This window comes from Desmodus rotundus, chromosome 12 (genome assembly GCF_022682495.2).
Source record: "Desmodus rotundus isolate HL8 chromosome 12, HLdesRot8A.1, whole genome shotgun sequence".
Taxonomy (NCBI): domain Eukaryota; kingdom Metazoa; phylum Chordata; class Mammalia; order Chiroptera; family Phyllostomidae; genus Desmodus; species Desmodus rotundus.
In genome coordinates, this window is record NC_071398.1 from 20,270,773 (window position 1) to 20,521,929 (window position 251,157).

Below are 251,157 nucleotides of genomic sequence, written 5' to 3' on the forward strand. Positions count from 1 at the left end.
TCTCCTCGCTCGTGTCCCGGGCAAGGCCTAGGATGTTTACAAACTAAAACCCAACATTCTCACAAACCAGAAGTTACCTCTTCCCCTGACGTCTGCCATGAAGGCATTGAAGGTGCGATTTACTGTATCATACAATAGAGCAGCACCTGCAAACGTGTTCAGGGACCCTAGGGGATCTCCATGACCCTTTCTAGGCGTTTCCGAAGGCAAAACAGTTTTGATAATCATACTAAGACTTTATTTGCCTTTTCACTCTCACCAGTGTACAGTGGACTTTTCCAGAGGCTCACAATTGTAACAGACTGAAAGGTAGAAGCAGATGTGAGAATCCAGAGGGCTTTAAAAAAAAAAAAAAAAAACTTTTATAGGAGTTTATTTGAGCCAAACTGGTGACATAGGCCAGGGAGCAAGATCTCAAATGCTTCTCCAGTGTCTTGTTTTTTGTGTGTTTTTTTTTTAATTAAGCCAGATTTTAAAGAGATTTGCCACTTTTCCCTCTGAAATGTTTTTTTTTTTAATTGCTTGAGCGAGAGAGAGAAACATCAATTTGTTGTTCCACTTATTTATATGTTTGGTTCTTGCATGTGCCCCGACCAAGGATCAAACCCTCAACTTGGTGTGTGAGAACAACGCTCTAACCAACTGAGCTATCCCACCAGGGCCCCAATGAAATGTTCTTGTTTTGGAATTATAGTTCTTTTTCATTTACAAAATGTATTATTAATTTTAGTGTGCATTAATGTTTAACTAAAATCATAAATAAGTGTTTTAAATTCTGTTTTAATTTCTAATAATTACTATCTAAATCACCCACCTAAAAATTTGACTGGGGTGGGGAGGAAATGTTGGATAATTCTTTTTTTTAATATATTTATTAATTATGCTATTACAGTTGTCCCATTTCCCCCCCACTACACTCCATCCTGCCCACCCTCCTCCCTCCCACATTCCCCCCCTATAGTTCATGTCCATAGGTCATACTTATAAGTTCTTTGGCTTCTACATTTCCTACACTATTTTTACCCTCCCCCTATTTTCCACCTATCATCTATGCTACTTATTCTCTGTACCTTTACCCCCCTCTCCCCCTCCCACTCCCTTAATGACAACCCTCATGTTCTAGTTGTTTGCCTAGTTTGCTCTCGTTTTTGTTTTAGGTGTGGTCGTTAATAACTGTGAGTTTGCCGTCATTTTTACTGTTCCTATTTTTGATCTTCTTTTTCTTAGGTAACTCCCTTTAACATTTCATATAATAAGGGCTTGGTGATGATGAGCTTCTTTAACTTGACCTTATCTGAGAAGCACTTTATCTTCCCTTCCATTCTAAGTGATAGCTTTGCTGGATACAGTAATCTTGGATGTAGGTCCTTGCGTTTAATCTTGGGTAATGTAATGATGATGTGCCTTGTTGTGTTCCTCCTTGGGTCCAGCTTCTTTGGGACTCTCTGAGCTTCCTGGACTTCCCGGAATTCTATTTCCTTTGCCAGATTAGGGAAGTTCTCCTTCATTATTTGTTCAAATAAGTTTTCAGTTTTTTGTTCTTCTTCTTCTCCTTCTGGCACCCCTATAATTCAGATGTTGGAACGTTTCAAGATGTCCTGGAGGTTCTTAAGCCTCTCCTCATTTTTCCAAGTTCTTGTTTCTTCATTCTTTTCTGGTTGGATGTTTGTTTCTTCCTTCTGGTCCACACTGTTGATTTGAGTCCCAGTTTCCTTCTCATCACTATTGGTTCCCTGTACATTTTCCTTTGTTTCTCTTAGCATAGGCTTCATTTTTTCATCTGTTTTTCAAATAGATTCAACCAATTCTGTGAGCGTCTTGATAACCAGTGCTTTGAACTGTGCATCCGATAGGTTGGCTATCTCTTCCTCGCTTAGTTGTATTTTTTCTGGAGCTTTGAAGTGTTCTGTCATTTGGGCCATTTTTTTTGTTGTCTTGGCGTGTCTGTTACTTTAAGGGGCGGAGCCTTAGGTGTTCACCAGGGCGGGGTAATGCTGGTCGCAGTGCTGTGACGCTATACGTGGGGGAGGGGCCAAGTGGGAGCAATGGCGCCCGCCTCACTCTCCTCCGGATTTCAATCTTTCACTCCGCTACCCACAATCAAATTGGGCCACTCTGGTGCTGGTTCCCGAGTAAGTGGGCCTGTGCACACTCTAGGCCCCTGTGGGTCTCTCCAACAACCTCTCCTGTGAGGCTGGGAGTCTCTCCTGCTGCCGCCCCAACCCCCACGGTCGTTTTCAATCAGAGGTTTGAGGCTTTATTTCCCTGAGCTGGAGCCCTGGGTTACTCGGTCTGCTTTGCTCCCCGCCATTCGTCCGGTTTATCTGTGGGTGAATCTGGTGCTGCGGGGTGCTACCCGCTGCTCTGCCTGTCCCGTTCTCCGCCACTCTGAGTCCGGCCCTCTGGGTTTATCTGTGCAAATGTGGGGCTGCAGGGTCTGCTAGTGCTCTGACTGCCTGCGCCATTTGTCCCACACTCCGCCAGTCTCAGTCCTGCCACAGCCACGCGAGTCCTCTCCACCCCGGTGCCCGTCTCCGCCCCTCCTGCCAGTCTGGATGAATGTTTATTTTCTATTTCCTTGGTGTCAGTCCCCCTTGCTGTTCGATTCTCTGTCAGTTCTGGTTGTGCGAGGAGGCGCAGTGTGTCTACCTACGCCGCCATCTTGGTTCTCCCCCTGGATAATTCTTAAGAGTGTAAAAGGTCCTGAGATCAAAAAGTTTGAGAATTGCTGTGATAGCACGATGAGCGGTGATTGGTTTTCCCCTCCTTTACCCCACCCCTCGAATCCTGGCTTAACTGCTTAGCTTTAATTTTTTTATAGAAAGAGAAAATGACCTACTTGATTTATTCAGTTGTTGCACTGAGTTAAGCACAGGGCCTGGAATATAAACAACACTGTAGTGTGAGCTATTGTTGTTGTTGTCAATATCATCACTATTTCTATGTGAAAGTCATAGAGTGACTAGAGATCAAAAGCCTTCCCTTCCCCACCATGGCTGGTGTGGCTCAGTGGATTGAGTGCCGGCCTGCAAACTGAAAGGTTGCCAGTTCAATTCCCAGTCAGGGCACATGCTTGGGTTGTGGGTCAGGTTCCCAGTTGGGGGCAAGCAAGAGGCAACTAACTGATGTTTCTCTGGCACACCGATGTTTCTCTCCCTTTTTTTTTCTCCCTCCCTTCTCCTCTCTCTAAAAAAAAAAAAATCTTTAAAAAAGGGGGCTTCCCTTCTAGAGTGTTGGATGTACTGGAGTTTTGGATATAATAGGAAAGACAGTCTTAGCAACACAGCCTTAGCAACAGTTAGGGTGACCAACCCATTCCAGGAAACCCTTTAGTCAAGACAAACTGGAACAGTTGGTCACTGTACAACTGGTATACGCTTGGCAAAATGAATTTGGTTTTGTAAAAGACTTGCAAGCAATAAGCCAGGAGAGGCCAGACTAAATGGAGGACCTGAGAAGACCTGACATAGCATAAAGGTGACATTTGAGTTTTTCAGCATATTAGGATTTTGATAGAGTGCAATATCAAAAAAGTACGTCAGCATTAAAAGTGTGAACAAAGACCCTGAAGTGTGAAGAACAGGGTGCATTTATGGGGAACATAAAGTAGTTCCTCAATCAATACTCATGGCATGGTGCTTCTTTCTTTCCTTCAAAATTCACTACAATTTGACTTCCAGCCAAGATGGAGGCATAGGTAGACACACTGTGCCTCCTCGCACAACCAAGAGAAGGACAACAACAATTTCAAAACAAAAAACAACCAGAACTGACAGAAAATCGAACTGTATGGAAGTCTGACAACCAAGGAGATAAAGAAGAAACATTCATCCAGACTGGTAGGAGGGGCGGAGACGGGCTGCCGGGGCAGAGAGGACTCGAGGCAAGGCGGTGGCTGGTGGACCCAGCGAGGTGGCAGATTGTTGAACAGGGCAGGCCAGGCTGCAGCTGGCTGGCGAGGCAGCAGCTGGTGGACCAGGTGACAGATCGCCCAGCCCAAAGTTCCAGCGTGGGGAAATAAAGCCTCAAACCTCTGATTGAAAACACCTGTGGGGGTTGAGGCAGCAGCGGGAGAAACTCCTAGCCTCACAGGAGAGTTCATTGGAGAGGCCCACAGGGGCCTATAATGTACACACACCCACCCACCCGGGAATCAGCACCAGAAGGGTCCAATTTGAATGTGGGTAGCAGAGGAACTGACTGAAAACTGACAGAGAGTGAAGCAAACACCATTGCTCCCTCTCTAACCCCTCCCCACGTACAGCATCACAGAGCAGTGTCCAGCGTTACCCCACCCTGGTGAACACCTAAGGCTCCACTCCTTTTGGCACAACAGGTGTGCCAAAACAAAAAAATGTCCCAAATGAAAGAACAGATCAGAGCTCCAGAAAAAATACAAGTAAGCAATGAAGAGATAGCCAACCTATCAGATGCGCAGTTCAAAACACTGGTTATCAAGACGCTCACAGAATTGGTTGAATCTGTTCAAAAACCAGATGAAAAAATGAAGCCTATGCTAAGAGAAACAAAGGAAAATGTACAGGGAACCAATAGTGATGAGAAGGAAACTGGGACTCAAATCAACAGTGTGGACCAGAAGGAAGAAACAAACATCCAACCAGAAAAGAATGAAGAAACAAGAACTCAGAAAAATGAGGAGAGGCTTAGGAACCTCCAGGACATCTTGAAACGTTCCAACATCTGAATTATAGGGGTGCCAGAAGGAGAAGAGAAAGAACAAAAAATTGAAAACTTATTTGAACAAACAATGAAGGAGAACTTCCCCAGTCTGGCAAAGGAAATAGACTTCCGGGAAGTCCAGGAAGCTCAGAGAGTCCCAAAGAAGCTGGACCCAAGGAGGAACACACCAAGGCACATCATAATTACATTACCCAAGATTAAAGATAAAGAGAGAATCTTAGAAACAGCAAGAGAAAATGACAGTTACCTACAAAGGAGTTCCCATAAAACTGTCAGCTGATTTCTCCAAAGAGACCTTACAGGCAAGAAGGGGTTGGAAAGAAGTATTCCAAGTCATGAAAGGCAAGGATCTACATCCAAGATTGCTTTATCCAGCAAAGCTTTCATTTAAAATGGAAGGGCAGATAAAGTGCTTCTCAGATAAGGTCAAGTTAAAGAAGTTCATCATCACCAAGCCTTTATTCTATGAAATGTTAAAGGGATTTATCTAAGAAAAAGAAGATAAAAAATATGAACAGTAAAAATAACAGCAAACTCACAGTTATTAACGACCACACCTAAAACAAAAACAAAAGCAAACTAAGCAACAACTAGAACAGGAATAGAACCACAGAAATGGAGATCACATGGAGGGTTGTCAATAGGGGAGTGGGAGGGGGAGAGAGGGGGAAAAGGTACAGAGAATAAGTAGCATAAATGGTAGGTAGAAAATAGATAGGGGGAGGGTAAGAATAGTATAGGAAATGTAGAAGCCAAAGAACTTATATGTATGACCCATGGACATGAACTATAGGGGGGGAATGTGGGAGGGAGCGGGTGGGCAGGATGGAGTGGAGTGAAGGGGGGGAAATGGGACAAATGTAATAGCATAATCAATAAAATTTAAGAAATTAAAGGTAAGTCATATATATTCATTTAAAAAATTCACCATAATTTGTAATTCAGTATTTATTTGTTGATTTCTTATTTTTAAGCTTCGGGAGAACAGGGACCAGGTCTGTCTTGTTCAGCCCTGCATGGCGACTGCATATTCGAGGAAGTCCATTAATATTTGTCCAATGAATGGATGTGGAAAACGTAGTCATGTATAAAGTCGTGTCCCCAGAGTGCCGTACTCGTCAAAAGGATAATAATGCCTTCTGTGGAACCAAACAGTAATTTTTAAAACTGTCCACAGTCTTTACTTTTAATTCTTTACACCCAAAAGGGAATACAGAATCACCAATCATTCCCATTAAAATTCCTTTGCTTTCTTTCCCATCCATCTGTTAGTTAATCTCACAAACTGCAACTCTTAAAAAAAACTCTTCTGGCCCTGGCCCCCACCCTCCTGCATTGGCCTTCCTTCCAGCCTCCCAGTTTCCTCCGAATTCTCCAACACAAAAGGTCAAATATTACTCTGGAGAGAAAGGTCTCAGCTGAAAGAACCAGGAAGGAGAAAAACTGCAAACCAGGTTCAAGGGCAGGAAAAAGGAAAGATAAAGAATACTTACTATGCATGCTCATGCCACCACATAGGAATAGATTGTCGACATAAGAAACATCCAAACCTGTTAAGCATTTCTGTAAGATTTTATTTGAGCCAAACTGATAACAATCGTCAGGGAGCAAGATCTCAAATGCTCAGGGGAGTGACAGTCTGGCAGGTTGTTTTTATTTTTTTTACTTATTTTGTGTGTGTGTGCACTTGAGACAAAGGAGGGAAGGTAAGAAAGATTACATGAAGGTGAGAGAAAAACAAGGCAAGGAATAGATTACGGGATAGTTAACAAGATTATTTTTTGAGGGTAGTTACCCTTATTTCAAAGGTGTGTTAACCCAGATGCCCAAAACCAATAGACAGAGCTTGCTTAAGGCAAAGATAAACCTTTTACCAAAAAGGTGATATGCCTGTGTTGTGACTACCCATCATAACCTGCCCAGTTAGAAATTTATGATCAGATCACCTTGTGAGGTTACTTTCCATAGAATCCCTTTATTGACCTCAATATGAATTAATGAATTCATCTAACACACCATATTCTTATTTGTTTATTTGCCTATTGCCTGGGATGTTCTGGGTGCTCAATAAATATCCGCTGAATGAGTGATTAGCAAACAGGGTATATGGCAGGTGTAGCAAGAAGTACAGCTAGAAAAATAGGAAAAGGCTAATTAAGAAGGACCTTGCTTAGCCACTTAAGGGTTTTGGGTTTTTTTTTTTGTAGATATAGATGTAGATATAAATATATTCCAAAGTTCATTGTCTTTGAAATACATATGTATGTATAGACACATATATATTTCAGTAATCTGATTCCCACTAAAACCAGTACGATTGCCTTTGGCTGAGAATTTCTGCAACCCCGCCCCCCCCTCTATAGTTCATATTTGTCTAGTTCGCAAAATCTGCTTGTCACAGTTCATAGGCACAGAAAGTACTTTGGGTTTCAAATACTTGGTGCTCTGTGTTCTCTTGATGTTTTCTTTCTTAAATGTGAAAAAAGCCTGACAGAATTTTTGAGAAAGGGAGAGTGAGCACCTTTCAAACTGCTTCTCAGCACCCTTCCTTTCCATCTCCCACCCACACTGGCTTCATGGGAGACTCGGGACTCTGGAGCTACATCCAGAGCTCTCTGGCCGCTACTTCCTTGCTGTGTACCTCTGAGATCCACATACTGACTATCTGGATCAGAGACAGGGAACCCTTGGGAGTCCCTTGTCAAGTAGACTTCAACTTGCTGACCGGGTCACAGGGCCCTTATCACCAAACAATGTCTTTCCAGAAGGCCACTTGCTAGGAAGGCAGGATTTGTGGCCAACTACAAATCCAGGGCTTTGGCAGTCTCTTATCAGCAACTGGCCTTGCAAATTTGAACAGGATCCTTTATCTTTCTAGCCCGGTTTCCTCTTCTGCAGAATGTGGAGTTAGCTGCCACTTCCATCTGTTTGCATCTGGGAGGGAATATTGGAATCCTGCCTTGAGCTCCAGTGGTAATTTCCCTCTCTTCACCAGTCAACAAAGATTTGCGGAGGTGTCCACAAGCTCAGGCTCCTGTCTAGGTGCATTCATTTGCCCATCACCCTGGCTTCTCTGTTTAGGTTTTCTCTTTTCAAGCAAAACAATGACAATGTCAAGAGCTCTGAGAGGTTTGGGAGGAAGTTTCTTACTGGGAAATATTTGCCTCCCCCCAGAGAAAGTGCTTGGTGCTCCCTCTGAAGCTGTAGGAAGCCCTCCCCACCCTCTGGCTTATGGAGATAGAGAGGGGGCCCGGGGGTTTCCAAGATTTCCTAGGAGTAGCCCTAACAAGTAACTTCCCTCATTTTCTGAATCCTTCATGTCCTAGACTTACATTCTTCCAGAGGTACTTAAAACTGGGCTTTGCAACATTGTTATACACTCCTCTTTACAGGTTTTGTTAACTCGTTTGTCAGGTCTTTCTCCTGACTATTCTGGTAGGTGGAGTCAGTGCTTTATTAACCCTGTTTCACAGCGGAAGAAGAGCCACGCAGCAGCTCACCCAGGCTCAGCAAGAGGATGAAGATGTGAAGGTAAAAATATATATATAGAGAGAGTCCCAAATCTAGCTGGGGCCATTTCTGTATCTGATATCCTTGCATTGAGAGCATCCAAAAATGACTTGACACCTCCCCAGACCCATTAACCTTAAACCAAGAACCCACAGGAGAAATCTGGAGCAAAACACATGTTGGACTATTGATGTAACAAATGACAAATTGAAACTAATCTGAGGCTGCAGGTCTCAGTGGAGGCTTGTTGCTACAGCTTGAGTCACACTCTCTAAGAGGTGAAGGGTAGAATCAAGCTACTGAATGGAGAACTCTGGGTCTCAATATTTTCATTTCAGAGGGAAATTGTCACTTGAAAAAGTGCACAAGGAGATGACAAGGGCATTGCCCGAGAAAGGCTGCTGTTCACGGTCCCACGGGGCACCTAGGTTTAGTGTCATCAGCTTGCAGAGAGTAGAGGCTTCACCTTGGCAGTTCAGGCTCTCAGCTGTTTGGCGGTGCCAGGTGTGAGAGACTGGCTTATGACAACCTTAGACTGGAATATAAACTTGAAGGGCAAACTGTTCATTTACAAAAAGAAATATAGCTGTTACGCACATCTATTCTTTTTCACCCCGTTGGAAAAAGCCCTACAGAGAAAATGAAATTGTCACCCCGAAATTCCTTGATGAACATGTTCACTGTAAAGCTTAGAAGTCTAGCTCTGCTCTTCCCAGCTGTGTGACTTTTTAGTGTGCATGTGATATAAACTTCATATCTCTATCTCTGTACCTTTCTCTAAATTTACACGGCTCAAACTCAAATACAAGAAGTTATATAATGAAAGGATGTTGTTCTTGTCCATCCCGTCACCCAGTTCTCCAGTACCTGCTGCTCACCCCCAAGGGGACTACATTATGTTGTTTCATGTTTCCATCCAGTATCTTTATGATTATATGAGCTAATAAAATATAGACCTTTATTTGGAAAGGAGGCATCATCAGTGTTCATTAATCATTGGTCATGGTTATTTTTAAAAATATTTTATCGATTGATTGATATTTTTAGAGATGGGAAAGGAAGAAAGAGAGGGAGAGAAACCTCAATGTGTGAGAGATACATCCATCAGTTGCGTCTCACACCCCCCCCCCCGGTGGGGGGGGGACTTGGCCTGCAACCCAGGCACGTGCTCTGACTGGAAATTGAACCGGCAACCTTTCAGCTTGTGGGCCTGCGCTCAATCCACTGAGCCACACCAGCCAGGATTGGTCATTGTTATTTTTAATGATAGTGATGTTGATAAATCTTTCCACAGCTTTCCATCCCCTCAGGATATGATCCATGGCTTACAGGACTCTGTTGTCTGCCCTGAGGACCATCTTCATCTTTGGTTTCCACCTCCTTTCTTTGCAGCTCTTTAGCATCATTCAGTTCCTTGAAGATGCCATGTTCTTTAGGCCTTCGGACACGCTGTTTCCTTTGCGTGGACCAGTCTTCCTGAAATACAGTTCTCCCCTTCCACCTCATTCTGTAGCTGATCACCAACTCACTTTTCAGGTTGTTAAACCGCAGGTCCAAAATGGCATCGCTCCTGCTCAAAGCCCATGATACCAAATCTAGATTTAATACCTGATTCCAACTGCAGTTTCAACCTCTCCCAGAAGCATAATTTTAATCCATCAGTCTGGAATTTCCTGATCAACACTAATGAGGTAATCTGCCTGAGAAGACCCCCTACCTTTTCCTAAAAGGAGGTGTCCTTACCTGAAGTAATCCACCCTTTGAATTTCTTAGTCCTACCCTCATCCATTTAACTTTTTTTAAATTAAATTAAAATTTTTTTATTGTTCAAGTATGTTTTAACTTCTTAGTCCCACTCTTTTTCTGCCTATAAAATCTTTCATTTGTTACAAGTAACAGGAGAGTCTTTTTAGTTGCTAGATGAGATGCTGCCTGATTCATAAATCATTTAGTAAAGCCTGTTAGATGTTCAGATTTACTTGGTTAAATTATGCTTAAAATTTTTTTTTTAGTTTATGGATTTCAGAGAGAGTAAGGAAGAGAGAGAGAGAGAGAAACATTGATTATCATTCCACTTATTATATGTATTCTTTGTTTGATTTTTATATATGCCCTGACCAGGGTTTGAACCTGCAACCTTGGCCTATTTATGACCAAGCTCTAACCAACTGAGCTACCCAGCCAGAGCTGAATTATGTGCTTTTCTTTTCTTTAATCCTCACCCAAGGACATTCTTCACTGTTTTCAGAGAGAAGAAGGGAGAGAGAGAAACATCAATCGGTTGCCTTTCATATGCTTTCGGACGGGGGATCGAACCTGCAACCTAGGTTTGTGCCCTGACAGGAAATCAAACCTGTAATTTTTCGGTTATGGGATGACACATCAACCAACTGAGCCACCCCAGCCAGGCCAGGGCAGAATTATGTTTTTTAACAAGGTTTTGGCTTAGAATCACTGTGTTTGTGCCCGTCTGCTTCCAGCAGCACCATGCTCCTTCACTCTCTTAGCTCTTGCCCATTCATTCATCTGACAAATACTTACTTAGCCATCCACATGCTAAGCACTCCATCTATCACGCTGTAGGCTTATCTACCACACTGCACTGTCACTGCCTGCTTCAATAAACTGTGTGCTTTGCACTGTAATTCACATACCACAAAATTCACCCTTTTAAGTGTATGTAGTTCAGTGGTTTTTAGTATACTCACAAAGTTTGGCAACCATCACCGTTACTTAATTCCAGAACTTTTTCACCACTTCAAAAAGAAAATCATTAGTACTCTCCCCTCCCCCCAGGATCTGGCAACCATTAACCTTTCTGTCTCAACAAAATTTGCCTATTCTGGATATTTCATGTAACTGGAATCACACAATATGTGGTCTTTTGTCTTTTACATAATATAACATTTTCAAGGTTCATCTGTGTTGTAGCATGCCTGTATCAGCATTTTCTTTTTATGGCTGAATAATAGTCCATTATATGGATATAGCATATTTGTTTTATTTATCCATTAGCCGATGGTCATTTGAGTTGTTTCCACTTTTTAGCTATTTTGGATAATTCTGCTGTGAACAATCACATACAAGTTCTTCTGTGGGCATATGTTTTCATTTCTTTTGGAAATATCCCTAGGAGTGGTATTGCTGGGTCATATGGTAACTCCGTGTTTAATCTTTTTTACCCTGACTGGTGTGGCTCAGTGGGTTGGGCGTTGTTCTGCCAAACGAAAGGTCCCCAGATAGATTCCTGGTCAGGATACTTGCCTGGGTTGCAGGCCAGGTGCCCGGGTGGGGTCATGTGAGAGACAACCAATCGATGTTTCCCTCACACATCGATGTTTCTTTTTCTCAAAATAAATAAATAAAATCTTTAAAAAAATCTTTTTATTGATTTTATTTATTGATTTGCGAATGAGAAAGAGAGAGCGAGAGAGAGAAACATCAATTTGTTGTTGCACTTATTTATGCGTTCATTGGTTGCGTCTTGTACGTGCCCGGACCAGGGATCCGATGTGCAACCTTGGTGTATCGGGATGATGCACTAACCAGCTGAGCTCCTGGCCAAGGCCGATGTTTAATCTTTTTTGAGAAACTGCCAGACTATTTTTCCATTTTATATTCTATCAGCAAGGTATGAGGGTTCCAATTTCTGTACATCTTACCGACATGTTATTGTCCTCTTTGATTTAACCATCCTCATGGGTGTGAAGTGGTTCCTCTGAAGCTCTGTGAGAACAAGGACTCCTTCATCTGCCTGGCTCACCACTGTATCTCAGAACTTAGTGCAGTACCTGGCACTTATTAGATATTCACATTTTGTTCAATATACTGAAAAGTGTTGAATGAATAGGTAAATCGAAAGCTAGTTAGATGGCTACAATACTTATTGATTGTAGGAATGTGGGAAAAAACAAAATGTTTCAATACCCAAGAAATTATCTTTAAGTGCCTAAATGAGAAATTTATGCACACTTAGATCCTAACGAGTGATCTGAAGAAAAATAAGAAAGCTTTTCTCTCCCTAGTAGAGATCTTTAATCTCCCCCATAGGGTTCTGTCGGCGGCGGGGGGGGGGGGGGGGGGGGGGGGGGGGGGGAATCTGGAATTCTTTTTTTCCTGCACAGTACGAAGCCACCCTTTTCTGTTACAACAGACTTTCTCTTCCTTCCTTCCTTCCTTTCTTTCTTTTTTTTTCTTTCTATTGTATTTTTTCCCATTACCATTAATCCCCCTTGTTCCCCCTCCGCCTGCTGTTACCACAGACTTTCTTCAGGGACGGACTTGGGTTAAATTTAAGCTTTGTTTTTTTTCTTCTTCACATCGATCATTAGGATCTTCTCATTTAGGCACTTAAAGATAATTTCTTGGGTATTGGAACATTTTGTTTTTGCCTGTGTTCATTTCTCCTACAGAACTCTTGACTTCCTTCAGCAGGGCTTTTTGCTGACTCCCAAGCACTCCATGCTTGCAAATAGCCTTCCTCCTGTTTCTTTCCAAGCTGGTCACACTGGGACAATCAGTATCTATGACAGACCAGCCACATTTATTTGTTTGTTTTCTTTCAATATTTCTCTACACCCTTGTGTGTAGAGAAATATTGTGTGACATAAGAAACATCCAACCTGTAGAGAATTTTTATGAGTTTATTTGAGCCAAACTGATGACAGTTACCAGGAAGCAAGATCTCAAATACTCTGGAGAATAAGTTTTGCAGTTTCTTTTCATACATTTGGAATTAAGGGAGGAACATAAAGAAGATTCCATGAAGGTGGGAGAAAATGATGTACGGCATAGTTAAGATTATGTGCTCCCTTGAGGATGGTTACACCTGCCTTCAAGGGGTCTGAAAAAGAGGCATTTCAAAATGTGTTAACCTAGATGCACTGAAACAATGGGCAGGGCTTGCTTAAGGGAAAGATAAAACTTTTTAAAACTTTTATCTTTATTGTTTATGCAATTACAGTTGTTTCTGCTTTTTCTCCCTTTCCCCACCTCCACCCAGGGAAAGGTAAAACTTTTACTAAAGAAATTGTGTACCTGGGGCATGATTACCCATCATGACCTGCCCAGTTAGGAATTTATGGTCAGATCATCCTGCGAGGTTACTTTCAGTTAGATTTATCACAGCACCTCTTTTTTGACCACACTATTTCAGTTCCTTGATTTGGAAGTCAGACCAGGGGCCAGTTGACGCTCTTCTTTTTAGCACTCAGTACTTGAAAAATAGTGAGTGAATGAATGAATGAATGGAGGAATGAGAATACGGGTGTATGTGAGAGGGACGTAGTGCAAAGTGCAGGCTTGGTGAACAAATATTTATTGAAACACATTGCGGTCCATGCCGGATAAAAGGTAACGAAACAGGAAACTCTCCTTGGACTAAGAAGTTTCTAAAATCATTACTTTTTATTGCTTTATTCCATTTCCATGTCTGTATCTTTTCACCTTTTATCGCACAACTAACTAATGATTTTCAGGATCACATTTTAGCTAAGGTACCTACTCATTTACTTAAGTCCAAAAGACGTCAGCAAATTATGGACAGTGTGCCAGGGCGCTGTTTATCTCCAAACAGCAAAAAATCCCCTAAATACTAAGCTTCCTGATCTTAGGGGTCCTTGGACGAAGAACCTCGTAAAGAACGAACACAGTGCCCAGCAGAGGGTGCTGTGGGGGCAAATTTGAGCCGGGAGGGGAGCTTGACCAGTGACCCTCAAAGCCAGGTAGGCGTCTTGAGTAATCTTTAGTCTTCCTAGCGTTTCCTTTCCACCCCCTAGAGCCATCGCCGCCCCTCCCCCATAGGTGGTTCCCCCTGCATAATTAACCACTTTCAGGGACTTAAAGAGTGTTCTTTTCGGAAAGACGCCTCGCTCGCGTTTCTGACGCCTGGTACTTCAGGCCACTCAGGCCACAGGCCCGCAGGGGCTGGGTGGCTGGCTGGGGGCCTCTCGGGCGTCAGCAGCGGAGCGCTGCAGGGGCCGCGAAGGGGTTAAGCCGGCGGGGGGGGGGGGAAGGGGAGGGGGCGCGGGCCGCGCCTGCGCTCTGCCGCCCTCCATTGTCTCCACGGCTGCGAGGAGCGCCGGCGAGCGCAGCCCGGGACCGAGCGGGGCGGTGCGGCTGGTGGGGCCGGCAGCAGCTGGAGCGAGAGCGCGACGTGACGCGACCGCGGCTTCCCGAGCTCCGCTCGGCCACCCGGCGCCGCAGCCAGCCCAAGGCCTAGAGGGGTCCGGGCCGCCGTCCCTAGTCGCGGTGTCCTCAGGCGGGGGACGCGCCCGGAGTCCCCAGCCTTCCTCGCCGCCTCCTTTCGGGTCGGCGGCCTCTTCCAGCGTCTCCCCGCGCCCGCCTGCCGCCTCCCTCCCTTCTTCCCTGCGGCTCCCTCCGCTTTCGGGAGCCCGGGGGCGGCCTGTGGCGTTCCGAGCCTGCGCCGGACTGCGCCTCTTTGGACCTTGAGGGGAAACATGCGCTTGGCTTGGATCGTTTTAAATTCTTAGTTTGAGATCCCCGCCCGCTTGTCTCTTCCGCCCCGCGGGTTTTCTTTTCTTTTTTCTTCTTTTTTCCCTCCCGATCTCCTTTTTGACTCCCAACCCCTTTATGCTCGCCCAACCCTCCCCCTGCTGCTGAGAAGTGGGGGAGGGTCTTGGCCTCCAGGTTCCCGCCCCATCGGGGCTTGGGCGAGCATGGGGGGCAAGCAGAGCACGGCGGCCCGCTCCCGGGCCCCCTTCCCGGGGGTCTCCACTGATGACAGTGCCGTGCCCCCGCCAGGAGGGGCGCCCCACTTTGGGCACTACCGGGCGGGCGGCGGGGCCATGGGGCTGCGCAGCCGCTCGGTCAGTTCGGTGGCGGGCATGGGTATTGACCCCAGCACGGCCGGAGGGGTGCCCTTTGGCCTCTACACACCGGCCTCCCGCGGGACCGGCGATTCCGAGAGGGCGCCCGGCGGCGGAGGGTCCGCGTCGGAATCCACTTATGCCCAAGGCACTGGTTACCAGGAGACGGGCGGCGGTCACCATAGAGACGGGATGCTGTACCTAGGTTCCCGAGCCTCGCTGGCGGATGCTCTACCTCTGCACATCGCACCCAGGTGGTTCAGCTCGCACAGTGGTGAGTCCGCGGGTGTTGGAGGCCTGGGAGGGTGGAGTGCAAAGAAGGGCGCGCGTGCGGAGGTTTCGACGTAGAGTGCACGACCTGAATCTGTCTGTCGTCCTTTGGTTCCGGAAGCCAGGGACGAATGGGATACCGACCCTCTAGAAAAGAGGCTTTCTGTGAGGGTATGGAGCCGGGCGTTTTTGGACTTAAGGCGTTGGTTCACTTGTGGATGGGCAAAGTGAAACCTGCCTATTGAAGTCCCACGTACTGGCAGCACCATCCTCAGAGAAAAGATCTGGCCTGGCTTACATACTGTCAGCCTCGGTGCTTGCTTTCTGTAACTGCAGCATTGTGCCTACCTCACCCTTACCAGACAGACAGATCCAATTTGACCGAGCTGGGCGGTGTCTCCCAAACAAAGAGTGTGAAAAGAAATAAAATTGGGGCCAAGTGGTGGTTGGGCTAGGGCTCTCACTCTAGCTGGGAGAGAGGGGTGCTCAATTTTGCCACCCTGCTGGAGATCTCTTTGAATTGTTTAAAATGGAGCAGCTAGCAGGCTGCTGGCATAGACAGGTGTGGCCTGCTGAATGGAGGCCCAGCCAGGGAGCCTCCTCCCAGGCTTTGCAGGACTAGGGCTGTGGTCACCCGTGCTGCATGCAGTAGGTTTGGCTTAATGACTCTCACATCCCTCCATCTTTTTCTCCTTCCCCTCCATGCCAAGTGCGTGGTCTTCCAGGTAAATCTGCATCTTTTTGTATGGAGAGGTGGGATTTTGTTGCCAGGCGGTTGCTTCATGACAGGGGAAGAGGAGGGTTCAAAGAATCTGGATGAATTCATGTTGTGAACTTCTGGTGACTGTCCAGGGAAAAGCTGGAGGAGGATTTCCCAGGCTTTGTCTGGCAGGAGCTTCTGGAGAAAAACAGGTCTGTCTGCTCAGCTAACCTGAGAAGCCAGGTTGGGCTTCTAGAAAATTGATCAAAAGAGGTGTGCAGCCACTGTTTACTAATTGGTCTTTATTTTGGGGAATAGTCCGGATTTTTTTTTTTCAATTCTATAAACTTTAATTTGTGAAAAAAAAATTTTAGGGGGGAGAATAGTAACACTTGAAAGTGTCTTTTGAATTGCTGGGATGGCATTCTATTATATGTACGCGTCTCTAGATATCATTGAAGCTTCTCTGACTGGCATCAAACTCTTCCCTGAATGCGATGCAAGGCATGACTGCCTTTGGCACTTGTAGACGTCTGATCGGCTTTAGGTAGACGTCTTGGAATTGATAATCTTTCTCATACAATTTGGTCCATAGTCAGCTGTATTTGTGAGATGATGTGGTTAAGGGTTTAAAAGAACTGCCGTAAGTATCAGGTTTTAAATTGAAAAGCACTATGAGAAGGTTCTCCAAAATCACAGAATTTCGTGTGTTATAAAACAAATGCAATCAGAGGCTTGTCTGGGGAAGGAGTTCCCCGTTTGCTAAAATTTCTTGTATGTCTTTTACTAGAAAATTATTTTTCCACCAGGTTTCATGCTAGAGTTGTGAGCTTACAATTGGATTCCAAAATTTCAGATTCCTTAGCTGTGAAATCTTAGTTTGATTTTTTTTTTTTTTTCATCTAGTTGTGGTGAAGGCAGGAACAGCCACTGAACCATGGGAATTCAGGAAAAGTTGGAGCATATTAATCCCTTAAGGGAGTAATATTAAAGCGTGTGTTGGGGACTGCTATTAACATTTTGGGTAATAACTTTCTTTATGGGACCATCTTGTCCTTTTGAAAGACATTGAGCATACCTGGTCCTGCTCACTAAATGCCCTCAGGAATTTCCAAATGCTCTTGATGGAAGCATGGGGTTGCGGGGAGAGTACACCCCAGACTGAGAACCACTGATCTAGGAATTCATTCTTTTGCCCTGGCCTGGTAGCTCAGTTGGTTAGAGCGTCGTCCATTACGCCAAGGTTGGTGGATGGCTACCCAATCCCCAGTCAGGGCACATATAAGAAGCAACCAGTGAATGAACAACAAATAGTTGTTTTTCTCTCTTCCCCCCCCCCCCACTACCTCTCTCCTTCTCCTTCTCCCTCACCCTATCCCCCTTTCATCTCTCCCTCTCTCTCAGATCGATAACTAAAAATTTAAAAAAGAATTTGTTCTTTTATTTAAATACAGTAATTAGTTTTTCCTGTTTATTTGAGTTTATCTGAGATGAACCTTCATATTTCCACTCTTCTGCAGTGGTGGTTCTATCTCCTTTCTGGAACATGCCAAGGGATCTTCCAGGACATCCCTTTCCTCTCTTGTTCAGTGTTATGAGAAGACACTCACTTCTATTCTGGAGCCTATGAGTAAGGTCTGAGCAGTTTTTACTCTTGTGTTGTAAAAGCGTAAGGGTAAGGATTTCGGTGCACAGTTGACTAGATGCCTGGAAGTTGATGTGATGCTCTTCCCTGTGTTTTCAAGGTGCTTTGGAACTCTTCATGGGCAGTCAAATGAATGGGGGAGTTTGGTGTGCAGGAGGCTTCCTCAAAGGGAGTGACTGATGTCGTATGGGGGTAGAATCCTAGGGTCCCAGCTCCTGGGAGGAGCTGTGACCTCGGGTGAGACACATCGCCTCTCTTGAGCCTCATCTTTGTTATTTTAAAAATAGATGTGTAATCCTCGGCTGCCAGCCTCATGAGGTTGTTTCCCAAAGCCTGTGAGGATTCACAGCAGTCACGTTTGTCTTCTCTTTGTTCCTGCACTTTCTTGGGCTGTGACCCTCTCATACCCTGTTCCCTATGCCTGGAATACCTTTCCTTTCATTCTGTACATGGACAGCTCTTTGTGATCACTTAGGGTTCAACTTAAATTTCTCTACAGAGACCGGCCTTAAAAACTGGCTCCTTCCTGCTTAGCTCTCCAGTCACTCACCTGTTACCTTATTAGAACTCATACTTTGTAAGTATTTATTTACCTGTTTACTTTCCTGTTGAGTTTGACCAAATTTTAAGCTCCATAAGAACAGAACTGTGCCTCTTGATCACTGTTGTAACTCTTGTACTGTGTGTGCTCGGCACAAATGTTGGTTGAGTGAATGGAGTTCCTTGTGTCCATCATCTTATGTAATCATCACTGTGACTCTGTGAGATACGACTTTATTCCCATTTTACAGATGAGGAAACTGAGGTGTAGGGGGAGGTTAAAGAACCTACACAGGTCGGATAGCTAATAGGCGGTGGAGCTGGGATTGGAATTCAGGCCTAGCCACAAGTCTGAACCTGGACTCTTACCGATTACACTCGAGTGCCCCTCATCCTAAAACAAGGAAGCTGACAGGGTCCTGGAAGTTGCACTGGCCTGTGAGTCAGAGGGCTGTGCTTATCTCCTGATTGGGCAACTAATTAACTGCCTGCTTGTGGCCTTAGGCAAGCGGGTCATTTAGCTTCAGAGTCATCATTTCTTTTTCTTTCTTTTTAAATTGATTTTTTAGAGAGAGATATCAATTTGTTGTTCCACTTACTTACGTATTCACTGATCGATTCCTGTGTGTGCCCTGACCGGGAATTGAACCTGTAACCCTGGCATATCAGGACGGTGCTCTAACAAACTGAGCTACAGGGCAGAGTTACATTTTCTTCACCTGTAAGGTGGGGATAATATCTATCCTATACCCTGGCCAGGTAGCTCAGTTGGTTAGAACACTGTCCTGATATGCCAGGGTTATGGATTCAATTCCCGGTCAGGGCACATACAGGAGTCAATCAGTGAATGCATAAGTAAGTGGAACAACAAATTGATGTTTCTCCCTCTCTTACATCAATAAGCTTATATATATATATATATATATATATATATATATATATATATATATATATATCCTGCTTATTTACCATGTTGGGTCTCCTGAGATAGTGTTTAGAAAAGCCATGTAACATTCATAAGGAGAGTGATGTTCCTTCAGGGACACTTCTATAGTTCTCTGCTTTCTTTCATCTTAGAATTTCCTGGGCGTTGAGATTTAGAACTGTGTGAACTGTTTCCCCAAAATGGAAGTGAGTTCTCTCTACTGCAATCCAACCTACATTGATGGGCCGTTCATAATCATGAAGAGCTGCTTTGAGCCATTGAGCAGAGCTGCTTTATAGGATCAGAGTTAAAGAGTCCATTCCTTTCCACATTAAAATGTAAGTTTTGCTGTAAGGTGTTTATCTCCTAATAGTATCCTGTTTATCTGAGAATATGGTTTTCTAAGTGTGTGTGTGTGTGTGTGTGTGTGTGTGTGTGTGTGTGTTGAAGGGGGTCAGTTAATAGAGGATTTACCATGTCGGAAGGAAGAAGTTGCCTGATTTCTGGGTCCTGCTATAAAATGGCTTGAAATGGCCTGAGGGGTTCACTCCCACTTGTTAGTCACGTGTATGTATACACATGCACATTCAGAAAAATCTGAACTGTGCTCTGGTGTCAACAGGTCGTCAATTGGGGCCGATAGAAAGGTGACTTTTCGTGAGTCTTTAAACATGCTAGCGGGATATCTCTTGGGTTCTAATTTGCTGCCAATCTAGGGTTCTCAAGTGATTTGATTTTCTGTATTCTCAAATAATTAGGGAGAGTTGCCAACTCCATTGGGGTGGATCAGAAAGCCTTTTGTGCCTCACCATAGGTGTGCTAGAGGTGGTGGTCCTTTACATGGTTTCCGGAGGAGGCAATGCATCCAGTGGTCTCCAAGCAGCATGATGGGTCCCCTGCCCTGCAAAAGTTCTATTTTTAATGAAGTCTTTTTTTAAAACCAGAGTTTTCAGTTTTCTATTAACCTTGAGGGCTTGGTTTCTATAAAATAAAGGAAGTTTCCTTGAGGAGAAGATAATTTTTTAAAAGATTTTACTTGTTTATCTTTAGAGAAAGGGGAAGGGAAGGAGAAAGAGAGGGAGAAAAACCTTTATGTATGAGAGAAACATCAATCGGTTGCCTCTTGCACGCCCCCAACAGGGGACTGGGCAGGCAACCCAGGCATGTGCCCTGACCAGGAATCAAACCTTGCAGGTGGGCGCTCAATCCACTGAGCCACATCAGCCAGGGCAAGGTGATTTCTTGAAGGTCAACAGTTAACTCATACTCATTGGGGTTTGAAAGGGTGTTGCAAGAAACAGGTTTCACTCTAGAAGTGTTTGTCTTACGGGATGTGTACGTTTTGCTACGACGCAAAGACACACCCCAAGTAAGTCACAGGCAGTACTCTGAGCCAGACCACAGTTAACCAAAGAAATGCAACTCTAATTCCTTTTGGGAAAAGGAACATGCTTTGTATTTTACAAATGTGATATTCCACCAAAGCTTACTGGGTACTAACATTTCAGTAAACCTAATTCTGAAACTAACCTTCTTTGACAGTTTCAAAATTGGAAACAACTTTATAAGGAAGCGGTGGTAACTTAAATGGGTTCTGAACCTGCTAAGCCTTAAGCAAGGTTGTTTTAATGACAGAGGGTTGCCGAGGTTATGGTACTAGAATCTTGAAGTTAACCCAAAACCTAACTCCTAATCCCAGTCTTTTAAAATGATGGATGAGCATAAATTGCCATATTTCCATCTGTTTCCTTTCCAAGCTTTCTCATGATCTGGTCTGAATCCAATGGTTCCTAGTGATTACTGTGGGTATAGGCTTGAGTATGAGAAAGAACTTAATAGATTCAGCAGTTTGTTTTTTTTTTAATCCTCACCAGAGGATATTTTTATTGATTTTTAGAGAGAGCGGAAAGGAGAGAGAGACACTGATGGGTTGCTGCCTGTAAGGGCCCCAACCAGCTGGAGCCTGCAGCCTTTTTGGTATATGGGAGAACGAGCCAGTCAGCTGAGCCACGCGTTCAGGGCTAGAGTCACCAGTTTTAACTTCTGACTCTTATGTTCTCATCAGCACATGGTTTATTCTTTTCTTTTTTAAAAAAAATGTATTTGTTTTAGAGAGAGGGGAAGGGAAGGAGAAGGAGAGGGAGAGAACATCAACGAGCGAGGACCTGGCCTGCAAGCCAGGCACGTGCCTCGACCAGGAATCCAACCAGCCTCCTTTTGGTCTGCAGGGCAGTGCTCAGTCCATGGAGCCACACCAGCCAGGGCAAAAGTATGAGACTTTTTGTGTATGTGTGTGATCTGTTGCGTTAAGGCATTTATTCAGCTGGTACTTGTTGAGTGCCTGCAGTATTCTGGGACCTGCGTTAGGTGCTGGGAATATACATGTATTAGAAGGGTGATTAACACTACTTTGTTCTTTTCGTCCACACAAGAACGTCCAAACCCGTGGAGAAATTTTATAAAATTTGTTTGAGCCAAACAGAAGGATACGCCTGGAAGCAAGATCTCTCCAGACTGAGATAAATGCTTCCAAGAAATGACAGTTTGGAATTGAGGGAACCTTAAGGAAGATTACCTGAGGGTGGGAAAAGCAACATGGGGATCAGATTACAAGAAAGGGAACAAGAATAGTGCTCTCTAAGCTGTTTCAGAAGGAGGGGTCTGAAAAGAGACACTAAGGGAGTGGTAACCTGGATGCATAGAAACAATGGACAGGGCTTGCTGAAGGCAAAGATAAGCCTTTTACTCAAGAGGGTATATGCCTGGGGCCTGACCACCCACCGTGACCTGCCCAGTTAGGAATTTCTGTTCAGACCACCCTGTGAGGTCACTTTTCCTAGAACTCCTTTCAGGCCCACATTTGTAAGAATCTTCGCTGTCTCACTCTGTAAGAGATAGTCTGAGTAGTGCAGCTTGTGTAAGATTTTACCTCCTTCATCAGTGCCTCAGTCGAATACACAGAAATTCAGGGTTTTGTCCATGAGGCTGCTACATGGATGATACTTCTTCTCTATTCTTCACTCACACTATTCATTCTTTCCTAAACCCTAGTTGTGAGCTGGGCAGGTGACCTTTCTTTTTGGTTCCAGTCAAGTGCCTGCTAAGAAATTCCTCATGTGTCCCAATGCAGGTGGTCCTCTGTCTTTTCAATGAGAATACCAAAGGGTTCTGATATTACATTATCTTTTAAGGTTAAAGTTGATTTGTTCGCACGTAGGAGAAACTTAGATCTGGGGTCACCCAGATGATCTAGGACAGAGGTAGGAGGAGAACCCAAGACCCTAGACTCCAACTGGCTTGGTCATTTTGCCCACATTTCTCAGCTCTTCGGAGAGCTTTTGATTTGTTTCCATCTCTAAAAATCTTCTTTTCTTCCTTCGTCCTGTTGAGAAGGTGTTTTTCCTTAGAGAAAGCGATTAAGACTCTTCTATCCTGACGCCTGCCCCGGAACTCTGGGGGTCTTGCGAAGATTTGAGGGAGTCCAACCTAAACCAGCAAAGTACTTGGTCTACCATAAATACAAATTGGTTTTCTATAATATTGTCCTGTTCTATTTAGATCATTTATACCTTTAATGGTCTCTAAGGTATGATGTCTAAGTCAGCTTTTCAAGAGAAACCTTTTTATAACACTGCCCATTACTGTAGCGAGCATCACCAAATACCCGTGTATACCACGTGTTACCAGATTTCCTCTGTCCTGGTCAGATATGGCTGAACCAGTCATATCATTGCAGTCATTTGCCCTCAAGAACTAGGGGAAGTCTAAGGCCTGTGATGAACACTGGCTCACAGGCCAGCTGCCTTCCATCTTTTTTGTTCTTCTTTTAAATCCTCACCTGAGGTTTATCATTGTTTCAGAGAGAAAGGGAGAGAGAGAAACATCAATGCAAGAGAGAAGCATTGATCTGTTGCCTTCCCTACGTGCCCAGGCAGGGGATCATACATGCCTGAACCGGGGATTGAACTGGCAACCTAGTCATGTGCCCTGACTGGGAATTGAACCCGCAGCCCTTCACTTACAGGATGCAGCTTCAACAAACTGAGCCACACCAACCGGGGCTGCCTCCTATCTTAATATCTGACGAGCCCAGTCATGTTGGCTGTGCTTAATTGATCCATTTGCCACCTCATCTCTCAGCTCGGAGGCCAAGTGCAACATAAAAGGATAGTGAATCTAAGGATCTCCAGTATTTTGAGGTGTAGGGATCTCCTATGAAGTAGCAGACCTTTGAGGAATAGTATTATGAGCTGTTCTGTGTTTGCTGTGGCTTTGGAAAACCTTTGGATTCTTCTACTGAAAATCTGTTTGAAAAAAATATCTTTTTAATGAAACAGTGTGAGTCACAAAGCAGGCACTCCTCATAATAGCATTTCTCACCAGGGAATTTTTGGTAGCTGTTGGGGGAGGGATTTGAGTAGGTTGTGGATGATAAATCCCTCAGTGGAACATGACCAGAGGCTGCCATATCAGAACTCTGGTGCTTTCCATGCCAACTGTGAACCCTGAATTCACAGTGCAGGACAGCAGAATAGAATGGGAGGTCTGTGCTCGGTGAATTGCCACCACAGCATGACCAATGAGATTGGAGTTTCAACAATCAAATTCAGTTCACTGAAACACCATAGTAGTATAATAGGATCATGAAACAGAGGCCTTGGGTCAGAGGGCGTGAGGCCATTTGCAGGAGAAAAGCATCATATTTCTGGATTAAGGGATGGCTGTGGACCTAATGATGAGAAATTAAGAATTACGCGTGTGCCTTCATTTTCCATACTGTGAAACTGTGCTTGGTACTGGCCGTGGGACTTCTTTACAAAGAGAGGATTCATTCAAGGTCATCTGTGCTTTTAAGATTGTAGGTCTAAGCCCTGGCTGGTGTGGGTCAGTGGACTGAGTGCAGGCCTGCAAACCAAAAGGTCTCCAGTTCGATTCCCAGTCAGGGCATGTGCCTGGGTTGCAGGTCAGGTCCCCAGTAGGGGGCGCTCGAGAAGCAACCGATTGATGTTTCTCACACAGATGTTTCTCTCCCTCTCTTACTTCCTCCTTTGCCCTCTCTTTAAAAGTAAATGAATAAAGTCTTAAAAGATTTCAGATTTCACTTAGAATGACACCCAAAGTGAGTATCACCCAGTCAGTCTCTTTGTAGGATTGTGAAAATGAAATACTAGAGATATTAAGAGTTTAGAACAAGCCAGGATTATAATATCAACATCCAGAATGCCTGTCCTCAACCTCTCTACCCGCCCAAACCTGACTTTTGACTGTTGCCAGCTTCAGTGACTTACAGTTCTTCGTCCTCATGTCTGAGCCACTGTCTTACATAAGCTACAGACAGAGGAAAGCCTGAAAGGTTGTTACAACTGTGTTAAGATTTGCTTTCCTTTGGAAAGTCATAGCCATCTCCACTCCGCGTTTTCCTGGCTTTGTACTTTTCTTCAAAGCCTCTTACCAGTTCTAAGCCTCCGGAGTTCAATGAAGGGGAACAGGAAGTTGGTGTTTGGTGCCTAGGAGCCAGCAATAACTAATACGAGAAAAGGACACACGCACACACAGAACTGGGCGGGCGGTTCTGGGCCTTGAAGCATGAGGCTTGCAGGATGCAAACATCCTTCAAAGATGACTTTAACCAACTCTTTCAAACAAGGAAAAAGCAATAGGAATCTCTGCTCAGAGAGGGCTGATTTTCTTAGGTTATATAGTAGAGGCTCCAAATTTTTAACTGGTGGTATAATTGCAAACTATCTTGCCCTAAGGAGTTCAAAACACTTTTAAAAAAGTGATTATCTTTTATAAAACAGCAGGAATGGCTTCCCTGCCTCTGTGTTCCATGGGGGCCTCGGGGTACATCCTGTCACGGGGCTGGGCTGGAGCCTGACCCTTCCTTTTCCTGTCCGCTCACTTTCTGAGTTGAACTATAAAGCGTTTCAGTGCTGTGATGGCAAAAAGGGGAAGTCACACGGGTTTGTGTGACTTCAAACTTGGTTTCACGGGCATATTTCAGGACATCAAATAGTGGTGTGACTGAATAGGAGCTCTGGTCTCTTGGAACCTTTTCAAAAAATGAACTGTTTCAGGCATTCAAAGGGATAATGTAGTTTACCTGCCAAGCCGATTAATAAATAAAACATTACAGAGGCAATTGAATGTACCCCCCCCATTGCCATTTCTCTCCTCCCCTCCCCTCCCCAAAGGTAACCAGTGCGCTGACTCTCCTGTTGGTCATCCTGCCCGTGTTCACAGTTTTACTGCGTGTTACTGTCCAACACCGTGTTCACTTAATTCACACAAACTATCACAGTGTCTCTGTCCTGTCACAGCCCTGTGTGTATTTACGTCTGAAGAGATTTGAGATCTGTGAATCCATTGTACTGCTCACTGTCTGCTACATTTATTTTCACTGCTGTACTCTATATGGGACTATACCACAAACACTATTTATGGATCCATTATCTGTTAATGAATATTGAAGTTATTTTCAATTGCTCTGATTTGTTTCCTCATATACTTGAGTGAGAGGTTTTCTAGGTACAACCTTAGTCATAGGGTATACACATCTTCAACTCTTTTTTTTTTTATGGTTTTTATCTTTTTTAAAAATTTTTATTGTTATTTAATTACAGTTGTCTGCCTTTTCTCCCCATCCCTCCACCCCACCGCAGCTGAACCCACCTCCCTCCCCCCTTGATTTTGTCCATGTGTCCACATCTTCAACTTTTCATTTAATACTGCCCAGTAGGTCTCCAGTGTGCTTGTATCAATTTACACTCCCCAAATAGCATATTTTCACTTGTTTTATGCCCTTGCCAAAACACGATATTGTCATAGTTTAATTCTTGTCAAGCTGTGATGGGTGTGAAATGATATGTTGTTGTGATGTTATTTATATATTTGATGATGAGCATTTCCATAAATTAATATATTAATATTGTATATTTAATCATCGTGTTTGCTCTTCTGTGAAATGCTTATTCAGGTCTTTTATCCATGTTCATATCAGATGGTTCATCCTTTTCTTACAGGTTTATATGAATTTGTGCTGTGTTTTGTTTTGGGGTAATTCTTTGTCATGTGTAATTCAGATGTATTTCTCCCAGTTTGTGGATTATCTGTTTACTGTTTTGGGGTTTTTTATGGTTAACAACTTTAATGTAATTTAATATTCCAGTGTTTTCCCTTGTGACCTGTGTATTTTGTGTCTTAAGGAAGATTTTCTTTTCCTGAGGTTATAAAGATATAATCTTATATTTTACTCTAAAAGTTTTTAAATTTTGCCTTTCATATTTAAGTCCTCAATCTGTAGAGAAGTAGGTTGTAAGATAAGGATATATTTCCTTTTTCCCATATGAATAACCAGCTCTCGCGGCAACAAGTGAAGTGAGGAAGGGTAAGTGAGGACTTTTCCGGCGGATTTGCAAAGCCACCTCTGTCACATACCAGGTTTCCTTCCAGGGCGGACTTGTTCCTGGGCCTTTTGCTGTGTTTGCTGGTCAACTCGCCTGTCCTTGTGCTAATACTCTCTTAATTATTAGAGTTTCGTCTTGCTGTGTAGAAGGGCAAATCCTTTCATCTCGTTATCCTTTTTCAAAGCTCTGCTGTCTACGTGAGGCTTTTTAGGGGACAAGTATGGAATCTGGAGAGAATCAACAAAATGAAGTACAAGTGCTGGGAACTGCTTTGTTTGCAGCTGGGATTCTTAATGACAGGACATCTGGCAAACCGACCCTAATGGGCAGTTTCAGTTTTTTCCCTACCATAGTGCACAAACAATAACATTTCCCTATTTCTTTGTATTGCAAACAGCAGAATAAACAGTTCTGTATGTTACAGACAACAACAATAAAAACAACAAACACTCTTTAGCTATTTTGGGCACATTTTGCTTCCACATAAATTTTAGAAACAGCTCTGTCAACTTCTCTGGGGGAAAACCTGTTACGATATTTATTGGAATTAAATTGAATTTTTTAACTGCCAACTCTGAAATTGAGTCTACTCATGACCCTGATGGTAGTGGACTTACAGATATATAAGAGCCCTGGCCATGTAGCTCAATTGGCTAGAGTGGTGACCCCATACGCCAAGGTTGCAGGTTCGATCCCCTGTCAGGCACATTCAGGAATTAACCAGTGAGCATAAATAGGTGGAAAAACAAATCAGTCTCCTCTCTCTCTCAAAAATCAATAAATAAAAATTAAAAAGAAGTGTTTGTTTTGGTAGATATTTTTTATTCACCCAAGGATATGTGTATTGTTTGAGAGAGAAATAAACATGGATGTGAGCAAGAAACGTCAATGGGTTGCCTCCCATATACACCTCAACTGGGGATCTAACCTGCAGTCTAGGTTTTCGTGAGTGCCCTGACTGGGAATTGAACCCCCATCCTATTGGTATATGGGGATGATACTCCAACCGAGAGCCATGCCGGTCAGGGCCGGCCAGGGCTTTTTCTAACTTACTGAGATAGACCCCATGCTACGGACTTTCCAATCTCCTTTTCTAATGAAGGCCTTTAAGGCTCTAGAATTTTCCTTTGAATACTTCTTTAACTGAATTCCATGATTTTTTTTTAATTCCATGATTTTTGATATTTGTGTTTATCATTTAGTTCTAGGTATTATAATTTCTAGTATTATTTTGATTCATGAGTTATTTACAAGTATATTTTTAAATTCTCAAACATTTTTTAAGTTGGCTTCCAGCTTAATTGCATTATAGTCACAGAGCAGCCTGTATGATAGTGGTTTTTTGGTTTTTATTGATACTCAATTTGTGGCATGTTACTACATGGTTAGTTTCCATGTACGAGACGAGGTCTAGCTGGAAAAAGCCCAGCCATTGTTGTTGGGTTTTTTTTAAGATTTTATTTATTTGTTTTTAGAGAGAAGGGAGGCGAGGAAAAAGAGAGGGAGAGGAACATTGATCGGTTATCTATTTCTCGCCCCCAGTTGAGGACTTGGCCTGCAACCCAGGCATGTGCCTAGATATTGAACTGTCAACCTTTTGGTTCTCAGGCAGGCACTCAATCCACTGGGCCACACCAGCCAGGGCCAATTACATCTCATTTTAATATCCTATATAATATGTTACTTAATACCTTATTAAATACATCATTATTTAATACCTTGTTTTGAGCTGTTTACCATGTGTTTTATTTGCATTTTGCCCTTTCCTGCCTTCTGTTAGATAACTTAGGTTTTCTTTATCCCACATCTTCATCCTTTATCTCCCTTCACTCCTCACCACCTAGAAGCTTTCCATTCTTTTATAGGCTGTTCTTAAACTCTGGCCCACATACTTAAATCAAATCTAAAGTTAGTATCACTACTCTCTTCTCAAATAATATAAGAACCCACAGTTTGTCTTACCCACGTTTGTGGCTCGGTATTAAAATTCCACTTTGTTTTTATACCCTAGAATTAAGAAGAGTTGTTTCTCTTCTCATTTGATAAAGTCTGCTTGTTTGGATTCACCCACCTGCTTACCAAATTCCTTACCTCTTGTTCCTTCTTTCATCATATTGCATACATCCTTCTGAGTTAAATGTTTTCTCTTCCAGAGGTAGGCTTTAAAATTTTTTAATTGAGAGTCTATTAATGTTAAATTTGTTTCTTGCTTGTCTAAAAGTGTTTTTAAATTTACCATAACCACCCTGGCTGGGTGGCCCAGTTGTTGGAGCATCGTCCTGCAGCCAAAAGGTTGTAGATTTGATCCCTGATCCAGGCACATGCAGGAGGCAACTGATGGATGTTTCTCTCACATCTATGTTTCTCGCTCTTGCTCTTCCTCTCTTTAAAAAAATCAATAAACATAGCCTTAGGTGAGGATTAAAAGAAAAGCAGGTTGCAAGTAAAAGCTTTGAAAAAATAAATTATCGTAACCATTGAATGATGGTTTAGCTGGATACAAAAATCTGGGCTGGCTGGCAGTTACTTTTTTTCCTCAGCAATTGCATGATGTTCCATTTCATTATCTGCTGGTTTCTAACATTGTGATCGAGAAGTCTGCTCAAGCTCTGGGAGTTAATCTGGTTTTTTTTAAGGGTATTTATTTATTTATTTTTAGAAGGAGGGGAAGGAAGGGAGAAAGAAAGGGAGAGAACATCAATGTGTGGTTGCCTCTCACACGCCCCCTACTGGGGACCCGGCTGCAACACAGGCATGTGCCCCCATCAGGAATCCAACCAGCAACCCTTTGGTTTGCAGCCGGGCACTCAATCCACTGAGCCACACCAGCCACAGCTGGGTTTTTTTTTATTCTACCTGTTTTTTTAATCTTCTCTTTGTTTGTGTTTTGCAAATTTACTGTCTGTGTGTTCAAGGTTTGATTTACTTTTATTTATCCTGCTTGCTATTTATCCTTGAATCTGAGATTTCATGTCTTTAAAGCCTCTGAGAAATTCTCAGCCACTCATCTTCTCAAATTTTTCCTTTTATTCTCTCCCATCTTTCCTTCTGGAAATCTTTGAAGTTATACCTTCTTATTGTATCCTTCACACTTCTTAAACTCTGTATTTTCCAATTCTTTCTCTCTGTGCCACGCTGGGTAATTTCATATCTCCACCTTTCGTTATGCTAGTTCTTCACCTGCTCTGTTGCCCATCCATTGAATTTTAAATTTTATTGAACTACATTTTGATATCCTTGGAATAACCTGGTGGTTGTTTACTTATTGCCTTCACTTATGTAAAAACAAACAAACAAACAAACAAAAATGAGTAAATCACTTGTTTCTGTGGTTCTAGTTTTCCTTTTAGGGAAAGTTAAGTGGGGTTGGTTCGTTGCTTTCTTTTTCCTCCTGTTCAAAAATTCCATGAAGCTGTATCACTGGCATTATACCGTGGAGCAGACAAGCAGTGTGAGGGAGGCAGGAAGCTGGAAGCCCATCATTTTGTTCTCTACTCCCAGAGGAAGAGCTGCTCCTGAGTCATGTAGGGAAACCTTTCAGCTCCCAGCCCTTCTCGGGAGCTCACAGCTGTGGCAAGGATCTGTTTCTATGGCAACAGGAGGCTTAATCTTTTTCTGTACTCAGGATATGCTGAGGGAAGTTACAGGATAAACTTTCCAGTTTCTCAGAAGGCTGGATTTATTCTCTTCTAGACAGCACGAACACAGTAGCAACTAGCTGCATGTGGATATTCAAATTACAATGAATTAAAATTTAAAATTTAGTTTCTGAGTCACAGTAGCCACGTTTCAAGTGCGTAATAGCTGCAAATTGCTAGTGACCCCTCCGATTGGACAGCACAGATAAAGAGCGTTTCTGTCATTGCAGAAAGTTTGTTGGACAGAGCTGTTAACTCTTCCACAGTATCCCTTGCCTTCCCCCACCGCACAGTATTCTTAACAGTACACTGAGAATTGACAAGCGTGTAGTTCCAGAAAGCAGGTGAAGTGAACCTGTTGACACCACAGATCTAGAAGACTCCCTTTAGCGTTTCTGCCACTCTGCGCCATCTGATTGTAGGAAGAATTCTGAGAGGACATTGCGTTCTAAGAACGACTTATTGGATGAAATGCTGACCCCAAGCGTACTTGTATTACCTAGAATCTGGTGCCGTGGGAAGAGAGGAAGCCGGTTAAGTAGAACGGTGAATGAACTCCTGTTAGGACCGTGAAGAAACATTACTGCATGGGTATACTGATTTTATGCAGTTGTAATTAAACTGAGAATTGGGAGGATGGGTTTGTGAGGTGACTGGAGAAAACCAGCCCAAGGTCTTATTACTTGAAAATTGACTCAGGCTGGGAATTCCTTGTAATGAAATCATCTTTCTCCACCCCCTTAAATTGCCATCTCATTCTCCTTGGAGTTGCTATAGAACAGTTAGAGATTCTCAAGAAGAGAGGCCTTCTTCCTTCCCCTGCGACAAACACGCACCCACAGCTTCTTCAAGTATAGCAATAGTTCGCAGGGACTGGGCTCCAGGTAGACTGAGAATAGGAGCAATGTGGGTCACACCAGCCCTGCCCCAACAGGCCATGCAGAGCGGGAAGGGCCACTGACCCTGACCTTGTTCTTCGCCCAGGACAGACATTGCTAAAACTTCGTTCTGGTTTTTTTTTTTTTTAAAAATATTTTATTTATTTATTTTTAGAGAGGCGGGAGGGGAGAAAAGAGGGAGAGAAACATCAGTGTGTGAGAGAGATATTCATCAGTTGCCTCTGGATTTTATGTTGTTTTGGGCTTTTTGGTGGGGGAATCCCCTGTAATTTCTAGAAACTAATTGTACTTGAAAGTGGTACTATTCACAGCAAATATATCCTTCCCCTCCTCAGCCATTGTGCCTGTTTAGGTGAAGAAGTCATGATAAAATAGTAGTAGGTTGTCCACGAAGTTTGCCCAGAAATGCTCTTATCTGTTTATCTCTTTGCCAGAGAGACCACGTCTACTATTCGGTCAAAACTTCTCTGTGCCTTGTGATAAGAATACCACAGGGAAAAATCACAAAGTCCCTTCCTATACATGTAGTCTGTTCCCTTAGAGTAATTAAATGATCAACTAGGAAAGAGCCCGGAGCTCAGCCCCAACTGCAGAGGACATTCGGCAGATGAATTACACCAGGTAGCAGGATTCATAGGAGCCCTTGGTTAGGTCTCTCCCTGCCTTAGTTTCTGAAGCAACACAAATGTCTGACTTGCTCGAGTTCACGGCTCTGTCCCATTTTTCTTTCGGATGGGATGGTCGCTTCCGCCATAGCTAGGCTTAGAGCCTGAGAAATTTTTATCTTGGACCCACAATCTGAGCTGCTGTAAAAGAAAATACTGAGTGGAGACCCTGGGGGTGGGAGGTGGGGGCGGAGACATTTCAAACCAGGCCTGGAAGAGGGAGCTAGTCATGGCTCTGCACTCAGCCAGGGGCTTTCGCTTCCCTGGGGCACTGCAAACAGAAATGCAAAACCGGCAGCCAATTGGTGGGGCCTGCAGCAATCCACTGGGACCCAGACACTGTCTGAGATTGTATCTCACGGGGGAGTTGCTTGTGGGCTCAGTTCCCACAGCCTCATAGTCTGAGTAGCCGTCAGGGGACTGGCAGGCACTGCCTGATTCTCCTCCCCTCCTCCTGTGACCTGGGGGGTAATAAAACTACCAATAACCACGCATCTTACTTGAAGTATAAAAGAAGTCTTCGCCTGTTCCTAAATGAACATGTGAAGTATTCTGAAATAAGAGAAAGCATTCTCTCAAGGTCTTTTTTTAAAGATGTCGTTATTCTGTGTGACTGTCTAAGCCAGCTGTGGGCAGGAAGTAAAGGTGCTGGCACTGAAGCTGGAAATTGAGTTCAGGATGAAGTTGAACCCCTTACCCAGCCGCACAGTGGATGGTGATGGAGCTTCTGTGAGCTCACAGCCCTTCTGGATGGCACGTGTCATTTCTCCCGTGCCCCAGAAAGTGGCGAAGCAGGAGCAGAGTGGCACAAGTATTTGGAAAAAATCCGTAATGATTTGAGCTTCAGCCAGGCTTAATACTTGAGTCTTTGAACTCTTCCCTACTGAGACTCTTGCTTTTTAACAGTCAGTTTCTTTTACAAATAAGAAACATGCACAATCTTAAAACAGTCTAAAATAACAGTAGTACTAATAGCAGACATTTATTTATTGCTTATTCAGTGTCAGGCCCAGCTTATGTAAATGCTTCTCCTATATAAACTCTTTCAATTCTCACCATATGAGGTGGTTATTTGTTATCATTCCCATTTTACAGATTAGCAAACTGAGCCCCAGCGGTTAGGGAACTCGCCCAACATTCCACGGCTAGAAAGTGATGTGGCTCTGATAAGTGGTATCTCTGCAGTCGTTAAATTGTAATCAGTTTGGCCATACCCCAGAAAAATTAAATTTCGGGAATCTTTCAGCTCTATGTCCTTCCTACCACTTATGAGCCTATAGAATTCTTTGCAGTTTTATAAAAATGGTGGAGAAATAAAACACATCTTATTATCTCAGCCATGAGCGGTGTCGCCCTTGAGTGCATTTTTCTGCTCTTTATAGCAACCTCAGTCCTCCGGACAATCTTTGATTCCAATGGGACCCTTGGTCCATGGGCCCTGTTCCTTTCTCCCTGTCTCTTACCCTCTCGTGTCCTTATTTTTTTCTTCAAATAACTCAAATTCCAAAGTCAGTCATTATAATCACTGCCTCATGTAATACCCTGTCCTTCTCCCTCCCCTCTTTTGCTTTGTCACTCTTGCTTGGCTAAACCACAGGCCTGGTTAAATCCCAGACTGCCTACGCTGTGGGCGTACTCCGGGGCTGGAGGAAGCACCCAGCGTGTTCACTGGCCTCACTCTTCATCTGTGACTGAGTGAAATTTATGAATAAATTTTAGGAGCGTTAACAACTTAATATTGCAACTTCCAGGCCATGAAAGTGGTATTTCTCTACACTTATTTAAGTGAACTTTAATAAACTCAACGATGTTTTGTAGTCCTATAATAAAGGCCTTGCACACATTCTAAAACATTTACCTCTAAGTACAGTATTTCCTGTTTGTTTGTTTCTTAATTATTTTAAATTAATTGCGGTAAAGTTCACATAGCAAAACTTAACCGTATTCACACTGTTGTGTGTGACCAACCTCCAGAGCTTTTTCATCTTGCAAAACGGAAACTCCGTTTTCGTTAAACAGCTCAGCTCCTCATTTCTCCCTCCCCCAACCTCCGGCAACCACCATTCTACTTTGTTTCTGGGAGTGTGACTCTTCTTGCTGCCTGCTTCATATAAAGTCATATGGTATTTGTCCTTTTGTAACTGGCTTACTTAGCGTGGCGTCCTCAGGGTTTATCCGTGCTGTAGCAAGTGCTTGAGTTTCTTTCCTTTTGAAGGCTGACTAATACTCCACCACAGGTATGTGCACCCCATGTTGTTCCCTCATCGACAGACACTTGGGTGCTTTCCATCTTTTGGCTACTGCGGGTAGTAGTAACGCTGCTGTGAATGTGGGTGTACAGCTATTTCTCTGAGGCCTTGTTTTCAGTTCTTTTGTTTGCATACTCAGCAGTGGTATTGCTGAATCACATGGTGATTCCATTTTTAACTTTTTGAGGAACTGCCATGTTGTTTTCCGTAGTTGCTGTACCAGTTTGTATTCCTGCCGGCACATCCTCACCAGCATTTGTTATCTTTCGTCTTTTGGATCCTGGGCATCCTAACAGGTGTGAGGTGCTGTCCTTGCACTTCCCCAGTGATCAGAGATGTTGAGCATCTTTTCATGAGTTTGTTGGCTGTTTATATGTCTTCTTTGGAGAAATGTCCATTCAAGTCCGTTGTTCATTTTTTTCAAAGATTTTATTTATTTTTAGAGAGGGGGAAGGGAGAGAGAAAGGGAGAGAAACATGGATGTGTGAGAGAAATATCCATTGGTTGCCTCTCGCATGCCCCCAACGGGGGACCTGGCCTGCAACCCAGGCATGTGCCCTGACCCGGAATCAAACTGGCCACCTTTCTCTCCACAGGCCACACCCAATCCACTGAGCCACACCAGCCAGGGCCTTTGTTCATTTTTAAATTGGATTGTTGTTGTTGTTAAATTGTACAGGCTCTGTATGTGTGCTGGATATTAACCCCGTATCAGATACATGATTTGCAAATACTTTCCCCCATTCCATAGGTTGCTTTCATCCTCTTGTGTCCCTTTGATGCACAGCCGTTTTTAAGTTTGATGTGGTTCAATTCATCTGTTTTTTCTTTTTTTCTTATCATATCTGTTGATGGTATTTTTAAAACTTCTTTTTCCTTTAGTTTGCTGCTAGTCTCTATAAATACAATTGATGTATGTATATTGATCTTGTGTCCTATGACCTTGCTAAATTAACCTACTTGGTTCAGTAGCTTCTGTGCAGTCCATAGAACTCTACATATGTAATTACATTATCTGCACATCAAGGCAGCCTTACTTCTTTTCAAATCCGAATTCCTTACTTTACTGCACTAGCTAAGATCTCCAATACAGTGTTGACTGGAAGCAGTAAGAATAATGTCCTTGGACTACTCCCAATCTTAGGGGAAAGCATTGAGTCTTCCATTATGAAGTATGATGCTAGCTGTAGGTATTTTATCAGGTTTCCTTCTATTTCTAGTTATCAGTGGCTGTTGAATTTTGTCAACATCTATTGAGATGATCATAGGAGTTTTCTCTCACTTATTCTGTTAGTGTGATGAATTACATTGATTTCAAAGTGTAAGCTAGTCCAGTTGGTCATGATGTATTATTTTTTGTGTATGATAAAGGAAAGGAGTCTTTATTCAAAAGCTACACAATTTTGGAAAAACAGCTTTCCATATGCATTAGCCACTTAAGCCTATCAGTTAAGGCTAAAATCTTTAACTCAGGTCACAATTCTAACTGATTAAGCATTTCAATTAAGGCTAAATAAACTCTTTAACACCTGAGTTCTTTTACCATTCCCGAATTATCTTATTTCAATAGGATTAGTTTACAAACTAAAACAACATAAAACACAAAAGCTACAAAATTTTGGAAGAATGTCAGGCTTCTGCCTCAGAGCGGCCCCTCTAGAACACTCAAAGAATAGCCCTGCCACCCTCTGCCAGGCCAGCCTGACCCTAGGCTGTGCCGGGACTTCCTTCCCATCCGAAATTCTGTCCACTGGGAAGCGCCGGCAGCAGCAGCACGATCATCCGCGAGTCCTTGAGGAAGAAGAGAGTGATATATTGTTCTTTCTATTATTCTCTTTTATGTCATTCACCTCAGTTTGTTAAAATTTTGTTAAGGATTTTTGCTTTTATGTTCATGAGGAGTGTTTGTGATTTTCATGAAATATTTTTGTCTTGTTTTGGTATCAGTGATGCTGGCCTCATACAGGGATTTGGGAAGTTTCTTTTCTGTTTCCTGGAACATACTGTGTAGTATTTTTTTTCTTTCTTAATGTTTGATAGATTTCACCTGTAAAGTCTTCTGGGTCTGGAATTTTCTTTGTGGCAGAGTTTTTAAATTTTTAACTAAAAATTTAATTGCTTTAAAGGTGTAGGGCTATTCAGATTATTTCATATCAAGTAAGCTTTAGTAGTTTGTCTTTTTCATGTAATTTGTCCATTTCCTCTAGGTTGTTAAATATATTAGCAAAAAATTGTAATATTTCCTTATTATCCTTTTAATGGCGGTGAGGAGGTTTAGGGATGACCCATTTTTCATTCATGACATTGATGATTTGTGCCTTCTCTTTTTTTCTGGTTAGTCTGGCTCGAGATTTATTAATCTTATTGTTTCAATGAACCAGCTTTTAGTTTCATTGATTTAATCTGTTGCTTTTCTGCCTTCTGTTTTGTTGATTTCTGCTTTTTATTTCACTTTCTTTCAGTTTAATTTGCTCTTTAAAAATTTTTCTTATTGATTGATTTGAGAGAGAGAGAAAAAAAAACCATCAGTTTGTTGTTCCACTTATTGATGCAGTCATTGGTTGATTCTTGTATGTGCCCTGACCAGGGATCGAACCCACGACCTTGGCTATCGGGACAATGCTCCAGCCAATTGAGCTCCCTGCTCAGGGCTTAATATTTTTGATATTTGTCTTGTGGCTCAGAATGTGTTCTAGTCTGGTGAGTGTTCCACATGCATTTGGAAAGAAAGTGTTTTCTGCTGCTCTTTAGTGGATTTTCTGTCAATGTCAGTTAGGTCAGTTTGGTTGATAGTGTTTTTTAAGTCTTCTGGAACTATACTGATTTTCTGTCTACTTGTTTTATTAGTCACAGAGGCAGTGTTAAAATCTTTAGCAATAATTATAGCCATTCCAGTTTTCTTTTGATTAGTGTTTGCATGGTTATTATTTTTTATCCTTTTACTTTCAACCTATCTGTGTCTTCCTGTTTACTTTTTATTTTAATTTTTAAACAGGGTTTTATTTACTTATTTTTAGAGAGAGGGAAAGGGAAGGAGAGAAACCTCTATGTAAGAAACATTGATTGGTTGCCTCTTGCATGTGCCCCCACCTGGGACCAAACCTACAACCCAGGCATCGAACTGGTGACTTTTTGCTTTGAGGAACAACACCCAACCAATTGAGCCACACTGGTCAGGGCTGTGTCTTCCTATTTAAAATGGGTTTCTTAGAGAAAGCATAAAATTGTATATATGCTTTTAACTGGGATGTTTGTGTTTAATTCCGTTATTGAGTTTAAGTTGTAATTGAGTTTTAAGTTGATCATCTTGCTTATCTGTTTTCTGTCTCTTTTTTTTTTTTTCCCTCTCTTCCTGACTTCATTCAGACTAAGAATTTTTTTGATTGCTTCATTTTATCTCCACTACAGGCTTATTAACTTTTTACCTCTTTGACTTATTTTTTTAGTGGTTGCTCTAGGTTTTACAATATACATTTTTAACTTGTCACAGTGTACCGCAGTTAGTATTATTCCATCATTTCATGTGTAGGGTAAGAACCTTGCAACAGTATTTTCATTTATTTGCCTTTCGTGGAAGATCTCTCAAGTCCTTTATCACTGCCCAAGTTCAACCACCGTACCTGAGAGGATGGTGAATGAGTAGGCCCTAAATAATAGCATTCAGAGTCCACAGTTCATGTAGCAGACATTGTAAGATCTTGAGCAAATCGTATGAAGCTGAGACCTGAAAAGCACATATAATCTCATTTTTCTGGTTCTGTGGTTCCAGCGGCTGAAAGAGCGAGGGAAATTGCAGTATAACAGAAACAGGTGAGGACTGGCTATAATTAGGAGGACGTTGCCATTATCAGTTTAATGCCAGATAAAGTAGAAGATTCGACTTACTACCTTATGTAAGAACCAAGAAGGATCACCCTGAGAATTTTCGGTCTCCTAAACCCCGGCAGAATGACGCTGCTCTGTCACCATCCTTTTGAACATGGAGACTGTTTGCCATGTTTCAGCCACAGCTTTCCTCTCTCCAGCTGTGGACTCAAGGACACGTCACTTCCCCAGTGCTCAGATGCTCACTAGCCAGCTCCCAGTTGTGAGTTGAGATCACTAAGACTTGCATGGCGGCTTTGGGCTCAGAGCTCATCTCGGCAGTTTTCCTTTTAAGGACCCATCGCTAGACAAGCACGGCCTGTTCTCTGGTGGTGAAGTTATCTGCTGTCTCATCCAAAGACCTTTGGACAACCTGTCCAGAATTATAGGAGCACCTGGATTCATTTTCTTTCCCAGATGTTGAAATTTTAAACACTTTCGAGGGATGGCAATACTTGTATGGTACTTGGATGCGTAGGATTTGTCCAGTGCACCTGGGGGATACGTGTTTATGTACATACGTATGTTTAATTCCTCTGAGCACTGTGACCTGAGCCACACGTAATTCAGTTTCTTCGTTGTGTTTGCTGGAGTACATTCAAGAAAATCCTCAGGCTGTGCAACACTTTATAGGTGCAGTTGCATTGATTTGGGAGGGAGAGCGATGGGAAACATGAACTTGGCATTTCTTGTATGCCTGTTCAGTGCTGGGCTTCTCATCTATTCGATGGGAAATGACGGAGACAGAATTTCAATCTGCCTGACTCCTGCATCATCTTTTGCAGCTTTTGTGATGGGTGGCATTTTAGAAGTGATCGGGTTTCAACATCTCATTCCTATTATGAAATTGACCGGAGGTGCTGCTGTGTAGAGGGAAGAGCAGAATGGATGATACGATTGAAATCTACATCTTCAGCATCTTTTGTTCCTCCCCTTTCCGCAAACTCCAAAGGGTGGAACCACACAATAGGTTGGTGTGTAATGGCAGTCCTGTGCCTCATTTGGCCTTTAGAAAGGACATAAGACATTCATAAACTTGCTTTTTTCATATAAAATTGGGAAAGCAACCAAACCTTTGCCAACAGACCTGGAAAAGTCTATAATAAGAAAGTGGATTGGGTCTTGTGAATTCTTATTTTCCTTCCTCCGGTAGCTAGACTTCAGGTTTCTCCCATCCTTGACATGCAGAGACCAAGCTTATACAAGTTGACTACAGTCTGCTTATCATTTACCTAGAAAATGTTCGAGAGCATACTTGAAACCTATTTTTGTTGTCTGTTGTAAAGTCATAAAACCTATTCCAGAACTTAGTAGACCACAGCCATTAATACATATGACTCAGGAATTAAGGCAGGGCTCAGCTGGTCATTCTCTCGGTGGCCACAGCTAGGACATCTCATGAGGTTACTGTAGTCAGAAATGGGAGGTGGAACATCTGAGATGGCTTTACTCACACATCTGGCACCTTGGTGGGAAAGGCTAGGAGGCAAGGACCTCTTGGTCTCCATGTGGCTCTCTCGCCCCTTGCAGCTTAGGTTTCACTATGTGGGGGCTGGATTCCAGGCGATAAAGGCAGAGCTGCCGTTCTCTTAGAAGCTACACTCTGTCGTTCTCTCTACATTCTGTGGGTCAGAACAGAAACCTGGGCTGCCCTGTGATGAGAGGAGGGGCAGGGTAGAGGAGCCTGTGGGATGGAAAGTATCGTTGCAACTAACTTTAAGTTAAAAAAAAAATTTAGAGAGAGGGGAAGGGAGGGAGAAAGAGAGGGAGAGAAACACTGATGTGAGAGAGAAACAGTGATTGGTGGCCTATTTGTATGCCACATTTGTATTATGTCATTTGTATTTGTATGCGTCCCAATCCGGGCCAAACCCGAAACCCAGGCATGTGCCCCAACCAGGGACCGAACAGGCAACCTTTCAGTTTGCAGGAGGACGTCCATCCAACTGAGCCACACCAGCCAGGGCTGCAACTATCTTTAGATACATAACTACCACAGAATCCTTTCCCTGGATTCTTGGAGAGCTTGGGCCCCACCCCAGGCCGTTTCGTTCAAAATATGAAGAAACTGAGGTGCTCTTAGGGAAGTCCTGTGTGTGCACCCTTCTAAGCATGTTCCCATTGAGGTCCCCAGTCTGGCTCTTTCTGGCTCATGCAAACATGGCGTTCCAGTGTGCGAAACCACTATCACCACCACCCCCATATTGTTAAGAGAAATTGAAAATAATTTAAGTGCTGTTACAGTTTTTCCTAGGACACAGTCCTGCTTCGATAAAGTTTTTCCCCACCTGCCCCTGCATACGCTGATGTTGAATACCATTGTTTGCGTGGTAGTAAAATGTGTAGCGAATTCCTCGTAAGAACTAGGCCGTCGTCTGTGTCTGTGTCTTCTGTGGCCGCACAGCACTAGACCCCAGTGGGGGTACGGGAAATCGTTGAATTGAACCATGAAAGACGGCACCGTGGCCACGTGTCGCCCAGTGCCGTGTCAGAACTGTGGTCCTACAGATCAGTGGGTTACACGGCCCTGCTACAAATTTAGAAAAACATGCGACCTTGCACTTGAACAGATCTAAAATCACATTCAACTTGAAAGTGGCCTCAACATTTTTAAAGGAGAAAACATTTTTTAAATATGGAAGCATATTTAAAATACCTTGAATAAATATCATTTACTTCCCTGCAAACTACTTTATTTAGAAATGCCTAAGGCAGAACCCTTCTTGAACCATTTAAAATAGAGGACATTTATCTTGTCACTGTCAGCATTGGAGCACACAAGTTTTACTCTTGAAACTACTTAGGAAATCATTGGAGCTAATGGTATATGAGAGTGTCACATAGCTTATGGAGTGCTAGGTAGGCCGTGAGAGGTTAATCATAAGACTCTCCCTGTGCCTGTATGACGTACAAATTCCCAGGCCCTCCTTTTCTAAGGATTCGGTGCAATAGGTCTCTGGTGGGACTTCGGACTCTGTGTTTTTGCTGAATGTTTCTGGAGCTTTTTAGAAGTGCTAATTAATGGGCCTTATCCTAAGCCTACTGAATTCATATCTGGGATGAGGGGGTGTCTGGGGTGTCTGTGTTTAACAGTTTTTTCAAGTGATTCATACATGTGCTAAAATTGGAGAAACCCTATTAGAGAGAAATCCGTTTTTTAGTTTTCTCCCTGAAAACTTCATTTCTACTAGAAAGTGTCCCCAAAAGATTTTTCACTGTGTACGAATCTGCAGTCAAGGACCCTCCAGATAATGGGAGTGATTTTTTTTTTTTAAAGCTGGAGTGTAATTTACATGCCATAAAATTTACCTGTTGTGTATAATTCAGTGATTTTTAGTAAACATATAGTTGTGTAACTATTACTAAAATCCCATTTTATAACACTTTCACACCTCCCCCCCCAAAGGGTCATTATGTGTCTGTAGTCAATGCCTCCTCCTACCCTCAGCCCCAATCACCATGCCGTCTCTGGACTTGCAGTTTCTGGAAATTTCTTTAAGTGAATATCAAATATGTGGTCTTATTTTCATTTGGCTTTCTTCTCTTAGGTTCATCCATGTTGAGCTCGTTGTTCCTTCTTCTTGCTCCATAGTATCTTGTCATCTGAATTTACCATATTTTGTCCCATTCACCAGGTGTCAGCCATTGGGATTGTTTTTAGTTTGCAGCAACGATGAATGTTGCTGCTGTGAACATTCCCATACAAGTTTTTGTGCGGAAATGTGTTTCCGTATGGTAGGTCTATGTTTAACCTTTTAAGAAATCAACAGACGTTTCCAGAGTGGCTGTGTGTTTCAATAATGTGGGAGGGTTCCGCTCTTGCCAACCTTACAATACCTGGTTTTGTGTCCGTCTTATGAATTAGAGCCATTCTAGTAGGTATGCGGTGGTATCTCACTGTGGTTTTAATGTGCATTTCCCTAGTGACTGCAGTTGTTGAGCCTCTTTTCATGTACTTGTTATTGGCAATTCATATCTTACCTTTGGTGAAGTGTCTGTTCACATCTTTGCCCATTTGTTTTTTATTCCTGGTCTCTTATTGAGTTGTAAGAGTTCCTTATGCATTCCGGAGACAAGTCTTTCATCAGATGTGCGATTTGCAAATATTTTCTCCCAATGTGTGGTTTGGCTCTTCTTTATTTTCTTATGTGGTGTCTTTTGAAGAGTAAACATTTTAAATTTTTATTAAATTCAGTTGTCATTTTTTAAATCATGTTTTTGGTGTTATATAGGAAAAAATCTTTACCAACTCAAAGTCACAAAGATCTTCTCTTGTGTTTCCATTGAGAAGTTTTATAGTTTTAGCTCTTAACATATGTCTGTGTACCAGTTTGTGTTAATTTTGGGGTATGGTGTGAGGTAAGGGTCTAAGTTCCTTTTATTTTTATTTTATTTCTTTACACACATACATTCAGTTGGCTTAGTGACATTTGTTGAAAAGACCATCCTTTCCCACTGAATTCTCTTGGCAAAATCAATTGGCCGTAAATGTAAAGGATTATTTCTTGACTGAGTGTAGTTCCATTGACTTACATTTTTATCACTATCTTGGTTACTTACAGCTTTATATAGTCAGTTAGAAATCTGATAGTGTTGGTTCTTCTTTTTCCTTCTTTCTTTTTTTTAATAGTTTTTTATTGTACTTTTTTCCATTACCATTTGTCTCCCTTATTCCCTCTTCTGCCTCCCCCTGCACCCCCATAGTCACCACCCTGTTGCCCATGGGGTTCTCCTTTTTCAAACTTGTTTTGGCTATCGGTCCTTTGTACTTCTCCCGAAAGTTTAGGATTAGCTTGTTGGTTTCTACAACACTGTTACCTCTTTGTGAATCCTGATATTTTTCACTCAGGAGTGTTTGTGACTCTCAGAGGAACTGAAACTGACTCACTGCTCTTTGAGAGGCTGTAATAAAGGGTTCCTGAGAGACGCGATCTGTTGGCGTTTCTCCAGTTTAGCCATGATACGTTTAACAGCTAGAGAACTCAGGCCAAGGCCAACTCCAGAGCAGCAATGGACTGGGCTGTTTCCCTTCACCCTGGTAGTTGGCACGCTATAAATACTTAATAGGAGTGAGAGAGCATCTACAGAAGAACAAGTTGAGGATGATGCGTTTATCTTCTCTTTCTCTCTTTGATCCTTCGTTGTTTTAAAGCCACCTTTGTATCAGCGACTTTTGAGGCAGCCTGGCCAAGTCTGGTTTCTTCCTCACTGAAGGCGTCTTCGTGGTTCATTGCTTTTATCAGATTTTTTCACCTGCTCTTGCTTAAGCCTGTAACACATTATCACTCAAACCAGATGTGCTTTTATCTTTCCAGAAGCTTGAGAGAGGAAACTCTGGGCTTCCCTTCCTCAGTTTCACTTAGAGGAACATCTAATCTCCGTCTTGCAAAGGTTGGCTCTTCGAGTTTTAAGTAGGGTTAAGTATGCATGTCTTTCGAACAGGCTGCCTTCCAAACTGTATAGTTCTTATCTTCCTTCCACTTGCCCAGGCCTTTTTGTGCTAAATTCACTTAAACCCAACTAATACTTTATTGAGTGTTTGACTATATGCACGGTTTCATTTTAGGGCCTAGTAGACGTGCAGAAATGGATAAAAGATGGTTCTTGTCCTTGCGGGACTTACAGTATTGTCAAAGAGACAGGTAGCGTGAGCACACAAACAGCTGTAGGACGAAGTGTGTGAGAGACTGGGAGGATCTCAGGGTTGGATGGGGTGCTGGCTTTCCCAGGAAACCGCTGTGAATCAGGGCTACTTTTGCTTCACGTGTTAAAACTGTGCTCCCAACTTGCTGAATTTAATCCTTGCACATCTCTTGCGGTGGCTTAGCTGTCAGCCGTGCTGAGTATGGGTCAGATGGAGTGCTTGAATTTCAGCCTCCTCTTCCTGTTAACACACTTTTCTGCCACTGGTTTTACAAGGCTCTAGGATATACTTTTTTTAAAAGAAGATTTTATTTATTTACTTTTAGACAAAGAGGAAGGGAGGGAGAAAGAGACGGAGAGAAACATCAGTGTGTGAGAGATACATTGATCGGTTGCCTCTTGCATACCCCCACCCCAACTGGGGACCTGGCCCGCAACCCAGGCATGTGCCCTGACTGGGAATCGAATCTGCGACCTTTCCGTTCTCAGGCTGCCACTCAATCCACTGAGCCTTAGGATATACTTTTAATTAAGTTGTTTGATGGGCGTTGTTTTTCTCTTGGGAAACAGGGTTGCATATACAAGGGGTCACCCCCCTCCCCCCAAAACCCCCCAGAATTATCTTCTGTAGGGCAGGCCCCTTGCAGTACAGGGTTCCCCCACTAGGTGAGTGTTCTAGGAACCCATCTGTATCAGCGTACTAGCTGGTGTTGTGAGAGGTTGTGTTCAGCTTCATTGAATTTTTTTTGACGACTTTTTCAGTGGTGTTTGCGTACTTCATGATGGGTGATTTACAAGCACACCTGCCCACACCATGCTGAGTGTTCAGCAGTTCTTGACCAAAAACGGCATGACCCCCATGCCCCACCCTCCCTATTCACCTGATGTCTCCCCAAGTGACTTATTTTGTGTTTCCCTGGGTGAAAAAAGTTCTCAAAGGGAGACATTTTGCTGATGTGGAAGAGGTGAAACAAAAAACTCCAGAAGCACTAAAAGGTATCAAAATCGATGAGTTCAAAAACTGTTTTGAGCAGTGGAAAAATGTCTTGATAGGTGTATTGCATCAAAAGAGAGTACTTTGAAAGTGACTGAAGTTTAAACATGTAAGAATGAATACACAATTTTTTTACAAACAAATTCTGGGTTTTTGGGGGGTTTCCCCTCATATAACAAATGAACCAGAGTGATGTACCTAAATGGAGTAACATAGTATTTTAAGTGTCTCACCTGTTATTTAATATATTATTCCCCAAGGGGAGCTTAGTATGGTTCTGTCACCTTTGAGCTTTTTGAAAGTAGGGTTCTTTTCTCTAACATTGTGTAACACTTCCACCAGAAGAAGGAGGTGGCAGAGGATTGAAATACTGATGCCGTTAGCTGCCTCCCCTGTCCCTTTCTGTACCCTGCTGCTTTTAGCAGAAATCTCATTTAGGTGTCCCAGCTGGATCAGTGGGCGTTGCTTGTCTGGTGACCTTGTGGATCTGGGTGAGGGACGTGTTCCTGCTCTTTGTTTGTTTGTTTCTAATCTAACCCACACCCATGCAAACCAGGTTCCCCATGCCAGTACCAGAATAACCCTGGCCAGGGCTCAAGAAAAACCTGGTAACTGACCTAAAATTAAATGCGTGAACTCTGCCTGCCCTTTGCATTATGGGTATTACTGACTATTTTTCCCCCCTTAGGGAAAGGATGGGAAATAGGAGTTTGAGTCATTATTCTGGGTATAAAGAGGGGATGGATGAGTGGGAAAAGTAACTGCTAATAAGCATAGGTGGGGCCAGTGCAAATTTTATTGGATCTGAGATTTTTTTTTAAACTGGCAGTAAAGATTCCATGATATTATCAATCATTGGTTTTACCCAAGCGATCCCTATTAGCATCTTAACTTGATTTTGAACTTGAGCCATATTGCACCTGGTGCCTGTAAGCCTGCTTTGCTCTTTTGACTCAGCTAAATCTTCTCTTTAATGATCTCACTGCGTACTCCCAGGTGGAGAGTGTGGTGTATTTATCCCTTACACCTTCCAGATTATAGGATATCACGAAAGCCATGAAAAAGGGGTGCTACCTGTCCCTGGCCAGGAAGCTCAGTGAGAGCGCCGCGCCGATAGGCCTGGGTCGCAGGTCCCATCTCCGGTCAGGGCGCATACAACCAGCAACCAAGCAGTGCACAAATTAGTGGGACAACAAATCCATGTCTCTCTCTCCCTTCCTCTCTCTCTAAGATCAATGAATTAAAAAAAAATTTTTTTTAGGTAAAAAATTTTTACCTAAAGTTGGTTTTTATTCTGACTTAAAATAAGTGTCGTGGGGTGGGAGCGGTGTTGGGGGCCTGGGTGAAAAGATAAAGGGATCGAGAAGTACAGATTGGGAGTTAAAAGATAGTCACACGGGTGTAAAGTACAGCACAGGGAACATGGTCACTAATATTGTCATAACTGTGTGGTGCCATCTGGGTGCTGGAAATATCGGGGGGACACTCTGTAAAGTGTGAGTATCTAACCACCATGCTGCACACCTGCAACTAATACAAAATAATACTGAACGTAAACTGTACTTGAAGAAGGTAAAAAGAACCGAACAGGCGTCTTGGAAATTAAATCATGTTCTTTGTGGTTTTGTCATCCTGCTGCGGGGGAAGGAGTGTCCCGGGGAAGCTGTGCGTGCAGGTGTTAGCGGACAGTCCTGTGGGATTCGTGAAACACCGTGAGCCCCATAGAGTTTCATGTTTACATTCCTGTAGAGCTTCTGTCTTTACACACAATGAAGAATTTCAAATATACCGAACAGTATGGAAAATAATACGGCAAACATCTATGTGCCTGTCACCAAGAAGAAATGTTCACATATATCTTTTTATCATTCCTGTGGATTTATCTGTGCTTGTACCACTTAATACCCATGATTTTGTGTGTATGTTAAAAATGAAAAAATATAATGTATCTCTTTGCAACTTGTTTTTAATTCAGGCTTTTGAAATGTATCTGTACAGATCTGGCAAGTGATAAGGACCCTAATCATATTGGATTAGGGTCTACAGTGATAACCTCATTTAACCTTAAATTCCTCTTTAAGGCCTTGTCTCCAAGTAGTCACATTCTGGGTCACTGGGGGTTAAGATTTCAACATGGGACTTTTGGGCCACACAGCTCAGCTGTTTAATTCACCACTGAATTAAATCACTGATGGTGTGCATTCTTGGTTCGCTCCTGACCATAGAGGGGTTTTAAAGAAAATGGTCTTAAAGTCTCACGACTGAAGTGATTATTGCTGTGGGTTTGTAGATAGTTTGCACTATAGTTTGGGGGTTAAAAAGCTCCTTTCCGGCTTGGGCTGGGCGGCGCAGCTGGTTAGAGTGTCATCCTGACACGCCAAGGTTGTGGGTTCGATCCCTGGTCAGGGCACATACAAGAATCAGCCAGTGAATGCATGAATAATTGGGACAAGAAATTGATGTTTCTCTCTCTCTCTCTCTCTGTCCACCGTGCCCCGGGCCACCCCTCCCAAATCAATCTCTCTAAAATCAATTTTTAAAAAAGTTTTCCTTTCTGTACCTAGTTTGCAGTTAGGGATGGACATTGGAGACTTTCCAACCCCATGAGCCCCGCTTTCTCAAGTTAAAGCTCAGGAAAATCAGGTACCTGGCCTTCCTCACTGTGGGGTGCAGAGAGATGCCCTGGGCTCTGTCCAAAGGCTAACTTGGAAAGAGCAACTGACTGGTGGAGACTGCATGTTGACAGGGTCAAGTTCCGGCATGTAAATGGCATCGGGGGTGGTGTGATGGTGGCCTTTTTCCGGAAGGCTGAGGACCACTCCTCATCGGTCCCATTTTGTGCTATGGTTTTTGGCCTCGTCCCTAGAAACTTAGCTTCTAGTCCGTGTTACTCTGCCACTGTCCTTTCAGTTAACTTTTTTTCTGCCTAATCACCATGGTTCTTTTTTGCTGGCTGCTGCGAGGAACCTTTTTTGGCCCCTTTGTTCTCCGTTCCACTCTTTGGGAATGTTCTCTGGGTCTTTCCTAGGTTGTTGAGTTGGGCACCGATGATTTTCCATTATCTTAGGTGCATTTTTCACAGTGTTAGTGAGATGTGATTCACATACACTTCACCCATTTAAAGTACACAGTTCAGTGTTTTCCAATGTATTTACAGTTGTTCAGTCATCACAACTGTCAATGTTTTAGAACATTCTCATTGCCCCCCCAAAAATCTACAACCTCTAGACACCTCCCATTTCCCCCCAAGTCTCCCAGTGCTAGGCAGTCTGCTTCCTGTCGGTATAAATTGCCTCTTCTATTCCATGCATTTTTAATTTCCCCTAGATTCTACTTTGCTATATCCCACAAGCTCTTTTTAGTCATGAGGAATTATTTTTTTTATCTCCTTTTGTGTTTTTCCCCTAAAAATTACTTTGATATTAACATAAGAAGCCAATGCTAATTTAGTGTTTAGGAATCGTGGCTATAGAATGAATATATAGTGAAAGTATTATTTTTAGATCTTTTGGTGAAGTTGGCAGTTATATTTCCTTAGATGATCCAAGTTCGTAAGTGTTATCTGCTTTGTTTTAAGTGGCATGGAACCAAAATCCCCTGAAATAAATGAATGAATTCTCCATAAATGATGTCCTGGGGGCTTGCTTCCTTATTGATCAAATTTCCTTAGGTTGGAACCATATTAAATCATTAAGTGCTTCCAATTATTTTATCCCTTTTTTACCTCCACACTCATTACCATTTTTAAATGTCCTGATTCACATGCAGGTTTTTATGTTTATAAATGTACAATATATCTTTTCCCTCCACTTGTTTTGAAAAACTTCGATCCCACAGAAAACATGAAAGGGCAACAAGCACTTGTATGTACGCTCAGCTAGATTTAGACAGTTAACATTTTGTTGTATCGAATTTCCCTTCCCTCTTGTATTTTCTTCTGAACCATTTGACAAGTAAGTTGTAGACATTATGACATTTACCAGTTATTATGATGTAGCATTATGTCCTTATTCAAATTTCCACTTGTCCCCAAAATGTCCTTTTTCTTGTTTACCTTTTCCTTCTTCCCTCCCTCCCTCCCACTCTCCCTTCCTTCCATAGTATCTTTGGAATTACGAGTCTTTTTATGTACCAATCTTTAAATATATGTATTCTGCAGGGTTTGTCAGATTGTACTGTTGTCAGGTTCTTGCCCATAGTGGATTTGCCCTGTGTACTGTAAATTGTGGCTACAAGCCTATCACAGGCAGGGCATGGGAGGTGTAGGCCCGTGGTTACAGTTTCGAGGAGAAACTTTTCTTCCCTCTGTATATAGCACAGGCAGACAAGCCTCTTTCCTTATCTCACTTTTTTTTTTTTTTTCAGTTTTCTCTCAGTTTCTGGCACTGGGGATTTCCAGTTTTTTCTTTTGTCGCAGTAGGGTTTTCTGGTTATGTAGGCTGTCGTATTATTGTAACTGGAAGTTCCCCTGATTTTCATTTTCGGAATTGAGAGTTGGCACGTCAAAGGCTTTCAAGGCTTAGGTTTTCGTCTGCTGTGAACTTCCAACAAGTGACTGAAGTTGATGTCTTTCTCACAATGTAACAAGTCCTGGAACCTTAGCTTCTCTAATTATTATTCATCCTGATTACAATGATACTACAAAATATCATTTTTTTAATGCTTGGGGGTTAGAGAAAAGACGGGGTGGAGGGAAGGAGCAGGGAGGATAGTGAAGTTGTTACGTTGTCAAAGCCACCGTGTTTCTTGTGTTTCTTAATCTTTCCGTTCTTAAGGGCACCAGTATATCAACATTGAAATGTGTCATATGGTTTCCTTTTCAAACTGATCGAGCTGGAGCAAAGTTGTTACATTTTCAAAGATGAAAGGAATCGTGGTTCACTCCCCTGCTGAGGGTGTAGTTGGAAGGATTTATGACTTTTTAACATTTTCTTTTTTTAGACAGGATCTTATTTTCAACAGATGGAAACAGCTGTCTAGAACACGTTCCCTCTGGCTGCTTATGAAGTTTACCAGCAAGTAGTGGCTCGGGAGCTCTCGGGGCTCAGAGAACCCATTTGGACAAACCCAGACTTGGGTATGATGGGTGTGAAACACTCCGTTTTTAAAAAAACTTATCTATAATTTTCAGTTTGCAAATTTGCAACAGCCCCAATTTATAGAAATCATCTTTTTTCCCCCCTTCCTTTTGGCCCACTTGATTACCTCCCCCCCCCCCCCGAAAATGACCTATTTAGATGATCTCAATCATAGTATTTCATGTAATGCCAAGATTGCTATCCCAAAGAAGGAAGAGATGATGATGTCTCTGGGAATAAAGGGCTCAGAAATATTAATGAACATTTTTGGTACTTGGCTTGCCTTTAGTTTTGGAATTAGAAAAGGCAGGTTTCTGTGACTGAGAAACTTCTATGGGCTTTGGGATTTTATATTTTTTCCCTTCTACAGTAAGTGGTTGGACTAGATTAGCCGTTCTTAACTACGGAAGTGTTTTGGCGTCATCTGAAGAACTTGTGTTTAACTTTTTACTTGGAAATAATTACGGATTCACAGGAAATCGCAAAACGAGTGGCCGTGCGTCCCTGCACACAGTGTCCCCACTGGTACACATTGCATGGCTGAGGTGCAAGATCTATCCAGGAAGTCCAGATCGATACCTTGGTACGGTCCACCGGCCTTACTCAGCTGTCACTGTTCCATCCACCCGTCAGCGTGTGTGGTTAGGCAGTTCCATCGCGTGTGTGGGAGGGAGTATCCGTCACTGCAGCTAAGGTGCAGCGTGTTCCATCACCGCAGAGCTCCCTGGTGCTTCACTTTGCAGCCACACCCATCCCCGCCCGTACCCCTAACCCCTGGGTACCATTGGTCCATCTCTATCTCTGTAAGTTGTCATTTTGTTCATGCCATATAAATGGAATCACGTGATATGTAACCTTTGGGATTGGCTTTTTTCACTTAGCACAATTCTCTTTCCAAGTTGTATATATCTATAGTTCATTCTCTCTGCCCCCTCCCCCCCCCCCTTTTTTGCCAATTTCGTATTCCATGGTGTGGCTGGACCAGTTTGTTTAACCTAAGTGCAGAACTTTTATAAAATACTTGTCCGTTGGGACAACCACCCCACCCCCAAATACATCTCTTCTTACTGCGTTTGTTTTGCCATGACATCTCTCTTCATCTGTCCGCTCACCGGTCTTACCTTCCAACTCATTTCAAAGTAAGTTGCAGACATCTGTGTACTTCCCTCTAAATAGTTCAACGTACAGGGGTGGGCGAGAGTAGGTTAACAGTTGTAATGCAAATAAATACCACAACAATTAACGAATGAAACAAGAATGAACTCCGTGTCTCACGTACAACTGTGGACCTGCTCTTGCCCACCCCTGTGGACACCATTACCTGGAGTTCAGTATTTGTTTACAGTTCTCTTGATGTAAAGTTTACACCCAATTAAGTGCACACAGTTCGAGTGTATGTTCACTGATCTTGGACACATGCATACACAAGTGTAACTTACACTTCTATCAAGATAGAAAAATTATGCCACCCTGTCAACCTAGATTGTGGGCCGTTAGGTTTACAGTGGGGACCAAGCACGAGTTGTTTGTAAGAGGTCCCTCGTCTTTTTAAAATGTATGTTTTCAGTTGTAGTTGACAGTTATGTTAGTTTCAGGTGTGCAGCATAGTGATTAGACACTTACATGCCTCACTCAGTGACCACCTCGGTAAGTCTAGTGGCCATCTGAAAGGTCCCTAATTTTGAGGAGGCTGATTCCGATGCGCGCCCTTGTAAGGAACCCTTGGCCACTTGAAAGGCCTCCTTCAGCCCAGCAGGCTTGTTGAAGTGGAGGCCAGGTTTTCCGTCTCCAGGGTGTGAGTGACATCCATACTCCTGCAAAGCCACCTCCCTCCTCAGACAGACAGGGCTGCCAGCGGCAGTAGAATTGAGAGCACGGTGCAGTGCACGTTCATGTAGCCACCACCCAGACTCGGCCATCAACATCGCCCACGTCTGCTTTAGCCCAGACTTCCTCTGCGCCGTCCTCTGTCCACCCGGCTTAACTGTTTCGGTCCGTCTCTCCGAACGCAGCCTTAACCTCTCTGTGATCTCCTCTGTGACTCTGCTCCTTTGCAGCACACACTTACAGAATCAAAACAGAGCTGGTGACCCGTGTGGCCATGAGGAGACTCTGAACCCGCACATGTGAGAAACATTTTGTTTGCTGCCACTGGGGACATGACGCGTGTATTCCCACAGCTAGACATCCTGTGGCGGAGCTCCAGGCGGCGCCTGTACTGGAAAGGAGGGAGGAGCCTCCTGAAGAAACGGACTCTTTCTTTCAGTCCTGTGCTGGGTAGGCGGACTGCCTGCCACAAGCGCTGTGTACAGACCCCAGAGGAAATGTAGGGGTTTTATCTCAGTCCCCACCCTTCCGTATAAAATCAGTTCAGGTAGGTGCTTAGTGTCTTAGCATGAAACACCAGTTTTCAAAATACACATCGAAGGTGGGAACAGAGGGTGAGGAAAGAGTCATATTCTCCAACCTGAGCCTCCCACTGGGAAGACCAATGTGCAGTGCCCAGTGTCTGCCACCGTCAAGGTCTCCTTCTGAGCCTGGAGGTTTTCCCCTTGCAGCCGTAATTCCCGTCATAGGTGTGTCTCGTGCTGCAAAACACGATTCACAAATTAAATCAACAAACTTGACTCATGTAAATAGTTTTCCTCATAAGCCCAGTTTATGTCTTTCCAGTTTGTCCTTGGGTATGACATGTCACATTTTCCAGGAAATCCAGGCTTCAGCAAAGAACCTTTAGGGTAAGTCCTATCGGTTCTTGGTTCCCTGTTCAGGTCTCATCTGCTGTAGCGTCCACTGGCTTGTGTGACTCATCCTGGTGGCTCAGCTTCTTCCCTTGCATTCCCTTTGGGGCCATTGTCTTCCTAAGGCTAGGTCAAAACTTCGCTTTTGGTTGAATTAACTGTGTCTCTTCCTTCAGCTTGCAGGTTTGCTTCCATTTTTAATGACTTCTTCCCTCCTTGTTGACAGGCCACTCTGTGCTCTCCCTCCCTCGAGCAGGGCCTTTCAGTTTCCCCCGGTTTTGTGGTTCCTGTGGAAATGGCAGGGGCCCGTGGAGAGAATAACTGGCCAGCTGTGTGTGTTTGCAACAACATAGCATTTTCCTGTGCGCTTCTTACCTTCCAGAGTGAAGGCCTTGTTGCCCGTGTTGATCCAGAAATGTGGCTCCTGGTTTGGAGAAGGCAAATAAAACCCAGCAACTGTTGCTGTGCAGGCTGGGTACTCTCAGGAGTCTGGTCTGGAAGTCCAGTCATGGAGAGGGGTGGCCCTGCCGGGAACTGCTGATACCCCTTGGCCTTCCTGATACCCTGGTGGTTCTGCTGCCTCACTGACCCCTCACCCTGCCAGTGAGTCAAGAGGCAAGCTGGTCACTGGCTAAGGGCCTGTAGTCTAAGATCCTGGACAGATTTCCCCATAGGGCCTGGGGGAGAGGGAGGAGTGGCTGTGTGTGTGGTGGGGTGGAGGTGTGCCAGGGATGAGAGCAGACAAAGAGGAGATCACTGTGAGCTTCTCAGGTCTCATGCTGACTTTTCAGCCTTGATTCTGGTCCCTGAGTCAAGCACATCTGATTAAGGATCTAGAATCATTGCTTTTTACTTTAAAAAGCAATTTAATAATTTACCAGTCAGTAATACTAGTGTTCTGTGCTTCCCTGACCGTCTCTTCCATCTGAGTTCTGGGATAGCGTTACTGTATCACCAGTGATCTCTCTCCTGATACTCACTCCACTGGGAGGTTGGCTTACCTGTTCATGTGGAGCGTGAGACCGCTCTGTGGAGGTGGTTTTCACCGATCCCATCAGTCGAACAATCTCAGCCTCTCCTTGTCTCTCACACCTGGTTTTTATACTGGTCAAGTCCAAACAAGAGGGTTTGACTCTCTTCCTGGTCTGTGCTCCTATGTAGCTCTTGTTTTCCAGCAGTAATTAAAGGAGCAGGTCGTCTGGATGAACCTGTTACTGCGATCCTTATCAGCTCCCCAGAGCAAATGCAGAAAGACCCTTTGTAATAGGCAGAGGGGGTGGATCCGTGTCATTTGTAGAGTGGGGGCTTCTCTCCCCAACAGGCAGGGCCAGGCACTGTCCTGTGCCTCGCCGATGCGGGAGGAGAATTGAGAAGTGTGGGAACATCATTTGGACTCTCCCCCTTGCTCTCATTTTAGCATTTTCTAAAGAAACTCTCTCTGGTTGAAATACAGTGGCAGTGCTAGCTCATTGGAATTGAGAGCCACCCCTCCCTTCGTGCACACGCACTCCTCTTTTCCAGCCCCTCACTGTGATTTAGAATTTCACCCTTCTTTTACAGAGCCAGGGTCCCGAGTCGAGGTCCTGGGAGTCTCTTATTAGGAAGAACTTGGTCCCCCACACTTCGCATGCTACTGCACCAGGAAGAGGTCAGGCTGCGGGCTTGATGATGGAGCACCGCTGGTCCCTCTGGGAGAGAGGTCTTTTCCTCTGCCCACAAAGTCAAAGGCGTTGTGGACACACCAGCTGCCTAGAGGGAGAAGGGCATGAGAATGCCACATGGTTGACCTCTTCAAGTGAGCGTGGAGACAAAGGACTTGGATTTTACAGAAGAAAAACAGCTTAAAAATGCCATCTTGTGGGAATGATTGTTGCCTTTCCGAGTGAAACGAGATTTCCCTGGGACAGTCAGCCTCACCTCTAACTGGGCATATCCTCGAAGGACCAAGAGAATGTCTCTTGCATCCCAGGCTTCAAGGAAAACAAGTAATGTTTCTGCTCCAGTGTTTCCTCAGTAGTAACATTTGCTAGCCAATGACCCAAAGCCTTCCCTGAGCTGCTCAGAATTTAGATCCATTCCTTGCTGAGCTGGCAGTTTATAATTTACATGTAATTGGGACTGTTTGCTGTTGGAGAGTATCCTGAAGACTGCAGTCATCTTAGCTATTAATAGCTAGCTGATGGTTATTACTGTAGGTCCCGCTCCCTGTACCACCTTAGAAGTCATCATACACACGTAACACACGCACACACACTTTGAAATACGCGGATCTCTAAAGATGAGCTGGAATCTCCCTCTTCAGAGGTCAGGGCTTAAGGAAGTTGACCCCTCTTCTCCCACAGGTCGCAGTGACTGTGTCCGCATTTCCATCGGGCAGCTCTGGCCAGTGGACCCTGGCAGTTGGATTTTGGGCTCAGGATTCCATCATAATCATTGATGATACTGCCCATAAGTTCTAGTTGTCATGATTGGAGCAGGTTTGAAGGTCAGGTATGGGGTTCTGTCTGATGTTGGTATTTACCTTTCTTGGTTGAAGAATAAATCTGGCATTGGCACTCTTTAGCAGGAGGGGGAGCTGTATGCTTATACCAGACTCAAAGATACTGAAGTTCCCAAGTAGTTTGTGGGAGAACAAATTGTCATGGAATTATCTCTTGGAAGAGACTTTTCAAACCACTAGGTTCTACCAACCACTGTGGGAATCCCTTGGAGAAGCAACCAGAAAACTCAAGAGTTCTCTGGCTTTGGCCATTTTATTGCCAGAAAAACAAGGCAAACAGGATTGCAGTGCATGGATGTCCTTCGTTTTTATAATTCACCGAAGTGAAAGTGAATCAGTGTCTCTTGGTTTATTGCTTTGATGATCAATTGACATCCTACCATTCTTTCAGAGGTAAAGTTTCCCGGCAGGCACACCTGTGCCTCTTAGAATGACACCCCACTGAGTGTGTCCAGCGTTGGATCTTTGAAGGGCGAGTGAGCATTCCCTCAGCCGCCCTTGGCCTGCGCTTCTCGAGGGTGGTAGTGAAGATGACCCCTGGCTTTTGCTGAAACTTCTCAGTTTCCTCAGGAAAACGTACCTCCCCCTGATGCATTCATTCATTCCCGCGGCATCTTGCTGTTCGGTTTCTTGGGTTGTTGGAACTCAAGGTTTAAGATTCTTGTTATGATGACACGTCTCCTTAGAGAGTCACGCTGTTATATTTTCTTTCGGATTTGTTCACAGTCTCCCGAGGGCTTTTCCGCATTCAGAACCCGTTGGCTCCCGGGCTTCTTTGAAAACCTCCACCCTGCCAGCCTCCTCCTCCAGTTCCCTGCTCCTCTGACTCCTGTGTAACTCAAATACTTGTTTTGTGCTTATTCACGCCAAGCAGATTTCTGATCTAAACAGACGTCAGTGAGGTTATTCCAGTACAAAGAGAGGTGGCCACAGAGTTTTGTTTTCTTATTTGCTCAGCGAGAATCACCAGGTTTGATCAAAACCTGGAGCTTTTGAAAAGTGGTTTAATTTGTGCTGGGTTGAGAAGGGTCTGAGGAAGACGATTCCTGCAGTGCCGGGGCTCCGGAGCCTTCGCGCAGCCGAGAGCCGGCCGATTTAGGGCAGCCGGTGACCAGACCAGGTGCCTTCTGTTCTTCCATGTACTTTCCCTGGGTCACTATCACTTTTGAACCTTCTAGTTCTGCTTACAAAGTCAGAGAGGTCTTAGGGTACGGATTGGAAATAACTTCACAGGAGAAAGTGAAAACTTCGTACACAACCAAGAGACGCAGCCAGCCCTGGCCCCAGGACCACCAGCAGCAGCTGCTCCGCCAGGAGGACCGCGGGCTTGGTTCTGTCTGCCTTGGTAGCTGCCCTCTCGGCAGTGAGCTGTGCGTGGAGAGGGTAGGGACCATTGAAAGCCCCCCAACCAGCGAGGGCACTGACAGAGGACAGCCCGTATCCTGTCCCTCTGGTCCTAGAAATACTCTAATACTTCGCCTTCTCTTTCTCTGAGGAGAGCCTGGGACTGCCCCAGGAGGTGGGCCCTTCTCCTCAGTGGTATTCAGCTTTTTCCTTTTTGGCTTTCAGGAGCATTGTCACAGGGGGACACCAGTAAGTTACATCCAGGGTTATTTCCCCATACCTGCTGGACAGTGGGGACCCCAGCCCTCACGTTGCACTGGGGCAGAAAGTAAGCCCGTCTCATGCCGTTGCCTTGGAAAGATTGAGTGTTTGATGCGTTGATAAGAGGTTAGATAGCAGCCGCCAGTGGCAGTTACACTTGCTTCGGGTACAGCTTTGGCTGGTTGGGTCCAGGAGAATTATTCCACATGGCGTCCTCCCTTTTTGCCTTTAAATAAATCAAGCCTCATGACCCAGAAGGTGCACTGGGCTTCCTGCACAAGTTAGTTGAGAGTTTTCAACCACACTGTTTTTTTTTCTTGTTCTCATTTTGAGCTGCTTATTACCATAATCTCGGGCTGCTACCTGCTAGGCTTTTCATATTTGAATCTAAATGACTAGTTACTGGCCTTGATCTCCAGCTGCATGAGCATTTGGGAGCTGCGAAGGAAGGCCTCAAAGCGTTCCAGACCTGCCTGCCATTGGGAAAGCCTGCTCTCAGAGCTGTCTTCAGATTAAATAAGAGGGCTCATTCGAATGGACACTTTGACGTTAGGTACCTTTCTCCATTGCATGCTGTCATCAAATGTCTGTGGAATTTAAAAAAGAGCAGCATAATAAGTCAAGACCAAGCCTAATGAATCTCTGATACCGTGAGGGTATCAGAGAAAACTAGTCGTTTCCTTTTTGTTTGTGATGAAATGCCTGGGTGGCCTAGGAGCCCGTCTTTCTGCCATCGGAAGACTCGTCTCTTGAAGTGTGCCGGTAGGTCTTATTGGGTCCTATTTGATCCTTCTAGATGTCAGCAGAGGAGTATTGGAAGCAAACGTGAGTTTTCTGCTTTACTTGTGGTGGTTGGAAGTTGCATAAATCAATGTAAAAAGTGGACTAAAGGTCTTAGGCTGATAGGTTTGATCCCTCTGTTTCAGGCTGACTCTGTTCACTGGACCCTCGGAAATCATAATGTTTATATTGCTTCATCTTCCCCTTCCCCATTTCTCCCTTCACTCCTCCGCACTTACAAAATCTGGAGGGTTGGGTAGAGTTTGGGTTGGGTTCTGTGACAAGACATTCTGGTTTGGTTATTTGCTGTTCAAGATGTGAAGATCCTCTCTCAATTGTAGGAAACGCAGAAATGCTTGGCCACTGCTAAACCAAGGGGATGGGGCTGTTTGCTGAATTGGGACGGTCCGACCTTGCCTGTGGCGGGCGGGAGTGGGGAAACAAGTCCTGCCAACGCACTTGAGCACCAGGACTGTGAAATCCGGGCTAGCACACCAGCCTCAAAGGAGAGATTAGAAGTCTAGAAACCTCGATTTTAAATTTGGCTACACCCTTGATCTTGGGGACGACTTCAAAGATCATTTCTTTATTTCTTCTTGATACTGGGAGGGTACTGGAGTTTCCTAACTGCATGAGGAGGCCAAGAAAATGAGGCAAGAGGTCTCAGTAAGGCTGCCCAGTGGTGATTTCCCTTCAAGGGACACGGTGGATTCAGACCCTGCAGGGAAGCTCTGACTTTCTCGCCAGCAGGTTTTGCGATGGCTTAGTCAGAAGTGACCCAGGAAAGAGGATATAAAAAGAATGAGACTTCTCAATTGATCGCTGTACTCCAGTGTAACTTTCACTCCACCAGATTTGTTAGCAGAATTAATCATCTTGTCACCAGCTTGGTTTAAAGTGTCAATGTGAGGAATCAGCTTTGTAACAGCTTCTGACCTGGCTGAGGCCTTTTAATGAAAATTGGCGCAAGTGGAGTAATACTGAGAGGTTCCCTTTCCTGGGAGCCTGACTGCTGAGACAGTGGAAAATGCAGGTTTATATTGTATTTCCCTCAAGTTAATCTGTGACGGAAATTTAAAATGAGGTTACACTTTGACTTGACAATGTATCAGTGTTCTCGCTGTTAGGCTGCTTAGAAGGATCTAAGCAAATGGCTGTTGAGCAACTTCAAAAGAATCAAGACAGTTTAAAGAACTTGCTTTGACAGATCTGTTATATTTCATTTATAATAACATGCTTAGAACCTTATTTGTTTAAGAGCGTCTCAGAAGAAGGTACTGCTTTGTAGTTGTCCCAGTAGCAAGCTCTACTAAGCACAACCCTGGGAGGTGAGGGACACCCCAGGTCTCTTTAGCAAATGCATTTCTTAGTCATGTGGGAAATACTTCTCCCTCCTTCGAGCCTCTCAAGGCCTGTTTGAGGGCTTATCTGATACTGGAGGTGTTTCTACCCACAGAGTGCCTTCAGGGAGGTGGGGAAGGACACCTTCCGCCTGGTGTGGGGTGGGGATTCTCATTCCCAATGCTTTGACCTTTTGCTAAAGTTGAATTGATTAGGAAGAGTCTATTAAAAGAGCTAAGTAGCCCTGGGCGGTGTGGCTCGGTTGGTTGGAGTGCCGTCCCTCAAACGGACAGGTCGCAGGTTTGATTCCTGGCAGGGCACGTGCTTGGGTTGCGGGTTTGGTCTCTGGTTGGGGCACACGTGGAAGCAACCAATCGACGTCTCTCTCCCTCCCTTCCCCTCTCTCTAAAATCATAAACATGTCCTCAGGTGAGGATGAAAACAGAGAGAGGGGGTTAAGTAAAAGGGAGCGCAAATATGGAATGTCGTTACCTTTCCATAGCAGCTTTGGCCACACGCACCTGCGTTTACTTTGCCGTCTATGTTCATAGCAGCACATGGGTAACAGCCATCCAGTGTCTGGTCTGTCCCCATGTCTGTGGCAAGGTGAATGCTACTGCCGTGCTTCTCAGGCTTCAATCTCTGAGTCTCTCCCCTTCAGGTCATTGTAGGTGATGGTGGCTTCACGTGGGATTTGAGGGTGGGATGCCACACAGGTGGTCTAAGGGGAGGTGTCAGATGAGGAGCGAGGAGGTATCGTCTGAAGTTTAAGTCAGTGTGTGAATAGCGAGTATCCCCTTGCCTTTTTAATAGAGGCTCTTTTAAAAAAGGATATCGATTCTGAAAATATTTTAGAACATTTGCCATGTGTGAGGCCAGGCGGGGGTTCCTAATTCGTTTTGTTCGCCTGGGAATAGTACTGACTTTTGTAAGGGGCAGAAGAACCCACAGTAAGGGACCCTCAGTAGGGGAAAAATACCACAGTAATCCTTACTTTTAAATCTGTGAGCCTTAGAATTAGAAGGAATCTTAGAGGCATAAGCCAGTCTCCTCACTTTGGGTGAAAAATGGAGACTCAGAAACACTAAGTTTTGTCCAAGGTCACACAAAGGTTAGAGACAGGCCCTCGAGAATGCAGACAGTTTTAGCTCCCTGCTTAGTCCTCTTTCCACCGCACCACACCGCGCTGCGCCGCGCCACGCCACACCGCGCCAAACCTGCAGCAGGCTGGACACTTGGAGCCAGATCCTATGCAAGGAGTGCCTTCAGGGAGGTCAGGAAGGGAGCCCTCGGCCTGGTGCAGGGGTGGGGGTTCGCATTCTTGGAGTCCGGGGATAGACTCTGGCCTAGACTGGGGTGGGTACAGAGAGCCAGGCTTTGCCTGGTTTTACTTGTACCTTACCTCCCTTCATCTCTGACCCTCCACCCCACCCCCACCCCCATCCCCTTTCTGGGCTCAGCGTTTGCTTTGGACAGGTGTTCATGTTATGCAGCTTTGTTAGAAAAATTGCTGGTAGCATTTCCTTTGTATGTTTTAAATTTTGGCCCAAGGATCTTGATCTATTCTTGAAAGTATTTGAATTAATAAATGAATGGAGATGACGGGCTGGTGGTTTTGAGAGTGAGCAATGAAGTTTGTGAAGTCACTGTGAGGGCTGCGGCTCTGCAGCTGTAAGAGAGGGGAACGCTTGTGAGCACGTGGTAGTATGTGGCTCCTGTCACTCGCCTCAGGTGATTAAGGGAAGGACCCATTGCTGTCAGAATGAGGAGGGAAAGTACTCGAGGCACAAAGCAGTCACTGCTTTTGTCCTCAGTAATGAAAGAATGAAGGTGAGGGAGGGGCAAGTGACTTTCCTTTGAGTTGGCTGTGACCTCCCTGCAAGTGTCTGCCTCCTTCATATCATGCCTGGTGGGACTGGTGAAGGAGTGTAGGTTGTCTCCCAGCTTGTGATTTCTGTTAAAATACAGGGGTCCAGTCCCTTTATATTTCTAGATCACCCAAAGGAGTGTAGGATCATTATTATGGGAAATTTCTCTCCTACCTTGAGTCTCACATTAGCTAATCTTTGAGATAAGGGCCTGATTTTAAACCACAACCCAGTTGCTCTCATCTCGATTGAAAAGGAGGAGCAAGTCCCAGTTTTGGCCAGCTCGTTTTATTCCTTCCTCCCTCCCCATCCCTCTTCTCCATCTGGTTCTTCGTGTGGTCCTGAGGTCACTCTGCCTGGGTTGGGATCGTGACTCCAAATCACTCATAACTGTCTGACCTTTACTTTCCTGTGCCTTGATTTCCTCATCTGTAAAGTAGAAATAAGAACAGCGCCTAGCACAAGGTTCAAGAGATTAAATGCAGTAATGCCAAAGAAGCACCCAGAACCCGTGCCTGGCACATAGGAGTGGCTCCTGAAATGCAGGTTACGTTGCCCTCTCCCACTGTGCTCCTGGGTGGGTGGAAAAGCTAAAGGAGCAGCAGACTCAGGGCTGCTGTGGCAGGAGAATTGAGACTTTTTCTGGCTGTTCTTGGCGATTCCTGCCGTACTTAGCACCCGTGTGGCTTGCACTGGTGAGCGTTGGAAGGGCTTTTGAGAAGGACTGATGGCCCCCCCCCCTGCCCTTGGCTCACATGCCCTTTCTCGGTGGCACATGTGCCTGTCCTGTGCCTCTCAGAGGGCCCTGTGAAGGGCAGTATGGAACACCAGCAGCTGGCGTGCTGGGCTCGGACCTGGTCATGCAGGAATGTAGTGTTTGGTTCATTCAGACTGACGAGGCTGCGTTTCCTGGGCGTTCACCTTATCTTACGTGAAGGATAGCCCATGTCCCCGTGGCCCTCGCTTATACCTCCTGTGCCCTCAAATAAGGAGAAACAGAGTGTGCCTTCGTTCGCAACACCACACCAGTCGCACTGCTGTGCCGATTATAGATAGTATTACACGTGCTAAAAATGGAGAAGAGGGAAGCAAAAGTGGTAAGACAGCCTGGGAGAGGCTCTGCACTGCCCTGGAGCCGGGGCTGGCAGGCGGCTCCGATGACACTGCAGTGCTGGTCATGTCCAGCAGCTCCCTGTGGGGCTGGCCCCAGAGCACCGCCGGCGACGCAGACTCCCCAGGGTTTTTCAGCCAGTCCCTCTCCTGCGCCCACACTGTTGGTTTTGCCTTCTTAGTAGCAGTCCCAACCGCTGTGATCTTTGTCAAGACCCAGGAATAACTGGGGTGGGTTAGGAAGTAGGAGGACTTAGGAAGATATCTCTTTTGGATCTTGTAATTATGAAAGTAATTGGAGTTCATTATCAAAAGAAAAAAAAGCAAGAGTGTTTAAAGTAAAAGGTTATTTCCCCTCTCCCGCTCAGCTTCCCTGCCCGTGGGTAGCGCGGCGGCTGCCGTGAAACACGGTATGTCTGTGCGTGTGCTGCTGCGGGCACACGTGGGGTCGTGCTCTCTGAGGGTGTCACGCTCTGCATATTGTCCTGCCCCTGTCATTAAAGGTTTCAATTTGTGGACAAACTAGTCTACAGAAGTCTTACCTTTTTATTTGGGCCGTCCAATAATAGCTCGTCATGTGGATTGCACAGGTTATTAGCCAGACCCCTGTTAACTTTGAAAATAAGGGGGTAGTTTGAAAGTCTGAATAAGCGCCCGTTTGTGTCTTCCCCGTCAGGTGACTCCCCTTTCCCAGCCCCACAGCGGTTGGGAGGTGCTGTGCCTGGAGAAGCTGAGCAGGGGTGTGTGGTCTTAGCCAGGCACCCACGCAGGGACGTTGGGAGTCAGGTGCCACACCAGGGGCAGGAGGGTCAGACAGGAGTCTAGTCTGTTCTGTGAGGCCCCACGTTCTTTTCCTGCTCAATTCCAGGAGTAGAGACAAGAGTTTGGAGGATCTTTCTTGGAAGAAATTGAACTACTACACTGAAAAGACCTGTACATACCATTTAGTCACAAATGAAAAAGCTCGTTGGCCCCCTCTAGTTCAAAAATTCCAAGAAAAACATTAGCCAAGCAGTTCAATAGTGTATTGAGGACATGCACATCGCAAGTACTGTCTCCCCCCAAAATACAAGGATGGTTCGACATCAGGAAACCTGTCATACCAGTGGACCGAAGGAGGGGAAATATGATGCCATTTGATACAGACAAAGGATCTGATAAGCTTAGTGCCATTTTATGTTTTAAATGTTCAGTAAAATGATGATAAAAGGACCTTTTTAACTTGACAGAGTTAAGTAACAAAAATCTATAGCAGTATATTCAACCAAAGAAACAGTAGGTATAGTGGCTTTGATCAACAGGTTAAGGAAGAAGAAATAAATTGACTATAAGAGAAGAGATAACACTTTTTATTTTCACATGATGGAGTCAGATGCAAGATGAAGCTATCAAATCAAATTGTATTTTCCTGTGCCAACAATAATCGACTAGAAATATAAGAAGTAATAGCAGAAGAAACCATCAAGTTCCTGGTATTTAACTGAAAACAGGAATATGTAGAACCTCTGTGGAAAATCCAAATACGTGGGAAGACATTCAGTGTCCTTTCACGAAATGCAATATATAAGGAGGATAATCTTCCTTTCACATTGATGTATAAATTCAGTGCTATGCCAGTGACAGTGGAGTAACAAATTGCCCAAAAACGTAATAGCTTACAGAAATAATAATCATTCTTACAATTTTTGTGAGCCAGTGATTTGGGAGCAGCCTTCCTAGGCAGTTTTGGCTCTTTGGCCTCTCACGAGGTTGCAGTGGGCTGTGGGTGGGACCATCTCAAAGGCTTTTTCACTCACGTGCCCTGTGCCTGGTCTGGGAAGACTCAGGCCGCTGGGGGCCGGGCCAGCTGGGGATCCTTGGGCATCCCTGCTTACAGGCAAGCTTCTGTGTGAGCTCAGCATGGTGCCTTCAGGGTAGGAGCTGGACTTCTTATGTCTTGGCCCAGGGCTCCCATGGCCCTTGACCCAAGAGAGAACCAGGTAGAAGGCTACATGGCCTTTTGATCCGGATATGGAAGTTACCCATTGTTACCTTTACACATTATCAGTTGAGGCGGGGGCGGGGGCCACTCTAGGTAAAAGGGAAGGAAACACAGACCCCATCTGTCGACAGGAGTGTTAATGCCACATTGTGAAAAGAGCATGTGGGATGAGGCATATCTTGGTGTAGCTATCTTTGGAAAATACAGTCTGCCACAAATGCAGTCCCATTCAGAATTCTAATTGGATTTTTAAAAACAGAACTTTAATTCTTAAATGCACTTGAAGTAACAAAGTCAACATTTAGAAAGAGGAGAAAATGAGATGTGTCCTGAGGAACAATCTAGTATAGGAGCTGCCAATACACACACAAAATATTATGCAAGACGGACCACAGTAAGTTCCATTCACTGGCACAAGCAAAGCTCTGTAAGGACACCGGGCAGGAAATCATTGGTTCCCCCTCCCGCTACAGTGTGTTGAGGCAACTGCTACCTCCTCTACCTAGTCTTAACCTAGTTCCCTCTGTGCTCAGACCTTAGAATGACTCCAGTTTGAGGATACTTGGCCTTAGAGAGACCAAAAATATATATACTTTAGGTGGCTTTATTGAGCTGAGATCTAGTCAAGGTTCACACATTGGGTTCGGTTGGTATGTTTCTTTCATTTCTCTTGATCCAGAGTTGTGTGTGCACACTCACGCATGTGCATGTGTAGGACATGCCTCCTTACACAGAATGTCCGTCGTTCTGGATTTGACTGACTGTTCCGTCTTGGTGTCATTTAACCTGTTTATACGACCCCTGGTATTTCTATAGAAACTGAAGGCTAGGTCTAAAGGTTTGATTAGTTCCATTTTAAACATTTTTGGCAAGGATACAGGAGTCATTGCTACATACTTCATATTGTGTCATGTAAGGAGACACGTAATGAATGTCAAGGTTTTTCTACCATTAGTTCTATTAAGTTCGATCATTTGGTTAAGATGGTTACTGCCAGATCTTTCCCTTGTAAAAGTACTTGGACCCCTTTTGTAGTCAGGAAGTTACTTTCAGGGTGATTCATCGTTGACTTGCAAATATTCAGTTCTCCAAAAGCCAAGTGATGTTTAGCATTCTAATGATAAAATCTAATGGTTTTAACATTCCGTGATGACACTTGCCTGGATCTGTTATTTCTTTGGTCGGGCACTTTAAAGGTATTAATGTGTAAAATTGTGTGGTGCTGGCCTATACGTTAATAGGGGTTTAACATGCTGTCACTTTTCTTAAGTCTGGAACAATCAGGATTCTAAACTCCTGGCCCCCAGATTTGCGGATAAGAGGTTATAAACAAGTAGGAAAAAATGCAGGATATCTTCGTGTCACGACAGCAGGGAAGGACTTATTAAAGCACAGATAAGACAGAAGCACACAGGTGGTATTTAAAGCCTCGAAATCGGAAGGGAGAGGATATAGAAGAGAATAGTAGAGCCCTGGCTGCATGCTCAGTTGGTTGGAACGTCATCCCGTACCCCGAAAGGCTGCAGGTTTGATCCCTGGTCTGGGCAAGCAGGGAGGCAACTGATTGATGTCTCTCCCTCTCTCTCTAAAATCAGTGGAAGTATCCTTGGGTGAGGGTTAAAAAAGAGGAAGGGAGGGAGGGTGGGAGGGAGGGAATAGTAGAGGGCCAGGTCTGAGCCCTGAGGCACAGACTGTTAGGAGTGGTTGGGAGGAAGAGGAGGAAACAGAAGAGGAGACTGAGGAGCAACCAGTGGTGTAGGAGGAAAGCCAGGAGAGTACATAAGCCAAGTGAGGAAAGAACCTCAAAGAGGAGGGCGTGATGTGCCGGATCAGGTAGATGAGGACCAAAAGTTAACTTAGTAGGTGTAGCAGCATGGGGTGCCCTTGCTGAGCAGTTTGATGGATGATGAAGGCTAAGGTCTGGTTGAAGCAGGTTTGGGGTGAAAGAGAAGAGAGGCATTATTCAGTATAGACAACCTTTTGGAGTTTTGTTGTAGAACAATGCAAAAAATGGGGAGATAGCTGTCAGAAAGTGGAGTCAAGAGAAGGCTTGTAGAAGTAGCAGCATATTTGCTTGCCGAGGGGAACGAGCCACTAAAGAGCAAAGAAGTCACACAGCCAAAGTGACAACCCACATTTTGCAAGCACACCTATAATCCAGAGGATGCACACCAAGGTATTTAAATGGTTGCTCCTGGAGAAGGAGGTCTGCAGGGAGAATGGAAAGAATGACCCTGGGGATAAAAGGAGCAAACAGAGGAAACTGAATAGATCAGCCCTTGTGACTGGAGGATAAAAACAAAGGGTGGGGAAGCAGCAGCCTGATATCTCTGTCAGGCTGCAATGAAACCAGTCGGCCAGCCCCACCCGCAGACACGTGGGAGCCTGGAATAGTCATTCGCAGGGTCGCAAAAAACTTTCCATTCTCCAGATAGCTGCTGAAGGGTATACTCAGTCCTAATGAGGGCGTAAACCAAGAAAGAAGAAAACCTACCTGGAATCCAGGAAAGGGTTGTCTAGCGAAGGAAGTATCTGTGTACTTCATGGGACTTTACTTCTCCCTTGCACCCTTTTATAGTAGTAGTTGTAGAGTAGAGTATCTGTGCCTTAACTAAAGAGTTTTACTTTGTGAAATTAGGGACGAAACCAGACAATGCCCAAGAGCTGCCGAGATGCATTGTAGCATTTGATGCTAATTAACTGGAAGCAACCTAAATGTCTATCTGTGGGGCATTAGCTAAATGAATTACACCTCTATATAGTAGAATAGTACATAAGTGTTTCATGAAAGAGATGAGGACTATTACCATATTTTATGGAAAGAAAATATTTTTAAGAGAAAAAAGCAGATTTCAAGATAGTGTAGAAGTAGCCCTGGCTGGTGTGGCTGTGTTGGATGGAGCATCATCCCATAGCCAAAGGGTTGCAGCTTCAGTTCCCGGTCAGGGCACATACCTAGGTTGCATGTTTGATCCCGGGCCCGGGTGTATGCACCCCCACCTGGGTGTCGATTCCCTGTCTGGGCAAGTGCAGGAGGCAACCTGTTGGTGCTTCTCTCTCGCATCAGTGTTTGTCTCTCTCCCTTCCTCTATAACAGCATTGAAAAAAAAAGCATAGATGTAAAAAGAAGGAATTTTAGTCCAGAAATATATTTTTAAAACAAAATTCTTTTATACACTGGAGAAAAGAATTTTCATATAAAAAAGGGCCTCACAGTTTAGAGGCAAGTGCTGGTGCCCCTCAAGAGTGCAGCTCGCGTGGAGAGCCTTGGGCTGGAGGAAGGTGGCAGTCAGAGCTGGCGAACGTTTTGAAGCGATTGGGGAAAACCCCAGCGTCACGCCACCGGCAGCAGCGAGAAGGTGGCTCTCCCCGGCCAGGGGTGGGGGCGTGTCCCGGGCTGTGTGCCAAGCAGCTGCGCGTGTAACAAATGCCTTTCTCAGGAGGCCTAGTTGGGCTCTAATCCACACCCACTGTTCCCGTTCCATGGGCTGTCTAGTTGATTGGTTTTGCCCACTAAAGCCAAACTGAAACATTTATTGGGCCAAAAAGCCGAAGCCCCAGTGGTCTGGTTTTGGAGTGTGGCCCCTGGAGGAGGACTGCCCAGGTATGTGTGAGGGCCTCTCCAACACCCGCTGCTGCCTGAGTGAGGCGGAGGCTGCTTCTGGAGCTTGTGCAGCAAGTTCACATCTCCAGCCAGGTATCCTACGTCCCCCCTGGCAGGAACGTATCTCCCTAATGGAAGTCACAATTTGACCCTGGTGGCCACAGCGGACATTTATTTCCCTTTTCACCCGAGTCCTTGCTTGTCTGAGCCTGTCTCCTGGCCTGTAAAAGGGAGCTGAAGCCATCCCACAGGTTATCCTGGGTGCGCTCATAAACACGGGGGTTTATTCCCTCGTCCTTGGTCTCCTGCAGCAAGTGGACGGGATCAAGCTGATGCCTGAGGAGAACCAATGGGGCAGAAGAAAGGGAGGAAAACGGTCCTTTTTGCTGCTCTTAGCCAGAGGGCTGAATGTCATTTTAAAGATCTGAGTTCACACTATTGTCTTTGCAGAAAAGAAAAGAACAAAAGTAAAGAAGGCAGGCGAGAAATTAGTTTGCAGACAGATACCTATAGTTTGGGGACTTTTTGTTGTTGCTCTGGGTCCCAGGGATGCATGCCGTAAATACTGCTCTCAGCTGCTTGCTCTCACTTACCAGTGGCTACCACACTTGCACCCTGTTTAAGTTGTCCCTGAATGTTACTGCCCCTCAGAGCCCCGGCTTGGACCCTTATATATTCTCCTGGAGTCGATGCACCTATTTCCATGGGGTGGGGGGGTGCGTGTGTGTGCGTGTTTGTCTTAAAAACTGTTTCTAGCCCTGGCTGGGTGACTCAGTTGATTGGAGGTGGTCCCGTACACGAAAAAGTTGCGGGTTTGATCCCTGGTCAGAGTGCATACCAGAGGCAACTAATCTCTCTCTCTCCCGTCTCCCTCTCCCCCCCTCTCTTCTGCCTTCCTCTCTCTCTTTCTCTCTCTCAAATCAGTAAACATATCCTCAGGTGAAGATTTAAAAAAAAATTGTTCCTAGCCCAGTTCCTATATTCAGTCCAGATTTCCCTTCTGGGCCTCAGCTTCTCATACCAGAACACCAAGTATCTCCACCGGCGCATCCCTCAGATTCCTCATGCTTGATACGTCTACCGTTGCCTGTATTCCTGCTCCCCTCCTGTAACCCGTCCTTACTCTAGGAACTCGAATGTCCATGAAAACCACTGTTCACCCACTTTCTGAAGCCAGAAATGTGAACATCACTGGTGACTTCTTCTGCACTCATCCTCCGACTTCTAAGATAACAAGCCCGAGAGAATGAGCACTTCATTTTTTTTTAAGATTTTATTTAATGATTTTTAGAGAGGGAGAAAGAGAGGAAGAGAAACATGGATGTGTGAGAGAGAAACATCGATCGGTTGCCTCTGGTACACACCCCAGCCAGGGACCAAACACACAACCCAGGCACGTGCCCTGACTGGGAATATTCTGAATCGGCGACCTTTCACTGTGAGGGGCAACGCCCAACCAACTGAGCCCCACAGGTTGGAGTGAGAATGAACACTTTAAATTTCTTTTAAATCCATATACTTTCCTATCAGGGTTGGGCACAACAGAATAAAAGAATGCCCCCAAAAACCTCAGTAATCCAGATAAATAATTATTCAGAGTTGGGTATATCAGATGGCCCATTGGGCAGCCTGTCCAGAGGCCTTATTAACATAGGGAACCTTAATGTTTACCAGGGCAGTGGGGTAGCCTGTTTCTCTCCATTCACTCCATCTTTGGCCTCGGTGGCTATTGGTGGCATCCTCCTCTGCTCGGCAAGCCTTGAGACACCACCCCCCGCCCCCAGTCCACTTACTGACCTAGGCCCAGAGTGGCATTTCTAAAATGTGGCCCCTCTCAGAACTGTTGAGTGGCTTTACACCAAAGCTAGAGTGACGCTCCCAGACCTTCAGCATGCTTTCAAGGCCTTATCAGATCTGATCCCTACCTTCCTGTTTAGCTTCCACATTTTTTTGCCACTCTGTCAACATTTAAAAAAAGGAAACTTGTTTACTGCAGTTTAATGGAGATACAGAAAAGGGCTTATATTACATCATAAGTATACCTCTTCATGATTTTTCACAAACTGAACTCTAACCAGCATCCTAGGAGACCCCTGCCCCTGCCCCTATCCAGTCACTGCCCCTGTGGGAGGTAACAGCTGTCCTGGCGTGTGACGCCGTAGACTGTCTTATTTTTGTGCTCCAGGTGGAGAGACCCCGCTGGTACCTGCTCTTACGTCTGCGTCCTTTACTCGGCAGTGTGTCTGTGAGAGGTTTCCAGGTCGTTGGGTGTATTTGTAGACTGTCCCTTTCACTTTGCCGTAACAGTTGCCCAGTATGTGAAGACGCTATTTTATCCATTTGTTCTTGAACTAGGACTGCAGAACAAAATACCCCAAAGCAGCTGTTTGTTGTCTGTGGAGCAGTTTGTCTCTGCTGCACGGTGTTTGGGACCTCAGCTGGGAAACTGGAAGGCCAGGTGCTATGTCTTTTGATGGCCTTTCACTCACATGTGTGGCCAAGACCCCACCTGGGGCCGTCAGCCAGGCGCTGGCATGTGGGGCCACTCCATGTGCTCTGGGGGCTTCCTCACAGCATGGTGACTCCGTTCCAGGATTAAGGTCCTGAGAGAGAACTAGGCAGCAGCTGTATCTTTTCATAGGACGGCCTCACAAATCAGAGCATTTTGGCTGTACGCGATTGGTCACAACAGTCCCAAGCCCACCCAAGTTCAAGGGAAGGGAAAACAGACCCCAGCACGTGGCAAAGAGCCAGGGGTTCTGGAAAGGCATGTGGGCGGGGACTAGTCCTGAGGCCATTTTTGGAAAATACAGTCACTGCACCATTCACCTGGTGATAGATGTTTACCGTTCTGATGCAGCCACACTGATACTCTTTTTAGTTCTTTTTAAAAGTTTTTTTTTTTTAATTGATTCTAGAGAGAGGGGAAGGAAGGGAGAAAGAGAGGGAGAGAAGAAGCAATGTTCGGTTGCTCCTTGCACGCACCCCAGTTGGGGATAGAACAAACCCGCAACCCAGGCATGTGCCCTGGCAGGGAACCAAACCAGCGACCTTTCGGTTTGTAGGACCACTGAGCCACACTGGACAGGGTCCCCTTTTAGTTCTTTGAAAGAACAATCTTCACTCCAGAGCCCTTGCACATGCTGTTACCTCTGCTTGGGACCCTTCCCTCCCCTTCCGCTCCTCCACGCCAGCGGCCTGGCTGGCTTTTGCTTACCCTCCTGTCTCAGCATTGCAGTCCCTTCTTACAGGGAGCCTGCCCTGACATCGCTGCCACCTCAGCCCTGGCCCCGGCATCTCAGTGACGGCTCCCCTCCCAGTTCCGTTTGACACCATTTTCTGTCCCTATCGTAACAGTGCTTACGCGGTAGTGCCGGTGCTTGTACGTTTGTGTGTGTGCCCCACTGGCGTTTAAGCTCCGTGAAAGAGTTCTTTCTGCTCTGTATGCTGATCAGTGCCTGGCACTTAGTGACCCTCAGTAAAATGGAGAAATGGATTCAGCCTTCAGTGTCCACCTACTAGAGACAGTGACATGCCCAACACTGAGCATCGACAGTTTTGATACTAGAAACTAGATACAATTTTGATACTAGGTACAGTTCTAGTTTGATACTAGAATTAGCAATGTTGTGGGACGCACACACTTAGGGGCAAGCCCCAAGCATTAGAGCAGGGGACAATTTTAGATTTAGGTTGTCCCGTCAAACCCCCTCCTTTTTGCACGTGAGAAATGGAAGCTGAGCTGTGACAGGAGTTAGAAGCAGGTGCCTCCAGGACCAGCAGTCTTAGGCCCGCAGGTGAGGGGCAGCGTTCCAGTGGGTGGGAGCCCCTCCCCCTGCCTTCACCTCTGAGTCACAGGGCTGTGCGGGACCAGTGATGACGCCCAGACACCGCCAGTCATCACGCCCTTCCCCTGTGTCAACAGCAAGGGGTGAGGCACCTCCTTCGGTCTCCCCGCTCTCTCCCTCCCAGGCCCTGGACCAGCTGTCAGCCACTTAACTCGTTTGGGTGAAAGAAAGCACTTAAAAAACCAAGGCGAGGTTTCTTTTCATAAGCATTGATCATTTGCTTGGCTTTTATAAAAAGTAAGCTTTTTGTTATTGTTCAGACCTTGCTGTGGTGTAAAGGGTCGAGTTAATACCGTTGCTCAATTTGTGGCATATTGTCACTGGCCTGGGCAGGGCTGTGCTCTTGGCTTTATTCGCTTGTACATACACTTCCTCTTATTCCTATTCCCTATAGCCAACCACGTCAGTGTGCTTGTCTTCTCTTGTTCGTATATTACGAATTGTTGCCCGTGTGGATATGTGGAGGTTTTGGGGTGTTTTGATTGTTTTAGATTTGGGCTTTAGTTAATCATGTGCATATGGTTTCCACTTAAGTAAATGCGTTGGTGCCACAGACACTCATTTATTTTTAACTGGGCACTGTGTTCAGATCTATCCTGTGGTTAGTCTGTTGCTGCCTCGTAGTATGCATGCTCTGCGTGGTCTCGACCCATTCCCCATTCATTATGTGGGCTGCCTGCCACGCACTGCTCCCCCACGCCGTCCCGTACTGCCTTCCCATTGGCCTGTGGGAGAGTTTCTCTGGGAAACATACCCAGCAGTGGGCCTGTTGGATCATAGACCAGTGAACTTTCTGGGATCACTTCTTTTGAAGACTCAAAAGATTGAGTCTTCCTCTCAGTCTTTCGTATCCCATTTTTGTATCCTCAGTGCTAGGAAGGCGGGTTGCTTAAATCGCCCCAGCTTTTAGCCTGACTCTGGAACCTCGCAGTGGTACCGCCCAGCAAAGCAGAGGCAGAAGGTGGGGTTTTATCCTCTCTGAAGTTTGAGTCAAATCGTTCAAACTCAAACTGTTCCTTCCGTGCCCACAAAGGAAATGAGTTGCGACTGTGGAGGTCTGGTCTGGTGTCCTCTTGTCCGTGGCTGATTCTGGACGCCTGACCGGAGGCAGTGTGGTGCAGTGGAGTGAGGCCCACCGTGTAGCTCAGTGAAGCTGGTGCAGCACACGTTGGGCTTCTTCACACGTGTGCCGCCCGTGAGCTGGGGTCCCATCGCTGGCCCGCAGGGTGACTGTGGGGGGCCCACGCGCCAGTGCACAGCACAGAGCCTGTCTCGGACCGTTCTGACTCCCCTTCCTGGCACCACGCTTATGAGGTGCGAAAGCCCCCAGCAACAGGTTGGGAGGAACACGGTGCTTCACGAGTTGCTGTCTTTAAGGTGTTGAACTGTATTAAAATCTTGGGTATCACAGCAGGACATGTTTACGGATGGATTTATGTCTGGAATTTGCTTCAAAATAATCCAGGCATAGGGGGAAATGCGTGGGGATAAAGAGCATGTGACCATATAGTTTATGGTCCAATGCCAGGCATGTCTGAGACTGAAAGGGGGGGCTACTAATTATTTCAGAACAACACACTTAAGCCAAGGGTGTCCAGGCAAAGCAAGACATGGACACCCCAGGAGGAAATGAGATGATTCTATTTCATTTAGAATCAACACTGAGTTCGTCATTGTTGAAGTTGGGTGATGAATAACTGGGGGTTCATCAAACTCTGAAAATTTCCATAATAAAAAGGCATTTTTTAAAGGAACTATATCTGTCAGACTGTTGAAGCACTGAAGTCCCCATTGTGCAGGAAATAGCTATCGGGTCCCTAGGCATCCCAAGCCTGGGGTAGGAAGCCCTGGTCTCCCAGTACTGCTCTTCCACCACCTTGGGGCGTGGGGCAGTGTGGGGAGGGGTTGAGCATGGGGCCAGGGCTGACCTTTCTCCTGCCCCCAGGACTTTCAAGGGCTGCCCAGGTGCTAACCGAGCAGATTCCTTCACGTCTGCTGCACACCACATTGCTGGTGGCAGGGGCGCCCGCAGTCTGTGCACGTGGGATTATTATCTGCACCCACAATCAGAGTCATGGGTTGCGCAGGAAGCAGCATGACCACAGTGGGTTTTTAACTGACACTCTGCCTCACACACGCTGTGCCATCCCACTTAACCCTCACCGTGGGATGGCAGTTGCTGGAGCGTTGAGTGGTGTAAGGTAGCCTCTGCTGGCAAGGGACTCAAACAACAGCCTAACATCCCCTTCATTTGTTATCTCTCTTCGGTTGTACAGCTGGGCCTTTCCACATAAGTGCACAAAGTGTGGTATTTATTCATCCAGCAGATGTTTACAAGAGCCTATCGTGTGCCCTGATTTGGGGACACAGTAAAAGCAGAAGAGTCTGCCTTTAAGGAGCTTGTGTTGCAGTGGGGGTGAGAGCAGGTGCAGCGGTGGTGAGTGCTCAGAAGAAAATAAATTGGGTTATGGCGGGGGTGGGTTGAGATGGGCTGTTTTAGATGGGTCGTTCGAGAAAGTGAGAGGGAGCTAGCAGATGTGATGAGAGAGAGGCATTGTGGGAGCCAGAAAGCAGGTGGTGGAGGAGGAGGGTCACCTTTCTTAAATGCTGCTTGAGGATGCAACTATGTGGAGGTCACTGGTAACCTTGGAAAGGGTAATTTGGGGGGTTGGGGTATTCAAGAGGGAATGGAAGGAGAGGGAGTGAAGGAGGCCATTGCGGAGGACTCTTTGCACAGGAATTGTCATTGTAAATGGAGCGGTTGCTGAGGCTGCAGTGGGATTGAGCATGTTGTGTGAGGTAGGGACTAGCGCACACATGCTGACTCAGAGGAGGAAATGTGTTTAGTGGAGCTTGTTGTAAGTGACCCCTGGGTGCTCTAGCAAATATTAAATGGCCTGCTCATGAGGGAGAGCCCTTGAGGGCCTAGATCAGGTTTCTCTTTCCCATGGAGCTCCCTCTTCTCCATACTAAAAGTAAGTTTTAAACATTTGGACTGTTCTCAAAATATCTGTTATAACATGCTTTATTCTTCTGTCTATAATTTTTTAAAAGATTTTTATTTATTTATTTTTAGAGACAGGGGAAGGGAGGGAGAAAGAGAGGGAGAGAAATGTCGATGTTTGAGAGATACATCAATCGGTTGCCTCTCGCACGCCCCCAACTAGGGACCTGGCCCCAACCCAGGCATGTGCCCTGACTGGGACTCGAACTGGCAACCCTTTGGTTCTCAAGTCGGCACCTGGTCCTCCGAGCCACAGCAGCCAGGGCTGGCTGCTTGTTCTTTAACTGTCTTACTGCCCGTGGGTTTCAGTAAGCGCTATTTGTGAATGTTCAGGTTCCTGACGCTAATATTCTGGGAGGTCAATGTGCTGGCTTGAAATGGGAGAATGTCAAAATCTTTGTAAAAATATTCGTCGAGGCAAAATATTAGAGTGAAGAAGGAATTCCCAGTGTATGTGGCCTTTCCATTTCATAAGCACTTATGTTGATAAGGTCCAGTACAGAGACTGCTTGCTGGCTTACAATTTGTCCACTGACGTACGCTTGATTTTAATGTTGCGTCATATCACACAGTTTTGCTGGCCAGCCAGCCAGATTACTTCTTGTCTGTCATTAGGAGATCCCTGCTTTCTTAACTTTGGAACCATTATTATGAGTAAAGATTTATGAAGTATTGCCATCCGCGTTCCTCCTCCCTTGGAGTCTCTTCCTCTTGCTTTCCCGCCTCTCCCTCTCCCATTTTTGTCTTCCAGACTTGAAATAATCTGAGCCAGAAATAAAGGAAACTGGTAAAGTAGCACACTCTGTGTGTCTTGAAAGGGGCCTTTCACTGTCTTAGGGAATTTAGAATTATTGACCCTCTTTGCTCATGCTTTGTTCCTGGAGGGTCTCTGGGAAATCCTTTTTAACTCATTAGCAGTAGCTCCTTGCTCTCTGGGGTCTTTCCGTCTGTTTCTGTATGGTACTCAGCTATGGATGACGAAAAGCACGTCCTGAGGCCTTCTCACTCACTGACAGTAGTTCCCTTTGATAGAACTGATTGTTCCACGCTGCTGGGCTCTCAACAATCCCATTCTATTCCTTTCGCTTCTTCCTCTTTAGATTACCTTTCAAAGCACAGTTGTGGCCCAGAGGACCAGGTCCTCTGCCTTCCGCCTCCATCTCCTTCTGTGTTGGAGGCACAGCTGAGCAGAGCATGCCCTGCGGAGAAGGGGCCCGGGGCTAGGCCCAGGCAGGAAGCCAGCCCGTGTTCATCCTGCCAGATAGACAAGCTCAGCCTGCAGTGTTGCCGCGTGCCAGGGCCCCAGCCGGAGCTGATGGTTTTTGTGACGTGAATACAGCAGTACATGTTCTGCGTCCTGAGCTTCTATGGTGAGGCTCCTAGCAGACCCCCAGTGACATGAAGGCCAGGGCTGTCAGCATCAGTAGATGCAGGTTCCATAGTGCCGAGCAAATGGTGTTTTTCAGTGTGAGCAGTCTCTTAGATTTGAATGCCACATCGGTTTGCCCGTTGAGTCCGATGCTGGCCGAACATCAACGAGCAGTGTATTCAAGCATTTTCCTTCCTGTCATCGAAAAAATCTCTATCATTCACATGGACATTGGGGTGGACAGTGCCTCCAGGAACCCAGAAATATTGGTCCTGTATAGATTTTATGTGAAACTTTTTTCTTTGTTTTGTTCCCTTCCCCAACTTTCCTTTCCTCCTCCAACCCCACCTCCAAGCAGTCATACGCAAGCACACACACAATGAAAAAAGCAATCAATTAAAGGTTGGAATTTTTTAATATATTAATAAAGATCCCAGGACTTGGAAAAGATTATATATTCAGAGGAGAAACGGGCCAGCAACAGAGTGGTTACACGCCGTCCTGTTTCTCTAGGAAAGCCTGCTGAGGGCACTTGCAGAGTGGGACTAGACCGGCATGGCTGGTGTCCTGCTCAGACAGCATCCCCCTAGAACTGGAAGACGTGAGGCTTCCTTCTGCTGCTAATTTGGAGGCAGTCCATGCTTCCAGGGGGCGGAGGTTTGAGTTACTTCCTTATTTGCCTAAGAACCAGATTTTATTGTCCCTTTGACTTTTTTGAGGGGCGGTGGTCCTTGGCCCCATTCCTCACAGTTGAGTTTGTAAGACAAAGCCAAGGGAATTCCACTTTTTCCTAAGAGTGTTTTCTTCAGCATTACCCAAACACTGGAAAGCCCACTCCAGAAGCATAGGTGTGCAGTATGTAGGGTATTGGAAGGTGGGACAGCCTTTGAGCGGAAAGCATGGTATTCAGCTCAGTAACTAGGCATTTCCTGGCCAGACCTGGCCAGACCTGTCTATTCCATTGTCTAGCTTGTAGGTAATCCCTGATGTCTAAGAATTTAAATAAATTCTGGCTTTGGATACTAGACAATCTTCCTCTTTGAACAGATGGTCCATCTTTTAAATAAGACATCTCTAAAATAAAAGCCAAATGTTGCTCTGGAGACTACATCCACACTTTTTGAGTCATAATTAGATGCTCCTCAACTTGCCCAAGCATGGTAGCTAGGTAACAAGGGGTTATAAGTCAGCACTCCTCTTTCCTGGCCAGTACTTGGGCACTTGGTCTCATGCTGAAGCTTCCATCTTTTTCTGAACTGGTTCCTGCTCAGGCTCCTGTCATCAGGCCAGCATGTCCCTACGTTGCCCTCTCACCACCGTTACCCTCCTAAACATTCCTCTCGCTAAAGGAACGGGTTACAGAAGCAGAGGGAACGGGACCAATTAGTAGCCGTAGTTTCTGCTCCTGGCAAACGCTGTCCCCACTCTTCACTTGGCTGGAATGCTGTTGTTGGGCTCCACCTGGCAGGATCGCAGCCTGGACTTGCTGTGGCAGCGGGATGGGCTGGATGTCGCCGGGCACCATCCGTGCGCACACCCTGCCCTTCATCCCTCTGTTCCCGCTGTGGGCATCTTCACTGAGCCTGTCCTCGTTTGGAGTAAATGAACGGGAGTAAATGTATTGGTTTTGTGATTGGGATTCAGCCTCTATTTCTAAATATCCATATATGTATTTTTCATATACTCATTGATCCTAAGGCCACATAATTTCGCGGTTTAACAACTCTAAAATCAGGTTGTGTTATGTCACCGCATCTAAAAATTGCCATTGGCAGCGTTTTCCTCCTGTCTCTCTTGGAGGTTCATGATGGTGTCTCTTAAAATTGATGGCATCTTAGAGTCCACAGAATACATTATGTAAGGTCACCTCATTTTTCTTCTTTGCCTGAAGAATTTGTGCGTTTCCTCAAATAGGCAATTTTATCGACACATCTCAGTATATTTGAGTTGTACCGAATGCAGATAAACTTGTACTTACCCTGGTAAAACGCACCCCCCCCCCCACATTTCCCATGCTTTGTTCTGTACAGAACACTTTCACATCTTTGTCTGGGCTTTAGAACAGTACTGGCAGTAGGCAGGGACTATGCAATTATGGCCAAGCAGCTTGCACAAGGTCACCTGGCTAGTGATTGGGAGAGCCTGTTTCTTCTGACTCCTATAATCCTCTTTCTTCCAAACCAGTCAGCCTAGAATCCAGAAACAGCAAAAATATGTTGGGGGTGGAATATACCATGCTGAGAGTAGAGAATGGAGATCACTACTGAATCTTTTTAGTGGGTAAAAATGGGAAATCCCAACGTCCACAGAAGAAAATAGCTAAGCACAACATATTATCACTAGAGAATGCATAGACATTGCAAATGACAAGTACGTGTATTGTGGCTGATACAAAGAAGTATGAAAACTTAAAGAGCAGAATATGAATATCTAGGCAGAGAGGACTCTGGGAAAGTAGTGGCTGGAATCCATGTCTTATTTCTTTGATCTCTTCCCATGCCAAGCTGAGGGTGGGCGGGCAGGCCCCAGAAGGAGTTAGAAAGGCTGAGCTCCTAAGAAAATGCTAAGGCAGAAGTTAAGAGGAGAAGATAAGAGACCTGGAAGATGGGATCAAGACATTTGACATATAAGGAGCAGGAGTGCTAGAGGGAGAAAAAGGCAGAGGAAGGGTGTATCGGTCAGTACAGGCTAGTAGAATTCTAATAACAAAACAGTCGTATGAGCTCAGCAGTTCAACTCAGCAACTTTATTTTTCCCCCTCATGCTGGAGTATCCAGAGTAGGCCAAGAGTAGGGGGGTCTTCTCATTGCTGTCCCTCGGGAACCCAAGGTAGTAGAAGCTTCGTGTCACTGCAGCAGTGCAGGTAACATGGTGAGCCATGAACTAGAGCTCAATGTCCACCTGGAAGTGTATACGTTACTTCTGCTCCTGTTTCACTGGCCAGAGCAAATTACAAACCTACTTGTAGCTTGAAAGGAAGCAGACAAGGGCAGTCCTACTATATGGCTGGAAGGAGGAAGCTGGAGATATTTAGTGAATGGCGCTCGTGACTTGCCACTATGGGAAATAACTAAGACACATCTAAGCATATTCTGGTACAATGACTGAACTCCAAGGATGAAGGGGACAAGGTTTCAGACTTTCAGGCCAAAGGAACATGTTATTTACAAAGAAAAAAGAATCACCAAAAAACTGTTAGAACTAATAAACAAAAGTCAGTGAAGTCAATAAACTGTTAAGACAATTCCATTTATAATAGCATCAAGAAGAATAAAATACTTAGGAATAAATTTAACCAAGGTGAAAGATCTGTACACTGAAATCTGTAAGGCATCGAAAGAAATTGAAGCAGACACAAATAAATGGAAACACATTCCTGTGCGCATGGATTGGTAGAATTAATATTGTTAGGCGTCCATACTACCCAAAGTGATCTACAAATTCAGTGCAATCCCTATCAAAATTCCAGTGACATTTTTCACAGAAAAAACAATCCTAAAATTCATGTGGAACTACAAGACCCTAAAAAGCCAAAGCATCTTGAAAAAGAATAATAAAGCTGGAAGCATCATACTTCCTGAGTTCAAACTATATTACAAAACTATTGTAATCAGAACAGTATGGTAGTGTCATAAAAACAGACACACAGACCAATGGAACAGAATAGAGAGTCCAGAAAAAAACATGTATAGTCAGTTAATTTTTGCAAAGTCACCAAGAATATACAATGTGGAAAGGATAATCTCTTAAATAAATGGTATTAGGAAAACTGGATATCTACATACAAAAGAATGAAATCAGACCCCCTAGCTTACGCCATACACAAAATCAATTCAAAGTGAATTAAAGACTTGAGCATAAAACCTGAAACCTTAAAATCCTGTGTTATATCATTGAAATTTACAGAGATGTTAAGCATTCTGACCCCCCACCCCCATAAAAGGGTAACTTTGTGAGGTGATGGGTATGTTAATGAACTTGATTGTGGGAATCCTTTCACAACTTACACCTATATCAAATCATCATGTTGTGTACTTTATAATTTTATTTGTCAGTGTTACCTTAATAAAGCTGAAGGGGAAAAAAAAGAATTCTGAAGTTAGACAAGATATTCATCCAGCTGCCTGAATAAAAGAAAGGTGCCTGAGCATTAGACAGTCAGGGAGCCCGCGATTGCCCGCTGCCGTGACACGCACACTTACTGTGCCTAGTGACTCGGCCCTTGCTGTTCTTCTAGCACACCAAGGTGTCTGCCTACCCGCACTCCTTCAGAGGGGCCTTCCCTACCACACTTTCCAGTGTTTTATTATGCAAATTTCAAACATACAAAAATGTTGAAAGAAGTTTAACTGATGAATCTTATTTTCAAAGCATTTCATTTTTAATGCAGATATTAGTATACCTCTAAATGCTTCATCCTGTTTATCATTAACTAAGGTTTAGTATTTGTTTAAACTTTTTTTCTGATTGAGGTACAACTTATAATCAATGAAATCTCAAATCTTAATAGTATATTCATTGACTTTTGACAGCTGCACGCGCATGTGAAGCCCAGATCCTCCTGTGATACAGAACGTTTTCATCTCCCCAGGAAGTTCTCTCATCCCTTTTTCAGTCAGTCTCTGCCACTGTTCTGTTTTTTTCCTACCATAGATTAGATTTCCCTGTTCTAGAACTTCATATAATTAGAACCATAAAATGTGCTGCTTCTTCTTCTTCTTTTTTTTTTTTTAAGATTTTATTGATTTATTTTCAGAGAGAGGGGAAGGAAGGAGAGAGAGGAGAAAAACATCTATGTGAGAGAGAAACATCAATTGGTTGCTTCTTGAGTGCCCCCTACTGGGGACCTGGCCCGTAACCCAGGCATGTGCCCTGACTGGGAATCGAACTGGAGACCCTTTGGTTCACAGGCTGGCGCTGAACCCGTTGAACCACACCAGCCAGGGCAATATGTGCTCTTTTGTGTCCTTCACCAGCATGTTCTTTAATATTCATCGGTGGTGTTGCATTTATCAGTAGTTTGTTGCTTTTAATTGCTAAGTAGTGTTTGCATTCATGATTATAGCACAGTTTGTTTATCCATTCTGTTGAAGGACAGTTGGGTTGTTCCGGTTTTTGCCTGTTACGAATAAAGCTCTGATGGACATCTTTATACTTATCTCTTTGTAGGCATATGTTTTCATTTCTTTGGGGTAAATATTTAGATGAGGAATTGCTTGGGTTAGGCTAGATGTATGTTTTGTTTTATAAGGAACTACTAGATCTTTTCCTAAAGTGACTGTATCATTTTGTACTCCTGCCAAGAAAATGAAAGTTTCGGTTGCTCCACATTTTCACCAACATTTGATATTACCCGTCTTTTAAATTTTCATTATTTGGCATTTTAATAAACATATATTAGGATTCTCGAGAGAAACAGAACCAGTGTGTGTGTGTGTGTGTGTGTGTGTGTGTGTGTGTTGAGAGAGAGAAAGAGAGATTATTTATTATAAGGAATTGGCTCATGCAATCATGGAAGCTGAGGAGTCCCATCATCTGCTAGAAAACCCAGGAGAGCCCATTGCCTTTAGCTTGAGTCCAAGTCTGAAGCTTGAGAACCAGGAGAACTGATAGTGTAAGTCCCAGTCCGAGGGCTGGAGAAGACCAGTGTCCCAGCGCAAGTAGGCACAGACCCCAGAATCTCTATTCCTCCTTTTCTGTTCAAGTCTTCAATAGATTGGATGATGCCTCCCCACTCTCTGCCCTCCCCAATCTGCTTTACACAATCCACCAATTCAAATATTAATCTCCCACAGAAACACCCACAAAAACATACCCAGAAGTAATGTTTAATCAAGTATCTGGGCACCCCATGGCCCAGTCTAGTTGATGCATCAAGTTCACTCACAATAGACAGGTTAAGCAAAATACATACCTATGAAGGGGAACCCAAAAAACTGGAATTTATTTGTTAAAAACTGTGTATGTATTGTTACATGTTTAAACTTCAGTCACCTTCAAAGTACTCTCCATTTGATGTAATACACCTACTGAGACGTTTTTTTTCCACTGCTCAGAACAGTTTTTGAACTCATCGATTTTGATGCCTCTTAGTGCTTCTGTTGTTTTTTGTTTCACCTCTTCCACATCAGCAAAATGTTTCCCTTTGAGGACTTTTTTCACCCAAGGAAACAAAACAAAAAGTTGCCCAGGGTGAGATCAGGTGAATAGGGAGGACAGGGCATGGAGGTCGTGCCGTTTTTAGTCAGAACCTGCTGAATACTCAGTGCTGTGTGGGGAGGTGCACTTGTAAATTACCCATCATGAAATAGGCAAATGCGCTGAAAGAGTCTTCAAAAACAAAAAATTACTGAAGCTGAACGCAGCCTCTCACAACAATGCCAGCTGGTTCACTGATACAGATAGGTTCCTAGAACACTCACCTAGCAGGGGAAGCCTGTACTACAAGGGGTCTGCCCTCCAGATCATAATTCTTGTTTTGGGGGGAGGTTCTTCCCTCATACACACACACACTAATATAGTAAATTGCTTTTAATTGCCAGTGTGACTCACTTCTGATATCTGCTTATGAGTGTTTTCTTGGTTCCTGGGAAACAGGTGAGCCCCAGGCCCTAGAACAGAAGTCTGGAGGCCGAGTCCAGGAAAGCAGTGGTGAAAGAGACAGAAGTCAGAACTCCTGGGCCTTCCCCTAGTCCAGAATATTCCCCAGCAGAGACTAACCCGCACCTCAGCAAATCACAGACTGCAGTGGTTCCCAGTTATTTCTTAGAGAGAAAGGGGTAGGGAAGAAGGTGATACCTTTAGCCTCTGCTCTTGGGGCCGTATCTCTGCAGTACTTCTAGCTCTAACATTTATGGTAAATCCCACTGAATCAAATTACTTAGTCGTGCCTCATTTTACAGACATTAAGCACCACCAGAATGTGAGAGGGAAAGATCCAGGCTGGAAACCAGGAACTGGACAGCAGGGACGCAGTGCTGGGGGTAGCGGTCTCTGAGCCCCTAGGTAGGAGGAGTCCACAGGCACCCCCATCCCCAGGACAGGAGGTTCTGTCTGGATGTCATGCCTTCATTTTCCCTGGTTGCTTCTTTTGATTCTTCTCCGTTTAGGTGATCCCAGAGACAGGCAGAACTGGGGCAGCGTTAAAATAGCGCATCAGCATAGGAGGGAGGGTCAGGGAGGGAACTGGGGCAATGTGCTGAGCACAGGTCCCGAGAAATCAGGTCTTAAAGGAGAAGGTTGCAGGTTTGCAAAATGAGAAGTATATGGTCCCCAGAGCACAAAAACTTTAATTTATTTCGCAAGATAAATGTTGAAGAATATTGGGAGAGTTGTAACTTGAGCCACTTGCTCCTGGACTTCCTGTTACCCTGTCAACTATAAGGGCCTGTGTGAAGTCCAAGAGGCCCAGTTAACCCAACCCAGGAAGATGCTTCATGCACAGGACCCTGTGCAGGTTCCTGGGGTCACTGTTGGTTTTACCCACCAGGTGTCTTACCCTGTGACCTGGCAGTAAAGATAGGTGACGACCCTGCACTGCGTGGCAAGTTCAGGCTTGACGTCTCTGGGGAGCTTTGTTCCCTGGTCTCTGGTCCAGCTGAGGATTCTCCGCTTAGGCAGGACACGGGTGAAAGACAGGAAGCAGCTGGGTTCTGGCTGATCAAACTGTCCTTGGCTCTTCTAGCTGTATGACCTTGAGCTGGGCTTTTGGTTCACTCCCTTCACTTCCTCCGTGGAAAATAGTGGAGACACAACACGTGCAGGGCACGGCCGCTGAAAGTAAGTCAGATCGAAGAGAGGAGGGCACCTGGGTGTACTTTCTTACTGTCCGTCCACCTGGCTTCCAGGGCGCCAGGCAGCGCCTAGTCTCAGATGCAGTTACGGGGTCTCCCGGAGTCTCCACCTGTCACTTTCTCAGGGAAACTCAGGCGTCTCATACGCTCTCCCTCGGTGCTGATGAAGGTCTCGTGAAATGTAACACAATCGAGTCAGTTGGATGGCTTTGCAGACCTTTGGTTTATCTTTGTTTGCAGGGCTGATTTTAATTTGATTTGGACTTTTTCCTCAAAATGGTATCAATTTCCTAAATATCTTAACCTTTAGATAGCCCCCGAAGATCACAGTGTTTACCGTTGCGCAGGGCTGTCGGTGCTGACTCGCGACTGTAGGATGCCAGGAAAGATGGGGCAGGGGAGCAGCTGACCGTTCAGGAAAGGATGTGGGAAAGACATCAGTCTTCCCCCCTTAGCTCTCCATAGTTTCCCATTTTCTTAACTTTAGCCTTTAAATTTCCATTTAAAAAGGGATTTCCAAACTCAGCATCTTGCAACCAGTGTTGTAGGCTTATGTGCCGAGGGCAAAGCAGAACTCCGTCCCTCCATACTAATGGAATTCCCAGAAAAAAATTACTCATTGTTTCAGTTTATGGAATGACCCAGGGTCGGGGTACGTCAGGAGAGATTGGGGCAACGTGGGAGATTTGAGACTAGTGTTTAGTAATACTGTGTCTGTCACGTCTAGGTTGTTTCTGCTGTGCGTCTCCTCGTCCGCTAGTCTCAGCTTGGCGCGTGAGGCACACACTGGGCGGCCAGACTTCCTGGGTGCCGCGTGTCAGCTCTGGCTCTGTGGCTCTTTACCTCGGGCCAGTGACATACCTTGATGTCCTCTTCTGCAAAATAAAGTTACCCTAGTATTCCCCCATACTATGTAAATGAGAAGACTTGCACGGCCCAGTGGCTGCCCATAGTAGTGACTCGATAAACGTGCCCTGGTGTCATTGATGGGCGCCGGAGAGGTTAAACAGGGGCCGTGGTTCCACATTGGCTGCATGGGAAGGGCCATTCAGGGTGTTCTGGAAGTTCAAAGGAAACAGGTAGGACTGGCAAGGATGGCCACTGCCTACCCCAGCACACTTTTTTTTTTTTTTTTGTCTTTCAAAGATTTTATTTATTTTTAGAGAGAGGGGAAGGGAGGGAGAAAGACAGGGAGAGAAACATCAATGCATGAGGGAGAGATTTATCGGTTGCCTCTCACACTCCTGCAACCCAGGCATGTGCCCTGACCGAGAATCACACTGGCAACTTTTCGGTTTGCAGCCTGGCACTCAGTCCACCGAGCCACACCGGCCAGGGCCCCTAGCACCGTGTGCCCTGTGCTCCATCACCCCCTCTCACAGCCCCCGGTCCTTCCTCCAGCCCTCCTGTTCCTTCCTCCTTGTCAAATACTCCCACGTGTGACCATGAGGGTACCACATACATTTGCTTAGCTGCTTTTTAGCGTGCCTTCCAGTTTCTTATCTCATTTGCTTCTAGCAGGAATAAAGTAAGTGACTATTTTTCAGATGGGGAAACTGAGGTCCAGGAGGGTCGATTATTGCCAAGGTCTTCAGGCCAGAAAACCCAGGACATCGTGGCATTTCCCACTTACGTAATAGACTTCGAGTTATGTCTTGAGCCGTACCCCCTCCCCCCCCAAGTCCAGAGGTAGTGATCCCTTCCTACTGTAGCGGCACTCCCTCCCAAGCCACCTCTTTCCTGAAACCCTGTTCTGAGGTATGTTTTCCCAGCACCACCTAGCAATTAACTCAATTCTGAAACTGCCTACCTGGAGATAGCATCATATCCCACAAGTCAAGGGCTCAGCCCTGCAAATGCCACTTCAGGTGCCAATCACCAGTCCAGGTTGTCACCTGTGCTTCTGACCAACTGCTTGTTAATCAGAGGTTCCCACCATCCCCTCCTCACTTTCACTTAATTTATTAGAGCAGCTTACAGATTTCAGAGAAACTTTTCACTACTGGACAACCAGTTTATTTTAAAAGGATATGACTCAGGAATAGCCAGGTGGAAGACGTGCACAGGGCAAGGTGTGGGGAAAGGGCCCAGAGCTTCCATGCCCTGTCCAGGGGCACCACCCTCCCTGAATCTCTCCGTGTTCACCAGCCTGGAAGACTGTCTGAACCCTGTGCTTTCGGATGTTTGTGGAGCCTTCATTACACAGCTTGAATCCTTGGCCATTGGTGGTTGAAGTCAATCTCCAGCCCCTCTCCCCTCCCTAGAGGTTGGGGGCAGGGTGGAATTCAACATTCCAATCCTCTGATCTGCTGTGGGATCCCCTGGCAGCCAGCCCTTCTCCTTAGTTTACTGAGGGACTTCCCAAAAGTCACTTCATTCATATAAACTCCGGTGCGGTTGAAAAGGGCTTGTTATGACGTCACCTATGGCTCTGGAGCTATTTCAGTAACCAATGACAAAAGACCAAATGTTATTCATCTTAGGATGTTAGGAAATTCCAAGAGTTTTATAAGCTCTGTGTCAGAAATGGGACAAAGACCAAGTGTATATTTCTTCTTATGACTCATAGTATCACACCTGTGAACAACTTTCCTCTGATGGAAGGGACTTCAGATCGGGAGCTAAGCAATCTGATTCCAGCCTCAGCCCCGCTCCCTTAGTTTGACCTGATGGCCTCACTGGCTCTTTCTCTTTCTCTGTACAATGAGGGACTGGTCTCAACCTTTGAGTCTCAACTTGTTTTTTTCTAGGACATAAATGTTCGGTGACATTCCCTTGTAGATCTTGCTGGGTGGCTTACTTCCCAGCACCCTAACTACAGCTCGTCCCCCTCTCCTTCACTCAAGGAATCACTTTGGGATGCAGGGACTGGCCGAGGCTCTTACACTGATAACGGTGAATCTGTTCTAAGTTATCAGGAAAGTGAAGAAAGTGTGAGGTGAAAGGCTTTTTATGAGTAACACATCACCTTAACAACTCCCCGTGACTCAGCTGGCAGACAGGGTGCTGCTTAGCAAGTTTTAAGTAGAAGTGTCCTGTAGTCGTGTAAACTGTTGCAAAACTATGGTATTTTTAGTGAGAAAAGAAGGTGAACCAATCTCTGAAGAAAACGAGACAGTCTTATAATAGCTGGTCATTCCGTGGAAGGTATTTCATGTAAGTATAGGTTTATTTGCAGGGCACAGGCATGAGGTTGGATGTAAGGACACCCTCCTTCTGCAAGACTCAGGTTTATTACTCACCTGTCCACCGCACGTGTAACACTGACTCCCAAGATTTCTGGCCTGGATTAGGAGAGAATCCAGCCTGGCACATTTGAGGGCCAATTTTGCCAGAAAGCTGGGCATGGGTCCTTCCCACCATGTTTCTTTTCAGTCTTCTGGTTTTGTTATTAATGGATTCATAACCACACAGAGATCAGAAAATACAGCACTTTCTCAAAGCTTGGCCAGAGTCCTTGGGTTGATAGCGCTACTAAGACTTCGCAGCCGAGATCGTTGAGGGCGGCAGGGGTACAGGTCTACGCCACAGATTCCAACGCCCACTCTGTCCGTGTTAAACCAGACCCTGGATTTTCTGTCTGGTCCTGGAGTTCGCAGAGTTGTCACTGAAGAGAGGAGGGTTTGGAGAAGACTTTTAAGCAAAGGGCTTGTGACCTGCGTGGAATGTGGTTGTGGGCTGGCTTCCTGTCTCCGCAGCACCCACTGTTGGCGCCCAGGGCTTCCCATGCAGCACGGTCAGGCCGCAGGGAGAGGGAAGACCCCGGTGCAGGGGTGGAGCTCGCCCTGGAGCACCGGACAGTCGACAGGCACCCTCAGCCTGGTATCTGTTTCGTAAGAAATGTTGCTCGTACGTGTTACCAGCATCCAATAAAACTGCCCATGGAACACTCTGACTAAAAATTAACAGAAGAGCCAGATTTTCACAACAATAACTCTTTATCGGATCTTTCTGGTAGAATGGAAGAGACTCCATTTGAAAATAATTTCAATAAAAGTAAAATGGAGGAAATTGGAAATAGTTTATGTGTTTATCTATTAAAAATTGCTTATCAAAAATAAATCCAGGAATATGTTTGCTCCGTGGAGTTCAGCTCAGAAGAGTCTGCAATGAAATCTCCAATACTGGTGGGACTCTGATGAAACCCCTTGGCTGTGCAAGCAGCCCCACTTGGAAACAGAACCCCGTGTTCGCCTGGTGTTGAGACACAGTTGTTACTCTCAGTGGCATATGGCCAAGGCACCCGTGGCATTTGGGAGCACTCTGGCGGGCTGCCCCGCTGCTCGCACACCATCAGAAGACAGCTGCCTTAGCTGCAGCGGGGAGGAAAAGGTGCTCCGAGTGAGGAGTGGTGGTGCTGACGACAGCAGGGCTTCCTCCCACAGGACGCCCAGCCGAGTGGTCCGAGGGCCGAGAGGCGGAAGGGTGTCTGACGCTTCGCTATTCAGATTATTCAGCTGCCCGCATTCGATGCCTGCCTATTCCCAGTGCCCTCCTTGGGGAAGGGCCCAAAAGAAAATACAGTTCCCGTCAGCTGTCAGTGACTTCTGATAAACTTCACGAGGGGCGTACGGCTGGGAGAGCACTAGGGAAAAAATGGGAGTTGGGAACTGTAATAAAATAACAAAGTTGGGGGTGATTTAATGAAGGAGAACTCAAGTCTAGGATGTGTCTAGGTTTGAATTCTCTGTGTCGACTCTGGCCCATATGGCCGTAGTCATGTAAGAGTGTCCGCATTTACAGTGAATGTACTTGGTTTGGAGAGAACATTTCATCCTGTTTTCCTCTTTTTCAGGTTTCAAGTGCCCCATTTGCTCCAAGTCTGTGGCTTCTGATGAGATGGAAATGCACTTTATAATGTGTCTGAGCAAACCTCGCCTCTCCTACAATGGTAAGGGCTTGGCCGGGAGCCTCCGAGTGAAGGTCTTCCCAACCTCACGCGTTTCCACCTGCCTTCTGGCAGGAATTCCTTAGTGGTGATGGGAAACCTGCCTGCTCAGGAGGTCTTGCTACACCAGTCGGAGAGGAAGAGGAATGGGACAAGAAAGGAAGGCCCAGGGGTCAGGTCCAAGGTACCAGGAAGTCTCTTGGGTCAGTCCCTCTGCCCTTTCTTCCAACCCCTTGGTTCCTCAGGCCCCTGACTGGGTGACACAGCTCCTGCCCATTCTCACACCTGACAGCAGAGGGTCCAGAGGGTGTGCCACCTCTGCTGGGGGACAGGGAGTTTGTGCCAGTGGCCGCATGGAGTGCATAAGCCCCGACTCTCCGCGGCAGACTGAGTGCAATATGTGGACCCCCTTTAGGGAGAGAAAACACTGGGCTGCCACCTGGCTGCTCCACTAGGGCCGTGCTGCTTCCTGGCGTGGAGGCTGCCTCCGAGCTGAGCAGTGAATACACAGGGGGCGGAAAACCAGGCCAGGGATTCCGTGAAGCCCAAATCCCCGTAATGTGGCACTTCTGGACAGTAGGAGTGTCACCCGCCTGGTGCGCGTGGGTAAGGATTTAGAGCCTGGCAGATCTGAGTTCAAAGCCTGCCTCTTCCACTTACCGACTGTATTATCCTAGACAAGTTGCTTAGTTAGCAGAGCCTTCGTTTTCTGGTCCAAAAAATGGGGATATCAATACCTGTTCGTAGGATTTTTGCCATAATAAAGTAAGAGAAAAGTTACATGTACAACCCTGCAGCACAGAGCCGGGCGCATGGTCAGTGCTCAGGAAGCTGCAGTAGCCCCGAAAGCGGCGAGACCGTGCGTGGGCCTCTTCTCGTCCTTTGCAGAGCAGACCGGCTCCTCTCTAGTGCTGCGCGCCCTGTGCTGCGGGCGGCAGTCTGGTTTTCCGTTCTTACGTGCTCAGTCTGGTCTCCAGACCACGTCCATCAGAGAACTGTGTCTTCTACAAGAACAGGCACTGGGTCTGAGTGGGGTGCACCCCGGCCCTGCGCTGGGCCCACCTTCTAGGATTAAAGTCACAGCAGTGCTTAGGAAGCGAGTTCTGTGATGTCTCAGAGCGTCTGAGGTCTGGACGGGAGGTGAGCCTGGGTCTCTCTGCCCCCATCCTGATGGTGAAAGTTTCCTGGGTAGCCTTTTGACAGACCTGTCCTTGGGCTCCTCCCTCCTCAGACCCCCATGTGCTCCTTCCCCCACCCAGCATTAGCCCAGGGAGGCCTGGTGAGTCCAGATTTTTCCTGTGAAACGAGCATGATAATTCTGATCCACTCACTTCTCCTGAAAACATATCCTACTGTTGTCTCATCTCTTGTTTACTTGCTCAGCCAAAAGACTCTGCATGCGTGCAGGCGGGCCAGTTACCTCCTGTCTCAGCTACACGGGTCTGGTAACCTTCGCTCAGGTTGGAGGGCCTGCCACAGGGAAGACTGTGGCCCTGTCTCTATCCCCAGCATTTTCTCTCCCTTCACATTCTCATGGTGTCCGGGAAGCCCTCTTCTCCCCAGTGGACAGCCTCTCCCTGTCTGAACTGTTGTCACGCATGCCCTGGGCTTCCCGGTAGACTTGTCAGTGAGTGTCCCCTTGGAGGCTGCTCCAGCTCTGCTGTTTTCTGTTCCTCGTCTCTGCCTGGGACCACGGACAGAGAGGAGTCTTCTCCCCAACCATGGCCTCATAAGCTGGGTCTGCTTCTTTCCCACATTGTGCAGAGCCCTCGTGAAGACCGCTTTTGTCCCGGGCGTTGCTGAGCAAGGTCTCTGTAGACACTGCCTGTGTCATAGGAACACAAAGCAGCCTCAGAGTGGGCTTACCCAAGAGGCCTGGGCTCTCAGTGTCATCAGGGAGAACTTTGCAAAGGCAGCTGTGGAGGACAGGGTGCGAGGCCACCTGAGAACGGAGTGCCCCCTGGCCCCATTTGGAGAATGGGGAAGGGCTTGGGCTCTATCCCAGAGAACAGCCCCGTGCCTCCCATAGGTCTCCACCCTGCCGGCAGCCACAGGGAAGGGTCCTCCTTTCCTTTCACCGTCACCTCCTAGGAGAGCAGGCGTGGCGGACCAGTCTGAACACAGGTCACCTGCACTCAGAGGGAGAGTCCCCTTAGAGGACAAGGAGTTTGGCCAAACAACCTGAGACATTACTGTGGCTGTTCTCATTCTGGTCCCATTTTTTTCCTCCTCTAATTGAAAAGCTACCTCCTTAGGGTGTGTGTGTGTGTGTGTGTGTGTAAACTAGAGACTTTAAACTCAAAGATCTCCTTTGCAAAAGCCAGTCCTTTGCCACCAGAAGTGAAGAGAGGGCATGCGGCATGGGTCCTCTCTGGGATTTGTCAGAAAGTGATGAAGGTGCTTCAGAAACAGTGGTCTGGCGCCTCCGTGTGCACTGTTAACGTGTAAAGCAGGCCTGTGGCTGGACTCCTCACATTGTCTTTCTTTTCTGAAGACTCCTAGACCTTCCAGGTCAGAAGGCGGCAGCCACCTGGGGTTTGTATACGGAGTGCAAGTCTCCAGGGCCGGTCTAGGTCCTGTTCTTGTTCAGAGGAAGCACAGGTCGTCCCGGGCCCATAGGCCAGAGCCCCCAGTCAGGACCTCTAGGTATTTATTTTGGTTTTGTCAGTAACATATATGACCCACGATTTCTTATCATCCCAACCTCCTGGCTTCACTTTATCTTTTCTAGTTTAAAAAAAAATGTGAGGGAAAAGAGTCTGTGAAGTTTAGTGCTCTCAGAATCTTTCTGGAAGAGGGCGGGATGAGGCTTTCCTGGCAGATGGCGAAAGAAGTGCCGCTTTCTTAGGAAGATTCCCTAGAACTCCTGGTCACCCCTCTGGAGACTCCTGTCCACACACACAAACCGGTAACTGTTGGCACCGATTGGGGAATTTTTTAGAAAACTTACAGCGGTTATGTAAGATGAAATTTAGTTAACCACCATAGGACAAGAAGTAGAAACCTCCTGAATGAGGCAGGATAGAAAGTAGTATTTTTCTTATTATAAGGGTTGGCCTCAGCGTGGGTTGGAAGGCCTCCAGTAGCCATCTGCCAGATTTAAAAAAACAAACCACACACACAGACATTTAGGGAAGGCAAGACTAGTTCAACTGGTTTGTCCAGAGCTCCAGAGAAATGTGCAAACCAGTAGCCTGCACTGGCAGGACAGGGGCCCAGGACAGGTGCGGACTTCTGCTGGAGGGGCGGGGGGCCGGACCCTAGAGCGCCAGGTGTCACATCCCTGGTTGTCCTCTTCCAGCGCGGCTCTGGAGCCCGGAATCCTAGGAGATACGGAGGGAGTTGGAGGGACCCATTTTTGTGGGTAAATGTGGTCAGGCTCAAATGGGCCTTTCAGTTTTTCTCCCGTTCCAACATGTTTGTGGTTCTGAGACTGGGGAACTCAGGAACATGCCCTCAAACTTTGACCAACACGTTGCTCAGCTAGCAGAGTGAGCCTTGAGATGGGGGACCTGATTTTGCTGTGAACAGAAAAGGCAAATACAGGGGAAGGGAGGGGCATAACCAAAGACCGACTGCCCCCTGAAAGCATAGGGAATCCCAGTTCCCTGAGCGGCCAGAGCCTCTCGCCCCTGGGAAACCCTGATGTGGGCAGGTTCCTTCTCCTGCGGTATTAGGAGAGCTTGGTGGCGCTCAGAGGGCTTCAGAAGATTCTCTCCCCTCAGCTTTCTTTGGGAGCATGGACCCCGTGCCCTGCTTCTTCAAGGTCCTAACTGCCTTCCCCTCCTGTCTGCCAGAGGTCATTGTCCCCACCTTCAGGGCCCTCGAAATGCTGAATGTCGCACAAGGCTTAAAGGATGGGGAATGGGGTTCTCCTAAAAGCAGGAATGCCTGCTGCTAGTTTACGCGCAGCGGAGCGAGCAGGTGTGAGGGACTGGTGCTTATTTGGTCTGTGTCTCCCCTGAGACCCTGTATTTGGGGTGGAAATGCCTTTTCTTGGGTCTGGAGGAGCCAGGAGCTGTTGTTAGATACCGTAGCAGCTTCCGAGTCTGGCTGCAGATGTGTCTGTCCTGGTGTCCCTCCTACAGGAGGGAGGGGAGGAGGGCGCTCCCAGCAGCTGCCGATTGGCAGGCCAGGCTGCTGGGTGAATGAGGTGTGGGTGGGAGGGAAGGAGGGGACTGACTGGGGAGCCTCTGTGATTGCCGCCCTCTGGGCCTGAGCTTTAGTGGCTCACTCCTCTGGGCCGTCATCATAGCAGCCCCCCTCACCAAGCAAAAGCAATTGGGTCACACCTCACTGTCCTGGGTGTTGGGTAGGGAAACTCACTCTGCTTAAAGAAATCCCCCTTTGCCTAGGGATTTCCCAGGAATGGAGCTGGCAAGTCCTGGTGTTTTGGGCACTGCCCTTTCCTGCCTCCCAGTAGACCAGACCAGAGCCTCTGCACCACCAGGCTCCTCCGCACCTGGGCTGGAAATGAGGCCAGGGGGTGGAGTTTGTGTCTCTGAGTCATTTGCTGGGGGTTCTCCCTCTGGCCCCCACCTCCCCTCCCACCGGGGAGGGCTTTGCCTGCCATCAGGCACAAGGGGAAGTGTATTAAGTACAGACCCAGGCTTAGCTACTGGCTGTGAGCTGCACACTGTCAGCCTTCCCTCCTGGCTGGCGGCAGAAATGTATCTATAGCTTTTGGGGCTTTCCCCACCCTCTCCTTGCCACCAGCAAGGAGACCATCTCTGGGGGTCCCAATTTGGGTCTAGAGAACTTTGCCTGCCACGCTGGTTTAGTTCCTGGTCTGGCTGGAGGGACAGGCATTGGCACCATTTTGTGCCACCCCCAGCCTGGCCAAACACACTTCCAACCCCCCCGTTAGCCAGTCACATAGGCCTCCCTGAGGTTTCAGGATGCTTGGAAGGGGTTTGGGAGGCAGTAAGAGAAAGGCAGAAAGCACAGCTTTGTTCCTGTGTTCTCATCAACAAGCACTGGTCGAGCCCCCTCCTCTGGGGACCTGGGGATGCCAAGGGACATGTGAGTCCATCTGCAGAGTGGCTTCAACCTGTGTCAGGCCCAGCGTCCTTGGCTTTGTGCCGTGAGGCCCTCCCACAGTGGGCAGCAGGCTCCCACCTGCGAGTGTGGAAGTCTTGTAGGAACCGGCTGATAGCCAGGCGTTAGCTTCAGTCATCCTCTCCCCTGCTAGGCTCCCAGAGACATCTGGGGGCTGCTGATTTCCAGGGCCCCAGGGACGGGACCAGGCAGTTCTGCTCGACCCACTCAGGCGAGTTCCTACCTCCCACTGTGGGCAGAGGCTGCTCCCTGGGCGCTGCACTAGGTGTGAGCACTGCTGGCCTCCCAGTGTGGTCGGGTTCCAAGCCCCATCCCAGGGACCCCAGGCACCTTTGGGTTAACAGACAGATGACCACAGATTGTCCGATGGCCAAGCAGCTGAGAGTGACTTCTCTCCCGTCTCCGTGTGTGTGACTCATGTGCGTGGGTACTGACGTACTGAATCAGCTTTATCTTAGGCTTTTTCCTCGGAGTTCCTGGGGAGGGGCTTTGAGTCACCGTAGTCTTCTGGGCCATGAAGAACCCTCATTTTATTTGCCCCAGATGATTCTCTCTCCACCTGAGTAATAATCAGAGGGTGCAGAGAAACAGCCCTGGGGGAGGACACCAGTTAGAGGGCCCCAGGCCGGCACGAGGGAGAGCCGCTGAGCCCTCTGCCTTAGGCAAGCTGTCTGGTGTCTGTATCTTCGTTTGTAAAGTGGGAACACCGCCACGTGCCCTGCCGAGCTCCTGAGATCGTGAGGCTCCTATGAACACACACGCACACGAAATCTTAGTGTGTTTCATGGATAGCGTTCATGGACAGTTCAGTCTTAGTCGGGAAGAGTTGGTCCTGTTGTGAGCTTTCCTCTCTTCCCATCTGTAACCCTGCTCTCTTGGTTTTTCTCCTGTGGCTTTGAGACCTTCTGGGTAGCCTTAGCTGGCTTCACCTCTTCACTGGCCTTCCAGATACTAAGGTTCACATTCTGCCTCCTTTGTATTTCAATCTAAACTTTCTTCCCAGACAATCGCTCTATGTCACATCTGTGACCTGTCACTTACATCTCTCTTCTAAACCCCAGATGTAGACTTGAACAGACTCCTAGGAATTTCCATTAGCGTGTCCCAGTGGAGATGCCTGGCCGGCAACTCCCATCCAGCTCTGAATTCATCACTTCCTTCCCATGCTTCTCTTCCTCCTCCTGCGTTTCCTCTCTTAGTGACAAGTGCCTGCCATTTGCCCAGCTGCCCTCATAAGCGCGCCCTCCCTCCTTCCCTGCCCCCATTGCCAGTACTGGCCTGCGTTCACCCACCCTGCATCGATGTGCTGGCCTCCAGAAGGGGCTCCCATCTGTGGGCTCTTTCAGTCCCTGCCCCAGCGATTTCTGGGGACTGGATGTGATCAGAGTGGGTCTCCAGGGCCTGCCAGCGAACCAGATAAAACCCAGGGACACGAGTTTGGTCTCATGCTCCCAGCTCCCACGGCCCTAGGTGTCTGTGAACCTCCCGCTGTTCCCAGGTGCACAGGTACTGTTCTCTTTACCTGGAATATCCTTCCCTGAACAGGCCCCGCCCCGACTAGGCATCTTTCATACCTCTCATTCCTGAGCCTATATGCATCGTGAGACTTCCTAGAAATTCCTGTGCTATTCATTTCCGTTTTCTTGTTCAGCTTCTCCTGCCAGACTGTGGGCTTATTCACTGAGTCACCAGGGCCCAGAATGTCACAGAAATGTAGTAAAGGACTGCTGACTTAGCTCTGGTGTCCTTCCTGCTCGGCTCGGCTTTTCTGGTCACAACTTTGCTGGGGCCCGTGGTGTGCGGTAGCTTCCTCCCATCCATTCGTTTTGGTGGGCGGGTAGGAGGCCTCTTCTTCTTTTCTTTTTTTTTAATTGAGTTTTACGATTTAGTTGCATTTATAACATTTACAGTATCATACAACTACCGTGTCTGTCTAGTTACAAACATTTTCATCACCCTAAAAGAAAACTTCTTACATGATTTTACTTATATGTGATATTTGAGATAGTCGGCCCCATAGAACCAGGGATGGAATGATGGTTGCTGGAGGCTGAGGGGAGAGGGAAATGGGAGTTGCTACTCAAGTGGGTATAAAGTTTCGGTTATGCAAGATGAGTGAGTTCTAGAGATGTTGTACAACATTGTGCCTGCAGTTAATTAAGACTGTACTGTGAACTTAAGAATTTGTTAAGAAGGCAGATCTCATGTCAGGTGTTCTTAACACAAAAACAAAAAAACCCTTTACTATTAAATAATCACTCCTCGCTCCTTCCTGCCCTCGGCCCTGATCTAGATTTTGTCTCTATGAATTTGCCTATTCATGTCATGGAATCATTACCATAGGTGGCCTTTTGTGTCTGGCTTCTTTCACTTAGCATAATATTTTTGAGGTTCATTCATACCGTAGCATGTGTTGGTTCTTTGTTCTTTTTCATGGTTGAGTAATATTCCCTTGCATGGATATACCACTTTTTTAAAAGATTTTATTTTTTTTATTTTTAGGCAGAGGGAAAGGGAGGAAGAAAGAGGGAGAAACATCAATGCAGGGTTACCTCTCGTGTGCCCCCCCACTGGGGACCTGGCCTGCAACCCAGGCATGTGCCCCGACTGGGAATTGAACCAGCGACCCTTTGGTTTGCAGGCCGTCACTCAGTCCACTGAGCCACACCAGCCAGGGCACCACTTGTGTTTATCGATTCGTTAGTTGGTGGACATTTGTTTTCCTTTTGGCTATTGTGAATAGTGCTGCTATTGACACGCGTGTGCAGGTGTTTGCGAGAGCACCTGTTTCTTCCATTCATGCTCACCTCGTACTGCTTACCTAGTACTGCTTACCTCATACTGCTCTCGCCATCACCGTACTTTTCCAAACCAGAAATCAGTGTACTTGGTCTACGTGTGTGTTCAGGGGAAAAGTCTGTTCAGGGAAATAGTTTGCCTCATGCTGCCTCTGCTACACATCTGTCCCTCTGCAAGCCCTCTAACTTCACCCTGGGTGACTTTTGGCGATTAACTCCATTTTGTCTTTGCATGATTAACGTGTGATATGCATGTCTTGTCTCTGCAGCGAGGGCCATCAGGTCCAGGTCCGTCTTGGGCTTCTGTGTCCCCCCCGTGACTTGCACGCTTTGAGTGACTCAGGCAGTCCCAACCAGTTCTAGACCCGTGCCTGCTTTGTGCCACCTGTCTGCTGGTGACTGACCCTCCTTCCCCCTCTCCCCTTTCCCCTTCGCAGATGATGTGCTGACTAAAGACGCGGGTGAGTGTGTCATCTGCCTGGAGGAGCTGCTTCAGGGGGACACGATAGCCAGGCTGCCCTGCCTGTGCATTTATCACAAAAGGTACGAGAGGACGGCAGGGCCACGCAGCCACATCCCAGCTCCCAGAGGGCCCCTTCCTTCGCCGAGGGCAGGGGAGAAGGGCAGACCCTCATCACTAGCCATTCTGTCTCCTTTGGTTGTGAAACAACTCCCCCCTCTCCCCGGGACGTGAGTGGGGTTGAGGCAGAGGCCAGCAGACATGCTGAGTACAGGGCCGAGTCTAATAGCCAGTTTTGCTCCGAGTTGATGGCCCGTGTGGATGGTGGGTGATGATGGGGAGCCCTGTGGAGCTCCACAGATTGGAGGCACTTAGGATCCCACAGAGCCAAAGTTTCTCTTCTTTGGAAGGTTCATTCTTCATCCATCTCCCCAAGCCTTTTTTCCTCCATGGACCCTGCTGCTCCACAGGGTGAGGCCCCTCGTTTGTGCAAGAGAGGCAGCAGGGAGGGGTGTGCTTGCTGCTCCTGCATACGCCCCTTCTCCTCAGAGGCCCAGAGGCAGGGACAGCCGCTACCTGTGGGGCCACACACTAAAAGCTGCTGTAATTAGCAGGGCCGAGGTTTGTCCTCAGGCACCAGCAGGGGCCTCGTTCTTGTTTCCAACTGGAAAGAAGACACCTCCCTGCCCAGGACGGGAGGACGCTCTGTGCTGCCTGTGGCCGCCACCTGCTCTTGGCTCCTTGAGCCTCAGCTTCATTCTAACACACGGGCTTTTCCAAAGCCTGACTCACAGAGCCACTGGCCACAGGGCAGCCGTGGTGCCTGGCAAGCAGATGTAGCCGAGGCAGGGGAGGCTCCAGGTTGGCCTGGAGGAGGGGCCTGGGTCCCAGCCCAACGCAGAGTGCTCCAGGGTCCTGGCCAGGCACCGACCAGAACCAGAAGGAGGGAATCTTCGGCTCTGGGGGGAATTTTGCAATTACCTGCCTGGATCCTGTCTTTAAAAATACCCAGATGTCGGTTTACAGATCAGAAAGCTGCCTTGGAGCCATCTCCACTCCCTCTCTGCTCAGGCAGGTCTTTCTGTAAACTCTGGAGACCAGGGTGTCCCTGTCAGCCTCCTGTCTGGCTGTCCTTAGCAGTGTCAGTAAGCCAGAGGGCTGTCCTCCTCTGGGGACAGCTTGGAGTTGGCTGCCAACCATAGCCAGTGGAACCAGGTGGCTTGGGGATCCCCTAAAAAGTCACTACCTGGGGAGTGACCCTCAAAGCTGCTCCTTTGACCCAAGAGACGGCTCTCTCAGGTACCCAGAGTCAGAGTAATGGCCAGCCTTCTGGTCTGGGTCCTACTTCCTACCCTTCAAGCCCCAGGGCGAGCTGACAGGCTGCCCTGCACTCCCCCCTACTCACTAGTAGGTGTGGCCATCCTCCTGGGCTCTGCACGTAAGGTCTTGACCCCTCTCAAGGCCACACTCCCCCTCCCAGCGTCCAGACCCACCCCAACTGTACCCACCATGCCAGGTTGGCTGCCCGGGCTGAGCCAAGCTCAGTCTGGGTGTTGTGCCTTCTTCCTGCTGCAGAAAGTGGGTATCTGGGGACACGCTTGTTTTCCCCTGGGGTCCTCGCAGGCAAGATTTAGGAAACCCCTGCTCAGAAACCTGGCCCCTGGAGCGAGTTCCCTAAGTAGCGGCCCAGTCAGCGGTAACGTGTGTCCTCTTGCCGCCTCCTGCCTCAGCTGCATAGACTCGTGGTTTGAAGTGAACAGATCGTGTCCAGAACACCCTGCGGACTGACCCTGCTGGGCTTGCTTGCTGACTCCTCCCAAAGGTGAGCTGGTGGTTGGGGGTACTCTGGGCTCAAGGTTTTGGGGTCAGATCACTCTGGAGCCTGGGGGTGGGGGCTGAGTTGCCCTTAAGGCACCCCGGGAAGGGAGCACCTTACCAGTTGCACGGTTAAGAAGAAAAACCTGCTCGGTACAGTTGATTCTTTGGGAAAAGACCAGTCTATTCCAGACGTCTAGGGTGAATCTCCCTGATGAAGATTCAGGAAGATCCCCTTGGAATGTGCCAGGTGGGAGAAGCCGCACCAGCTTGGGGCCCCGGGCTTGCACCTGTGCCGTGCTTGCTGAGCGGGTAGGGCAAGTCCTCACTCCCCGTCCCCAGACAGACATCACACTCACTAAACGAGACGGTCTGTGGGACAGTGTGCTGTCCCCTGCGGTAGTCCTCAGCAATTGTTCTGCTTCCGGTTCTTCCCACCTCAGGCCACCTCCCTCATGCAGGCTGCCAAGCAGATCTGAGGCTGCAGGCCAGACTCAGCCCACTGCCCCCAGCACGGGTCCCTGGTTCCACAGCAGGCCAGTCAGGTGTCTTCCTCCCCCAAATGTGCACACACGTTCCCCCTCTGGAACCTTCCATTTACTCCCCAGGGCACCTGCTTTACTGCTGACCATCCCCTCCTGTCCCCCACATTACCTGTCCCTTCTGAGTTCTGGGCTGGCACTTACTTTTTTCTGGGAAGCAGACAAGACTCCCAGGGAAACCACAACCCTGGTTCCACCTCCTCTCACATCCAAAGGTTTTGGGCCTTTTTTCTTTTCTCTCTCTCTCTCGGTTTTGTTTTGTTTTGTTCTGTTTTGTTTTGTTTTGTTCTTTGTTAGCTTTATTTTATTTATTCCAAGTAAACTCCCAGAACAGCTGGTGATGGCAGACAAATCAGGGACATTTGCTCTTTTTATCCTCACCTCAAACACTGAGGACGTGGGGAGAAGAAACAGCGAGGGTGAGAGTGAGGCGGAGGGGGTGGAGCCTGGCGCTGGAGTGCGAGTCTGGTGCCCCGCCCGGTGTTTGGTGTTTGCCTTCTCTCGGGCAGACTGGACCCGCAGGCACCCCTGCCCGGCCTCAGTCGGACCCACGTGCTGGCTTCAGCCCAATGGGAGCACAACTTACCTATTGTGGTCCATACAGGGACAGCCAGCCTTGTTCCTGAACGGAGGCTGCGGACACTGGGGCAGAGCTGAGCTGGGGACACCAGTGGGAACGGGGCACCCCTACCGCACTGACTTCCAGAGAATGGTTCTCCCTTTCTCCCTGAGGATACCAAATTGGATGAGCCACGAGTTGGAGAGAAGAATCGACCGCCATCCTTCCCCTCACCCCTCATCCCAGGAGGGAAAGGGCATTTTCTTTTTCACCTTTGAAAGGCACTGTGGGTCTGTCTCTAAAGTGTTTACAAAAAAAAAAAAAAATCATAAAAAAAAGTCTAGTGTCGACTGGTGTTTCCCCGTGATGTTTACAGATCGCTGTCTGCCGCCCCGCTAGAGCCCGCGCGGTCACAGCGCCAGAGCCGGGCTGCGTGCTAGTGCGCGGGAGGCCACGCACAGCCTTCCTGTGCCCAGCGCCCCGTCCGCTCGGCCCTGTCCATCACCAACCACTCTGCCTTGGTTTTCTTTGTCCATTTTTCTGGCTTGGTTTTGCACTTTTCTCCCCCTGGGACCCTGAGATCTTGACTTCATTGCCAAAAAACAAAAACCCGCGGAAGACCTCCCCCTCCATTCCCAAGTCTTTTCCCTCCTTCCCTTCCTCCTGGTTCTGGTCAGTTCAGAGGACTTAACAATCACAAGTGTCCTGCAAAAATGCCTGAACATTTTTCTTAGACCCTTGTGGATTTCTTCCCAGAAAACTGAAACAGACAAACAGAAGACTTACTAAAGGAGTATGTACAGCTACCCGTTCTCAGGCGCTCTGTTGGAGAGCATTTTAGCCTTCGATGTTCACACGTGGCATCAGCCCATGCAAGATAGGTCTCTGTATTTATATATTAAAATACAAAAAAAAACCTTATAAAATGTTTAAAAATTGTTCAAAGCTTGGGGAAAAGCTTTCTTCATTAGTCAAGATGTTTTGATATGGTATTAAAATCATGTCTAATAAAAGATGCATTGTGTGACTTTATTTTAATGGTGTTGCACAATCAGGAAACGGGGCCTGGACACACAGTCTCCCACTCCCCCCTCTCTCCTTGGCCTTCCTTCAGGGTGCCCTTTGGGGCTGTAGGTGTGATGGATTCTCAGAGCAGTCATACCTGGGTACAGGGAATGTGGCAGGTCATACCCCAGTCCCCAGGTTTGCTAACCCTCTGAAATGTCACAGAATCAATTTGCCATCACCTGTGGAGTGGTTGTGACAAAATTCTGCCAAGATCTGCAGCGGCAGAGGTCTTCAGCCGCTGGAGGCTGCAAGAATGTGGGTTCTAACGGGTGTTGGCCCAGCACCCCACCCTCCTGCCCCGCTTCATCCTCCACTCCCCCTCCCCGTCCCATGTCCCGTGTCCTGCCTGCCTGTTGCTCAGTGCTGACTCATGGGCATGCTTCATTGAAGCCCAGAAACAGGCCCTGTTTTGGAGCTAAGCCAACTCACAGCCACACAGGGCTCACAGGAGCTGGCACAGCTCGTGCTGGGCAGGAAGCTCGGGGCAGTGGGTAACGGTGCACACCCGGCCTCTGTTCCTGTGCCAGGCAGGCTCCCCGAGCAGCATGCCAGAGCCTCCTGCGGAGCCTGTCCCGGAGGGAGACGATTCCACACCTTCTCTGCGCTCTCAGGCCTCCACGTGCTGTCGCCTCTGTGGTCTCTGGCCCCGCCAGGCCCCGTTCTGCAGCCATCTGTCAGATGCTCTTTGAAGCACCTACTCTGCAAGGACGTCGCAGGCCAGTGGGCACATGTGAGCTAAGGGACAGGCACGTTCAGCACGTCCGGAGAAACACCGAAGAAGAATATGTGGGTTTGAGCCTGGGCCTTGGAGTCAGACCTGAAGCAGAGATCCCGGGGACCAGCCATCACTGTGGTGGCCAGAACATGGACTCTAAACTGTCCGCCTGTGGCTCCCCTGCTTCTTGGCAGAATGGCTTCATTTGTCTAAACTTCAGATTCCTTGCATGGGGACCAAGCCATGCAGCTCAAAGGTCACCATGAGGGTCAGGAAGTCTGCCCAGAAGCCCCTGGCACACGCGTAGCAGGCTCCCTCGTAGCTTTGTCACTGCAAAGAGCATTGTTCTATTCACAGCGCCGCCTGCTTCTGCCTGGCAACTGTGTCTCCCTGTTCTATATTTAATTTCTCCAGCAAAGCTGGCCCTGAAGAAGATCTCCTTGTCTGACCCCTGGGCCTGCAGGCAGAGGGCTGTATGCCCACCTCAGTTGCTTAGGCCTAGCGGCCTGGGCAGAATCCTGGGTGAACTGAGTGGTTGTGAGCCAGGTGGGGCAGGGCTGGAGCCCATGCCAGGTGCTATTCCAGGCTCCTGGGGCTGATGTTAACCCCCCTTCCCACCCATAGCAACTTTCACTCCCACCTGGCTCACTGCAGTCCTCCAAATTCAGACCTAGACTGCCGGCTCCTGGGGGTGAGATGGGTGTCTGGGTGTCCCAGGTGCAACTGGTATCTGTCCTCTTCCATCCAGACAGTTCTCGCCCCTCGGAGGGGAGGGGATGGGCAGGAACTAGGAGGTAGGCTCCGCCCACTCCCTTTGTGGGGCTTCCTGGACCAGAGCACCTCACTGGTATAAAATCACCTAGTATCATTTAATGTTGTTCAGGTTTTAGGAGAATGTCCTTATTCTTAGGAGAAAGATGGTGAATTATGTAGGTGAATGATGTCAAGAAATATGTTAATTTCAAATGGCTTTCTCCAAAATACAGCAAATAGGACAACAAAAATACTCATTGTTGAATCTTCAGTGGCTGATATGTTAGTGAATAGTGTACTTGTTCTTTCAACCCTTCTGTATGTTTGGGATTTTTCCTAATAAAAAGTTGTGGGGAAATGGTCATTTGCTGAGCACCTACTAGTTGCCAGGCAGTGGGAGACATATCAGAGAAGACCCCTGCCCCATAGGGGAGAAGCCTGCTCCTCTATGCCCAGCAGGGGTGGGGTCTAGTGGCTGGCTGTGTCTTGGTGGAACACACAAGGCTGACCTGTGTGGGGTGGTTTGGGGAGGGAGCTCAGAGACTCACTCCACACCGCTTCTTGGCATAGCTTCTGCTCCCATCCAGGGCAGCTGGGGGACAGAAAAGTCACAGAGCAAGGGTTCCTGAAACCAAGGAGTGAGGAGTCACAACGGGGTGCCTCTGCCCAGGGTCTGAACAGCTAATGGGAAGAGATGAGGGGGTTAAAGGGGAAGGCAGGGAAGGAGTTGAGAGGTGGCTTGGGACGGAGAGTGAGGCTAGAAGGAGGATACCCTTGCTTGGCAAGCCCTTCACCTAAGGGGCCAGTGGGTGAGGGAGTTGGTTCCACACAATAGGACCCTGGGACCTGCAGGGGGGTGGGGATTTTAGAGATTGGCTCGCTGGGCGCCATGGCCCCAGTAGTTGGTGTGGTGTCTGAGCTTATGGTGTTGGGTGCCCTCTCGTGGGCTTAGGGGGAACAACGGTCAGGTAACCCAGACTGGCTCGGCCTGGGATCCCAGGGCAGGAGGCACACCACCTGGTGGACAGATTCTGACTGAGGGCAGAAGACCTGGGAGTATAATGTGCCATGCCCTGGAGATGTGTGGTACAAGAATAACTTCACTTCCGTTTCCTGTGGTTGGTAGCAGCTGCTTAAAGAATATGCTCGCAAAATTCTAAGTCCCAGTTGGGCCCAGTGGAGGAGTCTGCCATAAGTGATGTTGGCCATGGTCAAGTCCTCAGGCCCTGGGGTTCCTCCTACCAGCAGAGCAGTTGGGACAGGGACCTGGGTTCCTGGAAGTGACCTTCACCTGTAGCCTGAGCACCAGCCCCTCCACAGGCCACAGTAAGTCAGAGGACAGGTCTGGAATGAGGGATGGGGGTATCACTGGCCACAGGACCTGGGGGGAGTAGGGGCAGGCACAGGAGGCCATTTGCAGGTACTTCCTGCTCATCTTCAGACAGCTGCAAATGGGATTCCAGTTTATTTGGGGGCCCCAAAGAGAACTATCAAGGTCCCTTCCCACACAGAGAAAGGAATGTGTCTGCCAGCAGGCAGATGGAGTAGAGCTAAGGGTGCTTAGTTCCTCGGGCTTTGTCCAGGCTCCCAGCCATGGGGAGGCCTGGATGGAAGGGAGTCATCTTAGTCCTTGGGGTGGCCTACACCAACAGAACAGGGTGTGTAAGAGAGCAGAGAGGAAACAGCTTCACCAGGAGTGGCTCTGAGCCGTTTAATGGACCAAAGGCGCCCGAGGACAGCCAGGGGGCCAGGGAGGAGCCAGGCCTTCAGGCTTCTTCCCGCTCCTCTGGTCACGTCTCCATCACATAGGAGGCGAAGGCAGAGCTGTTCTGCGGCATGAAGAGTCCAGACAGGATGTTCCATTGGTCTCAGGGCCTGTGGGCCCAGTGCTGGGAGCCCCTCACAGGACCTTGCCTGGGTTCATGAGGCCTCGTGGGTCCAGTGTGGCCTTGAGCTGCCGCATGGTCTCCATGCCCACAGCGCCTACCTCGTCCTGCAGCAGCTGCCGCTTGCCCAGCCCAATGCCATGTTCCCCAGTGCACGTCCCGTGGAGTGCCAGTGCCCGCCTGGGAACAGCAGAGAAGAGACGGTCAGCTGGGCATTCCTCCCACTCCCGTCAGCTCCCCCCACCTCCCTGGCCCAGGCTTTGCTCTTGCCTGCCCAGCTGGTGTGCAAAGGCTTTAACCCTGCGGAGCTCCTCAGCATCCTCCGGGTCCACCATCAGGATGCAGTGGAAGTTACCGTCGCCCACGTGTCCCACAATGCATCCTGGGGGGCCCAGAGGACAGAGCTGCTGCCCCTGGCCCAGCCTTCCACCCTCTCCTCCCCAACTCCAGCAGAGGGCAGGCAGAACCTGTGAGCCCCGAGGCCTTCAGGTCCTCCTTGGTCTGCACCAGGATCTCCGGCAGCCGGGAAATGGGAACACAAACGTCGGTGGAATAGCCCTGGACAGAGGGCAGGCCTGTGAGGTTCTCCCCTCACCCCTGGCCTAGAAGTAGGGGGTCCCTGAGGTCAAGGTTTTAGAGGGCTTGGCCTCTCACACATAAAAATGTCTGCTCTTCTCTAAGCCTCAGTTTCCCCTGTGCAACAAGATGATGGCTGGGGCATGTTCTCCAGGCACTGCCAGCAGAGACATCCACAGCTCTGCCCTTGCTCCCCACCCCGGCCAGTCTCATCCCCTCCATTTCCCACACCCCCCCTTCCCTGTGCTCACAACCTGACTCAATGCAGAGGCTTCCCCCCCAGGGTTTGGCAGATGGCTGCTTTCCTCTAGATAGTGAGGAACAGCCAGGAGGGAGCAGTCCTGCCCACGCTGGGCCTCGGCCTGCTATCCGGACACCAGCGCAAAGGGCTGAGCACAGGGGCCGTGGGCTCAGCCGTGGGCCCTACCTCCCCCCAGTCCAGCTCACCTTGCTGCCTGGCCGCAGGGCCAGGGCCGCGTACCAGGCATTGTGCCGGGCAGCCCAGAGTCGGCTGCGCTCCTCTGCCTCCTTAGCCCAGGAGAAGTGGGAGGCTCCATTGTCCTGGGTGATCTTCTCTGTGGGGGCAGGGGAGTTGACACCAGGCCCTGCTCTGGACAGCCTGTGCCCCCTGCCCCACGGCACCTTGTATACCTGCCCGCTGCACCTGCTCTGCCAGTGCCTGCTCAGAGCCGTGGAACTCGAGGAAGAGCGTGGGTGCCACAGGGCAGTTCAGTTTGCTGTGCCTGTTGCAGGCATCTATCATGACCTCATCCAGGAACTCTGGGGCCGAGGAGAGGGCAGGTGAGGTGAGGGCTGATCTTCAAAGGGGGCCTCTTCTGGGGAGCCTACCTGGACTGCCCAGTTCCCACCTCACCAATGCGGGCCACGGGTACCGCAGCATGGAGGATGTGCACGGTGCTATCCACGGCTGCCTGGACACTGGGGAATGCACAGGTGGCGGCCACCGTGGCCTCGGGGACAGGGTGCAGGCGCAGGGTGGTGGCTGTGATGAGACCCAGTGTCCCCTCAGAGCCCACAAACAGCCCGGTGAGGTTGTAGCCAGCTGCGCTCTTCCTGGGCCCCCAGGGACATACAAAATAGGTGAGTGCCCAGGCCATGACAGCGGTTTCTGATCAGAAGCCTGGAGCTAGAAGCTGGGGCACCGTCCCCCCGGCCCCTGCCAGGTGGGGTGCTGAGCTGGCCCCTTCAACCCAGACTGCCATCAGGGCAGATGTTCCCTGGTATAGCCCACATCGGCCTCGTGCAAGAACAGCCCCCAGTGCCATCAGCTTCATCCCGTGTGACAGTTTCAGAAGCCTGGCCCACCTGCAGAGGAGGCCCTGACCCCTGGGGGTAGAGGGCGCTCACCGGAAATGGCGGCCCTGGCCCGCGGTGTGCAGCACCTGCCCACCGGGCAGCACCACCTCCAGGTTCAGCACGTTTTCCCGGATGGTGCCATAGCGCACAGCGTTGGTGCCCGAGGCTGCGGTGGCCGCCATGCCGCAGAGAGAGGCATCCGCACCGGGGTCTGCAGAGCGGGGAGCAGGGGGCAGGCAGAAGGCTGCCTGGGACGGGCACTTGGGGACAGGGGGGTGTCCTCAAGCCCCAGAAAGAGTCCTCCCTCCAGGGAGCCCTCAGGACCCCAAGGAAGGGCCTCAAGTCCCAGCCTACCCACAGGAAACCAGAGGCCACAGTCCCGCAGGTGGGTATTGAGTGCTTTGCGGGTGACACCGGGTTCCACCACCACAGAGAAGTCTTCTGGATTGAGTGCCAGGATTCGGTCCATGTGGGTCAGGTTGACACAGACACCACCCTGGCGGGAGGGGTGCCAAGGGGCCCGCTGGCCTAGTTTTTCTGCCAGGCCACAGCCCCCAGGACCCCAACCTTGAAGCTGACCTCCCAGCAGCCAGACCAGAGCCTCAGAAAAACAGGTAAGGGGGGTTGGACCTGGGCACCCAAGCTGTGTGTGGCGGAGGGAGTACCACAGATGTGACACGTGTGGTGGGGCCAGAGCCTGGCCTGGGAGGGGCCACCGTACCTGCACAGCACAGACTCCGCCCTCGAGCCCAGTGCCCGTGCCAAAGGGGATGATGGGAACGCCTTGGCGGTAGCACAGGGCTGCCAGCCGGCTGACCTGCTCCACGTTCTGGGGCCACACCACGGCATCCGGAGGTTGGCACCTAGAACCAGAGCCTCAGCAGTTTAGGGGGCATGGGACTCTCTGGTCCTGCTCACATTTCAAGGACCCCCAAGGTGTTACAGGGCCTGGGGCTGCACAGTGGGACAGGGTGTGGAGGAGAGTGCCAGAGTACCCCAAACAGACGGGCGGGGAAGAAGCCAGGCTAGAGCCCTCGCTCCCAGAGGCAGGAGCCCCACACCTGTGCACCGACTCGTCGTGCCCGTGCTGCTCTCGGACTGCTGCGGCAGTGGACACGTGGGGGCTCCCCACGATTGCCTCCAGGGCCTCCACAAAGTCCTCGCTGAGTTTGCCCTGCGGGGAAGAAACAGATCGCCAGCTTACTCACAGAGACACCTGAGGCCACCGGCTAACCCTGTGGCAGGTGGCAGGGGTGGGGCTGGAGGAGAAGAGGGGCTGCCAACATCTCTGGCCTCCTCTGCCCTCGCCAGCTGACACCACCTCCAAGGCCCAGGCCTCGCCAGTGGGCCCCCAGGAGCAGACCCACTCTACGGGTACCCCCTTCCCAAACAGAACCATGGGAGTCAGTGTTTCACTTAGGAGAAACTGCCACCTGGAGGAAAATACGAACCACATTCACTCTACAAAAAGGGGCGTCGACAGGGGTAGCCAGTCCTGCCTGAGGGCTTGGAAAGGTTGCTTATCTCTGTCCCTTCCCAAAGGCCAGCCAGGCTCACACAGAGCTTGATAAAGGAAGGGCAGGAAGCAAAAGCTCTATTGCCCACCAACTGCAGCGCCCGCACCCCCACTCCACCTCACCTGGGGGCTTGTAGGCTTCTGGGTGCCCTTCTAGGGATTTCTCCGGATTTTGCAGATGGGCAATGGACACCAGCAAGTCAAGGACAGCCTGGCCTGAGAACCCAAGTCCTTGCCTCCCAGGTGCTTATTCAAAAGGTGTGTGTACATCTGGCCCCCTGCAGCGCACAAACCTTTCATCTGGCACCCCGGGCCCCACTCAGCTGTGGGAACCTTGGCCCGTCTCACTCCACACCCACACTTGACACACCGTGAACCCACTGATCCTCTGCCCAAGGTCACACAGTGCTGGGGCCCCACAGAGCCTGGTGGGAGCTTGGCATAGGGGTGGTGCACCCTGCAGGAGGCTTCCCCTGCCTACCTGCCTTACCCCGGAGCAGTAGCCCCTCCAGGGAAACAGCCGCCAGGTTGCTGCAGCCCGGAGCAGACTGGCCATGGCTGGGCAGCGGTTAGAGGGCTGTGGGCAATTAAACTGCAGCAGCTCATTGGCTGTGCTCAGGGTGGAGCTTGCTTAAGGTGGCACTCCTTAAGGTGGCCTTGCCAGACATTGCCGAGTCAGGTATGTCTGCCAGGACCAGTACTTCTAAAGGAGGGTGAGGCTTGCCTAACGCAAAGGGAAACAGAATAGCAGGGCTTCCCGTGGTTCTTCAAAGCCAGACTCCTTGCCATGGCCTTAAAGGTCCTGCTAGTTCCTGCTGACCTCTCCAGGTACCCCACTTCCTTTCAATCTCCTTGGCCTCAGAGCTCTGGCTTCATTTTCTCTTCCTCTATACCTGGAGCTCCAGCCAGGCTCAGGGCCTTGGCACACACGCTTGTCTTTCTCACCCTGCAAGTCTCAGCTCCAGGGTCATAGAGCAGGCAAAATCAGGACTGTGAGGAGGGAAGGGGCAGGGGGTGAGATGGAGTGGGGCAGTAAGGTAAGCCAGGAAGCCTTCCTAGAGGAGGGGAGCTAAGGATGAGCAGCAGTTCACCAGATAAGTGAAGGAAAAGACCGTTGCATCTCTCATTTCCACCCTCCCAAGCAGGCAGATCCGAGGACCATCCTGGAGCGATGTGGCTTCTGCTCCTGAAGGCACTTCAAGCTCAGCTTTCCTCCCACAGCAAATTTGAAGGAGATGTTGCTAAATTACTGAGATAAAGCTGTTCCTATCTTTGTTTTTCTTCCAAACTGCATTAGGAATACAAACACCCATTTAGGCCCTTCTCCCCAACCACATTTGAATGAGTACACATTTCCCCTCTCACTGTGTTGCTTAACTGGCTCGTCTCCAAAAAACACCTCTTTCACAGACGGTTAGTTCAAATCACAGTCCAGTGAAAGTCCACAAAATGCATTCATTTAACAACTCATAAATCTCTCTCAATTTGCGACAGTTTCCCTCTTGCCCTTTTTTCCATGCCATTTATTTGTTAAAGAAACTGGGTCACTTGTTCTGCAGAATTTTCCACATTCCATTTTTGGACGATTGTATCCCTGTGATATTGTTTCACATGTTTCTCTAATCTTGTATTTCTGATAAATTGTCAGATCTCGATGTGGTGCTCTCCCATACAACTTCCTGTGCTGAGGGGAATCTTCTATATCCGGGTCTCCCAATATGGTAGCCATTAGCCCCGTGCAGCTAATGATACGAGAGCTGTCTATCTCTGGCTGGGGATTAGATGCCAGGTGGAGAGCCTGGCAAACCCTAAAAGAACCACCATGTAGACCCCTAAGGTTCTGGAGCAGGGCCATGACATAGTGTGCACACATAGTGTGTACACATAATGTGTACACATAGTGTGTACACACAGTGTGTATGGTATATGGGCCAGTGTAGTATATACACTGGCAGCCAGATTGTGTATACAAATAGATATATACTATTTTTAAAAATATATTTTATTTATTATTTTTTAGACAGATGGGAAGGGAGGGAGAGAGAGAGAGAAATATCAATGTGTGATTGCCTGTCATGTGCCCCCCTACTGGGGACCTGGCCTGCAGCCCAGGCATGTGCCCTGACTGGGAACCGAACCGGCGACCCTTTGATTTGCAGTCCGGACCTCAATCCACCGAGCCACACCAGCCAGGGCCAAATAGATATATACTATTTTAAAAACTGACCCTGGCTGTAGCTGGTGTGTCTCAGTTGTTGGAGCGTTGTTCTGTAGACTATAAGGCCGCAGGTTTGATTCCCAGTCAGGCATATACTCAGGTTACAAGTTTGATCTCTGATCAGGGAACGCATGAGAAGGCAACTAATCGATGTTTCTCTCTCACATCAATGTTTCTCTTTCCCTCTCTCTCTCTCTCTTTCTCTCGACTCCTTCCTCCCTCCCCTACCACGTCTCTTAAAAATATATATCCTCAGGGTGAGGATAAAATAATATATAAATAAACAATAAAATAGATAAAAAACTGCCCCTGGCCTACTACTAGGTCCTGGTTAAGGTGGTGACTGTGGCCTCAAGACCTCAAGTGACCATGTGGCCAAAGCTGGCCGTCATGAGCTGCATTCTGTCAGACCTACCAAGTCAGAGTCAGGCTGGTCCAAAACAATCCATCCTGGATGAAAGGGGAACAGACAAAATGGGGTGCAGGCAGGGCCAGAGGGTGAAGCAAGCTGCCTGAGCTGGCAGCCCAGACCCCCGTGTCACCCCCCATTGCTTGGCCAACACTTGTCCCTCAGCTCACACCTGTGGCCATATGGGGGAACTCTTATGACCAGTTGATAGCGAAGGAAAAGTTCAAGTTGATTCCTGAATAGATTGGCTCCGTATGAGCATGTAAGCTGAAAATGAATTGATGCTGCCCTACAGCTCCACTTAGGGGGATCCCTGAAATCCTCCCGGTTGGGAAAGCTCTCAGTCATGCACCTGGGCATCCCCTTTTGTAGAAAGGAAAGTGGCCCATGGACAATGGTGAATGGCCTGGCTGGCTGGTCAGGGGCCTGTAAGGAGAAAGGTTGGAAAATTAGGGTCAAGGAGGTCTGGGAAGAGGCATGTAGTGGGAGCTATAAGAGTAGGTACAGAGTGAGATCTTTGTGTCACCCAATGTGATACATGTTAGCACCCAACAGAGAACATCTGCCATGCAAGAGACTAGATAAAGTAGACAGGAAGAGTCAGCCAGTCGCCATCAGCCAAGCTCTGGCAGTAGCCACCCCAGTGAGGCCATAATGATAGTAGGGATACAGACTGATGACATGCCCACCAGCACGGGCACCCACTCACTCGGGCCCATCTAGCTACTGCCACTGCTGTGGGCCTACACTACCGCAACCCTGACTCCCTGACAGGGTACCGTTCCTCAGGGAGACCAGCCAGGCACGTCCCCTGGTAACGAGTTGATAACATTCCAGTTGGGAAGGGGAGCCATTTATCCTGACTGAAATCAGCACAACACGTATTAGGGGTATAGGTCTGCCTCTCCTGCCTGCATGGCCTCAGCCAGCCCTTCTCTCTGAAGGCTCCCAGTGTTTGATCCACCTACACAGGATAGCACGTAACATCACTGCAGGCAAAGTGACTCACTTTTCCACAAAGGAGGTGTAGCAGCGGTCCTCACTGCTGACCAGGGGACTCACTGATTCTATTGTCATTGAAAAGACAAAGCCGGTGCCATTTGCTATCGTGGCACCATCTCCTGAGTGGGCCTGTGACCTTGTTAAACATAATGGCCATTTTACTCTTCTCAGCTTATGTCCCCAGAGCAAGAACATGACCGGAAAAGCAAGAAAAGAACGTGAGTAACCAGTCTCCAAGGCCGCAAGCACAAGTTAACATAGGAGCAAACGGCGGCTTAGGCAAAACCAGCCCAAACCTCCCGTGTTGCAACGCCTCTAACAGCCCAGCAGACAAACCACAGCAACCCCCTACCCCACCCTTTACAATCCAATAAAAGCTCAAGACCCCAATCCCTCAGGGCTGGTGCATTTCTCTGTGCCAAGCCCCTTTCCTCCCTTGGAAAGTGAATACGACTTTGCTCTCTGCGTTTTCCTCTTTGTGAATTCATTCACAGCCATGTCAATAGCTACCCTAATATCCCCCTCACCATGTGGGGCCACCAACCTCACAGAGATAGAAGGAAGGGCTTTTGGAAGGTGCAGCTAAGGCATCAGCTTAGAGATGCCTGTAGTCAACCATAGTGCCAGAAGAGGAAAACCTTTTTATATGAATAACAAATAAAGGGTGGGTATCTGCGTTATTTTTAACTTTTTATTTTGCAATGATTTTACATTTACAGAAAAATTGCAAATTACTATAGAATATTCCCCTATACTCTTTACTTAGTTTTCACTAGTACTGACATCATAGATAACCATGGTACAATAATCAAAAATAAGAACCGGTAAAATGCTAATTGGTACAGTTAGAGAACTGGGTACAATACTAAACTACAGATTGGATTTCATCTGATTTTCCACTGACATCCTCTTGTGTCGGTGGCGGAGAGGGCTGGTTGGCTCGTTTGGTCTGGGACCTTATCCAACATCGCCCACTGCGTGTAACTGTCTGTGTCTCCTGCAGTCTGTGACGGTTCCCCAGTCTTTCCTGGTCTTTCTGACCTTGACGTTTGCAGCACTATCAGTTCCTTTGTAGAATGTTCCTCAGTTTGGGCTGTCTGACATTTTCTCACGCGATTGAGGTCACGTGTTTTGGGCAAGATTACCAAAGAGGTGATGCGCCCCTCTCAGTGTGTTGTACCAGCGGCGTAAGACATCGATAGGTCTCGTTACTCTGACATTAACGGGATCAGTTAGGTTAGGTGGTGTCTGCGGGGTTGCTGCCCTGTCAAGTTACTCTGTTTCTCTTTGAATTTAATAAATATATTGGGGGAGGGAGTTTAAGACTTTAAGACTCTGGCCAAAAAAAATCACCCAGCCAGCCCCATTTGAAGAGGTGGGGAAATAGATTGCAGCTTCTGATAAGATAACCTGCAAAGTCACGGTGCAAGCTGTGTGGAGATAGGTGGGCTGTTCACTGGGGCCACTTCTCTTTCATAATGACCTCCACATCACACTGAGAAGATCGCGTTCTCCGGATACAGAAGTAAGCTTCCTTCATGCTGTTCGGCACACGTAGCCAACAGCTGGCCACAAAGACGTGATTGTGTATAAGGGAGAGGATAGATACCACCTCAGTGTTCTTCAGTATTGCTTTTCTAGAAAAACAAAACAAAATAAAATACAAAACCAGTTTCCCACGGTATAAAAAAAGCATTGTATTATAGGTCGTTATGTAGAAATGGGTTAACTAAGCAAGTCTGGATTCTCCCGCAGGCCGCGTGCGGCCCAGGCTGGCTATGAATACAGCCCAATACAAAATCATAAATTTACCTAAAACTTTTTTTTTTTTCCTCATCAGTTTTCTTTAGTGTTTGTGTATTTAATGTGTGTTCCAAGACAACTCTTCTCTTTCTGGTGTGGCCCAGAGATGCCAAAAGGTTGGACACTCCTGCCGGCTAAATCATGTGCCTTATGAAGAAAGGTTTAACATGCCCAGTTTTGGAGAGGTAACCTCTTAAGCCCTTGAAACATCCTGCCTGATAAAAGCGTCTTTCTTTACCTAGAGGCTTAGGACCAGCCAGACAGTGCACGCTAACGGTGTAGTTTATGCTGGGGGCCTCGGGCCACACGGTGTCAGCTTGGCCTCTGCTGGGTTCGGAGGCTAGGATCAGCGCAATGGGCAGTGGGGCACACCTGTATGAGCAACCTCCGAGGCTCTGCTGAGCTTCCGGTCGCCAGCACTTCGTGCGTGTTGTCACGAATCGCTGCTGGGAGAATGAAGCGCTGTCTGCCTGCCTCCACGGAGAGCGGCCAACTGGAATGTCATGCCTGGTGTTATAGGCCTTTGGCTTTCACGCCTTTCTCTGTTGCTGATTTTAATCTGTATCATTTCACTGCAGTGATCTGTAACTGGGAGTAAAACAGCTAGCCGAGTCCTACGAGTCCTTGTAGAGAATAATGAATCCCAAGCATGGTCTTGGGAACACTTGGACACAGTCATGTTATCATTTTGAAACCATAAACCAATTGTCTTTGTCAGAATTAAAACTTGTTGACCTCTCCAGGCTTTAGTTTTCCATTTGTACGCAGGTATTTAGACTAACAGACCCCCAATCCTTTCTATCTCTGGCTCTACACATAAAATATGGGAAGCTTTGATTCATCTGCTTCATTTTGTAATAATACTTTGCCCAATAATACTCATGCCCATGATTGTCTGACCTGTGTGAAATTATCTCTAAATCCTCTATAAAAACAGTACATCCAGTACTAAAACATATCCAGAATGACTATGACTTTTTTTTTCTTCTCAATGTGGGATAGATAGGAGATTCTTTAGGTGTCTCCCCACAAGGAGCAGACAGAGCAAGGCACTGGCTGGAGTACTTTGCGGTCCCAAGACCTGGGCAGCAGGAGAGAGGGACTGAAGGGACAGCTACATACTCTGGCACTACGCAAGGGCACCACTTGTCCCACTCATGTGGGCAGCACTGAAAGATGGAATGATGCTGGTACCGCCCACTGCAGCAGGGTGCATAGGCAGCGCTTGGTACACTCAGGTGGCCAGGACTACCGGACTAGAAGATACTGGTTTCAAGCATCATCAGTTCTTGCCCCAGTCACTCATTCATTTCTCACCTACGCCAAGCACAGTGCTGGGAAGGAGAGACACATGAGACAGACAGTTCTTGTGCGCCCCGAGGATCCCTGGATGAAATGTTTCTAAGCTGTTGGCCATGTAAGAATCCTTCCTTCATCAAGGAAAAAGATGGATTTGTCAATGCTCAGTAAGATAACTGAATTTTGCAAGGTTAAGTCTGTTTTTTCCCCCGGAGTTGATTTATATCAAAAATAAAGGAAAAGAGAACATGAGATATTCACTTTTCTCCATATCAGGAGAATGTTTGCAGGCTTCCTACTTTGTAATTTTGCCAGGAGAAAACTTTGCCACTTATTAGAGCCCCAAATGAGGAGGGGAAAGCCATTATTAGGTACCATTCTTTCCCATCATCTCAGGCACAAAAGAGGGAGGCAGGTCAACTGCTGGGAGGAACTGGTGGTTAGAGGGAGTGGTGTTATCCAATTTTGGAAATAAACCAAGGAAAGGAACTTCTGCCGGCAGGGTTCTGATTAGGGATCCTAATGTCTGATTAAGGAGTCTTGGCTCAAACCTCACCCGCTCAGTAAAGACTTCTCTATCCACTCTATTCAAAACTGCACCTCCACCCACCACCACCTCGCTGCCAGCACCCTTGATGTGAACTCCTGACATGCCACCTGACATGCTGTGTATTTCACTTGGTGCTTGTTGCCTGTCCTCCCAACTAGACTGTCTGCTCACAAAGTGCTCACAGCTGCACCCCAGCATAGTGTCTGCCACCCAGAGAACGCTTGACAAATCTTGATCGTGGGAATGCTGAATAAAAGAGTAGGAGATAGCCCTGGCCAGTAGCTCAGTTGGTTAAAGCATCATCTTGATATGCCAAGGTTGTGGGTTCGATCCCCGGTCAGGGCACGTACAAGAATCAACTAATGAATGCATAAATAAGTGGAACAACAAATCGATTTCTCTCTCTCCTCCCATTCCTCTGTCTCTCTAAAATCAATAAATAAAAATTAACAAAATTTAAAAAGAGTATGAAATAAAGAGGGCTGGGGGAGAAACCAGAACCCATCACTCATTTAAACACCCAGCAAGGAGTGGGGAATCGCTGCTAACATTTGGCCAAAATTCTTAACTGTTGACCTTCTCAAGATCAGAGTATACATGAAGAAACAGAGAAATTGATAATTAAAGTTTAAGATTTTCAGGAAAATCTGCCCTGGCTGGGGTGGCTCAGTGGACTGAGTGCTGGCTTGTGAACTAAAGGGTCGCCCACCGGTTCTGTTCCCAGTCAGGGCACATGCCTGGGTTGTAGGCCAGGTCCCCAGGAGGGGGCGCATGAGAGACAACCACACATTGATGTTTCTCTCCCTCTCTTTCTCCCTCCCACCCCCTCTATAAAATAAATAAATAAAATCGTTTAAAAAAAGATTATCAGGAAAATTGAAACTGCCTGGAAATTCTTCAGAATAAACAACCCAATGTTTTCAGCATATAAATGGCAAAGAAAAAAAAAGAAACTCAGGGAAATGCTTTGTATTAAAAGACATCAATCACAGAATGTGGACTCATTTGGATCTTGAGTTTTAAAAATTTGAAGAAATGTGTAATGTTTATGATTGTGCTTTAAGCGTGATCTGAAGACCTCTGGGTTTTCCAAGACACTTGCAGGGGATCACAGAGGTCAGTATCATTTAGTAATAATAACAGTGCCTAGACGTTATTTTCCCATTTCACTGCGTTGACATTGGCATTCATGGTGCGAGAGCAGTTGGCGGGGGAGCCTGCCGGAGCCGCAGCGGCATCCCGGACAGTGGCACCGAGCTGGCCTAGCAGTCATCGCATTCTGTACTCACATGCGACTGCAGAAGAGAAATGTTTCTTTTGTTGAAGAATGATCTTCACGGAGCAGTAAGAATTGTTCATTGTTGTAAGTCTCAACCTTTGAGTGCATGTCTTTTTAACATTTTGTCTGATGAAATGAAAAGTGTGCACGGAGTACTTCTGCCACACACGGACGCACGAAGGTCGACTCCAGGAAAATCACACATGCGATCGCTTGAGTGGCGAGCTGAATTAACTGCTTTTCTCAGGGAACACCTTTGTTACTCCAGTGGCCAGCCGTCAAATGAAGGGTGAGTGTCAGGCAGACATTTTCTCAAAAATGAGTGAAGTGAACTGTCACTTCCAGGGAAGCAGCTGATTACATTTGTCGCCCAATGATAAAAGGAACTTTCAAGTGAAAAGTAGAATTTTGGCAAAATCTACTTCCCAATACTTAAAGCTTATCTGATGAGATCAATGGTGATATTATGGTCATCATTTTATACTATGTAATAAAATGTCTCAATATTTAGAAGATGTCCATGAGTCAGCCAGTATTTTTCAAATGACCAATGCATGATCCTACAAAGTCATGCCTAGACACATGATTCATTCAGAGTACAAGAGAGAGCAACGTATTTTAATACAACAGAATGCAGAAGTTCATTGGTGAAGTCCCATGTTGCGATATATGGATTGTGCTCCATGGCAATGCCATTTGAGCAAGTAAACACAAATAGAAAAGTTTTGTCAGCATCTGTGAACAAGCTGCACTGTTATCGATGTGCTTTGGAAGACATTGGCTCCACTTTAAACAGTCACTATCATTACAGTTAAAATCTCTTTACATCCTATAGCAGCGCCATCCAAGCCCATACTTAGTATCGGTGTGAGTGCTTGTTGGGCCAGAAGTGGATATCACCACAGGCTTGGGAGGCTTTGCTGGGTAGCTGACTGAGAAGCAGGCGCTCTGTGAAACCTTAGTGGAAAGTCAAAAAAATGAAAAGCAATATTTAAATAAAAATATGCAATGTTTTTCAAAAACATTCTCTACACTTTTTCTTTATTCTTAAGGGGAAGTTAATAAAAAATAGTTTTGAATTTTGCAAGGTCTTCTGACACATTTTTTGTACATCTCAGTAGTCTTTTCAAAATATACATAATTTTTATGAAAATGAGATCACATTTTATCTACTCCTGTGTGGCCTACATTTTTTATTTTTGAATGTATTATACACCTACTCCCTGTAGTAAGTAAACCCTACCATTTTTATTGTCTTTCTCCACCTTCTACTTACATATCGCACAATTTATTTCACTTACATCTATTCGAAGAGTTTTAGATTGTTTCCAATGTTTTGCAGATATAAGCTGCCATGTGAGACTATTATGTACATGCATCTTTGTACAAGATCGAAGGTTATGATCATTTAAAGTTTTGAAGCAATGAAGCCTTCAGAAAGATTTTATGAATTATAGTCCCACCAGGATTGCATAAAAAATATTCTTCCAAATTCTACCAACCCTGGGTATCATTATATTGACAAACGTATAGGTCAAAATGATATTACATATGTTATAATATTGCTCTTCTTTGATTTTTAATAAAGAGAAACATTTTTGATAAATTTATTGTTCTATGTATTTCTTTTATAATTTGGCTATTTATAACCTTAGCTTATTTTTCTTATTGGCGTTAAATTAACTTTTAAGAGTTTATAAATTAAGACTATCCTTTTTCTTGCATACACGTACCACATATATTTTCCCAGCGTGTCTTTAACTTTGTTTATAGTATTTTTTTTTCAGAATTTAATTTTCCCTGTCGTTGAATTTGCCAGTTATTTCCTTTAGGAATTCTGCCGTTGGTGTAGTACCTTCTCCTCAAAGAATATCGAAAACATCCCCCTATTGTTTCTTTATAACTATTTTGATAATTTCCACTGTAAAATGTAACTTAGTTGTTCTAATGTGCAGTCTGAGGAATCCAACCTTTTTCCCCCTGCATTGTTAGCTGCCCAAGAACAGTCGGGGAATGCTCCAGTCTTTCACCAACGCTGTGAAAAGAGACACTAAATTAACATACACTAAGTCCTTTTTAAAAAAAAAACTTTCCTTTTTTTTAAACTTACTGATTTTTTTTTGAGAGAGAGAAATATCGATTTGTTGTTCCACTTATTTACACATTCATTGGTTGATTCTTGTCTGTGCCCTGACCTGGGACCAAACCCGCAATCTTGGTGTTTTGGGATGATTCTCTGACCAACTGAGCTACCCGGCCGGGGCCACACTCCTAAGTCTTTATTTATTTATTTATTCGTTTGTTTGTTTGCTTATTCCTGAAGCCAGTACTAAAAAGTTTTCCTCATTGTAGCTTTGTAATACATTTTTGTATCTTATAGTTATTAGTCTCTCTTTTAAAAAAATGTCCTGAGTGTTCTGTTTTCCTTTCTGATGAAGTATGGAATTACTTCATCAAACAAACAAACAAAAAATCTAAACTGTACAAACAATAAATAACAAAAATACCTTGCTGAGAGTTTGATATTTTACTGACTTACAGAATTCTGCAACTATCACTTCAATCAAATTTATTATTTTAAACAATTCTGGTGAAATACACATGACATGAAATTTACCACTTTTAAGTGTGCAGTTCAGTGGCATTAAATGTGCTAGCGGCGTGCACAGCCGTCGGCACCGTCTCTTTTCAGAGCTTCACCATCATCCTATGCCTCCCTTCCTCCAGTCCCTGCTGTCTCTATTCTGCTTTCTCTTTCTATGAACTTGCTGTACATGGAATCAGACAATATTTGTCCTTTTGTGTCTTGCTTATTTCACTTAGCGTATCCTCAAGGTCCATCCATGGTGGAACATGTATCAGGACTTCATTCTTTTTTGGCTGAGTCACATACATCACATTTTATCTATCCATGCTTCTGCTGATGGACACTTGGGTTGTTTCCATCCACCTTCTGGCTATTGTGAATAATGTTCTGAACATTGGTGTACAAGTACCCCTTTTTTTAGATAAGAGATTCGTATTTATCCCTCCAGTGACATATTTACGATTGAATATAAACTAACGGCCTGTTTGCACGTTAACACCAGGTCCTTAGTGTAGTTCAGTCAAAGAGGTGAGACCGTCAGCTGGCTCACCAGAGAAGTATCCACTCTTTGGCCCAGGTTTTGTCATTTTATCAGCCTTGAGCTCCTCAATGATTTCTCCAATATCCTTGGGCTTCAGGTCCTCCTAGTAGTTGTCATTTATTTGAACCATTGGTGCATTTACATCAGTCCCTAAACATTCCACCTCTATAGGAGTGAAAAGTTTGTCAGGTATAGTCTCCCCAACCTTTATTCCAAGATGTTTCTGAATGGCCTGCAGGATGCTATCAGAGTTTTGAAGCATGCAAGGTTTAGTAGTACAGACCCGAAGGTGGTACTTTCCAACTGGCTTTGGATTGATTATACGTTGTATGAAAAGTTGCTACTTCATATGCTCTCATTGGAGGTACTCATAAAACTTCTGCGATCTTGCTCAAAGCTGAAATGGGCAGCCATCCATTCTGTCTTTTGGATAAATCCAGGACTGGAAGCACAGCTGCTGCTTTATGCTCTTCTGGATACCTTCTGCATAGTTTTTTACAATTGCCTCTATCCTCTTCTAGTTTCCCGGTGTGAAATCAAATGGAGTATCTGAGTTACTCTCAAGAATATCTCTGTGCACAGGAAGGGCTCCTCCAGCTCTGTTTTGTGTGACTGTCTTATGCCAATTCCTTATATGTCTCCCCACCTCCAGGTGGTGAGGCCAGCCCCCCAGGGCTGGAGCACCGTGGAGAAGAGAACAAGTACGTATTTAAGACTGTATATTGTTTTTTTGTTTGTTTATAAGATTATATTTATTTCTTTTTAGAGAGAGGGGAAGGGAGGGAGAAAACCACTAATGTGTGTTTGCCTTTCATGGGCCCCCTACTAGGGACCTGGCCCCGCAATCCAAGCATGTGCCCTAACTGGGAATCGAACCAGGTTCGCAGGCCAATGCTCAATCCACTGAACCACACCAGCCAGGGCTGTATATTGTTTTAATTGAAAGCTAGTTGCTGCCACTACACACCTATTAGAATGGCCAAAATCCACAACACTGATACCACCAAATGCTGACAAGGATGTGAAGCAACAGGAACACTCATTCTTTGCTGGTGGGAAGGCAAAATGGTATGGACACTTTGGAAGACAGTTTGGTGTTTTGTTTTGTTTCTTAAGCAAAACCAAACATATTGTATGATCTAACAATTATGATTTTGGTATTTACCCAATGAGTAACTTATATCCACACAAAACCCTGTACATGAATGCTTATAGCAGCTTTATTCATAATTGTCAAAACTTGAAAGTAACCAAGATATCAGATAGGTGAATGGATAAACTGTGGTACATCCAGACAATGGGATTTCGTGTGTGTGTGCAAGAGATACATCGCTCAGTTGCCTCTCACGTGCCACCAACTGGGGACCCAGCCAGCAACCCAGACATGTGCCTTGACTGGGAATTAAACCAGTTTCAGTTTGCAGGCCAGCATTCAATCCACTGAGCCACACCAGTCAGGGTGGGATATTTTTCAGTGCTAAAAAGAAACGAGCCCTGAAAAAGACATGGAGAAGCCTTAAATGCACATTACTAAGTGAAAGAAACCAATCTGAAAAGACTACATATGGTATGATTCCAACTACTTTATATTCTGGAAAAGGCAAAAACTGTGAAGAAAATAAACAGATCAGTGGCTGCCAGGGGCTCAGGGAGAAGGAGGGAGGAAAGCATAGATGGAGCGCAGGGGATTCTTAGGGGAGTGAAACTGTTCTGTACTATATTATAGTGATGGGTATATGTCACTACATTATTTGTCAAAACCCATAGAATGTACAATGCCGAGAGTGAACCCTAATGTAGACAGTAGACTTTGGGTGATGTCTCAGCATACATTCCATTGTAGCAAAGGTTCCAGTTCAGTAGGGGATGTTCATGGGGGAGGAGGCTCTACACGTGTGGGGTCAGGTGGTGTACGTGAACCCTCTGTACCTTCTCGAATTTGACTGTGAACCTAAAACTGCTCTAAAAAAAGAAAAAAGAAAAAAAGGCTAGTTGCAGCACATGGTATGTTTATGGCCAATTTTATTTTAAGGGTGTGAATTTAACACAGTTATCTTTGAAAAGTGAGATTATGAGTATTTGCCTTTCTTTGTTTTACACATAGAGTCTATTTCAAATACGGATATCATAGATTACCTGTGTAGTCTTTAAAAGACAGGTTTTTGTATTGGGAAGAGACAGTGATTGGAAATCATAAACTGATCTGGGGGAAATGGATAGTCTAAGCCAAGGGAATATCTTGGTCAGGGCTCATCTGAACCGCTAAACTAGGCGGAGACTTTCCAGAGAGTCCCTACAGCATGGCCCCCGCAGCCTTATGGGAAATGTAGTCTCGAAGACCTCATGGACGACTCCTCCGAGGACCCTGGGGCGTCGAGCAGTCCCTACAACTGCGCATGTGCAAGGCTGCGAGCGCGCCGGTGGCCGCCCTTCCCCCACCTCTAGCTGCGAGTGGGTCACTGGGCCCCGGTTTTCGTGCGTCTTCGCTGTCCAGCGTTGTGACCCTGCCTGACACTGAGGCACGAGTAGAGACTGCCCCTCTAGGTATGAGGGGGGGCTTCCAGGCAGCTCCGCGGGGCCGAGGGGCGGGCAGAGGGGAAGGAGATGAAGGATGGGCTCGTGCCCGCGCAGGGTCGGATCCCAAACTTCGGCGACTCATTGGAGGCGGTGACCCTCGGGGCTGTGTCGGGGGCCGCCAGCACTCTTCTCGGCTTGGGGTTGGCGGGGCCCGCGAGGCCGGACGTGCGAGGGTGGGGACGGCGCAGGGGCTGGGCGTCTCCGAGTGTCGCCTTCCTCCCTTTGTCCGGGGAAGTGCCTCCGACCCTCGGCGAGGGTCCGGCGAGGCTGGAGCGGGTCCGGAAGTCCGTCCGGGAGCGCGCGGGGCTAGGCCGCGCGAGTGCTGGGCGAGGCCAGGGGCGGGGTGGGACACACCTGGCCGCACTCTGCGCGGCGTGCGGCGGGCGGCCCGGGGCCTCGCTGGGTGGAGGGAGAATTGACAGGCCCCGCTAGTTTCCCGCTGCGCGGGACGTCCCGACGAGTAAGAGTTCCGACGTCTTCGCGAGAGCCTTTTCTGTTACGTGTCCACCTAATCCTCACCCCTACCTTGGGGGCTTCGCTAGTATCGCAGTTTCAAGAGAAGGAAAGCCGCCGGTCACAAAGGTGAAGTGATTTGCCCAGGTCACGCAGGCAGCTGGTACTTTATGTTTTATGAATGGCAAGCCTCTTTTCATTTGCCTTTTGATGGTTCTCCCTGATAGTTTTTTGCCATGCAGGCATTTTGAATTTCTCCAGTTAATTTACTGCTCTTCTCTTTTGTGGCACCCAAAGCCTTCACCACTTTGAGATTATATCGGGTTGACCAAAAAGTTCGTTTAGTTTTTTCATTAAGACGGCTCTAGTAGTGCTTAGCTGTCTTTAACTTTATTTGAAACAATTTCGTTAGATTGTAGTGTGACAGCTGTCATATCAGCGTGTATTTAAAAAAACTTATCAAAATCGGTGAATTTTTGTGCAGCCATTTTAATACTGAAGATGGAAGAAGATATGCAACATTTTCAGTGTATTATGCTGTATTATTTCAAAAAAGGTAAAAACTCAACTGAAATGCAGAAAATTTGAGCAGTGCATGGAGAAGGTGCTGTGACTAATCCAACGTGTCAATAGTGGTTTGCAAAGTTTCTTCGCACTATTGACATTTGGGGCAGATAATTCTTTGCTGTGAGGCTGTCTAATGCATTGGAAGATGTTCAGCATCACCCCTGGCCTCTGCACTAGAAGCCAATAGCAGGAGAGAGCCAACATACTCAAAATATCCAGATCAGTAAAGTTATTGGTGAAAATGAAAACTCTGTCTCTTATTTTATGGAAAAAATAAATGGACTTTTTGGCCAACCCAATGCAAGTTTTCTGATGATTCCCAGTGGTACTTCAGAATCGGTTTTTTTTTTTTTTTTTTTAATTTGCTGATATTCTTACTGTGATCCTGTTAATGGGTACATTTGCTGATACTCTCATTGAAATCCCACTAACGGTTACAATAAATTAGGGGGAATGTACACCCTTAGGATGTTGGGTCTCACTATTAGGCCTTCCCATTTGTTCATGTCCTCTTTTGTTTTGCTGCCCACCAGCAGTATTTCATCATTTTTATAAAAGAATTGCATTTTCCTTAGCTTTATTCTTATGTAGTATTTTGCTGCTATTGAAGATGGAATTTTTCCATTATTTTTTTCTTTTGTATTTAATACCTCCCACTTTTTAATTTTGTATACTTGAGATGTGTCTTTTTCCCCTTAATTAGTGTAGCTAGTGGTTATCTATGTTTATTGTTACAAAATAACTTTAAAATGTCTGTAGTGTCTGTAGTAATGTCTCCTCGATCATTCTTGATATTTGTTATTTGTGTTCTCATTTTTTACCTTGGCCAGTTTGGCTAGAGGTTTGTTGATACTATTAATCTTTTGAAATAACCAGCTTTTGGTTTCACTGAATTTCTCTCTATTGATTTTTTGTTTTCAGTGTCATTGAGTTTTGCTCTTACCTTTATTATTTCCTTCCTTATGCTTGCTTTGGGGTTAATTTATTTCCATTACTTATTTAGAATTCTGTTGTTTAATTTCCAGATACTTGGGGATTTTCCAGATCTCTTTCTATTAGTGATTTCTACTTTAATTCTGTTTTCCAAAGAATAGGCTCTCAAATTTCAGTTCTTTAAAACTTACTGGCGTTTGTTTTATGGTCAAGAATATGATTTAGGGGAAAAGGCAGAAAACTGTACTTGAACAACAATAACATTAAAAGAAAAACCAGAATCTGATTTATTTCGGTGAATGTTTCCTATGTACTTTAACGACTGTTGTGCTGTCGGTGGGGCATTCTTCTGGAAATACTGAGTGGGCCGGGGCGGTTGATACTGTGCTTCAGTTCTTTTGTGTCCTTAGTGGGTTTCTATCTGTTCTGTCCCTGAGAAGAGTCTTGAAGTCTCCAACTGTAATTACGGATTTATCTCTTTTCTATCATTGCTTCTTGTATTTTGAAGTTCTTTTGTTAGGTACCTATATATTTAGGGTCATTACATCTTCTTGGTGATTTGACACATTTACTTTTATGAACTATCACTCTTTATACCTGGTAATATTTCTTATGAAATTTACTCGTCTGGTAGTACTGTAATAAATATAATATAATATAATATAATACATATAACTCCAGCTTTCTTTTTATTAGTGTTTGCAAGGTATATCTTTTTTCATCCCTTTACTTTTGACCTAGTTATGTTTTTATATTAAAACAGACGCTTATATACAGCATATAGTTTGGTATTGCTTTTTTTAATCCAACTTGACAAGCTCTGTCATTAAATTGATATGTTTATACCAGTTGTTGATTAAAATCTACCATCTTGCTAGTTTTTTTTCTACATGTCCCATCTGGTCTTTGTCCCTATTTTCCTCTTCTCCCAACTACTTTTGGATTTTGTAGGTACTTTTAATGATTCCAACTTTTTTCTCACTGTTGGCTTATCATTTATACCTCTTTTTAAAAAATTTCTGTGATTGCCCTAGAGTTTATAGTAACCATCTTGAGTTAATCACAGTAGACCTTTAAATAATATTATGCTGTGTAATGTAAGATCCTTAAAACAGTATACTTCCAATTTCATTACCGCACTCCTTGTGCTGTCATTTATCTTTATTTTTAACCACGCTGGAGGTCTTTATTCCTTTGTATAGAGTCAGATTTCTGTCTGGTACCATATTCCTTCTATCTGAAGAACTTATTTAAATATTTCTTTTTTAAAAAAATTATACTCTATTGATTATGCTGTTACAGTTGTCCTAATTTTACCTCCATTGCCCCTCCCACCCAGCACCCTTACGCACTCAGGCATCCCCACACGTTTGTTCATGTCCATGGGTCATGAGTATAAGTTCTTGTTCTTTGGCTCCCCATGGCTATTCTGTAACTACCTATTTATACTTCTTAATCCTCTCACCTCTGTACCCATTCCTCCACGCCCCCCTCCCATCTGGCAACCATCAAAACTCTCTCTGTATTCATGAGTCTGTCTCTGTTCTTCTTGTTTGCTTAGTTTGTTTTTTAGATTCAATTGTTGATATATGTATTTGTTGCCATTTTATTCATAGTTTTGATCTTTTTCATAAATGAGTCCCTTTAACATTTCATATAATAATGGTTTGGTGATGATGAACTTTAGTTTTTTTCTTGTCTGGGAAGCTCTTTATCTGCCCTTCAATTCTAAATTATATCTTTGTTGGATAGAGTAATCTTGGCTATATGTCTTTGATTTTCATGACTTTGAATATTTCTTGACAATCCCTTCTAGCCTGCAAAATTTCTTTTGAGAAATCAGCTGACAGTCTTATGGGAACTCCCCTGTAGGTAAATAACTTCTTTTTTCTCGCTGTTTTTAAGAGTCTCTCTCTTTAACTTTTGGCATTTTAATTATGATATGTCTTGGAGTAGGTGTCTGTATCCAGCTCACTGGGGACTCTGCTTCCTGGACTTGCATGTCTATTTCCTTTCCAATTTAGGGAAGTGTTCTTCCATTATTTTTTCAAATACATTTCTAATTTCTTGCTCTTTCTTGTCTCCTTCTGGCCCCCCTATGATGTGAATGTTAGAATGTTTGAAGTTGTTCCAGAGGCTGCTTATACTATCCTTGTTTTTTTGCATTCTTTTTTCTTCTTGCTATTCTTATTGCTTGTTTTTTGCTTCCTATGTTCCAAATCATTCATTTGATTCTATGCTTCATCCACTCTACAATTTACAGTTTCCCTGTAATTTGTTCTTTATTTTAATTGGTGTATCCTTCGTTTCTGACTGGATCTGTTTTATGCTGTCGAGGTCCTCACTAAGTTCCTTGAGCATCGTTATAACCAGTGGTTTGAACTCTGCAGCTGGTAGATTGTTTATCTCCATTTTGTTTAGTTATTTTTCTGTTTTAATCTGTTCTTTCATTTGGGCCATGTTTCTTTGCCTGCTCATTTTGGCAGCCTCCCTGTGTTTCTGTGTTTATTTCTGTGTGTTAGGCAGAGCTGCTATGACTCCCTGGTAGCGTGGCCTAATGTAGTAGGTGTCCTGTAGGGTCCAGTGGCACAGCCTCCCCTATCACCCAAGCTGGGTACTCAAGGTGCACCCTCCATGTGAGCTAAGTACACCTCCTCTTGTCGTTGAGCCTTAATTGCTGTTGGCAGGTCACTGGGAGGAAACTCCAGGCCAGTCAGCTGCAAGGACTGGCTGTGACCACTGATCACCAGCCTCCACCCTCTGGAGGATCAGCGATGCAGGAACAGGGTGGTGGTGCTCTGATGTGGTCTGTAGCTGTCCACTGGGTGCACAGGCTCTGTTGTTTCCCAGGTGGTACAGGCCAAGATCAGCCCCCACATGTGTTCTGCCCTGGGCCACCCTGCAGGAGCTATAAAGCAATCTGAGATGGCTGCTTCTTGTGCTGTGCTTAGAGATTCCCAGGTGAGGCCATGCTGTGAATCTAGGCTGGTTGCTGCTAGTGCCAGGCCTGGGGCCTAATAGCAAGAGGTACAAAGGCTGGGGGCTTGTTTAGGCCAGCTGTTGCTTGTTTCAGAGAATTTAGGAAGTTGTGAAACATGAGCCAAGACCGTATGGAAAAGTCATGGTTAACATTTTGGGTGGGCCCATAAGTTGGGTGGGATGGAGTCTCAGAGGATCTCCAGGGTGGGGCCGTAGTGTTAGCCAGGTTGATGGACATGTCTCAGATTTGGCATCCACCTGCTGGTTCTGTGGCTCTTTGTAGGGAGGGCTCAGTAAAGGGACAATGGCCTCTGCCTGCCCATCTGTCTGGGAGAAAGCTGTCCTCTAGCTCCTGCCTTGAAGATACCAGCATTTCCATTCCTCCCTGTAAAGCCACTGGTGCCTTTCAAGCTGCTACCTTGGTGCTGGAGCTCAGAGGGAGTGAGTCTGAATAAGTTTGTGTGTGTTCTTTAAGAGGAACTGCTTGGGACTCCGGAAGTTTCTTCCACTGACTTAATCCCCACTGGTTTTTGCAGCCAGAAGTTATGGGGACTTATCTCCTGGCACTGGAACCCAGGGCTGGGAAGCCTGGTATGGGGCTGGTTCTCCCTGCTCCCAAGATAGCCCTTCTGAATTTTTATCCACCACACGTGGATGTGGGACCAGCCCATTCTGCACCTCTGCCCCTCCTACCGGTTTGGATGGAAGTGGTTTCTTTAATTCCATAGTTGTTAGACTGCCATTCAACTCGATTTCTGATAGTTCTGAATGATGGTTGTTCTATATTTTGATGTGGTTGTGCAAGGAGGTGAGCCGTGTTTACCAATACTGCCATCTTAACTGGAAGTCCCTTTGAACATTTCTTGTAGTACAGGTGTATGGTACTGATTTCTGTTTGAAAGGTTTTTATTTTTATTTTGAAAGATACATTTGCTGGGTATAGAATTCTGGGTTGATAGGTTTTTTTCTTTCTTTTTTTTTGTTTTTTTTTAAAAGCACTTTAAAGATGTCAGTACATTGTCTTCTGACTTGCATATGCATATTTGCTGATGAGAAGTTGGCTGTCATTATTTATTCCTCTGTATATAATGCCTATTTTCCACTGGCTGTTTTCAAGACTTTCCCCTTGACTGGTTTTCAGTAATTTGACTATGATGTGTCCACATGTATCTTTGTTTTGTTTTGCTTTTTAGGGTTTAGCTTGTTTGGATAAATTGTCTGGACTTATTGGAACTGTGCTTTGGTATTCATTATCTTTGGAAAATTCTTGGCCATTGTGTCTTTAAATATTTCTGTCCCATTTTTCTTCTTTAAAAAAAAATGAGCTTGCAGGGAGAGAGAAATACTGATTTGTTGTTCCACTTATTTATCTATTCATTGCTTGTTTCTTGTATGTACCCTGACCAGGGATTGAACCCACAACCTTGGCATATCTGGACAACAACACTCCAACCGAGATACTTGGCCAGGTCCTCCTTTTGGGACTCCAGTGGCGTGTTTGTTAGGTCATTTGATACTGTGCCACAGCTCTTGGATACTCTGTCCTTTTGTTTGTGTGTTTCTTTGTTTTCCTTCCACTTTCAATTTCTATTTCAGTTTGGGTAATTTTCTTTTGACCTATCTTTAGATTTCCTGAAAATTTCCTCAGCTTTGTTGTTGAAGGTATTCTTTCAGCTTGGTTATTGTGCTTTTCTTTAACCTTTCCATCTGATTTTTTCTTGCAGTATCCATCTCTTTTGAAATTCCCTATTTACTCATGTTGTCCATCCTTCCCATTAAAGCCTTTAATATAGGAATTATAGTTGTTTTAGATTCCCTCTCTTTTGTTTTCATTAGTTGAGGCTTCTGTTAATTGCTTCTTCTCTTGATAGTGGGTGGTCTTACTCATGCCTTTTCAAGTGTCTCATCATATTTGATTGAAGGTGAGGGCTGCCAGTATGATCCTTTCTGCTCCTTCTGAAGAGGCAAAGTGACTGTCCCAGGAGGTGCGTTTTTCGCAGGTGACATGCAGGGATTTGTAATTGAGGCGGGTCAGATCTTTAATAACAATACCTTCCTTTTTGCTTTATTCCAGATCTGCTTTCATATCTGTGCCTTGACCCAGCAGCTGCAGAAAATGAACAAACCCCAGGTGAGTTGTTTATTCCCAATTTTGTTTTTTCATTACATTTGAGGAAGTTTATAAGGATCCAGAATATGAAACAAAAGTATAAATGAGTGAAACTCGAGGAAAACACAGTAAATGTTACTGATCAATACCAGCGGCTGAAATGCAGACCACCCTAGTTAAGTGCCTTGCACTGGTTGTGGACACCATTATCTTGGTTGTCTAGTATTAGTTCTGAATGTATTTTATGGACCTTCATTTCGTTGGTGTTTTGGACAGCATCTGCGGAAACAGCCCAAGTTTACAAGCATTATCAATTTGTCTGTGGTTATTTCATACAGCGTTCTTCAGTGCAAACGCAGGGTTTTGTTGTGTGCATTTTATTCTTCTGATCAGGTTAACATGATGCGGAGAACTCAGGAAACATTTGGGTGTGTATTTAAATTCTCCTCTAACTTCCACAAGTATCATTGTTATTACTTTCTTGAGTAGCTTTCCAGAGTTTACTTGTACATATTTACAAAGTACAAATACAGGTTATTATAAGGTAGCATCTTAATCATACTGTTCTGTTTATATGTGTTTTGTTTCTAATTAATAGACTTCATTTTTTTAAAAGATTTTATTTACTTTTAGAGAGAGAGGAAAAGAGGGAAAAAGACAGGGAGAGAAACATCAGTATGTGAGAAATACATCCATCAGTTTTCTTTCACACGCCCCCAACTGGGGACCTGGCCTACAACCCAGTCATGTGCCCTGACTAGGAATCGAACCAGCGACTTTTCAGTTCCCAGGCTGGTGCTCAGTCCACTGAGCCACACCAGCCAGGAGTTTCTCCTTTTATTAACATCTTACATTAATGTGGTGTACCTGTTACAATTTATGAGTCAATATTGATATTTTACCTAGAGTCAGTAGATTTCACTAGGGTTCACTCTTGGTGTTGGACACTGTGGGTTTTGACAAATACATAATGACATGTATCTAGCATTATAATGTCATACAGAATAGTTTCACTGCCCTAAAAATCCTCTGTGTTCTATCTGTTAATTTATCCCTCCCTGTCCCTGAGTCCCTGGCAACCACTGCTCTTTTTTCGGACAGCAATTATTATTTCAATTTTACAAGTGGAAACTGAAGCCCAGAGTGGATAAATGCTCACCCAAGATTGCAAAGTAGTTAGGAAGTGTGCAGTCTAGCACTTTGAGGTTAAAGGGCCTTTTTCAAATCCAGTTTCTCTTTTGATTTCTTCCAACTTCCATATGGGGTAAGGACTGCCTTGTAAAGGTGGGGAAACCAAGTTCTGAGATAAGCTACTCGCCCAGGGCCAGGCCTGCAGCATGTGGGTGGGTAGTGCTGGGCCCTTGGATGCCAGGCTTGCCCATGACCACATGGGCCCAGTACCTCGCAGCAAACTTCTTTTTCAGCCCCTTGGCAATGGAGTGATTGAGCTTCCTCTCAGATGTCCCGGGGGGGCCTGCATACTGCCCCATTTCCACCCAAACAGCCCGGCCCAGGCTGGGGGCTCACACACCTACACAGCCAGCAGCCGCACGTTTTCCCACTGCTCTTTTTACCGTCTCCATTGTTGTGCTTTTCTAGAAGGTCAAATAGTTCGAATCATACAGGATGTAGTCTTTTCAGATTGGTTTCTTTCACTTAGAAGTATATTTAAGATTCCTCCATGTCTCTTCATGGCTCCAGGGCTCATTGCTCTTTAGCACTGAATCATACACAGATGCTGTTATATGGATGTACCATGATTTATTTATCTGTAACCTATCGAAGGGCATCTTGGTTGATTTGAAGTTTTGGTAATTGTGAATAAAACTCCTATAATCACTGTGTGCAAGGGTTTGTTTTCCATCTGTTTATCTTCTTGGTTGAGGTGTCTGTTAAGGTTTTTGAACCTTTTTTTAAAAGATTTTATTTATTTATTTTCAGAGAGGGGAAGGGAGGGAGAAAGAGAGGGAGAGAAACATTGATGTGTGAGAGAAACATTGATCGGTTCCCTCTCCACGCCCCCAACTGGGGACCAGGCCTGCAACTCAAGCATGTGCCCTGACTGGGAATTGAACCCATGACCTTTTGCTTTTCGGGACGATGCCCAACCCACTGAACCTTCCAGTCAGGGCTTTGGCCCATTTTTAAATCAGGTTGGTTGTTTTCTTATTGTTGAATTTTATATATTTGGGATTCTAGTTCTTTATTAAGTATATGTTTTGCAAAGATTTTTTCCCATCTGTGGTTTGTGTTTTCATATTTTTATGTATGTTTTTATCACTCAATGATGTATCTTTAAAGTCTTTCCATACCAGAACATAATTCCTAATTTTTTTATTGTGTAATGTAACACATATACAGTATTATAATCCTTCTTGCATGTATTATAACAATATGTATAACAAATAGGTATACATAAAAGAGTAATAATAAAACGAGCACCCATGTACTTACCCAGGGTAAGAAATTGAACATTATCTGTTATTTCTTTTTGGGGGGGTATCTTTTTTTATTTTATTTTTCAGTTACAGTTGACATATAATATATTAATTCCAGATGTATGACATAGTGATTAGACATTTATATACCTCATAAAGTGATCACCCCAGTAAGTCTGGTACCCACCTGGCACCACATGTAGTTATTACAGTATTATTGACTATATTCTCTATGCTTTACATCACCGTGAGTATTTTTAAGATTTTATTTACTTGGGAGGGAGAAAGAGAAGGAGAGAAACAGCAATGTGCAAAAGATACATTGATCAGTGGCCTCTTGCATGTCCTCAACTGGGGACGTGGTCCACCACCCCGGCATGTGCCCTGACTAGGAATCAAACTGGTGACCTTTTAGTTTGCAGGACTATGCCCAACCCGCTGAGCCACACCAATGGGTGCCTGACTGGTACTTTATTATGTTTCTGTTTCCTTTTTTATGTTTTCTATCTCTTTTCAGGTTCTTACTGAGTTCATCTATTCTTCCCCTAAGTTCATTGAGTATCCTTATTTTTAAGATTTTATTTATTTTTAGATAGAGGGGAAGGAAGGGAGAGAAACATCAGTGTGTAGTTGCCTCTCAAGTGCCCCCCCACCAGGGACCTGGCCTGCAACCCAGGCATGTGCCCTGACCACGAATTGAACCAGCAACCCTTTGATTCTCAGGTGGGCACTCAGTCCACTGAGCCACACCAGCCAGGGCACATTGAGCATCCTTATAACCAGTGTTGTGAACTCTCTGTCTGGTAGAGTGCTCGTCTCCAATTTGCTTAGTTCTTATCTCTGGAGTTTTGTTCTGTTCTTCCATTTGGGCCGTGTTTCTTATTTCCTTATTTTTGCTGACTCCCTATGTGTGTTTCTGTATATTAGGTAGGTCTGCCACATCTCCTGCTCTTGACACAGTGACCTTCTGTAGAAGTTGTCCTGTGGGGCCCAGTGGTGCAGTCTTTCTGGTCACCTGAGCAAGGTGCTCCATGGTTGTGGTCCCCCGTGTGAGTTGTGTGTGCCCTCCTGTTGTAGTTGAGGCTGTGTTGCTGTTGGCATGGCAGTGGGTGGGGTTGACCTTCAGGCTGACCAGCTGTGATGTGAGGCCTGGCGGTGACTACAGCAGACAAGCTGTTGTCTGGGGTCTGACCCCATGGAGAAGGAATCACTTTAATGGGGCTCTGGTGCCAGTCAGGTTTACCCTTTGGGTGTCTCCTTTGTGTGGCTGGTTGAGTGGTGCTCTGGTCTGAAGCCAGCCACTGGGCATAGTGGTTCTGGATCCTCTTGGAAGGTGCCCTGGAGCAGGTCAAGTTCAGCCACCACTTTTGCCAAGCTTGGGGCCTCTTGGTAGGAGCTACAAAGTGATCTGTAGTTGGTTGCCACTTGTTCTTGACTTGGAGGCACTTGGGAGAGGCTACAGTGCAAACTGAAGCCAGCACCGGGATGTGGGCTGAGGCCAGCACTGAATTGAAGCTATGTTCCAGGCCAAGACTGGCTGCCACTTATGCCAGGCTTGGGTCCACCCAACAGGAGTTACAGTGCGAGTTGAGACTGGCCACTACTTGTGCTGGACTTGGGGCCACCTACCAAGAGATACAAGGCACAACAAGGCTGGCTGCTGCTCGTTCGGGGTTGTGGACTTTTGAGAGATTTGGGGAAAGTTCACAGCATGAACCAAGGCAAGTTGTTTTACATTGTAGAGGAGCCACTGGAAGAGGCTTGGGCCTGGTGGGCCTGTTGAGTGGGGTGGAGTCTTAGTGAATCACCAGGGCAGGGTGAACATGTTAGCCAGGGTAATGGAGAGTACAGCTTTGGCGTCTGCCTGCATTGGGCTAGCTGGGGGGGGGGGGGGGGGGGGAGGAGAGTTCAACCAAGGAACAGTGGCGCCTGCCAGCACTTTCATCCCCAAAGGAGTTGCCCCAACCCCCACCCACTAGCCCTCATCCTGAAGTTAGGCAACGTTGCTCTCCCTCCTGTGTCCCTGGATCTTTGTGTGCTGCTGCTCCTGCGCTGGGGCTTGTGGTGAGGTTGTGAGCAATTGAGTCTCTGCACAGGCCCTTAGGACCTGCAGGGCCTCAGTCCCTAGAGCCCTTTGTCTTTCTCAGATGCAATCCCTGCTATTTTTCACAGCCAGAGGTTATGGGAACTCTCTTTCCAGCACTGATGCCCCGGGGTGGGGAGCCATTGTGCTGTTGGGACCCCTTGCTCCTTGGGGGGACCTCAGCAGCAGAAGTAACTCCTGATTCTTATTTACCACATTGTGGGCTTGGGATCTGTCTGTTCCAAGTCTCTGCCCCCTGTCAGTCTCCACATTGCTGTTGCTTTTTTTTTTTTTTTTTTTAAGATTTTATTTATTTACTTTTAGAGAGAGGTGCAGGAAGGAGAAAGAGAGGGAGAAAAACACCATTGTGTGGTTGCCTCTCATACACCCCTCACTGGGGACCTGGCCTGAAACCCAGGCATGTGCCCTGACTGGGAATTGAACCAGCAAAGCGACCCTTTGCTTCGCAGGCCCACACTCAATCCACCGAGCTACACTAGCCAGGGCCACACTGTTGTTTCTTTATACGCTTAGTTACAGGAATTTTAATGTGGCTGGAGGAAAGAGGTGGGCACAGCATGTACCTGCTCTGCCATCTTGACCAGCAGTCTCATTGTCCATTATCTCTTGTTATGATACATTCTCTTACTAAACCCTCCTACTACGTGGCTAGTATCTTTATATTTATGTTCATCATTCCTTTGCATTTCAGAAAGATTTTACCACTTATGTATGTATCTGTAATCCATATAAAATTCAGTTTTGAAGAACAATAGCTGTAATTTATATTGCCTTGTTTTGCATAATTTTCTGTCTGATTGGTGGACGGTTTTGTTGTTGTTGTTCTAGACATGAAAGATTTAAAACATGTCCTCTCATGTACCCGCGTTCCCTTTGTCAAGATTCGGAGTTTTTGTTATTGTTGTTTTAAATTACATTAGCCAGTGTTAGCTAGAGAGAGGTGAAGCCACTCACAGACTTCTGGTGGCCGTGTAAACCGATAGCCTTAGCACGGACCAAGTAGTGTAGCACACTTACCAGGCAAGCGCAAATGTAGTGTGTCTAGAAATGTTGCTGGTATTGGACAAAGGCTTCTAGGAGAAGGTGAGCTGAATAGAGTCTCTGGGTTTACAAAAATCCCATTTGGAAAAGTCACAGGCAAGGTCATGAGGAACACAGGAAAACATAAGGTTGGGCCATCTGGCAGGGTCGAAGTGTGGATTTGGTCTGGCAGGAATATGGTTAGAGTGCCTGGGCTGCTCGTTATTTTCCGCTTCTTAGGTCACCAATCAACTGCCAGCTCACTTCTGTGAGATGAAATGGATATCCTCATTTGATCTAAGGCAGCCTGGTGTGCAGGGGAGAGGTAGATGCCATCAGCACTGGGTCAGGATAAGCCAACCACGGACAGGTGAGAGTTTGGACCGGGCTTACCCAGGCATCCTGCAAAGGTGGCGGACGGCGGTTGTAGGCGTCTTGTTGATGGCGGCACTCAAAACGCCTCCGTCTTGAACCACACTGTTCCAGTTTGTACAGCGAGCAGTTCGGCGTCAGAGGAGAGTCACGGCTGTCCGACAGTCTCCTTCAAACCCTCTTAGGGATTTCCTTCGGCTCCTTTCCACGTCTTGTCTTTTTGGATTGCTGTTGTTTTATTGAAGTACATCGTTAGTAGTTTCTTGAGAAAGGGCATGTGAGGAAGACACTTTTTGAGCCTTTGTGTTTCTGAAAATGTCTTCGTTCCGTTCTGATACTTGATTGACGGTATGAATGAGGGTTTGTCCATTCCTTGTTCTAGTTCTGTCATTTTTAATCATATGTAATTTGAAGCTATGCCGTTGAGTACATACACATCGTGTGCATGTTTATGAGTGTTCTATCTTCCTGATGAATTTACCCTTCTATCATTTTGGAATGTCATTCTTTATTCTTGCTTGTAATCATTTTCTGATGTAAACATAGCCATACCTACCTTTTTATGATTAGTGAGTGATTTTATGGTATATCTTTTTCCATTCTTGTTGTTTCAGTCAATTTGTGTTCTTATATTTATAGTGCATATAGTTGGATCATGTTTTTTAATCAAATCTGACACAGTTGATTTGTCATATAGTAAATATGTAAGGGGCATACAGTTGAATCATGTTTTTTAAAAAAATCAAATCTGACAGAGACTTCTGTATTTTTATTTACTTTATAATTAATTTAATTAAGGGCATAGTTGGATTTAAGTGTCATCTTGCCATCTTTTTAAAGCTTTTAGTTATTTTTAGAAAAAGGGGAAGTGAGAGAGAGAGAGAGGGAGAGAAACACCGATGTTAGAGGGAAACATCCATTGGTTGCCTCTAGCACACTCCTGAGGGCCTGGCTCACAACCCGGGCATGTGTCCTGCCCAGGGATTGAACTGGAGACCTTTCAGGTCATAAGCAGCCACTCAATCCACTGAGCTACACCAGCCGTAGCTGTGCTAGGTTTAATTTTCTATTTGGAGTGTATCCTTTGATAGTAGTAATAGTACCTAACACATCACGTTATGTAGTAGTCACCCTTTTACTTCAGAATGTCAAACTGTGGCCCATGGGTCGAATGGCCTGCTGCCTTGTTTTTGTATGGCCCACAGCTGAGAATGGGTTTTAGCATGGGTATTTAGTGTTAGTATTTGGTATTGATCTCAGGCATAGATGACCCATTACCTTCAGTCCATGCAGAGTGACTAAAGATGCCTATAAGTTGTCACAAAACAATGCTGATTAGGTTACCTGCAACATTTATTAATGGTTGAGGGGGGAAAAATCAAAAGAAGAAGGGTGTTTTATGATGTAAAAATTATATGAAATATAAATTTCTGTGTTCATAATCAACTTTTATTGGAAGACAACTCTGTCTCGCCTGTGCCTGCTCTTGTGCTACCATGAGAGTTGATTATTTGGAGGAGGGACTACATACGGCTCTCAAAACCTAAGGCAGTTGCTACTTGGTTCTTATAGAAAAAGTTTGCCAACTCATATTCTATGGGGCTGGCCAAAAAGTTTGTTTGGTTTTTTTCTGTAAATGGCGCTAGTAGCACTTAGTTGTTTTGAACTTCATTCAGCACAATTTCGTTAGATCGTATTGTGACAGTTGTCATAGCAGCATGAATTTAAAAAGATTTTAAAATTTGGTGAATTTTTGTGTAGCTATTTTTATTATTGAAGGTGGAAGAAAATAAGCATTTCCTGCATGTTATGCTTTATTATTCCAAGAAAAGTAAAAATGCAACTGAAATGCAAAATAAGACTTGTGCAGTGTATGGAGAAGGTGTTGTGACTGAGCTAATGTTCAAAAGTGGTTTGCGAGGTTTCGTGCTGGACGATGCTCCACAGTCAGGGAAAGCAGTTGAAGTTGACAGCAATCAAACTGAGACATTAATTGAGAACAATCGATGTTATACCACATGGGAGAGAGCCCACCTACTCAAAATATATGAGTTAATGAAGTTATTGGTGGAAATGAAAAATATGTCTTTTATTTTATGGAAAAAACTGAACAGACTTTTTGGCCAACCCAATGGTATTTTCATCTCTTTGAAAATATTCTGTTATTTTCGGGTTTCCACTGTTTCTGTTGAAAAGTCAGCTGTCATTTTTATTGTTTTGCCTCTGAAGGCAATGCATCTTTTTTCCTTTGGGATTTTTAGCAGCTTAATTATGATGTGCCTAAGTGTGGTTTTCTTTGTATTTATTTTTTGGGGGATTAGTGGTGTTTCCATGGTCTGACATTTGCTGTTTCGAAAGATTCTCAGGCATTATCTCTTCAAGTATCGTTTTGTTATATTTTCCCTCTCCTATTTAGAGTCCAATTACAAACATACTAGACCTTTTTTATTTGTCCCATATGTCATGAGAGTCACATTGTATGTCTCTACTAATGGCATGCTGACAGTGTGTGGATGATACTCACTCCATCAACGGAGTGACCGTACACAAGACTCTGAAAAGCCGAATGGCCACTAAAAGACTTAATACCCAATTTATGCAAATAAATATACAAGCACAGCTAGAATTGATCTGGGAATCATATGTTCAATAGGTGATATGCACAATGAAAAGCATTTTTAAGCTGTATATTACTGCCCTTTGATCTACTGGACTATCTCCCACCCTGTAGGGGAGGAGTACAGCATCCTGACACAATTTTTGAATGAAAAGACAACCATACTAGACTATGCGTGACAGCTCAGGAGACTGAGCTGGATGTTAGGGTTCAGCAGATACTACCAAAATTTTACACCATTTGATGAAACAGTACAGATGCTGCTTTATTTTGTCATTTTGTGTACTTAACATGTACTCATGTACTTTGCGCTGACAGGAATACAAAGATGGGCAAGATATAGTTTCTCTTCTAAAAAATTTTAACATCTAATGGGGAGAGTGAGAGGAATAAGAGACATTTAACCCCCCAAAAAGCAGAGTAAAGTAAGTTCCACGTGGGAGATACAAAAAAAGGGTACCCCAGTGTTTAAAAGAGAACAGGACTTAAAATTAAGATGCAGTCTAAGTGGGAGGAGCTGTGCATAGAGAAGGGAGCCGTGGGGGAGAGAAACGAAAAAGAAATTGGAATGATGTTGAATGCTGGGCCAGTTGTTAATTTATTGCAATAGGTCATGGATATCCATTTCTAATCAAGTACTTATGTAGAGCTTTCCTTTGGGAAAATTATAGAAGCTTTGGATGTGGGGTAGGAGAGAGTAAGGGAAGACAAATAAGAGTTAGGAAGCTTTCGTGGTAGCTGGGGTGACAGTGGAAGTAGGAGCAAAGGAAAGACTTGAGGGGTGCCTGTCTGAGTGGACTTACCCCGGTCTTTGTGTCCCTAGTCCTTAGCTTCCTCCCCAGGAAATCTAGTCACGATGTGTTTTGAACTATCATTTCAGAAGTGATCTGAAAGCGGAGAATACACATTTACTGCTGGGAACGTCTTGACTCTGGTTGCTGACCTTTATGGCATTGCTCTCAGGCACAGATGGCCCACCATCACCTGCATTCTCTGTCCCCGTACCAGATGGCTAGAGATTCCTGTAGATGTCGTGAAATAATGCTGAGTAGGTCACCTACACATTTGTAATGAGACCGAGTCATTTTTGTACTCAGACGTTCTCATGTGACCTTTCCCCTCTCACTTCCTGTAACTTTTCCTGAGGCTGGCTGGCAGTTGTGAGTGGGAAGTTGGTAGAAAGTTACTGGGGGGGAGCGTTTGAAGGTGGTGACAAGCATAATCTAGAATTTGGAGGTTTGTCATCTTAGAGGTGCAGTGACAGTTTGGAAGAAGTAGGAGTTAGGAATTGGATGCCATAACTGAAGGTGAGAGATGTAGATTCAAAAGAGAATGCGAACAGGTGAAAGAGGATTCTGCACACAGAAAAGTAAATTTAGAGGTGAAGATCTGAGATGTGTGGCATGTTAAGGAGTTAAGGAGGGAGTATTAAAAATGGTCTGCTCTGGGTGTCAAAGAAGCTAGGTGCACCTCTATTCATGGCCGTAGACTCTGTGCTCAGAACGCGAAGTTCATTTCAGATTGAAATTGACGTCTGTCGTGACAGAAGCCTTTGAAGTCAGTCATGTTTCGACATCTTTAAGTCCACACTACAGAACTGTGTTTTACCAACAATTTTGGAGCAGTTGTTTACCTAGAGTATGGAAAACAGCATTCTGAGAAAAAGGATTTTCACATCTGGTGGTGTCATTTCTGAGTCTTTGTGAGCCGAGCCACAGTGACGTGTCGCAGGTTTACACCCTTGTCGGTCTGACAGTGATTTGAAGTGCTCATCAGGTGGCAAAGTGGGTGGAGATGGTTTTGAAAGTTATCAATATTTTTTCTTACAACTTCTTTCTGGTTTTGATTAAATGCTTGTTTTTCTGGTTTCTTTTGTTATTCTTTTCATATTTCTATGCTCCAGGGTTTCTTTTTGTTTCATGGGGACAAAGTATCATATAAGGCAGACTACTTAAATGTCCCTGTCATTTACTTTATGAGATAGATGCACACCCCCCCCCCTGTAGCCACCATTCAGGCCGAGAAATAGAAATTAGCCAGCATTCCAGCAGCCCTTGTGAAATTCTCCCTGGGTAGCTGGCTGGCATTAGTTCATTTTCAGGGCGTTATAGTGCTCAGTTGGTTTAATATACTGCAGGAAATTAATCCATTGATGAACATTTGCTTTGGGCTCTTGTGTAAAATGATGCTGTGGACATTATTTTAATTTTTGTAGACTTTTTAATTTTTATTTTTTAAGTCCAGATGTAATTGACATATAACGTTAGTTTCAGATGTGCAACACGATTTACTATTTGTATATAGTATTGCAAAATGATCACCACAGTAAGTCTAGTTAACATCGATCGCCAAGATTTTTTTTTCTTGGGATGAGAACTTTTAAGATTTACTCTCAGCAACTTTCGCTAATGCGGTACCGTGTTATTGACTAAACTGTCATGCTGCGCATTGTACACCCTGCGGCATATTTATTTTACAACTGGACGTCTGTGCCTTTTAACTCACCGCCATGCCCTCCCCCTCGCAACCACCTGTCCTCTGGGTCTGTGAGCTCAGCTGGTTTGAGTTCATGTATGGAAAAGTACGGTATTTGTCTTTTCTCTCAGACTTACGTCACAGCGTAATGCCTTCACGATCCATCCGTGTTGTCTCAAATGGCAAGCTTTACTTTTTTATGGCTGAATGTTTCTACAGGGGTCTGTCTGCCTGCACCCATCAAGGCCCAGTAAGACTCGAACAGGGGTTTGTGGCAAAGAAAGTAAGGGTTTAGTAGTGTTCCATGCCACAGCATGGGTGGAACTGGGAGGTATTATGTTAAGGAAATAAGCTAGTCAGAGAGAGACAAATACCAAATGATTTTACTCATAGGCAGAATCTATGAAGAAAATAAATAAAATACAAATAGACTCATAGCTGCCAGAGGGGAGGTAGAAGCAGGGCTGGGTGAAAAATGTTAAGGGATTAAGAAAAAAAAAAACAACTCATAGACAGACAACAGTATGGTTGTTACCAGAGGGAAATGGGCGTGGAGGAAGGCTGGAGAGGGTAAAGGGGGGATAAATAGGGAAGGAAGGAGACTTGACTTGGGGTGGCGAACACAGTACAGTATACAGATGATGTATTGTAGAATTGTGCACCTTAAATTTGTATAATTTTGATTAACCAGTGTAACTTCAATAAATTCAATGTAAAAAAAGAAAAATAGCCCTGGCTAGTATGGCTCAGTGGATTGAGTGCCAGCCTGCGAGCCAAAGGGTGGCTGGTTCAATTCTCAGTCTTGCCTGGTTGCAGGCCAGGTCCCGGTAGGGGGCGCTCAAGAGGCAACCACACATTGATGTTTCTCTCCCTCTCTTTTTCCCTCCCTTCCCCTCTCTAAAAATAAATAAAATCTTTAAAAAAAAAAAGAGAGAGAGAGAAGGTAAGGGTTTATTTTTAGGAAGTGGCCACCTAGAGACAGGTTAGCTAATGCTAAAGACTTGGCTCCTCCATGGCTTTCAGGTGATGGGTTCTGTGGGGGGAGATCGTGAATCACGGTGACTAAGGGAGTTAGGGTCATGATCAGAAGTAAGGTCTCTGCTAACTGGTCAGCACTGGAGCAGGGGATCCTTGATCAGCGCATCTGGTCCCGATGTCAGCCATGGCGTCGCTTAGTCTGGTTTCACTACTTTCCTGGGGCTGGAGCTGAAACCCACCGGAGGCACCTGATGTTATCTCTAGTTTGATGAAACTCCGTCTCTGGAGTCCACAGACCCCAGGCTTTGTTCCTAAGATTACCTGATGCCAACCAGAACCTTACTGTCCTGAGGGCTTAATGATTAAGGGAGACATTGTGCAAGAGAGGAGCCGCCAGGTGAGTCAGGGTGCTGGATGAGGCCAGCTTGAGTCCAAAGGAAAGGAGGAAAGGTCATGTTGAATATTCCATCATGTACATCATTTTCTTTATCCACTCATCTGTTGATGGACACTTAGGCCATTTCCCTGTCTTGGATATTGTAAATCATGCTGCATTGAACATGGGGATGCATGTATCTTTCCGAATCAGTATTATTTTCTTTGGTTAAATACCCAGAAGTTGAATTGCAGGATCACATGGTAGTCCTCGTCATAATTTTTTGAGGACCCTCCGTACTGTTCTCAGTAGTGGTCGCACAGTTTACATTCCCAACAGTGCGCCTTCTTTTCTCCACACCCTTGCCCGCACTTTCATCTCTTGCCCTTTAATAGCTAGTCTAACATGTGAAGGTGGGAAATGTGTTGTGGTTTTGGTTTGCATTCCCTGATCGGTGATATTGAACCTCTTTTCATGTATTTCTTGGCCGTCTGTATGTCTTTGGAGAAATGTCTGTTGGGATCCTGTCCTCTTTAATTGGGTTGCTTGGCTTTTTGCTGTTGAGTTACATAAGTTCTTTATATAATTTGGATATTAACCCCTTAACACAAATACTTTGCAAGTATTTTCTCCCATATGATCAGTTGCCTTTTTATTTTGTTGGTTTCCTTTGCTGTGCAAAAGCTTTTTAGTTTGAGGTAGTCCTGCTTGTTTATTTTGCCTTTCTGCCATTTTTTATGGCTTGGGTATGGTGGGGAGGTCTTTATGCCTAATACGTCTTATAACTGGAAGTCCATCTTTTGCCTTTAAATATTCAAAGCTGAAAAGCGTTCCTAGATCCAATTCTCAGACACCGGGTGTCTGAGAATCCAGCTCAACCTGACACTGTCTACCCAGAATCAGAGTCCATAGGCTAAGGGTTCTGTTTTACAAGACTGCTCCCGCCCTGCCTCCCCCTCCCCAACACACACACCTAACCTCAGTTGCCAGTCAGAAGCCCTGGTGGTTACCTGTACTTCTAACCAGCTGGCTGCGGGTTGGAGTGCTTCTGACTGCTATGAACATAGGTTCCCACAGCCCCTCCTTGGGTCCAATTACTTTTCTAGAGCAGCTCACAGAACTCAGAGAAACATTTTACTTAGTGGATCACCAGTTTATTATGAAAGGATGTAACTCAGGACCAGCCACGTGGAAGAGATGCACGCAGCCAGGTTTGGGGAAAGGGCCCAGAGCGGTTACGCCCTCTCCAGGGGCCACTCTCCCAGCAGTTCCATGTACTTATTCACCAGCCCAGCTCTCTGCAGAGATGAGCTCTGTCCTCACTGGGTTCAGAGGTCGTGAGGTCACAGGTGGGACTGAAAGTTCCAGCCCTGTAACCACAAGGTTGGGTCTCCTGCTCATCAGCCCCCATCCTTAGGTGCTTTCCAAACGTCACGGTAACAGATCTTTGTCCCGCTGCACATTCAGGAAATTCCAGGGATTTTGGAAGCTGTGAGCCAGGAACTGCGAACAAAAATCAAATACACATGAGAAATACTTTTTCATCATCTCAGTGACCAAGTATATATTTACTATAAATCACAATATCAGCCTACCACCTGGATCTTCAAACACATTCTCATCGTAAAACAATCAGAGGTCAGAATACACTAGCACACTATTGGAGTCCCACTGAATTACTAATAACTCTCCAGTCCATTGTGCTATTGAATGAAAATGTCTCCCGGGGCAGGTCCACTCAGGTCTGTAGGCTTCTGTTCGAGCTTGTCAAGTTCCAAAAACTGGATTGGTTTCACCCTTTCGGGTATTGCAGAGTGAAACTTTTTGTCTACTCTTCTAGGTTCTTCTGGCTGGTCTAATAAATTGACATGAGACAGATTAGCAGGAGAAACACAAATTCAAGTTTAGTAGCAGGTACACCTCCTGTGTACACGAGACAGACCCAAGAAAAGTGAGTAACTTGCCAAAATGGGGACACCATCACCTTCAGCTAACGACAAAAGATGTTGAGGGGGTCAGTTTGGGGAGGGTTACCAGGAAGAGCACAGAGAGGGAGTGAAACTGATAGAGAGAGAGCAGGAGAGAGACAGCTGGGAAGAAAGGCACCAGGCATAGGGAATGAGTAAAGAGAGAGGGGATAGTGAGAGAAAGGACAATACGAGTGATAAAAAGGAAAAGGAAAAGAGGAGTGAGAGCAAAGACGGGAGAATGAAGAGTGAGAAAGACTGGGGGAGAGGTAAGAAATAGAGACAAAGAGAGGAGAGAGAAAGGGAAAGAAAAAGGGAGATTAGAGAGAAGAGAGAGAACTGAGGAAAGGGAGAGCAGAGTGGAGAGGGAGGGAGATAGGAGATGGCTCAGTGAGAGAAGAATGGAGGGAGAGAGAGAAGAGAATGACGAGGGAAAGAGGGAATGAGTGAAAAGAGTAGAGAGGAGAGACTAAGGGGGAGGAGTGAGAGAGACAGAGAAAGTGAAAGATTAGATAGGAACACAGAGAGTGACAGTGGAGAGCAGGGAGAGAGAGAGTGGAGAACAGAGCAGGGAGAGAGTAGGGAGCAGGGAGAGACAGAGTGGGGAACAGGGGTAGAGAGTTTAGAGCAGGAAGAGAGAGAGTTTAGGGCAGGGACACAGAGAGAGAGTGGGGAGCAGGGAGACAGAGAGAGAGAGAGTTTAGAACAAGGAGAGAGAGAGGGTTTAGAGTAAGGAGAGGGGGAGAGAGAGTTTAGAGCAGGAGAGAGAGAGAGAGAAAGTTTAGAGGAGGGGGAGAGAGAGAAAGTTTAGAGGAGGGGGAGAGAGAGAGTGAGTTTAGGGCAGGGATAGAGAGAGAGAGAGTGGGGAGCAGGGAGACAGAGTTTAGAGCAGGGAGAGACAGTGGAGAACAAGGAGAGAGTTGAGACCAGGGAGAGAGAGAATGGAGAGCATGGGAGAGAGAGAGAAAGTTTCGGGTAGGGATAGAGCGAGAGTGGGGAGCAGGGAGACAGAGAGATTAGAGCAAGGAGAGGGAGACAGAGTTGGAGATGGGAGAGAGAGTTTAGGGCAGGGAGAGGGAGAGTTTAGAGCAGGGAGAGAGAGAGAATTTAGAGCAGGGAGTGAGAGAGTATAGAGCATGGGAGAGAGAGAGAGTGGGGAGCAAGGAGAGAGAGAGTTTAGAGCAGAAGGGAGAGAGAGAGTTTAGGGTAGGGACAGAGAGAGAGAGTTTGGAGCAAGGAGAGAGGGTTTAGAGCAGGGAGAGAGAGAGAGTGTTTAGAGCAAGGAGAAAGAGAGAGACAGTGGAGCAGAGTGAAGAGAGTGGGGAGCAGGGATAGAGGGTTTGGAGCAGGGAGAGAGAGAGAGAGTGGGGAGCAGGGAGACAGAGAGAGTGAGTTTAGAGCAAGGAGAAAGAGAGAGGGCTTAGAGCAGGGAGAGAGAGAATTTAGAGCAGGAAGAGAGAGTGGGGAGCAAGGAGAGAGTTTAGAGCAGGAAGAGAGAGAGTTTAGAGTAGGGAGGGAGAGAGTTTAGGGTAGGGACAGAGAGAGAGAGAGAGTTTGGAGCAAGGAGAGAGGGTTTAGAGCAGAGAGAGGGTTTAGAGCAAGGAGAGGGAGAGAGAATTTAGAGCAGGGAGAGAGAGTTTAGAGCAAGGATAGGGAGACAGAGTTGGAGATGGGGGAGAGAGAGAGAGAGTTTAGGGCAGGGAGAGGGAGAGAGAGTGTAGAGATAGAGAGTTTAGAACAGGGAGAGAGAGAGAGTTTATAGCAGGGAGTGAGAGAATTTAGAGCAGGGAGTGAGAGAGAGTGTAGAGCATGGGAGAGAGAGAGTGGGGAGCAGGGAGGGAGAGAGAGAGTGGACCAGAGAGTGAAGAGAGTGGGGAGCAGGGATAGAGAGTTTATGGCAGGGAGAGAGAGAGGGTAGCAGGGAGACAGAGAGAGTTTAGACCAGGGAGAGAGAGAGTTTAAAGGAGGGAGAGAGAGAGGGAGAGAGAGACGGGAGCAGGGAGTGAGGGAGAGTGGGGAGCAGGGAGAGCGAGAGAGAAAGTTTAGAGGAGGGGGAGAGAGAGAGAGTTTAGAGCAGGGAGAGAGAGACAGGGGAGCAGGGATAGAGAGTTTAGAGGAGGGAGAGGGAGAGAGAGAAAGTTTAGAGCAGGGAGAGAGACAGAGAGAGAGAAAGAGTTTAGGGCAGGGAGAGGGAGAGAGTTTAGGGCAGGGAGAGGGGGAGAGAGAGAGTGGCGAGCAGGCAGAGAGAGAGGAGCAGGGGGAGAGAGGGAAAGTTTAGAGGAGGGAGGGAGAGAGAGAGGGAAAGTTTAGAGGAGGGAGGGAGAGAGAGAGGGAGTTTAGAGGAGGGAGGGAGAGAGTTTAGGGCAGGGAGAGAGGGAGAGAGTTTAGAGCAAGGAGAGGGAGAGAGAGTTTAGAGGTGGGAGAGTGAGTTTAGGGCAGGGGGAGAGAGAGAGAGTTTAGAGCAGAGGGGGGGGAGGGAAGGATTACAGAGTAGATAGCGAGGAGTGAGAAAGTGGGGAGAGAGTGGAAGTGTCAGAAGCATATGAGGAGCAGTGAGAGAGGAGGGAGACGGTAGACAGATTTGAGAGGGCGAGTGAGTGTGGAGACACGGGAATGGAAGAAGGGTCAGAAAGAGGAAAGGGAGAGACAGAGTGAGGGAAGTCACAGGAGGAGGGAGAGCAGCGAGAGTAAAGGGGGAGGGTAAGGGAAGATGGGGAGGAGTGAGTGGAGAGAGACAGAGAAGTGAGAGTAGTAGAGAGTGCGGGAAGACAGGGAAGACTAAGAGTGGAAAGACAGGACAGTGAGAAAAAATAGAGGGGACTGAGAGTAAAGAGGGGAGTGATAGACAGAGATACTCCCCCTCTTTACTCTCAGTCCTGAAAGAGGAGAGAGGTCCAGGGGAGGGGACACACGGAGGAATAAGCATGGAGTGACAGAGCGGTGTGAGAGAAGACTGCGGGGAGACTGAGCGAGGAGTGAGAGTGGGGAGCAGGGAGTGAGAGAGCACAGTGAGGAAGAGGAGAGAGGGGAGTGTGAGACAGTAGATGCAGACATCAGAGGAGAGAGTGAGGGAGGGAGGACACGGAGGGAGAAGTGAGTACAGAGAGAAAGAAAAAAGAGAGGGGAGACTGAGGGAAGGGAGGGAAGCGTGAGAGGATGGATTTCGGGGGCTGAGAGAATAGAGGGAGCAATGTGAATAAAGAGAGGGAAGGTGAGGGAAGAGTGGGAGGAAGGAATGCGAATGGAGAGATGGGAGTGAGAGAAAATAGAAGTGAAGGGAAAAGGGAGGGGGGAAGTGAAAGAATAGATGAAGAAGTCCCAGGGGAGAGAGGGGGAGACGCGGAGGGAGGAGGGAGAGTGGTGGGACAGGGGAGAGCGAACATTGGGAGCAAGGAGAGAGAATACGAAAGAGAAGTAGGAAGAGGGAAAGGGAGACTGAGGGAACACGGAGGGAGGAGTGCGGGGGGCGGCAGGGGAGTGAGAGGAAAGAGTGGGGGAGACTGAGGGGACACAGGGAGGAGCGAGATGGAGGGACTGGGTTGGGAGAAAGGGTAGTTAGAGATGAGTAAGTGAGCGGGAGGCTAAGAGTAGGGAAATTCGAGGGGAGTGAGGAGAGAGACGGAGTGAAAGATTATTAACAGGGAGAGGAGGAGAAAGGAATGAGAGAGATGGGGGGAGTGACAGGGGTAGTGAGAGGGGTTGGGAGGAGGGAGAGGGGACTGAGACAGTAGAGGGAATAGAGACAGAGGAGAATGACAGAGAGGCCACAAAGGAAGAGAGAAGAGTGAGAAAGTGGAATGAGAGCAGTGGAGAGACAGGTGGGGAGGAGTGAATAAATAGAGTAGAGGAGCGGAGTGAGTGCGGAGAGTGAGGGGGGACCGAGAGAGTGGAGGGAGAGAGCAGCAGTGGAGAGGATGGAGGAGAGGGCAGGTGTGTAAGAGAAGTGTGGGAGAGGTGGTGGGGGAGGGGAGAGAGCAGTACGATTGAGAGGGGTAGTGATAGAGGAAGAGGAGAATAAGGAGTACGGGAGAGGAGTGAGAGAAACCAAGAGAGGGGAGGGGGGACGGACGGACTAGAGAGTGACAGGAGAAACAGGAGTTGGGGAGAACGAGAGGGAGACGGGTCCCTGGGAGAGGCGCAGCCAGAGGGAGTGGACGGAGTGAGAGAAAGAGAGGAGGAGACTCTGAAAGGGGAGAAGGGGGAGGGGAGAGGGCACAGGAGAGAGTGCAGAGAGAAGTTATAAAGAGAGCAGGTAAGAAAGATTAGAGAGGAGAGAGAGGGAGAGGAGTGATCAAGTAGAGAAAGAGGGAGTTAGTAAGAGTGGGGAGAACGAGAGTGGGAGAGGGTGAGGCAGGAGTGAGTGGGGGGTGGCGCAGAGAGGAGTTAAAGAGGGACAGAGCTTTTACTTACCCGAGCTTCCAAGTCGTCTCCAGGGGCGCTCTCCCACACCTCCGTGTTCCCCAGCCCAGAAGTTCCCTGGAGCCCTGTTCTCTTGGATTTAGGGAGTCTTTATTAGATAACGGTGACCGATCACACCACTTACCGGGACGGTTGTCAACCTCCAGCCCGTCCCCGACACAGGGTCAGAGAGTGGGGCCGCGAGTTCCAGCGCTCCAATCACGGGGTCAGGCGTGCTGTTGACCAGCGCCGTCCTCACAGGATTTTCAAGTCACCTCATTAACATACATAACAAAGTCCTTTATTGCTCCCAATTCTTAGGTACTTCTAGGGGCTTGAGGGCGCTTGTGGGCCAGAAGTTATGGACGATGACCAAATGTATTTCTTATAAATCGTCCTGTCAGAAAAGGTTTACATCGTTCTTTGACGTGCTGCCTGGTTCGACACCACAGAAACCGCACCGTGTGAGCATCAGCACCACACTGGTGACATTAAACCCTGCACGTGGGCGTTCCTGCAGCCCTTACCCTGTGCACATCTTCAGAGGAGACGCGGGGGTTATTCATCTCAGCTGCCCGCTCCGTGTGCCAGTGCCAGAGATGCCGGGGAACCTGAACACGTGCTCTGCCCGTACACACATGTGACAAAACAGTGACAATGTACAGCTGGTGTCGTGTGTAAATGTTCGTGGTGAATGACTCCTACAGCACTACGATAGGAATAACTTTTTTTCATGTAGCCTTTCTGCGTCACCAAATGCCCAGCATTCCAGAGTGAATAGCAATATGCCCTTTCAGGGACCAGTCTCTTTCACGGATGTGACCGTGGACTTCACCCAGGAGGAGTGGGAGCATCTGGACCCCTCGCAGAGGATCCTGTACATGGACGTGATGCTGGAGAACTACAGCAACTTACTGTCAGTGGGTAAGGCGGCCCTCGGTCCCCGCGGGCACCCAGTGCATTTATGTCCCTCTCAGCCGCCCGAAGTTACGAGCTCCTGAGTCCCCGTGATTCGGCCTCAACTGCAGAAGCTGAGAGATAGTGAAGACTCTGAGGTTCTAACGTCCAGGCCGTTAGGAGCTATGTTCCCCCAGCAGGTTCTCTGATATTATCAGACCAGCTACGATTTTTAAGTCGGAGCCACAGAGCTGTGGCTTGCGCGGTTAGAATTGTCAGTTGAGAGCTCTCTGGGAACCTGAGGAGGGAGGGAGGGGGGATGGGAGGTCACTAGAGGTGACCTCCCAAGGGTTGTGAATGAGTTGGTATCTATGAAATGTTTTTAGGACTTTTTTTTTTCCAAGTCCCTAACCCTTTAGAGATGGCTACAAACAGATGGCCTGTCTGCCTCAGATGTTAGCTCATGGTGATTGCTGTAGTGGCCTCAAGGGAAACCGGCTTTTTCGGTGCAGGAGTGCCATCGTCATCCTGGACACGGATGGCAGCAGGGTGATGGGAGTCTGGAGTGGCCAGGGACGCACAGAGGAAAGTAAAGGTTGTTAAAGGTCTAGGGGGAGGCTGGGCAGTTGCATCCTTAATATCCCTTCAAATAGAAGTAGGGTCAAGACTGGCTGGGGGAGGAAAGGAGGCATTGTGAAAGCGGGGAAGTAAGATGCAATGATGAAAACACTCTCCGGCAACGGAAAGCAGTGCACTGCCGGCATCCGGCAGATCTTGGATCGACTTTGTCTTTCCTACGGAATACATGAGTTTCTGGATCTTGCCATTCATTTGCAAAAGCCTTCCTGTAAAGCAAGGGTTTTCAGCCTCTTTCATCCATGGCACACATGAAGTAATTACTAAAATTCTGCAACACACCAAAAAACATTTTTTGCTAATTTGACCAAAAAAAAAAAAGGTATAATTTTGATTCATTCACACGTGACAGCTATTGTTCTGTTGGCCGTGTCATTTTTTATTTGGCAGTCTCAGGGAGAAGAGCTGGTGCCCCTGACAAAGTGGTCAGGTAGTGTGTCGTGGAAGTTCTTGAGGCGCACAGGAAGTTACTTGGTGCAAATGAGCGGCGGGGGGGGGGGGTGGCGGGTGAGAGCCCAGACGCGAACAGATGAGGTCGGACCACAGCAATTCAGTCACAGTTCGGATTTCTAAACTCAGATCTGCCCATGTCTTTTCCGTGAACATCTCCATGTGCTTATTTTCTTGGCCTCTGTGCCAACTGTCCAGTGTCCTTAAGGACACTGCACATCCTCTTCGTCCCTGGAACCGCCAGCCGTCGCACTTCACGTGTCTCCTGTCGGCTGCCCCGTGCTTTTGACTTCGCTTCGCCCCCTTCTTAAGGTCATTCTGTAGTCTGGCAGTGCTACTTGTGTTCATTGGCAGTTCCCACTTCTTTTGTTTTTCCTTTTCCATTCAAAGTTTAAGGGCTAGGAAAACTTTGCACCGGGGACTTGTTAAGACTCGAAGACTGGGTCCCAAACTAAGAAGGCAGCCCAGCAGTGGGACATTTGAGGAGGCATCACGTTCTGTGCCATTATAGTGACAGGGCTGACAAAGTGTGCTCTCTCCTAGAGGTGTGGAAGGCTGACGACCAGATGGAGAGGGAGCACGGCGACCCCGAGGAGCAGGCGAGGCCGTTTATAATCTTTAAGAACCAAACCCCAGTGGAGGAAAGAAGTGATCTCTTTGGAAAACCATTCAGTCTAAGCACAGACTTCGTTTCTTTGAGACAAGTACCCTATAAATTCGACTTATATGAAAAAACTTTGAAGTATAGCTCAGACTTACTTAACAGTCACAGCTACATAAGGAAGCAAGCTGATGAGTACGAGGGGTTTGGAAAAGCACTTCTCTACCTAAAGCAGGAGAAAACCCATCCTGGGATGGAATACATCGAGTATAACAAAAGTGGGAAAGCCTTTGGCCATAAAGATGCTATTTTTAAACATCAGAAAATCAGAAATTTGGTACAGCCTTTCATTTGCAATTACTGTGACAAGACTTTCTCCTTCAAGTCACTCCTCGTTAGTCATAAGAGAATACATACTGGAGAAAAACCTTATGAATGTAATGTGTGCAAGAAAACCTTCTCCCACAAGGCAAACCTCATTAAGCATCAGAGAATTCATACTGGGGAGAAACCCTTCGAATGCCTTGAATGTGGAAAAGCTTTCACCCACCAGTCCAACCTCATTGTGCACCAGAGAGCACACATGGAGAAGAAGCCGTATGAATGCGGAGAGTGCGGCAAGACGTTTGCCCAGAAGTTTGAACTTACCACCCACCAGAGAATTCATACAGGGGAGCGACCCTATGAGTGTAATGAATGTGCGAAAAGCTTCTTCAAGAAATCGAACCTCATCATACATCAGAAAATTCACACGGGGGAGAAACGTTACGAGTGCAGCGAATGTGGGAAGTCGTTTATCCAGAACTCGCAGCTCATTATCCACATGAGGACTCATACCGGGGAGAAACCCTATGAGTGCACGGAATGTGGCAAAACATTCAGCCAGCGGTCAACTCTTAGACTACACTTGCGCATCCACACGGGGGAGAAGCCGTACGAGTGTTCCCAGTGTGGGAAGGCCTTCAGCAGGAAGTCCCGACTCAGTGTCCACCTGAGAGTTCATATAGGTGACAAACCCTGAGTCACGGCCAGGTTGGACTCTGCGGAACCCTTCCAGTGGGAGAGAGACCTAAGGTACTGCCGAGCATGGAATTCACACTGAGATACAATCTACGAACTCGAAAATGTGTAAAACATAGGGTGCCCTGAGAACAATAATAAATACACTGAGCGTTAGGTGTGATACTCAACTAAAGAATACATATCAATAGTCCAAGTGTAAATAGACATACTTAACTGTATTACATTGAGCTTTTTACAATCTGGAATGAGCTATCCAAGAATGAAATGCTCTGAGAAGCAGCAGCAAAGATCTACAGACAGACCTAGGAATTCAGTGGTTGTGTGTGTGTGTGATTATGTCACAAAAAACCCCCACACAAAAATATACTTTAGGTCTACACATGTGAATTGAACAGGCACCGGAAGTTAGAAATTCTTGTCCTCTGCAATAATTAGGACACCTCAAACAAGATTTTCCATATTAAATGTCACATGTGTGTTTTCAGCATCTTCACAACTCAGTACGCATCCCAAAGGAAATACGGGACGGATTTTAAAGTAGCATGTGACGCGTTGTGCCGACTGCCTGCTTGCTTGTGTAAGTGGGTGTGATCATTGATACTGAGCTGCCTCCTGGGTAACAGAAGGCAGTGTTGAAGTTTTAACCTGCTTCTGGCCTTGCTGAAGGTTTTCTAGGCGCATAGTTACGTAAATGTGCAAATACGCGATAACGAGGAAGGGGGTCTGGAGAGCACAGGGAGACGGCTGCACGCTGTATTTCTCGGTGTGTGCCACAGAATAAAAAGGGGCTGGAGAGCACATCCACCCCCCGTCCTGCTGCTTTTTAGTGGGGTGGTTACACACGAATGCATGTCCGTTACCAAAACACTGTGTAATCCAGAAACCACCTGGGTTTTCATGTGTTTCCCTAGTTTCTCTTAATATTTTATGAATTATCTTGTAAAAAATGGTAGGCTGTGTATGTAGTGCACAAATGTTAGTTACCTTTCAGAGACTGTAAAGGAAAAATAATTTACCTTAAGAGATTGTCATGTCTCGTTGCTTTTTAAAGCTTCCATGTGCACAGCCCACTGTGGAATAAATTTTTGCAGTAATCTGATTTGGGGAGACATTTCTACTTTCTTGAGTTTCACTATCACCATCCACCTAAAGCATTTCCCTTGGGAATCTGACTTAGTATAATTATGTCTTTAAAGGTTCACAAACACTTTTATAAATTAGACCTGTTCAGTGATCTCCCCATATATGTTTAACCTACGAGAATTTATTTCTGTGTGTAACTGAAAGGTACGCCATTTGAGGCTTGATTTCAGACTCACGATTTCCTTCTGTTGCTGCCAGTCACAAATCATGCCTTAGAATTGTAAACGGCGTCCATAACTGGCTTTTGTAAACTAGCCTTTGAAGATCACTGACGGTGTAACTACATACGCATGTGGCTTTCTGAACAAATGTGCCAGGAGCATCCCTAGCCCAGTGAGGGTCTGAGTTGTCATCTCATTCCGTCTGCTGGCAGTGAGGGAGCGGAGCGGAACCTGGATTTCGTGCCCCGTGTTAGAGTGCACGCTCTGCCGGCCCCTTGGGCATCACTGGGCCTCTCTTCACGTGAAGAAGCTGCACGCTCTTCCACCTAGCAGTGTCATTTCGGGGAGCCTCTCCCTAAGGGAAAAAGTGCCAGTACCTAAAATTATGTTGATCAGTGTATATTGCATTTTCTGGTAAGGGCAAAAGGAAATGTGTGAACGACCGCCGGTGCGGGAATGGGTGGAGAACTGCAGCACGAACACACCGGGGCCCACGGCGCTCCACAGGAGGGATGTGGAGGAGCGGCACCTCCTGGGCAGACAAGGGTGGCACGAGGGAGAGAGTACACACCCAATTTTGTAAAATAAAGACCTAAGAACCGTGTGTGTGTATTTGTATATGACTCTATGGGCCTGGAGAATAGACTTCTAAGTAAAAAATATAATTGCCATTAATTCCAGTGGAAAAATTTTTGTGCATTCCTTAGTCCCTACATTAACACTCATTTATACCAAAGACAACACCGTAACCCATTGCAATGGACGCTTTGTTAAATAACAGTAGTTAACACGGCATGACATAAGGCAGGCTGTAGCTCTCAGGGCTGTGAACTTGAGCCCAAGTTCTCAACAAAAGCACATGTTTGACATAAATTGTCTATGCACTGGGAACCTTATATTTAAAAAGAAAAAAAAGGACAAATAGCAAAGATTAAAAAAAAAAACCCAGTGCAAGGGATGCCAAGGTTGTTGCTACCATAGATTCCATAGATTGAGCTGCGGGGCCTTTGAGCAGGCTGGCAAACCACCTTCGAGACTGCAGGCCGAGCGCCGCTGTGACCGCCCTCCCAGGAGCCGTGGGCCCCCGAGGCCCTAGGAGTCCAGATCGGAACTTCGGATTTCTCTTACATGTCTTAAAATCATAAACCGGATTGGGTTTAGATGAAACTCCCTCTGAAGACAGATTCTTCCAGCCCGACCATCAGACTATTCATCTACCCTCCCGGCAGGGCAGGCGGCGGCGGGTCGTTGCGCTGGGGAGCCCGTGGCCAGGAGGCAGTGCAGTCGCACAGGACACCCGCTGGCGGCGGGTTCCAGGTTCGCAGCTCCGCCGGCCTGACCCCAGAGTCCACAGCGCTGCACTTGGCCCTGTGACCTGTTCTTGTTCCACTGATAGTTTCACTCCGGAGATTGTCTCCATTCCCGTAGATACGTTTCGTTAACTGAAGTGCTTACGTATTTTTAATTTTTCACATTGTTTTATGCTCTATTAAGTTGGGGATTGTCTACTTGGTATAAATCTCACGTGGATAAATCTAGTTGGTGACACTACTGGTGGTAAGTCTGAGGACTAGTCAGTCGTGTGGGATAAGGTGACAGCATTCTAGGCAGGAGGCACAAAGCTCACAGACAAACTCAAGATGCCAAGTCCTCAAGGTGGAGGGCCTTCGTGGGATGCACCTGAAGTTCAGTGCCAGGCGCCCCTGCTCTCCCCCCCCTCCCCCTGGCCCCGTCACATTGGCCACCTTTGGCTGCAGTGTCCTCATTCTCTGCAGCTGAGTGACCCACACGCTCCTGTTCTCCCTGCCCATCCTCGAGCAGCTGGTCTGGGCCCTCCAGAGCCCACGCTGTCCCGACCTGGCCTCTTGTGGCGCAGCTGGTTCCCCGATCTCCCTCAGGTCCTGGCCGAAGTGCAGCGCCCACCCGGGACCTGGCCTCCACTCAACAGTCCTCTGACTACACCCAGTCTACACTGCTGTTTTTGAAAAGGAAAACTCCACAGCTCTTCCTGCTGAGCAGTAGTCTGGGACCCCGCTGCCCTGTTTCCAAGCCGAGCCAGTGGGCCGTGCCTGGCCTGCGTGTCCTAGCCCAGGCTAGTGAGAGAGCCTTGTGACGAAACCAGCAGCACCAGAGGGGGAAAGCAGCAAAGCCCTATGTTCTCTGTCACTGTTCTTCCTCCCCCGGGTGATAGGACATCATGGGTCTAACCAGGGCACGATGTTGCTGAAATATTAATGGGCAAATGTGAATGTGCTGAGTATCTGGTGCCAGCACCTGGGAACCCCGAGGGCATGCAGCAGCGCCTGACACATGCAAAACCCTTCTGGAAGCTGCCTGGGTGCTGCTCGGTGCTGCGGCACACCAGCAGCCCAGGCTCTGGTTTGACACACCCGAGGCCGAGGGGCTGTTCCCAAAGACCCCATGAGCGTTGCACCAGGGGAGGCAGACCCCCACCCAGAGAGCTCAAGTGGGACACCCTGGGAAGGAAAACGCTGCCTACAGAGAGGGCCACAGGGACATCATCCTCAGTGTTCCCGACACGTAAGATGAGGTAACGGGAGGAAACCACAAGATAGAAACTCAGATCAGAAACTATACTACTGAAATTCAAACTTTCGTAAAGATTTTGTGCAGCAGCTGCAACAACAACAACAGGAGCTGACTGTCAGCTCTGTTTGGAACACGCTCTGAGTTCTGCTGCCACAATGCGCCGAGCAGCCAGTATGTGGAAAGACTAAAATCCACAACCTTTTCCTTTAAAAAAAAAAAAAAAAGATTTATTTATTTTTAGACAGGGGAATTGAGGGAGAAGGAGAGGGAGAGAAACATCAGTGTGTGGTTGCCTCTCACACGCCCCTTACTGGGGACCTGGCCTGCAACCGAGGCATGTGCCCTGACTGGGAATCGAACCAGTGACCCTTTGGTTCACAGGCCGGTACTCAATCCACTGAGCCACACCAGCCAGGGCAACACAACCTTCTTAAAGATCCATCCAAGCTATTGCCCGTTTCCTCTGAGACACCAGAGATCCTGGGCCCCCTTGGCTTCCCCTGAATGGGCAGAACCAAGAAACATGCCTCATGAGGTGTCCCTGTTGCCAAGGGTCATCGAGGCCTCCAGTGAAGAAGGAGAGGGGAGGCGTTTGGACCAGGGCCCGCCCTCCTCTTACTTGGATGTTTGTCGCCGGTGCTGTGCACACCTTTCCATCACAGTGATCACTGGCTGCTGAGGCGCGCAGTGCGCGGAAAACAAAGAGGCCCCGATGCCACACAAGATGGGCCAGGGTCCAACAGCAGTGTGTTCTGCACCCAGTTGCACTGAGCATGTGGGGTGGGTGAGAGTCCTCACACCAGCAAGGGATTCTCAGACTCCAGGTGCTGACACTACGTGGAGATAACATCAGATTGCAGTTTACGGGTTCAGTCCTACAAGACTGCACCCCCTTACAGAGGGCGGCTGTGTGCCCAGGTCGTTACCTGTGCTGCTGACGGACTGTAAAGCAGAGAGGTTGCTGTAACCCCCCGCTTGGGGTCAAAATTGGCTAGAGCAGCTCAGAACTCAGAAACCATTCACTCACTAGGTTACCAGTTTACTATAAAAGGATATGACTCAGGGACGGCCGGTGCGGGGAGAGATGCACAGGGCAAGGCGTGAAAGGGCGCCGGGCTCCCCAGGGGCACCAGTCTCCTGAATCTCGCCCTGTTCACCAGCCTGGACGCTCTTTGAACCCTGTCTCTGGGTTCTAGTGGAGGCTTGGTTACATGGGCACGGTTGATTATTAAATCACTGGTCATTGGTGACTGAGCTCAGTCTCTAGCCCTCTCCTTCCCTGGAGGTCAGTGGTTGGGGCTGAAAGTTCCAGCCCTCTTATCCCTTGGCTGGCTCCACAGGTAACCAGTCCCCACCCTTAGGGGACTTCCAAAAGTCACCACATTCACAGAACAAAAGACACATTTCTGGCTCTGGTCGCTTAGGAAATTCCATGGGTTTCAGGAGCTCTGCGTCAGAAACACCAGAAACAGGGTGAGGACCAAATACGTGTTTTCCTTATTACACCTCACAAGGTAACAAACGGGTTTGTCGTTTCCAGGACCACAGCGACCCAAATGACCCCTCCATGTCCAACCCTGAAAAGGCCCCATTTGACCCCAAGTCCAGAGAATTCTTTGTTCAGGGCGCACCCCCCAATCACAGGGCATCGCAACTACATTTTACTGTGACTGCCAAAACCATCCAAGAGGCACTGAGGCCGCTGACGTGGTTGCTAGACGTGCGGGGGATTCCCACCCAGACACCGAGGTGCTTGAGTCATGCTCCTCTGCTCCTGTTGCCCCAGGAGGGTCTTCCTCAAACAAACTTCCCACAACAGAAAAGGTTCCCCAGTCCTTCCCCCCGAAAAAAACCCCCAGCTAACTTTGTCCCGTATGGGACTATACAGGCAAATGTCTACTGGGAGTTACAAAAAACTTGGGGTTCCTGGGCTCCTGTCAGCCATTCTTGAAACTCCGGGCTCTGAAACTAGCATTTGTCCTGGTACAGCCCCTTCTGCTGTCCACCCTTATGCTACCCATCTGCTCTCTGACTCCAGTCTGTCCCTGTGATTCCCTCTGCCCCCTTCCCTAGCCTCCAGGACTGCTAGCCACCACCTAAGCCCCTATTCTAGGAAACTAGTGGCTTCCTGAGGCTTGTCCTTTTTGACAGTATTAAGAACAGGGGCTGCCCTGGCTGGTGTGGCTCAGTGGGATGAGCACCAGCCTATGAACCGAAAGGTCACGGGTTTGATTCCCAGTCAGGGCACACGCCTGGGTTATGGGGCTGGAGGCATGCGAGAGGCAACCAATTGTTTCACACATCAATGTTTCTCTCCCTCACTCCTTCCCTTTCTCTCTGTCTAAAAATAAACAAACAAAATCTTTTTTAAAAAACGGAAAGGAAAGGGAAAAAATAGAACAGGGGCCAAGTCACTGTCATTCCAGGCAATCCCTCTAAATTCTTTCAACCCACAGGCATTGCTGGTGAAAGAAAGGTTACAAACGTGTTTGGCTGTAACTATTATTCACCTCATCTCCTTCCCCACCCCAGGAAGGTCTTGGGCTTCCTAGTGGGGCTTGCAAATGGACATGGTGACTTTTGCTATGCCATCAACACCCACTTACACAGGGCACTGAAGCCCAGCCCTGTCATTAAAGATAGGAGACAGGAGTCAGCAGGCCCACAGTCTCTCCTCTCAGTAGCCCCATGTGGCCCGTACTTAAGCCAGTCCCTAATGAATGGAGTCTCACATTGACTATGGACACCTCAGTGCTTAGGTTCCCCCACTGAGGCCCCAATTCCTAATGTTATAGGACTGACTGAGGACTTATAATGGGTCCTTCACAGGTACTGACCCAGAGAATACAGGGTCCGGCAGAAGTAACGCCTGCTTGAGTGTGGTTCGTAGGATGATAATATGGGTGTAATAATTCATAGTTGTAATTTGAACATTTCCCCTAAAATGTCATATGGTGTGCTTGAGTGTGATATGGTTATGTTACAGAATTACATGCGTATGATTTGTAATAAAAGATTTTGTCATAAAAACAGGGGCGCTATTTGTGCCAGATCCTGTATATTCTATTCTGTTCCTATCACAGAGGAATCCCAGGCCCAATTTGCTTTCATTTTGAAGAGGCTCAGTACACATTTACTCAGCTCCCAGTAAAATATTTAAACAGTCCCGCAATTGCACATGAGCTTTGCCACCGGGATTTAAATACCTTACAGTTGGAAACATGCCACTTGGGGCATTATATTGACATGATGCTGAGGGGACCCTCTGAGGAAGCAGTCTAGGCAGATTTGCACCCCCTCACTGACCACTTACAGGAACTCAACTGGTCACTCGCCCCCAGAAGGTCCAAGGTGTAGCCTCACCTGTCAAGTTTTGGGACATCATCTGGTCCTCTAAAGGCTGAGAAACTCCGACATCAAATACCAGTTACCACTGAACCACGCACCACAGTCAGACAGGATAACACATGCTAGGTCTCTTCATGTCCAGAGGTAATGCATCCCTCATCTCCCACCAATTCTTCATCCTGTATACACAGTCACACCAAGTCTGCCACCTCCCACGGGGGTGGAGCCCACGTACACGTTGGGAGCTGCTGCCCCACAGGCAATCCAGCAAGTCTCACCTTCATAATCCCTGGCCCCACGTTCCACGTGGAGTCCTGGCCGCATCTAACTGCTTTCTGGAGTCTCTGGAGCACATGAGTCTCCCTGGCTTCCTCTGTGGTTTTGGACTGAGTACCTGTCCCCAGTGGCAGCCTGGCATACTCCCAATGAGAGCCAGCTTTGGGCATTCTATTGAGCTTGCCAAGACCTAGGGCAGGCTGCCCCCAAATATCCCACAATGGCATGTTGATTACTTTGGTTTAAAGTTACTTGAACCCTGACCTGTCTGGCTCAGTAGGTTCGGCACCAGCCTACAAAGCAAAAGGTCACCAGTTTGATTCTGGTCCAGGCACATGCCTGGGTTTCAGGTTTGGTCCCTGGACAACGGGATGTGTAGAAAGGGCAACCAGTCAATGTTTCTCTCACGTCAGTGTTTCCCCTCTCTTTCTTCCTCCCTTCCCTCCTCTCTAAAATATAAATAAAATCTTTAAAAAAATAAAAATAAAATCTCTTGAGACCTGAAAAATACATTACATAGAAGAAAACCTAGACACTAAACTTACGGATCTTGGTCTTAGACAGGATTTTATGACTTTGACCTCAATGGCAGGAGAAGTGAAAGCAAAAATGAATGAATGGGACTACATCAAACTAAAAAGCTTCTGCAAAGCAAAAGAAGCCATCAACAAAACTAAAAGGCAACTAACCAAATGGGTGAAGATATTTGCAAACAACAGCTTTGACAAGGGGATGATCTTCAAAATACAGAAAGAACTCATGCAACTCAACAACAGAAAATTCAGTTAAAAAATGGGCATAGAGCCCTGGCTGGTGTGGCTCAGTGGACTGAGTGCCGGCCTGCAAACTAAAGGGTCGCCAGTTTGATTCCCAGTCAGGGCACATGCCTGAGTTGCGGGCCAGGTCCCCAGTTGGGGGCGCACGAGAGGCAACCACACATTCATGTTAAAAAAAAAAGGGGGGGGGGCAGAGACTTCTGGTCAAGATGGAGGCCTAGGTAGACACACTGTGCCTCCTCACACAACCAAAAGAAGGACAACAATTTAAAAACAAAAAACAACCAGAACTGACAGAAAATCTAATTGTATGGAAGTCTGACAACCAAGGAGTTAAAGAAGACACATTCATCCAGACCAATATGAGGGGCGGAGATGGGCAGCCAGGTGGAAAGGACTTATGGCAAGGTGGTGGCTGGAGGACCCAGCAAGGAGGCAGATTGTGGAGCAGGGCAGGCAAGGCTGCAACTGTCTGGCAAGGCAGCAGCTGGTGGACCGGGCAGTTCCACATTCACGTGTGAATAAACTGGGAGGAACAACTGGGGAGTTGTGGGGAACCGTTCCAAGCGTGGGAAATGTGGCTCAGCCCCCACTTGGAAAACCAGTGGGGAGCGAAGTAGGCGGGCAGGACCCACGTCCATGGATAAGTTCTCCAGTGGGAAATCAGGCCTGCATTGTACTTAGACTGCTATGAGACTTGCTCTTGCTAAAAAACTCTCTCACCCTGAATTGAGGAAGCAAATGTTTACTGAGTATCTTTGTCTTCCCAGAATCTGGGCTATACCCCCCAGGTATGGGACAAAGCCTTTTCGACCATTTCTCCTTTTACATTGCAAATATCCCCCTTTGATGTACTCAGTGACTTCCTCTCCTGTGTCTGCAAAGATAACCACCCCAAACAAACCTATGAATAATAAATGAGGACCATCTTTGATGTAGGAGGCCTAGAAAAACAATAAAGCCTGTCCAGGCGGTGGTGAAGGGGTCTCTCTCTAACCTGGAGAGTGGCCACGTAGCCCCTTTTCCCCCACCGGGTTTCTATAATCCATGTGTATGTGTGTTTGAATACTGAAACCTCAACAGCAGATCTTGCGGGACGAGATCTGCGTCAGGGAGTGAAAAAGACCATGTGACCCAGAGTTCCAGCTCGGGGAAATAAAGCCTCAAACCACCGATTGAAAACACCTGTGGGGGTTGAGGCAGCAGTGGGAGAAACTCCCAGCCTCACAGGAGAGTTCGTTGTAGAGACCCACATGGTGTTAGAATGTACACAAACCCACCCAACCTGGGAATCAGCACCAGAAGGGCCCTTTGCTTGTGGGTAGTGGAGGAAGTGACTGAAATCTGGCAGAGAGCAGAGCAAGCACCATTGTTCCCTCTTGGACCCCTTCCCCACATACAGCATCACAGCGGCAGCAACCAGTGTTACCCTGCCCTGGTGAACACCTAAGGCTTCGCCCCTTACTATGTAACAGGCACTGAGACCAAAAAAAATAAAATAAAAAATATAAATAAATAAATAAATAAATAAATAAATAAATAAATAAATAAATAAATAAATAAATAAAAAGGCCCAAATGAAAGAACAAAGCTCCAGAAAAAAATACAACTGAGCAATGAAGACATAGCCAACCTATCAGATGCACAGTTCAAAACACTGGTAATCAGGATGCTCACAGAATTGGTTGAATTTGGTCACAAATTAGATGAAAAAATGAAGGCTAAGCTACGTGCAATAAAGGAAAATGTACAGGGAACCAATAGTGATGGGAAGGAAACAGACTCAAATCAACGGTGTGGACCAGAAGGAAGAAAGAAAACCAGAAAAGAATGAAGAGAACAAGAATTCCAAAAAATGAGGAGAGGCTTAGGAACCTCCAGGACATATTTAAACGTTCCAACATCTGAATTATCGGGGTACCAGAAGGAGAAGAGGAAGAGCAAAAAGTTGAAAACTTATTTGAACAAATAATGAAGGAGAACTTCTCCAATCTGGCAAAGGAAATAAACTCCCAGGAAGTCCAGGAAGCTCAGAGTCCCAAAGAAGCTGGATCCAAGGAGGAACACACCAAGGCACATCATAATTACATTACCCAAGATTAAAGATAAGGAGAGAATCTTAGAAGCAGCAAGAGAAAAGGACGCAGTTACCTACAAAGGAGTTCCCACAAGACTGTCAGCTGATTTCTCAAAAGAGACCTTACAGGCAAGAAGGGGCTGGACAGAAATATTCCAAGTCATGAAAGGCAAGGACCTACATCCAAGATGACTCTATCCAGCAAAGCCTAAATGGGAGGTAGAAAATAGAAGAAGGTTAAGAATAGTATAGGACATGTAGAGGCCAAAGAACTTATATGTATGACCCATGGACATGAACTATAGGGGGGGAATGTGGGTGGGAGGGGGTGTGCAGGGTGGAGGGGAATAAAGGGGGAGAATGGGACAACTGTAGTAGCATAATCAATAAAATATTTTAAAAAATGAGCAGAGGACTTGGATACTTGTTTCAAGAAGACATACAGATGGCCAATAGATAAATGAAAAATGCTCAACCTTGCTAGTGATTAGGGAAATGCAAATCAAAACTACAATGAGGAGATCCAACATGGCAGGGAGTAGGTGGAAGTTACACTCGACTCTTCCTAGGACCAAACTGGAATTACAGCTAAAATATAGATCAACCTGAGTAACCAACTGAAGTCCAGCTGAACAGAAATCTTATAATCAAGGATTTACAGAAGCCACATCAAGACTTGGAGGAAGGGCGGTGATACAGAAAGGGCTGGCCCTGCTCCCACGTGCAGCAGCTGAGGGATATCTCAGCTGCAAAAGGTCCCCCCTGAGGAGCCTGGAAGAGGAGCCCACCTAACATCTGGCTATGAAAATCAGCAGGGATTCTCTCCTCCAGAGAGAGGTGGGAGTCTGCTAGAAGGGTCAACACACAAAATCTCATTCACAGACACTCACCCTGGGCTCTGGCAGAGGAAGTGCGGCTCAGAGTGAACTAGAGTCCTGTGAGAAGAGACTGGGTTGTGTGGCTTTGGGGAGAGAGCTGAAGGGACAGCTTCCAGGATCCTTGTGCTGAGGCCCTCTCCCACACCACCCACACTCGCCATCTCCTGGGTCCAGCTCTCCCCTCCATTCAGCATTGGCCTGGGGGATGCAATAGCCCCACCCTCTGGACTCCGTGTCACCCCGCCCTACAGAGAGCTCTTGCCCTAAGAAGGAGTCAGCTGCCCGGGGTGTAGAGGCCCAGGCAGACTCAAGGGGTGTCAGAAACTGCATTGTGTGGCTGGGAGAGGATCCCCCCACCTTCCTGCAAGCCTCACTGACACCAACCCCCCATGGGAGCCCCACAAGCCCCATTTCTCCTGATTCCTAGCAGTCCCACCCTGCTGAGCTGGGCTTTCAAGGAGGTCCAGGCAGAACCTGGGACAGACTGAGTTGTGTGGCCCTAGGGCAGGGGCCATTTTTCCCATGCATGCCTGGCTGGCACCACTGTTCCCAGCAGGGTTCTCTCTTCACACAGCCATATCTTGATCTGTTTGGGCCTAATAAACTCTACTGGCCTCACCCTGATGACTCCCTGAGGCCCCACCCCACCACGGAGGTCTCCGAGTACCTGGTGGGTGGCAGCTAGCCTTGGTGTGCCCAGGGACTTTTGCTGAGTGGTCTCAGACTCAGCTCCAGCCCTGAGTTTGAATTTGTATCAGTCTGGTGAACACCACTCACCTCTACCCAGTGACTCACTGAGATTCTGTCTCACAACTCGCATGCTACCAGAGGTTCCTTCAGTGACTGAGCCTAACAGGCAGCTAGCAGGTAGAGGCAGGCACAGGCAGATCTCGGGGTGCCTTGGGGTATTTGCAGACTTGCCTCCGGGCTGGGCACTGGTGGAAGCCAGCCTTGGTGAACAATTTTGCCCTTCTCCCACACAACAAACTGGATTGCTTTGTAGCTCCAGGGGCCAGTCACAGGCAACATCTGACATTGACCTACACTGGAGTCCCTCCCAAGAGGCCCCAGACCAACAGACCCAGTGACAGGCTTTAGACAACATCACAGCACAACCCAATTAGCTCCACAAGCAGCACATCCAAAGAGATCTCAGCAGGCACCAGACCCCGCTGAGGCAAATTCTGTTTTGCTTCATTCACAGCAGCTCATACACTGTGGTTGGGATCGACCCTCACAATCAGCCAGCCTGAGGATCAAATCCACACATAGTTAGGCCAACAGCAATAAGGTCTCAGCTGCAACAGGAGGGCACACATAAACCCACACAAGGGGCATTCCTTAAGCACCCAGCCTAGGTAGGTGATCAGAGTCCAACAGAACACCTACACTATAAGGCCACCCTACCAAGACTGGGAGACAGAGCAGATCCACCTAATATGCAGAAACAAACACAGGGAGGCTGCCAAAATGGGGAGACGAAGAAACATGCCCCAAATGAAAAAACAGGAGACGTCTCCAGGGAAAAAAAAAACCTAAATGAAATGGAGGCAAACAATCTACCAGTTACAGAGTTCAAAACAATGGTTATAAGGATGCTCAAGGAACTTAGTGAGAACATGAACAGCATAAAAAAGGACACAGAAACCATAAAAAAGAATCAGTCTGAAATGAAGAGCGCAAGAAGGAATCAAGAGTAGGTTAGATGAAACTGAGGATCAAATCTGTGGTGTGGTGTGGAAGACAAGGTAGCAAAAAACACCCAATCAGAGCAGCAAAAAGAAAAAAAAAATTTTTAAGTGAGGATAGTTTAAAAGACCATTGAGACAACATGAAGCATAAAAACATCTGCATTATAGAGGTACCAGAAGGTGAAGACAGCGAACAAGAGACTGAGAACCTATTTGAAAAAATAATGACAAAAAACTTCCCTAATCTTGTGAAGGAAAAAGTTGCACAAGTCCAGGAAGCTCAGAGTCTCCCAGACAAGTTGGACCCAAAGAGGCCTACACTGAGACACGTCATAATTAAAATGACAAGGCTTAAAGCCAAGGAGAGACCCTAAAAGCCACAAGAGAAAAGCAGGTTAGTTACATACAAGGGAGCACCACTTAGACTGTCATCTGATTTCTCAACAGAAACATTTCATGCCAGAAGGGGTGCCATGAAATATTCAAGGTGATGAAAAACAAGGACCCACATACAATCAAGGCTACTTTACCCAGCAAGGCTATCGTTTAAAACTGAAGGAGAATAAGGAGCTTCCCAGACAAGAAAAACCTAAAGGAGTTTGTTTAACAGCAAACCAGTACTGCAACAAATGTCAAAGAACTTGCTTTAAGAAGAAGAGAAAGACCAAAACAAAACAAAACAGCCCCCCCCAAAACCCCCCCCCAAAATCCAGAGGAAAATAGTCTAAGAATAAAATGGCACTAAATATGTATCTATCAATAATCACCTTAAATGTAAATAGCTTAAGTGCTCCAACCAAGAGACATGGGGCAGCTGGATGGATATGAAAACAAGACGTGCGTGCGTGTGTGTGTGTGTGTGTGTGTGTGTAGCCTCTAAGAGACCCTTCTCAGATTGAAAGATACACACGAGCTAAAGGTAAAGTGATAGAAAAAGATTTTTCATGCAAATGGAAAGGGAAAAAAAGCTGGGGCAGCAGTACTTACATTTGACAAAAGAGACTTTAAAGCCAAGGCTACAGTAAGAAAGAAGGACACTACATAATGAAAAAGGGAACAATCCAACAAGAGGATATAACCGTAGCAAACGTTTGCTCACCCAACATAGGAGCACCTAAATATGCGAAGCAAATCTTGACAGACGCAAAGGGAGACCAACAGAAATGCAGTCATAGTTGGGGATTCTAACACACCATTGACTTCAATGGATAGATCTTCCAGACAGAAAATCAACAAGGAGACAGCAGCCTTACATGACACACTAGATCAAATGGATTTCACTGATATCTTTCGAGCATTTCATCCCAAAGCAGCAGAATATACGTACTTTTCAAGTGCACATGGGACATTTTCTAGGATAGACCACATGTTAGGACACAAAACAAGTCTCAATAAATTTAAGAAGATTAAAATCACATCAAGTATCTTCTCTGACCACAATGCTAAGAAACTAACAATCACAAGAAGAACATTGAAAAACATGCAAAGACAGGGCTGCTAAATACCGTGTTATTAAACAATGAGCAGGCCCAACACTGAGATCAAGGAAGAAGTCAAACTACACCTTGAAGTAAATGAAAATGAGGCCACAACACAGGGAATGCAGTCCCGAGAGGGAAATTCATAGCATTACAGGTGTACTAAACAAACAAACAAACAAACAAAACAAAACAAAAACCCAAGAAAAAGCTCAAATAAACAACCTAACATCACACGTAAAGGAACTTGAACAAGAAAAACAAAGCCCAAAATGAGTAGAGGGAAGGAAATAATAAAGATCAAAGCAGAAATAAATGAAATAGAGTCTTTAAAAAATAATACAAAAAGATCAATGAAACCAATAGCTGGTTCTTTAAAAAAAAATAAAATAAACAAGATTGATAAATCTTTAACCAGACTCATCAAGGAAAAAAAAAAAAAAAGACTCAAATAAATAAAACCAGAAATAAAAGAGAAGTAACAACTGACATTATAGAAATACAAAGGATTGTAATAAAATACCACGAACAACTACAAACCAACAAATTGGACAATCTGGAAGAAATGGATAAATTCCTAGAAACATACAATCTTCCAAAACTGAATCAAGAAGAAACAGAAATCTGAGCAGGCCAATTACAACCAATTAAATCCAAGCAATAATCAAAAATCTTCCAACAAACAAAAGCCCTGGACCAGATGGCTTCACCAGTGAATTTCACTAAAGCATTTAAAGCAGAAATAACTCCTATCTTTCTCAAACTACTCCAAAAAAATTCAAGAGAAGGGAAAACTCCCAAGCTCATTTCATGATACCAGCATTATCCTAATTCCAAAACCAGATAAAGACAATAAAAAAAGAGCATTATAAGCCAATATCCCTGATGAACATAGATGCAAAATCCTCAACAAAATATTAGCAAACTGAATTCATCTATATACTAAAAATATTATACACCATGATCAAGTGGGATTTATTTCTAGGATGCAAGTTTGGTACAATATCTGCAAATCAATTAATGTGATAAACCACAGAAACAAAATGAGGGATAAAAATTATATGATCACATTAATAGATGCAGAGAAAGCATTTGACACAATCCAGCACCTGTACTTGATAAAAATTCTCAGCAAAGAGGGAACATATCTCAACATAACAAAGACATATGACAAACCCACAGCTAACATCAGACTCAATGGGGGAGAAAACTTGAGAGCCTTTCCCTTAAGGTCAGTAACAAGACAGGGACATCCACTTCTGCCACTCTTATTCAACATAGTGATGGAATCAGACAAGAAGAAGAAATAAAAGGCATACAAATTGGAAAGGAAGAAGTAAAATGTCATTATTTGCCAATGACATAATACTGTATATAAAAAATCCTAAAGATTCCACAAAAAACCTAGAATTGATAAATTCAGTAAAGTAGCAGGAAACAAAATAAATATCCAGAAATCAGTTGCACTTTTATACACTATTAATGAGCTATCAGAGAAACTAAGAAAACAATCCTATTTATAATTGCATCAAAAAATTAAATACCTAGGCATAAATTTAACCAAGGAGGTAAGTGACCTGTACTTGGAAAATTGTAAGACACTGAAGAAAGAAAATTGAAGATACAAATAAGTGGAAGTATATACTGTGTTCATGCATAAGAAAAGTTAACATTGTTAGAGTGTTCGTACTCCCCAAAGCAATCTATAGATTCAACACATTACCTATCAAAATATCAATGGCATATTTCACAGAACTAGAATAAGTATTCAGAAAATTTATATGGAACCACAAAAGACCTTGCACAGCCCCAGCAATCTTGAGAAAGAAGAATAAATTTGAAGGCATCACACTACCTGATATTGAACTATATTTTGAGGCTATAGTAATCAAGACAGCATGGTACTGGCATAAAAACAGACATGTAGGTCAGTGGAATGAAACAGAGGGCCCAGAAATAAACCCATGCCTATATGGTCAATTAATACTTGACAAAGGAGGCAAGACATGCAATGGGGTAAAGTCTCTTCAATAAGTGGTGTTGGGAAGACTGGACAGATACATGTGAAAAACATGAAACTAGACCACCTTCTTGCACCACATACTAGCATAAATTCAAAATGGATTAAAGACTTCAATGTAAGACTTGAAATAATAAGACTCTAGAAAAAAACATAGGCAATAAAATCTGATTATTTCTCTTGCCCGCAGAATATTTTTCTGCTATATCTCCTTGGGCAAGGGAAACAAAAGAAAAAAAAAACCCCACAAATGGAACTACATTAGACTAAAAAGTTTCTGCACAGCTAAGGAAACCGTCAACAAAATGAAAAAGCCCACAGAACGGGCAAAGATATTTGCCAATGATGCATTTGGTAAGGGGTTAATATCCAAAATGTATAAAGAACTCACTCAACACCAGTAAAACCCAAAGCAATCCAACTGAAGATGAGCAAAGGACCTGAATAGACACTTCTCCAAAGAGGGCATACAGATGCCCAATAGACATGAAAAGATGCTCAATGTCACTAATCATCACAGAAATTCAAATGAAAACCACAACAAAATATCACCTCACACCTATCAGAGTGGTTATCATCAATAAATCAGTAAACAGCAAATGTTGGACAGGATGTGGAGGAAAGGGAACCCTCGTGCACCATTGGTGGGAATGCAGACTGGTGCAGCCACCGTGGGAAGTGGTACGGTATTACCTCATAAAGTTAAAAGCGGAACTGCCTTGTTACCCAGTGATTCCAATTCTGTGTGTGTGTGTGTGTGTGTGTGTGTGTGTGTGTGTGTGTAGAAAGCCAAAACACTAATTCAAAAGAATATCTGCATCCCTTTACCCACTGCAGCATTACTTACAACAGCCAAGATATGGAAGCAGCCCAAGTGTCCATCAGTAGACAAGTAGATAAAAAAAGTGGTGGTACATATATACAATGAAATATTACTCAGCCATAAAAAATAAAGTTTTGCCATTTGTTACAGCATGGATGGACCTAGAGGGTATTGTGCTAAGTGAAATAAGTCATACAGAGAGACAAATACCATATGATTTCACTTACACGTGGAATCTACAGAACAATATAAACAAATGAGAAATGAACCCATAGATGCATAGAACAGACTGATGGTTGCCAGAAGGGAGGGGGTTTGGGGGTGCTGAGTGAGAAAGGCGAAGGGGTTGAGAAGTACAGATTGGCAGCTACAAAGCGGTCATGGGGATGTAAGAACAGCCCAGGGAATACAGTCCATAGTAATTGTAGTAACTGTGTGTGGTGCCAGGTGGGTGCTGGAAATATCAGGGGGACACTCTGTAAAGTGTATGAGTGTCTAACCACCATGCTGCACACCTGCAACTAATACAAAACAGTACTGGATGTAAACTGTACTTGAAAAATAAATAAAACTTTAAGAAACTACAATGAGATGCCATCTCACACCGGTCAGAATGGCTGTCATCAACAAGACAAGTAACAGCACGTGTTGGAGAGGCTGGGGAGAAAAAGGGACCCTCGCTCACTGCTGGTGGGAACGTAAACTGGTACAGACAGACGCTATGGGAAACAGGATGGCGTTTCCTCAAAAAATAAAGAATACAGTTACCCTGTGACTTAGTAACGCCTCTCTGGTTATCTACCTGAAAAATTTGAAAACACTTATCCGTAAAGATATATGCACCCCTATGTTCATGGCAGGATTATTCACGGGGGCCAAGACGTGGAAACAACGAAAGTGTCTTTCTATAGATGACTGGATACAGAAGATGCCATACATGTACGTACGTGTATACATACATACATACATACATACATACATACAGTGGAATGCTACTCAGCCGTGAGAAAGGCTAAAATACTGCCATCTGCAACAACGTGGACGGACCTTGGGTCTATCACGCTGAGTAAGTGAAATAAGTCAGACGCAGAGTCAAGAGCCAAACGACTTCACTCATATGTGGGACATCAAGCCGAGAGCAATCAATGAACAAGAGGAGCAAACGCAGTATGGCCATTCCCCGCAGGGGTGGGGTGGGGAGTGGTAAAGGGTAAAGGGGGCCCTATCGGTGATGGAAAGAGATTTGGCTTCGGGGGCTAAACACACAACACAGTATACACACGGAGTATTATGGACTAGCACACTTGAAACCTACGCAATTTTATTAACTGATGTCACCCAAACAAGTTTAATAAAGTGGGTTTTTTTTGTTTTTCATATTTTAAATAAAGCAGTCAGTGCCAGAAGGGCACCTTGATGCTCCTTTCTCCCTGAATTCAGGAGGTAAGTCTCCCGTGACAGTCCCCCTTCCCCAGGCTGACACGACCTTGTCACTAGAGCTGTGAGATCCAGGGCCCAAGAGACTGTTGCCCCTTTATTAATTTACTTTAGATTCCTCACTAATAAATAATATCCAAACCTTGCTTAGATTCCTTTCTAATGAGCACTAACTTTTGGGGGGGTCTTGTCAATTCTTCAAGTTTATTGTGGTGGGCTTTTTTCTCCCTGAAAGGACATGATATGCCAGCTGGTTCATTTCTCTGAGCATCATCTGTGAACTCCTGCGCACAAATGTTAATTAAATTGGTTTTTCTTCCTCCTGTTAATCTGGTTTTGTGTTTCTTTTGGAAACTTAGGCCCTAACTGGCCCTGCCCAGACCTGCTGCTCCTCAGGCTCCTCCAACACGGGGGGGCCAGAGGCACCGCCCAGCAAAGGCACTGCAGGCCACTGAGGCCCCTTGGTGAGGTGGAAATAGGACCTTCAGCGGAGGGCTAACCCTGCCCTCAAAGGCCTTTCTGGACTACTGCCCCGTGCCCCCGAGCCCTGAGAGTGCCAGAGGTGGCCTCACTTCCTCCTCCTGACTCCTTGGGGAGCCTGGGGACCTGCTGTCTGACATGAACAGGCAGTGGGTGTGCGTCACCAATGGCCCGACCCCACCGTAGGCACTGCAGCTCCCCAGACAGTGACAGGGGACGCCTGGCCCGCTTGCCTCAGCCACCTCTCTCTCTCTCTCTCATGGAGGCCGGCACCCCCGGGCCAGCCCAGTTGGGACTTTTAGCTGTTCGCCTAGCCCGTAGGGACCATGGCCTCCACACTGGCACGGATGCCCGGCCTGCTGCTGACAGCCTCGTGGTTTCATCTGGCCGATGGCTAACAGTTTCCTCATACAAGGCAAGCCCATTAGGGGCGCCCTGCATGGAAGGAATTAGAGGCCCCAGGTCCTCGCAGTCCCACACGCACTCACCGCTCTACACCGGGATGGTTTCCGTGACGCCACTACATACTGCCCAGGACACCCCCTTTCACCAGCCTGTGACGTGGGCCCTCACACCTCAGGTCATCAAGGGTTTCGTGCCTAAACAACGTGGGCAGTGGCCAAGGTTGTGACAATTACATTCTCTGCTCCCACAGCAAACAGTGGTGGCTCTCCAGATGGGGCACAGTCCCCGGGAGACCAACCACAGTCCCACTGGCAGACCAATTTCCTCGGCCCCTGGCCCCTCCTGCTGGGGCTTCCAGACACGCTGGCTCAACCACAGACACTGACATGGGGCTCCGCTCGGTGATTCCCACCCGGAATTCCTCCTCAAAACAGGGCCTCTCTGTCCTTACGACATTGACTCTTGTTCCTTTGGGATCACCAGACATGAGGGACTCTGACTAAGTCACTCTCTCTATCTCTCAGGAGACTCAGCAGTGGGCTCTCCGACACAGTACGCTCTGGAACTTCCAGCTGGGTTGTCCCCTGCCAGTCCAGCAGCTGGCCTCATCAAGTATCAGAACAAGCTTTTTATTTTATTTTTTGAACCACCTTTTTTATAAAAAAATTTTTTAAATTTATTTTTAGAGAGGGGGAAGGGAGAAAGAGGGAGAGAAACATCGATGTAAGAGAGAAATGTGGATTTGTTTTCTCTCCCATGCCCCCCAACCCAGGGTGGGGCCCACCACCCAGGCATGTGCCTTAACTGGGAATTGAACCAGCGACCCTTCGGTTTGCGGGACGACACCCAACCCACTGAGCCACACCAGTAAAGGCTTAGAACCACCTTTTTAGAGACACTCCTGGAAGTTGCTTTCAGGCAAGTGGTCCCCTAGATGGGTCAAACTCTTGCCCCAGGCCCTCATCTTGCTTCATTCTTGCTCCCCGGGCCTTCATAGTCCACATACCAGTTACACAGCCCCCCAGACTTCACTTTTGGTCATCTTTGGCAACCCTCAAGTTTCCCCTCCAAGGTGCTATTTCCCATTTTGTCTTCAGACTGCACTTCCCCCTTCCGCTATGATTTCCCCGTCATCGCACTTTCTGCTTCACCCTGGCGTCCCAATCCAGGGTAGGTAGTCCAACATGATCCCCTCATCACTGAACGCCCCCCAGGCCAAAAGCCCACCGAATGAGAGTGAGGCCGTTTCCGTGGAAGCCCTGACACCAGTGAGGACGCTCCGAGAGGAGCCACCCGGTGCTGGGCTCTGCCCCCAAAGACAGCGGTTGCAGGGGCTGGCTAGTGAAACTCAACTCCCTAGTTAACAGGAAGTTGAAATCATCGCCCCGAGACCATCCAGTGGCCCAGTTGGGGTGTCTGAGAGAGAGAAAGAAACTCCGCGTGGTAGACGTGAACCACATTAAGAGATGAGAGCTACACTCGTGGTCTTACATTCAACTAAGGAAACCAGCATAGACGGAGCCACCGCCTGGGGGAAAGTCTTGCGCATGTTGTTCCTTGAACTTGCGGAATGTTTCACTTGGGCAGAACCACCTGTGGTCCGGGCCAGAGCGGCACCGTCTCCCAAACTGTTTGTGGAGCGAACAGGAAAGTGGATCTCCCGCCCCCAAGGACTGATGATTATGGACGGTCTTTAGAATCAATGACCAGTCAACACACACAGCTAGAGCAAAACCTGGCTTCCAGCACCCACAAATTTCCTCCTCCTATTCAAGTAACTACCTCCCTTCCGTTTCCCATAGAGACCCCTGGCCTTCACGCCGTCATTGGAGCATTACCGGGTTTCTGCCTGAGTCAGTGCTTCCCCAGTAGCTATTCTTTGATCGCAGAAAAATGCTTCTTGCCTATCACTTGGTTCTTTATTTATAGGTTAACGAAACCCACAACTTTCTCCCTGACTCAGAGGTTAGCTATTAAACACACAGCTCAGCTGGAAGGAACCCAACCCAAGGTCATCAACTGTCCATGTTCTGTGTGGCTGTGGCTCTTCTTATGGCTTTGCACAGCCTGGGTGACGGGGCAGGGTGAGCCCTGGGGCCTGGTCCCCGCACAGATGGGTGCTGGGACAGCGCCGCACTGGCCCCCAGCTGCACCACAGGGTTGAAACTGGGGAAGGCGGACAGAGCCTGGCAGACAGGCTCGCGCCAGCGTGCCGCAGAGTCTCGGCAGCAGAGGGCCGTCGAAGCCATGTCAAAATGTCACGCCCCCCTCCCCCCAATTTCTGTACAGCAAACATTGCTACAAGCTAAGTAGCCCTATGTTTGCCTCTACGTGAAACCCATCTGGCCCTGGCTGGTGTGGCTCAGTGGGTTGGGCATCATCCTAAAAACGGAAAGGTTGCTGGTTCAACTCCCGGTTGGGCCACACGCCTGAGCTGTGGGCCAGGTCCTGAGTTGGGGAGTGAGAGAGGCAGCTGACCAATGTTTTTCTCCCTCTCTTTCTCCCTCCCTTCCCCCTCTCTAAAAATAAATAAATAAAATGTTTAAAAAAAAAGAACAGAAGCCCCATCTGGGGACTGTGACTGGCCCACTGTCCTGGCCATCTGTCCCAGGGACGCCTCCGTAGCATCCATGAGGCCTCCCGTAGCCTGGACAGAGCGTGCCCAGAACTATGATGTGTTTCAGATGCGCTCCTCTGGGGGTGAAAGGGCAGCCACCAGACCCGCCGCCAAATGTGCCTCTGGTGACTCCAGCGGGCTCTCACTGTGTTCCGCTGGCTGGCAGCGGCCCGCTCGGTCCTCAGGGAGTCTCCTGCCCCAGCCCGTGACCGATGACTGCCACCCCACCTGGGCAGTCGCATGGGACAGTCACACTCCTCTCTAAAAATGAGTAAAATATTTAAAAAACAAAACACCGTGCCCATCACAGGAGATGAAGAGCCAGGCCACTGTGCCCCTGACGTTTCCTTTGTTTGTCTGGTGGACTCAGCCAACTGGCTGCTGCTGGTTCTTCCTTCCTGCATTTTAATTCCCATGCTGATGTTTTACCTTCACCAACAAAGAGTGGACTGGCAAGCCCTGGCTGGTGTGGCTCAGTGGATTGAGCACCGGCCTGCGAACCAGAGGGCCGCCGATTCGATTCCCAGTCAGGGCACATGCCTGGGTTGCAGGCCAGGCCCCCAGTAGGGAGCATGCGAGAAGCAACCACACATTGATGTCTCCCTCCCTGTCTTTCTCCCTCCCTGTCTTTCTCCCTCCCTTCCCCTGTCTAGAAATAAGTAAATAAAATCTTATTTATTTTAAAGATTTATTCATTCTTTAGAGAGAAGGGAAGAGAGGAGAGAAAGAGGGGGAGAGAAACATCAATCTGTGGTTGCTTCTCATGCGTCCCCCACTGGGGACCTGGCCTGCAACCCAGGCATGTGCCCTAGACTGGGAGTCAAACCAGCGACCCTTTGGTTTGCAGGCCCATGCTCAATCCACTGAGCAATATCAGCCAGGGCTAAATAAATAAAATCTTTTAAAACACCCCCAAAAAACAGTGACCTGGTGAAACCTTGGCCCCCACCCTTGACCCCAATAAAAGCAGAACCCCAGGCCCATGCATTGCTAACAAGTCCCCAGTGATGCTGCTGCTGGGCTGAGCACCCCACTTTTGAGAACCCCTGCTTGGAGGGGAAGAGCTCCCACCCTGTAAAGCTCATAATCTAGTTGGAGATGGTCAAGGAAACAGGTGAGCCCAGTGGAGTGCAATCAGTGTCTAATGGGATACCAAGTGCTCCTTGGGAGCAGAGAAGAGGGAGCATCTAGTTCTGGTTGAGGCGGAAAAAAAAAAGAAAGAAAGAAAGAAGAGCTTGATACAAATTTGAGGTGCTGCCGAATGCCAGGTCATTTACTGAGGCAACTCAGCCTGCTGGCCTCCCGGCCTTGTCTTCTCACTGTGGAGTGAGCCGTGGCCCTGCCAGTGGTCTTTCTGTTCTGCCCCAGGGTTGCCAGGTGCCATTCACCATCGGTGTGACTCTGCAGGGCAGGACCCCAGCTGCTACTCATGATGGTAACTGCAGCCACCTGGCCCCTGTTAGCTCAGGCGCCCAGCACACTGCGCCTCAGCTTTGTAGTGCCTCCTACCAAGCGCCTGGCCTAGAGAGGGGAGCCTCAGGAACTTCTTAGCCATGCTGGGGCCCCTCTCACCAGCACTGTCCTTCCTTCTTTGATACATGAGTGTGTCTTCCAGGCCTTCCTGTGAAACAGTCACACACTGGCCTTCCGCCTTACCTGGCTCACCTGCCCTCTCATGCCCACTTCATTCCGCTGTCCGACACAGTGATTCTGGCATTTCTACCTTATTAATGTGGCCCAGGGCTGCTTTACGTGCTCCTTGGAACCATCCTGACAACATGTGGCCACCGCCGCCTGGGGGCCTGGCGAGGGCACTAAAACCCACGTCTTGGGTGAGTGCGCCCAAATCCGTAAACTCTCCCTTATCAGGTTCTGCCCCACCTTGACTGAGTGCTCTCAGCGTCCAGTCCTCATCGTCCTCTCCCAGCCCCAGCCGGCTGCCCAAGCCCTGCAACTCCCTCGGCAAAGGGCGAAGATTCTCTTTCCTCTCACCCCAGGCCCCGCACACCATCACTGCCGGCCGGGAGCGGAGATGTGGGCTGATGCCAGGGTGCTTGTTCTGCAGAGCCATGACCTTGGCATAGCAGCCTGTCTAGGTAGAGGTTTAACCTTTGGAACTTGGCTGCTCTGTGACTAGATTCTGGGCCCAGTCCTCAGCTTTCTCCTTGGTGGGGGCAACCGCAGGAGCGGAGAGCCTTTCTGTGCTCCTGGGGAGGTTCTCTGGCTTCCACAGCTACCTTTTAATTACCTGTAAATCTCCCTCAGTCTTTTTCTTTTCCCAAACACTTCGTGCTTACCGACAGCCATGCCATTTCGCTGTCCCTATAGTTTCTCCCTCCATATTTCTTGAACTCCTGATACCTGGAACCCACAAGAGAATGCTCTTCCACCAGAATACCACCCCAGTTCATCAGTGGTAGAAGTTTTAACAATTGTTACCTTGCACCAACAGTGAAGGGGTCCTCGTGGCCAGCCAGCCGCCAGTGCTCCAACTTGAGAATCCCGTTCTAGCACCTGCTTTCTGGGATCCACGCCTGGTCCCAATGGCCACAGCTCCCAGGGAGCAGAGTCTAGGTGAAGATTAGCATGCAGAAAGTACACCAGAGAGCACTCCCCGGAATCAACACCTTGGAAGAGGTGAAGGGACATAGGGTAGGACTGAGGGAGAAGCTGGTTTTCAGCACTCGCCCACGTTTGGGCTAGGAGACTGGGTGTTAAAAACCCCCACTGCCCAATCAGGGAGGTGGGCTGCCCAGAAAGGAGGCATGACCCTGGTCAAGGTGATTCTCTTCAGCTGAGGAAGTTTTCGGAGAAGACGGACAGCTGAGGGCTGTCAGCTGTTCCTGGAAGCGCTCATCCCAGCTTGTCACAGCGTCCGCTAGACTGTGGGTGGGTACAGGAGCTTGCTGATGAGTAACTGGTGAATGGTGAGACATTCTCCGGATGTGAATGGTGAACATGTCTTCTAATCAATTCAGATGTTTCAGTGAATTAGGAAGCAAGTTGACGTGCACACAGCGAGAAGGTGGGGAGCAAGCGTGTGTCGAACAAGGTCTAACTGAGAACAAGGAAGGGGCAGCCTGGATGGGCCGGTTACGGGGACCCTGTCCTGGGAGGGATGTCTGTTTGTAAGCGGACATGGGCTCCCAATCAAATGTGGAACTTTGGGCTAAACTGTACTTTTCAGTATAACACCAAATTTTTTTTAAAAGTATATTTGGAACAACTTGGGTATGTAAGTCTACTTTTTCAACTGTAACTTTTATGAAATTTAAATGCAGATAAAGTATTCTTCATGAAAATTTAACATCTTGAGATGTGTCATAAGTGCAAATTACACACTGGATTTCAAAGACTTAGTATGAGAAAAAGAATGTAACATGTACCATTAACAATTTTAAGACAATGATTATGTGTTGAAATAATATGTGGATATATTGAGTTAAATAAAATATATCAATAAGATAAATCACCTTTTTCTTTTGATTTTTTTAAGTAAGGCTACCAGGTGTTTAAAATTACTTACTTGGCTTACATTAACTCCTTCGTACAGCGCGCCGTTAGAAGGAAGTCGGAGGTCAGGCACAGCCGCACGGTTTTCACATTGGCCACCAGGTGGCAATCTTATCCCAGACTGCAGTGTTCAGTAACCAGGAGGCCACGTCCCCCAAGATCAATCTTCCCTCCCTGCCTCCCCAAGATAAATCTTGGAGGAACTTTAGAGAGATATATCAAGATGGGGAGAAAACTGAGAGAAAGGCCTGGGGGAGGGGAGAATGATCGGAACCGGGGATGGTGCTTGGTCACCGCTGTGGGCTCCACTGTGGGAGGATAAAATAGAGAAGGAGCTGTCGGAATTCTGCCTGCTTCTCCCCCCCCCCCCCCCCCCCCCCCCCCCCCGCTCCAGGGCTTTGGGGCAACAGGTGCCTGCCCCAGACCCACCTGTGACAGCTGGCACAGGTGTCCTCCGAATAAGTGGGTGGTGCAGAAGCTCTGTGTACAGGAAGACTACCCCCCACTCCCGCCCCCTCCGCTCCTCCCCACCCTTTCTGGGTGATGCTGAGCAGGAAATGGGACTCCAGAGCAGTTTCTTGGCAGGCTAGCAGTGAATAGCTGCGGTTTTCGGGCACCCAGAGCTTGTCCACTGCCTCCTATTCTTGAGCTCAAGGGACTGACACCAGCTAGGGACCCTGACTTCTCTCCGTGGGTGTGGCAGCACCAGTACTCAGGGCCCCTGTGGAGATATGCACTCATAGACCAAAATAATACGAATTCTGAGAATCTCGATTACTTCAACAAAAATTCACAAATTGGTGCTTCAATAAAAAAGACAATTATAATAGATTGAACCCCTCAAATATGTTTGAATCCACAACTACTTAATGATTCTAGAAAACAATCAATTGGGTCACCTTTGGGTAATGATAGAGAACAAATTCATTATCTTCAAAAATCAATAAAGGGAAAAATGTTTTTTTTAAACATCTGTAAAGGAAAAAGAAGAAAGCTTATACCCTGCATGGACAGGACCGCTGGATAATTGAATGATCACTGGAGAGCCATCTCTCTGGAAGGATTCCAGACGGTAAATGAGAAGGCAATGTTAAAATTCAACCCCACCATGTCGCAAGCCCCAAAGAACTGCTAGGTCAGCACTGAGCATCAAAGTCGCTGACCTCACGAAAAAGAGAAACAGCTGGTCCTAACACCCTGATGAAGGAAGCCAGCTCCACCTACAGCCTGGCCAAAGGGACCGGACCTGGGACTGACCACACCTCTGGATTTAACTGCTGAATCTCGGCAAGCACGGGGGCCAGGAGGGAACAGTGGTGCCAACCTCTGGCGCTGGGTTGATATTTCCCGAGCTATGCAGGTTAGTGTGTGGGGACTTGGGGTCCAGAGCAGCAAGAGTGAAGACTGGACGCTTGTTCTGGGGCCCCAAGTGTGAAGGGGACCAAAGGCAGAGGAAAGTACCTGGAGCGCATCATGGTGGAAGGAGAAGCCTTCATGGATAGGCGATTTTGGTTCCAATGACCACCCCTCAGGGCTATGGACTGTACAGCCTGGCCAGGGACTCCTGCCTTCCAGAAAGCTCCACTGGCCAAAGCGGGCTCTCCAGAAAGTAGGGCCTGAAGTCTACCCCAGGGAGGATAATATGCAAAGGCAGCTTCCTGAGAAGGCAGGAGAGGGTGCTGTGTGTGGAATATCCGCACCTTGGAAAGGGAGGGTAATACCGCCCCCTGGTGGATAACGGGGAAACTGCAGCACTATCCCCACCCACCCACCCAGTCACAAAGACACGGGCAGTCAGTGTTTCTGTACAGATGCTATTATTGGGGACACTCAGAGCTGTGATGGGAAGATCCTCTGGCTCAGTTGTTGGTCAGGATCTCCTCCACCCATGGCATGAACTCTGTGACGCGGGCATACACTGCAGGCGTGGAGGTGGAGCAGGTGCTGCTGTCCCAGGACACAATGCCCACCAGGGTCCAGGCTGCACCCTTCTGGCAGACCAGGGGCCGCCAGAGTCGCCCTGCAGGAGGGAAATGGCCTTGTGTCCAAGCCTGAAAGCAGTTGCTGGGGCCCTAGTGTGCCCCGACCTGGCTGAGTCTGGGGAAAGGAGGGACATGCAGAGATATAAGTATGGCCACAGCGGCCATGCACCAGATACTGAGATCTGGCCAAATGGCAGCCCCAGCCCTGTGGCCCACTCCCAAGGGCCTGGGGCAGCTGGCTTACCCTCCCAGCCCTGCCACCAGCTGTAACATGGGCTGGAAACATCCCGCTCACGAGGTTGGTGTGAGCTGGGAGGCCCAGGGCCACGTCTGGCCAGAACAAGCCCTCATCAGGGCATCTGTTAGTGCTGGTCCTGGCTTTCGCTGGTGCACTGGGCAAGGCACAGGGTTCAGTAGATCGTGGTGGAAAGGAGTGGCCCCCGGACTGACCAGGGTGGGGCGAGGTCAGTGAGGGTGGGCAGGAGGCACAGGTGAGGCCATACCATGCAGGAGGAGACGCCGCTGGCACCAGCGCAGACCATCACGTCGGTGATCTTGCTGCCCCAGGACTTCTTGCATTCGGTGTTGGACAGGAGGGGCAGGGCCGCCTGCTGTAGCTTGTCAGGGGTCTGGAGGGGTTGTTGGAGGGACAGAGGGGGTGGGGTCAGGGCTCTTCATTCCACCAGCCTACCCTGGGGGAAAGAGACCAGGGGCTTCCTGGAGTCCTGCCCTCCCCCTGCGTGGTCTTCGGCCTTCACCCTCACAGGTGATCGTGGACGTAGAGCTCCTCACTTTCCCCTGGGCCCTACTAGCAATCGTGGGACACAGCTTCTTTCTGATGCCACACCAGGCAGTAGTGACTTTGCTCTGAGCACAACTGTTCTCACAGAAGCTGCCCTGCCAGCCATTGTGTGGGGGCTGTGTCCTGCCTTCCAGGGAGGGGAGCTGACATCCTTGTGACGGAGACCCTGGCGGGGACCCACCACTCTTAGCAGCAGTGCGAGAGCACCCTCCTCCCACTGCCCTTCCTCACCTGCGTCTGTCCTGTCAAGGGACCTGCCAGGGCTCCGTGGCCTGGGCAGAACATAGGGCTCTGGAGGAAGAAAATCGGGCAGAGCCAGCAGCCAGAGAAGGGGAGACCAGGCCCGACTCTCAGAGTCCTGAACCCGGCCTGGACGTCTGACTCCCAGCCCAGACTTCGCCTAGAGCTGGGTGCACCCGCCTCCTCAAGTCTGGAGAGAGGTCCAGGCTGGAGACGGGGCCCTGTCGAGCTTGGTGCAGGTCAGCGAGGGCAATGCTGCTGGTACTTAGGTGTTTCCTCAGCAATGTGCTGTTCCATTATATACCTGTTCCAGGTATATATTACTAAACCACGTTTTTATTCATGTTTGATGGGTTGCTCATTCAGAGGGTTTAAATAAAGAAATGCAAAGATTTACAACTAGCATTGGAATGTAGACCCCGAAAAAGATCACTATGGGTCCCACCCAGAGACTCTGCCACTCAGGCAGCCCAGACCCCCCACACAGCTTGTGGGTGGAAGGCCACACCCCACTCACCATTGTACTTGGTCTTGCCCCAGCCTGTGGTGGTGCACAGTGTCTCCGCAGGGAAGTTGTCGTCAGCGTTGGGCAGGCACATGGCAGACACAGTCTAGGAGAAGTGGGAGGGTGTGGCCAGCTTCAGTAGGGTGATGTCATTGAGGACAGTGATCATGTTGAACTTGGGGTTCTTGAAAACCGGAGGGGTGAGGCCAGAACGTCAAAGTGAGGCCCTGGGACCAATCAGTGATTGGCCACCCCCCTGGCGGCCGCTCAGGGCAAACAGACCCACAGAGCCCAGAGGAGGGGTGAAGCCCCAGCTCTTCCCCATCCTGCTCCTGCCACAGCCCCTCGGCTGAGCTCCCAGGCCAGCCCGGCAGGGCCTGAGCACACCTGGGCAATCTTCAGGACCTGGATGTGCTCCTCATCTGAGCCCTGGTCAAACTCTGGCCACAACCAGGTGGGAGGTCCTACAGCAGTATCTGGAGTTAAGGACCCAGAACGCCTCCTCCCCTCTGCTGCCCACGACCAGAGCCAGCCCCAGGCCCTCACTTAACCCCGCAGTGGGCAGCGGTGACCACCCAGTCCTCGCAGATGAGGGAGCCCCCGCAGAAGTGGAAGCCGGTGTTGTCCTGGAGGAAGATGGAGAAGTCAGCACTGACTGGACACCAGCAGCCCCCAGCAGGCCCACCACCCCCATGTGCCTCCAGTCACAGGAAGAATCCCCCCTCACCTGCAGGGACACCTGCCAGGGCCAGGAGCCAGGGACAGCGTCCTCCCCATTGACGATCCTGGACAGGCCACTCAGCATGGGTGGGATGGTGGGGACCCCACAGACTGGGAGTGGGAGTACGGGGTGAGAGGTGGAGGCCATGGTCAACTCTGGGTCCCCCATTCAGGACCTTTCGCCCCAGGAGTTCCCCAGGGACAACTCAGTCTGCCATGTGCTTCCGTCCACACAAGCCCAGCAGGTGGTGCAGGGCCAGAGCCTGGCAGGGAGGCTGGGCTCTGTGGTCTGAACCGGCCGGGGCACTGCCTCGCTTAACCGCTGAGTCTCAGTTCTCCCATCAGCAAAATGGGGACCGCACCGTCATCCCCCACAACTGTCAAAGTTGGTATGAGGATATAAGATGAGGTGGCATGCAAAGCAGGAAGTTGTTCTGCTCCTGGCAAATACCAAGTACTCAGCAAATAGGCTGAAAGCAGCTGGGTTCAAGGGCCCAAAAGGGCTGGGGCGGGGGGCTGCCTCCCTGCTCACCGTCTGAGTCTGTCTGGGAACCACTAGCTGTTCAGAGAACTTCTGTCCCTCTGGACTCGTCTTCCCGGTCCCCTGCGCAGGATGTGGGGCCTCAGGGCAGCCCTGGGAACAGCCACCTCCTGCCCAGAGGCCTCTCGCTGGCTGGCCTGACCCACCCTTCACAGTGTCCCTGCTACAGAGGTGGGGTTGGTAAGGCTCAGAGCGGGAGACTCGCTCGTGCTCACACCACTGTGTGCAGGTGAACTGGGAGGAGGGCCCCTGAGGCCCCTGCTGGCCTCAGGGTTGGGGAGACAGCCTCCTGGTCTCCGCCTGCCCCAGCACTCCCTGAGGGCAGTGCCCAGGAGGGCGAAGCAGGAGAGGAGCCAGAGGAAGGCCATGGTGATGTCACAGGGAAGTGGAGGGCACCTGCCTGGCAGGCTCCCTGTTTTGTCCCTGGGCACCAGGATGTTAGCTGGGAACCTTGAGGGGACAGTCCCTTTCCTGGGCACGTGCCAGAGTGGGCAGGACGTGCCAGAGCAGTCCTGCCTGGGACAGCAGCAGCTGTGGCCGTGGCTGACCTTGGGGCCAGGGCCAAGGGAAAAGGTGGGGCCTATCAAGGTGGCCCTTGACCCACTGGCAAGGGGAAAATGCCAGGTCATGGCTGTTTCTCATTCCCATTGCACTCAGCTTCTTCCTACAGGCCCTGCCTCGGGAGCGGCCCTGTGACAGCCACCAGGCCTGGGCAAGGTTTGAGCCTCAGCCTCATCTCTCATGGTTGGGAGGACCTTGGACAAGTCATTCAGTTGGTCTGATAGTTGTTCAAAAACCCTTGGACAGTGTGGCCAAGCAGGGGGAGGTGCCGGGACAGAGTCACAGGTGAGGGCGCAGATAGATGGCCAGGGGCTGAGGGTGGCCCCGGGTTTTGAGAACGGACGGCCAAGAAGGCTCAAGCGAAGGCGTGCTTCAGCATCTGTGGTGGCCTCTCGGGCTGTTTGCAGTGTGGCTTGGAGAGGCAAGGGGCACACTGCCAGTTCGCACAGGCCTGGGCCTCTTTACCCAGCTGTCAGGGGTCCCTGGAGTTGAACTCACGACCCCGGGAGCAGGGCGGCCTGCTTCTGGTGTGGGCAATGTGGCAGGCAGCGGTCCCAGCAGTTGGGAAGCTGGGAGGGAGAGCTCTGAGGGTGGAGGCTGCCAGCTGCAGGACAAGCCGCCTGCCCCAAATGCACAGGGAGATGTTACCTCGTGGCCGATTCTCATTTCTGCTGCACTGATTACGGCAGCGTGGTGGCTCCCAGTGCAGGCGTCGGCACCACAGCTGTGGGGCCTTGGCAAGTTCCCTACCCTCTCTGATCCCGTTTCTAGGAATGTGAAACGGGGCTGCTTAGAGTATGCGCCCCACATTGTGGAAGGGCCTGGCCCACATGGAGCGTGCTAGGACCAGACCTAACACATGGCCCGCTCTGGCTGCTCCTTGTACTTCTTCTCGAAGTGCCTGTTGCCCCTTGCTCCTTCTAGAAGACTGTCTAATGACAGAGAGGGGATAGTCGCCATGTATCAATAATAGGAGGGAAAGTAGGACGCAAAACAGGATGCGGACTGGGGACCCTTCTGCAGGAAACCATACTGTCAGCCAGTGCTTACGAGGCCCCTGCTGGAACGAACAAAACCAGAAGAAACGGAACTTCGATTCTTGCCTTCATCAAGCTCACACGCGGGAGGGGTGGGAGAGTTTAGGGAAAAGGGTAAAAAAAAAAAAATAAAGTAAAATACACATCAGCACTAGCTAAGGAGTTCCACGGTCATTCTCGTTATTACTATTACTACCAGGCAGGAGGGCCTCACTCGCAAGGGGGCGTTTGAGTTGAAAACGAAGAGTGCGGGTGTGCGCCCATCCCGCAGCGCGGAGGAGTGTGTCCAGGCAGAGGGAACAGCGAGGGCAAAGGCCTGGCGGAGCGTTCCTGGGTGTCCTGCGAGTCTGAGGGCAGGAGGCCGGTGCGAGTGGCCAGGGGGCCCACGGAGGTGGGCCCTTGGGGGAGACACTGCAAGGCACAGGGGCTGGAGTAGAGGCAGGGCGGGTGGGGGAGGGGACGAGGTGGCCCTAGGCAACTTGAGGCCCTGGCCTTGGGAGCAAACAGCTGGCCTGGACCTGCGGGCCCTGCACCCCACCTGCACAGGTGGCGGAGGGCTGGGAACCGGTCAGCTGCCAGTGGGGGAGGGGCCAGAAGCCGGTGGGGCCGGACTCGAGGCCTTCCCCTAGCGGTTTCTGTTCCCCAACCCACGGCCACTCCAGGGCTACAAACGTGGGCGCACAAATGTCTTTTTGGACATTTTCTTTTGGATTGCAGGATGAATGGATTTTTAATTTTCTAGGAACTACCGCACCATTTTCCACAGGGGCTGCACAATTGCGCACTCCCACCAGCAGAGCACGAGGGTTCAGATTCCTCCACACCTTCACCAATTCCTTTTCTTACTATTTTGTTTGTTTTTTATCTCAGTCACCCTAACGGGTGTGAAGTGACATCTTACTGTGGTTTCGGTCATCTTTCCTCGTGCTTATCGGCCATTCGAGTGACTCTCCGACACTTCTCACCGCCCCTGGTGCGGCAGGAACGTTCTGCCGCAGCCCCACGACCTCCAGGCCCTGCTCCTGGCCTGCACTGAGCCTCTGCCACCTGCAACGCTGTTTGGGTGATTGCGATGCCGCTGCCTGCCGCAGGCCAGCGGGGGCTCGTCTTCTGTGGCTCTTGGTTCCCTTGACTCCCTTGCGTGCGCAGCCCAATTCCAGAATCCTGAGCTTGGGGGCCCTGGGGCCGCAGTTACGACCTCCACAGTCCTGCCCGCCAACAGCCAGCACACTCACACTGGGTCACTTGAGTGTTTGTTAGTTTGTTTTGTTTTGTTTTCCTTCCATTGCTGAGAGAGGGAGAGAGAGAAACATCGATTGGTTGCTTCCTGTAGCAACCCAACTAGGGATCCAACCTGCAACTTAGGTAGGTATGTGCCCTGACTGGGACTTGAACCTGTGACATTTCAGTTTACAGCACTACACTCCAACCAACTGAGCCCCACCACAGGAGGTTTTCTTTTCTTTTTTAGAGATTTTTAAAAATGTTTTTATAGAGAGGGGAAGGGAGGGAGAAAGAAAGGGACAGAAACATCACTGTTTGTGAGAAACACCGATAGGTCACCTCTAGCACCCCCAGCTGGAGCCGTGACTGGGAATTGAACTGGGACCCTTCGGTTTTCAGGACAATGCCCAACCCACTGAGACACACCAGTCAGGGCTAGAAGAGTTTTAATACCGGGAACTTTTACAAATAGTGTACAGGATTTAGGGAAACCAACAAAGGATGGTGAGGTGCACGGGGTTCTAGCAACAATGGGGATACACCCAGAGCCGAAGGACAAGGGGCGGGCAGTCCGAGAACCCGGGAGGGTTACGGTGCAGAGAGGGCTGTCTGGAAGGAGCTGTGCCCTCTGTGAAGGGAGGCAGCCAACCCACCCACAGCCGCCACTCAGGAAGGGAGCCCAAGAATAAACATCCCACTTCTCTCTCCGACCCCTGGCGGGGCCCTGCTCCTGTTGCGGCCTCCCCTGGGCTGACCCCAACAGGAAGCCTGAAGGCCTGGGAAGCTGTCCTGCAGTCTCATCCCTGAGGGTCAGCCTGCTGGAGGCCAGTGAGGTGGAGAGGGGTTGAGAGTGGACCTGAAGGGGAAAATGGAAGACAGGTAGCGCCCATCTTATGATTATTTTGTATCACTTAAGATGCTTTGTGTAATAACATACATGGCTGACAGTGGCTAAACAATAAGGCTTCGCTTTTCTCAGAGGAGTGCACACACGCAGAGACCTGGTGTGCGGCTGCCAGCCTCTGCCCGGCAGTGCGGTGATGGTGTGCATGCCTCCGGGTCGGGGTCTCTCTCCCTCCTCCAGGTCTCCAGGTGGCAGCCGAAGTGCGGGCACCACATGCCCATGAGCCTGCCAACGTGCGCTGGGGTGGCACTGTCCTCACCCCTGTGTGTCTTCACGGGCATGTATTAGTCAGAGTTCTAACCCCTGAGAGCTGGTGGAGTGACCCTCCGAGGGGACCCTCTGTGTGGACAAAGAGGAGGAGATGGCTTTCGGCAAGGGCGATGGCTGTCACTCCTGGCAAGACGGTTATCCTGCCACCAGGCGGTGCTCACCTCGCAGTCTGGTTGGAATGGGGGCATGGGGTGGGGGCCCAAGGAGTCCCTCAAAGTAAAAACACATCACCAAATGCACAGACGTCTCCTTGCAGACTGGGTGTATGTGGCCTTCTGAGGCCATGTTCCTCCCATACTGCCATCGGCTGAGGACCGGCTCGTGCAACCGTCCTGCTTCTGTTTTCTGCTCTGGAAAACGCCCCGAGTCAAGAAAAATACAAATGACTTGGCTACCTGCTTGGAATGAGTGGGTGGGGGGGGGGTCAGGGGGGAGTACCTGGCAAATGTTGATACTTCAATAAATTACTCTGGCTTGACATTTAAATATGGATTCCTCATGCTCAAAGCCGGGACCCACGCTCGGCCAGGACACCCCAGGGTGATGGCACCCAGCCAGTTCAAACATCAAAAAGCTTCAGACTCAGTAAACGGCAGCTAGCCCATCCTCCACGCCCCCGGAATGTGGCTGCCTCAGCCCTTACCCACCGAGGGGCTTCAGGGCCTCGGGAGCTTGTCCTAGTGGCAGCCACTGTCCCCACCTGTCGGAGCTCTGCTCACCTGGCGCTCCCCCTGCGGGGAACACACACCTCTGGGGAAAAAAGTAAGTTTACAGCCAAAGACAAAACTTCGAAGCCAATCAAGTTCAAGTCTGGACTAGTGACACTGTCCTGTTCACGCTGGCCACCGTCTCTCTAGATGACCGTTGACTAAGGCCCCAGAGGTGCTGGCGAAGACCCACCCACCCACCGAATTTGCCTTTGTGAACCTTCTCACCAGTGAGGCCTGAGCAGCGGTGTTCTGCCTTCCCTCTGCCCAGTGAGTGGACTTAAAACATTCTATTGCTGTTTGTCTCTTTCAGTCTTATTTCGTGTTGCTTTCAGGTACACAGCTTAGTGGCTACACAGTCATATACTTTACAAAGTGTTCCCCTCAATATTTCTAGTACCCACCTGGCACCGTACTAGTTACTACAATATTATCGACTGTATTCCCTGTGCTGTACTTACATCCCCATGACTATTACCTGTAACCACCGATTTGTACTGTTAAAATTTTTTTAATTTATTTGTTTATTTTTAGAGGGGAAGGAAGGGAGAAAGAGGAGAGAAACATCAATGTGTGGTTGCCTCTCATGTGCCCCCAACCCAGGGACCTGGCCTAGCAGCCCAGGCATGTGCCCTGACTGGGAATCAAACTTGCGACCCTTTGGTTCACTGGCTGGCGCTCCATCCACTGAGCCACACCAGCCAGGGCCCAATTCGCACTTCTTAATCCCTTCACCATTTTCACCCAGTGCCCCCACCCCATTCCCTCTGGCAACCATTAGTCTGTTCTCTGTATCTACGAGTCTGTTTCTATTTTGTTCTTTACATTCTACATATAAGTGGAATCATTTGGCACTTGTCTTTCTCTGACTGGCTTATTTCACTGAGCATAACACCCTCTAGGTCCATCCGTGCTGTTGCAAATGGTAAGATTCCATTCTTCTTTTTTGGCGAGTAATACTCCGCAGTACACGTGTACCACCACTTTTTTACCCACTCATCTATTGGTGGGCACGGGTTGCTTTGACAGCTTGGCAATTGTAAACTATACTGCAAAAAGCATTATATTCTTATTTGTTTAGCATCTGTCTCTCTCACTGGGGTCTCAGCCTGTGGGGGCTGGGCACCGTGTGCTCTATTCCTGTGAGTGCCCTGGTGTCCAGGCCCAGCCCAGCCATGGAGGGCAGAGGGACCTGCGTACAGATGCTGAGAAGTTGCTCTGCCTCTGCCTAGGGCAAATGCACACACACCTGTCCTTTTCTCGTTGCCCCGTGACACCTAACCCTCTTCTCTGTCTCCTCAATATGTGCTTTAATGGTGTAGAATCAGAGCCCCATTTTATGGGACAAAAGCTTCATACTAGGACTAGTTTCTTAAATCGTGAATTATCACAGAAAAAGAGGACTCAGCTTAGCCCAGTGGTAGACATGGGACAGCAGCTACCTGCAACCTGCTGGAGGCCCCCACGTGGCTGCTGTGGGCGGCTCCGTCAGGCCCACACAGAGCCTCACACCGCTCTGAAGCTGCTTGGCTGGGCTGGTTTCGAGGTGACTCCCTGGGTCGCCCAGGATATCTGTGTAATACTTGCCTTTCCGAGGAGTGATACACTCACTGAACACACTCTAAAGCTCAGAAGCTGAGGCCGTGTTCATGGGACTGCAGGCCGCCCACTGAAACCTGCTGGGCTCCTGTGCATTAATTCTTGGGTCCCTTGGTGGGACTGCCTGTTACCAGGAGCTGAGGGTCCTCCCTGCCGCACTGGGATCGGCAGAGGCCCCTGTGGCTGCGTCCTGGCACGGACACACAGAGCTGGGCCCTGTAGGACCCGGGCTCCCAGCTGGGTGGCCGGCCTTGCCCGTGGCACCCTGGGAATGCCTGGTGTTGCCACATCTTATGGGTGACGTTGGACCAGTGCAGCTGCCCCTTTCTCAGGCGCTGGGGCATCCTAGGCTGAGAGCCAGGCCTGGCTGCAAGAGGGGCTTGGCCCCCGCTTATCACCCAAGGTCCCTGGACAACAGGGAGGGTGGCTCTCAGGCCTCTCTGACTGGCCAGGACCGAGGGGCTTGGTGACGTCTACGGGCTCCAGAGGATATAAAGGCAGACGTCTCAGCAGGCACTGCATAAGCCCCCTGACTGCAGCAACATGGCCAATCTCTGGCTCCTCTCCTGCTTTGCCCTCGTGGGGGCCGCCTTTGGTAAGCGTGTGTAAGGGGGTGGGCAGCTGGGCCTGGGGTGAGGTGGGGAGGAGGTCCCTAAGTCCCCAGGGACCCCAGAGACAGAGGGGCTCTGTCCAGAGCGAACCCTAGGGCCTGGCCAAGGGGGAGCTCTGAGTCCTCCGCCCTGGGCCTCACACAGCGACTGGCCAGCTGAGGCTGCAGGGGGCAGAGGGCCCCTTCTGGGCTTTCTGAGCCTCGCACCCTGCCCCCAGTGGGAGGAAAAGACAAGTCTGCGCCCCACCGAGGTCTGAGGCCCCAGCAGCGGCCCAGGCGGGCGCTGTGGGCAGAGTGAGGGTGTGGTCGCAGATGCCGTCCAGGTGGAGACCCAGGGTTTTATTTATGTGCCAGGCACTTGCTAACATTTTACTTTCTATTTTGAAAAAAGAAGAAACTGTAAAAATATGCAGAAAATCATATGACATTCATGTATCATCGGGATTCAGCAAATGTTACCTTTTGGCAGATTTGTTTGAGGTATTTCTTTTAAAATGTAAAAAAGATTCAGCGATAGCTCCCTTCTCCCTCCTTCCCTTGGAAGGTGATGCCTCATCTGGCCTTCTGTGCGGGTTCTGCACATTAGCTACATAGTTATAGATCCACAGACAACGTGCAACCTCTGAGAAAACGTACGTCAAGAGCAGGATGCTCTACACCAGTCCCACTGCACGCTTTTTCCACCCACGTGGTGACTGTTACAGCTTTACCCCTGTTGACAGCCCAGCTCGTTCACTTTAACCACTGGGAAGTGCTCAGCTGTGTAAATGCGTCGCAGTTTCTGTCTAATCTCTTTGCTACTGCAAGAAAACAGATTATGCTGATGACATATGTTTTGGCGACAACCATCTTCAGTGAGGGGCTGGTCCATTTCCCTATCCCCACGGGCAGGAGGGGCAGGTAGCAAGGCCTGTGTGACCCTCGTGATGGCCTGGCTGGTTGTAGGGGCTACAAATGGTAATACCTGTGCTTGGGGGCGGAGCCTGCCTGGTCCTGACCCAGCAAATGCAGCATGGGTGTATTAAGTACACCTGTCGTTTCTCATGTTCCTGTGACAATTCAAGTCTTTTGTTTCCTCATTGTGTCCTTTCATGGTGTGGAATCATAGTCCCATTTGATTACGGCATTAAGAGACAAAAACTTTGTGCAGAGAGCAGCTCCTGAAACCTCGGGGATAGAGAGCGCAGCGCGGGCCCAGCTGTGTCAAAGGGAACGCCTCACAGACCCTCAGTAGGGTCCGAGTTCCCCATGCCCCGCGCACCTGGGTTGTCAGGTTTTAATTCTACACCCCTCGCCCCACGAATGGAACAGGTGAGCCTCGCCCTGTGAGGTTAGAGCTGCTTGCTCCCCGGGTTACTGCGGAAAGTGAGCACCCGAGTGTCAGTGACTGGTCTGAAGTCTCAGCAAGGAAGGGGCCGGGGTCAAGCCAGGCAGGCTGGTTTCTCAGCCCGTGTCCTGCTCCGTCAGGCAGGATGGCCGGAAGGGGAACAGGTCTGTCCCTCTGTGTCCTCAGAAGGATGACTGGGGTCAGCAAGCTACGCAGCTTGCTGGGCAGGGTCCATGAGCCTACACGTTGGGGGTGCCAGGAGAAGGCGCCTGTAGGAGGAGGCAGTGTGGCGGGGTGGGGGGGGGTCCTATGTGATCTGGCTGAGGTAGGAGCCAGGATTTCTGCAGATTGGACCCAGGCCTCAGACCTTCTTCACCCTTCCCATCGCCCCCACCCCCAGGCTGTGGGGTCCCTGCCATCCCACCCATGCTGAGTGGCCTGTCCAGGATCGTCAATGGGGAGGACGCTGTCCCTGGCTCCTGGCCCTGGCAGGTGTCCCTGCAGGTGAGGGGGTATTCTGCCTGTGACTGGGGGCACATGGGGGTGGTGGGCCTACTGGGGGCTGCTGGTGTCCAGTCAGTGCTGACTTCTCCATCTTCCTCCAGGACGACACCGGCTTCCACTTCTGCGGGGGCTCCCTCATCAGCGAGGACTGGGTGGTCACCGCTGCCCACTGCGGGGTCAAGTGAGAGTCTGGGGCCCCTAGGAAACCCCCTGGGGTGAGAGGAGGCCCCTCAGGACTGAGGACTAGTCCTTTAACTCCACTCCTGTTTCCTAATTCGGAAATGCATAGAAAAGTCATCTTGCTAGTCTCCCAATGGGTCACCGGGAAGGAGACAGTCAGCAGGTGTTCCAGGAGCAGCTGTGAACACTCTGAGCTCCCATCTCTGTGATCAGTACCACACACAGGTGTACACACACCCGCATGTCCGCACACGCATGCACTCACACTCACACACAAGCACCCTGCCCCTGCCGCAGGGCTCCCCCATTTCATAGCAGGACCCCCCTCCTTTCTATGGCCCTCTCCAGAACCTCCCATCTGGTCGTGGCTGGGGAGTTTGACCAGGGCTCAGATGCCGAGGACATCCAGGTGCTGAAGATTGCCAAGGTACGGTGGCCCCGGAGCCCAGGTGGCCCCAGGCGTGGTAGGCCGTTGGGAGTTGCAGCCCAAGCTAACTGGGCTGCACCAACAAGCCTGAAAAGCCCCTGGACTCAGGGAGTGAGAGGGAGCCCCAGCTCCTCCCAATCACCCCAACACCCCAGCACGACAGGGCAAAGAAGAAAGCAGGGTGTGTGAGGTCCCGTGCAGTGGCAGTCTGGGCCCGGGGTCCTGGGCCCACAGAAGGAGCTGCCCAGCTGAACAAGCCGCTGCTCCGAGAGGGAACTGAGGCGCAGAGGGGTAGCCCAGCCCTGTGTCAGCTTCTCCCCTGACCCCCACTGGGGCTGTTGGCCCCGCCCCACAGGTTTTCAAGAACCCCAAGTACAACACGATCACCACCAACAACGACATCACCCTGCTGAAGCTGGCCACGCCCGCCCGCTTCTCCCAGACCGTGTCTGCCGTGTGCCTGCCTGACGAGGCCGATGACTTTGCTGCTGGGACACTGTGCGCCACCACTGGCTGGGGCCTGACCAAATACAGCAGTGAGTGACCCCCGGGTGGGCAGGCGGTGGAGGCTGGGGCAGAGTGGGGTTGCAGCTGCTGATCCCCCACCCCACCCTTCCAGATGAGAACACCCCCGACAAGCTGCAGCAGGCGGCCCTGCCCCTCCTGTCCAACGACAAATGCAAGAAGTTCTGGGGCAACAAGATAACCGACGCCATGGTGTGCGCAGGCGCCAGCGGCGTCTCCTCCTGCATGGTATGGCCTCGGGCTTGCTCTGCACCCCTTCCCTCCCAGCCGTCAGTGGGTTCAGGCAAAAGCCAGGGCCAGGGCTCTGGCAGAGAGGAAATGGAAGGGGCAGGCAGCCTCTCTTCTAGGACCTGCCACTTTCTTCCTGGGCATTCCTACCCGAGTAGTTGGGATCCTGGCGGATCATCAATGACCTCGGGAAAGTGCCAGAACAGGGGGCTCTGGTCTTGGAGCCACCACAGTGCAAGACTCCGCTGAGGCTGGCACCTGAGCAAATGGTGCCTCCTGGAGCTGTGCAGTGTGCAGCCTGGGCAGCAGAACAGGGAAGCCCAGAAAGGCTCCCGAAGCAGCCCATCCTCACAGTGGCCCCACAGCCGGCACCAGACACGGTTTCCTCCCATCAGTCAAACCCGCTTCACTGAGCCTCCAACACAGAACCTTACCCTGGGGGGCGGCCCAGACTTCCAGGGGCACAAACCACAGAAGGCACTGCCCAGGTTCCTTTCACAGTCTCTCCAGGATACTGGTGCTGGGTCTGCTGCGTGTGAGGCCCTGGGCTGGGCTATGGGAACGATATTCAGGGGCCTCTAGGCTGCCAGGTCCAAGCCCCCTTCTCCTTCCCCTGCAGGGCGACTCTGGCGGCCCCCTGGTCTGCCAGAAGGGTGCAGCCTGGACCTTGGTGGGCATCGTGTCCTGGGGCAGCGGCATCTGCTCCACCTCCACGCCTGCAGTGTATGCCCGCGTCACGGAGCTCATGCCCTGGGTGCGGCAGATCCTGGCCAACAACTGAGCCCCTGGCCCTGCCCTGGTCTCCCTGCAACCCTGCTCCCACAAGCCTCAATAAACTTGTGAGAAACATATCGATGGTGTCTGTACCGTGTTGGGACCTCTGAGGCCTCACTTTGCCCCTGAACTTGGGCCTTTGCTGGGGCAGGCAGCTGGGGGGTCCCTGGGAGGGGCTCTCCTAAGTCCACATCCCCAGAGAGTGGCCAGGGAGGGCACATGCAGATGAATGGGACTTTGACCCCCACACTCCCACCCGGGCTGGGCTGCGGAGTCCTTACCACCTGCCCCCTGCTCATCCTGCTGGGGGCCCAGCACTGGGGAGCGGCATCCAGAGGACAAGCCTACTGCTGGCTGCATGCACCTCTGGTTCCAGGAACCCTCCCGGGAGGGGCCCCGGGCTGCCTCTCCCACGCCCACACTGCAGACACTGGAAAGAACCCCCCATTCTCAGTGGTGGATGAGGGAGCTGCTGCCCTTTCCCAGCTGCTTCTGTCCCATTAAAGGACCAGCCAGGGGCGCCGTGGCCCGTGCAGAACGTAGGACGCTGGAGGGAAAAAGGCAGAGGCAGCAGCCCAGGAAGGGGAGACCAGGCCCGACTCCCAGACTACCAAACCAGACCCAGACATCTGACTGCACAGTGGGTGGGTTGCACCCGGGGCCCCCTTGGAGCCATTCACAAATCTGGCCCCCACCAGGCAGGAGGTTCCTGGCCTCAGCTCCCTGGTCCAGTCCTGCTCCCCATGGACTTGATTTTCTTCTGCTGGGACTCACCCTCCCAAGAGGCCACCCACAGCCTCACCAAAGGTCCCTCCAATCCCCTACTCCTATCCCTTCAATCCCCTACTCCTATCCCGGGCATCCACAGTGGGGAAGTACCTGCCTTCCCACCCAAGGGTCCTCTTGCCCCTCACACCTCAGGAGGCTGCTTTTCATTTTTTATATTTTATTTAAATGTAGACTATTAGCCAAATTACTGGAAAATCAATATTGAAAAATAGTTTTTTAGGGTTTTCTCCTGGTGCTGAGAAGGAACACATCACAGCTGCACTGACCCCTGGTGGTGGTGGGGGGCCATGGCACCCTCATGGGGATGGGGTCAGCCCCCAGGGGTCACCCAAGGCCGTGTGGGTCAAGGGGCCTGCATGCTCCTGGCTGGGCCACCCAGTGTTGGGACCCTCCCCAGGCCCACAGTGCACTCGGGGAAGCCCACCAGCTCCGGAGGCCTAGCTCTGCTTGGGCCCCTCTGAGCCCACACCCTGCCCTATCATAAATATGTACAAATCCCTGGGCATCCAGGGCACCAGGCCTGGGTGGAGCTGGGGTTGCCTGTCCCCACGCCCGCAGCACCGAGACTCTCGGGGAGGGTGCCCAGGGCAGCCCAGGCCTCACTGCCCTCCTCCCCTGGCCCCCATCTCTCAGGTCATGTGTTCTCAGGCAGCCGCCAGCTGGCCCAGAACCCGGCGGAACTGCTGGGTGCTGTGGCCCAGCTCCCTGACCCTGTCCACCATGTCCTGGGCAGCGGCGGGCGACGGGTACTGCAGGGCGGCGGCCTTGGTGGTTGCCACGATACCGCGCAGGAGGTCGCACAGCAGGTTGCTGTAGTGAGTCACCTGGCTGCGCACGTCAGCGGCCTTGGCCTGCCGTGACAGTGTGTCCCCGATGAACACCAGCTTGTGGGCGCTGAGAATGACGAACTTGCTGTGTGCCACAAAGATCTTGGGTGGCTGGTTGGTGGCCACGGCGGTGAAGAAGGCGTCCACCGCGTTGGTGAGCGTGGTCAGGTTGGCCTCACACTGCTCCAGGTAGAAGAGCAGCAGCTGCCGGTCCGAGGGGCCCAGGCCACCCGTGCGCCCCGGGGCCAGTGGCTGGGCCGGCGTCCAGTTGGTCAGGTCGTGGTCTATGGGCCGTGACACCTCCTGCTCCAGCCGCTCGAACTGCTTCAGCTGGGGAGAGGGAAAGCAGAGTGAAACTGCAGGCACCCGGCAGGAAGGAACGAACAGGGACGACGCTCGGAATCCGCGGCCCCGAGTCGGGGGCGGGGGAACGGGCCTCCTCAGCGCTGCTGGCGGAGCCTGTATCCTCCGCAAGCAGCGTGTGTTGTTCTAGAGGTTCTCCACATGACTTTCCCCAGTCTCATGTATGATTCCATCTATGTGACGTGTTTTAAATGACAAAATGGTAGAAATGGAGAGAGGGGAGCAGCTGAAGGGTGAGGGACGTCAACCTCTTGCCCAGTGTCTGGTCGGATGTGATCGTGGGGAAGGGACTGGCGATGGGGGCACAGGACTGCTCTGCATTCCCTTTGCAACTTCCTGTGCGTCTATATATTTTCAAAATGGAAAGTTAAGAAAATAGTTCTTCCTAACATATACAACATAAAAAGATTCAAATACACCAAGCTGGCGGGGGGGGTGTGGGAATAGGTAGCCATCACCCGGAATCCCATGCACCCAAAAGAATGTTAAAAAGTCTGGTAAATATCCTTTAGAATGACACACTAAAGTTATTTGCACATAAAATAACATCTTCAAAATGATCTGGGGTAAGAGGGGCCAGACCAAACAGGATTAGCTGCTGTGTCAAGAAAGGCTGAGGCTGAGTGAATGGGACCCAGAGGACTAGTTTTCTTCAAATTTATAAATGTATTACATTTTTCATGATAAAAATTCTAAACAAAAGTAAATGCCTTGGTATTTGTAAAATTTTGGAAAACAAAAACTTACACAAAAAATTGGTAAATATTGTTCAAGATTTTCAGCCCAGACTGGTATGGACTGGTATGGTTCATAGGTTGGACTGGGCACCTGTGAACTGAAAGGTCGCCGGTTCAATTCCCAGTTGGGGCACGTGCCTGGGTTGCAGGCCAGGTCCCCGGTTGGGGGATGCATGAGAGGCAACCAATGGGTGTATCTCTCACACACTGATGTTTCTTTCCTTCTCTTTCTCTCTCCCTTCCTCTCTAAAAGTAAATAAATAAAATCTTTAAAAAAATTACAAACACTTTAAAAAACCTGAAAACACTATATAATATTTTATCACCTACTTTTAGCGCCGACAGCAGGTCAATCATTTCATGCTAATGAGTTTGTATAAGAGCACGTGTAAGCGGGAAATTTCCATGAGCGGCAGCCTTGCCTGGGAGCCTGGTTTGACTGACACATCCTCACCAGAGCTGCTTCCGACCAGCGGACTGAGTGGCTGTGACCAGCTGTGCACAGACTCAGGGAGAAAAACAAGTTCTGTCCTACCTGAGGTGTCAAGCCTTAACTTAACTGGCAAAACCAACATGAAACGTAACACTCAAAGCCCCCCAACCTCCCCGCTTAGGCAGCTATGGGAAACTCACCACTCGGTTCTCTCGTCTATAAGAGAACGCACTCACTTCTGTTCTGTTCTGAACTCTGGCAGGTCTTTTCATTTTCTGACAATTCTCAATGCAACAGCTATACAATCGTCTACCACACAAAAATGTCACACTTCACGCAAACAACACTCTCGGACAGTTGTGGGGAGGGGGGTCCAGAGTCTTCACTGATAGGGAAACGGAGCAATCAACGTCCTTGTCAATACATTTTATGTGCCTGTATTTTACTTGTGCTTCCTGTCTGCAGACTAGAAACTCTGGATCCTTAGGGTTTTCCCTGCACACTCAGTCCAGCTCCCACTGACTTCCCTAAGGGACCCCTCGGAAAGACATGTGAGACAACTGCACTCAGCACAGCGACGCTTACAACAGGTAACACCGGGAGCCTAAAGGCCCACTGGCGGGAGCTGGCCGGACAAATGGGTTGAGTCCAGAGGAAACGAAGAGGATAAGGTGCGTGTCACTTCTTAAGTCAGTAGAGATTGCGTGTATTTTATATACGATTATTCACAGGTACCCCGTTACCGAGCATCACCTATGTGCCAGGGGTGTCCTAAGCCCTGTACCTTTCTTCACTCATAATTCTCACGTCAGCCTGAGGGGGTCAGCTGGGGAGGCTGCAGCTATGTCCGCGTGCACCGGGGTCTCGGGGTGGAGCCGGCAGGTGCTCCATGCCCCGGGGCAGGGGGTGGGGGAAACCTGATGGGTAATGTTTGTATTATCTCGTGCTAGTCTATAATTTTTATTATCTTCATCGTCAGAATAAAACTCCCTAATTTTTTGAACTATCTCTTTCAAGTGATCCAAAATATGCAGGAAATTCTATGCTGGCAGACAGTGTATCTGTGGATTGGGTACAACGTAAATGTTCAACAACAGCTGTTATGTGGCCTTTGTGAAGAGTGTTCGATGCCATGGGAAAATGCTTGAGATAAAAGCAGAAGTAACTGCTCACAAAGTATCACATTTAAACCGTGTCTGGGGAGCTTGCTTTCTCTCTTCCACACTGTTCTGCGTGTGCACACTAACACGGCCACCACGGGCACTCTGACGATAACATCGACCCAACACGCAGGCAGAGACGGTCACGCAGGCCAGTGGGGGCGGGCGGGCAGGGCCCGGGAGGTGCAGCTCCCCCTGCAGACTGGCCGAGGGGCAGTCAGCTCCTCTGATGGCTGAGAAGCCCTTGCTGGGCCAGGCTGGTGACCCTGGGCGCATCCTCACCTGCTGCAGCTCCAGCTGGCCCTTCCCCTGCCGCATGATGTTGCCCTTTTCCAACAGCTCCTTCTGAGTCTTCTCAAACTCCTCCTTCCCCTGGGGGGCAGACAAGGACTGGGCTGAGTGAGCAGGAAGCCCCACAGGCCAGGTGGGGCAGCTTCCTGAGGAAGCGGCTCTCCTGGGCTCCTCCATCTCAGGCCGGCACAGGAAGGGCTGGGCACGCTCTATGTGGCCACGGCCGTCCTCCCTGCCCAGCTCCAGTGTCAGGAATCACATCCGTGCCCATCCCCTAGGCACACAGGGCCTGCCCCACTGTCCCTGACCCCTGGGCCTTGGCATTTGCTGGCCCTCAGCCTGGAATGCTGAGACTGACTGGCACCCGTGTCCCTGCTCAGAGGCCCGACCTACCCCACCTTCCCACCACCGTGTCTCTTTCCCCTGCCGGAAGTATCTGTCTTTGCGTGTACTTCAGAATCCTCCTCCCCAAACACTACGGCCCCCTCAGTCCTGGTCACCAGGAAGCCCCACCCCTGCTGGTGCTCGAGGGCCTTTCCTGGCTGGCACTGCAGGACCCCGATGACAAGAACACCCTGACCCAAAGGCTTGAGGTGGGGAAGGGAATCGGCTTCCGGGGCTCGCCTGGCCTGGAGGGTCAGAGTGAGAGGACATAGGGACTCCTGAGCCCCTGCTGGGGCCAAACCCTCCTTGGGCCACAGAGGCCTCTGTGCAGGGTGATGAGGGCCCCCTGACAAGGATGGAGAAACCAGAGCTCAAACTGGGCCAGGGGCTTCCCTGGGTCCCAGGGAAGCTAGACGGGGCAGGCACCCACCTGCAAGTGGACATAGTCGTAATCCTCCATCCAGCCCCCCTCACTGTTCTCGTACTGCCCATCTGGTGAGTCCTGGGAGGTGAACTTGGGCGGTGAGGGCAGGGGCCGGGACTGGATGCTGCTGGCCTTGTCGGTGGGGTTGGGATGCAGGGGGCCGCCTCCCTCGGGCCCTGGGACAGGGGCCTTGGTCCGTCTAAAGAGCAGCGAGGCGTTGCCGTGCAAGAAGGAGGCCAGCTGCTTGGCGTCCTCGGGCACAGCCCGTGAGCAGGCCACCAGGCGGTCCAGGTCTTCAGGAGTGGCCCCAGGGCCTCCGCGGCTACTGTCGAAGGTCTGACCGTGGGCCACCAGTGTCTGGTACACGTCCTCCATCTTCTGCAACTGCCGGCTAAGCTTGGCATGCAGCGTGCGGTCAGAAGTGTGGGCAGCATTGCCCACGGCACTGCGGGCAAACTCTAGCAGCTCATGGACGGCCCCCTGGACGGCAGCCACAGCAGTTTGCAGGTCCGGCACTGGGGGCTCCTGAGGCTCGGTGCTGCTGCGCCAGCCCCCACACCCACCAGCACTGCCTGCCACGTCCAAGAGGTGGGCTACAGTGGCACTCACACCCTGCTGCAGCCGGGCCAGGGCCTCCACGGCCACCTCCAGCTCCAGGGGCTCGCGGCCTGACCCCGGTGCCTCCAGGGAGGATGCCGACTGGCTGCTGCGAGTGCTGCCCGTGCTGGAGGCAGACAGGCGCTTGGCTGCAGCCGGGGCCTCTCGCTCAGCTGCGGGGGGCACCGCGTACACACCGTCGTCAGCCATGCTGCTGTCGGCCACCTCAGGAGGAAGAGCCCGCTCGCGAGGGGCGTCGTAGAGGGTGCCAGGGCCAGGCCGCCTCAAGCCAGGGGGCACATCGTAGAGGTCGGGAGCAGGGGGTGGCACGTCATACAGATCCTCAGTTGGCGGTGAGTCTGGAGGGGGTACGGCGAGGACCAGCGGATGGCGGGTTGGGTCAAAGGGCTTGGCCTTGGCAAAGGCAGGGGGCACGTCATAGGTTTCTTCACGCAGTAATGGGCCATCAGGGACATCCTTGCTCACCGATGGAGGAACATCATACACCTGAGGGGCCAAAGGGTGGTCAAGGCTGCCCACCCCTCTGCCCACCAGGGGCCTAGGGCCAGGGCTCAGTCACGTACACAGACACAGCCTGAGTGCACAGGTTCATCCACACGGGTTATACTCCAGAGCCCTACTCTGGAGCCAGACCTGAGCTCAGACTCCTGGCTCCACTGCTCACTAGCTGTGTGACCTGAGGCAGGGCCCGTCTGCTCAGCCGTAAGATATACGCTCCCTCACCAGTTTGTTGTGAGGGTTCCGTAAGTTAGCTCACTGTGCAACTTTGAACACTCAGTGGGAGGTCCGCTACAATACTACTACGACCTTCGCTGCCACCACCACAGCCACCCCCATGCCCCCATCACCATCACAGCCACCACCACCACCACCACCACCACCACCACCACCATCATCATCGCCACCATCACCATCAGTCACCTCCACCATCACAGCCACCACCACCACCACCGCCACCGCCTGTGTATTCACTACTCGGTGGCAGGTATGTGACTGAGCTTTTTGTGTTACTTGTCAGCGTAACGACAACCTGGTTTGCCTAGGACGGTCCTGGTTTCTGCCTAATTCCCTCTCATAATTATTGGTCACCCCTCCTTTGCTCTCAGAGGAGCCCTGGTTTGGATGGTAAATTCTGTGGTCACCTTGCTGATACCCTGGGTGTCCCTCTCAAGCACCCATGCAGCTGAGGAAGCTGAGACTCAGAGAAGCACCCGTCACAGGGCAAGAGAAGGACAGAGCCGGGGTCTGGAGTCAGTCTCTTGAGGCCCCCGGCCCTGCAGACACGGGCCCCACTGCAGCGTAAACACTCGCAGTCCCGCCCAGAACCCTGAGCTCAGTCGGGACTCAGCCCGAGGCCCCCGCTTCCCCCGCTGCTCACCGCGTGGTGGCTGGATGGCGGCAGGCTCTTCTCCACACTGGGGGGCACGTCATACACGTCCAGGGATGGGTCCCAGCCATTGGGGCCCTTGACAGCCATGGGAGGTGTGTCATACACCTGAGGGCAGGAAAGGTGCAGTGACACAGGTGCCAGGGTCCCCTGAGGAAATGGAGAGTGGAAACTCCACAGCAGCCACCCCAGGATCCCCTGCCCTGGCCACGGCTGAGAAAGCCCAGCTCCCTGGGCAGGGCCAGCCCGAGTCGCCCCCACTCCAGCCCCCACACCTACCTCCTGGCCGTACTGGCTGGGAAGCAGCCCTCGAACAGGGGGCACGTCGTAGATGTCCTGGGGTCCTGGGCCCAGCAGGTGGCGTGGGATGTCGTACTCGTCCTGCTCTGGCTGGGAGGCCTCAAACACGTAGCCTTGCCCCACGCGGGTGGGCACCACCACCTAGGGGCAGACGGCTGACTGTCTCCACTAGCCCTGGAAGCCAGGCTCCAGCGTCCACCCTCAGGTCCTCAGGGAGATTCCACTCCTCCCTCGAAGTGGCTCGGACACTAAAGCAGTGAGTGGGGGGTCTCCCGAGGGTGGGCCTAGAGTCACTCTAAGGCAAGAGCACTCTAAGCCCCGGGGTTTATTCAGAATGGTGGCTCTGGCCAGGAAACAGAAGCAGTCTGTACAGTGGGATGACCCAGGGGGCTGCAGAAGAGGGTGCCTATGGGCTGACGGAGGGTAGGCCACCCTTGAGTGGGGTGCCCCTGCCTCAGGACACCTCCCAGCTGCATGCTCTTCAGAAAGGTCTGCCAGCAAGGAGCTGCGCTGACTGCAGGATCCAGCAGCCACCCTCAGGCCCAGGACAGACAGAGGTGTGGGGCCAGGCCGGGCCCTTCTCAGGTGGGGCCAGAGGAGGGGGCCTGAGCGGATCCCAACCACCAGGGCCGGGGGGCCCCTGGAGAGGTAGGCAGCGGCCTGGCAGAGCGGCAAGCAGGCCCTCTGTCCTCCCCTGAGCCCCTAGCATTTCTTGGGGAGACTCCTGAACAGGGCCAGTAGGGACTCCCAGACCTCATACCAGTTCTCAGGCAGATGGAGAGACAGGGTATGGGCGCGAGGGAGTAGCCAACACTAGAACCAAGGTCCCCACCCCCACCCCCACAGGGCCCGGAGACCACCACTCACCCGAGCAGGTAACATCTGCCCAGAGAGGAGACTGGCCTCTCCCCTCCTCAGTGCCCTGCCCCTGGCCAAGGATCCAGAGCCCTTCCTGTCAGCACCCTGTCCAACAGGCAGTGCTGGGCAGGCAGCCCGCCTCCCCGCAGGCACCCAGCCCTGTGGGAGGAGCAGACTGGGTGGGGGTCAGCCCTGAGCGAAAGGCTGGCAGGATCTCCTGAGCCGGCTCAGGGCTGCCTCCCCCACAAGGCTCCCTGCTCTGCTCTTCTCTGACAGAGATGCCTTTTGTTTCTTGATCAAAGGGGACATCTGGGACAGGGTTGACTCAGGCCCTCCCCACACATAGCCCTGGGGCAGCAGGGCTGAGGCAGGGCCCGCCCTCAGGCTCAAGGCCCCCAGAATCCGGTGTGCCTGCTTGTGCCCTGCCCCCCAGGCCCTGCCAGCAGCCAGGAGCAGCAGAGGGTCTCCCCAGGAGCCAGGCACCAGAGCTTTTCTCATCAGCCCAGAGCTGGCAGAGCCTCCCGCTCCTGCGTTCCCAGCTGGCCTCCTGGGCAGCCAGCTCAGCAAAGCAACACTGGGTTCTTGGGCAGGTTCCCGATAGCTGCTGGGGCGTGCCTTGGTGGGGTATCCCCCGCCCACTGCCCCCCACCCCTGCGTGTCTCAGAGTGGAGTTGGCGGCCCTCCCCAGACTCATCTCCCTCCTTGAGCCCTGGGCTTGAGTCTCCTCCAGAGAGAGCTATTTTGGGATACGGGAACCTGCCAACAGTAGGGCAGGCGGGCAGGCAGGAGCTGGTGGGATGTGGCAGGTTGGCAGGGCCTTGAAGCAAGGCCTGAGGCGTCTCCAGGCCCCACTGGCCTCTGAAAGGCGGGTGGGGACCCAGCCTCAAGAAAAGGGTTGTATACGCAAGCTCCTCTCAGCCTCCTGCAAATGAAAGAAGGCAGGCAGTGCAGGTGGGCTCTGGGGGCCGGACCCCGGGCTCTGGGGGCTGGACCCCCGGCCCTGGGCTCTGGGCAGCTTGCCCCTCCTGCAGCTGAGCTGGTGACAGTAAGCAGCCATATTGGCCAGCAAAAGTTTTCTGGTAGAAAAAAAACAGTATGGAGCCACCAGTGAGGAAGAAACGTTACAAAAACCATCTCTCCAGAGAGCTGCTGAGCCCGTTAATCAGAGGCTGCCCTGCTCTCCACATGGGGCCCCATCAGCAGAACCTCGAGGCCCCCAGGGGTGAGGAACACAGCCAGAGTCTAGGAGGAGACACAGACCCCAACCCAAGACCCACACGCTCTCTCACACACACCCCCCCCTCCGCAGTGCGGACGGCAGACCCACAGAAGCAGGGTCCCATCGGGGCGTCTGTAGAGCAAGAGCGAGGCATGAAGCTAAGGGCGCTACTGGCTATCAAGTCCCAGTGAGACGGGACAGGCCTCCCGCCCGACTCTGTCTGGGTGCCCAGCAACCTCCAGGCAGCTCGGCTGCCAGACTCCCCCTTCTGAAAAAGGGTCTCTGACTCACACGTGACCTAGGCTGACTGGCCTTGGCACACCCCCACCATACCCCCATCCGGATGCTCAGTTTCCTCCTCTGAGAAATGGAGCAACACTGGAATGCTGTGGGGCAGAGTCGGTGACCATCTTAGCTCTCACTGAGAGTGAGGGACACACCTGACCTGGGTCCCCTTGCTCCTGACCCCCCCTGCCCCGCCCGCGGCCCAGTACCAGGAGCCTGGGGAAGAGACAAAGCTCCCAGAAGGAAGAGGACTGAGCGCAGCTGTGTCTCCCCAGAGCCTGACCCACTGCCACAGCTGCGGCCCCTGACCCAGAGGCACGCCCCCAAGAGTGACCTCACAAAAACACCGCCCCCCAGGGGCCTACCTACTTCTGCCCTCAGCTTCCTAAAGCCACGCCCCAGCCCAAAGGGTTCCGACCTCTCTCAAGCCACTCTGCTCCAGGATTCTGGCCCCGCCTGCCCACTGGCCTCACTCACCCTCCAGAGTCCTGGACGCCAGGGTCCTAGTTCCCCGACCAGAGCCCTGGCAGGGTTCTTCCCTGGCCAAGCCAACCCCTACGCCAGAACCAGGAGCCTGCTTCCCAGACCCCTGAGGGGGAGGATGAGGCTTATGAAAGCACAACCTTGAAATGTGGGCACAGATGCGTGCCCACCAAGACGCCTGCCACCTCACTGTCAGACACGCACCATCAGAAACCGCCTAGAGCCCATCCCGCGGGGGAGGCGGGCAACAGAGCGAAACCCAAGGCAGCAGTCCCAATCATGCTTAGGGACCCAAAAGTGCTTTCGATATCTGATACTGGATTTTCAGCTTCTAAATGCAAAAGAATGTGTATAAGCCTGTGAAAGGCAAATGGAATATGCTAGACAAAATACACCCAGCCTTCCCAGTGACTACCTCTTCACCGGGGCATCCCCTGTCTAGGCTTTTTCACCTACTACGCATTTTCTATGACCAACAAGCATCGCTGGCACGACCATGAAATAAAGAAATAAAGACAGGTGAAATCTCGGCGCCCCAGGCCAGGATCAACGGGGCTCCGTGGGGGAGGGCAGCTGGGCCCCTGTGAGGTGAGCCCCGCGCAGTCTGAAAGCAAGCCCCTCGAGTGCAGGGCAGCAGAACCAACGACCAAAACGTGGGCTTGAGTCCGCAGCCTGCACCATGGTCTCACCCCTTTTCCTAGCCCAAGGGTTCCCTGCCTGCCCAGCCTCTCACATGCACCAGAATGGCCCGACTGCAAAGACTCAGGGAGGGAGAGGAGGGTGGGGGAAGGGTGCACCTCCCTGGGGTGCGGTGTGCAGAGCACAGACTACGGGTGTGGGGGGATGGACTGTGGCCTGTCCCAAGGCTCACCAGCTAGGCACTGCTCTCTGCCACCTCCCCATGGGACAGTGCTCCCCAGGCAGGGCTGTGCTCCTCCCACTAAAGCTACTTGGGAGCAGCCTTAGTCTGGGCTGTGCCCCTCCAGCGCGGCACGCTTCTGCCACTGGCCTGTGTCTGGCCTGGCAGCAGAAGGGGCAGGTAGGGCAGGAAGTGGGAGCCAGTAACCCAGGGTCCACTGGTGGCCAGTGTCCATGGAGCCCCACCTTCAGCCAGCCAATGACCTCTGGGCAGGCCTCCTGGCTGCCAAGCTCCACCCTGTGGGCAGGGGCAAGTCTCCCCCTCAGCCCTGGGCCGGCTCTGAGGACAGAGGCTCAGTGAGGTGAGTGAGGGTCTGTCTATGTGGTTGCTGTCTCTCCAGAGACAGCAACGATACAAAAGCAAGGCTGGGCTTGGGCCCAGGGAAGCTGATTCCAGCAGAGCCCAGCTGCGGTGCCCACCGCCCATCCTCTCCTACCAGGGACCCTGAGTCACACCACTCACTGCACTCTCCCTTTAAAGAGGGGGAGCTGGGAAGCTGGGGCTGGGAAGGCTGCGAGGGCCTCCCTACTGGTGTGGGCTGTTTCTCAGGGTCCTCCTGGGAGAGCTGTAGAGGGTGAACAGGGAGACAGTCCTCCAAGTCCATGGGACTTCTGTTTCCGGGACTCAGGAAACTCCACCCCCCAACTCCTGAAGGGACGTGTGCAGGGGAAGACACAGGCCAAAGGTGAGAAAATGGTACTTCTGACTCAGCCCAAGGCAGCCCCCTGGGCCTGGCCTCCCGCCTCAGTCCTGCCTCCTTCCTACAGGCAGACGGACTGGGGAGGGTGCAGGGCACAGAGCCTTGTCCTCTGGCCCAACATCTGCTGTCAACAGCTCACAAGGGGCTGGAACCAGGGTCTCTCTTGGGGTGACCCCTACACTGGCAGTCCCACAGGCAGTGTCCTTCCCACGGTGCAGGAGGCACAGACCAATCACCCTGTAGGTACCCGCAGGCCTGCTAACATGCCCCAGAAGAGGAGAAGGGGTGGGCACCTGTGGAACCAGGAACGCCAGAAGATGTGCCTCACCCCTACCCAAGGGGCTGACGTGTATCCCCAAAGGACTCAAGGGAGCCCCCAGGCACGTGGCATCTGGCCTCTCCCCTTTGTCCCTTGCTCCTTTCCTGCTGGCTGGGCTGCAGACACGTTGGCGGCAACCACTCCAGCCCAAGAGACCCAAGCCCTTCAATGAGGAAGCCAGAGCAACAAGAGGGAAGGAGCCACGGCCCCTGACGGGCACGGAGGTGCTGCGTGAGCTCCGCACTACTCACCTCCACACCGCTCCTCTCGTCCACTCCATCCTTCTGGGAGTTCGGCCACACTCCCCAAACTGCTGCACTGCCCGCAGGGCAAGATTTCTCCCCTTCAAGTGCCACCCAGCGCTCAACCAAACCTCCCTCCCCTTGCTGGGCTCCCTGACCCAGCCCGGGCCCTCGCTGCTCCCCGCACCCTCCACTCTGCGGGAAGAATGACTTCACTAGGACAAGGACTGGGCAGGTCACTCCTGCTCAAAACCCTCCGCCTTCGGGAGAGCATCTGGGTCTTAGGTGGCACCAGGGCCTGGGAGTGTATCCCCAGCCTGCTGCTCTGGCCCCGCCAGCCGAGCCCTACCTGCCCACCACTTTTCCACACCTCCAGGCCTTCGACAGGCTTCGTCCTCTGCCGGTGCCACCCTCCCACTAGGGTTGTCTGCCAACAACCACCTCATGGTCCAAGGCCAGCTCGATGTTTCCTCTCTGTGTTGGCCCAGGCTGTTCAGACCCATCAGCAGCAGCAAAATGAACACATTCCCCAAACACTCACCTCTCACCTTTGGCCCCAGACCAAACACACAGCCGCTGCTGGAGCCCCAGAGAACCCAAGGGTTCTGGGGCCCAGAAGCCTGGGTCTGGGCGAAATCCACCCGAAGGGCTGCCCAGCCATGCCAGGGTGGCCTTACCTTTGCCGGGGGCTTCGTCCCCTCCCAGCTGCGCGCATCCATGGACGGAGGGACCTGGTAGATGTCATGCCCTATCCCAGCAGAAGGTGGCACCTGGTAAATATCCTGGGTGGAGTTGCCAGGCGCTGGAGGCACCTGGTAAAGGTCTGAGGCTGGACTGGGGAATGGGTGATGGGGCATCTGCTTTGAGAACGTGGACGTCTGCTTGGCAGGGGGAGACTGGAACTGCACGCTGGGCCCAGGGGCTTGGTAGAGGCCCTGCTGGGTCTTGCTTGGGGTGGGTACCAGGTAGACACTGTCAGGCTGGGGTGGGTAAGTGACAGGCAGCATGGGCGTGTACGGGGCAGTTGGGTTGTGGAGGCCAGGCTGGGGCGGGGCCGAGGGGGCAGGCGGGCCAGGGCCGGGCCCTGCAGGCTTCTTGTCGTGCATGCCCACCAGGATCTTGAGGCGGTTCCCGGGCACAATGCCTTGGCGCCCATGCAGTGAGCAGAGCCACCAGCCGTCCAGGCCCTGTGTGTCCCGCTCCAGCACTGTCATGATGTCACCCTTGCGGAAGGAGAGCTCATCCGGGGACTCAGCCACGTTGTCATAGAGGGCTTTGGCCAGCACGTTCTGGGGAGAGAGGACACAGGCGGGCATGAGGGCAGGAGCACGTGCGGGGGGCCTCTGAGGCCTGCATAGCCCCCACGTCTCTCCCGAGGAAGTGACCGGCCGCTGTGCCGGGAGAGGAACTCAGCAGGGTTTGGCACGCTCCTGGCACCGCTGTCGCCATGGCCTCCAGGAGAAAGACCCAGCTGATCCTAAAATTTTTTCCAAAGGGGCCTGGACAGCACCTCCAGGTCCTCTCAACTGCAGCCCCCACCTACACTCCAGGGAGGGCACCCAAGATACCCTTAACCACCACCCCCAAGGTCATACTGCGTCCTGGGCCAGCACTGGGGCGGGCAGCGATGATGGCCACAACAGCCACCCATTCTGGGAAGAAAAGAGGACGCACACCCTCCCTGCTGCGACTCAACAGTCCCGCTGCCCCGCCAGTTCCATCAGCCCAGAGGGAAACCCAAAGACAGTGGGGAGGGGACGCAGGGACAAAATGGCCATCATCTGTGTCAAAATCCCAACACACCAGAAGAATCCATAACTGATGAGAATGGAAAGTCTTAGAATAGATGTCACACGATAACAACAAAAGTTACAAATTATGCAAGAATTAATCAAGCAAAGACTGCAGGGAACCTCAGAGAAAGGAATGTTTAGCTTCTGCCACAGGGCTCAAGGAGAAACCTGAATGAGGGGGAATGTGCGGAGTCCAAGAGTCCGCGGAAGCGCTATAAACACCACGAAGCCAAGTGCGCTTAAAGTTACAGTTACCATCAACGTGACAGCAGAAATTGTTGTCGAGGAATCTGATCAAAGAAAACAAATCCTTCTAGAGTTAAATGTGGAAATAAGAGGTCCGCCCTGGCTGGTGTGGCTCAGTGGATGGAGAGCCGGCCTGAGAACCTAAGGGTCGCTGGTTCGATTCCCCGTCAGGGCACATGCCTGGGTTGTGGGCCAGGGCCCCAGTTAGGGGACTCGAGAGGCAACCGCACATTGATGTTTCACTCCCTCTCTTTCTCCCTCCCCTCCCCTCTCTAAAAATAAGGAAATAAAATCTTTTAAAAAATCAGATTAATTCTGGGGGAGAAAAAAAAACCCACCAAGGGGCACTCGGCACTCCCCTTCCCAGACACAAATATGTGCCACGACCCCAAACCAGTGAGTGGCACAGGGACCAAAGAGCCGGGACAGGGCTCAGGAAGGGCCCCTGCTCTGTGGGAAGCTCATGGCTGGCACAGGTGGTGTCTCCAAGCAACTGGGAAGAGTGAGACTGCATCACAGATGATATTAAGAAAAATTTCACTCTGTAGGAAGAAAAATCCATCTGGACACTTGCCTCCTGTTATGAACAAGGGCAATTAGAGGTCTGACTGTACAATGTGCAACTCTAGAACTAATAAAAGAAACAATTGGGGGAGAATATCTTTGTGACCTTGGGATGGGAAGAAATTATAAAACAAAACCTCAAAACACAAAGACCCCCCAAAGGCGCAAAACGTAAGCTGACTGCGACAAAGGCAGGGTGAGAACCACCAAGAGACGAGAGAGTGACCAACCTGGAATGTGGGGCACTAGTCCAGATCAGTAAGAAAAAGGCATGAAAACCAACACAACATGAAGAATGCATTTTCCAAAGCGGAACGCAGAATGGCCAAGACCGTCACAAAGAAAGCTCAGGGCTCCAGCCAGCAAACAGGGGGACACATGCCACTCTGCTCCGTGGGCCAGCCGCCGCCCAGGTGTCTGGGGGTCCTGCTGGCCTCACCCTCCTGAGTTAGTGTAACAAACGGGAGATCTACATGCTGGAGCCCTTTATTGTAAGTGTTATAAACATCTACAAAACAATGTTAAGCATTTCTCAGAGACACTTATCCAGGGAGATTCCAGACACATTACGTTAGCATGGGTGCTTCTGGAAGAGGGACGGCGATGAGAGAGACGTCAGGACTAAATGGGAAAAATAAAGCAAAACAAGGGCAGCACCCTCCAACCCCACTCTTGGCGGCTGTAATTCTCCTGTTAATTTGCACAGCCACCCAGAAGTGAGCACTGATTCGAGGTTTCATTAGTCAGCAGACCCCCCCAGAGCAAGGACATGAGCTCCATGTGGCTCAGGCACAGGAGAGGCCCTGGGGAAGCCTGTGAGGTCAGAGGCAGAAGGATTAGGGCACTGGTGACACGGAGCCGCAGGCACAGAACCTCACTGGAGGCAGAGAACCCAGGGGCCAGGAGGCCTTCGGTTTTCAGCGCTCGGCCCCTGATGCCGCTGCTCCCCCTGCACAGGTGCCAGGCTCACACTGGGCTCAGAGATATCACAGAATTTTCCCCTGGCTGGAGGGCCAAGGTCATTTCCAAGGAACTAAGGAGGCTCCTGGGGAAGACGCCAGGTCAGGGCTGTTTTGGCCTTCTAGGGCAGCAGAGGCCCAGGCCTCACACACGGGGAAGCCAGGTCTGTGGAGAAGACAGTGCCAGGCCAGCTGGGCTCCCGACCCACCAGCTAAGCCTCAGCTTTGGTTGCCCTCCTCTAAGTCTCCAGAGATCTGAGGACACAGAGCCTGGTCTGGACCCCTGGCTTGGGAATGGGACCTGAGTTCTGGCCACCCACTAGCTGTGTGACCTTCCCCACTGGAGCCCAGTCTCTTCCCCAGGACTCCATCTGCAAGGAGTCAAGCAGGAGCTGGAATTCCAGGCAGAAGGAAGAGCCAGGCCTCCTAAGGCTGGAGCAGGAAGTGTGAGCAGGGGCCCTGGGGCAGAGAACAGTGAGGGTGAGACCTCACTCAAGCCCAGGAGCGAGGACCCAGGCCCCTCCCTCCACCCCAGCATCTGGGGCAGCAACTGTGCTCTGAGCTCTGTCTCCCCTGCCTGCCACACTGAGGACCAGGGAAGAGGGCCCACATCAAGTCTGGAGCATGTGCTCCGAGCCTCAGGGCTACATGCTCCACCCTGGGGAGCGCCAGCTGGGAGCTACTTCTTCAGTGCAGCTCAGAGCCCCCAGGCCACAGAAAGGGCCAGAGTCAGGAAACTTGGGAGCCAAGAGGGCAAGACCCAGGGGAGGAGCCAGCCCAGGCAGGCAGCTCAGAGTTCAGGGAGGACAGAACTGGTGGAGTCACCCCAGCACCAAGGTGCGCACCGGGGCAGAGGCGCTTAGAACGGCTGATTGCTGCACACGGCCCACCGAGAGTACCAGTTACAAATGCACAGAAGTGTGGATCACGTCCAATAAAACGTCATGCCAACTTCAATAATGGGGAGATGGTAAGAACACCAGTGTTAATGTCTGCGATGACGAGGAGGGGTTTTCTCTTCCTGATTTTCAGAGTTTTTCAGTATGTATTTAACAAGCATTTCTTTGCTTTGGGGTTAAAAAAAATACACATCCTGAAGAAGAAAACAGTGGACTACCTTCTAGGCTCCAAGGCAGGATAGGACAGAGGAGGCCGAAGCAAGTCCAGAGGCAAGAGCCCAGGGAGAAGGAGGCAGGGGCGGGGCTGCCCTGCGGCCCACTAGGGCTCAAGGGCCCCATCCCCAGGCTGCCTGCAAGAAAAGCAAGTTTCCCAAATATGGTCTGCAGCCGCCCTGAGGCCTCAGGGAATCATATCCCCGCCAGAGGGCGGGACACCAGGTCTCCCTCCCCCAGTGACCCCAGAACACAGAGCCACCCCACTGGGTCCCCCCAGCCCCTGCCCTGGTGACCACAGGAAGTGCCAGCGGAGTGAGTCACAGAAAAATTCCCCTCAGGCCCAGTCAGAGGGGGCGGGGTGCAGACAGAGGGGACTGCCCCTTGGAGGCCCCTTACCTCTCAGGAGGAGGGCAGCCCCAGGAAAGCTGGCAGATGGGCCTCTGCCAGGCCCCAAAGACAGGGCTGGGCACTCAGGGAGGCTGGAGTGCTGTGCTGGAGGCAAGGTCCAGTGGGGGAGGAGGAAGGGAAAGCAGAGAGAGCACACTGGGCCCAAGAAGCTACTGGGACCTCCTGTGCAAGGGTGGCCAGCCCCCACCGCCTCAGAGTGACTCCAAGAGCAGTCAAGAGCTGCTACTATATAGTCCAGGGCGGCTGGAGCCAGGCTGGAAAGCACCCCTTGGGCTGGGCACGTGGCACTGGGCGCCTGGCACCAGGAGCTCCTCGCCTGCATCAGCTGGTGGCCCTGCCCAGAGCCCCGGTGGCAGCCGCTCCACAGTGCGGCCCGTGAGTCCTGGGCACTGCTGGCGCCACAGCACTCCAGCTGGCCGAGCCCCGGCCCCTTTGGGCCTCTAAGCCTCCCCAGCTGCTCCTGAGACAAGCCCTCCTTCCTTCTCTCCCAGTCACTCAGCAGCAGCTAGGACCAGACCTAGGGGACCTCAGGCAAGTCCCCTAGTTTTTCTGAGTGCCCAGAGCCCTTTGCTAAATTGACAGTCCTGGTTTCACAGGATTATCCTCTTGTTTAATAAAAGATTCTCCTGGCTCTACTCTTGGCCAGGTACTGGGCCAGGCCCTGCAAGGCGGCCCAGGCCTAGCTCGACCAGGCCCCTGTCCACAAGGGGCTTACATTCCAGTGGGGCAGAGAGACACCAAACAACTCGCTAGGGCTGGGGGCAAAATTGTGGTGCCAGCATGCAAGGGGCTGCTGCCCAGACTGCCCAGCTGGCCAAGGGCGGTTTAAGAGACTTCTGGCCAAGATGGAAGAGTAGGTAAGTAAACATGCTTTGCATCTGCGCACAACTACAGCAAAAATTACAACTAAACTACAAAACAAACATCACGCAGATTTGGCAGAAAATCGAGCTGTATGGAAGTCTGACAACCAAGGATTTAAAGAAGCCACATTCATCCAGATGGGAGCCTTTTCTACAATAGGCCACACTACTAAGACAGGGAGTCACAGCAGCTCTACCTAATACACAGAAACAAACACAGGGAGGCTGCCAAACTGAGGAGACAAAGAAATATGGCCCAAATGAAAGAACAAAACAAAACTCCAGGAAAAGAACTAAATGAAATGGAGATAAGCAATCTATCAGAGGCAGAGTTCAAAACACTGGTTGTCAGGGTGCTCACAGAACTCATCGGGCACCACAACAGCAAAAAAATACCCCGGCAGAAACGAAGGCTGCACTAAGTGAAATAAAGAAAAATGCACAGGGAACCAGCAGTGGAGGGGATGAAGCCGAGATTCAAATCAACAATTTGGAACATAAGGAAGGAAAAAAGCATTCAATCAGAACACCAAGAAGAAAAAAAGAATTTAAAAAATGAGGACAGGCTAAGGAGCCTCTGGGACATCTCCAAACATACCAACATCTGAATCGTAGGGGTACCAGAAGGAGGAGAGGAAGAGCAAGAAATTAAAAACTTATTTGAAATAATGATGAAAGAAAACTTTCCTAATTTGTTGAAGGAAATAGACATACAAGTCCAGGAAGCTCAGAGAGTCCCAAACAAGTTGGATCCAAAAAGGTCCACACCAAGACACATCATAATTAAAATGCCAAACATTTGTTTGGGTCCCATAAGACTATCAGCTGATTTCTCAAAAGAAACCTTGCAGGCAAGAAGAGGCTGGGAAGAAGTATTCCAAGTGATGAAAAGTAAGGATCTACATCCAAGATTACTCTATCCAGAAAGTTATCATTTAGACTGGAAGGGCAGATAAAGTGCTTCCCAGACGAGGTAAAACTAAAGGAGTTCATCATCACCAAGCCGTTACTATATGAAATGTTCAAGGGACTTATTTAAGAAAAAGCAGACCAAAACTATGAACATTAAAATGGCAACAAATGCACAACTATCAGCAACTGAATCTAAAAAACAAACTAAGCAAACAAGCAGAATAGGAACAGAATCATAGAAATGGAGATCATTTGGAGAGTTATCAGCTGGGAGGAAGAAGGGGGAAAACAGGGGGAAAAGTACAGGGAATAAGAAGCATAAATGGTAGCTACAAAATAGACAGAAGGAGGTTAAGGATAGTATGGGAAATGGAGAAGCCAAAGAACTTATGTACATGACCCATGGACACGAACTTACGGCGGGGGAGGGGGGGCGATTGCTGGAGGGAATGGGAGTACTGGATGGAGGAGGGCCAAGGGGGAAAAACCTGGACAACTGTGATGGCATAATCAATACAATATATTTTAAAACGTGCAGTGCCAACAATACGAGGAGGGACCCAAAAAACCCCGGAATTTATTTATAAATAATTGTGTATTTATTATTACATGTTTAAACTTCAGTCACCTTCAAAGTACCCTTCATTTGATTCACCTATCAAGACTATTTTTCCTGCTCAAAACAGTTTTTGAACTTGTTGATTTTGATGCCTTTTAGTGCTTCTGCTGTCTTTTCTTTCACCTCTTCCACACTGGCAAAGCATTTCCCTCTGAGGGCTTTTTTCATTCGGGGAAACACAAAGAAGTTGCTTGGGGTGAGACTGGGTGAATAGGAAGGGTAGGGTATGGGGGTCATGTCATTTTTGGTCAAACACTGTTAAAACACTCAGCACAGTGTGGGCAAGTGCCCTTGTAAATCACCCATCATGAAATGGGCAAACATACTAAGTCTTCAAAAAACAAAAATTCACTGAAGCAAAATGCAGCCTCTCACAACAATGCCAGCTGGTACACTGATACAGATGGATTCCTAGAACACTCACCCAGTGGGGAAAGCCTGTACTACAAGGGGAATGCCCTCCAGAAGATAATTCCAGGCTTTTGGGGGTCCCCCCTTGTAATGTGAGACAGGGCCACTGCATATAGGGTGGTCAGAACTATCCTCCCCAAAGAGGTGACACTTCAGGTGACCTCATGAATAACGAAAACTAGGCAACCATGAAACCAGCTGTGGAGGAGCATACAGGCAGAGGGGAATGAACCAAGGTGTTGGAGGCCAGGGCGGTTACACTGCAGGATGAGTTGGGGCGGTGCATGGGGAGCTCAGGAAACGCTATCCAAACAGTGGCACCCCATGGCAGGATAAGCCCAGCTTGAGCTCTGGACATGTCCCCCAGGACCCAGGGTCTCGCCCCAGCTTATAAGAGGAGTCATCTCCCTCAGAGCCCGGCTTTCTAGCCTCCCTTGCCGCTGGGACAGTCAGGTGCCTCAGCCCCAAGCTCACAAGAGGATACAGCTGTAATCTCTTGGCAGGGCACGCCACCAGGGCACCATCACAGTTCTGGCAGACACTGCCAGCCACCTGTGTCCAAGACACCACAGAGGCTGCTGCCTGAGTTGTCCTTCATCTCTGGCCACCTCACACCTGCCTCTAGGAAACCTCCCGCTGTGCCTTACTCCATCTCTAAGACATGAACGAGGGTGGTGCCCCTCCAGGAAGGATCCCATGCCCCTCCACGGGCACCTGCTCCCTGTTTCCCCCACCTGGCAGTGCTGACCAATACTTCTTGTTATTGCCCACTTCATGCCCCTGAACCTCAACACCCAGGATGGGAAGGGCTGTCTCCTTCAGTATGGAACTCCCACAACCCCACGAGCACCAGGCCTGGTCCAGGATGGGTGGGCTTGGGCAGAAGCCCTCTTTGCAGAAGGCGATGTCCTGTCCACCCTGGGAGCAGGGCAGCTTCACCTGGGGAAGCCAGAAATGCCCTTTGGGGACTGCTAACCCCAGTGGGAGGAGGAAGAGGAGAATCCCCAGCCGGGCTGCATGGGTCTTCAGACGGAGCAGCTGGGCCTTGGACCCAGTGGTCACGAGTCTGGGAGAACCTCAGCCATCTGACAGTACTCAGGTCTCCCCGCTGGCTCCACTGTCTGCCTCAGGGACCTCGGGTATGCTCTGGGTGTCCTAAAACCCCGCCTCTGGGAGAGGATGCTACCGGGTGGCCCTGAATGGCGGAGACACGGTCGACAGGTTCCCAGTGACTGCAACAATCACGGCTGGTGCTGGGACTCCATGCCGGAGGCAGGGCTCTTTTGCACACTTCAATCATCTCTTTTAACCCTGTGAGACATTATAATTACCTCCATCTTACAGATGAGCAAACTGAGGCACAGAACAGTTACTTGGCGTACCACGGCCACAGCCAGCGAGCAGCGGAGGCAGATCTGGGCTGTGTGACGACGTGGAGCTGGGTGGTTCCTGGGATAACGCTTAGGTTCATGAAAGCCACGAGTGGAAATTTCACAGGCCTCTCCCTCCCTCCCTGTCCCCACCTCCAAACACACAGACACGCACACACTCTCCAGCCCCCCACACAGCAGCCTCACACACAGCAGTCACTGGGGAAACACTAGTTCCCTTTATATCCAGAACCATCTCAAGTGGGAGACAAGTTTATTTCTGGGGTATTCTGTTTGCTTGTCCCAAGAAGCCCCAGTAGCCAATGGATACAGGCCCAATGTGCGTGTGCCAACTGTAGTCTGCACCCACAACCCTGCTTACTCATGTTTGGGACGCCTCTGGAGGGGCCGTGGCATGGGCCCACTGGCCAGGGTCCTGACCACCCCCTTATTTTGCTTCCCCACCCCTGCTTCAGCTGAGGTCTCTTCCCAGACACCCCCCCACTCACATCCTCAGTGGAACCTGGGGACCTTAGCATCACTTCTCTAATACTCCCAGGGACAACTGTGTGGCCAGAATCTGGGTTCAAGTCCTCAGTGCTTGGACAGCAGCAGGCAAGCCCCTATTTGTACAGAGCCATCCCAAGGGGAGCATGACAGCCCGGCTCCTGCCCTGCCTACCTCAGGAGCCTGAGGCTCAGAGGGTAGAGCCTCAGCCCTATGCTCGACACTCAGCGGCCAGAGGACAGGTCTGCAGAATGAAGGACTAAAAACCCACCTGTAGGTGGCCATGGCCAGTACTCCTGTAACCAGCCAAGCGTGGCCGCAGCAATGGCAATAGCAGATGCCTTTGTGTCCAGGGCCAGCTCTGGGCCAGAAGCAGATCCCTTCCCCCACCCCTGCTAGGACACCCCAGGCACTGTCCTGGAAGGCGGGGCAGAAGGGAGGTGAAATGGGGGGGCCCTCCTGCTGCGGGACAAGGCATCTGCAGCCCCACATACCATGTCAGGACTGGGCCAGAGCACCCAGGAGCCTCTGTGGGTGGTGTCAGGGCGCAGCCCTACACCCTCCAGGCCATTCAAACTGCTGGCAGCTTGGGAATGGTCCCCAACCCCCTCAGAACCCGCACCACTGCTACCCAGCCCAGGGACGGATGGCCCATGCTGGCAGACCCGGACCTGTGTGCTTGACACCCTGCTGGTCTTTCCCAGTCCCTGGGGCCCCATGGGAGGATTCACAAGTCTGTCAGCAAAGGGCTCAGCATGAGGCTGACCTTTATTTCCCCCTGCGGCAGCACCAGGCCCGGAGTAAGGGTAACCACCCACAGCCCCAGATTTGTCATCATGGAAGGCAGAGGCAGAAGGGACAACCCAGAAGGGAAGGTAGGGACTTGACTCCCTACAAGGCTCTCCACCTTCATATCTGAAGCCCCAAAGAGTTCTGCCCACTCCAGTCCTAAACGAGAACTTCAGCAGCTCTTAAAGCACCACCTCTGCAGCCAAAATGCAGAGGGAGACGATGACACATAAAGTGCAGTACTCTGGCTTTAAAAAAAAAAAAAGGTACAAAATCCCTGATTTCTGGGGTGCACAGCGAAGATGGGTTGGGAGATGGAGCCCTGCCCCTTCAACCCTCTGTGGTCCTTCCACCCCAGGCCGGTTCTTCACCCCACTGCTCACCTAGAGAGAGGAGGGAGTTAGGACAGCAAGACAGAGGTGGAAGCACCTCTGAGGGACCACCTGCTTAGAGGAAGACCACCCTGAAGCCCCTTATTTGGGGGCCCTAAAGGCCCAGAGGAGAAGGAGCTGGCCCAGTGTTTACTGGAACCCCACCCTCCAAGTCTGACTCCAGCACCGTTCCTCAACCCTCCGAGAAGTCTCCTGGGTCCACACCCGGCTGATTCTGGCTGTGGGCTCCTAGAGGGGCAGGGATGGAGTTCTCCAAGCCCAGGAGAAAAGGGTGGTGGATCCTAGGAAGGGGCCATAGAGGCCAGAGGGACCCCACCAAGTTGGCAGCCCCAGCAGAGCATGGAAGTGCCCCAAAGACCAGAGTGCCCCCAATGAGGGGCGCACATGTAGGGCAGAGCAGAAGACTTCTGGATACAATCCTGCGCCTTGTCTCCCCATCTGTACCATGTGCATGACTGGTAGAGAGAGAAGCTGTCTCAGGGGCCTTTCCTGCTCTGACAGGTTGCCCTAGTGACACTGCTCTTACTTCAGGGCTCTCCAGGGCTTAGAGAGCTGGGGCCCACCCACAGCGCGCCCACAGCGCTCCCACCCGGTGCACAGCACAAACAGCCATGGCCAGAGGCATCAGGTCTCCTCCCTGAGCGGAGCTGAGTGACTGTCCTGCCCCACCTCCACCCAGTTCCCACTGGGCTCCTTCCTTGCCCAGGGCAAGCGGGTAGTTGCTCCCAGTGCCAGGAGGGTATGTCAGCAGCTCTTCCCAGACATCCCTTCCCTGCAGGCTCCACCTGTGCCCAACCCTACTCTTGCTCCTTGAGCACCCGGCACACACCTGCTCTTCTAGGTCTGTCAGCCTTGCATCCCTCAACCCCCAACATCAGTTCAGCACTCTGAAAAACAATAGGCAGAGAGGGTGAGTCCCCAAGCCCAGGGGGATGAGGAGTACCTCCCAGGCTGGCTGAGCTCTGCAGGGAAGCCCAGAGAGTACCTCCCCCTCTAGACCTTTCCTCACAATGAGAGTGCAGGAAGAGAAACCCCACGTTCTCAAGACGGATGAGGGAGCCCCAACCTCCAGTCTAGGACCTGAGACCCCAACATCTCCCCCGCACTCGGCTCTAACCCTCCCACTCTCCACACACCCCCCCCAGCGCTCAGCAAATCTCAGTTTCTCCGACTCCCTGAAATGGCCCTGGGCTCTGCCTAGCGCAGCTGCAACGAGGGGCTGGGAACCTGGGCTACCGACGCCCGAAAAGCAGTTCGTCCCTACCCTGGCCCCGCTCCCTCACTCGACCTGCGGAGGCTGGAACCCTGGGGTTGCGGTGCGCCCCGAACTCCTGCAGCTAGGACCCAGCTTCTACCGCCACTTTTGCAACCGGAGTAGGTACAGGCCGTGTCCCCAGTCCTGGAATCCAGCACAGGCGGGCCGGAGTGAATCATTAACCGGCCCCAGACTGTCGCACCCGCCACGCCGACAACTCTGTCAACGCCAAGCATTTGCTCGCCCAGCCCTTAACCCCTAACCTGGGGGCAGTACGCAGCTCGGAAACCACAGATGGACCAACAGACTGACCATCACCCCGCTTCCTGGAAAGTCAAGCCTCCTGGAAGTTCACGTTCTAGGGACCTAGGACCCCTCCTTGTAGCCGAGGAAACTGAGGCCAGGGCTCGAAGGCCCAAGGTCACTGACAAGGCGGCATCTGGCAGGGGGAGAGCGGGCCTCCTGCCAGCAACTTTCCCGGATCCAGGAACTTTCTGCCGGCCAGTAGCCCCTGAGTCCCGGCCCCTTCCAACCGCCCCGGGTTGCTCAGGCTCTGGGATCCTCGGCAGTTCTCGCCTCCCCGCACTCGGTCAGGGGCAGGAGGTGGGTCCAGGACCTCGGACCCCAGCCTTGCAGTGCCCCCTACGGAGGCTCTGGCGGCAGGCAGTTCCCAGGACCCGCAGGTCCCGCAGGAAATGCCACTCGCTTAACTCTTCCCCGTCTGGGCCTGACCGGGAGCGGGCAGAGCAGTAGCCTCGAAGCTGATTAGAGGACCCCGGCTGGACTCCCAGGCGCAAGCACCCCACCGTGTCCACCGCACTCACCAGGTAGTTCATTTTGTCCTGCCAGCTGGCCGGAGGCCCCGGCTCCCGCAGGGGCGCACACCTCGCTACAGCTCGAGGAGTTCCAAGCGCACCGCAGCCGCCCTGGTCCGTCCACCGCCTCGGCCACCACCTCTGCCACTGCCGCCGCCACCCAAAGCGGGTCCCACCTCGCCCCGCCCGCAGCTAGGCCTGGCCAGCCCAGCCGGCTCCCGGCATGCCCGGCCGCGCGCGCCCATTGGACAATGTGCCGCCCTATGCAAATAGACCGCCTGCCCGTAGAGCGCGGGCCTGCGAGCGGCAGCGGGAGTATGCGGGCACGCGCTGCCTAGTGCCTGGGGGGACCATCCCCCCACTTCCTACCAGCACCAAGCTCTAGGTGCCTTCTGAATGCCAGGCTTCAATCCTAGTACGCGTATATTTCCTTTTCTTCAAATGCACTTCTCCAACCTCTACCATCGGGAAGAATGAGCCCCTCCTCAAAGGCCTAAGCAAAAGCCGCCTCTTCTGGGAAGACTGCCGGGATTGCCCTCCTCTGCAGCCCTTGATGCGCCAACTTCAAGTCTACTTACTCCTTCCTCGCCCACCAAATCCATGCATTCCGCTCGTGTCCTTCTGGCCGTTGGACTCAGATCCGACGGCGCGAAGGCCACAGCCCTACACCCTACACCCCTAATAATAATTAATAATAACGACGACCACACGGACTCAGGTCAGGCCTCCTATATAAGAGCCCAGGAAATGAGAACTCAAGGCAGGGAGGTTGGAGGCTCAGGTGGGTCCAGGAGTAACCCAGGGGGCGCAGACCTGGGGCTCATCCTGTTCTACCAGACAAGCTGTGTTGAAGGCTCCAGTCTATTTATGGACCAGGGCTCACCAACTCCCACCTTCTCCATTGAATTGAATCCAACCTCCTTAAACTGTCTCCCCACGGTCCCGGTTCTGCTCCAGGAGCTCTGGCCCCATCTCAATCCCTCAGTCAGCCCTGTCCAGACCTAACACCCGGTGGCCCAACAACTCATCTGTTTCAGCAACATGGTGGGGGGTCTGCCGAGGATGAACCGGAAAGGAGGAGCACCACCACCACTGGGAACTGAGTGAAAAGCACTTTGGTTCTCCTGAGTCCCCACTATCTAGGCTGAAGGTCAGTGACTGTCACCCCACACAGCAGAACCAGGATGTACTGGTCCCTGAGCTTAGTCCAGGCTTGTACAGTGGTCTACAGGGAGATCTAAGATGGAACCTGCTCCAGAACCGGTCAGTTTGGTGCTTTATCTCCAGATCCTTGGGCAGTCCACATCCTGGGCTACTTGCTGAGTGCATGGACGCAATGCCAGGGAAGCAGTGGGGCAGACCTGGCTTTAGCCCATAAAATACCTGTAAACCCAGTGGATCCATGGCTGCCCCTCCACCTGACACACACACCTGACACCCAGGCCAGATGTGCCACCTTGGGCAGGCCCTCTCCTGTCTGTATGAAGGGGCTGGGCTAAGGCAGCCCAAGTCTGGCTGGTCATAGGTCCCCCGGAGAGCTTGTTAAAAAACACATTCCTAGGTTCCCCCTCCAGAAAAACTATGTGGGACCCAGGACATCTACATTTCCTCAAAGTTTCTCTGGGAACCACTAGACAGAATTCACAGCATAAGGAGTGGGGAAGGGGCAGTGGGATTCAGTTACAACCCAGCGACCCAGAGTCCTCAAGGAGCAGAGAAACTAGCTGCTGCCCTACGCCTTCCCCAAGACTGGCCCATTTGTCACCCGCAAAACAGCCTACTTCCCCGCAAAAGAAGAGCTCGCTCTCCAAGAAACACTGCCTACAGCATCCCCTCCTGCCTGTTCCCAACAGCTGTGCCCCAAAGTCAGGCAGGAAGCAGTGGGCCCCCCTAAACCCTGACCCAAACCCATCCCCAAACTGGCTGGCACCAAGGTTCCAAGGGAGCAGATCAGACCATGCGTGAGCATATGTCTGTCTGTGCAGAGGGCTGGAGGGGGTCTTTGGGTTTTCCGCAGGTCACACTCCTGTGAGGGGAGGGGCGGGGAGCAGGCCTCACAGCCAGGCAGTGTCCTGCAGTCAGGTCTCTGCAGGGATGGGAGGGGGACACAAATGTCCTGGCCCTCAATTCTGTCCTAGCTGGCCTAGGGAGGGAGGAAGTGTCTGGCTGGGAGCAAGGGAATGGGAGAGAAAGACCCTCCAGTCTCTGGAACCGAATTAGAGCAGTCCTGGGGGCGGGGCTGCTGGTGTGGGGGCGAGCCAGCGAGGGAACCCTGCTCCGGCTGAGGCATTTCAAAAATTTGCTCCTTTTCTACTTAAACTCCCTCCCCCCCAGCCTGTGCCTCCCAGAATGGCATTTCCGCTTTGGAATCAAGGCCCTAGGATCTGTGCCCCACTGTGCTGGAAGGAGGGGAAGAGGAATGCTCCTTCTCAGGCCTACGGGACAGGGGGCATGGAGGATGGGACCCAGGGGGCAAGCTATGGCTGGGCTGTATGGGGGAGCAGACCCTCCTGAGCTGACTGCTAAGGAGCTCAACTGTGACCCAGCCCTCCAGGTCAACCTCTGTGTGGCCCTGGGCCAAGGCTCTACGATCACATGGTCATTTCATGCCCACGGCAGTTCTGCAAAACAGGCTCCAAAATTAGCCCCATTCTCCAGATGAAGAGGTTAAGACTCAGTTTACAGGCCCTTTGCCCCATCCCACGAACTCCCTGCCACAGAAGGGACACAGCTGGTATCCAGGGACAGAATGGTGGGACTAGCAGACTGCAGTTTACTGTCTGCCCTGCGGCACCTTCAGGACAGGGCAGGAAGGGAATCGAGGAGCAGGGGCTCTGTAGCACTCAGAGACCCCAAAGGACAGGCAACTGAGAGTCCGGGCCAGCACTACCCGCCACAGGTTCAACCCCACATGGGTGCAGGGGACTGTGTGGACGGGAAGGAGAGCGGCTGTCTGATGAGGAGGAGCTGAGGGGGTATTGCTGGGTGGGGACGCAGGAGTACTGCCCAGAGGACCATCCCAGGAGCAGCCTGGCACCTCCAGCCAGGCTGGAGATGAGCCCACAGGGCGATGTCACCAATCCCTCCCATTGAGGCCTGGAGTGGAGCTATCTGTACAGGAAACCTGGTGGGCCCAGCACATGGGGACACTGGATCTCATCTGTCCATTAAAGTATCCACTGGGGTGAGGGCTGCTGCTGATCCCAGACCCTAAGTGGGAAGAAGAACTTGGGACCCAGCTCCCACTCTCTGGGCTTTCTAGGTCTTATTCTTCAAGTCAGACCCATTGCACAATGAATAATTCTTGCTTCAGGCCCAACAATGTCTGTTGGCAGCATTTATAACTGCAAACAAAGGGGGTGGGGCTTCCCCTAAATGCCCAACTATAGGGGACTGGTGAGGCATCCGTGGCCTCTCAATGGAATACTGTGCAGCTATTAGGATGGCTACTTTCAAAGACCAAAATCATGCAAGACAACGCTTATGACACGGGAGTGAAAGGAGCGGGCTCCAAGGGCTTGCACAGTGACTGCAGGCAGCCCTTTCCCCTCCTAAAGCCTTGGTTTTCCCAGTAGCACAGGAGGGTGGCTGGATGGGTCAGCGGATGGCCGGCTCTGGGAGTCATAGCAGGAAAGGATTTCCTGAGACCGGAGGTGAGTGCTGCCAGCCCCAGGGACAGGAAGAAATGATGTATCTGGAGGCCCATGGAGTGAAGCCTTCCCCCTGGGCCCGCCATTCAACTTTGGCAAGCTCAAAACGAGCTTCGAGCCTCAGAGCTGGAGCCAGCTCTGCATGGGTGAGGGTACGGGGACCCCTGCTGATGGCCCGGGCAAGAGATGAGCCCAGCTGCTTCAAGAACGCGAACACAGCCCTGATCCCTGTGGCTCAGTTGGTTGGGCGTCATTTGCAAAGTGAAAGGCTACAGGTTTGATTCCCGCACAGGGCATGTGCCTGGGTTGCAAGTTGGGTTGTGGGTTTGATTCCTGGTTGGGGCGTATACCAGAGACAATGGATTGATATTTTTTCTCTCACTTCAACGTTTCTCTCCCTCTCTTTCTCCCTCCCTTCCCCTCTCTCTAAAGATAAATAAATAAAACTAAAGGAAAAAAAAAACTGTTAACACAGGCTGGGCATGGTCCTTGCTGCCACCCTGGAGACCAGGACAGAACTATCACTACTCAGAGAGGTTCACGGAGGGGCAGGGCCTTGCCCAAGTCACACTGCCAGAAAGTGGCAGAGCCACAACCGTAACCCAGCTGCCCAGCAGTGTCCCCATGGAAAAGCAGCCAGGGGACCCCAGACAGAGCAGCGTGTGCTCTCTGGGGTGGGCGTTAGAGCTGTTGGCCATAAAGAGCTTTCCTATTGTCCCCTGTTCGAGGGTAGAGCGACTGACAGAGCAGTTGTCATTGCAGTGGTGACTCTGACTCTGGGAGGTGGGCAGACCCCACAGCTGGAGACAAATCCCTCCCCAGCCACCACCTCCTGGGGCAGGAGGGCTCTGGTCCTCAGCCTGCCCTCCCTTCAGCATCTGCCAGGCCAGTCCGCAGAGACTTGGATGCAAAGGCAGGGCCAGGACCAAAGTTATGGGGGCAAAGCAACCAGGTGCAGGGACATAGCTGGGGGAGGGGAACTGGGTTTGGGCAGAGGGCAGGCAGACTGGCCTCCCAGACCCAGGCCTGGATCCCAGCAACCTCAGTGTCCACCCCCTTCCTGCATTTCCCTCCCTACCCACTCTGGCTCTTTCAAGGAAATGGAAGGAGGAGCATTCTCTCCTAATTGCTTTTCTAATTTGAAAATTAAAGAGCAGCAGAGGTACCTGTAGGGAGCAGCCTGCTTCAGAAAGGGGCTCTGCTCACAGCAGACCCAAGGCTGGGTGGGGTGTGTGGGCAGGCTGGGCCCTGGGGCACTTCCCAGGGGCTCTTTGCCCCACTCAGGATGCTGACCCCAGTATTCTCAGTGCCCCCTTCTCTTCCGTAGCCCCCCTCCACTCTCCAGGTGGGGGCCTCCCTGGGAGCTGTCAGGAGCCCCAAGTGTGCACTGAGAACACTGGGGCCTGGGCATACTTGCCCCGCCTCTGGCACTGGGACACGGCTCCTGGAGCCCTGTCCCTGCCTGTACCTTAGACACTGCCTGGAGGGAGAACTGGGCTGGAGGAAGCAATGGGGGTGGGGAAGAGAGGGGCTGGGGCTCGGCTGGAGAATGGGAGGGTGGGAGGAGGAAAGGCATGGAGACAAGCCCCTGTCCTCAGGGAAAAGGCTTTGCTGGTGACTGTCCAGCTCGGGCTGGGCTGGCAGGAACATGGGCGTGGTCAAGAAGCTGGCCCCAGCCCACCATCTGCTCTTGTCCCTCCCATAGCAACCAGCCCCAGTGCATCGGGGCAGTTGGGGGGGTGACTTCACATGCCATCTGCTGTCCCCCCCATAGCCTGCTTCCTGAGGAGCACAGGTGCTCACACCCACGGAGACCCACAGAGACTCACAGGGACCCAGCGACATGGACAGAGGGGCAGAACGGGGCTGCCCAGCGCTCAGCTGGGACAGGTGAGTCAGGGAGCCAGCGGTGTCGCTGGAGGGGACTCTGGGGGCAGCGGGCTCTGAGGGCAGTGGTGTGAGAACACAGGAAGTAGTTGACACAGAGCTAAGGCGGCCACTGGGAAGGAGCTGCTTTTTCTCCCTCCCTCCTCGGGCCACACTGTGGAACATCCCACCTGCGCCTGCTCCAACCTACAGAGAAAGGCTCACTCCATGTGCCCCAGGAGAGAACGTTAAAGATCCCAGCAGGCGTGGGACCCTCAGCCCATCACTGCAGCTTCCAGAGCCTCGGTGTGTGCATCTGTTAAGGGTGACCACCACCAGCAGCCCTGCCCATCACCAGGTCACCAGACTGAAGGCACGTGCAGGCTGCACAGTGCGCAGCCGCACCCTGGTGTCCGCAGCACACCCCTGCCCCTCCCCATCATCACATGCCAGCCTCACCCTGCCAGGAACGGTGCGGGAGGGGGGGGGGTGCTCTGCACTCAACCCTCCCTGCTCTCCCAGCCCCTGCTCAGGTGCCCTGAGCTTCCCCAACACAGGAGGCTCTGGGTAAGCAGAGCCCTGGCCCCTGCAGATCAGGCCAACTGGGGCGTTGGGCGTGGGGAGTGGCTAGTTGTGGGCTCTGTTGCATGATTACAGTGTGCTGGTCATTCCCTGGGCACCTATTCACTACTAGGATACGGCTGCCTGGAAGCCAGGTTTCTGGGAACTGACACTCCAGGGTGTGTGCTGGGGGGCGGGCGGCAAACACAAACTGGTGAGCGTCTGAGGGGTCAGGGACCTGGAGGAGAGCAGAGGGATAGCAGCCAGGGCTACGTTATACAAGGTGCCTGGTGGGGGGCTCTCTGCGGAGGTGGCATTTGAGCAGATGTGTGAATCTCTTGCTAAGACTTATTATGCAGAAAAAGTAACAGCAAAGACTTGTAAAAATAGCACAGGCTGCCAACTCCCTCAGTGTGAAGAGCAGAGCCTGGGGTGTTAGGGACTCAGTGAGCAGCTTCCAAGCAATCCCCCTCCCACAAGCTGAGCTTCTTGAGAGGCGGGGTCTCCACTGGGCGGGGCCTCCCAGAGCTGAAGCAGGTGCACTCAGAGACAAAGGGTAGGGAGCCCAGGAATCTGGGGAGGGAGGAGGGATGTGGTTGGTTCCCAGGACAGCCTCCATCATCTCCTACCCCCTGCTCTTCTAGAAGCCTCTCCCCTCTAGGGTCTCTGGAGTGGAAAGGGGCCTCAGAGAAACACAGGTGACTCAAAAACCTAAGATGCTTCCCCCCATGGGCAACCTGGGAAGGGGGAGTTCAAACCCTAGATACCTGGGGGTGGGGGGGTGAACAGAAAGGTGTGTGGTCGCACCACTTTCGGGACAAGCACGTAACAGGGCAGCAAGGATTTGGTGGCACGGGCGACTCCCTGGCATGTCTCACGGGACACGTAATTGGCTATCAGGTTTTACAAAATACTGACAACATCAGTGCTCCAGGACTTAAAGATACACAGCATACAAAAACTGGAGACAGATACCCATCAGCAAGAGAATGAATAAGTACATAAGTTCATATTCATAAAAGGAACACAACTGGGACCATGGGTCAGGGAGCCAGCAACGAAAAAAAGAAAAGGAAACTGATACACACCACGTGGGTGAAAATCTCAAAACCGTGACGCTGAATGAAGGAAGCCAGACCCCAACGAGTGCATACCGTCTGCTTCCACTTACATAAAGTTCGAGAGCAGGTAACTGGAAGCCACGGTGAGGGGAATCAGAACATTGGCCACCTTCTGGGTACTTGCGGACCTTCTGAGATGATGGAGACATTCATCATCGATCGATCTCTGATCAATGATTACATGGGGTTTACATCAGTCAAAACCCACCAACTGTACACCTAACTTCCACTCATTTTACTACATGGAAAATTGACCTGGATAAAGTCTCAACTAGAAAAATAAAATGAAGCACAGAGGAAAAAGTACATGACATTAGGAATACCAAAAATAGGTATCACGATCCTAAACCCACCATGTTACCCATTTTGCCCTGGCTCCCAGGGAGCTTAAAATTAAATCTGTGTGCCTACCTTCTCCATACACTACATAGACCTGGATCTGTGGATGACCTCAGACTGTTTGTGTCTCTTACTATAATCTGCTTTAAATCCTTCTCGGAACTGGGAGGGGTTTAAATAATGTAAAATGACTGAAGGCTCTCTGAGCCTCTCATCTCCCTTAGAGAAGGGATTAATCCTAGAGCCGAAACTTGTGACCATCTCTCCCGCCAGAGCGGGCACCCATCACTACCTCTCCTGAGGTCGCTAGCATGTCCCAGCCCTTTCTCCTTTTCTTGAAGAGGAGACGCTGGCCAGCACACAGTGACTAAGAGTAAGGCGAAGAAATGATGGTTTGACGGGGAGGCAGCCGAAGTGAGCAGCTGTGATGAAGCCAGGTGGAGGCTGGGGAAGACAGTGGGCACAGAGAGGGGAGGGGACAGGCGCAGGAGCAGCGGATAGTAGGGAGCATAAACTCCCACCGGGTGGTGCGAAGTGGGGCCAGGGGGCACCACCATCACCACCTCTCGGCCTGCCTGCCTGCCTTACCTGCAGGATTGAGCCCCTCCCTTAAGGTACTGGGACCCACCTCAGGGGTGCTCTCCTTCCCGCCAAGGGCCCTGCCCACCCCTTGCTGACCAGGCTGCTGCAGACCACACCTGAGGGCAGGCCTGCAGTACCCCAGGGGTTTCTGCCACCTGCAACTGTGCACCCACTCCTGGAGGACTCAGGGCAGGGCGTCTGTCTGCCTGGCCTAGGACAGGGTGGACCAGCTGGTCGCCCCACTGAAGGCCACTCTGTCAGCAGGGTGAGGTCAAGACCTGTCCATCCAAGGCTTATCCAAGGCTCAAGAGGGAGAGGTCCTGCAGGCAGGCCAGGGCAGGGGAGGGGCCATGGCCATCCCACCTCTGAGGCCTCGGGAGCCACACGGAGCAGAAAAAACGGGGCGCTGGAGGCCGACTGTGCAGGCCGTGGAGAAGCGTGGAGCTGCAGCCCGAGTGGGTCTGGCTGCCGCACCAGCTGACGGTGGCTGGATAAAGATGACAGCCTCTACAACAGTAGCTGCTGTGGCCGGTCAGCCTCTTACTAAGAGCTTTCTGCAGCCCTTGCCAAGTTTTCACAAAACCCCGAGAGCTCGGTGCTGTTCACATCCCATAGCACAGATGAGGAAACAGGTTCACAAACTCACTCAAGGTGTAGATGACCCAGCACCGTGTGGTCTAGGGCCCTCGCCGTCAAGCCACTGAACGTCCTCCCCACCAGAAGCGGCCTCTCTGCGGGCCCCACTCAGCCTCCCCAACAAGGCTTCCAGGACAGAGGCTAAAACACCCAGCTCTCTGCACAGGGACACAGACACCTGTCTGCAGGGGCCCCTTAGTGCTCCCAGGGACACACCCTTGGCAGGCAGGCTGGGCAAGCTGGGGCCATGAGGCAGAGAGAGGAGTCACCCCAGCCTGGGTCCTACCCTGAGGGAGCCTGACAGCAACCAAATAGCCCCAACAATAAACGCGCAGTCGCAGATACAGGTCCCAGAGGACGTCTCAGGGACGATGCCCTCAGCCTGAGCACTCGAGAGTGAGCGCAAGTGACCTGCTGAGCACGGCAGCAGCGGGAGACCACCTCCTGCACAGGGAGGGCCAGGCAGAGCCAAGCCAGGTGGGAGGAGGGGAGGTGGCAGGAGGGGCATGCCGTGTGCTTCGGAGACTGAACTGAGGACTTTGGACCTGGATACTGCCTCTCCCCACTGTTCCTTTCTGAGCCCGCCTTGCCAGGCCCCAGCTGCCCTGGCCAGTGCCTCCTCGCTCCCTAGCCAGCTCTCCCCTCACAGCGCTGGCTGGAACAGAGTCATGCACAAGGGGCCCCAGGATCACTGGCGGAGGTTCGACCAGGTGCCATGCCTGGTCCTCTGGTCTCCATCGACCACTGCCGAGGCTGTACAGGGCTAGACCGACCCTGCTGCACAGCTCTGGGCAAGCTGCCTCGTCTCCCAGGGGTGCCGAAGGGGTTACAGGAACTCATGCTTGGAGAGCCGTAAGCAGAGGGTCGGTCTCTCAGCAGACTTGGCCTCTGTGGACAATTCAACAAGCCGCAACCCCCACAATTAGAGAGGCCACGCAGGATGACGCTCACTTTCTGGCTTTGGATCCTCTGTTCCCACCCCGGGGCTGTCTCTCAGTGGCCATGCGACCCTGGCAAGACACAGGTCCTCCCTGAGCCTGGGAAGCCCTGAGCCCAGCACCTCGCACGCACGTCAGTACCCTCCCTCCTTGCAAGGACCCGCCATGCAAGGAGGTCCAGCCTGGGAGCAGAGAGGGGCTGGAATGGCTGAGCCCATTTCACAGGCAGGAAATACGAAGCGGAACAGACAGCAGGGAACACCTCTCTAGGCTGGAAGCTGGATTGTTACCTGACAGTGCCAGGGGACAGCCAGCACCTTGTCGCTCCTAAACACAGATAGATCACGCCAGTGCCTGCCAGGAGTCTGAGGTAGGTGGCACAGCCCTTTCCTTTCAAATGCTTCCTGCCTATCCAGAGGCAAGAGACAGGCCCGAGGCACCAGGTGGCCATGCCCAAGAAGAAGGCAGAGGTCAGAGCTCAGTCAGGAAGAGCGTCTCCAGTGGCTGCGTGAGCCCTGCCCTCAGCTCAGGGCATAGGAAGGAGCTCTGTGCAGGGAGTCAGCAGGACCCCATGTGCCTTCCCCTTTCTGGGACCCAGACCCTGTGTGGGTTAAAGGTCAGAGAGAGACCAGCTGATCCCCGGAGGGTCCTCACGCTTTAACCTGGCCTGCCCCAATCTCTTCTCTCCCGCCATCACCTCCCTTTCCATTCTGAAGCATCTTGTAATTTCCGTGAGCCAAAGTGCCTGCGTCAGCCCCATCCAGGAAAAGACTGCCCAAATGAACGGGTGTGCTTAAAGCCCAAACGTGTCCGTGAGCACCACATGGGAAGTCACTCTTCTGGGTTCCAAGAGCAGGGCTTGAGCAGGCAGCCTGGCCTGGAAGCCTTCAAGGCGCCTCACCACTTACCAGCACATGAAAGCACTTTTCTGAAATTTCACCGCTGCTCCAGAATTGAACTTGTCCTCCCAGCCTCACCAGCTAACACACTGCCCAAGGTCTGAGGTGAGAGCCTGGGTGATCTGACAGCCCAGCCACGCAGAAGACAGATGGTGAGACCCCTACCAACCCATGCAGAACCCCCAAGGGCTAAGGCTGCAGGCAGGAGGGTGGGAAGTGATTTGGAGCTGGCAACAGTGTGGACAGACCAAGCAGACCTCGGCTGCAGGTCTCCAGAACAGGTGTCTACGACGATGCCTGTCTGCCTAGGTCACACCCGGACCCTGGCCCTCCTGCCATCCCTCTCCTGTTACAGATGGGGCCAGTGGGGCACAACGCCCAGGAAGGCAGCCCAAAGTCACGTAAGGCGAGGGGTCTGGGTGCCATCCCAGACTCCGTGTCCAGATCTCTGCTGCGACTCACTGTGGACAACCAAACCATATCAAGTGCAGACCTCCCAGACGGAGGCCCATCCAGGCTCGGATGTGGCCTGAGTCACATCCCCTATTCACTACTGCTATAGAGACCCAGGCCCCCAAGCGGTCCACCTCATCCCTCCGGCCAGTGCCCACATGGTTAGGGCAGGGCCCCAGGAAAGACCCAGAGGTTTGCAGGAAAGCAGAGCAGGAAAGAAGGACTTGGCAGGCAGGATTTTCTGGCTTCTCTCTTTCTTTCTTTCTAAAGAGGAGGCAATTATGCTCTGAACCAGAAGAAATTGGGGGGGGGAAGGGTAGTTCCCATCAGTACCGCCTGGAAGCCCTAATTTTTTCATCTAAAACTGTGCATTACCACTTCTGGAGGCGGACAGGAGTTGGGCATCTTTAATTTCGTAATAACAATGCTTTGCACTTACACAGCATCTCTCCTCCAGTAATCCCTAAGGTAGTTAATTAAGAGGCCACTTGCCCTGCCAGAAAGCCCCAACTGTCTGCTTCACCGTTAAGGATGGGGTCCCCCAGGTGAGGAGCAGTCCCAGAAACAAGGCCTGGTAGACAGACGTTCTGGCCGGCTGCCCCATCCTGTCAGAGGGAAAGGCCCCGACTCATCGGAGAAACAATGGCTGGAGGCCACAGCTTTCCAGCCTGCAGACAGTACCCCTTCTGTGAAGGGCTCTGGGTGTAGGCCCCCACCTCAGTCTGTCCCTCTGTAAAGCAGGCCGGGGCCTGCACCTGAGGTCCGGTGACTGCGGGTAGGTGGGATCACTTGCCACCTTCAGAAAGTGGGACCCAGATGCCCCCAGATGCCACTGGCCTAAGTGTGGAACCATGGCCTGGAGGGTGCACGAGCTTGCCTGCTGGGCCAAGAAGAGGGAGGGGGTGTCAGGAAAGAAGAAAAGCTCCCAAGGCTGGGAGGAAGAAAGGGAACTGGCCCTGCACCCTTAGGGGTTTAGCAGCAGAGGAAAACTTCCCGGGAAAGTGAATGCATCAGCCATTCTGGGGACCAGGCACAGACTCCACAGGGCCAAGCCGTCCTGGGGGGTTCTGGGGGACCGGTGTCTCCGGAGAGATACAGACGTGCAGCCAGGCCTGGCCATTCTGGTGAGGTCCCTGGAGCACAACAGGGCAGCTATCCCTGGGAGACGTCACAGAGCTTCCCCCCTCACCCGGCCCAGGGGCCCTGGAGTGGGGCTCCCGGAGAGCGGCAGAGACCTCTCCCCACTGGGCCTGGCCATCTTGGTGGAGAAGGGGGTCCTGGGGGACAGCACGGACTCCTGCCTGGCCCAGCTGTCTCAGGGGGTTCCCGGGAGCCAACAAAGACCCCCGCAAACCCGGCTGTCCTAGGGCTCTCCCTGAGGGGATAGCACGGACCCCATCGACCGGTCTCTCCAGGGACGGAAAGAAAGGCAGGGGCAGAGAGGTCAGCCTGAGGAAGACGCCCCCAAGCTGCCCCCACACCCCGACCCAAGAAGGCCCAGGTGGGGGCGGTGGGCAACCGTCAGCTCCAGAGCCCCCGCGACATTAGGCCTGCAGCTGGCGGTGAGGTCGCAGGCCCGGCCGGGCGGCCGACCCGGGGTCCTGGCCGGCGGTCGGTACTCACCGGCACGGACATCTTGGCCACTGCTCCCAGGACCAGGCGGGCAGCGGCACAGACCGGCTGCGGGATCCCGTCCGCTGTGCCGCTCGGAGTACCCGGCACGGGTCCCGGTGCTCTCAGAGGTCCCCGCGGGCTCCTGCGCGCTCCCGGGATCGGACAGTCCAGCAGCTCCCACCCTTGCTGCGCATGCGCCTTCTGTGCCATCCCTCCTCCCCTCTCCTCCTCCAGGCCGCATTAAAGGCGAGGACCCCGGACCCCGGCATTTTTATGTCGGCCCAACAAGGCTCCAGGGCTTGGTCTCCACCCCCTTACTCACCCTTCAAGGGCCACTTCGAATTGCACTATCTCCTGTTCGTCCACCCGGTCCTGGACCCTCACCCCCCACATTGCCCAGCCCAGGGTGCTGAGCACCCGCTCCATGCTCTCTCTGGTCCTCGTGTCTGAAGGCGATCGCACGTCAGCAGAGCAGGGCTCCTGGAAACCCGACCGCCTCAGCTGAAAGCTAAGAGACCCCGGGTAACCCCCAGATGCCGACCAGGGCTCTTCTGCCTGGTCTATGCTCCCCACACTACCCCTCCTCTAGGGATGGGGAGCTCTGGACACCCCAGGGACAGCCTGGCTCGTTGTCGGGTCACCCTGACAGTTGGAGCTGGACTGGCTTTTAGGGAGGATCCTGCTTCCGGGTAACCCCCACAGAAGGATGACCCACAGTCAGGTGTACCTGCACCAGGGTTCCTCCTTCAGACACTAGAAAACAGACACTCGCCAGCCAAGCCTCCCTTTGCCCGGGTTTAATACCCCCAATTCCTTCCGCTGTTGCCCCTCTGACATGGTGTCCAAACACACGTGCATCCTAATCCCCCCACCCCCTGCCAGGGAGACCTTGCTGTTCCAATGACACATTTAACAGACTGAGGCTCTGTGATCCCTCAGCTACTCAAAGGCAGGACCAAGGGTCTGACCACTCTGTTCTGCCACCCACCACACACGGCCTGTCCCTGCTCCTTGAGGGACCTTCCTGGGCAAAGCCTAAGGGCGGGGGGTGGGGGTGGGGGTGGGGGTGGGAGACAGTTGCTACTGTGCAGGGAGGATGAGTGAGCCCCAAGGCCAAGGTTCCAGGGGCCAGGGCAGTATCTGGGAAGGTCAGCACATCAGCCCACCCAGGGGAGGAAAGACAGAGCTGGTTCTATGAGGCTGGCACCGGTCTCAGCTCATGGGACACCTGGGGGCAGACAGAGAACTCCAGGCCCCTGGGAAATCTGTGACTCTTTTGTCTGCCAGGTGGGCATGGCCAGGAGGCCCAAGGTGATTGAACAGAGGGAGGAAGCAATGGCAGGTGGGCGTTTCCAGATACCCAGATCTGGCCCTCAGCTCCCAAACCTTAATATCTTTCACTAGTAAGTCATTCGGTGGAGTTGAGGAGGCTTTCCAGCCTTCTTCTCCAAGAGGTGGGGCTGCCTTGCTCTTTCTCCCCAGGGTCCTGGAGAGAGTCTTAACAGTGGCCACCAGCAACGAGAGGGGAAGCAGATGTGCAAGCAAGGGGGAGCCTGAGGCCTGCCACCAGGCCCAGGGTCCAATTCTTGGATCAGCGAGCCAGGGGCCCTTCCTACTCCATCTGATCAGGGTTGCCCCCACTTCACCCCCTGAGTAGGAGTTCCCAATTGTGGCACCTCAGTTTCCCCTGCCCAGGGCTTGGCAAGGGGTAGTTGGAGGGGGCAGACAAGGCCACAGGGAGCAGAGAGGGCTCTAGGCTGACAGCTGCCACCTCTTCAAAGGGTGCTCTGTGTGTGTCTGGCAGGCAGCCCTGCCCGTGCCCACCCGCCTGTGTCCAGCTGGCATGGGAGTTCCTGAGCTGGGAACAGCAGCTCAGCCTGGCGCCTGGGCTGCCAGCCACAAGCACTCGCTGTCTCGGAGGCCTCTGAGGCCACCCTGATCCCTCCCTTACTGAGCCTTCCTCACCTCCTTCTTTCTCCCCTACTTTGGCTAAATTGTTATTGCCCACTCTTTCTTTCTCCTCTCCCATCAACCCCATTTCTAGGTGCCCAGGAAAGGAAAGACCCCTTTCGTGCCCCTAGGTACCAGGGGAAATGAAAACGCAGGGGAGGGGTGCAGTGGGTGCCAGGACCTGGAAACCACCTAGTCTTTGCCTCCAGCTGCCCCCCAATATCTACTTACAGCTGCTCATTGTGGGGGTGGGTGCATCACTAACTCTCCCCTTAGCACAGAAAGAGGGATCCCTGGCCAGTCGCTCACTTACTCTAAGGCAAGGGACCCAGGGCCTTGGGTGTGGAGTTGGGGACAGGCAGAGGAGCCCTATCAGGGTACTAAGTGCCTTCCCCCGACACTACCAGGTGTCTGTGGAAGCAGGGATGCTCCTCTCTTACCAACCCCCCCCCCTCCACTTTGCCATTCCCCAACCTCATCCCCAGTGGGCAAATGATCCTGAGTGACTCACTTAGTCCTGCAGACAACAGGCTCTGGGTCCTCCCGACTAGCAGTTCACCCCAGAAGAAACAGCTGGGCTGCCTGAGCAGGCGCCAGCACCCTAGGAGGATCCTGGAGGGCTTATCAGGGCCCCAGGGAGACAGGAGTTGTGGCTTGTCCTCGCACTGGAAGGGAAGGCATCTGGACACAGGCACAGAGTAAATCTGGAGAGAGACGAGCTTCATACCTAGCTCCCTGGCCTTGCTCCTCTGGGCCTTGCTGTGTCTAGAGGGGCTGAGGTCTGGGGGGTGGTACCTTCTGCTCTAACCCCCCAGTATAACCGGAGATCTTTCTGGCAGGGGAGCCCCGGACCTAGGAGGGTGCACTGAGTCTTCGAAGGTACCCGAAGGCACTGTGTAACAATCCTGCGTTAGCACGACCCCCTGTCACCGATGATGAACCAACACCGACACGTCCTTAGTAACTGATGCCGCGCTCTGTGCAGGTTGCCTTAGCCGTCCCTTACTGTCCTGTTCCTGTTCTAAGGTCCCATCCAGGAACCCACGTCACATTTAATCATCACGTCTCCTTAGGCTCCTCTGGGCTGTGACTCTTTCTCAGACTTTCCTCGTTTTCGATAACCTTGAGGAATACTGGTCGGGGACTCACAGCCTGCCCTCCAGCTGGGTTTTGTCTGCTGTTTTTCCCATGGTTAGACTGGGGGCATGCCTTTCTCATTACATCGCATCAAGGGTACGTGGTACCAACGAGATTTATTGCTATTGATGTTGACCTCAATCACCTGGCTGAGATAGCGTTCCCCACTCGAAAGTGGCTCTTCCCGTCCCACTTTCTATGCTGTCCCTTTTTGGAGGGATTGAGGAGCTATGCTCCACCTTCTTGGGGATGCAGTATCTACATAAATTATTTGGAATTATTCTGTAATGGACATGTGCCTCTTCTTTATTTATCCAGTCATTTGTTTGTATCAGTATGAACTCATAGATGTTTATTTTACACTTTGGATTACAATCCCATACTACGTTTTCTTGCTCAGATTATTACTGCTTTTGCTATTGAGAGTTCTTTGAGCTAGTAAGTAAAATTTTTCAAGTGAAGCTAGAAATCCAGATTATTGGTTTTTTTTTTTTTAAAGGTTTTACTTATTTACTTTTAGAGAGGGGAAGGGAGGGAGAAAGAGAGGGAGATAAACATTGATGTGAGAGAGAAACATCAGTTGGTTGCCTCTCACACATGTCCCGACCAGGGACCGAACCAGCAACCCAGGCATGTACCTGACCGGGAATCAAACCAGCAACTTTTTGCTTTGCAGAACGATGCCCGATGAACTGAGCCATACCAGACAGGGTAAATCCAGATTGTTCTGTAAGTTGAAATGTTGCCTGAGTAAGCCCATTGAAATGCTTCCACAGAACAACCCCAGATAGCTCCGGGCCTGGAGTTGTCACCTGGTTGGAATCTTGCTCTGCTGCGTGCAGCTGAGCGATCTTGTGAACAAATTAACCTGCCTGGGGCCCAGTTTCCTTCTCTGTGGAACAGGGGGATAGTACTTTTAGGTGGTTGAGGGGATTCTGTTGAATGACTCAGGTAAAGTTGGGGGCACTAGACTTGGTACAGAACCCTTGCTTATTAAACGTTCTTGCCACACGCATGAGCCAGGTGTGGTTAAGCAACTCCCTATGGAGGGCACGAACTAAGTTAGTTTTGGGGAGGCCTAGAGGGATACTTCAGGGCTGAGGGTGACCAACGAGACCCTGCGAGCTCTGGAGTGGGTGAGAATGGGAACTACCTCCCCCAACCCTGGTTTTCAACATGAGAGTCGACCACTACTTACTCTGTAGTAGAGCCACATTGACAGGCAGGGCAGAACCTGGAACCAGATGTCCTGTTTTACTCACTCTAAAGTGTGAATGACTACCTCTCCCCATGAAGACAAGTCAGACTGGTATAGAAAGAGAGGACACATTTAATGGAGTAGGTGGGGAACACACTGGTCTACCAGGCTAGACCTTGGGGTTTGGTCGTGGCACCACCTCACACTTAACCTTGTGACCATAAACAAGCCCAGTACCCAACGTCCTTGACCACGATTTTTCGATCTGGTCAAGGGTGGGCTCTGAGGGCTGGGGCAGGGTACCTTTGTGTCTGTCCTTCATGCACAGAACCCTGGGGGCACCTGGTTAGGGGAGAAGATGATATTCAGGTCATCAGGCTGCTGGGCGCAGACCAGGACCATTGTCCCTCAGACACTGGGGCTTCAGGATCTAGTGGCAGAGGGGAGATGTTATTAGTGTCTTATTGCTGCTGTAACAAATTCCTCTAAACTTAAGGCTTAAAACAAGACAAATTTATCATCCCACAGTTCTGGAGGTCAGAAGTCCAGAAGGGACGGCAAGACTGCATTCCTTCTGGAGGCTCCGGGCAAGAATCCTTGGCCTTGCCCTTTTCGGCTTCTAGAGGCTGCCCGCATTCCTTGCCTCAGGGCCCCGCATCACTCTGACCTATGCTTCCATCATCACGTCTCCTCGGGCTCCGGTCTCCTGACTCGATCTTCTAAGACCCTAGTGACAGCGTTGGGCCCACCAGGAAAATCCAGGAAAATCTCCCCATCTCAAGATCCTTAATTTAATCTTTTTGCTTTGTGTGGTAACCTAGTCATAGATTCAGGGGATTCAGACGTGGGGGGGGACCCCTGGCCCCCAAGTTGCTCCCCCACACTGGGCACCACAGCCTGAGTTTGGCCAGTGTGGGAACCTTCTCACCGGGTTCAGGCAGCATCTCTCCCAGTTCACTGGAGTAGCTATAAACGTGTGCAGTCTGGGAGGACAGGGCAAAAACCCCTAAGAGGCCTGAACCCTTTGACCCCCAAATTCCAGGAATTTATCCCAAAACACGCATTCACAAGTATCGGAAGATATATGTGCAAGAACAGAACTTGCGGCTTTCCTACTGATCAGGGAACATGGGAACAGTTAGAGAAATCTCAGAACATTCACAGGACAGAACCCAGGCCTGGGCGGCCCCGCAAATGACACAGAATGGCAGGGAAATACGTTTATCATACACTGTTAAGTAAGGAAAAATACTCTTCCAAATAATGAGCACAGTTGGATCTTATTTTCATAAAAATTCACATACTTAGCCCTGACTGGTGTGGCTCAGTTGGTTGGGTGCTGTTCCACCAAGTGGAAGGCCCATCTATGGTTCGATTCCCAGTCAGGGCACATGCTTGGGTTGCAGGTTCTGTCCCGGTCGGGGCGCGGACGAGGGGCTACCGATCCATGTTTCCCTCTCACGTTTACATTTCTCTCTCCCTTTCTCCCTCCTTTCCCCTCTCTATAAAAATAAATAGGTAAAATCTTTAAAAATTCACATATTTATTATGTTTATGTTATATATTTGCATTGGGAAAAATATGGAAAGATAAATACCAAAATAACAGCTGTGGTTATTTTGGTGTGGGGGTAGGACTTCTTTTTTTTTTTTCACAATTGTGTAATATTTAGGGCAGGCCTATTGGGTGCTTGGTACTGACTGTGCTAGTTAGGAAGTAGGGCTTTTTCTGTCTCCATGGACTAGAATTTCACAGGAGACCAGTTTGTTTTTGGAGAAGGGGAGGGAGTTTTAGTATAAATAAGATTACTTTCTCTATTTTCTAGTGTTTCTTGAATGACACTCATTACTTGTACAACTTTTTTAAGTGGACACTTGTTTAAATTGTGGTAAAACACACATAACATGAAATTCGCCATTCAACTATTTTTCAGCGTACAGTTCAGCCTCATAAAGCCCGTTCGCTATGTTGTGCGACCACTGTCACCATCCATTTCCAGAACTTTCTCACCATCCCAAACAGAAATTGTCCACTAAATAGCAACTTCTCTCTCCCCCTCCCCCAGCCTGGTTACCACCATTTTACTTTCTGTCTTTGAATTTGCCAGCTCTGGGTACCTCACAGAACTGTAATCATATACTATGTATCTGTTTGTGTCTGGCTTACTGCACTTTGCAAGATGTTTTCGAAGTGTAATTTTTTTTAAAGAACACTTTTTGACAAGTTCTAGGAAATGCAAGCCACCCTGGACAGGTTCCCATGAACCCTCTGGGGCCTGGTGCAAGGGTCTTTCCCAGAGACTGACACCAAGTGAGACTGGGAAGGGAGTGCAGCCAAACAGTGAGCAGAGAAGGCCCTTGGTCACACACACAGATCCAGCAGCCCTTTCACCCCCGAGCAGGCAGGGGACAGAGAGGGAGGTGCTTGCCAGGGGCTCCCAGCACAGCACAGCTGAGCTGGGCAGAACTGCAGGCTCCCACCTTGGCTCCCAGAGCCCTGGCAGCTGGCCTCCAGGTCTCCTAGGATGTTTGTAAACCCCCCAAGGCCAGAGCCCCTTCCAGGAACAGGCCTGTGTTCTCCGTGACTGTGACAAGTGGAATTTCACTCTTCACTGGAAACAGTCCCCAAGGCACTGTGTTCTGAATCCAGAGATGAAACGCTCAGCTGAAGAGTATACATTCTCTAAATTATTAAAGAGCCTGAAAGAGCCGCTGCCTCACTGGGGTCCCGAGTCCCCAGAGCAGCAGTTCTCAGGGAGGCAGGACCCCCACCTCCCCGCCCATCAACTGCTCTGCTGCCTGGAGGCCAGGGATCCTTGGCCCAGGGGTCCTCAGCCCAGGGGTCCTCAGCCCAGGGGTGCTGGGAAAGTCCCCCTGCTCCCCAGGTGAGACTGACCCCTGTGAAAACAGGGAATTACTCACTGTCAGGGGTGAGGTCTGCACTTGGGCAGGAACCAGGCTCCTTGTCACCTTAGTCCTCCAGTGACAGGGCCGGGGACAAGGAGGAGAGGAGCGAGGAAGGGGAAGGATGGGGTTGGGCACAAGGCTGGCCTGGGTCTCTTTCCGCCTTCCTGCCATGTTACTTCGGCTCCATATTTATACTCCCTAAGCACGTTTTCCCCATCTGTCAAATGGGCTTAATAAAGCAGCCAAATACCCACAGCTCCAGGGAGCCCATCCCCAACTCCTTCCATGTGGGAGCTCCGAGCGCGTGCAGTGCGGTGCCCCGTTCAATGTCCTGGGAGTACTGGGGTGTAAGGCCCGTAAGGGCCAGTACACAGTCCCATGTGTGTCTGGGTCACTGACTCTCCAAATCCCCCCACCAGCCTGCCTTTCCTGGTTCAGAGCTTTCTTCTTCCCATGCCCCCCCTAAGGCAGGAGACACCTGCTCCCCCTGAAGGGCACATCTGCTCCCCCTGAAGGACAACCCTGAGCCCCTTCCCTGTGTTTACCTCCTTCCCCTGTGTTAACCCCAGGGTAATAACAAGGCTGGAGGCTGGCCCAAGTTCTAGCCTCGAGCCTACTCTCAAGCAAATTCTTCACAGAGGGCCTTTTGGCTCAATGTCTGACAGAAGGAATGGATGGTAGAAGGTTCTGGAAAGACAAAGCTGCCTGTCATCGCCTGTCCGGACGACAGACCTCTCGAACACCAGTTTAAGACCCAGGGACATGGCAACAGACCCAGATGGGGAAGCTGAGCTTGGGCTCTGCCCTCCTGGCCTGTCTGGGGTGGCAGAGGCTTCCCGGAGGCGGCGGCTGTGGAACAGGAGCTCCAAGAATGAGTGAGAGTTTAGGGGGCCGTGTGAGCAGCAAAGCCAGCGTGGAGGTTGGTTCCTCCTTCCTCCACCGGGTCCAGCAGCCTGAGTCCCATGTGCTCCTGGGAGAGACAAGCCAAGTTTCTGGAAAGCACAGCCCAGTGGGGAGGCCTGTGTTCACACTGGGCTCTGCCGTGCTCTGGCCTGGGCCAGCCACCCCCTCCAGACCTCGGCTCCCTCTTCCATGCCCTGGGACAGCTGTGTGGGGTGCTCAGAGAGGGTGCTGGTGGGAGCTGGGCTCGGCCCTCTTGGGACCCACTTCTGTTTCCTCTACACATTATTGTGTGCTGATATGTGCAAGGCACACACTTCCTGCAAGCAGAGCCTGAGATGGGGATTCTTTGCAAGTGGGGGCTGGGGAAGGTCTGAATAGGGCAGTGGAGGCCTAAACTCTAACCCAGCTCTAGCGACAGCTCTGGAGTGTGGATTGCCCCACAGAATTGCTCTCACCTCGGGGCAAGGGCTGGGCGGTTAGACTCCCAGTCTACTGCCTGGCCTGGGGTGAGGGGTAACCTCTGGCCAGACAGGTTCCCCTCTGCCAAGGGCAATTTTCCAGAGACGGAGAGGCTGTGCGTAGTTAACAGTCAGCTCTCCCAGCAGCTGGGGGATGGGTGCACCTGGGAAAAGGGGTCTGGGCCGGCTAAGGCCAGTTCAGTTACCTTCAGCACCCTGCCCAGAGGTGGGTGAGTCAACAGTCTGCAGTTTTACAGCTCATTTGCCCTCAGGGAGCCAATAGCTATGGACTGCTCTGCCCTCACAGACCCTCCGAAGTATTGGGGGAGTTGTTGCAGAAAGGCCCTGAGTACAGCTGGGGATGGACTCCAGACAACCTTTCCTGTGCCCCTGCCCCCCACAAACACCCCCCCCACCAGAATCCCTGCAGCACCCTGGTAAGGTGGTCGGTGGCACAGGCTGGGCGAGAATTCACAGAGAGGACAAAGTGTAGAGAATAAAGTTTTTATTCTCTCTCCAAGAAAGGAGAGAGGCGACGTGTGGGGAGATACACCAACCTGGAGGGGTGGGGGCTTTGAGCTTCTGTTGGATTGTAATCGGATTAAAAAATGTGGAGTTGCTGTTGCCTGGCCCCTGGGCTGCTGGGGCGTCGTAACCTGAGGCAGCAGTTGTTCCAATGTTATCTTCCGCCTGTGGCTGTAGGGAGAGGTTAGTTCAGTTCTTGCTTCCAGTAACTTCCAGTAACTTCCAGTCCTGGGGACATAGGCTCAGAAGAGTAAAATGGCAGTGCTGTTTAACAAGGTCACAGGCCTGCTGGGTAAAAGGTGCCACGACAGAAATGAGGCTGGCTTTGTCCTTTCACACTCCACTCCATGTCCACGGGGGGGCGGGGCGGGGGGGGGGAGTCTCAGCCCACACCCCTCCCTGAGCAGGGAAGGGCCTCAGGGGAGAACTAGGGGCTTCACCAACACACAGGAGAGCTAGGGGGTGGAGACCCAGGCCCTCTGACCTTCAGCTCTTTCTCTGCCAGGGGGAAAACCCATGACGGACCCCCTGTAAGGAGGAGCAGTATCACCCTTTTGGGGGTGAGGGTGGGGAAAGCTCCCCTGAAGAGCGGAGGCAGGCTCCTGTCCTACCCTCTGAACAACCCAGACCACAGTGGGACTAGGAGACAAGGACATAGCAGCCCCTGGAGCAGCCTGGAGGGAGACTAAACGCAGTGGCTCAGCTGGGAGAGTGGCCTGGGCAGCTGCCCGAGAAGCTCTGCCCGTGGAGGGCCCTGCACATCTGGGGCTGCTGTTCTTGCTGCCAGAGTCTCAGGCTCTTTGAGAAGGATGTGACTTTTGGTTTTAAATGGTTTCCTTCCCAGACAATCCCTTCACCTGTCTGTAAGGACGGAATCTGCACCAGTTCTAAGGCACGTGGTAGCCTAAGCCCTGCTCATCCTGGGAGGGCCCCCGCGGTGGCCTTTCCTCTGTCCGGCAAGCCCAGGAACCCAGGCCAGCCCGGCTCTCAGACTGCCCCGTTCCCACCGGCTCCCTCTTGTCCAGGGAGGCACTGGATGGAGCAGCTGCCGCCAGTCCAGTCTGTGCCGCTTCACGATGGTCCAGAGGCGCCCCCATCTTACAGAGAGCAACAGTGAGGCCGCACGAAGCAGCCAAACTCACAAGAGAGAGAGTGGTGCCAGATGTGATGTGCAGGCCTGAGCCGCTGATCTGGAGTCCTGTGTGCAGGCCTGATTGTCCCAAGTCAAGGCCATACGGCAGACCTGGAGAAGACACAAAAGGCCACTGAAATGAGAAAGGGCGGGCAAGTCATCAGAGGAAGAGGGGCCTCAGTCTGGGAGGATAGAGGCAGAGGGGGACCAGACCGGCTAGCCAGTTGTGAATAATGGCGTAAGGCAAATGCGGACGGGCTCACCAAACCTCAGGAGACCTTGAGAAGTGTGAGAGAATTGAAGGGAAGCCCCTCCCTTAACCGAACAAAACTCACTCACCCAGAGAGGTGACAGGATAACGATTCCGATGTTTAAAGCAACTCATCAATGAATGGCCACCGCACCGGGTTTGTGATGAATCAGGAGGCATTGGGGCATATTTCGGATGCGTCAGTCAGGGGCCTGCGGAGAAGCAGAGCCACGAGTATAGATGTAGGCAGAATTCCCACGGTCTATCCTCTGCGAGCTGGGGACCCAGGGCAGCTGATGGTTGTCCCAGTCCAAGTCTGTAGGCCCTAGAACCAGGAGCGCCTGGACTTGAGGAAGTGGGCGTCTGAGGCCAATGAGAGAGCAAATTCGCCCTTCCTTCGCCTTTTTGCTCTATTCCGGCCCTCGGTGGTAACAACTCAAATGCTAATCTCTCCCAGAAAACCCTTACAGGCTTTATTTTACCAGCTAGCTGGGCCCCCCGTAGGCCAGTCAAGTGATGCTTAAAATTAACCATCATGCCTGCCCTGAAATGCCCCTTCCAGAGACAGGACCCAGGCGGGTCCCACAGAAAGTTCTGGTACTCAGGGGTGATCTAGTCCAGCCTTCTCTGTAAGTGGTCATTCTCCTCCTAGTTCTGGACGCGTGTTGTCCAAAGCACAGGGCTCTGCGCTCGGAGCGGGGCAGACGGGACTCCCTGCTGAGTCCTGTCTTCTCAGAGGGTTTACGCAGGGAGGGGGCACCTTTCTCGGAAGTGGCTGGGCCTTGAAAATACGCGCCTGCCCTGATGCAACAACTGCCCCGGTAGCAGTAATCTGGAAATAATCGGGGACGCAGATCAAGGTGTAGTTCATCCCAGCATTACTTACAGTCAAAGGTCAGTAACCTCAGGGGCCAGCGCGGAAAGGTTGGTAAACTGAATTACGCTACAAGCATACCATGGCATGGCATATAGTTGTTAAAATCATACCCTGAAGGAAGGTTTGGACGAACATGGAAATGCTCATACTGTGCACCATCCAGAAAAAACCACACACACCAGCACAGTTCCATAGAATTCTGTGATGAGGAAGTGTCCCAAACCCGCTCCGCCCACGATTGCAGCCCCCAGGGACAGGTGACCCCTGAGCGCCTGGAATCTTTGGCGAGTGCAACTAAGGAACTGAACTTTGAAGTCCAGGAGTTTAAGTTTAGATGTGAAGAGCCACACATGTAACTGTAAGTGGCTTCTGCGTTGAGCTGCAGAGGAACCGTACAGATTCCATTGTGTTAAGAAAAGGTGTGTACGAACATGTGAGAAAGGACCGGGATGTAGACAGCAGTTTTCTCTGTAAGGTGAAGGGAGATGAAAATGTTAATTTTTCTGCTTCCCAATTTCCCAACAATGAACAGTTTCCTTCTGTAATCGGAACCATCACAGAGACCTAGTGTACCTATGGCAACGGGGGAGAAGAGAGAGGAACGGCCTCGCACAGGCAGAGCCGGCGCTGGCAGGAAGGCCGGGGCGCTGGCCTGGGAACTGGGGTAGCCTGTCCCCGCGCAGGGCTTGTTTTGACAGGCCTGTTGTGCGTCTGGTGGCTTGGGTTGTCTCCAAGCCGCAGAGCAACCTGGCTGGCACACGACAACTCGGTGTGGCTGGTGTGAGCACGCGCGTGTGCACATGGGTCGTGCCATCTGTTGCCAACCGGGCAGCGAAGGAAGTGTTGCCTCTTCAGCTGTGTACGCTGGGTTTTGGGGGCGATTTTGTTGTTCGGATTTCTCTCTTGTTTGCCAGGCCTGACTTCAGCTGCTTCTCCAGGTTCCCCATGGCTCTCAGGGGCCTCCCAGCTAAGCTCTTTGCTGGGCCTCCGAAGACTTGAAAGCAGGGGAACGTTCCTGCAGGTGGGTCTCAGCGGGCGGCAGGAGCGAAGCCTGGGCTCACCGGTGACAGAGTTCGCTAGGGCATCAGGAATTTCAGAGTTTGAATTATTTGAAGGGGCCAGAATAAAGGAAGGTTGGGATTTTCCTAAATACGTAGCTGGAGGCTTTTACCCTTTTTGTAAGTGGGCAGGCTGCAAGCAGTGGTTCTGCAACTTCAGGGTGTGTGAGAGTCGCCTGGCTGCTTGTTAGGAATGCAGAGTCCTGACAACGCCCGGGAGCGTCGCCCCCTCCCTCGGTTTACGGAAGCAGGAATGGGGGCCGGAGAGGCAGAGGGCCAAGTGGGCACAAGCTGGTCAACAGAGCTGGGATTAGAATCGGGGTGTCCTGACTCGGCTGTGTGTCTCTCACTCTGTCAGCTGCTTCTCAGTCGCCTGCGTCACATGTTTGGCGTTCAGGGAAGAGTCAGACAGAAGTGGGCTCCAGCCAATTCCCTAACACCAACTGGAGGCTCAGCAGTTGAACCCAGTTCTGTCACTGACTGTGCAGAGTTAGTGCAGACCCCACGGGCGAGGGGCTCAGTCAGGCGAGACGGCCCCACTTCGGGTTGCGGCTGCCTGGGCCCACCCACGACCACCCCCACCAGGCTTGCTATTTCCCAGAACAACTCTCGGACTCAGAAAGTGCTCTAATGCTGTGACAGTTTATTATAAAGGATACCAATCAACAGTGAGATGGGATGGTCCAGAGGGGCCCGTGCATAGGAGCCTCTGGGCCTGGGAGCTGGGGTGCGCGCCACCTGCCCAGCACGAGGATGTGTTCATCCGCTTGGAAGCTCCCCAGATCTTATGGAGGATTCATTTCAGAGGCATGACCGATGAAATCATCGGCCGTTGGTGATTGAACCCCATCTCTGGCTTCCCTCTACCCCAAGGCTGGCAGTGGACATGAAAGTTCTAACCCTCTGGTCCCAGGCGTGGTTTGGCTGGTGACCAGCCCTATTCTGGAGCTATCTAGGCCCCCCAGGAATCATCTCCTGAGAGTACAAAGACAGTGAATTCCAAGGGGTTTAGGCACTCTGTGCCAGGAACTGCGCAAAAACCAAATATGTATTTTTTATTACACCACACGGGGTATTTGCAATCATCTGGAAAACACCACTTGCATTGCAAAGACAAACTAGGCCTCTACGATGGTGCTTGTTCTCATCATTTCTAGCCCCAGCTGTCAACAGCGGTCTCAAGGGCACACAGGTCACACCAGACACTGTTGGTGCAGGAGGGCAGGGGTGTGTGTGTGTGTGTGTGTGTGAGCGAGAGGGAATGGGGGATGGGCAAATCCCCCTCCCTATTCGGAGGACCCCCAACCTCGAAGGTCCCATGATAAAGCTCAATGGCAGAGTTGTCATAGAACTGCCAGGTCCAGCTAAAGATGAGGAAAGAGAAGACAATATGATGAGGTGTCAGGGACAGAGAGGGTCCACCTGGTACCCTCAGGCACCCAAAGAGCTTCCAGACTTTAAAAATGTCTTTCATTTATCAGTCAGGGTGCCTCAAATGTGGGCAGGCTCAGGTTATAATGCAAAGGTGGGAGAAGCATGGCATTAAATCATTAACAGAGATTAGTGGGGCTGGTCAAAGAGGTGAGCTTCCTGCCCTCCCTCCAGAGGAGAGCGGAGCAGCTGGCCCAGCACCCCTCCTCTACACGCTGGGGAGTTTGGCCACACCTCTCATGGAGAGAGGGAGCCCACAGCAGCCTCATGTCACAGTGGTGGCCCAAGGGACAGCTCAGGACGCTGGGCAGAATTTGAAGGTGGGCAGCCCCACAACTCCCACTAGAAAGTCCAGATGTTGACTGTAATTCACTTTGGTGTCTTCAAATTGCAAGCTCATTTATCAAGGTCAGGAACCACTTATTCGCATCTAACAAGTCAAGGCCTGCTGCAGCATCTTTCTCCCGTGTGGCTTGTTCGTGTCCTGTGTGTGCATCTGTCAAGGCTGGGTGGGTGGGAGGGAGGCCGACTCGGCAGGCCTCGCACCATTGCTAAGCTGGGAGGGCGCAAACGGTCTGGACAGACCCCTCAGCTGCCCTAGCCTGCTTTTCAGACAAAGCGGAATTGGGGGACACCTGGTAGTTCATGTGTGTGAGCCACTCATCCCCTGGGGAACATTCCAGGAGCCGCTTGTTTGGGGTGGGGGGTGGTTATACTGGAATGCCTGCTAGCCCAGAACGGGATGCAGAGAAAGCTCCTTGACAGCCAGCAGACTCATCACCATGGTAATCCCTCTATCCCTGCACTACCCGTCCCTTGAAGAGAGATGGTACGTTGATACATAAACTTAACCCTTTTAAAATGAAAAGTTCAAGGGTCCTGGCTGGTGTGGCTCAGTGGATTGAGTGCTAGTCTGCAAACCCAAGGGTTGTCGGTTCAATTCCCAATCAGGGCACATGTCTGGGTTAAGGGCCAGGTCCCTAGTAGGGGGTGTGCAAGAGGCAACCACACATCGATGTTTCTCCCCCTCTCTTTCTCCCTCCCTTCCCCTCTCTAAAAATAAATAAAATCCTTTTAAAAATGTATAATTCAGTGGCATTTAGTGCATTCACAATGTTGGGCAACCATCACCTCTATGTTACGTTAAGTCTTCTAAATTTGCTCGTTGCATCGGTTTGTTCGTTGCATCAGCGCTGCTTATGAGGTTCATGAGTGATGACGCACGCAGCCCTGGCGCATTCTATCCAGGATGACGATTTCAGTCCTTTCTCTTGATGGGCATTGGGTGTTTTCCAGATTTGTCTGATCGCCAACAAACCTGCCTCCCTGCCTCCCTGTGCACGTGCTGGCACCTCTCTGGTGCAGGTGTGTGTGTGTGCTCGGGTGATTGGGGATTCTCTGGTGTGCGTGTATGTGCGCGTGATTGGGGAATAGGCAGATTTTCCTCCAAGTTCTCAGGACCCCCGCCCTCAAATCCAAAGGTCTCATGATGGAGCTCAATGACAGAGCTGTAGCAGAACTGCAAGGCCTGGCTAGAGACGACAACAGATGAGGGACAGAGCGGGGCCACCTGGTACCCTCAGGCACCCAGTGGAGTTGCTGTGTCACGGCCGAGTGCAGCTCCAGATTTATTAGACAGGGCCCGTGTTCTTAAAATTGTGCTAATTTGTACTCACACAAGCTTAGCTGTCTTAGGGAGCTGGGAGCCAGGTGCACAATTTAATTATAGTGACTGAACACCTGGATAGTGTATTCCATTCAATAAAACGCTGAGGGGTAGGCAGGGCAGGATGATTAACCATTCTCAGCAACCTTTTGAAGCCAAGGAATCTGAGACTCGGAGGGACTCAACCTGGATCCCTGTGCTGACTTCAGGGTAGAGGCCGGAGGCCCATTCGAGTGTGTCTGCCCCGGGAGTGCAGTCCGCCTGCTGTTTCTCCGCCCCCTCCCCCGCGTCAACCCTGTACCCCACCTGAGCATTGACCAGGCAGTCTTCCCACCAGCTTTCTGAGGTCACAACAAGGAAGGCCCGCTGGCAGAGCCTGCACAGAAGGACACTCTGAAGCAGGGTCGGTCCCGGCTGCAGGGAACTAGGGCAGAAGCTTCCGGACTTTCATATCCCACACTTCTCATTGTTGTCAACTTGCCTACCCACAGAGATTGCATCTGAGTTTTCTGAATCTAAGTTGCCCTAGGAGGGCACCAAAAACTGCAAGGGGGTGGGGGAGGAAAGACTGCAGAAAAGTCCCAAGCGGGAACCCTGGGCACACCTGTAAGCCCTGGGAAGGAGGTGCAGAGGGAGTGGCATTTCAGATACTTTGACATTTAAGATAACTTGGCAGTCATCTGGGCACCCAGCCCCGCCTCCCCTCACTCCCTGAAACCAGGCAGCATCCCAAAGAGGAGATGCTGCTTAGCACAGAAACCTGGCCCGGACCGGAGCTCACGCATAAGTGACATCTCACCAGGAGGCCTGTCTGAACAGGAACTGAGGGGTCTGTGTGGGGCCACACGCTCCTCCTCTCGCAGGGAGTGCCCAGAGCACAGGCAGGATTGGGAGCGAGGACGGTGTGCCCACGCCTTTGCTGGTGTTCTTCTGACACAGCATTTTGGCAGCGGGTGTGCGGGCTGCCGTTCAACTGCACGCACCGCCTCATCTTTGCTTCTGCCCCTTTGCACTCAGGCCCTTTCTTCCCAGCATGCCTTCCCCATCACGGGGGTCCAGGAGGCAATGATCTTGCCTGCCCTTTTTTCCAGTCATGAGATGTAGGTGTGACCACTGGCTGTTTTGCAGTTTGACTTCAGGCAAGTTTCCTCTTCTCAAAAATGAGGAGGATCTCAAAAATGAGATAACACGAGGAAGCACCTGGGACTGGGCCCTGGTTTGCTGATGAAGATAAGAGCTTCTGATCCTTCCCTGGGAGTCCACCATTTCATGCCGCTTCCTATTTGTTCACTTGTTTTGGGGTAATAAAAAAAAAAAAAAAAGGGCATGCCCTGGCTGGTGTGGCTCAGTGGATTGAGTGCTGGCCTGTGAACCAAAGGGTTACCAGTTCTTTTTTTTTTTTTAAAGATTTTATTTATTTATTTTTAGAGAGAGGGGCAGGGAAGGACAAAGAGAGAGAGAAACCTCAATGTGTGGTTGCCCCTCACTGGGGACCTGATCTGCAACCCAGGCATATGCCTTGACTGAGAATCGAACCGAGGACCCTTTGGTTTGCAGGCCCATGCTCAATCCACTGTGCTACACCAGCCAGGGGCAAAGGGTTACCAGTTCGATTCCCAGTCAGGGCACATGCCTGGTGTGTGGGCCAGGTCCCCAGTTGGGGATGTGCAAGAGGCAACCACACACTGATGTTTCTCCCCCTCTCTTTCTTCCTCCCTTCCCCTCTCTCTAAAAATAAATAAAATATTTTTTAAAAGTTTCCTCTCTTAAAAAAAAAAAGCCACGAACTCTGACCCAACACACACGAGCAGTTCCGGTTCTGAAACCAAATGCCAGAGTGCCCTCTTGAGAGCCTGTTCTAGGTCCTTTCTGCCCCTCCACACCATGCCACCCACACCATGCCAACCTAAATGCACATCACACACCGCCCCTCGCCACCCCTCCTCTGTCCTGCTGATGCCACAAGGCAGCATAGCACCTGGAAAGCCCTGTCACCTGGTCCCTGCCTGGGTAGCAGAAGCACCATCACGCCATCCTCTCTAGGGAGGTTCTCCCCGTCCTTCTTCGGGGTCAGTCATCAGCTGGCCTCCTGTACCTGGACAGGTTTGGGGAACCCGGGCACTGTGCTGTCCTCCAGGGCTCTCAGTCCAGTCCCTCCTCATCAGCCCTCTCAAGATGCAGTTCTTAACGGGGCCCTTCTCCGCTGGAGACCTTACGCAGAGTTCCTAACTAGAGCGCAGCGTTCCTCGGGAAATAGGTGAGCGGAACAGAAAGAGCAGCTTGTTTTGTTCTCTGACCTTGTGCTGCTGTAGGGCAGTTTTTTCGGTGATGGGAAGGTACCAGATGCCCTGGAAATCTGACACACCCACCCAGGACAAGGAGAAGTCACAAATGATGGCCAGAGCAAGGCCAGGAAACCCAACTCTCAGGGATTCCCTGGGCTCTACAGACCCGGGTGAGAAGTGTCCTCGGGCCATCTCCGCAATCACTCACACCACGGCAAGCCAGGCGCACGGCCGGCCAGGGCTGCCCAACTCCTCTCAGCACTGACTCAGTCTTTCCGCTTCCCACTTCCTGCAAACATTGGCCTTGACAATTCCCGACTCTGGGATAAAGGGACAGCACTTCCTTTGGGAGTTACGCAGATTAGTTTTCCCGAGATGTGGATGTGAAGAGCTAGATAAAATACCCATTTGTTCTTAAAAACGGTGGGTTAGGCGGTGTCTGCCATGGCTCAAACGAGGCTCTGATGAAAAAGGTGATTCTTGACTGCAGCGAACACACTTCGATGAGCCCCACCACCCAGCCTGGCCTCAGCGGGCTTACCAAGAAAGGCTGGGCAGTCGCTGAGGCAGCTGTGTCCTTAGAGAGTGAGGAAGGAAGAGGTTGGACAGGTGGCGATGCTGGCTGAGAAGGCAGGTCCCACCAAGGGCACGGCTCAGACAGAAACAGAGAGAGGTGACCAAGAGGAAGGCCCAAGGCCGGACCATGCCTGCCTCTCACCCTCCGTCCTCTGCCTGGGTCCCTGGCAGGCGGCAGACACTCCATTCTGCAGCCCCGGCGCTCAGCCCGCTGCGGATGGTCGGGCAGGCCTGAGAAGACTGGCATCTCCTGGGGCCTGCCTAGCTCACACCTGCGAGAAACAGCCTCTCATTTGGAGAGACCAGCTGTCCACAGTCCCTCGGACCCGATTCACAATAGCGAGCAGTGAACATTCAGGGTCAGAGGAGGTGCTTCAAAGCCTGGGAGACACAGAAACCAGCACGAGGTCTGAGGAGGTGGGGAGCAGCTTCGCCTACACCAGGGTCCTCTCCAATACATTCCTGGCCGCTGCCAGACCTGCAGGGTGCGGAGCGGGGCTCTGGGAGGCCGCCCATTCTGTCCTGGATGGCCAGAGCACTTCCAAGTCTTTCCTTACACATAGCTTAATTCTACCTCTCTAGGACAATTTTTAAAAAAGGGTTTATGATGAAAATGTACGTCTATATAAAAGTAGAGCGAATAGTGTAAATAACTTGTATTCCTCAGCCAGCTTCAAAGCTACCAACACACGGCCCGTCTGGTTTCATCTGACTCCACCCACTCCTCTGGGGCAGTTCGAAAGACCGAACGAGGAAAAGTCTGTTCATTTATTACAAAGGACTGAGTGTGCTGGTACCATTGGTAGGCTGACCGATCACCTAGTCTTAAGGCCCCCTCCTCCCCCTTCCCTGCCTTCCACAGAGGCTCTTCCAGCCTCGCCCACAGCCAGAGGCGGCGGATGACCCAGCTATGGGACAATGACACATCAATGAAAGCCTGCTCTGAAGCAGCTTTTAAGCCTCATTGTAAGAGGATATACATGCACGCACGCACACACATTAGCCAGAGGAAGACGCTTCACCAGTAAGATGAACTTTGCTTGATATAGGTGCTTTTAAAGTGATTGCTTTTAGATCAAAAGGAAGGCAGCTTCAGTCAAGGCAAATGAAAGTTTTAAATGTGAAAGTCTGGGAACACCAAAGTGAGGATCTACGAAGCTGGGAGGGAGGGCACAGTGGGTACAGCCTCACTGGCAATGGGTTACACCCTTTGTCTCCAACCATTTGGACACAAATAGAGGCTCTAAAGCTACAAATGACTGTCATGAACAACTATTGACCCCAGGGGCTCCAGGCTACAGAAACCTATCATGGGCCCATGGATGGATACGTCCCTCTGCCCCCTGATTGGCAGTCAGAAGCAGGTGAACACAGAGAAGTCTCAACGTCCCTTTACAGCAGGAAGTAGCCAGAGTGGTGGTTGCCCCAAAGTCCTCAGAGATTTGGGGACTAATGCTTGAGAGGGGAAAATGTTAGGTAGAAGTTGAGGAGGAGGAGGAGGGGAGGGAGGGGAGTCCATAGTACTTGCAGAAAAAGCTCATAAATAACTTTGATTAACTGCCTCTGGCCATGGATTTGTTTTGAACAGGATAATAAGAGGTGGTCACAGCCTGCCTTGGAGGAGTATGAGCTGTTCTCTCCCACCAAATTGATCTGAAATTCCCTCACCGCACCCCACAAATTATGTACGACCTCAGGACAAAGAAACGGGGTGCCTATGCCTTTCTCACGCCCCTCGGCTAGGCCTGCTCTCTTCCATGACAACGTATCACTAATAAACTTTGCTTACATACTAAAATAATAATAATAATAGTGGTCAAATAGCTACCCGTTCACATTCTTGACAAGCTGCCAGAGTCTGTCAGAAGACAGGACTGGGCTACAGGGCTTTTCAAAAGACTCGTGGATGTGTAAAAGTCGTCAAGTAGAGATCAGGTACGCGCAGCGAGCCTGCTGGGAAAACACGTAGCAACTCAAGACAGCAGAAAAGAAACTGAGCTTTCTGCAGAGTTGTAACACTGATCTGGTGCGCAAGACAGAGAGGAGCCTGTGCGAGGATCCTCGCCGACAGATCCGACTCCTCTCTCGATGTCTGGGAGCAAAGCGAGAGCAGCAAACCCACCTGTGCCAAGAGCCCAGCGTGCTCTTGCAGTGTTTGTCTTAATCTCATAGGCTGCAAAGGTGTGAAGAGTTGCTAAAAAGAAAACCCTCATTTACGAGCCCAGCACCATTTATTCTGTGGGTTTACACTGGGAGGAGTGACCGCATGCTGTTGCTACGGTGGCAGCGGAGATGAAGACCTGTGTGAAGGGGAATGAATGCCGGAGGCACTCAGAACTCCA

At 49.6% G+C, this 251,157-nt stretch overlaps 5 protein-coding genes and 2 pseudogenes across 15 annotated transcripts; 3 read left to right on the plus strand and 4 right to left on the minus strand.

Annotated features, from left to right (window-relative positions):
* Positions 1-14,240: 14,240 nt before the first annotated feature.
* Positions 14,241-100,861, plus strand: ZNRF1 (zinc and ring finger 1). The gene is made up of 5 exons (XM_024556075.4): positions 14,241-15,312; positions 87,894-87,989; positions 96,280-96,385; positions 98,033-98,124; positions 99,264-100,861. The coding sequence occupies exons 1-4, from the start codon at positions 14,889-14,891 to the stop codon at positions 98,088-98,090; spliced, it is 684 nt and encodes a 227-aa protein (XP_024411843.1). The 5' UTR covers positions 14,241-14,888; the 3' UTR covers positions 98,091-98,124; positions 99,264-100,861.
* A 2,579-nt stretch (positions 100,862-103,440) lies between these two features.
* Positions 103,441-107,636, minus strand: LDHD (lactate dehydrogenase D). Of its 3 annotated transcripts, none has more exons than XM_024556235.3 (11): positions 107,531-107,636; positions 106,595-106,707; positions 106,255-106,396; positions 105,888-106,029; positions 105,585-105,744; positions 105,091-105,290; positions 104,868-104,996; positions 104,664-104,791; positions 104,108-104,198; positions 103,911-104,022; positions 103,441-103,820 (listed from the first exon to the last, which is right to left on the minus strand). In XM_024556235.3, the coding sequence occupies exons 1-11, from the start codon at positions 107,603-107,605 to the stop codon at positions 103,655-103,657; spliced, it is 1,458 nt and encodes a 485-aa protein (XP_024412003.1). In that variant the 5' UTR covers positions 107,606-107,636; the 3' UTR covers positions 103,441-103,654. The 3 variants fall into 3 exon arrangements, with proteins under 3 accessions (XP_024412003.1, XP_045047922.1, XP_045047923.1); XM_045191987.2 differs by having other exon boundaries at positions 107,540-107,623; XM_045191988.3 differs by lacking the exon at positions 103,911-104,022.
* An 11,066-nt stretch (positions 107,637-118,702) lies between these two features.
* Positions 118,703-121,039, minus strand: LOC112300596 (NADH dehydrogenase [ubiquinone] flavoprotein 2, mitochondrial pseudogene; annotated as a pseudogene).
* Positions 121,040-121,143: 104 nt separating this feature from the next.
* ZFP1 (ZFP1 zinc finger protein) lies at positions 121,144-155,550 on the plus strand. 5 transcript variants are annotated; one of them, XM_024556073.3, is made up of 5 exons: positions 121,203-121,281; positions 128,321-128,377; positions 142,577-142,687; positions 147,841-148,025; positions 149,628-155,550. In XM_024556073.3, exons 3-5 carry the CDS (start codon positions 142,605-142,607, stop codon positions 150,704-150,706), a joined length of 1,347 nt encoding a protein of 448 aa, XP_024411841.3. In that variant the 5' UTR covers positions 121,203-121,281; positions 128,321-128,377; positions 142,577-142,604; the 3' UTR covers positions 150,707-155,550. The 5 variants fall into 5 exon arrangements, with proteins under 5 accessions (XP_024411839.2, XP_024411841.3, XP_045047808.1 ...); XM_045191873.2 differs by having other exon boundaries at positions 147,899-148,025; XM_053915263.2 differs by lacking the exon at positions 121,203-121,281 and adding an exon at positions 130,393-130,509 and having other exon boundaries at positions 128,330-128,377.
* A 22,678-nt stretch (positions 155,551-178,228) lies between these two features.
* Positions 178,229-181,539, minus strand: LOC112300716 (chymotrypsinogen B2-like; annotated as a pseudogene).
* Positions 181,540-187,912: 6,373 nt separating this feature from the next.
* On the plus strand, positions 187,913-192,125 carry LOC112300682 (chymotrypsinogen 2). 2 transcript variants are annotated; one of them, XM_024555979.3, is made up of 7 exons: positions 187,914-188,068; positions 189,811-189,914; positions 190,016-190,095; positions 190,443-190,521; positions 190,877-191,057; positions 191,141-191,274; positions 191,894-192,125. In XM_024555979.3, exons 1-7 carry the CDS (start codon positions 188,017-188,019, stop codon positions 192,053-192,055), a joined length of 792 nt encoding a protein of 263 aa, XP_024411747.2. In that variant the 5' UTR covers positions 187,914-188,016; the 3' UTR covers positions 192,056-192,125. The 2 variants fall into 2 exon arrangements, with proteins under 2 accessions (XP_071075947.1, XP_024411747.2); XM_071219846.1 differs by lacking the exon at positions 191,141-191,274 and having other exon boundaries at positions 187,913-188,068.
* An 852-nt stretch (positions 192,126-192,977) lies between these two features.
* BCAR1 (BCAR1 scaffold protein, Cas family member) lies at positions 192,978-230,653 on the minus strand. Of its 4 annotated transcripts, XM_053915307.2 has the most exons (8): positions 217,814-217,984; positions 216,564-216,621; positions 205,464-206,075; positions 199,741-199,902; positions 199,453-199,569; positions 197,463-198,560; positions 196,640-196,729; positions 192,978-193,994 (listed from the first exon to the last, which is right to left on the minus strand). In XM_053915307.2, exons 3-8 carry the CDS (start codon positions 205,998-206,000, stop codon positions 193,482-193,484), a joined length of 2,517 nt encoding a protein of 838 aa, XP_053771282.1. In that variant the 5' UTR covers positions 206,001-206,075; positions 216,564-216,621; positions 217,814-217,984; the 3' UTR covers positions 192,978-193,481. The 4 variants fall into 4 exon arrangements, with proteins under 4 accessions (XP_053771282.1, XP_024411837.2, XP_071076175.1 ...); XM_024556069.3 differs by lacking the exons at positions 216,564-216,621; positions 217,814-217,984 and adding an exon at positions 230,473-230,653; XM_071220074.1 differs by lacking the exons at positions 216,564-216,621; positions 217,814-217,984 and adding an exon at positions 227,788-227,922.
* Positions 230,654-251,157: the final 20,504 nt, after the last annotated feature.

What these genes read in the sequence shown, in the direction of transcription:
- ZNRF1 (XM_024556075.4), top strand. Translation starts at nt 14,889, where the DNA reads ATGGGGGGCAAGCAGAGCACGGCGGCCCGCTCCCGGGCCCCCTTCCCG. An exon ending in ACCTCGCCTCTCCTACAATG is followed by an intron (nt 87,990 to 96,279) that starts GTAAGGGCTTGG and finishes TCCCCTTCGCAG; the next exon opens with ATGATGTGCTGACTAAAGAC. An exon ending in CTGTGCATTTATCACAAAAG is followed by an intron (nt 96,386 to 98,032) that starts GTACGAGAGGAC and finishes CTCCTGCCTCAG; the next exon opens with CTGCATAGACTCGTGGTTTG.
- LDHD (XM_024556235.3), bottom strand. Translation starts at nt 107,605, where the DNA reads ATGGCCAGTCTGCTCCGGGCTGCAGCAACCTGGCGGCTGTTTCCCTGG. An exon ending in CCCTGCGGCCAGGCAGCAAG is followed by an intron (nt 104,199 to 104,663) that starts GTGAGCTGGACT and finishes CCCTCTGTCCAG; the next exon opens with GGCTATTCCACCGACGTTTG. An exon ending in GAAGGCCTCGGGGCTCACAG is followed by an intron (nt 104,023 to 104,107) that starts GTTCTGCCTGCC and finishes TGGGCCCCCCAG; the next exon opens with GATGCATTGTGGGACACGTG.
- ZFP1 (XM_024556073.3), top strand. Translation starts at nt 142,605, where the DNA reads ATGAGACAGATTAGCAGGAGAAACACAAATTCAAGTTTAGTAGCAGGT. An exon ending in ACGAGACAGACCCAAGAAAA is followed by an intron (nt 142,688 to 147,840) that starts GTGAGTAACTTG and finishes TTTTTCATGTAG; the next exon opens with CCTTTCTGCGTCACCAAATG. An exon ending in CAGCAACTTACTGTCAGTGG is followed by an intron (nt 148,026 to 149,627) that starts GTAAGGCGGCCC and finishes GCTCTCTCCTAG; the next exon opens with AGGTGTGGAAGGCTGACGAC.
- LOC112300682 (XM_024555979.3), top strand. Translation starts at nt 188,017, where the DNA reads ATGGCCAATCTCTGGCTCCTCTCCTGCTTTGCCCTCGTGGGGGCCGCC. An exon ending in AGGTGCTGAAGATTGCCAAG is followed by an intron (nt 190,522 to 190,876) that starts GTACGGTGGCCC and finishes CCCGCCCCACAG; the next exon opens with GTTTTCAAGAACCCCAAGTA. An exon ending in GCGGCGTCTCCTCCTGCATG is followed by an intron (nt 191,275 to 191,893) that starts GTATGGCCTCGG and finishes CTTCCCCTGCAG; the next exon opens with GGCGACTCTGGCGGCCCCCT.
- BCAR1 (XM_024556069.3), bottom strand. An exon ending in CGCCATCCAGCCACCACGCG is followed by an intron (nt 198,561 to 199,452) that starts GTGAGCAGCGGG and finishes TTGGCCCCTCAG; the next exon opens with GTGTATGATGTTCCTCCATC. An exon ending in ACGACTATGTCCACTTGCAG is followed by an intron (nt 196,730 to 197,462) that starts GTGGGTGCCTGC and finishes TCTGCCCCCCAG; the next exon opens with GGGAAGGAGGAGTTTGAGAA.